General features: G+C 48.5%; 7 protein-coding genes across 13 annotated transcripts; 4 read left to right on the top strand and 3 right to left on the bottom strand.

Annotated features, from left to right (window-relative positions):
• Positions 1-121,326: 121,326 nt before the first annotated feature.
• ZC4H2 (zinc finger C4H2-type containing) lies at positions 121,327-130,238 on the bottom strand. The gene is made up of 5 exons (XM_069867423.1): positions 130,069-130,238; positions 128,775-128,946; positions 128,009-128,181; positions 126,701-126,863; positions 121,327-125,548 (listed from the first exon to the last, which is right to left on the bottom strand). The coding sequence occupies exons 1-5, from the start codon at positions 130,119-130,121 to the stop codon at positions 125,435-125,437; spliced, it is 675 nt and encodes a 224-aa protein (XP_069723524.1). The 5' UTR covers positions 130,122-130,238; the 3' UTR covers positions 121,327-125,434.
• Positions 130,239-133,653: 3,415 nt separating this feature from the next.
• ZC3H12B (zinc finger CCCH-type containing 12B) lies at positions 133,654-163,485 on the top strand. 4 transcript variants are annotated; one of them, XM_069867740.1, is made up of 6 exons: positions 133,654-133,854; positions 152,706-153,478; positions 155,764-155,903; positions 156,613-156,847; positions 156,938-157,044; positions 157,545-163,485. In XM_069867740.1, the coding sequence occupies exons 2-6, from the start codon at positions 152,868-152,870 to the stop codon at positions 158,963-158,965; spliced, it is 2,514 nt and encodes an 837-aa protein (XP_069723841.1). In that variant the 5' UTR covers positions 133,654-133,854; positions 152,706-152,867; the 3' UTR covers positions 158,966-163,485. The 4 variants fall into 4 exon arrangements, with proteins under 4 accessions (XP_069723841.1, XP_069723843.1, XP_069723842.1 ...); XM_069867742.1 differs by lacking the exon at positions 133,654-133,854 and adding an exon at positions 134,595-134,799; XM_069867741.1 differs by lacking the exon at positions 133,654-133,854 and adding an exon at positions 138,360-138,507.
• A 2,445-nt stretch (positions 163,486-165,930) lies between these two features.
• On the bottom strand, positions 165,931-184,575 carry LAS1L (LAS1 like ribosome biogenesis factor). The gene is made up of 13 exons (XM_069867743.1): positions 184,374-184,575; positions 183,926-184,051; positions 183,674-183,743; positions 182,441-182,522; positions 181,221-181,412; positions 179,302-179,348; positions 177,534-177,643; positions 176,231-176,316; positions 175,104-175,319; positions 173,783-173,918; positions 172,821-173,200; positions 171,285-171,426; positions 165,931-166,331 (listed from the first exon to the last, which is right to left on the bottom strand). Exons 1-13 carry the CDS (start codon positions 184,559-184,561, stop codon positions 166,241-166,243), a joined length of 1,866 nt encoding a protein of 621 aa, XP_069723844.1. The 5' UTR covers positions 184,562-184,575; the 3' UTR covers positions 165,931-166,240.
• A 3,171-nt stretch (positions 184,576-187,746) lies between these two features.
• Positions 187,747-192,606, top strand: LOC138726147 (voltage-gated potassium channel KCNC1-like). The gene is made up of 3 exons (XM_069867618.1): positions 187,747-187,910; positions 189,585-190,122; positions 190,725-192,606. The coding sequence occupies exons 2-3, from the start codon at positions 189,631-189,633 to the stop codon at positions 191,526-191,528; spliced, it is 1,296 nt and encodes a 431-aa protein (XP_069723719.1). The 5' UTR covers positions 187,747-187,910; positions 189,585-189,630; the 3' UTR covers positions 191,529-192,606.
• Positions 192,607-205,316: 12,710 nt separating this feature from the next.
• On the top strand, positions 205,317-240,551 carry MSN (moesin). Of its 3 annotated transcripts, none has more exons than XM_069867968.1 (13): positions 205,317-205,436; positions 223,979-224,062; positions 230,330-230,425; positions 230,961-231,235; positions 231,542-231,625; positions 231,971-232,117; positions 232,556-232,652; positions 233,506-233,669; positions 234,444-234,574; positions 235,163-235,323; positions 235,589-235,681; positions 236,106-236,339; positions 237,338-240,551. In XM_069867968.1, the coding sequence occupies exons 1-13, from the start codon at positions 205,425-205,427 to the stop codon at positions 237,500-237,502; spliced, it is 1,743 nt and encodes a 580-aa protein (XP_069724069.1). In that variant the 5' UTR covers positions 205,317-205,424; the 3' UTR covers positions 237,503-240,551. The 3 variants fall into 3 exon arrangements, with proteins under 3 accessions (XP_069724069.1, XP_069724071.1, XP_069724070.1); XM_069867970.1 differs by lacking the exon at positions 205,317-205,436 and adding an exon at positions 205,850-205,870; XM_069867969.1 differs by lacking the exon at positions 205,317-205,436 and adding an exon at positions 217,992-218,012.
• Positions 240,552-246,549: 5,998 nt separating this feature from the next.
• Positions 246,550-250,764, top strand: LOC138726191 (adrenodoxin-like). Its single transcript, XM_069867707.1, has 4 exons — positions 246,550-246,798; positions 249,098-249,222; positions 249,638-249,767; positions 250,022-250,764. Exons 1-4 carry the CDS (start codon positions 246,620-246,622, stop codon positions 250,140-250,142), a joined length of 555 nt encoding a protein of 184 aa, XP_069723808.1. The 5' UTR covers positions 246,550-246,619; the 3' UTR covers positions 250,143-250,764.
• Positions 250,765-252,230: 1,466 nt separating this feature from the next.
• Positions 252,231-281,087, bottom strand: LOC138726378 (rho GTPase-activating protein 20-like). 2 transcript variants are annotated; one of them, XM_069868093.1, is made up of 15 exons: positions 281,011-281,087; positions 270,913-270,995; positions 268,116-268,286; positions 267,381-267,530; positions 266,370-266,411; positions 265,551-265,635; positions 264,618-264,695; positions 263,820-263,886; positions 262,402-262,590; positions 261,772-261,947; positions 259,663-259,824; positions 258,374-258,483; positions 257,257-257,446; positions 256,521-256,638; positions 252,231-255,951 (listed from the first exon to the last, which is right to left on the bottom strand). In XM_069868093.1, the coding sequence occupies exons 2-15, from the start codon at positions 270,990-270,992 to the stop codon at positions 254,216-254,218; spliced, it is 3,354 nt and encodes a 1,117-aa protein (XP_069724194.1). In that variant the 5' UTR covers positions 270,993-270,995; positions 281,011-281,087; the 3' UTR covers positions 252,231-254,215. The 2 variants fall into 2 exon arrangements, with proteins under 2 accessions (XP_069724194.1, XP_069724195.1); XM_069868094.1 differs by lacking the exons at positions 267,381-267,530; positions 268,116-268,286; positions 270,913-270,995; positions 281,011-281,087 and having other exon boundaries at positions 266,078-266,384.
• Between the last annotated feature and the right edge of the window lie 5,292 nt (positions 281,088-286,379).

The following is a 286,379-nucleotide window of genomic DNA, read 5'->3' as shown; positions in this document are numbered from 1 at the left end:
ACAACAAAGTCACACACAGTGCCATATACAAAGTGGAGGCGCAATACAACAAAGTCACACACAGTGCCATATACAAAGTGGAGGCGCAATACAACAAAGTCACACACAGTGCCATATACAAAGTGGAGGCGCAATACAACAAAGTCACACACAGTGCCATATACAAAGTGGAGGCGCAATACAACAAAGTCACACACAGTGCCATATACAAAGTGGAGGCGCAATACAACAAAGTCACACACAGTGCCATATACAAAGTGGAGGCGCAATACAACAAAGTCACACACAGTGCCATATACAAAGTGGAGGCGCAATACAACAAAGTCACACACAGTGCCATATACAAAGTGGAGGCGCAATACAACAAAGTCACACACAGTGCCATATACAAAGTGGAGGCGCAATACAACAAAGTCACACACAGTGCCATATACAAAGTGGAGGCGCAATACAACAAAGTCACACACAGTGCCATATACAAAGTGGAGGCGCAATACAACAAAGTCACACACAGTGCCATATACAAAGTGGAGGCGCAATACAACAAAGTCACACACAGTGCCATACAACAAAGTGGAGGCGCAATACAACAAAGTCACACACAGTGCCATACAACAAAGTTGGGGCACAATACAACAAAGTCAAACACAGGGCAATATACAAAGTTGGGGCACAATACAACAAAGTCAAACACAGTGCCATACAACAAAGTTGAGGCGCAATACAACAAAGTCAAACACAGGGCAATATACAAAGTTGGGGCACAATACAACAAAGTCAAACACAGCGCCATACAACAAAGTCAAACACAGCGCAATATACAAAGTCAGGGCGCAACACAACAAAGTCAAACACAGCAATACAACAAAGTCAAAAGCAGAGCAATATACAAAGTCAAACACAGAGCAATACAACAAAGTCAAACACAGAGCAATACAACAAAGTCAAACACAGAGCAATACAACAAAGTCAAACACAGAGCAATACAACAAAGTCAAACACACAGCAATACAACAAAGTTAGGGCACAATACAACAAAGTCAAACAATGCAATATACAAACTTGGGGCACAATACCAAGTCAAACAGTGCAGAACAAAGTCAAACACAGTACAACATACAAAGTTAGGGCACAATACAACAATGTCAAACAAAGAGAAACACAACAAAGTCAAACACGGAGCAATATACAAAGTTAGGGCACAATACAACAAAGTCAAACACGGAGCAATATACAAAGTTAGGGCACAATACAACAAAGTCAAACACGGAGCAACATACAAAGTCAGGGCACAATACAATATACAAAGTCAAACACAGTGCAATATACAAAGTCAAACACAGTGCAATATACAAAGTCAAACACAGTGCAATATACAAAGCTAAGACACAATACAACAAAGTCAAACACGGAGCAATATACAAAGTTAGGGCACAATACAACAAAGTCAAACACGGAGCAATATACAAAGTTAGGGCACAATACAACAAAGTCAAACACAGAGCAATATACAAAGTTAGGGCACAATACAACAAAGTCAAACACGGAGCAACATACAAAGTCAGGGCACAATACAATATACAAAGTCAAACACAGTGCAATATACAAAGTCAAACACAGTGCAATATACAAAGTCAAACACAGTGCAATATACAAAGTTGAGGCGGAATACAAAGTCAAACACAGTGCAATACAAAGTCAAACACAGTGCAATATACAAAGCTAAGACACAATACAACAAAGTCAAACACAGAGCAATATACAAAGTTAGGGCACAATACAACAAAGGCAAACACAGAGCAATATACAAAGTTAGGGCACAATACAACAAAGGCAAACAGAGCAATATACAAAGTTAGGGCACAATACAACAAAGTCAAAATCACAGCAATATACAAAGTTAGGGCGGAAAACAGAGTCAAACAGTGCAATACAACAAATTCCAAGACAAACACACTGCAATACACAAAGTCAAACAATATAATACAATAAACAAAGTCAGATCACAACAGTACTAAGTCAAGGACAACATCATACTACAAACTTCAGACATGATACATGAGAAGACACTTAGGGAACAACACAGCAGTACAAACTCAGACATAATGCAAGACAATGTAGTATTGCTTTGTGTTTAAGTTTCTACTAAAGTTACAGCATAACACAACAGTACTAATTTAAACACACTGTAAGACATCACAGTTAAAGGCACAACACCACAGTACAGAGTTAAGGCGCAACACCACAGTACAGAGTTAAAGGCGCAACACCACAGTACAGAGTTAAAGGCGCAACACCACAGTACAGAGTTAAAGGCGCAATGCAATACAACAGCACCATGTTAAACATGGCACAACACAACAGTGCAGTGACACAATATAACACAAGAGTACAGAAGTAGACACAACATAACACTACATATTTAGACACAAAGATCACTGTGTGCATTAAACAACTCCTCTAGCCGTCCCGAGGCGCAGCTCCACAGCGACTTCTCTGGCCACCCCGAGGCACAGCTCCACAGCAACTCCTCCAGCCGTCCTGAGGCACAGCTCCACGGCGACTCCTCTGGCCATCCCAAGGCGCAGCTCCACAGCGACTCCTCCAGCCATCCCAAACACTTCTTATTTTTAGCTTTAGGCTAACTGCCTGCAAAGCAAAAAATAACACACAGAACATTACACACACAACCTCAAAAAGCAACCCCCCCACCCCCAAACCACACACACAAACCCTCCCCCACAAACCCCTCCTCATGCTCAAGCCATGCATTCAACCTCCTGCCGGCCACAACAGGCCATCCCTCCTAGGCCCCTGGCTCCCCAGGAACAGCGTTCCCGGGCGCCTCAAAATTTAGCCCTGCCTCGAGAAAACCCAGCCCCAGGTCAGTCTGCACCCAAACCTTGGCGATGAGCATCGCCTCGCAGACTGGCCGGGACCAGGGAAAAAAACCCAGCTGGGGGGAAAAAAAAAAACCCCCAGCTGGGAGTTTTTTATTCTAATATTTATATTGTTTTTTAAAAAGGCTAAGTACCTGCAAAGCAAAACATAACACACACAACCTCAAAAAGCAACCCCCCCACCCCCAAACCACACACACAAACCCTCCCCCACAAACCCCTCCTCATGCTCAAGCCATGCATTCAACCTCCTGCCGGCCACAACAGGCCATCCCTCCTAGGCCCCTGGCTCCCCAGGAACAGCGTTCCCGGGCGCCTCAAAATTTAGCCCTGCCTCGAGAAAACCCAGCCCCAGGTCAGTCTGCACCCAAACCTTGGCGATGAACATCGCCTCGCAGACTGGCCAGGACCGGGGAAAAAAAACCCAGCTGGGGGGAAAAAAAAAAAAACCCCCAGCCGGGAGTTTTTTATTCTAATATTTATATTGTTTTTTAAAAAGGCTAAGTACCTGCAAAGCAAAACATAACACACACAACCTCAAAAAGCAACCCCCCCACCCCCAAACCACACACACAAACCCTCCCCCACAAACCCCTCCTCATGCTCAAGCCTTGCATTCAACCTCCTGCCTGCCACAACAGGCCATCCCTCCTAGGCCCCTGGCTCCCCAGGAACAGCGTTCCCGGGCGCCTCAAAATTTAGCCCTGCCTCGAGAAAACCCAGCCCCAGGTCAGTCTGCACCCAAACCTTGGCGATGAACATCGCCTCGCAGACTGGCCGGGACCGGGGAAAAAAAACCCAGCTGGGGGGGAAAAAAAAAAAAACCCCCAGCCGGGAGTTTTTTATTCTAATATTTATATTGTTTTTTAAAAAGGCTAAGTACCTGCAAAACAAAACATAACACACACAACCTCAAAAAGCAACCCCTCCACCCCCAAACCACACACACAAACCCTCCCCCACAAACCCCTCCTCATGCTCAAGCCATGCATTCAACCTCCTGCCGGCCACAACAGGCCATCCCTCCTAGGCCCCTGGCTCCCCAGGAACAGCGTTCCCGGGCGCCTCAAAATTTAGCCCTGCCTCAAGAAAACCCAACCTCAGGTCAGTCTGCACCCAAACCTTGGCCATGAACATCGCCTCGCAGACCGGCCAGGTCCAGGAAAAAAAACACAGCTGGGGGAAGAAATATTACAAATCCCAGCAGGACTTTCTTCAATCTCTTCTCAATTTTTGGTCCTAACTGCTTGCAAAGGAAAACATTCCATTCCACATACAAATGCTAAAGAGACAACAAGAAATGACACCCACCTCCACACACCCCGCCACTAATACACCTTCACAAACACACCTCCATGCACCAAAACCCTCAACCCTAGACACAGTCTCACAGATCAATTCTTAAGTCCCACATAAGTAACCATAACTACAGCATACACCATAAGTAACATACTGGATTATGAACTGCTTTCCTCCTGCTTCAATAGTTCAGCCCCAGAGCCTTCATCATCGCTCCTGCAGCTGTGTAGCCAAGAAAATGCTACTTTCCTCACCTGCTTCACCTATGGCTACTTGTTCAGCAGTGTATGACCCTAGACTACAAGTACTCAGCATATCCACATATTAACCATACAATTACTTCATTGCCTTGGGCACAGCAGCTCCAGCCAGACAAACACATAGAGCAACACCACACATGCTAGACCAATTGCAATGCAGACAGAAAAGAAGACTCTAAGGAGGAAGACACCCAGACCAGAGATGCCATAGGGCAGGAAGACCTAGAGACTGAAAGGAGAACTCAATAACAGTTCTGCAAAAGTAGCCCCTCACAAAGGGATATGGCCACAAGTGGGAGGATGGACATACAGTAAGCTGTGCTTAAAGACTTAAAGTCCCAGAAGCGGGGGGGAGGGACGCAAAAAGTCCCAGAAGCGGGGGGGAGGGACGCAAAAAGTCCCAGAAGCGGGGGGGAGGGACGCAAAAAGTCCCAGAAGCGGGGGGGAGGGACGCAAAAAGTCCCAGAAGCGGGGGGGAGGGACGCAAAAAGTCCCAGAAGCGGGGGGGAGGGACGCAAAAAGTCCCAGAAGCGGGGGGGAGGGACGCAAAAAGTCCCAGAAGCGGGGGGGAGGGACGCAAAAAGTCCCAGAAGCGGGGGGGAGGGACGCAAAAAGTCCCAGAAGCGGGGGGGAGGGACGCAAAAAGTCCCAGAAGCGGGGGGGAGGGACGCAAAAAGAGGCAACAGAGATGAAGGCCAAGTGTGCCTTGAGCACAGACAGCATCAAGACCTGTGGAAGACCCAAGACACAGTACACATACTACACCAACAACACAACGGCTGGAACTGCCCTGCCCAGGACATGCTACACCAACAACACATCGGCTGGAACTGCCCTGCCCAGCACATGCTACATCAACAACACAACGGCTGGAACGACCCTGCCCAGCACATGCTACATCAACAACACAACGGCTGGAACAACCCTGCCCAGCACATGCTATCTTCAGCCTGAGAAATAGGCCCCTCTGCCTTTACCTGCCCAAACAGGACTGTCCCAACATAGTACTCTTCTCTATGCTACTGCTAAAACCCCTCCAGGCTAGGATAAACCATCTCCCTTCTTCCCAACATAACCTCAGCCCCAATCCCTCTACTTAACTGTCAGAGGTCCAAGAGCCTGAAGCCATGCTCGGCAGAAGCAGCTCAAACCGCATCCACTGTCAAGGATGATCCTGCAGTCACCAGGTTCCTCTGCATCTACAAGAAGACAGAACAAAAAACACGATGTCAACAGTCAGCTCCACACTACACAGGGCCCTGCTTGTGGCAAATCCACAGGCCCATGCTCCACCTCCCCGCTACCCAACTGACCTCAAATACTCTTTCCATTGCAAAGGCAGCCCACGTGGCACCTACAAAACAAAAGAGAAACGCTCAGCTGAGTTGCTCTGCCAAACTTGCCTCTCAGAGATATGTTCAAATAACAGCCTCCTCACCTCTCAGACTATTTGTCTACGTGAAGCTTCACCCCCGCTAGGCTGCATGTGGCACCTACAGAAGATAAAGCAAAAAACACACATGCTCAGATACTACCCTAAAACAAAGACAGCCCGCTGTCCTTATTGCCCAGCTCCTGCTACCTTACCTGGACCGCTCCCCGCCTCAGGCACCACCATCTTCTCCTCTGAATTTCAGGCTTACACACCACCTGTAATACACAAACAGCAAGGAAGGCCTGCAAATCCATAAACTAAAAAATGCGAGCAATAAGTGCTTCTTCATGTAACTCACCATTGCTGTCCTTCACCAACATGGCTCCCAGACTGGTATTCCATTTTGCTCATTGCTCTGTATCTTGAAAGACAAAAAATATAACCAAAAACCAATTACTAGCTGTGTAGGTACAAATAATACCTAACTGCTGACTCAGCAGCCAACCCACCTGGCTATGGGAATCTACCCCCGATTCAATTGTCACCCCTTGCTACCAGACCCAATGCCTCTGCACCTGTAAAACTCAACATTCAATAACTCACCCCCACACTCAAGAAGAACTAAACAATTCCACACACTGCTTTGAGTCAGGAATACCACCTCTTCGTCACACAACAGCCAGGCAGAAAAAAAAAAAAAAATCAAATCCTAACAACCATACACACGAGATTTATTGCCCCAAGAATATAAACTGCCCTACCGATGCTCCAGCAGCATACCTCAGATGGCTTTGATCATTCCCTCTGTGGCTGCATAACCGACCAAAAATAATTCTCCTCACCCCATGTATCTATGGTTACTTGCTCTGTAATGCACCGTATGGCCTCACCCTTCAAAGTCTAACTATATGCGTATATCTAAAGATAGAATTTCACTGCTATTCTTCCGCTAACTACCGTTTCTTCAGCTCAGGCAGAGCAGCTCCAGCCAAATACAAACATGCACAGACTCACTCTGCACAGAAAACCAATGACAGGATGCAAAAACAAAAAGGAAAGTCAGTAAGAATGACTCTCAAAAGAGAGCTGGCACTGGGCAAGAAGATGTAGGGAGCTGCAAGAAAGATTATGTGAGCCCTTGAAAAATGGAAGACTGTGGCCCCTTAAAGAGACGTAGCCACAACTACAAGGATGCAAGGATGAGCCCTGCTTAAAGACAACAAAACGGTATGTATGGAAGAAGTCCCAGAACAGGGATTTAAGAAAATTGAACAATAACGGCTGAGGATGCTGACATGCCCTGCAATGCCTATCCAATAGGCAACTGACCGCAAATTGCCAAAAGGCAAGACCTATCTGCGCTTCAAGATCGCAATGCAAGAAAAGCAGTGCCCAATTGGCACCTTACTAAGAACAGACATCCAAGAGTCTAGAGATGACACGTGGCTCAAACGCAAAGATGACATCAAGACCTGCAGAAGATTTAAGACCCAGCAGAGTCTACATAGTCTAAACAACAAGACACATATAGGCTGGAACTGCCCTGCCTGGCACATGCTAGCTTCAGGCAGAAGATCAAACCCATCTCCAACCCTGTAACAAAGCATACTCTTCCTGCAGAACCCTCTACCCTATGCTAAATGCCCTCCCTGCAATTCTCAACATTCTGCCCTCTTCCCAGCCCCAAACCACAGCGCCCTTAACTTTCAGAGGACCGAGGGACTGAAGCCATCCTTGGCAGAAAAAACTCAAACTGCATCAACTAACTGGAAAAATCCTGCACACTCACATTTTCCTGGACTATAATCTCCAAAAAAAACCAGGCAGAAAACACAATGCCAAACCAGCATCACACCACTCGCCGCAAACATCTTGTTCTACAGCCACTGTATAAATCTCTACACCCACTGCAAAACTGCTGAGGCATTCTGCTTACTTGTTCAGTGCCAATTCAAACATTGGATGCTGCAGTCATGACCACCTAGGGCACTTCAGGTAGACAGAAAATTCACTACTGCGCTTCTGAGAAATCAGTCCCATGCTCCATCTCTCTACTGTCCATTTCACCTCAACTGCTCTTCGCGTGCTAAAAGTGGACCGCACAGCATCTACAAAACCAAAGGCCAATGTTCAATGGAGTTGCTGTGTACGACGGGGTTCTAACACACCGATTCGAACAACCTCCTCACCTCTCAGACCACATGTCAGCAAGAAGCTTCACCCCTCTGAGGCTGTATTTGGCACCTGCCACAGAAAAAGCATGTTTATGTAGTATACTAAAGCACAGGCTGCCTCAAGTGACACCCATCTCCCACTGCATTACCTTGACTGCTCAGATGCCCAGCTTCCCTCATCCTCTGTGGTTGTGCTGAGGCTCGAGCTCCACCTGTAATATACAAACAGCAAAGATGACTATCGCTTCACAGACTAAGACCAGCACACAGTAACTGATCATACAGCCACCAGTTACATTTCCCTACCGACACAACAGCCAACACACCTCACTATGACACTGAACCCACTACTCCAACAGTCTTTGGCACACAAGTCATCCCTCTGAATCTGAAAAAAAAGAAAAAAAAAAAAAAGAAGTTACCCCATCGCTCAGTGAAAACTCGCAGTTCCAGACCTCTTGCTTCATCTCAGCAGAACCATCTGTACTGCACGTTACAGCCAAGCAAAGCTGGTCCACAACCAAACCCAAACATGAATTGCCGCTCCCTTCACGTACAAACCCCTTCGCCACCCCTCCCACTGCCTTCTCCCACGCAGTTTTGGTCGTCCCCTCCGTGGCTCCAGAGAAGAGCAGAAACTACCCTCCTCACCCGCCACACCAAGGGCTGCTACTTCTGCAAAGTAATGGACGCCCCTAGACTGCAACGTCTAGTCTCGTCAAAACCTTAAGCCCGCAATCAGGCCACTCTACCTCGGCTGACTCTTAGCAATTCCTCTACGCACCGGGCAGAGCAGCTCCAACCAGACACAAATACACACAGAACACCAGCACACAAGACCAACGTTGCGAACCGGGGACAAATGAAGACTCACAGCGACAAAGAGGACTCCGGGACCACCCCTGCCAATGGGCAAGGCAATGGACAGGGCTCCGAGGGAGAACCTACGGCAGCCCTGGAAAAGCCATGAACCGTGCAGGGTTCCAAAGAGATGTGGCCGCAACTGGCTAGATGGACGGGCAAGAAGCCCCTTTTAAAGGCCTAAAGATGCAGAGGATGCGCGGAACGAGTCCCACAACAGGGATCCAAGAAAGTTTAAGACACAGCACATGGACTACAAAACCTAGACAACAACAGATACAGGCCGGAACTGCCCTGCCCAGGCAAGGTTTGGGCTCAGAAGTAGGCCCCTCTGCCTTCACCTGCCCAAAGAAAACTCTCCCTGTACTGCCCTCTCCCCTGTGCTACTTTTAAAACCCCTCCCTGCCATTCCCAGCTCACCGGCACCCCAAAAGTCCACGCCATCTGCTTACCTCTCCTCTCCACCACACACATTGTAGGAACATAGTAGTGCTGATACCCAGGACAAAAGAAAGATGAGCCATGGAGATCTCAGCTCTAACAAGTTACAAGACTTCAGTCACAGGAATGAACAAAAAGAACTTGAAAAATTATAACCTCCACTACTTTTCAAAAAGAACAAACACAGAAGGCCTAAAAACAGAGAACACTCACCACACAGCAAAGGAGACAGGAATTGCAGAGGCTGTCAGCCAGTGAAAAACTCACAGCACTGAGATTTGACGAATTTTAGACCTAGATTGGAAACTCAATGAACGTTAAGAAACCCACAACAGATAACAGGGACAAAATAACAACCACTGTGAGCAATAATAGAGCAAACCTCACCGGTAAGTTCAGGGAAAAACCCAAAACTCTACTAAATAAGGGAGGCTTGTATGCCCACAGACCAGATGAAGACGAGTTGCTTAGCTGCTAACCGTTACAAGTCAAAACAACAACCGGCCTCTTCCCTGAGAAATACAGAAGACAGGGACAGAACCCTGCACTGTAGAGAGGCAGCAAGTCCATACCTTTAAGTAGCGAAGTCTTTGATGTTCAGATGGATGGAGACAGGACAGATGCAAAGAAGTCAGTCGAGGAATGCAATAAGTAGAAGGTACGAGGGAGCAGACATCTTAGAGTCCTAGAGATTACATTTCCTAGGGCAACTAATGCTTCTCAAGATAAAACTCCTCTGATGGGCAAACCAGACAATTGCTGTACAAGGGTCCAGATGATCCATACCTTATGTTTCATCCTCATCGTGACCTCCCATCGACTACATAGAGACTACAATGACAAAAACCTGAATGGCACTTACCTCTGACTGCCCAAACGACCCAAGTAAAACAGATGAACCCATCTCCCTTTCCCCAATTCCAAACCGCTAAAGCCCTTCTCCACCCCTGAAGAGTCAGAGAAGGAACTCTGCTCCTTCCTAACAGAACCTGCCCTATATTTTAACCCCTTGACCCTTCCATGATGATGTTCTTTGGGAGCTGTGCTTCTGAGCTTTTCCCAGGATTCCCCTAGTCCCTTCTGTCTTCCACCAGCCTACAGAATGAACTTACTCCCTCCTAGGCTAACGCAGCAAAACCTAAATTACTATCCCCCGTGAGGTGCCTGCTACAAACTACAGAGACTCTAGGATGAATACATCATCCCCCACAGAATGAGAAACAACCATACATTGCCCCATAACCAGAAATGCTAAACAAAGGCAAAACACACAGGAAAAAAAGACAACAAACAAACAACACCCCCACCCTCCAAAAAAAAAACCTGCTAAAACATCATATCCCCTCAAACACCCAATCAAAAAGTACTGACCTAAAACCAAACGTGCACCTACATACAAAAGAAAAAAAAAAACATTCACAGCAACATGAACTGCAAAAAAAAAACAAACTTACCGCTCCAGCATACCCTCATCAAAAGGCACAATGAGCTAAAACAACAGCAAAGCTCTAATCTCAAGGAGAGCCAGAGGCTGAATGACTTCCCCAAGCCAGGCCTGTGGCTTATATACCCCCTGAGCCTTCACACACATCACCTGTGAATGAGGTGGGGCGAACCCCCTGCAAGGTATAAATAGGGTCTGGGGAGCAGCTGTGTTTTGTTAACTCTACCTTACATTTCCAGTAAGAATGATGCTGTTACTCTGCCCGAAAGCCTCCTTGTAAGGAATAAGGGTATGTGTGCTTTTACTGGAACGCCGCTTCTTGTGACAGCGATGGGACTAGGTAGCGAACATTTTAGAGCTGGACTTCTTGGTTCCTATCCTTTATTGTGCCGCAAGACAATTTTTATTCTTTGGTATTCCTTCACCCCTACTTTTTTATTTTTCTGTGGTGCTTTCTCTTTCTTCCCCCCCCCCCATCTTTAGTATCTGTCTTGTGTCCGTAGTTCTTTTTTTCTTTTTCCATCTTTGTTCCAATCTGCATTTCTTTCTTTTTCCCCACAATGTCATTGGCCTAGTCCCTGGAGTTCGTTTGTTCTTTCTCTGCACCTGTGACTGCCTTGCCTTCCTTTCTCTTTTTCCATTCCTCTATTTCTTTCTCAATCCCTTTGTTTTGCTCGCCATTGCTGTTCCAGTTTTTCCATTCCCTTTGTATCTTGATATTCCCCTTTACCGCTCCGCTTGCTGTTTTAGAATCTTTGTGCTAGTCCCTGCCCTTTTTTTATAATCCTTTGTCTGTCTGTAGGACTCCTAGTTCCTCTCAAACATGTCAGTTCTTCTTTATGTACACACGTGGCTCTACAAGAGGCCCAGGCTGAAATGGTCTTCTTAGCTTCTGCTCAGAGAACTGCTGCTAAAAAGATCCGTGTGTTGTTATCTTCAGGATGACTGAAGTGGCAGAGTTTTAGGGTATTTTGTTTCCCTCTCCTCCTCCCCACCCAAGTGCTCTGTAACTCAGAGGCACGGGACTGTAGCTGACTTGATTTTGGCACGTGCCTGGGATTCACAGACCCCTGCAACTGACTAATGATGTTGCAGCAGTGATCGTATTGAGTTAGCTCTGTGAGAGGAAGGGCCATAACTCAGCTGATAAAAGCACAGGCTATCTCTGCCCTTGCACAGCCTTTCCTGTTATGTCTGGAGTCTGCTATTACAGTTAGCTTCTCTGTGACAGCTTGATTGTTTTTCTCAGCCTGGACATTCTGGCCCAAAAGACGCGGCTGCGTGCAGTGGTAAGGCTGGTAGGAAAAAGGCCAGGGGAGCATCAATGACAGAGTTGAAAATGCCCTTTAGAGTTTGCTGCTTCATTGGCTGCTGACAAATAGCGACGCCTCTGTGATTTTGCTACCCTAGAGACAGATCAAAGGCATTTAAGCAGTACTCAGAATCACAGAATAACCAGGTTGGAAGAGACCCACAGGATCATCGAGTCCAACCCTTCCTATCAAACACTAAACCGTGACCCTCAGCACCTCGTCTACCCGTGCCTTAAACACCTCCAGGGAAGGTGACTCAACCACCTCCCTGGGCAGCCTGTTCCAGTGCCCAATGACCCTTTCTGTGAAGAATTTTTTCCTAATGTCCAGCCTGAACTTCCCCTGGCGGAGCTTGAGGCCATTCCCTCCTGTCCTGTCCCCTGTCACCTGGGAGAAGAGGCCAGCTCCCTCCTCTCCACAACCTCCTTTCAGGTAGTTGTAGAGAGCAATGAGGTCTCCCCTCAGCCTTCTCTTCTCCAGGCTGAACACCCCCAGCTCTCTCAGCCGTTCCTCGTAAGGCCTGTTCTCCAGCCCCCTCACCAGCTTTGTTGCTCTTCTCTGGCCTCAGTCCAGAGCCTCAACATCCTTCTTGTGGTGAGGGGCCCAGAACTGAACACAGGATTCGAGGAGGGGCCTCACCAGTGCCGAGTACAGAGGGAGGATAACCTCCCTGGACCTGCTGGTCACGCCGTTTCTGACCCAAGCCAAGATGCCATTGGCCTTCTTGGCCACCTGCGCACACTGCTGGCTCATTTTCAGTTGGCTGTCAACCAACACCCCCAGGTCCCTCTCCTCCAGGCAGCTTTCTAGCCAGACTTCTCCTAGTCTGTAGCACTGCATAGGGTTGTTGTGCCCCAAGTGCAGGACCCGGCATTTGGCCTTGATAAACCTCATGCCGTTGGTCTCTGCCCAGCGGTCCAGCCTGTTCAGATCCCTTTGCAGAGCCTCCCTACCCTCCAGCAGATCGACACTCCCGCCCAGCTTAGTGTCGTCCGCAAACTTGCTAAGGGTGCACTCGATGCCTTCATCCAGGTCATTGATGAAGACATTGAACAGGGCTGGACCCAGCACTGAGCCCTGGGGAACCCCACTTGTCCCTGGCCTCCAGCTGGATTTCACACCATTTCCCACCACTCTCTGGGCCCGGCCAGCCAACCGGTTTTCCACCCAGGAGAGTGTGCGCCTCTCTGGGCCAGAGGCTGACAGTTTCTCAAGCAGAACGCTGTGAGAAACTGTGTCGAAGGCTTTGCTGAAGTCCAGGAAGACCACATCCACAGCCTTTCCCTCATCCAGCAGCCGAGTCACTTTGTCATAGAAGGCGATCAGGTTAGTCTGGCAAGACCTGCCTTTTGTGAACCTGTCTGGACTGGGCCTGATCACCCGGTTCTCTTGCATGTGCTTCGTGAGAGCACTCAAGATCACCTACTCCATGACTTTCCCTGGCACTGAGGTCAGACTGACAGTCTAACTGAGACCCTACTCAGTTCTATCTAAATGATGTGTTAGAGTCTTATTATTGTACATGCAATTAAGTTACGTAATTTAAATAGAGCTTCGCCATGCTACTTACGTAAAAACTTTCATTGAACCACCAACACATTTTATTTAAGTTGCCCAGTGACAGAAGAGAGCTTGGCTCTCTCGCTCCACTATGCGTGCGGGTCACCCGGGCAGGGGTGCCGCATTTCCGTCACCCGATGGCAAAAGAGAGCCGGGTTGATCTATTCAGGTTGCGACACCACGTATGTGTCGCTCCGTGGCGACAGAGAGCTCGGTTGGACGACTCGGCCTGCAGTAGCACGAGTCGGTGACCGGGCAGCAGCAGAGAGTCGGGTTTGATAACTCGTGGTGCAGAACCACGTTTGTGTCACGCGGTGGAAGCAGAGAGCAGGCCTGCACGGCTCGGGCTGCGGTACCGCTTTTCGGTGTCCCGGTGGCAGCAGAGAGCCACCCTAATCGATTCGGGCTGCGGCAGCGCAACTCGCTCCCCCGCCGGCAGCAGAGCGTCGGCTTCGACGACTCGGGCTGCGGTACCGCGTTTTGGTGACCTGGTGGCAGTAGAGAACCGGGTTAGGAGACTGGGGCGACAGAACCGACTGGCTTTTGCTCTGTGGCAGTAAAGCACCGTGTGTGACGACATGGGCTGCGGTAGTGTGATTCGGTCACCCGCTGGCAGCAGAGACTGACAACAGATTGGACAACTTGGACTACGGTACTGCGTTTTAATCGCTCGATGCCAACGGCCAGCCAGGTTAATAGACTCGGGCTACGGAACGACCTTTCTTTTACCCGGTGGCGGCAAAGAGCCGGGTTTGACGACTACGGCTGCAGTAGCGCCTTTCGGTCACCCGATGGCAGAGAGCTGTGTTAATAGATTTAGGCTGCAGCACCGCATTTTGGTCATTTGGTGGCAGCACAGAACGGTATCTGACAATTAGGGCTACGGAACCGCTTTTCGGTCACCCGGTGGCAGCAAAGAGACGGGTTAATGAGAAGAAGAGTCCGTCGGCCCTCCCAGACGGGAGGGCTTTCCTCTTTCGCCCATTGTCCCTTCTTTGTCCTTCTGGTTCCCGCCATCCTGGGCTGTTACGCATCTGAATAATGGTGAGAAGATAATCTCTTTCAAATTAGTAGCAAAAGCTTTTACTTGTGCCCCTGAAAGTAAAATGCGAGCTAAGTGAGGACGTGCGAGACTGTAAGCGGCATCGCTGGACTGAGTTTTATAAATCACCAGGAAGAATCTGATTTGTTTAAGTATTTATTCTGTTATACGTACATCAGTAACAATCATTACATTACTAAATAAACAATCGTGTTATTAATGCATGATTAATAGTAGTTAAAGCAAACTCTATTGCCGGGATGGGAGGGACCAAGCGATCTAATCAATATGATTGATAAAGCAAGGCCGTCTTTATTGAAAAAGAATCAGGTTATATACTTTTCTTCTACTCAATTACATCATTGTTTTATAATTTCATTGGTTGATCAAAGACATAATTATACATTCCATGGTTACAAGCATATTGAATATTCTTCCCCCCTTATACTAATATATCACTACCTGTCACACGCTATTTTACTCTTAACGTCTTGTGCGACCGCTATGATCGAGAACGCAGCATACTGTTACGGTTTCTGCATCCGTGAACACGCTACCTTATCTATAGCTAAACTTAATGTTCTACCAGGGAATTGCTTGTACGGCCAACCGCTCCCAGCTATTGTTCAGCTAGGAGCCTGTTTGTACAATTCCTCCAAAGGAAAATGTACTTGCTTGTTTAACCGTTTCTCAACACTCTATCTCACCAAATACGAATGCTATACGCTAAGGGGTTATCAATCTTGTTCCCGTGAAAGTTTGCCGCAGAAAAGCAGCCCGGACACCCTCTTAGTGTTGAAGCACGCTATTTCTAGCAATGTTTACAAAAAGGCGTAGCGAGAGGAATAACTCGTTCAGACCGTACCGCTCAATATGCTTCTACAGACAGACAGTGCTGTGCTGAACACACGTGCTCTGGGCTCGTTTGAGGGATAAAGGGGGCTCGCGTTGGGGTCTCTGGGCCGATGCTGGGGACAGCTGTACTTGCTTTAGGGTGTCTTTACTCAACTGGGGGGGGCTCTAGTCCCATCTGGGGGATCCAGAGGCTTCTTTTTTAAGTCTGTTCCTATTTGAGGGACTCGGTTTGTTGGGTGTCTGAAGCATTTTGGGGTTGTCTGCGTGCATGTTGGAGTATCTGGGGTTTGGGTCTCCGTGCTTTGGTTCAACGTGTCTGTGCCCATTTTTGTCATCTCTGGCCTTGTTTTGTGGATGTCTGCGCTCGCTCTTTCTTTGTCTCTCTGCTCCTTGTTGTGCCCTCTGTGTGTGCGCCACCCCGGGATCTCTATTAATCGTAGCATCTTACTGTTATTTTTCTCTTGACTAGCATTTCTATGCTTTAGGAAGAGCAGCTCTGACCGGACGCAAACATCCACAGGCGGGCCTGGCTGAGTAAATGACTCCGGCTGGAAGTCGGAAAAAGGAGGAAAATGTACAAGTTCTGGCACGAGGGGGAAGTAAGTAACGAGAAGTACAAAGGTGAAGTGGGATCGCGTAAAGAAAAGAATCGGAAGGGCTAAAGACCGATTAGAACTCAGATTGGCTCATTGTCTGAACGATAACAAAGAAATCCTTCTAAAATATATTGATAATGAAGGAAGGACTGAGGAGATTCTCCATCCTTTGCTGAATGCAGAGGGAAATATAGTGACAAAGGATGAGAATAAGGTGGAAAGGCCGCCTTTGCCTCAGTCTTTAATAGTAAAACTAGATGTTCCCTGGATGCTCCGCCTCAGGAGGCTGCAGGCAGAATGGAACGTGACTCCCTTGAACTGAGAGGAAGCGGCCGTCGGTTCCAGACAACAGAGGGCTTTCCTCTTTTGCCCATTTCCCCCCATCCTGGGCTGTGACCCGTTCAGACGAAGATGAGAAGAAAAACGTCCTTCGATTTAGTGTCAGAAGTTGTCGCTTGTGCCCCTGAATGGAAACGGCGTGGAAATTTAGGAATTGCAAGACTCAAAATGGCATCGCTGGCCTAAGTTTCATAAATAATTGAAACAAAGTAACTTACGCTTAATAGTTTTATTTAACTGTTAACGCAGGTATAGTTTATACAGCACTAGAGAAGACCCAAGAATGGTCCTCAGAGTGCTTCTGCTGATCAGTCATTTTGGAGAGCTTTACATACGCAGAACTGTTTTCGTATCCATATTTTTCCCCAAAATGACAGGTACGTTTCGCTCCTGGAACGTCGTCTCATGTCGGGGGGGGGAAGGGGGGATGAGTCGTTAAGGTATGGCCGTATCTAAGCGGTCAATCTCAACGATCCTAAGTGACAAGAAAATAAGAGTAGTTACCGTTATCTTAGTTGTTAATCTTGTTGTTTAACACGCTGCAGTTGACGTTCCATCCTACCATTTACAAATCACCATTTCGTAATCAGAGAGAATCCGATTGAAGTATTTATTCTGTTATTTGTACATGATTAACAATCGTTACGTTACTAAATAATGAATCGTGTTATAGTACACGATTAGATGTTATTTAAACCATAGGATCTCACCAAATATAAATGCTGTACGCTAAGGTATTCTTAATCGTGTTCGTGTGAAAGTTTGCCACAGAAAAGCAGCCCAGACACCCTCTTAGTGCTGAAGCACACGATTTCTAGCGATGTTTACAGAAAGGTGTGGCAAGAGGCATAATTTGTTCAGACTGTACCGCTCAAAATGCTTCTACAGACAGACAGCGCTGCGGTGAACACACGTGCTCTGGGCTTGTTTGAGGGGTAAACGGGGCTCGTGTTTGGGTCTCTGGGCCAATTTCGGGGACCGCTGTACTTATTTTAGGGTGGGTTTGCTCATTTGGAGGAGGGATCTTGTCCCATTTGGGAGGCCTGAGGCTTCTTTTTGGGGTCTCGGTGCCCATTTGAGGGACTCTGTGCCCCTTTGAGGGACTTGTTTTTCTTGGGATCTCTGAGCCCATTTTGGGGTTCTCTCTGCGCATTTTGGGGGGCCTTAGGTTTGGATCTCCAACTTGGTTTCAGCATTTCTGTGCCCATTGTTGTTGTGTCTGGCCTTGTTTTGTAGGTGTCTGTGCTCTTCCTGTGTGTCGCTGCTCCTATTTTTGTGCTCTCTGTGTGCACCACCCCAGGTGCTCTATTAATCATAAGATCTTACTGTTATTCTGCACTTGACTAGTGCTTCTGCGTTTCAGGAAAAGCAGCTCTAGCCGGACACAAACATCCACAGATAGGCCTTGCTGAATAAGACTATGGAAAGCAGGAAAAGGAGGAAAATACACAAGCTCTGGCAGAAGGGACAGGTAACTCGTGAGGACAACAAAGACAAAATGGGATAGTGTACAAAAAAGAAGCAGAAGAGCTGAAGAGGGATTAAATTCAGATTAGCCTGTGCTCTAAAAGATAAAATAAAAATCATTCTAAAAATATATTAATAAAGAGCGAAGGACTGAGGAGAATCTCCATCCTTCCCTGGATGCGGGGAGAAGAATAAGGATGAGGATACAGTGAAAAGGCCACGCTTCCCTCAGTCTTTTTTATAGTAAAACGAGATGTTCCCTGGATACTCCACCTCACGAGGCTGCAGACGGGAAGAACAGAACAAGGCTCCCTTGAACAGAGAAGAAAGGACTAGATACCCGCTAGGCAAACTTAGTATTCATTAGTCTATGGACCCAGAGGGGATTCACCCAAGGGTATTGAGAGTGAGAGTGGGTGGAGGTGCTTACCAAATCTCTTTGCGTGATCTCAGCAGTCGTGGCTGACTGGTGAAGTTCCGTTGGACTGGAGGCTGGCAAATGTTGCACCTATATTTAAGAAGGACGGGAGACAGGAACTAGGAAACTACAGACCTGTCGGCCTGACCTCAGTGCCAGGGAAGGGTGTGGAGATGTTTTACAGGGAAGAAGGAATCGATGCTGTAGGCCTTGTTGATATTGAGCAACTCTGACAAGACCTTGAAACAGAGAGCTGGGAAGAGACAGCCTCCTGATAAACAAGAGGCAGCCGAGAGAAAAACAATAGCTAGTTCAGTGGGAACACATACCGACTGAGAGAAAAACAAAACAAGAAAAATATCAACACAGTTAATTTTAGTGTAGCTTGTCTTTTCAGCATGTGCAGTTGTTTACCCAATACTATGTTAGTAATAGCTTTATGGAAGGCTACATTCAGCCAATGATATACTGTAGATAGCCTCACGGACGGCCTGTTATGTAACCCAAAAGGGTACATAAAGAAACAGCTAACTCAATAAAGTGTCTTGGATCCATCACGTTGAAGTCTGTGCCTTAATCCCCTCATCATATGGTGACCCCGGCGTGATGCGACTGGCAGCCTGATTCTGGAAGACAACCAGAGATACTGAAGATAGCTGGAGATGCTGAAGATGACAGGAGATACTGCAGTACGCTGGATCGATAAAGCACACCGCATCGACGTGTGTCCAGGAGGGAACACTTGGCTGATCCATCATCTACTGGCTGGGCCAATTAGGCACACAGCTTGAAAAGGAGAAGAAATAAAAGAAGTTCCAGAACTGCCTGTTCTCTTCAGGATCAGGTGAGCAGCTGAGATGGTAATGGGGATGAATATGTGAGCAGAAGAAAAGTCTGTGTTGAAGATGTTCAAGCAGTTTTAAAGAAACAGGGGGGGAGTATAAAAGGAAAAACCTTCAAACTTTTATTGACCTGGTTAAAGACTAAATGAATGCACCCAGAGGGCTCTCGAGTGTTTAATTCAGAAAAACACAGAAGGACACCAGAGGACAGTGATATTCCAAATTCGGAGTTGAGTGCAGGGGCATCAGCACCTCCCGATAATCCCTTGGATCTGTGGCCAGCAGCCCTGGAGAGAACTTTGATTTATTTTCGTCCGTGGAGGTGTGGTGACCTTAAAAAGCTACAAAGTCTTCCTGGGATTTCTTTGTGGGAGGCTGGAGACTCAAAATCATAGAATAACCAGGTTGGAAGAGACCCACCGGATCATCGAGTCCAACCATTCCTATCAAACACTAAACCATGCCCCTCAGCACCTCATCCACCCGTGCCTTAAACACCTCCAGGGAAGGTGACTCAAGCACCTCCCTGGGCAGCCTGTTCCAGTGCCCAATGACCCTTTCCATGAAAAAGTTTTCCTTCATGTTCAGCCTAAATCTCTCCTGGCAGAGCTTGAGGCCATTCCCTCTTGTCCTGTCCCCTGTCACTTGGGAGAAGAGGCCAGCTCCCTCCTCTCCACAACCTCCTTTCAGGTAGTTGTAGAGAACAATGAGGTCTCCCCTCAGCCTCCTCTTCTCCAGGCTAAACACCCCCAGCTCTCTCAGCCGCTCCTCATAAGGCCTGTTCTCCAGCCCCTTCACCAGCTTTGTTGCTCTTCTCTGGCCTCAGTCCAGAGCCTCAACATCCTTCTTGTGGTGAGGGGCCCAGAACTGAACACAGGATTCGAGGAGCGGTCTCACCAGTGCCGACTACAGAGGGAGAAGAACCTCCCTGGACCTGCTGGTCACGCCGTTTCTGATCCAAGCCAAGATGCCATTGGCCTTCTTGGCCACCTGGGCACACTGCTGGCTCATGTTCAGTCGGCTGTCAACCAACACACCCAGGTCCTTCTCCTCCAGGCAGCTTTCTAGACAGACTTCTCCGAGTCTGTAGCACTGCATAGGGTTGTTGTGCCCCAGGTGCAGGACCTGGTACTTGGCCTTGTTAAAACTCATGCCATTGGACTCAGCCCAGCGGTCCAGCCTGTTCAGATCCCTTTGCACGGCCTCCCTGCCCTCCAGCAGATCCACACTTCCAACCAGCTTAGTGTCGTCCGCAAACTTGCTAAGGGTGCACTCGATGCCTTCATCCAGGTCATTGATAAAGACATTGAACAGGGCTGGACCCAGCACTGAGCCCTGGGGAACCCCACTTGTCACTGGCCTCCAGCTGGATTTCACACCATTTCCCACCACTCTCTGGGCCCGACCATCCAAACGGTTTTCCACCCAGGAGAGTGTGCGCCTGTCCGGGCCAGAGGTGACAGTTTCTCAAGCAGAATGCTGTGAGAAACTGTGTCGAAGGCTTTACTGAAGTCCAGGAAGACCACATCCACAGCCTTTCCCTCATCCAGCAGCCGAGTCACTTTGTCATAGAAGGCGATCAGGTTTCTTTGGCAAGACCTGCCTTTTGTGAACCCATGTTGACTGGGCCTGATCATCTGGTTCTCTTGCATGTGCTTCATGATAGCACTCAAGATCACCTGCTCCATGACTTTCCCTGGTCCTGAGGTCAGACTGACAGGCCTGTAGTTCCCTGGATCCTCCCTGCGACCCTTCTTGTAGATGGGCACAACATCAGCCAGCCTTCAGTCCAGTGGGACTTGCCCAGTCTTCCAGGACTGCTGGAAGACGATGGAAAGGGGTTTGGCCAGCACATCTGCCAGCTCCTTCAATCCTCTTGGATCACGGGAGCCTCATTTTACTCCTCTGGCTCCTGGGTTTGTACACAGAGGGGACAACTTTATTTACAATTAAAGACTGAGGCAAAGAAGGCATTAAGTACCTCAGCCTTTTCCTCATCCCCTGTCACTGTTGTTCCTTCTGCGTCCAATAGGGACTGTATGGTCTCCCTAGTCCGCCTTTTATTATTTATATATTTGTAGAAAGATTTTTTGTTATCTTTCACTGACTTGGCCAATCCGATTTCTAGCTGAGCCTTAGCCCTTCTGATTTTTTCCCTACACAATCTCACTTCCCTCCCGTAGTCCACCCAAGAGGCCTGTCCCCTCTTCCAGAGCCCATAAACGTTTCTCCTCTTCTTGATATCACTCACGATCTCTCTGTTCAACCAAGCTGGTTTTCTCCCCTGCCGGCTTTTTTTCTGGAACATAGGCATGGCCTTCTCCTGAGCTGCTAGGATTTCCTTTTTGAAGAGCTCCTAGCCCTCATGGGCTCCCTCGCCCTTAAGGACTGTCTTCTGTGAGACTTTGCCAACCAGCCTTCTGAAGAGTAGAAAGTCTGCCCTCTAGAAATTTAATGCTACCGGCCTGCCAATCACCCTCCTCACTTCACCTAGAACAGAAACCCATATCATCGCATGATGGCTAAGCGTTCACCTGCCGCCACATCCCCCACAAGGCCTTCTCTGTTCACAAACAGCAGGTCCAGGAGGGCACCCTCCCTTGTTGGTTCATTCACTGGCTGTGCAAGGAAGTTGTCTTCCACACACTCCAGAAACCTCCTAGACTGCTTCATTTCTGCTCTATTTTACTTCCAGCAGGTATCAGGAAGATGGAAGTCTCCCACAAGAACGGGAGGCATCCATCTAGAGATTGACCCCAGCTGTTTATAGAAGAGCTCATCAGCTGCTACTCCTTGGCTGGGTGGTCTGTAACAGACTCCCATCACAAAATCTACCTTCTGGTGGCCTCCTCTGATTTTAACCCACAGGCGCTAGATCTCCTCATCGCCACAATTCATCTCGACGATGTCCAAGTCTTCCCTTACAAAGAGGGCTACCCCACCTCCTCTCCTACACTTCCTGTCCCGCCTGAAGAGTTTGTACCCCACCATAGCCGCACTCCAGTTATATGAGTCATCCCACCACGTTTCCGTGATGGCAAAGACATCATAGGCTCCTTGCCCTACAACAGCTTCCAGCTCTTCCTTCTTATTCCCCGTGCTGCGTGCATTGGTGTAAATGCACTTCAGCTGAGCTGCTGAGCCTTCAGCCCTCTTAGAGAGAACAGAGTTCGTTCCCAATTGCCTGGTAACTGCAGTAGCTCGCTCCAGAGCGCCCGTATCTCCCTTAGCACCCCCAGGGGTGTTCTCCCCCACTTTCTGTATGGTGAGGTACTGGTGGTCCAGACCAGCACACCCTCTCCGAATCACCATTGCCCCACGTCCAGGCTCGTTCCTGTCTAGCCTGGGCTCAACCCCCTCCCCCTTCACATCTAGTTTAAAGCTCAATTTATGAGCTTAGCTAGGTTTTTAGCAAGGGCTTTAGCCCCCCTAGGAGACCCGCGTGAGCCACCCCATGATCAAAGAAACCAAAGCCTCTCTCCTCAAACCAGGCTCGGAGCCAGGCATTAATTGAATTGTTCTTCCTGACTTTCAGCTCCTCTCTATTTAGCCTTGGGATGGAGCAGAATGCTACTTGTGCCCCAGAACCCTCCACCATTTTCCCAATGGCCCTGAAGTCTTTCTTGATGGTTTTGGTCCTTCTGTTTACTAGATCATCGTTGCCGGTTTCGACTACTATCAGAGGATAGTAGTCTCTCTCATGGACGAGGGAAGGAAGTTTTCTAGCTACCTCCTTCACTGAGGTCCCCGGTAAGCAGCAGATCTCTCTGTGGAGAGGGTCCGGTCTGCAAATGGGTCCCTCTGTTCCTTTAAGGAGGGAGTCTCCTACAACAATCACCCTCCTCTTCTTCTTAATGGAGGATGTTTTTATCTTTTTCTGGGGATGCTGCGGCCTAGGGAAGGATTCTAGGCTGTGTGAGACAAAAAGCTGTAGAGAAAGTACTAACTGCTCCGCTACTGCTGGGGGGAGCTGCTGCCCTGGGCCAACGGTTGGGAGGGGGGCACCCACCGCTGCTTATGCCACCGCTTTCTGTAACCCAGGCAGTTTTGGGATTACGGAAGGGACTGTTAGCGGATACAATACAAAATGACTCAATTAAACGATGTTGGTAGCAGTTCAAGAATCAAGACGGCTTAAATAATGCCATTTTACAACAGGTGCAGCTTTTAGGTTTATGAAACACTTTTAAAGATGCTGGATTTTGGAAAGTTGAAACAGGCGTGACCTGTACGTGGCGTTTGTAGACAGATTGAAGCATGCGCTCGATAAACAGATAGACGATGGAGCAGTTCAAGAAGCCTTAATCTTGCAATTAGCAATAGAAAAGCCTAATGATGAATACAGAAAGACATGGGGTGGTCTGAAAACTCCTACAACAACAGCAGTGATCATTTACCTAGCAAGCACAGCTCGTGGCTGCTGTCCTGACTGTACACGGGGACAGAAAGATGTTTTGTTATAGATGCAAGCTTTACTGGAATATTTCAAGCAAGGGAAATCATATACGGGGAGATGGAGGCTTTGGCTTGACTGACCGGTCCACGATTCTACAAACCAGAAACTACAAAAATCATGAACCTACAAAGGACGACACTCGCAGAGCGAAGAAGAATAATATTTTATCAGACGTGAAATATTTGTTAGACAATCGATGTAAGCTTTATTAGATAATGTATATGCATATTTTAACTATTGTATGTGCCCGGTACTGTGTGTAGTTTAAATATTAACAGCATCAAAAAATTGTGGATCTGATAGTGATAACCAACACTGTATGAATGTATTTGGCTAGCTTGGAAATGAGTGGTAGAGTATGTGTCTCTGTGTGTGCGTTTGAAGCACTTCAAACATTTGGAAGACTTACAGCTTAGTTTTGATTACTCTTGGAAATACATGTCTGGGACCTTTCACTCTCAAAGGTCCACTAAACCAACAAACAGGTAGATTTACCTGGGGGGATCTTTGGAACGGAAGGCTTCAGAAGGAAAAATTTTAAAATGCCTAGCAATACAAAAAAATACCAAAAAAAAAAATGGAAAAAGCCTTGCAGCTATGTGTGTGTGAGTGCCCACCCACCCCTCACAACCCCCCCCACGGCCCCTTCAGCTTTGTAGAAGTCCAGAGGACTTAACGGTATTATCGCTCTAGGGGAATGCCAATTTGTGAGAACATTCTGCATTCCAGTGTCCCTTATCAGATCACCAGCTGCTGGGCCCTAGTGCAGACAGCCGTGAGGGATATTAAGCCAAGGAAAAGATGAAAATTCAAAAGACTCATTACGAGTTATTGAGTGGGTATTTTACCACATCAAGCTTAAAAACAAAGAAACCAACCAGAATCACGAGCTTTGAAAGGACTGAAGGCGGACGCTGTTTCACCAGACCTTATGTGGTGGCAATCCCAAGGAACCTCATGAGAAGGGATTTGTTATCACATTTGAAATGTATCATCCGTACACCGGCGATGGCCCCTTTTCAATATTGGCCACCGGTCAGTGATGGACGCTCAAGCTGAAGTGGAAAACAGATTTGGGGTAGATCAGTCGCCACTATTGAAAGAAAAGGTCACAATCTTACAACAGTTAATTTTAGAGCAATTGGAACGTGGACGTATTAAAGAATCTGGTAGTCCATGGAATACACCGCTGTTCGTGACTGCGAAGAAACCAGGCGAGTGGAGACTGTTACATGACTTGCGAAAGATCAGGGAGATAATGGGAGATATGGGAGCATTAGAGCCAGGACTACAATCGCCGACCATGACTCCGAGACATTGGAACATTTTGATCATAGATCTCAAAGGTTGGGTTTTTACCATACCTATTTGTCCAGAGGATGGCGACAAGTTTGCCCTTTCGGCGCCAGAAGTGAATAAGCAAGCACCTATGAAAAGATATCAATGGGTAGTATTGCCACAAGGCGAGAAATCTCACCGACGATTTGTCAACAATAGGTGGCTAAGGCGCTGGAACATTTCCAACAACAGCATCCGCATTTGATAGTCCTTCATTATATGGATGACAGGTTGATAGTAGAACAATATCAGCTTGAACAATGTCAAACAGAGCTTGTAAATGTCTTAGACCGATTAGGGTTATCCATAGCCTCAGAGAAGGTACAGGCCCAACCGCCGTGGAAGTATTTGGGTTGGAAGGTACTGGACCAAACTGTTGTACTACAGAAGTTGACGCTATGGGTTGATATCAAAACACTAAACGATGTGCAAAAGATGTTGGGAAATATCAGTTGGGTGCGATAGACAATCGGATGATAAAACCTTTGTTTAATTTATTGAAGGGCAATACAGATTTGAACACCACTAGAAAATTGACAGAAGAGGCAGAAAGGGCATTAGAGCAAATTAAGAGGGCCGTTGAAGAGCGTCAAACACATCCAGTGATGACTGAACAGCCTGTGCATTTACGGTTAATTAACAATAAAGTTCAGTCTGTGGGAATTCTAATGCACTAGCTGGAAGACAGAGTAGAAAGTGATAAATGGGGAATTATAGAACTGTTGTTTCTAAAACATCAGATGAATAAAACAATAGTAACCAGACCTGAAGCTTTTGCCATGCTGCTGATTAGACGTAGAGAAAGAGTTTTTGAGTTAAGAGGGTATGAGCCAGACAGCGTTATAATGCCCATGAAAAAAGAATATTTACAATGCTGTTTGCAAAAGAATTTAGCTTTGCAAGTGGCACGAGAAAATTATAAAGGACAATTAAAGACTCATCATCCTAGTGGTAAGTTGACAACCTTATTGGAGAATCAAGTTATTAAAGAGAAAAAGTTAAGCCTGGTGCGGGTGCAAGGCCAGACTCTTTGTCCAGATGGAAGTGGAAGAAAGGGAAAAGCGGTAAGTGTAGGGTTGGAGGAAGAAGAATGGAAAAAGGTAACATTTTTGATACAGTCATCTCCACAAATTGGAGAGCTAAAGGCCGTGGTCGAGGCTTTTAGTAAGTGGCCCGACCAACCTTTGAACGTTATCGCTGATTCAATGTATGTAGCGGGAATCGTGCAAAGAATGGAAAGATCAATTCTGAAAGACATTTCAAATCAGCAATTAAGTTATTAAAACAGCTGTTACAGTTGTTGAATCAGCAAAGGGAGATGTAGTATGTATGCAATCATAGGAGTCACACGAGTTAGCCAAGGTTTTGCACAGAAGGAAATGGTAGAGCAGAAAAGTTATAGTTATGGCAAGCTGATGTGACTCACATTGCAGAGTTTGGAAGATGGAAATATGTACATCTTTCTGTAGACACATACTCAATGGCAGTCGTATTGACGGCGTTATCAGGGGAAACATCACAGCATGTACAAACACACTTTAGACAAGCTTTTGCCGCTTTAGGAATTCTGCAGGTAATCGAGACGGATAATGCAGCAGCATACGTTTCACAGAGTACGCAACCCTTTCTAAGAAAGGGGGGTATATCGCATAAAACAGGAATCCCAAATTCCTCCACCGGCCAAGCCGTTACTGAACATACCTATCAAATAGTAACACAATTGTTAGCAAAACAAAAAAGGGGGGAATTGGGAGAGACGCTGCAAACCAAATTGATGAAGGAGCAATATGTGATGAATATTTTGCAATTAGCAAGAGGTGATCAAATTGTGCCAGTGTAAAAGCATATGCAAACCATGTCATCAAAACCAGACAAAGTACAAGACAAAGTGAAAGTGTTATTGAACAACAGAAAAGGGCAAAGGACAGGTCCCTATAAGCTATTAACACAGGGATGAGGTTATGCCTGTGTTTTAACAGATAAAGGACCGCTTTGGGCACCAGTGAGGTGGATCGAGCCTGCATTGCCGCGTGATAACTGTGAAGCCCCAGCTATGATAGCAGTCAACAAGAATGAGAAGGATGTTAACAGTAGATATGCTCTTAATCCCATGTGTGATAGTTTACGGAGGTCCCTGGGCAATTGATACTCAAAAGAATGCGTGGATAACATTTGCGACCATGACAGGTCAAGATTTATTTTGTCTCTCTTCAGCCACTCCAAGAGATCTGCTTAGAACATGTCTGATAGGATTGCCATTACTGCAAAGAAACTATTTGAGTTTTAAACCTTTCGTAAACCATAACTCGACCCTTGCAGTACATAAGACCACAGATGTCAAAAACTTTATACTAAGTTTAAAGTACAGTGGCTTGGAGCCTCAAGAGTTAGGACTGTTACGTGCACTGAGAAATAGAAGCTACATATTTTGTTATGCACAGGAAGCCCCAGGATGTTGGGAAGGATCTTCTAGCCACCAATTTGTTTATGCCGAAAGCAGGTGGGATAATGTATCATGATGGTGTAAAGGAGAAAAAGAACCATAGAAAAAACCATACTTGGCACTGGTGAGACCGTTGGTTGAATACTGTGTTCGGTTCTGGGCTCCTGACCACAAGAAGGATGTTGAGGCTCTGGACTGAGGCCAGAGAAGAACAACGAAGCTGGTGAAGGGGCTGGAGAACAGGCCTTATGAGGAACGGCAGAGACAGCTGGGGTTGTTGAGCCTGGAGAAGAGGAGGCTGAGGGGAGACCTCATTGCTCTCTACAACTACCTGAAAGGAGATTGTGGAGAGGAGGGTGCTGGCCTCTTCTCCCAAGGGAAAAGGGACAGGACAGGAGGAAGTGATCTCAAGCCCTGTCAGGGCAGATTTAGGCTGGACATTAGGAAAAAATTTTTCACAGAAAGGGTCATTGGGCACTGGAACAGGCTGCCCAGGGAGGTGCTTGAGTCACCTTCCCTGGAGGGGTTTAAGGCACGGGTGGACGAGGTGCTAAGGGGCATGGTTTAGAGATTAGTGGGAATGATTGGACTCAATGATCCGGTGGGTCTCTTCGAACCTGGTTATTCTATGATTCTAAGTTAATACAACCTATAGTGCGAAGAAATTAGCACCTGGCATCTTCCTGATATGTGGCAAGCGAGCCTGGTCAGGAATCCCCTCCAGCCCTAAGGCAGACCCTGAATTGTACAGTGGGTAACCATGTTTGTGCCACCTATGCAACAACTACTGTGGCAGCACAAAAGAAACAAAAGTCAAGCTAGAGGTAGAGTCACTTACGATGAAAATTTTAATAGTCAGATACAGAACTGGGATCATACTTCCCAAAGTTTAACTGCCATTTTGGCACCACAACTAGGAGTAGCCAAAGCACTGAAGTTGGCGGTTTGTAAAACAAGTGAATTTAACTTCAAGAGTATTGACAACACTTACAGCAAATGTAGATTCTATAAGACATGCCACGCTTCAGAATCGAGCAATAGATATATTATTAGCACAAGGCCATGGATGTGAGGAGATAGAAGGAATGTGTTGTATGAATTGATCAGATCATTCCAAATCCATATATAAAACCATAAAAAAGCTACAAGGTATGACAGAGCAATTAATGCATGAGCAAGGGTTTTTAGAGAATTGTCAAGCAAGGTTTGGGATAGCAAAATGGGTACAAGAACTGTTGATCAAAGAAGGAATGTTATTCTAAATGGTGTTAATTGCTTTTACAATTAGCAAGTGTGTTACAGTGTATGCAACATCAAGTCAATCATATGTGTCACATGAATGTTTTACTCTTAAAACAAAAACAGGGAATTGTGGAGACAGAAAGGGAAGGACAACTCAATGCTGTAGGGCATGTTGATATCGAGCAACTCTGACAAGACCTTGAAACAGAGAGCTGGAAAAAGACAGCCTCCTGATAAACAAGAACCAGCTAATAGAAAAACAAGAGCTAATTCAGTGGGAACAAGTACCAACTGAGGAAAAACAGAAGAAGAGAAACATCAACGTAGTTATTTTTAGTGTAACTTGGGTTTTTTTACATACACGGTTGTTTAGCCAAAAATATGTTAGTAATAGCTTTATGGACGGCTACATTTATCAAATAATAAACTGTAGATAGATAGCCTCATGGACAGCCTGTTATGTAACCCAAAAGGGTGTATAAAGAAACAGCTAAAAGTCTTGGATCCATCACACTGAAGTCCATGCCTTAATCCACTCAAAATATTGTGGAAGAGTTTATCTTGGGTACGATCGCAAAACACATACAGGGCAACCGGGCAACCCTGCCCACTCAACATGAGTTTATTAAATGCAGTTCCTGCCAAACTAACCTAATGGCATTCTCTAACAATGCAACTCGCTTGCTGGATAACGGAAAAGCTATGGGCATGATCTACCTGGACTTCAGCAAAGCCTTTCACACAGTATGTCACAGTATCCAACTTGCAAAACTGGCATGGACAAGCATACCCTCAGCCTGGTTAACATCGGGGTCGAAGGCTAAGCCTCAAGCGTGGGGGTAAACATACTTGAATCCACTGGGAGACGGGTAACAAAATATGGTCCCAAGGGCATTGTGCTGAATCCAGAGCAGTTCAATATCTTCATCAAGAACCTGGAAGATGGGGTGGAATGTACCCTTAAAAACTTCATAGATGACATAAAAATAGACTGATAGAATAACGAGGTTGGAAGAGACCCACCGGATCATCGAGTCCAACCCTTCCTATCAAACACTAAACTATTCACTTCAGCACCTCATCCACCCGTGACTTAAACCCCTCCAGGGAAGGTGACTCAACCACTTCCCCGGACAGCCTATTCCAGTGCCCAATGACAGTTTCTGTGCAGAATTTTTTTCGAATGTCCAGCCTAAATCTGCCCTGACAGGGCTTGAGATCACTTCCTCCTGTCCTGTCCCTTTTCCCTTGGGAGAAGAGGCCAGCACCCTCTTCCCCATCTCCCGCTACGTTACCTTCACCGCTCAGCCACCGAACCTCCATCACCTCGGGCTGCCACGTCCAGGACGCGCTCCACCTCGAATCCACAAGCAGTCAAGGACGGCTGTACCGTCACGGACTCCAGCACACATGAACAACAACTGCTGCTTCACGCAACTCACCGTTGCTCTCTTCATCCAAGCCAGCTCCTCTGCCACTCTACTGCTTTGACCACGGCCCCGTACCTTCAAAGCAAAACCAAAACCCATTATCTAGTCGCAGAGACCCCGGCCACATCTTCCCACCGACACCGCAGCACACCCACCTCGCTATGGCACTCGACCCGCACGCATCTCCATCCGTGCCTCTCGGCGCACAGGTCCGGCCTCTACACCTGAAAAACACAACAGCAAAGACATCACCCTGACGCTCAGCAACGCCCTAAGAAATCCAAGCCTCTCGCTTGCTTTTACTGAGGCCGCCTCTACTGGGCCTTACAGCCAAGCACAGCTAGTCCACAACCAAACCCAAACATGAATTGCCGCTCCCTTGACGTACAAACCCCTTCGCCACCCCTCCCACTGCCTTCTCCCACGCAGTTTTGGTCGTCCCCTCCGTGGCTCCGGAGAGCAGCAGAAACTACCCTCCTCACCCGCCGCACCAAGGGCTGCTACTTCTCCCAAGTAATGGACGCCCCTAGACTGCAACGTCTAGTCTCGTCAAAACCTTAAGCACGCAATCAGGCCACTCTACCTCGGCTGACTCTTAGCAATTCCTCTAGGCACCGGGCAGAGCAGCTCCAACCAGACACAAATACACACAGAACACCAGCACACAAGACCAACGTCGGGAACCGGGGACAAAAGAAGGCTCACAGCGACAAAGAGGACTCCGGGACCACGCATGCCAATGGGCAAGGCAATGGACAGGGCTCCGAGGGAGAACCCACGGCAGCCGTGGAAAAGCCACGAACCGTGCAGGGTTCCAAAGAGATGTGGCCGCAACTGGCTAGATGGATGGGCAAGAAGCCCCTTTTAAAGGCCTAAAGATGCAGAGGATGCGCGGAACGAGTCCCACAACAGGGATCCAAGAACACGGAAGAGTAGCTCTTCCGGATGGCGAGGCGGGCTGCAAGGCCGCAGCAAAAGCCCAGCGTGCCTTGACCACAAAAGAGGACATCAAGACCTGCAGAAAATTTCAGACGCGGCACGGTGACTAGACAAACTAGACCCCAACAGATACAGGCTGGAACTGCCCTGCCCATGCAGGGTTTGGGCTCAGAAGTACGCCCCTCTGCCTTCACCCGCCCAAAGACGACTCTCCCTGCACAGCCTAGGCTACCTTCAAAACCCCTCCCTGCTAGCCCCAACCCGCCTCCCGCTTCCCAGCTCTGCTCCCTCAACTTAGCTTTCAGAGGGCCACGACTCAAGCTGTCCTGGGCCAAAGCAGCTCAAACCACAGCGGCTAACGGAAATAATCCTGCAGTCACGGGGTTCCTCTTCAGCATCTGCAAGAAAAAAACAAAGAGGAAAACACAGTGCCAGCCGTCGGCACCACACCGCTCGCCGCCAACATCTTCCACTACGCCCCGTCACCCATCGCAAAACCGCCCGGGCATTCTGCTCACCTGCCCCTTGCTCGCTCAAATGTCAGAGCCGGCAGCTGACACGGCCTGGGGCACCTGCAGTTCCAAGACCAAAATCTGCTTTTGTGACCATGAGACCCCGAACAGCACCTGCCAAAACCAAAAATGCACGGCTGAGTTGCTACATAGCACTTGGCCCTTAGACACCACCTCGGACAACCACCTCACCTTCTCATGCCGTTTGCTGACACGAAGCCGGGCCCCCCTCACGCCGCATGCTGAACCTGCAAGAAAAGACCTGCTTAGACACAACCCAAATAGACAGGCAGCTCCCAGCAAATCCCATCTCCCGCTACGTTACCTTCACCGCTCGGCCACCGAACCTCCATCACCTCGGGCTGCCACGTCCAGGACGCGCTCCACCTCGAATCCACAAGCAGTCAAGGACGGCTGTACCGTCACGGACTCCAGCACACATGAACAACAACTGCTGCTTCACGCAACTCACCGTTGCTCTCTTCATCCAAGCCAGCTCCTCTGCCACTCTACTGCTTTGACCACGGCCCCGTACCTTCAAAGCAAAACCAAAACCCATTATCTAGTCGCAGAGACCCCGGCCACATCTTCCCACCGACACCGCAGCACACCCACCTCGCTATGGCACTCGACCCGCACGCATCTCCATCCGTGCCTCTCGGCGCACAGGTCCGGCCTCTACACCTGAAAAACACAACAGCAAAGACATCACCCTGACGCTCAGCAACGCCCTAAGAAATCCAAGCCTCTCGCTTGCTTTTACTGAGGCCGCCTCTACTGGGCCTTACAGCCAAGCACAGCTAGTCCACAACCAAACCCAAACATGAATTGCCGCTCCCTTGACGTACAAACCCCTTCGCCACCCCTCCCACTGCCTTCTCCCACGCAGTTTTGGTCGTCCCCTCCGTGGCTCCGGAGAGCAGCAGAAACTACCCTCCTCACCCGCCGCACCAAGGGCTGCTACTTCTGCCAAGTAATGGACGCCCCTAGACTGCAACGTCTAGTCTCGTCAAAACCTTAAGCACGCAATCAGGCCACTCTACCTCGGCTGACTCTTAGCAATTCCTCTACGCACCGGGCAGAGCAGCTCCAACCAGACACAAATACACACAGAACACCAGCACACAAGACCAACGTCGGGAACCGGGGACAAAAGAAGGCTCACAGCGACAAAGAGGACTCCGGGACCACGCATGCCAATGGGCAAGGCAATGGACAGGGCTCCGAGGGAGAACCCACGGCAGCCCTGGAAAAGCCACGAACCGTGCAGGGTTCCAAAGAGATGTGGCCGCAACTGGCTAGATGGATGGGCAAGAAGCCCCTTTTAAAGGCCTAAAGATGCAGAGGATGCGCGGAACGAGTCCCACAACAGGGATCCAAGAACACGGAAGAGTAGCTCTTCCGGATGGCGAGGCGGGCTGCAAGGCCGCAGCAAAAGCCCGGCGTGCCTTGACCACAAAAGAGGACATCAAGACCTGCAGAAAATTTCAGACGCGGCACGGTGACTAGACAAACTAGACCCCAACAGATACAGGCTGGAACTGCCCTGCCCATGCAGGGTTTGGGCTCAGAAGTACGCCCCTCTGCCTTCACCCGCCCAAAGACGACTCTCCCTGCACAGCCTAGGCTACCTTCAAAACCCCTCCCTGCTAGCCCCAACCCGCCTCCCGCTTCCCAGCTCTGCTCCCTCAACTTAGCTTTCAGAGGGCCACGACTCAAGCTGTCCTGGGCCAAAGCAGCTCAAACCACAGCGGCTAACGGAAATAATCCTGCAGTCACGGGGTTCCTCTTCAGCATCTGCAAGAAAAAAACAAAGAGGAAAACACAGTGCCAGCCGTCGGCACCACACCGCTCGCCGCCAACATCTTCCACTACGCCCCGTCACCCATCGCAAAACCGCCCGGGCATTCTGCTCACCTGCCCCTTGCTCGCTCAAATGTCAGAGCCGGCAGCTGACACGGCCTGGGGCACCTGCAGTTCCAAGACCAAAATCTGCTTTTGTGACCATGAGACCCCGAACAGCACCTGCCAAAACCAAAAATGCACGGCTGAGTTGCTACATAGCACTTGGCCCTTAGACACCACCTCGGACAACCACCTCACCTTCTCATGCCGTTTGCTGACACGAAGCCGGGCCCCCCTCACGCCGCATGCTGAACCTGCAAGAAAAGACCTGCTTAGACACAACCCAAATAGACAGGCAGCTCCCAGCGAATCCCATCTCCCGCTACGTTATCTTCACCGCTCGGCCACCGAACCTCCATCACCTCGGGCTGCCACGTCCAGGACGCGCTCCACCTCGAATCCACAAGCAGTCAAGGACGGCTGTACCGTCACGGACTCCAGCACACATGAACAACAACTGCTGCTTCACGCAACTCACCGTTGCTCTCTTCATCCAAGCCAGCTCCTCTGCCACTCTACTGCTTTGACCACGGCCCCGTACCTTCAAAGCAAAACCAAAACCCATTATCTAGTCGCAGAGACCCCGGCCACATCTTCCCACCGACACCGCAGCACACCCACCTCGCTATGGCACTCGACCCGCACGCATCTCCATCCGTCCGCCTCGGCGCACAGGTCCGGCCTCTACACCTGAAAAACACAACAGCAAAGACATCACCCTGACGCTCAGCAACGCCCTAAGAAATCCAAGCCTCTCGCTTTCTTTTACTGAGGCCGCCTCTACTGGGCCTTACAGCCAAGCACAGCTAGTCCACAACCAAACCCAAACATGAATTGCCGCTCCCTTGACGTACAAACCCCTTCGCCACCCCTCCCACTGCCTTCTCCCACGCAGTTTTGGTCGTCCCCTCCGTGGCTCCGGAGAGCAGCAGAAACTACCCTCCTCACCCGCCGCACCAAGGGCTGCTACTTCTCCCAAGTAATGGACGCCCCTAGACTGCAACGTCTAGTCTCGTCAAAACCTTAAGCACGCAATCAGGCCACTCTACCTCGGCTGACTCTTATCAATTCCTCTAGGCACCGGGCAGAGCAGCTCCAACCAGACACAAATACACACAGAACACCAGCACACAAGACCAACGTCGGGAACCGGGGACGAAAGAAGGCTCACAGCGACAAAGAGGACTCCGGGACCACGCATGCCAATGGGCAAGGCAATGGACAGGGCTCCGAGGGAGAACCCACGGCAGCCCTGGAAAAGCCACGAACCGTGCAGGGTTCCAAAGAGATGTGGCCGCAACTGGCTAGATGGATGGGCAAGAAGCCCCTTTTAAAGGCCTAAAGATGCAGAGGATGCGCGGAACGAGTCCCACAACAGGGATCCAAGAACACGGAAGAGTAGCTCTTCCGGATGGCGAGGCGGGCTGCAAGGCCGCAGCAAAAGCCCGGCGTGCCTTGACCACAAAAGAGGACATCAAGACCTGCAGAAAATTTCAGACGCGGCACGGTGACTAGACAAACTAGACCCCAACAGATACAGGCTGGAACTGCCCTGCCCATGCAGGGTTTGGGCTCAGAAGTACGCCCCTCTGCCTTCACCCGCCCAAAGACGACTCTCCCTGCACAGCCTAGGCTACCTTCAAAACCCCTCCCTGCTAGCCCCAACCCGCCTCCCGCTTCCCAGCTCTGCTCCCTCAACTTAGCTTTCAGAGGGCCACGACTCAAGCTGTCCTGGGCCAAAGCAGCTCAAACCACAGCGGCTAACGGAAATAATCCTGCAGTCACGGGGTTCCTCTTCAGCATCTGCAAGAAAAAAACAAAGAGGAAAACACAGTGCCAGCCGTCGGCACCACACCGCTCGCCGCCAACATCTTCCACTACGCCCCGTCACCCATCGCAAAACCGCCCGGGCATTCTGCTCACCTGCCCCTTGCTCGCTCAAATGTCAGAGCCGGCAGCTGACACGGCCTGGGGCACCTGCAGTTCCAAGACCAAAATCTGCTTTTGTGACCATGAGACCCCGAACAGCACCTGCCAAAACCAAAAACGCACGGCTGAGTTGCTACATAGCACTTGGCCCTTAGACACCACCTCGGACAACCACCTCACCTTCTCATGCCGTTTGCTGACACGAAGCCGGGCCCCCCTCACGCCGCATGCTGAACCTGCAAGAAAAGACCTGCTTAGACACAACCCAAATAGACAGGCAGCTCCCAGCGAATCCCATCTCCCGCTACGTTACCTTCACCGCTCGGCCACTGAACCTCCATCACCTCGGGCTGCCACGTCCAGGACGCGCTCCACCTCGAATCCACAAGCAGTCAAGGACGGCTGTACCGTCACGGACTCCAGCACACATGAACAACAACTGCTGCTTCACGCAACTCACCGTTGCTCTCTTCATCCAAGCCAGCTCCTCTGCCACTCTACTGCTTTGACCACGGCCCCGTACCTTCAAAGCAAAACCAAAACCCATTATCTAGTCGCAGAGACCCCGGCCACATCTTCCCACCGACACCGCAGCACACCCACCTCGCTATGGCACTCGACCCGCACGCATCTCCATCCGTGCCTCTCGGCGCACAGGTCCGGCCTCTACACCTGAAAAACACAACAGCAAAGACATCACCCTGACGCTCAGCAACGCCCTAAGAAATCCAAGCCTCTCGCTTGCTTTTACTGAGGCCGCCTCTACTGGGCCTTACAGCCAAGCACAGCTAGTCCACAACCAAACCCAAACATGAATTGCCGCTCCCTTCACGTACAAACCCCTTCGCCACCCCTCCCACTGCCTTCTCCCACGCAGTTTTGGTCGTCCCCTCCGTGGCTCCGGAGAGCAGCAGAAACTACCTTCCTCACCCGCCGCACCAAGGGCTGCTACTTCTGCCAAGTAATGGACGCCCCTAGACTGCAACGTCTAGTCTCGTCAAAACCTTAAGCACGCAATCAGGCCACTCTACCTCGGCTGACCCTTAGCAATTCCTCTAGGCACCAGGCAGAGCAGCTCCAACCAGACACAAATACACACAGAACACCAGCACACAAGACCAACGTCGGAAACCGGGGACAAAAGAAGGCTCACAGCGACAAAGAGGACTCCGGGACCACGCATGCCAATGGGCAAGGCAATGGACAGGGCTCCGAGGGAGAACCTACGGCAGCCGTGGAAAAGCCATGAACCGTGCAGGGTTCCAAAGAGATGTGGCTGCAACTGGCTAGATGGATGGGCAAGAAGCCCCTTTTAAAGGCCTAAAGATGCAGAGGATGCGCGGAACGAGTCCCACAACAGGGATCCAAGAACACGGAAGAGTAGCTCTTCCGGATGGCGAGGCGGGCTGCAAGGCCGCAGCAAAAGCCCGGCGTGCCTTGACCACAAAAGAGGACATCAAGACCTGCAGAAAATTTCAGACGCGGCACGGTGACTAGACAAACTAGACCCCAACAGATACAGGCTGGAACTGCCCTGCCCATGCAGGGTTTGGGCTCAGAAGTACGCCCCTCTGCCTTCACCCGCCCAAAGACGACTCTCCCTGCACAGCCTAGGCTACCTTCAAAACCCCTCCCTGCTAGCCCCAACCCGCCTCCCGCTTCCCAGCTCTGCTCCCTCAACTTAGCTTTCAGAGGGCCACGACTCAAGCTGTCCTGGGCCAAAGCAGCTCAAACCACAGCGGCTAACGGAAATAATCCTGCAGTCACGGGGTTCCTCTTCAGCATCTGCAAGAAAAAAACAAAGAGGAAAACACAGTGCCAGCCGTCGGCACCACACCGCTCGCCGCCAACATCTTCCACTACGCCCCGTCACCCATCGCAAAACCGCCCGGGCATTCTGCTCACCTGCCCCTTGCTCGCTCAAATGTCAGAGCCGGCAGCTGACACGGCCTGGGGCACCTGCAGTTCCAAGACCAAAATCTGCTTTTGTGACCATGAGAAATCTACACTCCCACGCTCCTCCTCACGACGGCCCAGTCTCCCCTCAGGCGCTCACCCACTTCCAGTGGCTCCCCGAACACCACCTGCCAAAACCAAAAATGCACGGCTGAGTTGCTACATAGCACTTGGCCCTTAGACACCACCTCGGACAACCACCTCACCTTCTCATGCCGTTTGCTGACACGAAGCCGGGCCCCCCTCACGCCGCATGCTGAACCTGCAAGAAAAGACCTGCTTAGACACAACCCAAATAGACAGGCAGCTCCCAGCGAATCCCATCTCCCGCTACGTTATCTTCACCGCTCGGCCACCGAACCTCCATCACCTCGGGCTGCCACGTCCAGGACGCGCTCCACCTCGAATCCACAAGCAGTCAAGGACGGCTGTACCGTCACGGACTCCAGCACACATGAACAACAACTGCTGTTTCACGCAACTCACCGTTGCTCTCTTCATCCAAGCCAGCTCCTCTGCCACTCTACTGCTTTGACCACGGCCCCGTACCTTCAAAGCAAAACCAAAACCCATTATCTAGTCGCAGAGACCCCGGCCACATCTTCCCACCGACACCGCAGCACACCCACCTCGCTATGGCACTCGACCCGCACGCATCTCCATCCGTGCCTCTCGGCGCACAGGTCCGGCCTCTACACCTGAAAAACACAACAGCAAAGACATCACCCTGACGCTCAGCAACGCCCTAAGAAATCCAAGCCTCTCGCTTGCTTTTACTGAGGCCGCCTCTACTGGGCCTTACAGCCAAGCACAGCTAGTCCACAACCAAACCCAAACATGAATTGCCGCTCCCTTGACGTACAAACCCCTTCGCCACCCCTCCCACTGCCTTCTCCCACGCAGTTTTGGTCGTCCCCTCCGTGGCTCCGGAGAGCAGCAGAAACTACCTTCCTCACCCGCCGCACCAAGGGCTGCTACTTCTGCCAAGTAATGGACGCCCCTAGACTGCAACGTCTAGTCTCGTCAAAACCTTAAGCACGCAATCAGGCCACTCTACCTCGGCTGACTCTTAGCAATTCCTCTAGGCACCGGGCAGAGCAGCTCCAACCAGACACAAATACACACAGAACACCAGCACACAAGACCAACGTCGGGAACCGGGGACGAAAGAAGGCTCACAGCGACAAAGAGGACTCCGGGACCACGCATGCCAATGGGCAAGGCAATGGACAGGGCTCCGAGGGAGAACCCACGGCAGCCCTGGAAAAGCCACGAACCGTGCAGGGTTCCAAAGAGATGTGGCCGCAACTGGCTAGATGGATGGGCAAGAAGCCCCTTTTAAAGGCCTAAAGATGCAGAGGATGCGCGGAACGAGTCCCACAACAGGGATCCAAGAACACGGAAGAGTAGCTCTTCCGGATGGCGAGGCGGGCTGCAAGGCCGCAGCAAAAGCCCGGCGTGCCTTGACCACAAAAGAGGACATCAAGACCTGCAGAAAATTTCAGACGCGGCACGGTGACTAGACAAACTAGACCCCAACAGATACAGGCTGGAACTGCCCTGCCCATGCAGGGTTTGGGCTCAGAAGTACGCCCCTCTGCCTTCACCCGCCCAAAGACGACTCTCCCTGCACAGCCTAGGCTACCTTCAAAACCCCTCCCTGCTAGCCCCAACCCGCCTCCCGCTTCCCAGCTCTGCTCCCTCAACTTAGCTTTCAGAGGGCCACGACTCAAGCTGTCCTGGGCCAAAGCAGCTCAAACCACAGCGGCTAACGGAAATAATCCTGCAGTCACGGGGTTCCTCTTCAGCATCTGCAAGAAAAAAACAAAGAGGAAAACACAGTGCCAGCCGTCGGCACCACACCGCTCGCCGCCAACATCTTCCACTACGCCCCGTCACCCATCGCAAAACCGCCCGGGCATTCTGCTCACCTGCCCCTTGCTCGCTCAAATGTCAGAGCCGGCAGCTGACACGGCCTGGGGCACCTGCAGTTCCAAGACCAAAATCTGCTTTTGTGACCATGAGAAATCTACACTCCCACGCTCCTCCTCACGACGGCCCAGTCTCCCCTCAGGCGCTCACCCACTTCCAGTGGCTCCCCGAACACCACCTGCCAAAACCAAAAATGCACGGCTGAGTTGCTACATAGCACTTGGCCCTTAGACACCACCTCGGACAACCACCTCACCTTCTCATGCCGTTTGCTGACACGAAGCCGGGCCCCCCTCACGCCGCATGCTGAACCTGCAAGAAAAGACCTGCTTAGACACAACCCAAATAGACAGGCAGCTCCCAGCGAATCCCATCTCCCGCTACGTTATCTTCACCGCTCGGCCACCGAACCTCCATCACCTCGGGCTGCCACGTCCAGGACGCGCTCCACCTCGAATCCACAAGCAGTCAAGGACGGCTGTACCGTCACGGACTCCAGCACACATGAACAACAACTGCTGTTTCACGCAACTCACCGTTGCTCTCTTCATCCAAGCCAGCTCCTCTGCCACTCTACTGCTTTGACCACGGCCCCGTACCTTCAAAGCAAAACCAAAACCCATTATCTAGTCGCAGAGACCCCGGCCACATCTTCCCACCGACACCGCAGCACACCCACCTCGCTATGGCACTCGACCCGCACGCATCTCCATCCGTGCCTCTCGGCGCACAGGTCCGGCCTCTACACCTGAAAAACACAACAGCAAAGACATCACCCTGACGCTCAGCAACGCCCTAAGAAATCCAAGCCTCTCGCTTGCTTTTACTGAGGCCGCCTCTACTGGGCCTTACAGCCAAGCACAGCTAGTCCACAACCAAACCCAAACATGAATTGCCGCTCCCTTGACGTACAAACCCCTTCGCCACCCCTCCCACTGCCTTCTCCCACGCAGTTTTGGTCGTCCCCTCCGTGGCTCCGGAGAGCAGCAGAAACTACCTTCCTCACCCGCCGCACCAAGGGCTGCTACTTCTCCCAAGTAATGGACGCCCCTAGACTGCAACGTCTAGTCTCGTCAAAACCTTAAGCACGCAATCAGGCCACTCTACCTCGGCTGACTCTTAGCAATTCCTCTAGGCACCGGGCAGAGCAGCTCCAACCAGACACAAATACACACAGAACACCAGCACACAAGACCAACGTCGGGAACCGGGGACGAAAGAAGGCTCACAGCGACAAAGAGGACTCCGGGACCACGCATGCCAATGGGCAAGGCAATGGACAGGGCTCCGAGGGAGAACCTACGGCAGCCGTGGAAAAGCCACGAACCGTGCAGGGTTCCAAAGAGATGTGGCCGCAACTGGCTAGATGGATGGGCAAGAAGCCCCTTTTAAAGGCCTAAAGATGCAGAGGATGCGCGGAACGAGTCCCACAACAGGGATCCAAGAAAACGGAAGAGTAGCTCTTCCGGATGGCGAGGCGGGCTGCAAGGCCGCAGCAAAAGCCCGGCGTGCCTTGACCACAAAAGAGGACATCAAGACCTGCAGAAAATTTCAGACGCGGCACGGTGACTAGACAAACTAGACCCCAACAGATACAGGCTGGAACTGCCCTGCCCATGCAGGGTTTGGGCTCAGAAGTACGCCCCTCTGCCTTCACCCGCCCAAAGACGACTCTCCCTGCACAGCCTAGGCTACCTTCAAAACCCCTCCCTGCTAGCCCCAACCCGCCTCCCGCTTCCCAGCTCTGCTCCCTCAACTTAGCTTTCAGAGGGCCACGACTCAAGCTGTCCTGGGCCAAAGCAGCTCAAACCACAGCGGCTAACGGAAATAATCCTGCAGTCACGGGGTTCCTCTTCAGCATCTGCAAGAAAAAAACAAAGAGGAAAACACAGTGCCAGCCGTCGGCACCACACCGCTCGCCGCCAACATCTTCCACTACGCCCCGTCACCCATCGCAAAACCGCCCGGGCATTCTGCTCACCTGCCCCTTGCTCGCTCAAATGTCAGAGCCGGCAGCTGACAAGGCCTGGGGCACCTGCAGTTCCAAGACCAAAATCTGCTTTTGTGACCATGAGACCCCGAACAGCACCTGCCAAAACCAAAAACGCACGGCTGAGTTGCTACATAGCACTTGGCCCTTAGACACCACCTCGGACAACCACCTCACCTTCTCATGCCGTTTGCTGACACGAAGCCGGGCCCCCCTCACGCCGCATGCTGAACCTGCAAGAAAAGACCTGCTTAGACACAACCCAAATAGACAGGCAGCTCCCAGCGAATCCCATCTCCCGCTACGTTACCTTCACCGCTCGGCCACCGAACCTCCATCACCTCGGGCTGCCACGTCCAGGACGCGCTCCACCTGGAATCCACAAGCAGTCAAGGACGGCTGTACCGTCACGGACTCCAGCACACATGAACAACAACTGCTGCTTCACGCAACTCACCGTTGCTCTCTTCATCCAAGCCAGCTCCTCTGCCACTCTACTGCTTTGACCACGGCCCCGTACCTTCAAAGCAAAACCAAAACCCATTATCTAGTCGCAGAGACCCCGGCCACATCTTCCCACCGACACCGCAGCACACCCACCTCGCTATGGCACTCGACCCGCACGCATCTCCATCCGTGCCTCTCGGCGCACAGGTCCGGCCTCTACACCTGAAAAACACAACAGCAAAGACATCACCCTGACGCTCAGCAACGCCCTAAGAAATCCAAGCCTCTCGCTTGCTTTTACTGAGGCCGCCTCTACTGGGCCTTACAGCCAAGCACAGCTAGTCCACAACCAAACCCAAACATGAATTGCCGCTCCCTTGACGTACAAACCCCTTCGCCACCCCTCCCACTGCCTTCTCCCACGCAGTTTTGGTCGTCCCCTCCGTGGCTCCGGAGAGCAGCAGAAACTACCCTCCTCACCCGCCGCACCAAGGGCTGCTACTTCTCCCAAGTAATGGACGCCCCTAGACTGCAACGTCTAGTCTCGTCAAAACCTTAAGCACGCAATCAGGCCACTCTACCTCGGCTGACTCTTATCAATTCCTCTAGGCACCGGGCAGAGCAGCTCCAACCAGACACAAATACACACAGAACACCAGCACACAAGACCAACGTCGGGAACCGGGGACGAAAGAAGGCTCACAGCGACAAAGAGGACTCCGGGACCACGCATGCCAATGGGCAAGGCAATGGACAGGGCTCCGAGGGAGAACCCACGGCAGCCCTGGAAAAGCCACGAACCGTGCAGGGTTCCAAAGAGATGTGGCCGCAACTGGCTAGATGGATGGGCAAGAAGCCCCTTTTAAAGGCCTAAAGATGCAGAGGATGCGCGGAACGAGTCCCACAACAGGGATCCAAGAACACGGAAGAGTAGCTCTTCCGGATGGCGAGGCGGGCTGCAAGGCCGCAGCAAAAGCCCGGCGTGCCTTGACCACAAAAGAGGACATCAAGACCTGCAGAAAATTTCAGACGCGGCACGGTGACTAGACAAACTAGACCCCAACAGATACAGGCTGGAACTGCCCTGCCCATGCAGGGTTTGGGCTCAGAAGTACGCCCCTCTGCCTTCACCCGCCCAAAGACGACTCTCCCTGCACAGCCTAGGCTACCTTCAAAACCCCTCCCTGCTAGCCCCAACCCGCCTCCCGCTTCCCAGCTCTGCTCCCTCAACTTAGCTTTCAGAGGGCCACGACTCAAGCTGTCCTGGGCCAAAGCAGCTCAAACCACAGCGGCTAACGGAAATAATCCTGCAGTCACGGGGTTCCTCTTCAGCATCTGCAAGAAAAAAACAAAGAGGAAAACACAGTGCCAGCCGTCGGCACCACACCGCTCGCCGCCAACATCTTCCACTACGCCCCGTCACCCATCGCAAAACCGCCCGGGCATTCTGCTCACCTGCCCCTTGCTCGCTCAAATGTCAGAGCCGGCAGCTGACACGGCCTGGGGCACCTGCAGTTCCAAGACCAAAATCTGCTTTTGTGACCATGAGAAATCTACACTCCCACGCTCCTCCTCACGACGGCCCAGTCTCCCCTCAGGCGCTCACCCACTTCCAGTGGCTCCCCGAACACCACCTGCCAAAACCAAAAATGCACGGCTGAGTTGCTACATAGCACTTGGCCCTTAGACACCACCTCGGACAACCACCTCACCTTCTCATGCCGTTTGCTGACACGAAGCCGGGCCCCCCTCACGCCGCATGCTGAACCTGCAAGAAAAGACCTGCTTAGACACAACCCAAATAGACAGGCAGCTCCCAGCGAATCCCATCTCCCGCTACGTTATCTTCACCGCTCGGCCACCGAACCTCCATCACCTCGGGCTGCCACGTCCAGGACGCGCTCCACCTCGAATCCACAAGCAGTCAAGGACGGCTGTACCGTCACGGACTCCAGCACACATGAACAACAACTGCTGTTTCACGCAACTCACCGTTGCTCTCTTCATCCAAGCCAGCTCCTCTGCCACTCTACTGCTTTGACCACGGCCCCGTACCTTCAAAGCAAAACCAAAACCCATTATCTAGTCGCAGAGACCCCGGCCACATCTTCCCACCGACACCGCAGCACACCCACCTCGCTATGGCACTCGACCCGCACGCATCTCCATCCGTGCCTCTCGGCGCACAGGTCCGGCCTCTACACCTGAAAAACACAACAGCAAAGACATCACCCTGACGCTCAGCAACGCCCTAAGAAATCCAAGCCTCTCGCTTGCTTTTACTGAGGCCGCCTCTACTGGGCCTTACAGCCAAGCACAGCTAGTCCACAACCAAACCCAAACATGAATTGCCGCTCCCTTGACGTACAAACCCCTTCGCCACCCCTCCCACTGCCTTCTCCCACGCAGTTTTGGTCGTCCCCTCCGTGGCTCCGGAGAGCAGCAGAAACTACCCTCCTCACCCGCCGCACCAAGGGCTGCTACTTCTCCCAAGTAATGGACGCCCCTAGACTGCAACGTCTAGTCTCGTCAAAACCTTAAGCACGCAATCAGGCCACTCTACCTCGGCTGACTCTTATCAATTCCTCTAGGCACCGGGCAGAGCAGCTCCAACCAGACACAAATACACACAGAACACCAGCACACAAGACCAACGTCGGGAACCGGGGACGAAAGAAGGCTCACAGCGACAAAGAGGACTCCGGGACCACGCATGCCAATGGGCAAGGCAATGGACAGGGCTCCGAGGGAGAACCCACGGCAGCCCTGGAAAAGCCACGAACCGTGCAGGGTTCCAAAGAGATGTGGCCGCAACTGGCTAGATGGATGGGCAAGAAGCCCCTTTTAAAGGCCTAAAGATGCAGAGGATGCGCGGAACGAGTCCCACAACAGGGATCCAAGAACACGGAAGAGTAGCTCTTCCGGATGGCGAGGCGGGCTGCAAGGCCGCAGCAAAAGCCCGGCGTGCCTTGACCACAAAAGAGGACATCAAGACCTGCAGAAAATTTCAGACGCGGCACGGTGACTAGACAAACTAGACCCCAACAGATACAGGCTGGAACTGCCCTGCCCATGCAGGGTTTGGGCTCAGAAGTACGCCCCTCTGCCTTCACCCGCCCAAAGACGACTCTCCCTGCACAGCCTAGGCTACCTTCAAAACCCCTCCCTGCTAGCCCCAACCCGCCTCCCGCTTCCCAGCTCTGCTCCCTCAACTTAGCTTTCAGAGGGCCACGACTCAAGCTGTCCTGGGCCAAAGCAGCTCAAACCACAGCGGCTAACGGAAATAATCCTGCAGTCACGGGGTTCCTCTTCAGCATCTGCAAGAAAAAAACAAAGAGGAAAACACAGTGCCAGCCGTCGGCACCACACCGCTCGCCGCCAACATCTTCCACTACGCCCCGTCACCCATCGCAAAACCGCCCGGGCATTCTGCTCACCTGCCCCTTGCTCGCTCAAATGTCAGAGCCGGCAGCTGACAAGGCCTGGGGCACCTGCAGTTCCAAGACCAAAATCTGCTTTTGTGACCATGAGACCCCGAACAGCACCTGCCAAAACCAAAAACGCACGGCTGAGTTGCTACATAGCACTTGGCCCTTAGACACCACCTCGGACAACCACCTCACCTTCTCATGCCGTTTGCTGACACGAAGCCGGGCCCCCCTCACGCCGCATGCTGAACCTGCAAGAAAAGACCTGCTTAGACACAACCCAAATAGACAGGCAGCTCCCAGCGAATCCCATCTCCCGCTACGTTACCTTCACCGCTCGGCCACCGAACCTCCATCACCTCGGGCTGCCACGTCCAGGACGCGCTCCACCTCGAATCCACAAGCAGTCAAGGACGGCTGTACCGTCACGGACTCCAGCACACATGAACAACAACTGCTGCTTCACGCAACTCACCGTTGCTCTCTTCATCCAAGCCAGCTCCTCTGCCACTCTACTGCTTTGACCACGGCCCCGTACCTTCAAAGCAAAACCAAAACCCATTATCTAGTCGCAGAGACCCCGGCCACATCTTCCCACCGACACCGCAGCACACCCACCTCGCTATGGCACTCGACCCGCACGCATCTCCATCCGTGCCTCTCGGCGCACAGGTCCGGCCTCTACACCTGAAAAACACAACAGCAAAGACATCACCCTGACGCTCAGCAACGCCCTAAGAAATCCAAGCCTCTCGCTTGCTTTTACTGAGGCCGCCTCTACTGGGCCTTACAGCCAAGCACAGCTAGTCCACAACCAAACCCAAACATGAATTGCCGCTCCCTTCACGTACAAACCCCTTCGCCACCCCTCCCACTGCCTTCTCCCACGCAGTTTTGGTCGTCCCCTCCGTGGCTCCGGAGAGCAGCAGAAACTACCTTCCTCACCCGCCGCACCAAGGGCTGCTACTTCTGCCAAGTAATGGACGCCCCTAGACTGCAACGTCTAGTCTCGTCAAAACCTTAAGCACGCAATCAGGCCACTCTACCTCGGCTGACCCTTAGCAATTCCTCTAGGCACCGGGCAGAGCAGCTCCAACCAGACACAAATACACACAGAACACCAGCACACAAGACCAACGTCGGAAACCGGGGACGAAAGAAGGCTCACAGCGACAAAGAGGACTCCGGGACCACGCATGCCAATGGGCAAGGCAATGGACAGGGCTCCGAGGGAGAACCTACGGCAGCCGTGGAAAAGCCACGAACCGTGCAGGGTTCCAAAGAGATGTGGCTGCAACTGGCTAGATGGATGGGCAAGAAGCCCCTTTTAAAGGCCTAAAGATGCAGAGGATGCGCGGAACGAGTCCCACAACAGGGATCCAAGAACACGGAAGAGTAGCTCTTCCGGATGGCGAGGCGGGCTGCAAGGCCGCAGCAAAAGCCCGGCGTGCCTTGACCACAAAAGAGGACATCAAGACCTGCAGAAAATTTCAGACGCGGCACGGTGACTAGACAAACTAGACCCCAACAGATACAGGCTGGAACTGCCCTGCCCATGCAGGGTTTGGGCTCAGAAGTACGCCCCTCTGCCTTCACCCGCCCAAAGACGACTCTCCCTGCACAGCCTAGGCTACCTTCAAAACCCCTCCCTGCTAGCCCCAACCCGCCTCCCGCTTCCCAGCTCTGCTCCCTCAACTTAGCTTTCAGAGGGCCACGACTCAAGCTGTCCTGGGCCAAAGCAGCTCAAACCACAGCGGCTAACGGAAATAATCCTGCAGTCACGGGGTTCCTCTTCAGCATCTGCAAGAAAAAAACAAAGAGGAAAACACAGTGCCAGCCGTCGGCACCACACCGCTCGCCGCCAACATCTTCCACTACGCCCCGTCACCCATCGCAAAACCGCCCGGGCATTCTGCTCACCTGCCCCTTGCTCGCTCAAATGTCAGAGCCGGCAGCTGACACGGCCTGGGGCACCTGCAGTTCCAAGACCAAAATCTGCTTTTGTGACCATGAGAAATCTACACTCCCACGCTCCTCCTCACGACGGCCCAGTCTCCCCTCAGGCGCTCACCCACTTCCAGTGGCTCCCCGAACACCACCTGCCAAAACCAAAAATGCACGGCTGAGTTGCTACATAGCACTTGGCCCTTAGACACCACCTCGGACAACCACCTCACCTTCTCATGCCGTTTGCTGACACGAAGCCGGGCCCCCCTCACGCCGCATGCTGAACCTGCAAGAAAAGACCTGCTTAGACACAACCCAAATAGACAGGCAGCTCCCAGCGAATCCCATCTCCCGCTACGTTATCTTCACCGCTCGGCCACCGAACCTCCATCACCTCGGGCTGCCACGTCCAGGACGCGCTCCACCTCGAATCCACAAGCAGTCAAGGACGGCTGTACCGTCACGGACTCCAGCACACATGAACAACAACTGCTGTTTCACGCAACTCACCGTTGCTCTCTTCATCCAAGCCAGCTCCTCTGCCACTCTACTGCTTTGACCACGGCCCCGTACCTTCAAAGCAAAACCAAAACCCATTATCTAGTCGCAGAGACCCCGGCCACATCTTCCCACCGACACCGCAGCACACCCACCTCGCTATGGCACTCGACCCGCACGCATCTCCATCCGTCCGCCTCGGCGCACAGGTCCGGCCTCTACACCTGAAAAACACAACAGCAAAGACATCACCCTGACGCTCAGCAACGCCCTAAGAAATCCAAGCCTCTCGCTTGCTTTTACTGAGGCCGCCTCTACTGGGCCTTACAGCCAAGCACAGCTAGTCCACAACCAAACCCAAACATGAATTGCCGCTCCCTTGACGTACAAACCCCTTCGCCACCCCTCCCACTGCCTTCTCCCACGCAGTTTTGGTCGTCCCCTCCGTGGCTCCGGAGAGCAGCAGAAACTACCTTCCTCACCCGCCGCACCAAGGGCTGCTACTTCTGCCAAGTAATGGACGCCCCTAGACTGCAACGTCTAGTCTCGTCAAAACCTTAAGCACGCAATCAGGCCACTCTACCTCGGCTGACTCTTAGCAATTCCTCTAGGCACCGGGCAGAGCAGCTCCAACCAGACACAAATACACACAGAACACCAGCACACAAGACCAACGTCGGGAACCGGGGACGAAAGAAGGCTCACAGCGACAAAGAGGACTCCGGGACCACGCATGCCAATGGGCAAGGCAATGGACAGGGCTCCGAGGGAGAACCCACGGCAGCCCTGGAAAAGCCACGAACCGTGCAGGGTTCCAAAGAGATGTGGCCGCAACTGGCTAGATGGATGGGCAAGAAGCCCCTTTTAAAGGCCTAAAGATGCAGAGGATGCGCGGAACGAGTCCCACAACAGGGATCCAAGAACACGGAAGAGTAGCTCTTCCGGATGGCGAGGCGGGCTGCAAGGCCGCAGCAAAAGCCCGGCGTGCCTTGACCACAAAAGAGGACATCAAGACCTGCAGAAAATTTCAGACGCGGCACGGTGACTAGACAAACTAGACCCCAACAGATACAGGCTGGAACTGCCCTGCCCATGCAGGGTTTGGGCTCAGAAGTACGCCCCTCTGCCTTCACCCGCCCAAAGACGACTCTCCCTGCACAGCCTAGGCTACCTTCAAAACCCCTCCCTGCTAGCCCCAACCCGCCTCCCGCTTCCCAGCTCTGCTCCCTCAACTTAGCTTTCAGAGGGCCACGACTCAAGCTGTCCTGGGCCAAAGCAGCTCAAACCACAGCGGCTAACGGAAATAATCCTGCAGTCACGGGGTTCCTCTTCAGCATCTGCAAGAAAAAAACAAAGAGGAAAACACAGTGCCAGCCGTCGGCACCACACCGCTCGCCGCCAACATCTTCCACTACGCCCCGTCACCCATCGCAAAACCGCCCGGGCATTCTGCTCACCTGCCCCTTGCTCGCTCAAATGTCAGAGCCGGCAGCTGACACGGCCTGGGGCACCTGCAGTTCCAAGACCAAAATCTGCTTTTGTGACCATGAGACCCCGAACAGCACCTGCCAAAACCAAAAACGCACGGCTGAGTTGCTACATAGCACTTGGCCCTTAGACACCACCTCGGACAACCACCTCACCTTCTCATGCCGTTTGCTGACACGAAGCCGGGCCCCCCTCACGCCGCATGCTGAACCTGCAAGAAAAGACCTGCTTAGACACAACCCAAATAGACAGGCAGCTCCCAGCGAATCCCATCTCCCGCTACGTTACCTTCACCGCTCGGCCACCGAACCTCCATCACCTCGGGCTGCCACGTCCAGGACGCGCTCCACCTCGAATCCACAAGCAGTCAAGGACGGCTGTACCGTCACGGACTCCAGCACACATGAACAACAACTGCTGCTTCACGCAACTCACCGTTGCTCTCTTCATCCAAGCCAGCTCCTCTGCCACTCTACTGCTTTGACCACGGCCCCGTACCTTCAAAGCAAAACCAAAACCCATTATCTAGTCGCAGAGACCCCGGCCACATCTTCCCACCGACACCGCAGCACACCCACCTCGCTATGGCACTCGACCCGCACGCATCTCCATCCGTGCCTCTCGGCGCACAGGTCCGGCCTCTACACCTGAAAAACACAACAGCAAAGACATCACCCTGACGCTCAGCAACGCCCTAAGAAATCCAAGCCTCTCGCTTGCTTTTACTGAGGCCGCCTCTACTGGGCCTTACAGCCAAGCACAGCTAGTCCACAACCAAACCCAAACATGAATTGCCGCTCCCTTCACGTACAAACCCCTTCGCCACCCCTCCCACTGCCTTCTCCCACGCAGTTTTGGTCGTCCCCTCCGTGGCTCCGGAGAGCAGCAGAAACTACCTTCCTCACCCGCCGCACCAAGGGCTGCTACTTCTGCCAAGTAATGGACGCCCCTAGACTGCAACGTCTAGTCTCGTCAAAACCTTAAGCACGCAATCAGGCCACTCTACCTCGGCTGACTCTTAGCAATTCCTCTAGGCACCGGGCAGAGCAGCTCCAACCAGACACAAATACACACAGAACACCAGCACACAAGACCAACGTCGGGAACCGGGGACGAAAGAAGGCTCACAGCGACAAAGAGGACTCCGGGACCACGCATGCCAATGGGCAAGGCAATGGACAGGGCTCCGAGGGAGAACCCACGGCAGCCGTGGAAAAGCCACGAACCGTGCAGGGTTCCAAAGAGATGTGGCCGCAACTGGCTAGATGGATGGGCAAGAAGCCCCTTTTAAAGGCCTAAAGATGCAGAGGATGCGCGGAACGAGTCCCACAACAGGGATCCAAGAAAACGGAAGAGTAGCTCTTCCGGATGGCGAGGCGGGCTGCAAGGCCGCAGCAAAAGCCCGGCGTGCCTTGACCACAAAAGAGGACATCAAGACCTGCAGAAAATTTCAGACGCGGCACGGTGACTAGACAAACTAGACCCCAACAGATACAGGCTGGAACTGCCCTGCCCATGCAGGGTTTGGGCTCAGAAGTACGCCCCTCTGCCTTCACCCGCCCAAAGACGACTCTCCCTGCACAGCCTAGGCTACCTTCAAAACCCCTCCCTGCTAGCCCCAACCCGCCTCCCGCTTCCCAGCTCTGCTCCCTCAACTTAGCTTTCAGAGGGCCACGACTCAAGCTGTCCTGGGCCAAAGCAGCTCAAACCACAGCGGCTAACGGAAATAATCCTGCAGTCACGGGGTTCCTCTTCAGCATCTGCAAGAAAAAAACAAAGAGGAAAACACAGTGCCAGCCGTCGGCACCACACCGCTCGCCGCCAACATCTTCCACTACGCCCCGTCACCCATCGCAAAACCGCCCGGGCATTCTGCTCACCTGCCCCTTGCTCGCTCAAATGTCAGAGCCGGCAGCTGACACGGCCTGGGGCACCTGCAGTTCCAAGACCAAAATCTGCTTTTGTGACCATGAGAAATCTACACTCCCACGCTCCTCCTCACGACGGCCCAGTCTCCCCTCAGGCGCTCACCCACTTCCAGTGGCTCCCCGAACACCACCTGCCAAAACCAAAAATGCACGGCTGAGTTGCTACATAGCACTTGGCCCTTAGACACCACCTCGGACAACCACCTCACCTTCTCATGCCGTTTGCTGACACGAAGCCGGGCCCCCCTCACGCCGCATGCTGAACCTGCAAGAAAAGACCTGCTTAGACACAACCCAAATAGACAGGCAGCTCCCAGCGAATCCCATCTCCCGCTACGTTATCTTCACCGCTCGGCCACCGAACCTCCATCACCTCGGGCTGCCACGTCCAGGACGCGCTCCACCTCGAATCCACAAGCAGTCAAGGACGGCTGTACCGTCACGGACTCCAGCACACATGAACAACAACTGCTGTTTCACGCAACTCACCGTTGCTCTCTTCATCCAAGCCAGCTCCTCTGCCACTCTACTGCTTTGACCACGGCCCCGTACCTTCAAAGCAAAACCAAAACCCATTATCTAGTCGCAGCGACCCCGGCCACATCTTCCCACCGACACCGCAGCACACCCACCTCGCTATGGCACTCGACCCGCACGCATCTCCATCCGTCCGCCTCGGCGCACAGGTCCGGCCTCTACACCTGAAAAACACAACAGCAAAGACATCACCCTGACGCTCAGCAACGCCCTAAGAAATCCAAGCCTCTCGCTTGCTTTTACTGAGGCCGCCTCTACTGGGCCTTACAGCCAAGCACAGCTAGTCCACAACCAAACCCAAACATGAATTGCCGCTCCCTTGACGTACAAACCCCTTCGCCACCCCTCCCACTGCCTTCTCCCACGCAGTTTTGGTCGTCCCCTCCGTGGCTCCGGAGAGCAGCAGAAACTACCTTCCTCACCCGCCGCACCAAGGGCTGCTACTTCTGCCAAGTAATGGACGCCCCTAGACTGCAACGTCTAGTCTCGTCAAAACCTTAAGCACGCAATCAGGCCACTCTACCTCGGCTGACTCTTAGCAATTCCTCTAGGCACCGGGCAGAGCAGCTCCAACCAGACACAAATACACACAGAACACCAGCACACAAGACCAACGTCGGGAACCGGGGACGAAAGAAGGCTCACAGCGACAAAGAGGACTCCGGGACCACGCATGCCAATGGGCAAGGCAATGGACAGGGCTCCGAGGGAGAACCTACGGCAGCCGTGGAAAAGCCACGAACCGTGCAGGGTTCCAAAGAGATGTGGCCGCAACTGGCTAGATGGATGGGCAAGAAGCCCCTTTTAAAGGCCTAAAGATGCAGAGGATGCGCGGAACGAGTCCCACAACAGGGATCCAAGAAAACGGAAGAGTAGCTCTTCCGGATGGCGAGGCGGGCTGCAAGGCCGCAGCAAAAGCCCGGCGTGCCTTGACCACAAAAGAGGACATCAAGACCTGCAGAAAATTTCAGACGCGGCACGGTGACTAGACAAACTAGACCCCAACAGATACAGGCTGGAACTGCCCTGCCCATGCAGGGTTTGGGCTCAGAAGTACGCCCCTCTGCCTTCACCCGCCCAAAGACGACTCTCCCTGCACAGCCTAGGCTACCTTCAAAACCCCTCCCTGCTAGCCCCAACCCGCCTCCCGCTTCCCAGCTCTGCTCCCTCAACTTAGCTTTCAGAGGGCCACGACTCAAGCTGTCCTGGGCCAAAGCAGCTCAAACCACAGCGGCTAACGGAAATAATCCTGCAGTCACGGGGTTCCTCTTCAGCATCTGCAAGAAAAAAACAAAGAGGAAAACACAGTGCCAGCCGTCGGCACCACACCGCTCGCCGCCAACATCTTCCACTACGCCCCGTCACCCATCGCAAAACCGCCCGGGCATTCTGCTCACCTGCCCCTTGCTCGCTCAAATGTCAGAGCCGGCAGCTGACAAGGCCTGGGGCACCTGCAGTTCCAAGACCAAAATCTGCTTTTGTGACCATGAGACCCCGAACAGCACCTGCCAAAACCAAAAACGCACGGCTGAGTTGCTACATAGCACTTGGCCCTTAGACACCACCTCGGACAACCACCTCACCTTCTCATGCCGTTTGCTGACACGAAGCCGGGCCCCCCTCACGCCGCATGCTGAACCTGCAAGAAAAGACCTGCTTAGACACAACCCAAATAGACAGGCAGCTCCCAGCGAATCCCATCTCCCGCTACGTTACCTTCACCGCTCGGCCACCGAACCTCCATCACCTCGGGCTGCCACGTCCAGGACGCGCTCCACCTCGAATCCACAAGCAGTCAAGGACGGCTGTACCGTCACGGACTCCAGCACACATGAACAACAACTGCTGCTTCACGCAACTCACCGTTGCTCTCTTCATCCAAGCCAGCTCCTCTGCCACTCTACTGCTTTGACCACGGCCCCGTACCTTCAAAGCAAAACCAAAACCCATTATCTAGTCGCAGAGACCCCGGCCACATCTTCCCACCGACACCGCAGCACACCCACCTCGCTATGGCACTCGACCCGCACGCATCTCCATCCGTGCCTCTCGGCGCACAGGTCCGGCCTCTACACCTGAAAAACACAACAGCAAAGACATCACCCTGACGCTCAGCAACGCCCTAAGAAATCCAAGCCTCTCGCTTGCTTTTACTGAGGCCGCCTCTACTGGGCCTTACAGCCAAGCACAGCTAGTCCACAACCAAACCCAAACATGAATTGCCGCTCCCTTCACGTACAAACCCCTTCGCCACCCCTCCCACTGCCTTCTCCCACGCAGTTTTGGTCGTCCCCTCCGTGGCTCCGGAGAGCAGCAGAAACTACCTTCCTCACCCGCCGCACCAAGGGCTGCTACTTCTGCCAAGTAATGGACGCCCCTAGACTGCAACGTCTAGTCTCGTCAAAACCTTAAGCACGCAATCAGGCCACTCTACCTCGGCTGACCCTTAGCAATTCCTCTAGGCACCGGGCAGAGCAGCTCCAACCAGACACAAATACACACAGAACACCAGCACACAAGACCAACGTCGGAAACCGGGGACGAAAGAAGGCTCACAGCGACAAAGAGGACTCCGGGACCACGCATGCCAATGGGCAAGGCAATGGACAGGGCTCCGAGGGAGAACCCACGGCAGCCGTGGAAAAGCCACGAACCGTGCAGGGTTCCAAAGAGATGTGGCCGCAACTGGCTAGATGGATGGGCAAGAAGCCCCTTTTAAAGGCCTAAAGATGCAGAGGATGCGCGGAACGAGTCCCACAACAGGGATCCAAGAACACGGAAGAGTAGCTCTTCCGGATGGCGAGGCGGGCTGCAAGGCCGCAGCAAAAGCCCGGCGTGCCTTGACCACAAAAGAGGACATCAAGACCTGCAGAAAATTTCAGACGCGGCACGGTGACTAGACAAACTAGACCCCAACAGATACAGGCTGGAACTGCCCTGCCCATGCAGGGTTTGGGCTCAGAAGTACGCCCCTCTGCCTTCACCCGCCCAAAGACGACTCTCCCTGCACAGCCTAGGCTACCTTCAAAACCCCTCCCTGCTAGCCCCAACCCGCCTCCCGCTTCCCAGCTCTGCTCCCTCAACTTAGCTTTCAGAGGGCCACGACTCAAGCTGTCCTGGGCCAAAGCAGCTCAAACCACAGCGGCTAACGGAAATAATCCTGCAGTCACGGGGTTCCTCTTCAGCATCTGCAAGAAAAAAACAAAGAGGAAAACACAGTGCCAGCCGTCGGCACCACACCGCTCGCCGCCAACATCTTCCACTACGCCCCGTCACCCATCGCAAAACCGCCCGGGCATTCTGCTCACCTGCCCCTTGCTCGCTCAAATGTCAGAGCCGGCAGCTGACACGGCCTGGGGCACCTGCAGTTCCAAGACCAAAATCTGCTTTTGTGACCATGAGAAATCTACACTCCCACGCTCCTCCTCACGACGGCCCAGTCTCCCCTCAGGCGCTCACCCACTTCCAGTGGCTCCCCGAACACCACCTGCCAAAACCAAAAATGCACGGCTGAGTTGCTACATAGCACTTGGCCCTTAGACACCACCTCGGACAACCACCTCACCTTCTCATGCCGTTTGCTGACACGAAGCCGGGCCCCCCTCACGCCGCATGCTGAACCTGCAAGAAAAGACCTGCTTAGACACAACCCAAATAGACAGGCAGCTCCCAGCGAATCCCATCTCCCGCTACGTTATCTTCACCGCTCGGCCACCGAACCTCCATCACCTCGGGCTGCCACGTCCAGGACGCGCTCCACCTCGAATCCACAAGCAGTCAAGGACGGCTGTACCGTCACGGACTCCAGCACACATGAACAACAACTGCTGCTTCACGCAACTCACCGTTGCTCTCTTCATCCAAGCCAGCTCCTCTGCCACTCTACTGCTTTGACCACGGCCCCGTACCTTCAAAGCAAAACCAAAACCCATTATCTAGTCGCAGAGACCCCGGCCACATCTTCCCACCGACACCGCAGCACACCCACCTCGCTATGGCACTCGACCCGCACGCATCTCCATCCGTCCGCCTCGGCGCACAGGTCCGGCCTCTACACCTGAAAAACACAACAGCAAAGACATCACCCTGACGCTCAGCAACGCCCTAAGAAATCCAAGCCTCTCGCTTGCTTTTACTGAGGCCGCCTCTACTGGGCCTTACAGCCAAGCACAGCTAGTCCACAACCAAACCCAAACATGAATTGCCGCTCCCTTGACGTACAAACCCCTTCGCCACCCCTCCCACTGCCTTCTCCCACGCAGTTTTGGTCGTCCCCTCCGTGGCTCCGGAGAGCAGCAGAAACTACCCTCCTCACCCGCCGCACCAAGGGCTGCTACTTCTCCCAAGTAATGGACGCCCCTAGACTGCAACGTCTAGTCTCGTCAAAACCTTAAGCACGCAATCAGGCCACTCTACCTCGGCTGACTCTTAGCAATTCCTCTAGGCACCGGGCAGAGCAGCTCCAACCAGACACAAATACACACAGAACACCAGCACACAAGACCAACGTCGGGAACCGGGGACGAAAGAAGGCTCACAGCGACAAAGAGGACTCCGGGACCACGCATGCCAATGGGCAAGGCAATGGACAGGGCTCCGAGGGAGAACCCACGGCAGCCGTGGAAAAGCCACGAACCGTGCAGGGTTCCAAAGAGATGTGGCCGCAACTGGCTAGATGGATGGGCAAGAAGCCCCTTTTAAAGGCCTAAAGATGCAGAGGATGCGCGGAACGAGTCCCACAACAGGGATCCAAGAAAACGGAAGAGTAGCTCTTCCGGATGGCGAGGCGGGCTGCAAGGCCGCAGCAAAAGCCCGGCGTGCCTTGACCACAAAAGAGGACATCAAGACCTGCAGAAAATTTCAGACGCGGCACGGTGACTAGACAAACTAGACCCCAACAGATACAGGCTGGAACTGCCCTGCCCATGCAGGGTTTGGGCTCAGAAGTACGCCCCTCTGCCTTCACCCGCCCAAAGACGACTCTCCCTGCACAGCCTAGGCTACCTTCAAAACCCCTCCCTGCTAGCCCCAACCCGCCTCCCGCTTCCCAGCTCTGCTCCCTCAACTTAGCTTTCAGAGGGCCACGACTCAAGCTGTCCTGGGCCAAAGCAGCTCAAACCACAGCGGCTAACGGAAATAATCCTGCAGTCACGGGGTTCCTCTTCAGCATCTGCAAGAAAAAAACAAAGAGGAAAACACAGTGCCAGCCGTCGGCACCACACCGCTCGCCGCCAACATCTTGTACTACGCCCCGTCACCCATCGCAAAACCGCCCGGGCATTCTGCTCACCTGCCCCTTGCTCGCTCAAATGTCAGAACCGGCAGCTGACACGGCCTGGGGCACCTCCAGTTCCAAGACCAAAATCTGCTTTTGTCACCATGAGAAGTCTACACTCCCACGCTCCTCCTCACGATGACCCAGTCTCCCCTCAGGCGCTCACCCTCTTCCAGACGCTCCCCGAACAGCACCTGCCAAAACCAAAAACGCACAGCTGAGTTGCTACATAGCACTTGGCTCTTAGACACCACCTCGGACAACCACCTCACCTTCTCACGCCGTTTGCTGACACGAAGCCGGGCCCCCCTCACGCCGCATGCTGAACCTGCAAGAAGAGACCTGCTTAGACACAACCCAAATAGACAGGCAGCTCCCAGCGAATCCCATCTCCCGCTACGTTACCTTCACCGCTCGGCCACCGAACCTCCATCACCTCGGGCTGCCACGTCCAGGACGCGCTCCACCTGGAATCCACAAGCAGTCAAGGACGCCTGTACCGTCACGGACTCGAGCACACATGAACAACAACTGCTGTTTCACGCAACTCACCGTTGCTCTCTTCATCCAAGCCAGCTCCTCTGCCACTCTACTGCTTTGACCACGGCCCCGTACCTTCAAAGCAAAACCAAAACCCATTATCTAGTCGCAGAGACCCCGGCCACATCTTCCCACGGACACCGCAGCAGACCCACCTCGCTATGGCACTCGACCCGCACGCATCTCCATCCGTGCCTCTCGGCGCACAGGTCCGGCCTCTACATCTGAAAAACACAACAGCAAAGACATCACCCTGACGCTCAGCAACGCCCTAAGAAATCCAAGCCTCTCGCTTGCTTTTACTGAGGCCGCCTCTACTGGGCCTTACAGCCAAGCACAGCTAGTCCACAACCAAACCCAAACATGAATTGCCGCTCCCTTGACGTACAAACCCCTTCGCCACCCCTCCCACTGCCTTCTCCCACGCAGTTTTGGTCGTCCCCTCCGTGGCTCCGGAGAGCAGCAGAAACTACCCTCCTCACCCGCCGCACCAAGGGCTGCTACTTCTGCCAAGTAATGGACGCCCCTAGACTGCAACGTCTAGTCTCGTCAAAACCTTAAGCCCGCAATCAGGCCACTCTACCTCGGCTGACTCTTATCAATTCCTCTAGGCACCGGGCAGAGCAGCTCCAACCAGACACAAATACACACAGAACACCAGCACACAAGACCAACGTCGGGAACCGGGGACAAAAGAAGGCTCACAGCGACAAAGAGGACTCCGGGACCACGCATGCCAATGGGCAAGGCAATGGACAGGGCTCCGAGGGAGAACCTACGGCAGCCCTGGAAAAGCCATGAACCGTGCAGGGTTCCAAAGAGATGTGGCAGCAACTGGCTAGATGGACGGGCAAGAAGCCCCTTTTAAAGGCCTAAAGATGCAGAGGATGCGCGGAACGAGTCCCACAACAGGGATCCAAGAAAACGGAAGAGTAGCTCTTCCGGATGGCGAGGCGGGCTGCAAGGCCGCAGCAAAAGCCCGGCGTGCCTTGACCACAAAAGAGGACATCAAGACCTGCAGAAAATTTCAGACGCGGTACGGTGACTAGACAAACTAGACCCCAACAGATACAGGCTGGAACTGCCCTGCCCATGCAGGGTTTGGGCTCAGAAGTACGCCCCTCTGCCTTCACCCGCCCAAAGACGACTCTCCCTGCACAGCCTAGGCTACCTTCAAAACCCCGCCCTGCTAGCCCCAACCCGCCTCCCGCTTCCCAGCTCTGCTCCCTACACTTAGCTTTCAGAGGGCCACGACTCAAGCTGTCCTGGGCCAAAGCAGCTCAAATCACAGCGGCTAACGGAAATAATCCTGCACTCACGGGGTTCCTCTTCAGCATCTGCAAGAAAAAAACAAAGAGGAAAACACAGTGCCAGCCGTCGGCACCACACCGCTCGCCGCCAACATCTTATACTACGCCCCGTCACCCATCGCAAAACCACACGGCCATTCTGCTCACCTGCCCCTTGCTCGCTCAAACGTCAGAACCGGCAGCAGACACGGCCTGGGGCACCTCCAGTTCCAAGACCAAAATCTGCTTTTGTGACCATGAGACCCCGAACAGCACCTGCCAAAACCAAAAACGCACAACTGAGTTGCTACATAGCACTTGGCCCTTAGACACCACCTCGGACAACCACCTCACCTTCTCACGTCGTTTGCTGACACGAAGCCGGGCCCCCCTCACGCCGCATGCTGAACCTGCAAGAAGAGACCTGCTTAGACACAACCCAAATAGACAGGCAGCTCCCAGCGAATCCCATCTCCCGCTACGTTACCTTCACCGCTCGGCCACCGAACCTCCATCACCTCGGGCTGCCACGTCCAGGACGCGCTCCACCTGGAATCCACAAGCAGTCAAGGACGCCTGTACCGTCACGGACTCGAGCACACATGAACAACAACTGCTGTTTCACGCAACTCACCGTTGCTCTCTTCATCCAAGCCAGCTCCTCTGCCACTCTACTGCTTTGACCACGGCCCCGTACCTTCAAAGCAAAACCAAAACCCATTATCTAGTCGCAGAGACCCCGGCCACATCTTCCCACGGACACCGCAGCAGACCCACCTCGCTATGGCACTCGACCCGCACGCATCTCCATCCGTGCCTCTCGGCGCACAGGTCCGGCCTCTACATCTGAAAAACACAACAGCAAAGACATCACCCTGACGCTCAGCAACGCCCTAAGAAATCCAAGCCTCTCGCTTGCTTTTACTGAGGCCGCCTCTACTGGGCCTTACAGCCAAGCACAGCTAGTCCACAACCAAACCCAAACATGAATTGCCGCTCCCTTGACGTACAAACCCCTTCGCCACCCCTCCCACTGCCTTCTCCCACGCAGTTTTGGTCGTCCCCTCCGTGGCTCCGGAGAGCAGCAGAAACTACCCTCCTCACCCACCGCACCAAGGGCTGCTACTTCTGCCAAGTAATGGACGCCCCTAGACTGCAACGTCTAGTCTCGTCAAAACCTTAAGCCCGCAATCAGGCCACTCTACCTCGGCTGACTCTTATCAATTCCTCTACGCACCGGGCAGAGCAGCTCCAACCAGACACAAATACACACAGAACACCAGCACACAAGACCAACGTCGGGAACCGGCGACAAAAGAAGGCTCACAGCGACAAAGAGGACTCCGGGACCACGCATGCCAATGGGCAAGGCAATGGACAGGGCTCCGAGGGAGAACCTACGGCAGCCCTGGAAAAGCCATGAACCGTGCAGGGTTCCAAAGAGATGTGGCCGCAACTGGCTAGATGGACGGGCAAGAAGCCCCTTTTAAAGGCCTAAAGATGCAGAGGATGCGCGGAACGAGTCCCACAACAGGGATCCAAGAAAACGGAAGAGTAGCTCTTCCGGATGGCGAGGCGGGCTGCAAGGCCGCAGCAAAAGCCCGGCGTGCCTTGACCACAAAAGAGGACATCAAGACCTGCAGAAAATTTCAGACGCGGCACGGTGACTAGACAAACTAGACCCCAACAGATACAGGCTGGAACTGCCCTGCCCATGCAGGGTTTGGGCTCAGAAGGACGCCCCTCTGCCTTCACCCGCCCAAAGACGACTCTCCCTGCACAGCCTAGGCTACCTTCAAAACCCCTCCCTGCTAGCCCCAACCCGCCTCCCGCTTCCCAGCTCTGCTCCCTCAACTTAGCTTTCAGAGGGCCACGACTCAAGCTGTCCTGGGCCAAAGCAGCTCAAACCACAGCGGCTAACGGAAATAATCCTGCACTCACGGGGTTCCTCTTCAGCATCTGCAAGAAAAAAACAAAGAGGAAAACTCAGTGCCAACCACCGGCACCACACCGCTCACCGCCAACATCTTGTACTACGCCCCGTCACCCATCGCAAAACCACACGGCCATTCTGCTCACCTGCCCCTTGCTCGCTCAAACGTCAGAACCGGCAGCAGACACGGCCTGGGGCACCTCCAGTTCCAAGACCAAAATCTGCTTTTGTGACCATGAGACCCCGAACAGCACCTGCCAAAACCAAAAACGCACAGCTGAGTTGCTACATAGCACTTGGCTCTTAGACACCACCTCGGACAACCACCTCACCTTCTCACGCCGCTTGCTGACACGAAGCCGGGCCCCCCTCACGCCGCATGCTGAACCTGCAAGAAGAGACCTGCTTAGACACAACCCAAATAGACAGGCAGCTCCCAGCGAATCCCATCTCCCGCTACGTTACCTTCACCGCTCGGCCACCGAACCTCCATCACCTCGGGCTGCCACGTCCAGGACGCGCTCCACCTGGAATCCACAAGCAGTCAAGGACGGCTGTACCGTCACGGACTCGAGCACACATGAACAACAACTGCTGTTTCACGCAACTCACCTTTGCTCTCTTCATCCAAGCCAGCTCCTCTGCCACTCTACTGCTTTGACCACGGCCCCGTACCTTCAAAGCAAAACCAAAACCCATTATCTAGTCGCAGAGACCCCGGCCACATCTTCCCACGGACACCGCAGCAGACCCACCTCGCTATGGCACTCGACCCGCACGCATCTCCATCCGTGCCTCTCGGCGCACAGGTCCGGCCTCTACATCTGAAAAACACAACAGCAAAGACATCACCCTGACGCTCAGCAACGCCCTAAGAAATCCAAGCCTCTCGCTTGCTTTTACTGAGGCCGCCTCTACTGGGCCTTACAGCCAAGCACAGCTAGTCCACAACCAAACCCAAACATGAATTGCCGCTCCCTTGACGTACAAACCCCTTCGCCACCCCTCCCACTGCCTTCTCCCACGCAGTTTTGGTCATCCCCTCCGTGGCTCCGGAGAGCAGCAGAAACTACCCTCCTCACCCGCCGCACCAAGGGCTGCTACTTCTGCAAAGTAATGGACGCCCCTAGACTGCAACGTCTAGTCTCGTCAAAACCTTAAGCCCGCAATCAGGCCACTCTACCTCGGCTGACTCTTATCAATTCCTCTACGCACCGGGCAGAGCAGCTCCAACCAGACACAAATACACACAGAACACCAGCACAGAAGACCAACGTCGGGAACCGGCGACTAAAGAAGGCTCACAGCGACAAAGAGGACTCCGGGACCACGCATGCCAATGGGCAAGGCAATGGACAGGGCTCCGAGGGAGAACCTACGGCAGCCCTGGAAAAGCCATGAACCGTGCAGGGTTCCAAAGAGATGTGGCCGCAACTGGCTAGATGGACGGGCAAGAAGCCCCTTTTAAAGGCCTAAAGATGCAGAGGATGCGCGGAACGAGTCCCACAACAGGGATCCAAGAAAACGGAAGAGTAGCTCTTCCTGATGGCGAGGCGGGCTGCAAGGCCGCAGCAAAAGCCCGGCGTGCCTTGACCACAAAAGAGGACATCAAGACCTGCAGAAAATTTCAGACGCGGTACGGTGACTAGACAAACTAGACCCCAACAGATACAGGCTGGAACTGCCCTGCCCATGCAGGGTTTGGGCTCAGAAGGACGCCCCTCTGCCTTCACCCGCCCAAAGACGACTCTCCCTGCACAGCCTAGGCTACCTTCAAAACCCCTCCCTGCTAGCCCCAACCCGCCTCCCGCTTCCCAGCTCTGCTCCCTCAACTTAGCTTTCAGAGGGCCACGACTCAAGCTGTCCTGGGCCAAAGCAGCTCAAACCACAGCGGCTAATGGAAATAATCCTGCACTCACGGGGTTCCTCTTCAGCATCTGCAAGAAAAAAAACAAAGAGGAAAACACAGTGCCAGCCGTCGGCACCACACCGCTCGCCGCCAACATCTTGTACTACGCCCCGTCACCCATCGCAAAACCACACGGCCATTCTGCTCACCTGCCCCTTGCTCGCTCAAATGTCAGAGCCGGCAGCTGACACGGCCTGGGGCACCTCCAGTTCCAAGACCAAAATCTGCTTTTGTCACCATGAGAAGTCTACACTCCCACGCTCCTCCTCACGACGACCCAGTCTCCCCTCAGGCGCTCACCCTCTTCCAGACGCTCCCCGAACAGCACCTGCCAAAACCAAAAACGCACAGCTGAGTTGCTACATAGCACTTGGCTCTTAGACACCACCTCGGACAACCACCTCACCTTCTCACGCCGTTTGCTGACACGAAGCCGGGCCCCCCTCACGCCGCATGCTGAACCTGCAAGAAGAGACCTGCTTAGACACAACCCAAATAGACAGGCAGCTCCCAGCGAATCCCATCTCCCGCTACGTTACCTTCACCGCTCGGCCACCGAACCTCCATCACCTCGGGCTGCCACGTCCAGGACGCGCTCCACCTGGAATCCACAAGCAGTCAAGGACGGCTGTACCGTCACGGACTCGAGCACACATGAACAACAACTGCTGTTTCACGCAACTCACCGTTGCTCTCTTCATCCAAGCCAGCTCCTCTGCCACTCTACTGCTTTGACCACGGCCCCATACCTTCAAAGCAAAACCAAAACCCATTATCTAGTCGCAGAGACCCCGGCCACATCTTCCCATGGACACCGCAGCAGACCCACCTCGCTATGGCACTCGACCCGCACGCATCTCCATCCGTGCCTCTCGGCGCACAGGTCCGGCCTCTACATCTGAAAAACACAACAGCAAAGACATCACCCTGACGCTCAGCAACGCCCTAAGAAATCCAAGCCTCTCGCTTGCTTTTACTGAGGCCGCCTCTACTGGGCCTTACAGCCAAGCACAGCTAGTCCACAACCAAACCCAAATAATGAATTGCCGCTCCCTTGACGTACAAACCCCTTCGCCACCCCTCCCACTGCCTTCTCCCACGCAGTTTTGGTCGTCCCCTCCGTGGCTCCGGAGAGCAGCAGAAACTACCCTCCTCACCCACCGCACCAAGGGCTGCTACTTCTGCCAAGTAATGGACGCCCCTAGACTGCAACGTCTAGTCTCGTCAAAACCTTAAGCACGCAATCAGGCCACTCTACCTCGGCTGACTCTTATCAATTCCTCTACGCACCGGGCAGAGCAGCTCCAACCAGACACAAATACACACAGAACACCAGCACACAAGACCAACGTCGGGAACCGGCGACTAAAGAAGGCTCACAGCAACAAAGAGGACTCCGGGACCACGCATGCCAATGGGCAAGGCAATGGACAGGGCTCCGAGGGAGAACCTACGGCAGCCCTGGAAAAGCCATGAACCGTGCAGGGTTCCAAAGAGATGTGGCCGCAACTGGCTAGATGGACGGGCAAGAAACCCCTTTTAAAGGCCTAAAGATGCAGAGGATGCGCGGAACGAGTCCCACAACAGGGATCCAAGAAAACGGAAGAGTAGCTCTTCCGGATGGCGAGGCGGGCTGCAAGGCCGCAGCAAAAGCCCGGCGTGCCTTGACCACAAAAGAGGACATCAAGACCTGCAGAAAATTTCAGACGCGGCACGGTGACTAGACAAACTAGACCCCAACAGATACAGGCTGGAACTGCCCTGCCCATGCAGGGTTTGGGCTCAGAAGTACGCCCCTCTGCCTTCACCCGCCCAAAGACGACTCTCCCTGCACAGCCTAGGCTACCTTCAAAACCCCTCCCTGCTAGCCCCAACCCGCCTCCCGCTTCCCAGCTCTGCTCCCTACACTTAGCTTTCAGAGGGCCACGACTCAAGCTGTCCTGGGCCAAAGCAGCTCAAATCACAGCGGCTAACGGAAATAATCCTGCACTCACGGGGTTCCTCTTCAGCATCTGCAAGAAAAAAACAAAGAGGAAAACACAGTGCCAGCCGTCGGCACCACACCGCTCGCCGCCAACATCTTGTACTACGCCCCGTCACCCATCGCAAAACCACACGGCCATTCTGCTCACCTGCCCCTTGCTCGCTCAAACGTCAGAACCGGCAGCAGACACGGCCTGGGGCACCTCCAGTTCCAAGACCAAAATCTGCTTTTGTCACCATGAGAAATCTACACTCCCACGCTCCTCCTCACGACGACCCAGTCTCCCCTCAGGCGCTCACCCTCTTCCAGACGCTCCCCGAACAGCACCTGCCAAAACCAAAAACGCACAGCTGAGTTGCTACATAGCACTTGGCTCTTAGACACCACCTCGGACAACCACCTCACCTTCTCACGCCGTTTGCTGACACGAAGCCGGGCCCCCCTCACGCCGCATGCTGAACCTGCAAGAAGAGACCTGCTTAGACACAACCCAAATAGACAGGCAGCTCCCAGCGAATCCCATCTCCCGCTACGTTACCTTCACCGCTCGGCCACCGAACCTCCATCACCTCGGGCTGCCACGTCCAGGACGCGCTCCACCTGGAATCCACAAGCAGTCAAGGACGCCTGTACCGTCACGGACTCGAGCACACATGAACAACAACTGCTGTTTCACGCAACTCACCGTTGCTCTCTTCATCCAAGCCAGCTCCTCTGCCACTCTACTGCTTTGACCACGGCCCCGTACCTTCAAAGCAAAACCAAAACCCATTATCTAGTCGCAGAGACCCCGGCCACATCTTCCCATGGACACCGCAGCAGACCCACCTCGCTATGGCACTCGACCCGCACGCATCTCCATCCGTGCCTCTCGGCGCACAGGTCCGGCCTCTACATCTGAAAAACACAACAGCAAAGACATCACCCTGACGCTCAGCAACGCCCTAAGAAATCCAAGCCTCTCGCTTGCTTTTACTGAGGCCGCCTCTACTGGGCCTTACAGCCAAGCACAGCTAGTCCACAACCAAACCCAAATAATGAATTGCCGCTCCCTTGACGTACAAACCCCTTCGCCACCCCTCCCACTGCCTTCTCCCACGCAGTTTTGGTCGTCCCCTCCGTGGCTCCGGAGAGCAGCAGAAACTACCCTCCTCACCCACCGCACCAAGGGCTGCTACTTCTGCCAAGTAATGGACGCCCCTAGACTGCAACGTCTAGTCTCGTCAAAACCTTAAGCCCGCAATCAGGCCACTCTACCTCGGCTGACTCTTATCAATTCCTCTACGCACCGGGCAGAGCAGCTCCAACCAGACACAAATACACACAGAACACCAGCACACAAGACCAACGTCGGGAACCGGGGACAAAAGAAGGCTCACAGCGACAAAGAGGACTCCGGGACCACGCATGCCAATGGGCAAGGCAATGGACAGGGCTCCGAGGGAGAACCTACGGCAGCCCTGGAAAAGCCATGAACCGTGCAGGGTTCCAAAGAGATGTGGCCGCAACTGGCTAGATGGACGGGCAAGAAACCCCTTTTAAAGGCCTAAAGATGCAGAGGATGCGCGGAACGAGTCCCACAACAGGGATCCAAGAAAACGGAAGAGTAGCTCTTCCGGATGGCGAGGCGGGCTGCAAGGCCGCAGCAAAAGCCCGGCGTGCCTTGACCACAAAAGAGGACATCAAGACCTGCAGAAAATTTCAGACGCGGCACGGTGACTAGACAAACTAGACCCCAACAGATACAGGCTGGAACTGCCCTGCCCATGCAGGGTTTGGGCTCAGAAGTACGCCCCTCTGCCTTCACCCGCCCAAAGACGACTCTCCCTGCACAGCCTAGGCTACCTTCAAAACCCCTCCCTGCTAGCCCCAACCCGCCTCCCGCTTCCCAGCTCTGCTCCCTACACTTAGCTTTCAGAGGGCCACGACTCAAGCTGTCCTGGGCCAAAGCAGCTCAAATCACAGCGGCTAACGGAAATAATCCTGCACTCACGGGGTTCCTCTTCAGCATCTGCAAGAAAAAAACAAAGAGGAAAACACAGTGCCAGCCGTCGGCACCACACCGCTCGCCGCCAACATCTTGTATTACGCCCCGTCACCCATCGCAAAACCACACGGCCATTCTGCTCACCTGCCCCTTGCTCGCTCAAACGTCAGAACCGGCAGCAGACACGGCCTGGGGCACCTCCAGTTCCAAGACCAAAATCTGCTTTTGTCACCATGAGAAATCTACACTCCCACGCTCCTCCTCACGACGACCCAGTCTCCCCTCAGGCGCTCACCCTCTTCCAGACGCTCCCCAAACAGCACCTGCCAAAATCAAAAACGCTCAGCTGAGTTGCTACATAGCACTTGGCTCTTAGACACCACCTCGGACAACCACCTCACCTTCTCACGCCGCTTGCTGACACGAAGCCGGGCCCCCCTCACGCCGCATGCTGAACCTGCAAGAAGAGACCTGCTTAGACACAACCCAAATAGACAGGCAGCTCCCAGCGAATCCCATCTCCCGCTACGTTACCTTCACCGCTCGGCCACCGAACCTCCATCACCTCGGGCTGCCACGTCCAGGACGCGCTCCACCTGGAATCCACAAGCAGTCAAGGACGGCTGTACCGTCACGGACTCGAGCACACATGAACAACAACTGCTGCTTCACGCAACTCACCTTTGCTCTCTTCATCCAAGCCAGCTCCTCTGCCACTCTACTGCTTTGACCACAGCCCCGTACCTTCAAAGCAAAACCAAAACCCATTATCTAGTCGCAGAGACCCTGGCCACATCTTCCCACGGACACCGCAGCAGACCCACCTCGCTATGGCACTCGACCCGCACGCATCTCCATCCGTGCCTCTCGGCGCACAGGTCCGGCCTCTACATCTGAAAAACACAACAGCAAAGACATCACCCTGACGCTCAGCAACGCCCTAAGAAATCCAAGCCTCTCGCTTGCTTTTACTGAGGCCGCCTCTACTGGGCCTTACAGCCAAGCACAGCTAGTCCACAACCAAACCCAAACATGAATTGCCGCTCCCTTGACGTACAAACCCCTTCGCCACCCCTCCCACTGCCTTCTCCCACGCAGTTTTGGTCATCCCCTCCGTGGCTCCGGAGAGCAGCAGAAACTACCCTCCTCACCCACCGCACCAAGGGCTGCTACTTCTGCCAAGTAATGGACGCCCCTAGACTGCAACGTCTAGTCTCGTCAAAACCTTAAGCCCGCAATCAGGCCACTCTACCTCGGCTGACTCTTATCAATTCCTCTACGCACCGGGCAGAGCAGCTCCAACCAGACACAAATACACACAGAACACCAGCACACAAGACCAACGTCGGGAACCGGCGACAAAAGAAGGCTCACAGCGACAAAGAGGACTCCGGGACCACGCATGCCAATGGGCAAAGCAATGGACAGGGCTCCGAGGGAGAACCTACGGCAGCCCTGGAAAAGCCATGAACCGTGCAGGGTTCCAAAGAGATGTGGCCGCAACTGGCTAGATGGACGGGCAAGAAGCCCCTTTTAAAGGCCTAAAGATGCAGAGGATGCGCGGAACGAGTCCCACAACAGGGATCCAAGAAAACGGAAGAGTAGCTCTTCCGGATGGCGAGGCGGGCTGCAAGGCCGCAGCAAAAGCCCGGCGTGCCTTGACCACAAAAGAGGACATCAAGACCTGCAGAAAATTTCAGACGCGGCACGGTGACTAGACAAACTAGACCCCAACAGATACAGGCTGGAACTGCCCTGCCCATGCAGGGTTTGGGCTCAGAAGGACGCCCCTCTGCCTTCACCCGCCCAAAGACGACTCTCCCTGCACAGCCTAGGCTACCTTCAAAACCCCTCCCTGCTAGCCCCAACCCGCCTCCCGCTTCCCAGCTCTGCTCCCTACACTTAGCTTTCAGAGGGCCACGACTCAAGCTGTCCTGGGCCAAAGCAGCTCAAATCACAGCGGCTAACGGAAATAATCCTGCACTCACGGGGTTCCTCTTCAGCATCTGCAAGAAAAAAACAAAGAGGAAAACACAGTGCCAGCCGTCGGCACCACACCGCTCGCCGCCAACATCTTGTACTACGCCCCGTCACCCATCGCAAAACCACACGGCCATTCTGCTCACCTGCCCCTTGCTCGCTCAAACGTCAGAACCGGCAGCAGACACGGCCTGGGGCACCTCCAGTTCCAAGACCAAAATCTGCTTTTGTCACCATGAGAAGTCTACACTCCCACGCTCCTCCTCACGACGACCCAGTCTCCCCTCAGGCGCTCACCCTCTTCCAGACGCTCCACAAACAGCACCTGCCAAAATCAAAAACGCTCAGCTGAGTTGCTACATAGCACTTGGCTCTTAGACACCACCTCGGACAACCACCTCACCTTCTCACGCCGCTTGCTGACACGAAGCCGGGCCCCCCTCACGCCGCATGCTGAACCTGCAAGAAGAGACCTGCTTAGACACAACCCAAATAGACAGGCAGCTCCCAGCGAATCCCATCTCCCGCTACGTTACCTTCACCGCTCGGCCACCAAACCTCGATCACCTCGGGCTGCCACGTCCAGGACGCGCTCCACCTGGAATCCACAAGCAGTCAAGGACGGCTGTACCGTCACGGACTCGAGCACACATGAACAACAACTGCTGCTTCACGCAACTCACCTTTGCTCTCTTCATCCAAGCCAGCTCCTCTGCCACTCTACTGCTTTGACCACAGCCCCGTACCTTCAAAGCAAAACCAAAACCCATTATCTAGTCGCAGAGACCCCGGCCACATCTTCCCACGGACACCGCAGCAGACCCACCTCGCTATGGCACTCGACCCGCACGCATCTCCATCCGTGCCTCTCGGCGCACAGGTCCGGCCTCTACATCTGAAAAACACAACAGCAAAGATATCACCCTGACGCTCAGCAACGCCCTAAGATATCCAAGCCTCTCGCTTGCTTTTACTGAGGCCGCCTCTACTGGGCCTTACAGCCAAGCACAGCTAGTCCACAACCAAACCCAAACATGAATTGCCGCTCCCTTGACGTACAAACCCCTTCGCCACCCCTCCCACTGCCTTCTCCCACGCAGTTTTGGTCATCCCCTCCGTGGCTCCGGAGAGCAGCAGAAACTACCCTCCTCACCCGCCGCACCAAGGGCTGCTACTTCTGCCAAGTAATGGACGCCCCTAGACTGCAACGTCTAGTCTCGTCAAAACCTTAAGCCCGCAATCAGGCCACTCTACCTCGGCTGACTCTTATCAATTCCTCTAGGCACCGGGCAGAGCAGCTCCAACCAGACACAAATACACACAGAACACCAGCACGCAAGACCAACGTTGGGAACCGGGGACAAAAGAAGGCTCACAGCGACAAAGAGGACTCCGGGACCACGCATGCCAATGGGCAAGGCAATGGACAGGGCTCCGAGGGAGAACCTACGGCAGCCCTGGAAAAGCCATGAACCGTGCAGGGTTCCAAAGAGATGTGGCCGCAACTGGCTAGATGGACGGGCAAGAAGCCCCTTTTAAAGGCCTAAAGATGCAGAGGATGCGCGGAACGAGTCCCACAACAGGGATCCAAGAAAACGGAAGAGTAGCTCTTCCGGATGGCGAGGCGGGCTGCAAGGCCGCAGCAAAAGCCCGGCGTGCCTTGACCACAAAAGAGGACATCAAGACCTGCAGAAAATTTCAGACGCGGTACGGTGACTAGACAAACTAGACCCCAACAGATACAGGCTGGAACTGCCCTGCCCATGCAGGGTTTGGGCTCAGAAGGACGCCCCTCTGCCTTCACCCGCCCAAAGACGACTCTCCCTGCACAGCCTAGGCTACCTTCAAAACCCCTCCCTGCTAGCCCCAACCCGCCTCCCGCTTCCCAGCTCTGCTCCCTACACTTAGCTTTCAGAGGGCCACGACTCAAGCTGTCCTGGGCCAAAGCAGCTCAAATCACAGCGGCTAACGGAAATAATCCTGCACTCACGGGGTTCCTCTTCAGCATCTGCAAGAAAAAAACAAAGAGGAAAACACAGTGCCAGCCGTCGGCACCACACCGCTCGCCGCCAACATCTTCCACTACGCCCCGTCACCCATCGCAAAACCACACGGCCATTCTGCTCACCTGCCCCTTGCTCGCTCAAACGTCAGAGCCGGCAGCTGACACGGCCTGGGGCACCTCCAGTTCCAAGACCAAAATCTGCTTTTGTCACCATGAGAAATCTACACTCCCACGCTCCTCCTCACGACGACCCAGTCTCCCCTCAGGCGCTCACCCTCTTCCAGACGCTCCCCAAACAGCACCTGCCAAAATCAAAAACGCACAGCTGAGTTGCTACATAGCACTTGGCTCTTAGACACCACCTCGGACAACCACCTCACCTTCTCACGCCGCTTGCTGACACGAAGCCGGGCCCCCCTCACGCCGCATGCTGAACCTGCAAGAAGAGACCTGCTTAGACACAACCCAAATAGACAGGCAGCTCCCAGCGAATCCCATCTCCCGCTACGTTACCTTCACCGCTCGGCCACCAAACCTCCATCACCTCGGGCTGCCACGTCCAGGACGCGCTCCACCTGGAACCCACAAGCAGTCAAGGACGGCTGTACCGTCACGGACTCGAGCACACATGAACAACAACTGCTGCTTCACGCAACTCACCTTTGCTCTCTTCATCCAAGCCAGCTCCTCTGCCACTCTACTGCTTTGACCACAGCCCCGTACCTTCAAAGCAAAACCAAAAACCATTATCTAGTCGCAGAGACCCTGGCCACATCTTCCCACGGACACCGCAGCAGACCCACCTCGCTATGGCACTCGACCCGCACGCATCTCCATCCGTGCCTCTCGGCGCACAGGTCCGGCCTCTACATCTGAAAAACACAACAGCAAAGACATCACCCTGACGCTCAGCAACGCCCTAAGAAATCCAAGCCTCTCGCTTGCTTTTACTGAGGCCGCCTCTACTGGGCCTTACAGCCAAGCACAGCTAGTCCACAACCAAACCCAAACATGAATTGCCGCTCCCTTGACGTACAAACCCCTTCGCCACCCCTCCCACTGCCTTCTCCCACGCAGTTTTGGTCGTCCCCTCCGTGGCTCCGGAGAGCAGCAGAAACTACCCTCCTCACCCGCCGCACCAAGGGCTGCTACTTCTGCCAAGTAATGGACGCCCCTAGACTGCAACGTCTAGTCTCGTCAAAACCTTAAGCCCGCAATCAGGCCACTCTACCTCGGCTGACTCTTATCAATTCCTCTAGGCACCGGGCAGAGCAGCTCCAACCAGACACAAATACACACAGAACACCAGCACACAAGACCAACGTCGGGAACCGGGGACAAAAGAAGGCTCACAGCGACAAAGAGGACTCCGGGACCACGCATGCCAATGGGCAAGGCAATGGACAGGGCTCCGAGGGAGAACCTACGGCAGCCCTGGAAAAGCCATGAACCGTGCAGGGTTCCAAAGAGATGTGGCCGCAACTGGCTAGATGGACGGGCAAGAAGCCCCTTTTAAAGGCCTAAAGATGCAGAGGATGCGCGGAACGAGTCCCACAACAGGGATCCAAGAAAACGGAAGAGTAGCTCTTCCGGATGGCGAGGCGGGCTGCAAGGCCGCAGCAAAAGCCCGGCGTGCCTTGACCACAAAAGAGGACATCAAGACCTGCAGAAAATTTCAGACGCGGTACGGTGACTAGACAAACTAGACCCCAACAGATACAGGCTGGAACTGCCCTGCCCATGCAGGGTTTGGGCTCAGAAGTACGCCCCTCTGCCTTCACCCGCCCAAAGACGACTCTCCCTGCACAGCCTAGGCTACCTTCAAAACCCCTCCCTGCTAGCCCCAACCCGCCTCCCGCTTCCCAGCTCTGCTCCCTACACTTAGCTTTCAGAGGGCCACGACTCAAGCTGTCCTGGGCCAAAGCAGCTCAAATCACAGCGGCTAACGGAAATAATCCTGCACTCACGGGGTTCCTCTTCAGCATCTGCAAGAAAAAAAACAGAGGAAAACTCAGTGCCAACCACCGGCACCACACCGTTCGCCGCCAACATCTTCCACTACGCCCCGTCACCCATCGCAAAACCACACGGGCATTCTGCTCACCTGCCCCTTGCTCACTCAAACATCAGAGCCAGCAGCTGACACGGCCTGGGGCACCTGCTGTTCCAAGATCAAAATCTGCTTTTGCGACCATGAGAAATCTACACTCCCATGCTCCTCCTCACGACGACCCAGTCTCCCCTCAGGCGCTCACCCTCTTCCAGACGCTCCCCGAACAGCACCTGCCAAAACCAAAAACGCACAGCTGAGTTGCTACATAGCACTTGGCTCTTAGACACCACCTCGGACAACCACCTCACCTTCTCACGCCGTTTGCTGACACGAAGCCGGGCCCCCCTCACGCCGCATGCTGAACCTGCAAGAAGAGACCTGCTTAGACACAACCCAAATAGACAGGCAGCTCCCAGCGAATCCCATCTCCCGCTACGTTACCTTCACCGCTCGGCCACCGAACCTCCATCACCTCGGGCTGCCACGTCCAGGACGCACTCCACCTCAAATCCACAAGCAGTCAAGGACGGCTCTACCTTCATGGACTCGAGGACACATGAACAACAACTGCTGCTTCACGCAACTCACCGTTGCTCTCCTCATCCAAGCCAGCTCCTCTGACACTCTTCTGCTTTGCCCACAGCCCTGTATCTGCAAAGCAAAACCAAAACCCATTATCTAGTCATATAGCCCCCGGCCACATCTTCCCACCGACACCACAGCAGACCCACCTCGCTATGGCACTCCACCAGCACACAACTCCATCTGGGACCCTTGGCGCACAGGTCGGGCCTCTACATCTGAAATACACAAAAGCAAGGATGTCACCCTGACGCTCAGCAACGCCCTAAGAATCCCAAGCCTTTTGCTGGCTTTTACCTAGGCCGCCTCTACTGCGCATTACGGCCAAGCAAAGCTAGTCCATAATCAAACCCAAACTTTAATTGCTGCTCTCTTATCATTCAAACCTCTTCACTACCGCTTCACTGGCTTCTCCCATGCAATTTTTGTTGGCCCCTCCGTGGCTCAGGATAGCCTGAACCTCCCCTGGTAGAGCCTGAGGTCATTCCCTCAGTTTCTCTCCCCTGTCCCTTAGAAGAAATTGCCAGCTCCCTCCTCTCCACTATCTTTTTTCTGGTAGCTGTAGAGAGCAATAAAGTCTCCCCTCAGCTTCCTCTTCTCTAGGTTAAACACCTCCAGCTCTCTCAGCCACTCCTCATAAAGCTCGTTCACTAGCCACCATACCAGCTTCATTGCTTTTCTCTGGACATTCAGAGAATGGAGATGGAGACAGAATGGATGCAAAGAAGTTGGTTGAAGAACACAATAAGTATAAGTTAGCAGAGATCTCTGAGCCCTAGAGTTTATATTTTTTAGTGTAACTAATACTTTTCCACTTGTGTCTCAATCTCATCATTACCTCATTAGCTACAGATAGACTAGAACCACAGACACCTGAATAGCACTTGCATCTGATCACCAAACTGAACCAAGAAAGACTGATGAACCCATCTCCCTTTCCCCAAACCATTAAAGCCCTTTTTCACTCCTGAAGGGTCAGAGAAAGAACCCTGTTTCTTTCTAACAGAACCTTCACTATATTTTAACCCCTGTGACCCTTCTGTGTTGCTGTTCCTTAGGAGTCATCCTTCTGAGCCCTTTCTAAGGTTCCTCTGGCTCCTTCTGTCGTCCACCAACCCACAGACTCAATTTCCTACTCTAGGCTGACAAACTTAATTCCAGATTATTGTCACCTACGAGGCATCTGTTACAAACTACAGAGACCCTAGGACCAATGCATCATCCCACACAGAATGAGGAACAACAACAAATTATCCCATAACCAGAAACTCTAGGCAAAGTACCCAGGAAAAAGAATAAAGAAGGAAATTAAACTATTAAAATATTTTGCTCCCTCCAACACCCAATCAAAAATTACTGACAAAAAAAAACCATAGCTACAGCTAGATGTGCTGTTTAGCCTGGACTCTTCCAAAAGTCATAGCTATAACAGTTGCCTCTGCTTCTTCAGAAGACATAAAAAAAAAAAAAAAAAAAAAAAACACCAAACAAACACAAAAAAACCCACCCAACTTACCAAACTAGCTTAATCTGCCCAAAAACCATAATGAATTGAAACAGCAGCAGAGCTCTCATCTTAACAAAAACCAGAACCTAACTGACCTCCTGAGGCAAGGCCTGTGGCTTATATACCCCCGGGACTTCCCACCCACCACCTGTGAATGGGGTGTGGTGATCCCCCTCACAGTATAAATAGGGCCTGGGGAGCAGCTGTGTCTTATTAACTCTGCCTTCCATTCTCAGCTAGAACAACACTACTATGTGTTTGATAGCATCCTTATAAGAAATAACAGTAAGTTCACTTTCTCTGTAGCGTTATTTGTCGTAACAGTAATAGGACTAGGTAGCTAGACTTTTTGGGTTTTTTTCATTTATCATGCTGCTACAATTTTTGTTTCCTGGTATCCTTATATCCCTATTCTTTTATTTTTTGTGTTCTTTTCTCTCTTTTTTTTTTCCAGTCTTCAGCATCTGTTCTTTGCGCATAGTTTTTTTTTCTTTTTCCATTTTTGTTCTCATTTGCATTCCTCATTCATTTCTCTCACAATTTTAGTGGCTTGATTCTTGTAGTTTGTTCTTTCTCTGCACTTGTAAGTGCCTTGCTTTTCATTCTCTCTTTTTTCTTTTTCTTTTTCCATTTTTCCCTTTTTTTTCTATCATTTTGTATTGTTTATTGTTATTGTTTCAGCTTTTCCATTCATTCTGTATCTCGACCCTCCCCTTTGCTTCTCTTGCTGTTTCTGAATCTTTGTGCTAGTCCCTGCTCTTTTTTATAATCCTCTGTCTGTCTGAGGGTTCCTAGTTCCTCTCAAACATGTCAGCTTTTTTTTATGTACACACATGGCTTTATAAGACCCCTTGGCTGAAATGTTTCTCTAAGCTTCTGTTCAGAGAAGTGCTGCTGAAAAGATCCATGTGTTGATATCTTCAAGATGTTTGAAGTAGTAGAGCTTTAGGGCATTTTCTTTCCCTCTCCCACGCAGCGCTCTGTAACTTAGAGGCACGGGACCCTAGCTGACTTGCTTTTTGTACGTGCCTGGGATTCACGGACCCCTGCAACTGGAGCCTGACTAATGATATTGCAGCAGTGATCGTATTGAGTTAGTTCTGTGAGAGGAAGGGCCACAACACAGTTGATAAAAGTACAGGCTGTCTCTGTCCTTGATGTAAATATAGGAGTTTCACAGCCTTTCCTCTTATGTCTGGGGTCTGCTATTACAGTTAGCTTCTCTGTGACAGCTTTATTGTTCTTCTCAGCCTGGACATTTTAGCCTGATGACCACACAAAAGATGTGGCTGTATGCAATGGTAAGGCTGTTGGGAGAAGGACAAGAAGAGGATCAATAACAGAGAGTTAAAAATGCCCTTTAGAGTTTGCTGCTTAAGAAGAGAAATAGCTGAGAAATAAAACAGTCTCTGTGATTTTGCTACTGTATGAGACAGATCAAAGGTGTTTATGCAATGCTCAATTCTATCTAAATGGTGCATGAGTATATGATTATGTAATGCATAGAATCACCAGGTTGGAAAAGACCCATTGGATCATCGAGTCCAACTATTCCTATCAAATACTAAACCATGCCTCTCAGCATCTCATCCACCCGTGCCTTAAACCCCTCCAGGGAAGGTCAATCAACCACCACCCTGGGCAGTACCAAGTACAGACGGAGAATAACCTCCCTGGACCTTCTGGTCATGCCGTTTCTGATCCAAGCCAAGATGCCATTGGCCTTCTTGGCCACCTGGGCCACTGCTGGCTCATGTTCAGTTGGCTGTCAACCAACACCCCCAGGTCCCTCTCCTCCAGGCAGCTTTCCAGCCAGACTTCTCCGAGTCTGTAGCACTGCATAGGGTTATTGTGCCCCAAGTGCAGGACCCAGCATTTGGCCTTGATAAACCTCATGCCGTTGGTCTCAGCCCAGCGGTCCAGTCTCTTCAGATCCCTTTGGAGCCTCCATACCCTCCAAGACATCAACACTTCCACCCAGCTTAGTGTCATCCGCAAATGTGCTAAGGGTGCACTCAACCCCTTCATCCAGGTCATTGATAAAGACATTGAACAGGGTTGGACCCAGCACTGAGCCCTGGGGAACCCCACTTGGAACTGGCCTCCAGCTGGAGTTAACTCCATTTACCACCACTCTCTGAGCCCGTCCATCCAACCAGTTTTCCACCCAGGAGAGTGTGCGCCCATACAGTCCAGAGGCTGACAGGTTTTGAAGCAGAATGCTGTGCGAAACTGTGTCAAAGGCTTTACTGAAGTCCAGGAAGATCCGTCCAGCCTTTCCCTCATCCAGTAGTCGAGTCATTTTATCACAGAAGGCCATCAGGTTTGTTTGGCAAGATGTACTTTTCATAAATCTGTGTTGTATGGAACTTATCGATATGCTTCTTAAAATTGTATCTTGGAGAGTAAAATATTCACTGTACTCTGGACAAGTTTTTAACAAGGATTATTGATACTTAATTGATAAATAATGTATATGCAGTTAACTTATATAATTTAAATCAAGCCTAGCCGTGCTACTTACATAAAAACTTCCATTAAACCACCAACGCACCACCCCTAAGTCTCCCAGTGACAGCAGAGAGCTTGGCTCTCGCTCCACTGCGCGTGCGGGGCACCCGGGCTGCAGTACCGCGTTTCGGTCACCCGGTGGCAGCAGAGAGATGGGTTTGACGCCTCGGGCTGCATTAGCGCGATTCTGTCACCCGGGAGCAGCAGAGAGACAGGTTAAACAATTCAGGCTGCGCTTCCCTCCGCTTATTTTTCCTTCTCTGTCCTTCAAATTCCCGCATCCAAACAAAGGTAAGAGAATCTCCTTCAGATTAGGGGCAAACGTTTTTACTTGTGCACCTGAACGGAAACCACAAGGAAAAAGTTAGGACTTGCAAGACTGTAAACAGCATCACTGGACTAAGATTTATAAATAACAAGGGAGAATCTAATTTATTTTATTATTCTATTAATTTGTACATGATTAACAGTCATTACATTACTAAATAACTAATCATGTTATTAGTACATGATTAACAGTTATTTAAACCAATTTCTTGTCTCACCAAATATAAATGCTATATGCTACACTGTTCTCAATCATGTTCCTGTGAAAGTTTGGCATAGAAAAGAAGCCGAGGCACCCTCTTAGTCTTAAAATACACTGTTTCTAGCAATGTTTACAGAAAGGTGCATCAAGAGGAACAATTCTTTCAGAATTTATCACTCAAAATGCTTCTACAGACAGACTGTTCTGAAGTGAACACACGTGCTCTGGGCCAATTTTAGGGGGGGGTTGTGCTTTTTTGTGTCTCTGTTCCCATTTTGGGGACCACTGTACTTATTTTAGGGGGTCTTTGTTCATTTGGAGGGAATGTGGTCCCATTTTTGGGATCCTGAGGCTTCTTTTGGGAGTCTCTGTGCCCATTGTTTGAGTCTGTGCCTATTTGGGGGACTTGGTTTTTTTGGATCTCTGAGCCCATTTTGGGGGGCCTTAGGTTTGGGTCTCCAGACTTGGTTTTGGCATTTCTGTGCCCATTTTTGTTGTCTCTGGTCTTGTTTTCTGGGTGTCTGTGCTCTTTCTTTGTGTCTCTGCTCCTGTTTTTGTGCTCTCTGTGCAGGTGTCCCCCCACATGCTGTATTAATCGTAGGCCTGGCTGAGTAAAGAGCTCTGGCTGGTAATCAGGAAAAAAAGAGGAAAATATACAAACTCTGGCAGAAGGGGCAGGTAACTCCTGAGGACTACAAAGACAAAGTGAGATCATGTAGAGAAAAGAATCTGAAGGATTAAAGACCAATTAGAACTCAGACCGGGCCGTTCTCTGAAAGATAATAAAAAAATCCTTCTTAAAATATATTGATAATGAAGGAAGGAACCAAGGAGAATCTCCATCCTTCACTGGATGCAAAGGGAACAATAGTGACCAAGGATGAGGATGGATAAGGTGCTTAACGCCACCTTCGCCTCAGCCTTTAGTAGTAAGGCATGATGTACCCTGGATACTCATGAGGCTGCAGGTAGGGAGGAAGAACAGAACAAGGTTCCCTTGGTCCAAGAAGAAAGGGCTAGAGACCTGCTAGGCAAATTCAATATTCATAAGTCTGTGGGGCCAGAGGGGATTCGCCCAAGGGTATTGAGAGCTGGCAGAGGTGCTTGCCAAACCTCTTTGCATCATCTACCAGCAATCTGGAGGATTTCTTACCCCAATATTACTAATATGTTGCCTGAACTTCCCCCTGCATGCAACTGCTTGGCTGTGAATCTAACGATTAGGAGATTTCTTAAGTCTAGCAACAGACACGGAGCTGAAGTTGTCTCTTCAAAGAGTGAGAAAGAAATGGGCTTTAGCCCAAACTTAGAGTAAACCTTCACTAGTTGACATCTGTAGTAGTAAATAAAATGGCTCCAGTAGTCGACTGGTACAGTCACACGTACCGCTGCTGAATCCAGGTGGCTTCACAGAGTGGGTCCTTGCATCCAAGTTACTAGGACTTGTTCCAGAATCAACTGAGCTCCAGAATTGCAACTGATAGGTCTTTGGGCCAATAACCAAAGTACCAGTACCAAGGACCGGTCTAACGCTACAGCTATTTGCAATTTGCCAAGTGGAAAGGTACGGATCCCTCAGTACGTGGACTTAATACCATACTAACAAAATAGATTATTTATTTCAGAGTGCAGACTGAATCTTGATGCCACATACAAATAATTCAATAATACATTCACATTTTAGGGCTACGAGCAGCAAAAGATTGTTCAAGTAGTGTATCAGTTAACAGCTGAAGGGGAAAAAAAAAAGAAGAAAAAGAGCAGCCAATGAGATCTTTCCTGCTGGGAAAACAGACTGAGAAGGAATTGAAAACTGCAAGCTGTGACTTGGTATGATTACCTTCACTGCTCCAGACCTACAGCTGCTGCCCAAAATGTTCTAGAGATTTCAGAAAGCTTTGAGACTGATGGGAAACCAAGTGCCATATACTGCAAGGCTTGAGAGTGGATTTCTAGGCAGATCTACCATCACAAGAGAATTCAGAGCAGCTGGAGGGGTTTTTGTTAATCTTTTTGTTTAGATCCAAATCATAAGCTACGAAAGAAAAATCTTTTGGCACAAATTGACTGAAGAAAACATGTCTCTGTGTGTATTTGAGAGACTATGTTATTGCCCAATTAGTTACTTGGCTATTGCAGAAAAAGTTTTACTCTGCTGTCAGAGGATGCTTTGCTTACAGCAAGACAAGGCTTTCTATTTTCTCTTCTGCTAAGCTATTGGGTCGCTTCTTTCAGTTAACTCTGCTATATTCCCAAGGGATAAAAATCACATTACCTGAAAAGCATCCAGAAGTTAGTCTAAGTCCGAACAGTTGCACTAAAGCTTCACACAAGCGGTCAATCTGTCAAAGCTAACAAATAAGGGGGCATCCCACCCATATTGCGAGCATATGGAAATTATCTTTCTTGAGATACAAAAGCCATTGAAATCTTCATTGAATTTAAGTTCTCAAAGTGAAGAAACAGCAATTTTTTTTACTCCGTGAAAAAATGGATTTAAAAGTAAGAAAATAAGTGTATATATTAGCTGAACTGACAAGACAGAAAGACAAGGTAAACTTTGCTAAAGCCATATTTGAAGACATATGGATGAGCAGTTTTTGAAAACCTGTTCACATGCAGAGTAGAAAAGTTTTAGTAGCTAACAGAGGAAGATGGCGAGCGCAAGTATAATCTTTTGGAAAAAAACTACCAGTGTTCTCTTAAATATGGTAATACCTTTATCCTGGGATAATCGACTCCTTGACCTTTGGCATTTGAGCTCATTTATCTCAAGGTATAGTAATTATTTCATGAACCTAAAACATAATCCTCAGCACTTTGAACTGCACCAATGAGCAATCACCCCAGTCCAGGCTGCCCCTGATCTCAATGTCACTGATGAGCTCCTACCTCATCCATCTTACTGCATCCTCACCTCTGAATTGCTAAGTAGTAGTGAGAAGGCGCTCTGTACTTTATAGAGCCTGCAGGATTTTTTAAAGAAAAATATAAGTTATAAATTAAGTTTTTGTAGCATGTGGTTCCTGTTTAAGGCTCTTCAGCCCTCCTGGGCCCCAAAACTGAACAAAGTATTTGAGGTGCAGCCTCACCAGTGCTGAGTAGAGGGGTATAATCGCTTCCCTGGTCCTGCTGGCCAAGCAGTTTCTGATAGAGGTCAGGAAGCCATTGGCCTTCTTGGGCACGCTTGGGCTTAGAGTCAGTGTTGGCCCTCTCGCTACAAGACAGGCATTGAGGAGCTGGAGCATGTCCAGAGCAGGGCAATAAGGCTGGTGAAGGGGCTGGAGAACCCGTCTTAGGAGAGGTGGCTAAGGGAACTTCTTTAGCCTAGAGAAAAGGCGGCTGAGGGGAGACCTCATCGTGCTCTGCAGTTCCCTGAAAGGAGGTTGGAGCAAGGCAGATGTACCTAGCGATAGGACAGGAGGAAATGGCCCCGAGTTGCACCAGGGGAGTTTCAGATTAGATATCAGGAAAACTTCTTTCATGGAAAGGGTTATCGGGCACCAGAAGAAGCCACTCAGGGAAAGTGAGGTGCTGAGGGATATGGTTTAGTGGTGGATGGGTACAGTTGGACTCTGTGATCTCAAAGGTTTTTTTCCAACCAAATGATTCTATGATATGAATTCAATCATTTTATTTTCATTACGTCAGTAATGATGAGAAAAACAGTAATGAATTTTGAAGCTTGCAAGTCAGTTAAGGCTCTCCTTTGAAAAGCTTTTGAAATAAGCTTTTTATTTGATTTTTGTAAGTGCTTAAGTGTTTTTTTTCTGTGTATGTTGAAGTAAGTTAAAGTAAAAAGTAAAAATAAAGACATTGAAAGTACAGACAGAAGACAGAAAATATTTATTTGATGGTGACATAATTGGTTTTTTTAAACAAGCAATACCACGACTGAAATTGCAAGGTCATATTCCTCACTGCATTTAGTCACACTAGAGTTAAGGCCACAGTATTCACAAGTATTTTGTTTATAAAACACGCTATACAGCTAGAAGCGCACAACCATAGAGTCTGTCTTTCCATTGGAGTTACTAACATATTTCAAGTTGTGAACCTTGACCCCTGAGCGAGCATTGCTTCAGAAAACAGTTCATCAGGTAAGAAGTAATCGGATGGACCTTTAATTCTCTGTGGAATAATATTAATTACATTCCTTAGAGAAGTACTGTCGCAGAAAGCACTGCAGAAAGGACTAATTCACAAAAATAGTTTTAATGGGTTCATGTTTCAGTGCTAGGCTTTTTGTGTCTGTATTCTCCCTCCCCTCTGCTTTCTTTAAATCACATGGGCTATACCTTGCACCATTCAAAAGTCATTATAAGAGTAAGATCTATTGAACTGTACAGAATCATTAAATCCATAAAACAAGTTTTACAAATCTAAACACACAATAAAAAAAATAGACATTTCCCAGTGGCTCCTACTACTTTTATACATTCAAATATTTTAAGCTTCCGTAGTGACTGCTTAGAGTATTCAGGTATGCCTAACGCTCATGTGTGCCGCCTTTTCAGCATCATAAACATTTCATAAACAACATCAATAGCAGTAGATGGTTTTTCCCCTCAAGATTAATTTTTTGATTTGTTTTCAAGACAGCACTTAGTGAGAAAGACAAAAGCAAGTCACAGTTGGGGCTTTGCTTACCTAAGCCAGAGGCGGATGGCATTCCAGGGACAGGGAAGCACCATCGCACCATCAGAATAACTGCCTTGTACAGCATTCATCACTCAGATAACTATTACTTTAAGTTGCACTGCACTTACAGGACTAGGGGATGCCCTACACTAAGCTTCCAAAAGAGAACTTCCGGCCTAAGCCCTTTAATGCCTGCAATTTAAGCCAAACTGACGAATGCTCAAACAGTAGAAAGCTGCACCGATAAAAGGGATATTGAGAAATGTTATGAAATGCACAGAGTCTTTATGCACTTTGAGTGGAAAAGGAGTTTGAAACATGCCTAGATCATGCAGATGCACATATTTGGTCAGACAGAGGGCTCCTTCCCTCCTACGTGTTTGTATGGATTCCAGAAGCTTTGCCTTAAAATTCAATGAAGAAAAAAAGACGCACTTGATATTAATACAGCCACTGAATTCCAGACTTCACAATTTGTCATCGCTACAGAGAAAATATTCTTCTTCCTATGGACCAGCAAGTAGGAATTTTTGGATTGGCATGTCCTCAGTGACTAAAGACGCAAGACATGGGCAGATGATCAATATCAGGTCTTAATTATCATTCTTGCTTCTGCAGACAGTCACTTTCTGATCTTATGATAATCTCCGGCCTCACATCAATAAAGGAGTCAGGCACAGCAGCAAGCCCTCCCCACTATGGTGAGGAGGAAAACAGAGCCTGTTTAACAGAGGGAGTTCCCTAGCTCCAGGGGAAGGCGCTTGCATTATCCATTCCCTCCAGTTATACAATTGTTTCGGATACTCACTGTGTGAAATTTTATGTGAGGATGTACTGCAGAAGCCAGAACCAAACCGAGGGTGTTTTCCAAGCAATACACAGCAACTCCAGCTGAGAGAGACACGATGTGGACAGGGCTGGCAGTGCCCTCTGCGCTAACTTCCATAAACCTCACTGCATCCCAATGTGAAAACCAGTTCACCCTCCACAGTGACTCCATTAAGTACCTTAATAGAGATTGCCAATTGTATTTAACTGTGCCAAGCCACGTGATGGTTTTGGAACAACTTCTAGAAATGGCAGAGACCGCGTTAGGGCTGAGCTCTATTTGCAGTAAAATTGTAGCAGTTTTGTTCGGCACTGCAGTCTGAAATGTCATGTAATAAAATACATAAAATATGAAAAAATAAACCTCGCAATTGTTATCCTGAGAGTACTATCAGAAAAGCAGTGCAGCAAAGTATTTCAATCAAAGCGTAAACCAAATTATCCGTTTTCCTAAACTGAAAACACACAACAGGAAATTCCATGATGGAACGCAAAGCCGCACACAGCTTGGCAAGGAAGAGCATCGTTCAGTTTCTATTTTACTCACTTGACCAAAAAGCAGTGCTTCTGGACCACATTCATTTACCCTAACTCCCTTGCAAGAGCTCGCTATTCATTGCTTTTTAAACAAGGTTTTCTACATAAAACTACTTGGAACAGTCACCACATAAATGAAAACATTTTCTAAAAACATGATAACAGTACAATTCTTGTATAAGTAGGCACTACATCTAAAACCTCTTACATTCTCTCTACTCAAAACATTTTCAATTCTGAGCAGGAGTTAAACAACAACAGAAAAGCACAAAAGAGGACAGAAATTCAACCCCCACCCCCCCCAATACTCTCATTCAGTAAGTCAACAGAACTCAGCAGTTCTATCTGCCAGCAAAAAAAATCCAAACGTACTTTTAGCTAGTGTATAGGAATAGCTTTTTCTTCCTGCTCTTGAGAAAACATCATCTAAACAGTAGATAAAGCAGCATCAACCAAATCATCCTAATTTACATGATTGCAGTTTTTTCCTCAAAAAACTCCAACAGATGCATGCGGTAGGATAACCCCAAACACCACACTTACCCATACCCTCTAATTCCCTTCTTAGTTACCATTTCCAATAACTTGCCTGGCACAGTTGTCACAGCCTTACTGGCGAACAGTTTACTAACTCTCCCCTAGAAACTGTTTTTAATACTGCTCTCGTATTTACCTCCTTTGAGTCCTCTGGTATTGATGTAGATTAAGAAAAAAAAAATCCTGGCAATATAGGCAAGCTAACAGTTTTCTTGGGCATTTCGTCAAAAAGTTCTGGGCAAACACAATTTTCAACTGCTTCTGACACAAACCCCGAATTAAACAAACCACCTCTGGGAAAAACAGTAACAGCTATCGCTAAAACTACACTGGAAATCTTATTTAGGGCCCCAATAGATTTAAAAAAAAAAAAAGAGCTAAAAAAAATAATCCCTACTTCTACTAATAAAACAAGAACAAAGAAAGACGACATTGACTGCAAATGTTTGTGGTAACATTTCTCTGAATGTGCCACATTGCAAACCAATTTTACTCTAAGACTAAAAAGCAAATCCACAAGCAAAAGCATTACCTGAAACTCACAGAAGAAACAATGACTGTAGGCTCAAATGCACCACGAAGAAAACCACACGACTGTTCAATACCCAGCAAAGAAAGGAAGAAAGGCAGGCTTCTGTAGCCCCTTCCTTCACTGAATGCTCTAGCTGCAGATGAGAGCCAGCTCTAAATCAAGAGGCCTTTTAAGGGGCAAACTCCTTACCTGTACCTAATTGCTGACCACAGGTGTGGCACAGACTTAACCAACCCAACTATGACCTTCAGAGGTTTTGAACAAGACCCACCCTTTTAACAGCAAAACTATAGCATCCCCCTTAGGATGGGTAATAAGAAATTACTCCTAAGTATAAAATGTTGGTGGTTTACTAAAAGTTCAATGTATGACAGCCACGCTTGATTGAAATTATATAAAATTATAGATGTTATTAAGCCACCAAACGTCAATTATCATTGTTAAAAAACTGTACAGATTAAAAGATTCCTTCCATGTTCTGGCTGCTGAGATACAGTGCATTGAAGCGTATTGGTAACAGTTACATACAATATGCTTTACATAAGCACAGTCCCATCTACCATTTAGATAGAACTGAACTTCTATTAAACTTCTTTAACCTGTCTCACGCAGTAGCAAATTCAGAGACACTCTCATTTCTCAGCAGCGGGATTAGCAGCAAACTCTAAAGGGCGTGTTCCACTGTTTCTTGTCGATCCTCTTCTTGCCATTTTCCCAGCAGTCTTCCCGCCACATTCAGCCACATCTTATGCGTAATCATGAGGCTAAAACTCAAGTCCAATAAAGCTGTCATAGAGAAACTAAAAAAGTGAGCAGACGTTTAAGAGGAAAGGCTGTGTATCCCCGCCCTCCCCCTGGCCCCGTGCGGCCTCCCGGGCCAGGACAGGAGCGTTTCAGGGGGACGGGAGGGACACGGGGCGCTGTCCCTCTCCCAGTCCCAGCCTGCATCCCATTGGCCGCAGCCAGCGGGAGGGCAGCGTGCTGCCGTGTCTGTGGTGCGTGTAAGCATGTACAAGGCATAAACATAAAAAGCACATAGCATGTGTGGCGTGTGTGACATGTTGCTTGTGTGTCCAAGGCATATGCATGTCATGTGGATGGGGTGGTTGTGGCATGAGCCTGGCATGTACACAGCATGTGCATGGGTGGAGTGGCGTATGCGTGGCATGTGCGTGGTGTGTGCATGGCTGGTGCGTCATCTTGAAGGTGTGTGCTAGCGTGTGCAAGGCATGTAGATGGTGTGTACACAGCATGTACATAACATCAACATGGTGTGGCATGTTGGTTCTGCGTCCAAGGCATGTGTGTGGCATGTTGCTTCTGTGTGCAAGGCTTGTCCGTGGTGTATGCATGGTGTGTACATGGCATTGGCATAACATGGACATGGTGTGTGACACGTTGCTTGCATGTGCAAGGCATGTGTGTGGTGTGTGCATGGAGTGAGCATAGCGTGAGCCTAGAATGCGTATGGCGTGTGCATGGGGCACTCTCCTTTGCCTCGAAGCAGAGCCCTGCCTTCAGGTCTCACAGCCCTTTCTTCTCCTTCACGAAACCAGGATCGGATCGGGAATCGGGTTTCAGTCACCTCCCATGACAGAACTCTCCGGCCATGTGCAAGTTCTCCCCAGAGAAACGGTCCTAGTTCCCTTGCCGGCTCCCAACAGAAGGACGCTCGCAACGTCCATTCTCATCCGTTTCAGCAGTGGAAACTCCCTTGTTCACCAGGCATCAGCATTTCTCCCCGCTTTGAGTCTAGCTGGCCGCTTGCCTCCTTCTGGTTTTCTTGGCCTTGCAGCCCATCCTCTGCCCGCTCTAGAGGGGAAGAGAAAGCGGAGGTCAGCTTTCACACGGCTCCGAGGAGACACACCACCCGCAGGACACTCTTTATGTAACCGCGTCACCCATCTCCCATGTGCCCCCTCCCTGCGCGAAGTGTCTTTGGCGCAACAATCCACAGGCAGCAGCAGGGGTTACTGCAGTCGGTGAATCCCCAAACTTCCCTTTCTATGGGACCTGGGAGCATACAGAGCCTTCTGCATTTACTTGAAGGATGAGATCTGCCCAATCTGGGCAGAGAGAGGCAAAAGAAGCCACTTCAGCTGCAGACACCCTCACGCTAAGGAGGCCCCCGGTGCTGCCGGCTCTCGTGTGGCGAGGACGGCCAATGCCGCATCACCTTTCCACCCCTAGAGCTGGTCCCTCTGGCTTAGCAAGCAGATCGGCGGTCCCAGCACACGGCCTCTGCACTGGAAAAATGCAGACCCATGGGACGACCCCACAACAGCTTCCAGCTGCAGATCCCGACAGCAAAGCTACCCGCTTAGTTACACCACCATCCATCTCCACGCCAAGTGAACATGAACGTTCCACCCTTGCGGGGCCCTGAAGCGCCTCTGCAGGCTCGTCAGGGATCCAACCACCTTCTGAACAGCGTCGGACGGCCTGCGCGCATTCTGCTCGGCCATTGCCTTCCCCGGGGCTTTCACCCGACAGCCGTGACGCAACATCAACTCGTGCGTAAGCGCACACGTACACACGTGCAAAGGAACGCTAAAGGGCAACAACACGAGGCCTCGCTCGGCAACGATGCCATGAAGATGGTCCCACAGCCCTTTCATTTAGCCGGCGGAGAGCAGGCTAAATCCTCCTCCTCCCTCCGTGCCATGCCAGCTCACCCACCGTTACTCCTCACAACGGGACGGAAGATGAAAGAATACCGGGCTTTGAAAAAGCAGGGCTGTTCTGCGAGACTTTTGCCAGGTTTTCTGCAGTAAGGACTTTCTCCAGACTGGCTTTTTGGGCTGTGAGGAAAGAGAGACGTGCACGATACGTTAAGGAATTTTTAATGCCACCTTGGAATATCATCACGATGCTAACAGAGTCATTTGTCCAGTTACAGGTGACAATCGGAGCTTAAGTACAAAAACAGAAAAAGCCCCCCACCCCCACGCACGATGAACGACTATGTGGTCAACAACAGGACCACGCCACTGGTGCAGAAGCCGGGCCGATACACCAAGCCCTCATCCACAGAGAAACAAACGGAGGAGCCGGAAGCTGCGTCCCAAACCAGGAGTCTGCATCACAAACGTCACCCTCACTCAGAGCTGCAAAGCGGACGTTTCTCCTCTCACCTGAATGGCAACCGCTTCCGTTTCACCCATGGGCACCCTCCTCTTCTTCCGCCGCGAGTGTATGAGAGAGATGGGAAGCCTCCACAGCGCTCTGCAAAGATGAGGGACCTCTAAGAGGTGCGTCTGCGTTTCCCCAAGGTACTTGAGGTACCTTAACTCTACAGTTACCATTAAAAACGCAACAACTCCCCTTCCGTACCACTGTTACGGGACAGAATTTAACACAAACACTAAAAAGAAGTCTAAAAAGATGTTAAGCCTCAAAATAGATGAGAAGGCTGAACAGGTATTCTGTGTAACTGGAAACAGAGAAATGTCTGAACCAAGAGGATCTGCAGCAAGCGTAACGGATGTTGCACCGTTATAAACTCTGTGACACAGAAGGGTTTTAAATGCAAAGAAGCCTGGTTATAGAAGAGAATCAAAGAAGCGACCTCCCTCCTGGCACTCTCTACACTAACAACATAAAAGCGCTTTCCAAAGCTCCCCTTCTCCTCCTTTCCCTCTTCGAGTGTGTGCCGCGTGCTTGCAGTGTGGCTGGCATGTCATCTTCATGGTATGTGCTAGCATGTGCGTGGCATGTGTATGGTATGTACATGGCCCGTACATAACATACGCATGGAGTGTGTGGCATGCATGGCATGCTGCCTGCATGTGGAAGGCGTGTGCGTGACATGTGCTTGACTGTTGTGGCATGAGCCTGGAATGTGCATGGAAGCAGTGGCGTGTGTGTGGAGTGCGTGGCATGTACACAACACATGCATGGCATGCGTGGCATGTTGCCTGCGTGTGCAATACATGTGTGTTGTATGTGGTATGTTGCTTGTGTGTGCAAGGTGTGTGCGTGGCATGTGCGTGGCTGGTGTGTCGTCTTCATGGTGAATGCTAGCATATGCATTGCCTCTGGATGGCATGTACACAGCATGCACATAACATGCACATGGCCTGTGTGACATGTTGCGATGTGTACAAGGGCTCTGTGGCGTGTGTGGCATGCCGCTTGCATGTTCGAAGCATGTGCATGGGGTGGTTGTGGCACTAGCCTGGCATGTGCATGGGGGCAACACAATGTGCATGGGGGGTGAATTGCATGTGTGTGGTGTGGGCCTGGCATGTGTGTGGCATGTTCATGCTGTGTGGCGTGCACAGGTTCAGCTGGCAAAGCCCCTGGCACCCTAGTATTGTCTTGATCCAGCGTTCACTAAACGCGATGCCGTCACATACTAACCCAAAGTGGAGAACGCTCCAGCTAGTGCCGTCAACTCGATCAACGGTGATTAACAAAGAGGAATGAGTCCCGAGAAAGCCACGTACCTGAAAGCTGCTGGCCTGGAGGGCACCGCCACGTCACTTCTCCCCCTCTCCCTGAAGAGGGGTCAGGATCCCACAGGGGCTCTCTCATTGCCAACACTTCTGTCAGATTGTCTCTGCTGACAAAGCAAAAAGAATCATAGAATCACTAAGTTGGAAATGACCCACTGGGCCATCGAGTCCAATCATTCCCCTCAAATACTAAACCATGTCCCTCAGCACCTCCTTTACCGTTCCCTTAAGCCCCTCCAGGGAAGGTGACTCAACCCCCTCCCTGGGCAGCCTCTGCCAGTACCCAATGACCCTTTCTGTGAAAAATTTTTTCCAGAGGCCAGCACCCTCCTCTCTACAACCTCCTTTCAGAGAGTTGTAGAGAGCAATAAGGTCTCCCCTCAGCCTCCTCTTCTCCAGGCTAAACAACCCCAGCTCTCTCAGCCGCTCCTCATAAGACCTGCTCTCCAGCCCCCTCACCAGCTTTGTTGCTCTTCTCTGGACTCGTTCCAGAGCCTCAACATCCTTCTTGGGGTGAGGGGCCCAGAACTGAACACAGTATTCGAGGAGCGGTCTCACCAGTGCCGAGTACAGAGGGCACTTACTTCCTTACTATTAAAGACTGAGGCAAAGAAGGCACTAAGTACCTCAGCCTTGCCCACATCCCCCATCACTGTTGTCCCTTCTGCATCCAATAGGAACTGAATATTCTCCCTAGTCCTCCTTTTATTGTTAATGTATTTATAGAAAGATTTTTTATTATCTTTCACATACTTAGCCAATTTGATTTCTAGTTGGGCCTTAGCCCTCCTCATTTTTTCTCTGCACGATCTCACTTCCTCCCTGTAGTTCACCCAAGATGCCTGTCCCTTCTTCCAAAGCTCATAGACCCTCCTCTTCTTTTTGATGCCTCTCAAGATCTCCCTAGTCAACCAAGCTGTTTTTCTCCCCTGCCGGCTCCTTTTCCGGAGCATGCCGATGGCTTGCTGCTGAGCTGCTAGGATTTCCTTTTTGAAGAGCTCACAGCCCTCGTGGGCTCCCCTGCCCTTAAGGACTGTCTCCCACGGGACTTTGCCAACCAGCCTTCCGAACAGTCCAAAGTCTGCCCAATGGAAGTTTAATGTGACTGTTGTGCTAATCTCCCTCTTCACCTCACCTAGAACTGAAAACCCTATCATCTCGTGATCGCTTTGTCCCAGGCGTCCTCCTACCACATCCCCCACAAGGCCTTCTCTGTTCATGAACAGTGGGTCCATGAGGGCACCTTCCCTTGTCAGTTCACTCACCAGTTGTGTGAGGAAGTTGTCTTCCACGCATTCCAGGAACCTCCTAGACTGCTTCCTCTCCGCTGTATTGTACTTCCAACAGATATCTGGAAGATTGAAGTCTCACACGAGGACCAGAGGTAGCAATCTTGAGACTATCCCCAGTTGTTTATAGAAGAGCTCATCAGCTGCTTCTTCTTGGCTGGCTGGTCTGCAACAGACTCCATCACAACATCAGCCTTCTTGTGGGCTCCCCTGATTTCAACCCACGGGCACTCAGTCCCCTCCTCCCCATAATCCAGTACCAAAGCAAAAGGAACGAGCTGTTAGGGCAAAAGACTCCAAGTAACCGCGGCTGAAATGAACCCCCCCTGCCCCTGCAGCTCTCGCCACCACGCACGACACCCCAAAAAAGCGACACCCCCCCCGCTCTCTCTAGACCGACAACACAAAAGCGCTTTCCAAACCTCCCTTTCCGCTCCTTCCCCTCCTCCCCACCTCCTTCTTTCCCCCCTTCTCCCCCCATTTTGCCCCATACTCCCCCCCTGCTTTCCCCCTCTCACCCTTCCTTCCCTTCCCCCGCTCCTTCCTTCCCCTCCCGAGCGGGGATCTCCCCCGCGGGGCCGCACGCCGAGCGCAGATGCGGCCCCGAAGGCCCCGACCGCCCCTGAGCCCGAGCCGGCCCCGGGAGGGCCGCGGCTCACGGACAGCGAGCCCGGAGCGGCGCCGCCGGCCACAGAGCGCTCCCCCGCGCCTCTCCCGGCCGCCCCCCGCCCGCCCTCGAGCCGCGCCTCTCTCGGCGCCTCTGACTCACCCGAGGCCGGCCCCGTTCGGGCCGTTCACGACCTGGGGGGGACGCGGGGGCCCTGGGGGCGCACGGGGGCCCTCGGGGCGCTGTCCCTCTTCCAGCCCCGGCCCGCACCCCGTTGGCCGCAATGGCGGCAGGCGGAAGGGCAGCGAAGAGCACAGCCAAGCCCTCGCGAACAAGCCCGCGCGGATGCAAGCCGCTCTTCGCCTCTCTCCCCGCCCCGCCCCTCCCGGCTCGCCCGCCCCTGTGGGCCGTCCCGTTCCCCCGCCCCGGGCTGCAGTACCGCTCCGCGGCCACGGCGCGGCAGCACTGAGTCCCCGCCCCATTCATCCCGAGCGCAGGGATTCCGGCCAATTGGAGCGCTCGCTGCAGGGCCCGCCCTACGGCAGCTCTGCGGGCGTTGATTGGCTGGCCGTCGCTCAGCGGATGATCCACTGCGCATGCGTGCCGTACAACATGGCGGCGCCCGTAATGTAGCCACTGCGCATGCGTGCCGTACAACATGGCGGTGCCTATAATGTAGCAACTACGCATGCGTACCGTACAACATGGCGACACCTATAATGTAGCCAATGCGCATGCGTGCCGTACAACATGGCGGCGCCTATAATGTAGCAACTGCGCATGCGTACCGTACAACATGGCGGCGTCTGTAGTGTAGCCACTGCGCATGCGAGCTGTACAACATGGCGGCGCCTATAACGTAGCCACTGCGCATGCGTGCTGTACAACGTGGTGGCGTCTATCATGTAGCCACTGCGCATGCGTGCCGTACAACTTCGCGGCACGTTTGTTCATTCCTGCGCATGCGTGGCGCTCTCCCCCTCCTCCTTCCCCCCCACCCCCTCACCGGGCAATGTGCCGGCGCTGATTGGCTGCCGCGCTTTGAGGGCCGCCCCTCTCAGACAATGGCCGCGCGACCCGCGGGGCCGGTTTCAATGGCAGCCTGCCGGCACCGAGCGAAGCCCAACGCAGCCTGAGCGAGCCGCGAGGAGCCGAGCCGAGGGGATTCGGGCACCTCGGGCAGGGACGGGGGGGCTTCGGAGATGGACACGCGGCGCTGTCCGTCTCCCAGCGCCAGCCCGCACCCCGTCGGCGGGCGGAAGGGCAGCGAAGAGCAGAGCCGAGCCATCCCGAACGGCGCCGCGCGGAGCCGACAGCAGCCGAGCGGATCCGACCTGCTCTTCGAACTGCGTCGATCTCCGCCCTGCTCCCCACCCCGCCCCGCCCCTCCCGGCTTGCCCGCCCCTGTGGGCCGTCCTGTTCCCCCGCCCCGGGCTGCAGTACCGCTCCGCGGCCACGGCGCGGCAGCACTTGGTACACCCCGTTCATTGCCTAGGGCATGGAATGGCTGTGCGTCTGATTGGTCACTTCTCGATCCCACCTTGCCATTGCCGTGTTCTGATTGGTTGCACGTTCCACGCTCTGATTGGTCACTTCTCGATCCCACCTTGACAGCGCTGTCTTCTGATTGGCTGCGCCTCCACGCTCTGATTGGTCGCTTCTCAATCCTACTTTGCAAGTTTTGTGCTCCGATTGGCTATGGACTCTGCACTCTGATTGGTCGCCTCTGGATCCCGCTTTGCCCGTGCCGCGTCCTGTGCCCATTTGATGGACGATTTGCCCTCTTATTGTCAATTTGGCCAGTTTGCACTTATATGCTCACTTTGCCCTTTTATGGTAATTGGCCTAGTTTGCCTTTATTTGCTCAATTTGCCCTTTCATGGGCAATTTTCTGTTTGCCTTATGTGGTCAATTTGCCCTTATATTGTTAATTTGACCTTTTATGGCAATTGGCACAGTTTTCCCTTCCAGGGTCAATTTTCTCTTTTATGGCAATTTGCCCGTATATGGTCAATTTGCTCTTTTATGGCAGCTGGCCAAGTTCGCCCTCATATACTCAATTTGCCCCTTTATAGCAATTTCCCTTTTTATGGCACTTAGCCCTGTTTGCCCTTATATGGTCAATCATCGGGCCCCTGTGCGCCACCCCCCTGCCCCGGGCCTGCAGTACCGCGGCGGCCACGGCACGGCAGCACTGAGTCGCCACACGTCCCCGGGCTGCAGTACCGCCCCGCGGCCACAACGCGGCAGCACCGAGCCGGGCGAAGCTCTTTTTGCCATCGTTCCCGTTTTCACCGTTTTCTCCCGTTGAGGGTTCGATCCCGACGGGCGCCGAACCGCCCGGAGCAGCAGCTCCCACGGCGCTGCCCGCACACCCTCCCCCGCTGCCGGGCTCCGCAGCAGCGCAGACCGCGCCTGCCTTCCCCCGGGCCGCCCCTTCGTTCCGGTCCCGCGGCGAGCAGGGCTGCGCTCACGGGCACCGCGGCGGCCGCGGGCTCCGCTCTCCCTGCCGAGGGGCCGCTCTCCGAGCCCTCTGCGGCCGGGAAACCTCCGAGCGGCGGCTGAAAGGGAGAGGTGGCGCCTCCAGGGGAAAGGCCGCGGCTTTCCCCGCTCCCGCACGCCGGACGCCGTTCCGACGGGAGACCCTGCGGCTGTGCCATACGGGCAGGCTGGAAAGGAACAATTGACCCGCTGCAGGAAAAGACATGGAATTCCAGTCCGACACGAGGGGACTTTGGAAGCGGCAGACGCATTGACAGCGAGAACACTTCCCTGCCGAACATCCGCACGCCATCGCGATCCGACACGCGACCCCGGCCGCCAGCGAGCCCGTCCGAGCCCATCAGCCGCCCGTACAGCGTGCAGCAGGCTGCCAACTAGGAGCCTGCGCAGCACAGCGCTCCCCGTGCCGGACTGTGGCTCGCGGCGCCATCACCACGCACCCCGAACGGCCTCCGCTGCCACCTTCTTTCTTCACTTCCAACACTGAAAAATACATACGGCAGTCGGTGACCAATCGAAAGCTTTAATGTGGATACCACCGGTTTACACGGGGTTCCTCTGGCTTCCCCACACCTGGGCAGAAGAGGCCAAAGGATCCTTGGAGACAGACACGCTCTTCCCATCACGCAGCAAAGGTGGCGGCAGCGCGACCGGGACAGAGGGTCTGGACGAGGCCGCGCCTTCCAGCTGGGCATGGGCAAGAGGAGAGGAATCCACTTCCTACGCCGCACAGAGGAGAGAGACCTGCGGGAGGGAATGCACAAAAAGGATCATTAGCAGGGTGATGAGACGAGGTGGCCCTCGGCCCCAGGACAAAAATGCTTTCCTCCTTCACCCACGTTTCCTTCTCTGACCTTCCAACTCCCGCAGCCCCTGCTCTACAGCCCACCCAAAGCAAGCCGAGAAGAGAATCTCCTTCAAAAGAACGGCCAAGGGTTTCACTCATCCCCCCCGAAAGGAAATCGCAAGGAACGGGAGGACTCGCCAGACAGAAAGCAGTGTCACCGGACCGAGTTTCAGAGAAGTCGATAGAGAACGTGATTCATTTTAACAGTTATTCTGTTAGACGAACTTGGTCAAAAAGAAAAACAAAACCAAACCGAGCCTTACCCCGTGTAAAATCGTTACGATAAGATGTTCTAAATCACGCCCGCATGACAGCCCAGCGTAGCAAAGCAGCCCGGGCACCCTGCTATTTATCCTCCTCCAGAGGCACAGAAGGCTCCCCCCGGCACGCCTCTTCTCTTGCCGGGGTCAGACCTGCAACGCGCCAGCTGGCAGGAACCACGTCACTGCACGCAACTCGAGCTTGGCCCAGACTACAGGCCTGAGAAACACGCGTGCGGAGGCGAGAGGTGCGACGGCGAGGCAGCTCTTCCAGACACACGCGCCGGCACCCGTTCAGCAAGCGCCTGTCACCAAAGCCTCTGCAGGAGAGGGACTCAGCCCGGCAGAGAGGGGCAGCGATCGGCTGAGGCATTTTGGTTCAGTTCAGGCATGCGATATTGGTAGGAAGGAACAAAGCCTGGTTTGGCCTCCAAAGAACAAGATGCCTGGACGTGAAGCGAGGCCACGGAGACCACATGGCACTGCCCGCGTGCCGTGCCTCAGATGCAGCTCAGCCCCACCCGCACATCAAGCATAACAAGAACAGAACTGAGTGTAAGTTTGAGGCTGAGCAGCCGCACAAAAGCAACCGCTCCCACTCCTCTCCGCCTGTCAAGAGAGCGGAGAGCAATGAGACCTCCCTCCTATGATCACATGCAAGCCCATCCACGCCAGCAACTACCTGAGACATTGGGAGACTTCGGCACGGTCAGTGGCCGGTCGCCGGCTTCACTCCTACGCTGTGGTATTCATTCGCGCACTGGGTTTGCCTCGTGAACCTGTGAAAACAGCAATCAAAGCCAAAAGGAAGCAAACGCTTGCAGTTTTGACGAGGGTGAAACTGGCAGTGGGGGGGATCATCAGTGCGAAGAAGGCAGGAGGTGCCTGTCTGTAAGTGCACTCGCTGCCTCGGGCACTGGAGCGAGCCACCAGGAAGACGCGAGGCACGCTTCGAGGTTGTGGATTTCACAGAAATCATTCCGCTTCCGCAACCATGCTTGTAGAGCCTGGAAACCCAGCCAGCTCGGCAGAGCTGCCTCTGTTGTTTGTGGGGCTGGCTTTGGGAGCTTTTTTTCAGAGCAGCTGTAAAGTTAACGAGGAGTCAGTTTGCAACAGGGAAACTGGAAAAGACAGTCTGAAGGCAGCTCAACAGCGACACTGGCTACTTTAGTATGCACTTGCATAATCCCTCTTGGGGTTACTTCACAGCTCCCTTTTTGTTGCCGGCACAAGGAACAATTTTGTTCCTCACGTTCAAAGCAACGCTTCCCTTCGCACAGGTTCGCCTGGCGAAGCACATCGCACCCTAGTACTGTCGTCTCGACCTGGCACAGACTCAAATGTGATGCCGTCACATGCTAACTCGACGTAGAGAACACTCCAGCTCACGCCGTCAACTCGATTGACAGTGATTAGCAAAGAGGAGTGAGTCCCAAGAAAGCCACGTACCTGAACGCTGCTGGCCTGGAGGGCACCGCCATGTCGCTTCCCCCCATCTCCCTGAGGAGGGGTCGGGATCCCGCAGAGGCTCTCTCATCACCAACACTTCTGCCAGGTTCTTTCTGTTGACAGAGCAAAAGGAAGGAGCTGTTACAGCAAAGTACTCCAAGTAAGCGTGCTTGAAACGAACCACCTCCTACCCCTGCAGCTCTTGCCACCACACACGACACCCCAGCACCCGGTATCCTCTGAGCTGTGCCAGATGAGCCTGAGCCCACCACACTCCTCTAGCTCTTCCTGCCACTCCGATGCAGCCGGACGGAGGACAAGCGACCGAGTTTTCCAAACAGAGGCTCTCCTCAAAGGAGGCAGGCGTACTGCGGTTGACCCAGGTACAGCAGCCTCTGAAAGGCCGCGCTTCCATCTCATCACCCCGAGCTCAGCGCCACGGGATACCTTAGCCCTTGAGCTAACAGGAAAAATATTTTAGCAGCCGCTCTTTCCCACCTGGCGACCTCCTGAGGCACCGGTTCAGCCACACTTAAAGTAGAGGACAGACGTTGAGGGGGCAGCAATAAGCACGAGAAAACCACTGCTACTCCTCGCAACGGGACAGAAGAATACCAGGCTTTGAAAAAGCGGGGCTGTTCTGCGAGACTTTTGCCAGGTTTTCTGCAACAAGGACATTCTCCGGACTGGCTTTTTGGGCTGTCAGGAAAAGAGACAGAATCACACAATCATTAGGTTGTAAAAGACCCCCAGGATCATCGAGTCCAACCATTCCTATCATTCACTAAACCATACCTCTCAGCACCTCACCCACCCATCCTTTAAACACCTTCAGGGAAGGTGACTCAACCACCTCCCTGGGCAGCCTCTGCCAGTGCCCAATGACCCTTCCCGTAAAAAAAAAACTCGTTTTAGAGCCTCAACATCCTTCTTGTGGTAATGAGCCCAGAACTAAACACAGGATTCAAGGTGAGGTCTCACCTGTGCCGAGCACAGACGGAGAATAACCTCTTTGAACCTGCTGGTCATGCCGTTTCTGATCCAAGCCAAGATGCCACTGGCCTTCTTGGCCACCTGGGCCACTGCTGGCTCATGTTCAGTCGCTGTCAACCAACACACCCAGGTCCTTCTCCTCCAGGCAGCTTTCTAACCAGACTTCTCCTAGTCTGGAGCTGCTCAGGGTTGTTGTGCCCCAAGTGCAGGACCTGGCATTTGGCCTTGATAAACCTCATGCCATTGGTCTCAGCCCAGCGGTCCAGCCTGTTCAGATCCCTTTGGAGCTTCCCAACCCTCCAGCAGATCCATGCTTCCACCCAGCTTAGCGTCATCCGCAAAAGTTGCTAAGGGTGCACTCGATGCCTTCATCCATGTCATTGATAAAGACACTGAACAGAGCTGGGTCCTAGGAAACCCCACTTGTAACTGGCCTCCAGCTGGAGTTAACTCCATTTACCACCGCTCTCTGGGCCCAGCCATCCAACCAGTTTTCCACCCAGGAGAGTGCGCGCCTGTCCAGGCCAGAGGCTGACAGTTTCTGAAGCAGAATGCTGTGAGAAACCATGCCAAAGCTTTACTGAAGTCCAAGAAGATACATCCACAGCCTTTCCCTCGTCCAGCAGGCAAGTCACTTCATCATAGAAGGCTGTCAGGTTAGTTTGGCGAGACCTGCCTTTCATGAACCTGTGCTGACTGGATGTTTCTCCTCTCACATGAATGGCAATTGCTTCTGTTACACCATGGGCGCCCTCCTCTTTTTCCACCGCGAGCATACAAGAGATGGGAAGGCTCCATAGTGCTCTGCAAGGACGAGGGACATCTAAGAGGTGCATCTGCATTTCCCCAAGGCACTCGAGGTACCTTAACTCTACAGTTACCATTAAGAATGCGACAACTCCCCTTACATGCCGCTGTTACCAGACGTATTTTAACACAAATACTAAAAAGAAGTCTAAAAAGACGTTAAGCTTCAAAACAGACAAGAAGGCTAAACAGGTATTCAGTGTAACTGGAAACAGAGAAATGTCTGAACCGAGAGGACCTGCAGCAAGCGTAACGGATGTTGCACCATTGTAAAACTCTGTGACACAGAAGAGTTTTAAATGCAAAGAAGCCTGGTTACAGAAGGGAATCAAAGAAGCGACCTCCCTCCTGGCTCTCTCTATATTGACAACATAAAAGCGCTTTCCAAAGCTCCCCTTCTCCTCCTTCCCCCCCTTGGCACGCGTGCGGTGTGCTTGCAGTGTGTCTGGTGTGTGCACGGCGTGTGTGTGGCATGTACATAACACGTGCATGGCATGCATGGCATGTTGCTTGTGTGTGCAGGGCATGTGCGTGGCTGATGTTTCATCTTCATGGTGTGTGCTAGCGTATGCACTGCCTGTGGATGGCACGTACACTTCAAGCACAAAACACGCGCATGGCCTGTGTGATGTGTTGCTTGCATGTTCAAAGCACGTGCGTGGAGAGTGTGTGGGGTGGTTGTGGCGCTAGCCTGGCACGTGCACGGCGTGTGCACAGGGGCAATGGCTTGTGTGTGGTGTGCACAGGTTCGACTGGCAAAGCCCACGGCACCCTGGTATTGTCACCTCAATCCGCCATTCACCAAACACGATGCCAGCGCTTGCTAACCCAAAGCGGAGAACACTCTGGCTCGCACCGTCAACTCGATCGACAGTGATTAGCAAAGAGGAGTGAGTCCCAAGAAAGCCACGTACCTGAACACTGCTGGCCTGGAGGGCACCGCCACGTCGCTTCCCCCCTCGCCCTGGGGAGGGGTCGGGATCCCACAGGGGCTCTCTCATCATCAGTCGTCAGACTCTCTCTGCTGACAGAGCAATAGGAAGGAGCTGTTACAGCAAAAGACTCCAAGTAACCGTGCTTGAAACGAACCCCCCCTGCCCCTGCAACTCTCGCCACCGCGCACGACACCCCAAAAAAGCGACACCCCCGCCCCGCTCTCTCTAGACCGACAACACAAAAGCGCTTTCCAAACCTCCCTTTCCGCTCCTTCCCCTCCTCCCTACCTCCTTCTTTCCCCTCTTCTCCTCCCATTTTGCCCCATACTCCCCCCCTGCTTTCCCCCTCTCTCCCCTCCTCCCCTTCCCCCGCTCCCTCCTCCCCCTCCCGAGCGGGGATCTCCCCCGCGGGGCCGCACGCCGAGCGCAGACGCAGCCCCGAAGGCCCCGACCGCCCCTGAGCCCGAGCCGGCCCCGGGAGGGCCGCGGCTCACGGACAGCGAGCCTGGAGCGGCGCCGCCGGCCACAGAGCGCTCCCCCGCGCCTCTCCGGGCGCCTCTGACTCACCCGAGCCCGGCCCCATTCGAGCCGCTCCCGAGCGGTGCCGCTGCGGCCGCGGGCCCCGGCGGGCAGCGAGGGCGGGCGGCGCCCGGGCCCCGTGCGGAGCTCGAACCACCCGCCCGCGCTCCGCCTCGGCCCGCCCCCCGGGCGCTCTTCCGGCGCTGATTGGCCGCCGCTCGCTGAGTGACGCGCGGCGCAGCCAATGGGAGCGCTCTGTGCGGGGCCCTGCCCAGGGGCAGCAGAGCGCAGCCGCACCGAGCCGAGCGCTGCAGAAACACGGGGTGCCGGGGCACGCGGGGCTGCCAGGGGACACAGGGGACGCGGGCACCCCGGGCAGGGACAGGGGGCACGCGGGGCTCGGGGAGGACGGGGTGGGGGCACGGGGGCCCTCGGGGCGCTGACCCTGCCCCAGCCCGCATCCCGTTGGCCGCAGCCGGCGGCGGGCGGGAGGGCAGCGAAGAGCAGAGCCGAGCCGTCCCGAACGGCGCCGCGCGGAGCCGACAGCAGCCGAGCGGATCCGAGCCGCTCTTCGAACCGCCCCGCTCCCCGCCCGGCTCTCCGCTCCCCGCCCCGCGCCGCCCGCCCCTGGGGGCCGTCCCGTTCCCCCGCCCCGGGCTGCAGTACCGCTCCGCGGCCACGGCGCGGCAGCACTTGGCACACCCCATTCATTTCTTAGGGCATCGAAGGGCTGTGAGTTCCGCGCTCTGATTGGTTCTTTCTGGATTCCTCTTTCCCTGTGCCGTGTTCTGATTGGCTGTGCATTCCAATCTCTGACTGGTCGATTCTCGATGTCACTTTGCTAGCGCTGTCTTCTGACTGGCTGTGCTTTCCCCACTCTGATTGGTCACTTCCCAATCCCAATTCGCCAGCGCAGTCTTCTGATTGGCTGCATGAACCGTGCTCTGATTGGTCGTTTCTTGATCCCACCTTGCTTGTGCCGTGTTCTGATAGGCTGTAGATTCCGTGCTCTGTCTGTGCCGCGTGCGGATTGGTTTTGGCCCTTTTATGGTCATATAGCCCTGTGACAGCAATTGTCCCAGTTTGCCCTTATAGTCTCAATTTCCTTTTTAACGGTCAATCTATCCTTTTATGGCAATTGGCCAAGTTTGCCCTTGTATGATCAATTCGCCCTTTTATTTTCAATTCGCCCTTTTATTTTCAATTTGCCCTGTTTGTCTTATATGGTAAATTTGCCATTTCAAGAGCAATTTTCCCAGTTTGCCTTATATGCTCAACTTGCCCTTATACTGTTAATGTCACCTTTTATGCCAATTGGCCCAGTTTTCCCTTACATGGTCAATTTGCTCTTTTATGGCAATTAAAGTAGTTTGCCCTTGCACGGTCAATGACAGGGACCCTGTGCGCCCGCCCAATCTCCCCGGCTGCAGTACCGCCCCGTGGCCACGGCGCGGCAGCACTGAATCCCCCCGTTCTCCCCGAGCGCAGGGATCCCGCCCCCGGCCGCGCTGCCGCCGCTGATTGGCTGCCACGCTCTGAGCAACGAGCGGCTCAGCCAACGGGGGGAGGAAGCCGGGGGGAGGCGCGGCGTTTGAAAGCCGACGGGGCGGGGAGGGGGGGAGGATCTTTAACACCTCGCTGTGTTCTGCGGAATCAAACTCTATAACTCAGGGTGGGCGAGGGGGGTTGGGGCACGAGTGTCGTTCCGTGTTGTGTTGTTCTGTGTTTCCATGTCGCTCTGTGTCGCTCCTTATCGCCTTATATGGCGAATTTGCCCTTTTATAGTCAAGTTGCCTTTTTATGGATATTGGCCCCGTTTGCCTTTATACGGTCAATTTTCATTTTATGGTAAATTTGCCCTTTTATGGTCAATTTTCCCTTCTATGCTCACTTCGCCCTGTTATGGTCAATTGGCGGTTACCTCACTCAAGATGGCGGCGGTCCCATCCGCCTTCCTCCCAGTGTCCTCACTCAAGATGGCGTCGTGACTTCCCGTTTCCCTCCTCGTGCCCTCACTAAATATGGCGGCGACACCGACACGCCATGCCCTCACTCAGGATGGCGGCGAGACCCTTGTGCCCTCACTAAAGATGGCGGCGAAACCGACACGCCGTTACCTCACTCAAGATTGCGGAGGGCCCGCCCGTCTCCATCCCCGCGCCCTCACTCAATATGGCGGCGATACCGACACGGCATGTCCTTACTCAAGAAGGTAGCGTACTCATTCAAGATGGCGGCAGGAACTGTGCCCTCCCTCAAGAGGGCGGCGGCACCGGAACGCCGTGGCCTCACTAAAGATAGCGGTGGGTGTGCCAGTCTCCCTCCTCCGTGCCCTCAAGATTGCGGAGACTATAACACGCCGTGCCCTCACTGAAGATAATGGCGAGCCCCCCAGTCTCTCTCCCCGTGCCCTCACTCAAGATGGCGGCACACCCTCCCGTATCAATCACCAAGCCCTCACTCAAGATGGCGGCGACACCAATACGCCATACCCACACACAAGATGGCGGCGAGGCCGCACATTCTCACTCGCCCGTTCCCTCACTCAAGATGGCGGCAGTTCCCTCCTGCCCTCACTCAAGATGGCGGCGACACCGACACGCCCTGCCCTCACTCAAGATGGCGGCGGGCCCGCCCCGAGTCTCTCACAGTCTCTTCACTCAAGAGTTTTCGGTAATTCGCCCAGTTTGCCCTTTTAAGGCGTTTTCCCGGTTTGCCTTATATGGTCGATTTGCCCTTAGAGGGTCAGTTTGCCCTCCTATTGTTTCGGGGAATCACCCTCTCTCACTCTGTTAAGGGTTAGGAAGCAGGTGTGTGTGATGTGCGGGCATATGAGACAGGGGAAAAGCTCGAAAAACTTAGAGGGCTTCGCTCACTGAAATACGCACTGTCTGCTAGCAAAGGCCTCCAAGACCCTGGATGGTGATAAGGGAGGAGCTCAGTCACTGATAAGGGAAAGCCGACTGCCTCCTGCTCTGCGGACTCGGAGCTCGACCAGGACGAGAAGGCGCCTGCGCACAGACTGGGCTCACGGACGATTCACGAGGAAGATGGAGGCGACTTCAGCCCTGAGCCCCAGACCACGACACTGCGCCTGCCCAAGTACGGGAGAAGCTCCTCGAATCTAATTATAATAAGAAACAGGGAAAGGTCATGAATATGTAATAGGCGCTTATGAATAGGCCCGTCTTTACACTATAACTATCTGCTTGTCAGACCATACGGTGTGTGAGTTAGGAGGATTAGCCCCTCGCACCCACCGGCGAATAGACACATACCTGCTTTATAACCCTTAACGGAGTTATAGAGTTTGATTCATTATCCATTCCCTCCTGTTATACAATTGTTTCGGTTACTCCCTGTGTGAAATTTTATGTGAGGATGTACTGCAGAAGCCAGAACCAAACCAAGGGCATTGTCCAAGCAACACACAGCAACTCCAGCTGAGAGAGACACGATGTGGACAGGGCTGGCAGTGCCCTCTGCGCTAACTCGCATAAACCTCACTGCATCCCAATGTGAAAACCAGCTCACCCTGCACAGTGACTCCATTAAGTACCTTTACGGAGTAGAGACTGCCAATTGTATTTAACTGTGCCAAGCCACGTGATGGTTTTGGAACAACTTCTAGAAACGGCAGAGACCGAGTTAGGGCTGAGCTCTATTTACAGTAAAATTGTAGCAGCTTTGTTCGGCATTACAGTCTGAAATAAAATACATAAAATATGAAAAAAAACCCAGCTTGGCTAGGAAGAGGCAAGCTAACAGTTTTCTTGGGCATTTCATCAAAAAGTTCTGGGCAAACATAATTTTCAACTGCTTACGACACAAACCCCAAATTAAACAAACCACCTCTGGGAAAAACAGTAACAGCTATCACTAAAACTACACTGGAAATCTGGAAGTCTTATTTAGGCTGAGCCTAAATCCTTAGGGCCCCAATAGATTAAAAAAAAAAAGCTAAAAAAAAAAATCCCTACTTCTACTAATAAAACAAGAACAAAGAAAGACGACATTGACTGCAAATGTTTGTGGTAACATTTCCCTGAAGCTGCCACATTGCAAACCAATTTTACTCTAAGACTAAAAAGCAAACCCACAAGCAAAAGCATTACCTGAAACTCACAGAAGAAACGATGACTGTAGGCTCAAATGCACCACGAAGAAAACCACACGACTGTTCAATACCCAGCAAAGAAAGGAAGAAAGGCAGGCTTCTGTAGCCCCTTCCTCCACTGAATGCTCTAGCTGCAGATGAGAGCCAGCTCTAAATCAAGAGGCCTTTTAAGGGGCAAACTCCTCACCTGTACCTAATTGCTGACCACAGGTGTGGCACAGACTTAACCAACCCAACTATGACCTTCAGAGGTTTTGAACAAGACCCACCCTTTTAACAGCAAAACTATAGCATCCCCCTTAGGATGGGTAATAAGAAATTACTCCTAAGTATAAAATGTTGGTGGTTTACTGAAAGTTCAATGTATGACAGCCACGCTTGATTGAAATTATATAAAATTATAGATATAATTAAGCCACCAAACGTCAATTATCATTGTTAAAAAACTGTACAGATTAAAAGATTCCTTCCATATTCTGGCTGCTGAGATACAGTGCATTGAAGCGTATTGGTAACAGTTACATACAATATGCTTTACATAAGCACAGTCCCATCTGCCATTTAGATAGAACTGAACTTCTATTAAACTTCTTTAACCTGTCTCATACAGTAGCAAATTCAGAGACACTCCCATTTCTCAGCAGCGGGACAAGCAGCAAACTCTAAAGGGCGTGTTCCACTGCTTCTTGTCGATCCTCTTCTTGCCATTTTCCCAGCAGTCTTCCCGTCACATTCAGCCACGTCTTATGCGTAATCATGAGGCTAAAACTCAAGTCCAATAAAGCTGTCATAGAGAAACTAAAAAAGTGAGCAGACGTAAGAGGAAAGGCTGTGTATCCCCGCCCTCCCCCTGGCCCCATGTGGCCCCCCGGGCCGGGCCGGGAGGGTTTCAGGGGGACGGGAGGGACACGGGGCGCTGTCCCTCTCCCAGGCCCAGCCTGCATCCCATTGGCCGCAGCCAGCGGGAGGGCAGCGTGCTGCCGTGTCTGTGGTGCGTGTGAGCATGTACGAGGCATAAACATAACAAGCACATGGCGTGTGTGGCGTGTGTGACTGGTGCTTGTGTGTGCAAGGCGTGTGTGTCACGTGGATGGGGTGGTTGTGGCATGAGCCTGGCATGTGCACAGCATGTGCATGGGCGCAGTGGCGTACGCAAGGCTTGTGCATGGCGTATGCATAGGGTGAGCATAGCGTGAGCCTAGAATGTGTATGGCGTGTGCATGGGGCACTCACCTTTGCCTCAAAGCAGAGCCCTGCCTTCAGGTCTCGCGGCCCTTTCTTCTCCTTCACAAAACTAGGATCGGGAATCGGGTTTCAGTCACCTCCCATGACAGAACCCTCCGGCCATGTGCAAGTTCTCCCCAGAGAAACGGTCCTAGTTCCCTTGCCGGCTCCCAACAGAAGGACGCTCGCAACGTCCATTCTCATCTGTTTCAGCAGTGGAAACTCCCTTGTTCACCAGGCATCAGCGTTTCTCCCCACTTTGAATCTAGCTGGCCGCTTGCCTCGCTCTGGTTTTCTCGGCCTTGCAGCCCATCCTCGGCCCGCTCTAGAGGGGAAGAGAAAGCGGAGGTCAGCTTTCACACGGCTCCGAGAAGACACACCACCCGCAGGAAACTCTTTACGTAAGCGCGTCACCCATCTCCCATGTGCCCCCTCCCTGCACGAAGGGTGTCTTTGGCGCAACAACCCACAGGCAGCAGCAGGGGTTACTGCAGTTGAGGAATCCCCAAACTTCCCTTTCTATGGGACCTAGGAGCATACGGAGCCTTCTGCATTCACATGAAGCATGAGATCTGCCCAATTCGGGCAGAGAGAGGCAAAAGAAGCCACTTCAGCTGCAGACACCCTCATGCTAAGGAGGCTCCCGGTGCTGCCGGCTCTCGTGTGGCGAGGACGGCCAACACCGTGTCACCTTTCCACCCCTAGAGCTGGTCCCTCTGGCTTAGCAAGCAGATCGGCGGTCCCAGCACACGGCCTCTGCACTGGAAAAATTCAGACCCGCAGGACGATCCCACAACAGCTTCCAGCTGCAGATTCCAACAGCGAAGCTACCCGCTTAGTTACACCACCATCCATCTCCATGCCAAGTGAACATGAACGTTCCACCCTTGCGGGGCCCTGAGGTGCCTCTGCAGGCTCGTCAGGGATCCAACCACCTTCTGAACAGCGTCGGACGGCCTGCGCGCATTCTGCTCGGCCATTGCCTTCCCCGGGGCTTTCACCCGACAGCCGTGACGCAACATCAACTCGTGCGTAAGCGCACACGTACACATGTGCAAAGGAACGCTAAAGGGCAACAACACGAGGCCTCGCTCGGCAACGATGCCATGAAGATGGTCCCACAGCCCTTTCATTTAGCCGGCGGAGAGCAGGTAAAGTTCATCCTCCTTCTCCCCCGTGCCGTGCCAGCTCACTCACCATTACTCCTCAGGATGGGATGGAAGATGGAAGAATACCGGGCTTTGAAAAAGCAGGGCTGTTCTGCGAGACTTTTGCCAGGTTTTCTACAATAAGGACATTCTCCAGACTGGCTTTTTGGGCTGTGAAGAGAGAGAGACGTGCATGATATGTTAAGGAATATTTAATGCCACCTCGGAATACCATCATGATGCTAACAGAGTCATTTGTCGAGTTACAGATGACAATCGGAGCTTAAGTACGAAAACAGACAAAGCCCCCACCCCCAAACACGATGAATAACGATGTGGTCAACGACAGGACCACGCCACTGGCACAGAAGCCGGGCCGATATACCGAGCCCTCATCCACAGAGAAACAAATGGAGAGGCCGGAAGCCACTTCCCGAACCATGAGTCAGCATCACGAACATCACCCTTGCTCAGAGCTGCAAAGCGGACGTTTCTCCTCTCACCTGAATGGCAACCGCTTCTATTTCACCCGTGGGCGCCCTCTTCTTCCACCGTGAGTGTATGAGAGAGATGGGAAGGCTCCATAGCGCTCTGCAAAGATGAGGGACGTCTAAGAGGTGCATCTGCATTTCCCCAAGGTACTTGAGGTACCTTAACTCTACAGTTACCGTTAAAAACGCAACAATTCCCCTTCCGTACCACTGTTATGGGACATAGTTTAACACAAATACTAAAAAGAAGTCTAAAAAAGATGTTAAGCCTCAAAATAGACGAGAAGGCTGAACAGGTATTCTGTGTAACTGGAAACAGATAAATGTCTGAACAGAGAGGATCTGCAGCAAGCATAACGGACGTTGCACCGTTGTAAAACGCTTAGACACGGAAGGGTTTTAAATGCAAAGAAGCTTGGTTATAGAAGAGAATCAAAGAAGCGACCTCCCTCCTGGCACGCTCTACACTAACAACATAAAAGCGCGTTCCAAAGCTCCCCTTCTCCTCCTTTCCCTTGTCGCGTGTGTGCGGCGTGCTTGCAGTGTGGCTGGCATGTGCATGCTGTGTGCCTGGCTGGCGTGTCATCTTCATGGTATGTGCTAGCATGTGCATGGTGTGTGTATGGTTATGTACATGGCCCATACATAACATACGCATGAGTGCGTGGCATGGGTGGCATGTTGCCTGCATGTGGAAGGCGTGTGCATGACATGTGCTAGACTGTTGTGGCATGAGCCTGGAATGTGCATGGAAGCAGTGGTGTGTGTGTGGCATGTACATAACACATGCATGGCATGCATGGCACGTTGCCTGCGTGTGCAATACGTGTGTGTGGTATGTGGTATGTTACTTGCACGTGCAAGGTGTGTGCATGGCATGTGCCTAGCTGGTGTGTCATCTTCATGGTCTGTGCTAGCATATGCATTGCCTGTGGATGGCATGTACACAGCATGCACATAACATGCACATGGCCTGTATAACATTTTGCGATGTGTACAAGGGCTCTGTGGCATGTGTGGCATGCTGCTTGCATGTTCAAAGCATGTGCATGGGGTGGTTGTGGTGCTAGCCTGGCATGTGCATGGCATGTGCATGGGGGCAGCACAATGTGCATGGAGGGTGAATTGCATGTGTGTGGCATGGGCCTGGAGTGTGTGTGGCATGTTTATGGTGTGTGGCGTACACAGGTTCGGCTGGTGAAGCCCCTGGCACCCTAGTACTGTTGTCTCGATCCAGCGTTCACTAAACGCGATGCCATCACATACTAACCCAAAGTGGAGAATGCTCCAGATAGTGCCGTCAACTTGATCGACGGTGATTAGCAAAGAGGAATGAGTCCCGAGAAAGCCACATACCCAAAAGCTGCTGGCCTGGAGGGCACCGCCACGTCACTTCTCCCCCTCTCCCTGAAGAGGGGTCAGGATCCCACAGGGGCTCTCTCATTGCCAACACTTCTGTCAGATTGTCTCTGCTGACAAAGCAAAAAGAATCATAGAATCACTAGGTTGGAAAGGACCCACTGGACCATCGAGTCCAACCATTCCCATCAAACACTAAACCATGTCCCTCAGCACCTCATCCACCTGTCCCTTAAACCTCTCCAGGAAAGGTGAATCAACCCCCTTCCTGGGCAGCCTCTGCCAGTGTCTAATGACCCTTTCTGTGAAAAAAATTTTCCTAATGTTCAGCCTGAACCTCCTCTGGCGGAGATTGAGGCCGTTCCCTCTCGTCCTGTCCCCTGTCCCTTGGGGGAAGAGCCCAGCTCCCTCCTCTCCACAACTTCCTTTCAGGTTGTTATAGAGAGCAATGAGGTCTCCCCTCAGTCTCCTCTTCTCCAGGCTAAACAACCCCAGCTCTCTCAGCCGCTCCTCTTCTTCTCCCCCTTCCCCAGCTTTGTTGCTCTTCTCTGGACTCAGTCCAGAGCCTCAACATCTTTCTTGTGGTGAGGGGCCCAGAACTGAACACAGGATTCGAGGAGCGGTCTCACCAGTGCCAAATACAGAGGGAGAAGAACCTCCCTGGACCTGTTGGTCATGCCATTTCTGATACAAGCCAAGATGCCATTGGCCTTCTTGGCCACCTGGGCACAGTGCTGGCTCATGTTCAGTCGGCTGTCAACCAACACCCCCAGGTCCTTCTCCTTCAGGCAGCTTTCCAGCCAGACTTCTCCTAGTCTGTAGCTGCACAGGGTTGTTGTGCCCCAAGTGCAGGGCATGGCACTTGGCTTTGTTAAACCTCATGCCGTTGGTCTCAGCCCAGCAGTCCAGCCTGTTCAGATCCCTTTGGAGCCTCCCTACCCTCCAGGACATCAACACTTCCACCCAGCTTAGTGTCATCCATGAACTTGCTAGGGGCACACTCTATGCCCTCACCCGGGTCATTGATAAAGACACTGAACAGGGCTGGACCCAGCACTGAGCCCTGGGGAACCCCACTTGTCACTGGCCTCCAGCTGGAGTTAACTCCATTTACCACCGCTCTCTGGGCCCAACCAGCCAACCAGTTTTCCACCCAGGAATGTGTGCGCCTGTCCAGTCCAGAGGCTGACAGTTTCCGAAACAGAATGCTGTGAGAAACTGTGTCAAAGGCTTTACTGAAGTACAAAAAGGCAACATCCACAGCCTTTCCTTCATCCAGTACACGGGTCACTTTGTCATAGAAGGCGATCAGGTTTCTTTGGCAAGACCTGCCTTTCGTGAACCCATGTTGACTGGGCCTGATCATCTGGTTCTCTTGCATGTGCTTCATGATAGCACTCAAGATCACCTGCTCCATGACTTTTCCCAGCACTGAGGTCAGACTCACAGGCCTGTAGTTCCCTGGATCCTCCCTGCGACCCTGCTTGTAGATGGGCACATCAGCCAGCCTCCAGTCCAGTGGAACTGCCCCAGTCTTCCAGCACTGCTGGAAGATGATGGAAAGAGGTTTGGCCAGCACATCCGCCAGCTCCTTTAATACTCTTGGGTGGATCCCATCCAGCCCCATAGACCTGTGGGTGTCTAGTCGGGCAAGCAAGGCTCTTACCACCTCCTCTTGGATCATGGGAGCTTCATTCTGCTCCTCTAACTCCTGGGTATGGACACAGAGGGAACAACTTTCCTTACTATTAAAGACTGAGGCAAAGAAGGCATTAAGTACCTCAGCCTTGCCCTTATCCCCTGTCGCTGTTGTTCCTTCTGCATCCAATAGGAACTGAACACTCTCCCTAGTCCTCCTTTTATTGTTAATGTATTTATAGAAAGATTTTTTATTATCTTTCACATACTTAGCCAATTTGATTTCTAGCTGGGCCTCAGCCCTCCTCATTTTTTCTCTGCACGATCTCACTTCCTCCCTGTAGTTCACCCAAGAGGCCTGTCCCTTCTTCCAAAGCTCACAGACCTTCCTCTTCTTTTTGATGTCTCTCAAGATCTCCCTACTCAACCAAGCTGTTTTTCTCCCCTGCCAGCTCCTTTTCCGGAGCATGGTGATGGCTTCCTGCTGAGCTGCTAGGATTTCCTTGTTGAAGAGCTCCCAGCCCTTAAGCCCTCGTGGGCTCCCTTGCCCTTAAGGACTGTCTCCCACAAGACTTTGCCAATCAGCCTTCTGAACAGTCCAAAGTCTGCCCAATGGAAGTTTAATGTGACTGTTCTGCTAATCTCCCTCTTCACCTCACCTAGAACTGAAAAACCTATCATCTCGTGACCACTTTGTCCCAGGTGTCCTCCTACCACATTCCCCACAAGGCCTTCTCTGTTCATGAACAGCGGGTCCACGAGGGCATCTTCCCTTGTTGGTTCACTCACCAGTTTTGTGAGGAAGTTGTCTCAGGAACCTCCTAGTTCACTCCAGGAACCTCCTAGACTGTTTCCTCTCCGCTGTATTGTACTTCCAGCAGATATCCAGAAGATTGAAGTCGCCCACGAGGACAAGAGGTAGCGATCTTGAGACTATCTCCAGTTGTTTATAGACGAGCTCATCAGCTGCTTCTTCTTGGCTGGGTGGTCTGCAACAGACTCCATCACAATATCAGCCTTCTTGTGGGCTCCCCTGATTTTAACCCACGGGCACTCAGTCCCATCCTCCCCATAATCGAGCTCAACGGTATCAAAGCAAAAAAGGAACGAGCTGTTACGGCAAACTACTCCAAGTAACCGTGGTTGAAATGAACTCCCCCTGCCCCTGCAGCTCTCGCCACCACGCACGACACCCCAAAAAATTGACCGCCCCTCCTCACTCTCTCTGGACTGACAACACAAAAGTGCTTTCCAAACCTCCCCTTCCCCTCCTTCCCCTCTTTCCTTCCTTCTCTCCCCCCTTCTCCTCCCATTGTTCCCCATACTCCCCCCCTGCTTTCCCCCTCTCTCCCCTCCTCCCCTTCCCCCGCTCCCTCCTCCCCCTCCCGAGCGGGGATCTCCCCCGCGGGGCCGCACGCCGAGCGCAGACGCAGCCCCGAAGGCCCCGACCGCCCCTGAGCCCGAGCCGGCCCCGGGAGGGCCGCGGCTCACGGACAGCGAGCCCGGAGCGGCGCCGCCGGCCACAGAGCGCTCCCCCGCGCCTCTCCGGGCGCCTCTGACTCACCCGAGCCCGGCCCCGTTCGAGCGGCTCCCGAGCTCGAACCACCCGCCCGCGCTCCGCCTCGGCCCGCCCCCCGGGCGCTCTCCCGGCGCTGACTGGCCGCCGCTCGCTGAGTGACGCGCGGCGCAGCCAATGGGAGCGCTCTGTGCGGGGCCCTGCCCAGGGGCAACCGAGCGCAGCCTCACTGAGACGAGCGCTGCAGAAATACGCGGAGCCGGAACATGTGGGGCTGTCAGGGGACACAGGGGACGCGGGCACCCCGGGCAGGGACAGGGAACACACGGGCTCGGGGAGGACGGGGGGGACACGGGGGCCCAGTGGGGACACAGGGCGCTGTCCCTCTCCCAGCCCCAGCCCGCACCCCACTGGCCGCAGCCGGCGGCGGGCGGAAGGGCAGCGAAGAGCAGAGCCGAGCCGTCCCGAACGGCGCCGCGCGGAGCCGACAGAAGCCGAGCGGATACGAGCAGCTCTTCGAACTGCCCCGCTCGCCGCCCCGCTCGCTCGCCCCTGTGGGTCGTCCCCTCTCGCCTCCCCCCCGGGCTGCAGTACCGCTCCGAAGCCACGGCACGGCAGCACCGAGTCCCCCCATTCATGTCCTAGGGCATCGAATGGCTGTGCGTTCCGAGCTCTGATTGGTCGCTTCTCGATCCCACCTTGCCAGCAGTGTCTCCTGGTTGGCTCTGCCTTCCGCGTTCTGATTGGTCGCTTCTCGATCCTACTTTACCAGCACTGTCTTCTGATTGGCTCTGCCTTCCGCGTTCTAATTGGTCACTTCTCAATCCTACTTTGCCAGCACTGTCTCCTGATTGGCTCTGTGTTCCGCGCTCTGATTGGTCGCTTCTCGATCCCACCTTGCCAGAGCTGTCTTCTGACTGGCTGTGCGAACCGCACCCTGATTGGTCACTTCTCGATCTCACTTTGCAGTGCTGTGTTCCGATTGACTGTGGACTCCACGCTCTGATTGGTCGCCTCTGGATCCCACTTTGCTAGTGCCGTGTTCTGATTGGCTGTGGCCCTTTTATGGTCAAGTTGACCTTTTATAGTCAATTTGGCTGGTATGCTCTTATACGGTCAGTCTGCCCTTTTACGCTCATTTTTACCAGGTTGCCCTAGTATGCTCAATTTGCCCTTTTGTGGTCAATTTTACCAGTTTGCCCTTATAGGATCAATTTGCCCTTATATGCTCATTTTGCCCTTATATGCTCAATTTGCCCTTTTATGAAAATTTGCCCAGTTTGCCCTTATATGGTCAATCATCGAGCCCCTGTGCACACCCCGCCACCCCGGGCTGCAGTACCGCTCCGCGGCCACGGCACGGCAGCACTGAGTCGCCCCCCCACTCATTCATGAGCGCAGGTATCCCGGACAATGGGAAAGCTCGCTGCAGGAACCGCCGCCTTGGCCCTCTGCCGCCGCTGATTGGCTGCCGCTGTCTTGAGTGACGTGCGGCTCAGCAAATAGGTTGAGAAAGGTGGGGACACACGCGGCTTTTGAACGCCGACGGGGCATGGATGGGGGGCGAGCGGGCGCCTGGTTCCTTAAACCCTCGCTGCAGTGCCGCTCCGTAGCCACGGCACGGCAGCACTGAGTCCCTCCCATTCATTTCCTAGGACATCGAACGGCTCTGCATTCCACGCTCTGATTGGTTGCTTCTCGATCCCGCCTTGCCAGGGCTGTCTCCTGATTAGCTTCGCGAACCACACTCTGATTGGTCACTTCTCGATCCCACTTTGCAAGTACTGTCTTCTGATTGGCTGTGCGTCCCACGCTCTGATTGGTCACTTCCCAATCCCACCTTACCAACACTGTCCCCTGATTGGCTGTGCATTCCGTGCTCTGATCAATTTGCCCTTTTATGTTCAATTTGCCTTTTTATTGCAATTTGCCCCTTTACAGTCAATTTGCCCTTTATACGGTTTATTTGACCTGCTACGCCAATTGGCCCGGTTTTCTCTTATATGGCCAATTTGCTCTTTTATGGCAATTTACCCAGTTTGCCCATATATGGTTAGTGATAGGGCCCCTGTGCAGCCCCCCAGCCCCGGGCTGCAGTACCACTCCGCGGCCACAGCATGGCAGCACCGAGCCGGGAGAAGCGCTTTTTGCCATCGTTCCCGTTTTCAACGTTTTCTCCCGTCGCGGGTTCGACCCCAACGGGCGCCAAATCAGCCAGAGCAGCAGCTCCTGCAGCGCTGCCCACACAACCCTCACCCGCTGCCGGGCTCCACAGCACCACAGACCGTGCCTGCCTTCCCTTGGGCCGACCCCCAGCAAGGCGCCGGCGCTTCGCTCTGGTCCTGCGGCGCACAGGCAGCCCCGCGGAGAGCAGGGCTGTGCTAATGGGTACAGCGGCAGCCACAGGCTCCGCTCTCCCTGCGCCGAGGGGACGCTCTCAGAGCCCTCTGCGGCCAGGAAACCTCACTCAACATCACCGCTCTCCCTCCAAGCGGCAGCTGAAAGGGAGAGGTGGCGCTTCCAGAGGAAAGTCTGCAGCTTTTTCCCGTTCCCGCACGCCATCTCCAGATGACGGAAGCTGTTCCGACAGAAGGCACTTCAGCTGTGCCATACGGGCAGGCTAGAAAGGAAGAACTGACCTGCTGCAGGAAAAGACACAGAATTCCAGTCCGACACAAGGGGACTTCGGAAGCGGCAGATGCATCGACAGCGAGAACACTCCCCTGCTGAACATCCGCATGCCACTGGGATCCGACACACGCCCCTGGCCGCCAGCAAGCCCGTCCGAGCCAATCGGCTGCCCGTACAGATGGCTGCCAACTCAGAGCCTGCACTGCATGGCGCTCCCTGTGCCAGACCCTGGCTCGCAGCGCCATCACCACACGCCCCGAAGGGCCTCCGCTGTCTTCTTCTTTCTTTGTTTCCAACACCGAAAAAGCAAAACGCATACGGCAACCAGCAACTGATTGAAAGCTTTAATGCGGACAACGCCTTCGGCCTGGGCGTGGACAGGAGAAGGAAGGAATCCGCTTCCCACACGGCGCCAAGGAGAGAGACCTGCGGGAGGGAACGCACAGAAAGGATCGCTAGCAGGGCAACAAGACAAGGCGGCCCTCGACCCCGGGACAAAAACGCTTTCCTCCTTCACCCACATTTCCTTCACTGACCTTCCAACCCCCGCGGCCCACGCTCTACAGCCCAACCCCAAAGCAAGCAGAGAAGAGAATCTCCTTCAAAAGAACGGCCAAAGGTTTCACTCATCTGCCCTGAAAGGAAACCGCAAGGAACATGAGGACTTGCCAGACAGAAAGCAATGTCACCGGACCAAGTTTTGGAAAAATCCAGAGAGAAACCAATTTGTTTTAATAGTTATTCTGTTAGACGTACTTGGTCAAAAAGAGAAACGAAACCAAACCGAGTCTTACCCAGTGTAAACTTGTTACGCTAAGATGTTCTAAATCACACCCGCCTGACAGCCCAACGTAGAAAAGCAGCCCGGGCACCCTGCTATTTATCCTCCTCCTGAGGCACAGAAGGCTCCCCCCCGGCACACCTCTTCTCTTGCCGGGGTCAGACCTGCAATGTGCCAGCTGGCAGAAACCACGTCACTGCACGCAACTCGAGCTTAGCCCAGACTACAGGCCTGAGAAACACGCGTGCGGAGGCGAGAGGTGCGACGGCGAGGCAGCTCTTCCAGACACACGCGCCGGCACCCGTTCAGCAAGCGCCTGTCACCAAAGCCTCTGCAGAAAAGGGGCTCAGCCCGGCAGAGAGGGGCAGCGATCGGGTGAGGAATTTTGGTTTAGTTCAGGCACGCGATATTTGTAGGAAGGAAGAAAGCCTGGTTTGGCCTCCAGAGGACAAGATGCCTGGATGCGAAGTGAGGCCACGGAGACCGCACGGCACTGCCCATGAGCTGTGCCTCAGACGGAGCACGTCAAGCATAACAAGAACGGAATCGAGCGCAGGATCGAGACCGAGCAGCCACACAAAAGCAACCGCTCCGCACACTTCTCCACAAGAGAGTGGAGAGCAACAAGACCTCCCTCCTACGATCACGCGCACGCCCATCCGCACCGGCATCTACCTGAGACGTCGGGAGACTTTGGCACAGTCAGTGGCCGGTCGCTGGGCTTCACTCCTATGCTGCGGTATTCATTCGCGCACTGGGTTTGCCTCGTGAACCTGTGAAAACAGCAATCAAAGCCAAAAGCAAGCAAACACTTGCAGTTTTGACGAGGGTGAAACTGGCAGCCAGGGGGGATCATCAGTGCAAAGAAGGCAGGCAGGCGCCTGTCTGTAAGTGCACTCGCTGCCTCCGGCACAGGAGTGAGCCACCAGGAAGATGCGAGGCACGCTTCGAGGTTTTGAATTTTACAGAGATTGTTCCGCTCCCACGACCACGCTTGTACAGCTCGGAAATTCAGCCATCTCGGCAGAGCTGCCTCTGTCGTTTGCGGGGGTGGTTTTGCTCGCTGGGTTTGGGAGTTTTTTTCAGAGCAGCTGTAAAGTTAACGAGGAGTCAGTGTGCAACAAGGAAACTTGAAAAGACAGTCTGAAGGCAGCTCAACAGCAACACTGGCCCCTTTAGTACGCTCTCACACAATCCCTCTTGGGGTTACTTTGCAGCTCCCTTTTTGTTGCCTGCACGAGGAACAATTTTGTTCCCCACATTGAAAGCAATGCTTCCCTTTGCACACGTTCGGCTGGCAAAGCACATCGCACCCTAGTACTGTCGTCTCGATCTGGCACGGACTTAAACGTGATGCCGTCACGCACTAACTCGACGCAGAGAATGCTCTGGCTCGCACAGTCAACTCGATTGATGGTGATTAGCAAAGACAAGTCCCAAGAAAGCCACGTACCCAAACGCTGCTGGCCTGGAGGGCACCACCACATCACTTCTCCCCCTCTCCCTGTAAAGGGGTCAGGATCCCGCATGGGCTCTCTCGTCACAAACATTTCTGTTATATTGTCTCTGTGGACAGAGCAAAAGGAAGGAGTTGTTACGGCAAAGTACTCCAAGTAACCGTGCTTTAAATGAACCCCCACCCCCCGCCGCTCTTGCCACCACACGCAACGCCCCAGCACCCGGCGAGCTCTGAACTGTGCCAGACGGGCCTGAGCCCACCACGCTCCTCTAGCTCTTCCTGCCACTCCGAGGCGCTCAAAGAGAAGAAAAGCGACCGAGTTTTCAGAACAGAGGCTTTCCTTGAGGGAGGCAGGCGTACTGTGGTTCACCTGGGTACAGCAGCCTCTGAAAAGCTGTGCTTCCATCTCCTGGACCCGAGCTCAGCGCCAGGGGATACCTTAGCCTTTGAGCTAACAGGAGAAATATTTTAGCAGCCGCTCTTTCCCACCCGACAACCTCCTGAGGCACTGGTTCAGGCACACTTAAAGTAGAGGACAGACACTAAGAAGGCAGCAAGAAGCATGACAAAATCACCATTACTCCTCATGACGAGACGGAAGACGGAAGAATATCTGGCTTTGAAAAAGCGGGGCTGTTCTGTGAGACTTTTGCCAGGTTTTCTGCAGGAAGGACATTCTCCAGACTGGCTTTTTGGGCTGTCAGGAAAGAGAGACAGAATCACAGAATCACTAGGTTGTAAAAGACCCCCAGGATCATCGAATCCAACCATTCCTACCATTCACTAAACAATGCCCCTCAGTACCTCATCCACCTATTCTTTAAACACCTCCAGGGAAGGTGACTCAACCACCTCCCTGGGCAGCCTCTGCCACTGCCCAATGACCCTTTCCGTAAAAAAAAAAACTCGCTCCAGAGCCTCAACATCCTTCTTGCGGTGAGGGGCCCAGAACCAAATACAGTATTCGAGGTGCGGTCTCACCAGTGCCGAGTACAGAGGGAGAATAACCTCCCAGGAACCTGTTTGCCACGCCATTTCTGATCCAAGCCAAGATACCATCGGCCTTCTTGGCCACCTGGGCACACTGCTGGCTCATGTTCAGTCACTGTGAACCAACACCCCCAGGTCCTTCTCCTCCGGGCAGCTTTCCAGCCAGACTTCTCCTAGTCTGTAGCTGCACGGGGTTGTTGTGCCCCAAGTGCAGGACTCAGCATTTTGCCTTGTTAAACCTCATCCCATTGGTCTCAGCCCATGGATCCAGCCCCTTCAGATCCCTTTGGAGCCTCCCTACCCTCCAGCAGATCGACGCTTCCACCCAGCTTAGTGTCATCCACAAACTTGCTAAGGGTGCGCTCGATGCCTTCATCCATGTCATTGATAAAGACATTGAACAGGACTGGACCCAACACTGAGCCTTGGGGAACCCCACTTGTCACTGGCCTCCAGCTGGAGTTAACTCCATTTACCACCACCCTCTGGGCCCAGCCGTCTAACCAGTTTTCCACCAAGGAGTGTGTGCATCTGTCCAGGACAGAGGCTGACAGTTTCCGAAACAGAATGCTGTGAGAAACTGTGTCAAAGGCTTTACTGAAGTACAAAAAGGCAACATCCACAGCCTTTCCCTCATCCAGTACACGGGTCACTTTGTCATAGAAGGCGATCAGGTTTCTTTGGCAAGACCTGCCTTCTGTGAACCCATGTTGACTGGGCCTGATCATCTGGTTCTCTTGCATGTGCTTCATGATAGCACTCAAGATCACCTGCTCCATGACTTTCCCCAGCACTGAGGTCAGACTCACAGGCCTGTAGTTCCCTGGATCCTTCCTGCGACCCTGCTTGTAGATGGGCATAACATCAGCCAGCCTCCAGTCCAGTGGAACTGCCCCAGTCTTCCAGCACTGCTGGAAGATGATGGAAAGGGGTTTGGCCAGCACATGCGCCAGCTCCTTCAATACTCTTGGGTGGATCCCATCCAGCCCCATAGACCTGTGGGTGTCTAGTCGGGCAAGCAAGGCTCTTACCACCTCCTCTTGGATCATGGGAGCCTCATTCTGCTCCTCTAACTCCTGGGTTTGTACACAGAGGGAACAACCTTCCTTACTATTAAAGACTGAGGCAAAGAAGGCATTAAGTACCTCAGCCTTACGCTCATCCCCTGTCACTGTAGTTCCTTCTGCATCCAATAAGGACTGAATATTCTCCTTAGTTCTCCTTTTATTGTTAATGTATTTATAGAAAGATTTTTTATTATCTTTCACATACTTAGCCAATTTGATTTCTAGTTGGGCCTCAGCCCTCCTCATTTTTTCTCTGCATGATCTCACTTCTTCCCTGTTGTTCACCCAAGAGGCCTGTCCTCTCTTCCAAAGCTCACAGACCTTCCTCTTCTTTTTGATGTCTCTCAAGATCTCCCTACTCAACCAAGCTGTTTTTCTCCCCTGCCAGCTCCTTTTCCGGAGCATGGTGATGGCTTCCTGCTGAGCTGCTAGGATTTCCTTGTTGAAGAGCTCCCAGCCCTTGTGGGCTCTCATGCCCTTAAGGACTGTCTCCCACAGGACTTTGCCAATCAGCCTTCTGAACAGTCCAAAGTCTGCCCTCTGGAAGTTTAATGTGACTGTTCTGCTAATCCCCCTCTTCACCTAGAACAGAAATACTTATCATCTCGTGATCGCTTTGTCCCAGGCGTCCTCCTACCACCACATCCCCTACAAGGCCCTCTCTGTTTACGAACAGCAGGTCCAGGAGGGCACCTTCCCTTGTTGGTTCACTCACCAGTTGTGTGAGGAAATCGTCTTCCACGCACTCCAGGAACCTCCTAGATTACTTCCTTTCTGCTGTATTGTACTTCCAGCAGATATCCAGAAGATTGAAGTCGCCCACGAGGACAAGAGGTAGCGATCTTGAGACTATCTCCAGTTGTTTACAGAAGAGCCCATCAGCTGCTGCTTCTTCTTGGCTGGCTGGTCTGTAACAGACTCCCCTCACAATATCAGCCTTCTTGGAGGCTCCCCTGATTTTAACCCACGGGCACTCAGTCCCATCCTCCCCATAATCGAGCTCAACGGTATCAAAGCAAAAAAGGAACGAGCTGTTACGGCAAACTACTCCAAGTAACCGTGGTTGAAATGAACTCCCCCTGCCCCTGCAGCTCTCGCCACCACGCACGACACCCCAAAAAAGCGACACCCCCGCCCCGCTCTCTCTAGACCGACAACACAAAAGCGCTTTCCAAACCTCCCTTTCCGCTCCTTCCCCTCCTCCCCACCTCCTTCTTTCCCCCCTTCTCCTCCCATTTTGCCCCATACTCCCCCCCTGCTTTCCCCCTCTCTCCCCTCCTTCCCTTCCCCCCCTCCCTCCTCCCCCTCCCGAGCGGGGATCTCCCCCGCGGGGCCGCACGCCGAGCGCAGACGCAGCTCCGAAGGCCACGACCGCCCCTGAGCCCGAGCCGGCCCCGGAGAGCGAGCCCGGAGCGGCGCCGCCGGCCACAGAGCGCTCCCCCGCGCCGTTCCCAGCCGCTCCCCCCACCGCCTTAGAGCCGCGCCTTTCCGGGCGCCTCTGACTCACCCGAGCCGAACCCCGCGAGCCGAGCCGAAGCGAGCCGGGACACACGGGGCTGCCAGTGGACACAGAGGACGCGGGCACCCAGGGCAGAGGCACATGGGGCTCGGGGAGGACGGGGGGGACGCGGTGCGATAGCCCTCTCCCAGCCCCAGCCGGCTGAACCGAGGAGCCAGTGCGCATGCGTGCCGTACAGCATGGCGGCGACGTAAATGAAGCCACTGCGCATGCGTTATGGTCAACATGGTCGCGCCCTTTTTGGAGCCACTGCGCATGCGTCACGTGCAGGATGGCGGCGCCCAAGCGGAGTCAGTGCGCATGCGTGCTGTGGAACATGGCCGCACCTAGGTGGAGTTAGTGCGCATGCGTCATTTTCAACATGGCGGTGCCCTTTTTAGTCTCTGCGCATGCGTGATGTACAGCATGGCGGCGCCCTTTCTGACTCACTGCGCATGCGTGACCTGCAACATGGCGGCGTCTTTAGGAGTCTCTGCGCATGCGTCCCATGGAACATGGCGGCGCCCTTTTTAGTCACTGCGCATGCGTGACGTAAAGCATGGCGGCGCCCTGTATGACTCACTGCGCAGGCGTAATCTACAACATGGCGGCGCCCATTAGAGCCACTGCGCATGCGTTCTATGGAACATGGCGGCGCCCTTTTTAGTCACTGCGCATGCGCTACGTACAGCATGGCGGCTCCCTGTCTGACTCACTGCGCATGCGTAATCCACAACATGGCGGCGCCCATTTTAGTCACTGCGCATGCGTGGCGTTCAGCATGGTGGCAGGCTTGTTACCTACTGCGCATGCGTGGCGCTCGGCCCCTTCTCCTCCCCTGCCCCCCCCCCCCCCCCCCAACAGGGCAATCTGCCGGCGCTGATTGGCTGTCGCGCTTTGAGCGCCGCGCCGCTCAGTCAATGGCCGCGCTCCCCGGGGGGCCTGTTTCAACAGCAGTCTGCCGGCACCGAGCCAACCCGAACGGAGCCGAGCCAAGCAGAACCCAACGCGGCCTAAGCGAGCCGTGCGGAGCCGAGCCGAAGGAACTCGGGCACCCCGGGCAGGGACGGGGGAGCTTCGGAGGGGGACGCGGGACGTTGTCTCTCTCCTAGCCCCAGCCTGCATCCCGTCGGCCGCGCGGAGCCGATAAAAGCCGAGCGGACCCGAGCCGCTCTTCGAAATGACCCGCCCGCTCTCCGCCCAGCCCGGCTCGCCCACCCTTCTGCGACCATCCCGTCCCTGCCCCGGGCTGCAGTACCGCCCTGCGGCCACGGCACGGCAGCACTGAGTACACCACGCCGCCCCCGGGCTGCAGTACCGCTCCGCGGCCACGGTGCGGCAGCACTGAGTCCCCCCCCAGTTCACTCCCGAGCGCAGGGATCCCGGCCAACGGGGGCGCTCGCTGCAGTCCCGCCCCCGGCCGCGCTGCCGCCGCTGATTGGCCGCTGCTCTCCGAGTGACCGCTTCGTCCCATTGAGGGGAGCGACCGCGCTCAGGGGCAGCGGCGGCGCCCCCGCCCCGCAGCCCCCCCCCCTCCTCCCAGCCCGTCCTCCGCCTCCCGGGCCACCCCCGCTGCGCCCTGCACCCCCGGGCCCGGCCCGACGGGCGCCGCCGCTCCCTTCTGGGCCCGTTTGAGGTTGGTGCCGGGACCCCCGCAGGTGCAAACCGGGCGGCCTCAGCAGCCGCAGCAGAGGACGGGTTTGTTTCCCAAGTACCTGGTTTGGGGAATTAGCGTTTCAGAGACTCTTCGTTAGGTGCAGCGATCTTGGAACTTAAGCACACAGAGGTCTGTGTTTCAGAAATGTGACCTAGAAGTTTGACCGTGTTAAAACCTGTCTCATTATCTTCTTTTCCTTTCTATTTCCTAACGTTCATTTGAACAGGTATTTTTTCCCCCGTATTTATCTCCATAAAGTTTCTACAAAGGCATAACAGAATTGTAGCTCAGAGCATCCCGTAAAATTAGGGGGCTGGATTTTACCTTTCGCCATATGGCCGCCTCTCAGTAGCGTAAGCAAATAGCAGATGTGAAAACACTGCAGGAAGAATGAATGACATGAAACAAACGTTTATTAAAAAGGACTGTACAGACCAATTAAACAGGTAGCACACTGTTACTTTTGCTGGGCACAGGAGTAAATTATCTAAAACACAGAAGCCAATGAAAAAACAGATACTGCTGAAATGCCTAAATGCCCAAATGAAAATCTATATTGGAGGAACCAGAAAGCTCTAAAATAAAGGGAAGCACTTTCATTTATTTAAAGTGCTAGTAAAATCTTAATATCTTGAAGCCAGTGGTAGATTCAGTCAGTCAGCATCCTGCTCACAAAGCCAAAGCTGATTTCAGGAAGTGCAAGTATTAAAACTTGGCTTACGTTTTCTCTGCAGTTAATGGGGTCCTTGGCACTCAAGTTCAAACGAGATCTGCCCCAACCTGGGTACGGATACTGCTACAGTAAAGCCATGGGACACAGTGGAGTGTTCACATCCTTTTAGCATGAGCTTAGGTGGAGGTAGGAGGGTAAGTTTGCCTTTTTTTTTTTTTGCCACTTGGTTGCCAAACAACAAAACTATCCTTTGAGGCAAGTGAGAAACCAGGAAAAGGCCCTGGAAGCCAATGATAACAAAAGAGAATCCAGCAATTTTGTTGTCACTTGCATAACCATTTAAGAACGGATGACAATTGCAGGGTTAAACTAGAATTTAGTAATACTAAAGTCTTGTAAGCTTTGAGAAGGGTCTCTTTGTGGCTATTAGGAGAATTTAACCCACATAAAAATGAATTTAAGCCAAGTGAAAAAGTATCCTCAAAGAACCTCAGAACAAAGGAAGAAGTCACTGTTGCACGGAGCAACTTGTGGTAAGACTTGTGGTAAGAGCTGTACTTCAGACAGCTTCCTCCTCCGACTAAAAATCAAGGAATGAATACTTCATTATCCCTCTAGTCTCTTGAGAAGGGTGCCTGGGATAAAAGGGCCCAGGTCTGTCATGAGAAGAGCTCCTCAGTTACGCTTCCTTAATTAATCTGTGAGAGAAAAGGAGAATGCTGGTTCCCTATGAAAGATACTGCTTCCCCGCTTCCACCCACCCCAGGATCCCTTAACGCATAAATCCAAATTTTGTCTCCTTACAATAGAATCATAGAATATGGAGTTGGGAGGGGTCCATAAGGATCATCTGAGTCCAGCTCCCTGCTCCTCACAGGACTACTCAACATTGAATCGTATGACTAAGAGCATTGTCCAGGCGCTCCTTGAACTTGACAGGCTTGGTGCTGTGACCAAGTCCCTGGGGAGCCTGCTCCAGTGACCGACCACCCTCTCAAGGAAGAACTTCTTCTGAATGTTGAACCTGCATTTCCCCTGATGCAGCTCCATTCCATCTCCTTGTGCCCTACCACTGATCACCAGAGAGAGGAGATCAGCACCTCTCCCTCCACATCTCCCCTTGAGGAAGGTACGGCCTGTGCTGAGGTCACCCCTCAGCCTTCCCTCCTCTCCAAGCTGAACCAGCCCAGTGACCTCAGCCGCTGTGTGCACGTCTTGCTTTTGAAGACTTTCACCGTATTGGCTGCCCTCCTCTGGACACGTTCACATAGTTTCATGTGGCACCCAGAACTGCCCACAAGACTTGCAACGGGGCTGCACCAGTGCAGCACGGAGTGGGTCAATCCACTCCCTCGACTGGCTTGCGATGATGTGCTTGACACACCCCAGGACATGGCCAGCACTTTTGGGTTTCCAGGGCACACTGCTGACAGTCAGACTCATTCTCACGCTATTCATATGGCAGAACTTCATAAAAGATGTGAAAACAGGTTTGTAAACGCTAGTACATAACATATGACAAAACAGTACATATGACAAACACTGTATGTCATATCCACATTTCTTCTTATTTAAAAAAAACAAACCCTGTTAAACATAAGCGCACAAGAGACTAGTTTAAAAAAAGTAAAATTACAGAAATGCCACAATAAATTAGTAAACAGGGCACCCTTAAGCATACTTCAGTTCAGAGCTTTAGAAACATCCCAAGAAAGAAAGAACCTGGCACAGTAACAGTGAAGCGAGAGCAGTTATGACCAACCCTGTTTATTTCAGAACTGTAAGTCAAAGTTTCTATAAATCTATCTTTCTATTTGCACTACTTCATTGCGGACCATTTGCCTATTCTCCATTGTCACCGCTTCTTAAATTTATGTACAACTGTCATTGAAGTATGCTGCTCTCATGCATGCATACCGGAGGAGTCCCTATACTGTCCTTTAGCTCTGTGTGCATTTTCCCTTAGGCTCAATAGGAATAGCTCTGAACAAGGCACACAGCCCATGGCTGCTCTGAACGTTACAATTAGAATCCATGCATAACAACAGAGTTAGTGCATACTACATTTGGAGCATGGGGTCAGACTGTCCTCCATTATTACCATCTCAGAGATCTTGAAGCCCGGTAATTCAGCCAGCAGAATCTGCTCTTCACAGTGGCAAGTGGTCCACATACTGTCTCTGTTATTGACAGATAGCTTTTTTGGCTATGAAACATTAAAATGGGAGAATACAAACTGAACTCGGCATGAATTATAGGACTATAAAATACTCATATAAAATACTTATGTACTTTACGGCAGAGTTGGGAGATTCATGGCAAAGTATGTGATTTGGCCAGTAAAATTGGTTTGTGTGGATTCATACAGTCCTCACCATTTGACAAAGTTCTGACCAGAGACTTGGAACTTCCTTGCTCTTCCTATTGAACAAGCAAAGTTCTCAATGTAACCACTCCAGCATTAACAGCAGAAGAAAACCTGGGCTAATGAGAGAAGAAGGTAAATAGACAGTCCCTGCCTGCTGAAGCTAGTGAAAAGAATATTTAATACTTCAAATCAACTTAGAAAAAGGCAGTGACAAAATGGAAATTGGAAATGAGCAAGTTTTAAGTCGTGGCTCTGTAGCTGGGCCACTGCCATCCTGGAAAAACCGGTGTTGCATGAGGTGAAACAAAAGGAAGATACACATTCAGGGAGTGGTCTAAGCCATCCTTTAGTAATGGTTCTTTTGGTACGCATAAAGAGCATGAAAAAAGTAGGGCTAAAATAAAGCTTACTTGAAAATTACCTATTAAAACATACAAAAATAGGAAGATTTGGTTGAGGTGGGACAATGAAACCGAAGCCAGGCAGTTCTGGTGAAATACATCACTTCTAGCTGACACTGTTCCTGGTGTACATTACTGAACTTCCCTGTTCTCCAATGGAGAATATATCCGCCAAAGGAGACTCTGCCTGTAGAAGCCAGGAATAGATGATGTGCGGAATGGCTAATGTTGCAGTCTGTGCACATAGAGATTTGGGATATTTCACGCATGTTTTCTAAAGAACCACAGAGAGCTGCTTGGCCATAGAGCCTAGGAGCACCACTAATACAGTTCATTTCAGCCTTGCACTTAAGTCAGTCTTCTGACTGCTGAAAATAACACCATATTACAATGTTAAATATCACAAATTACGTAATTTTTAGAAATTCACACACAGTCAGCGACATGATGCCCCTTCTAAATTTTAAGTCAAGTTTGAGGGAATGGTACAATCAAACTTCAGGAAATCAAAACTCAAGTCTCCTTAATGTGTGGGTTTCCTGTACAACCAATTTCTTTTTGCCCCTGAACCTTTCCTGTACAAGAAAAGCTCTACTGGATACCCAAACCTATGCAGTCTTACTAGCTTGAAAAAAAACCGTTCTCATTTCAGAACTTTAAATAGTCTCCTGTTATGAGGAGAAAACAGAATAATCTTTCAGTAACATCTGTTTTTAAAAAGAGAACATAAAAGCATTTGCGGTAATCACATTTGGCCTGTTGGAATAGCCTGGCATTTAGGATACTTGCATATGAATTCTACTTTGTTTAGGAGTCCAAAAGATGGAATGATTGAAATGTTAAACTGTAGCACCAGTAATATTTAACTTTCCTAAAACCAAATCCTAAGGACTGGAAGGAAATTAAGACAGAACAGGAACATTGTGCTTACTTTGCATTAAATGGAAAACAACGGGTCAGTCACACTCAAGCCTGCACTTCACTGAAGTCTGGCCACATTTGCAGTTCTACTGGAAGAGTACTGGAACAAGTTGTGTGTTTGCTTCTCAGTGGTCTGGGTTTCACTCATCCTGTTTCCTCTTGGGCTTTTTGGGATTCCGAGATCGGCTCTTTGCTTTGCAGAGTGGACATATAGGTGCATTCCGATGAATTTGTTGGTGACACGATAAACATGCCTGAAATATGACATTGCAGTCACGTTACATACACATAATTGGTGGTGTCACAGCGGTTACCGAATACCATATTCTAAGTAACAGTACAGAAAAAAGTAACTTGGGCTTCTTGCCTTCAAAGGCAAACCACTGTGATGTTTTACGCAACCAGGATTCTGGATTGTACAGTAGCTTCAGGCCAACTGAAAATCTCATCGAGTTCAAACTACAGTTCAGTGGACACACAGTGCAGGAATGTATCAATGACTCCAGCATTAAATTCTATTTTGTGCTAAACGTTTCATGTGTTTTGACGATGATTACATGCGTAATAGATCACTGAGTCAAAGAAGTTACAGCGAAGGACAACAGTGTTGTCACAGAATCCAAGGCAGGAGCAAGTGACGAGATGAATTCCACATATTTAACAGAAGATCCGGAACTCTGGCCTTTTGCTCCATACTAAGCCCTTTAACTTCAATTCGAGAGAAGCGTATTACTTTTAGAAAAGCTTTTTGATGGCCTAACTCCAGATAGCAAGTAGATAACTACGGAGTTATACCTACATCAGCCTGCCTCCTTAGTCAATAAATCTTTGGAATTTGGGTGGGATGAATATACCTATGGAATTTCTTAGCAATTTTTACTGAATATACAAGGAGCTGAGTCAAACTGTCACTGAGGTGCCTGCAGCTAGGTTAAATTAATCCATACGTTAGTCTTGACTTGAAGATCTGAAGAACTATGGAAATAATCACCTTCCCCAGTAATTTGTACCATCAGTAATTACTCCCGCTCATGAGATATGTGCATTGCTTCTTAGATGAATCCATTTGGGATTGCCTCCCAGCTATTAGTTTTTCTTTTGCTCAGCATGTTTTTTTCCCCTACATGCCTTTCTCCCACAAGACCCAAGAGGAGTGGGAATTGCCTACACCTCTGCTGATGGAGACTTAAGTCATAATGGAGTTAAACAAAAGGAAGGTTGTCCTTAGCCTTGAACAACTGGGGCTACTACTTCAAGCCTACTAGGCCTGCTCTTGATCTAAACCACTGCAGGAAAAACCAGAATCAGAACATATAATTTTTCCATTTTATAAATATTGATCACATTTATAAACATAATACATTCCAATGGCAAAAGAAAGAATCCAGCACATTCCATCTCCTGACCTTCATTGGCGGTGGCTGTTGCCGGAAAGTTGCCGTCTGTCTGGTATCTTGTTTCCTAGCCACTTGTAGCTGTTGGGCAGCCGCTGCAGCTGCAGCCAAAGACTCTGGGATGGGAGGCTCCTGTGGTTCTGTCTGCCACTCCGCTTTCTGCTTTTCAAAGTAGCTAGACAGAAGGAAAATAAATGAAAATATAACCGACTTCTGGAGTATTCCATTAGTTTGTAAAGGATCTTTTGGGTTAACATCCAATGGATCGCTTTTCTGTATCATGCTCCTCCACGAGAGTCAAATTTCCTACATTTAGACACCACTTGGCCTAGTTCATAAATAGAACAGGTGGCATTTTCCTCTGCATTCCTACACTTCATCTGGATTCCAGATTGTCAGGTTCTATGGTATCTTGGTGTACAACAGAATATAAATCTAATAAGATGAAAAACAGACAACATATATATTTAATCCTTAACAGCATTAGAGGCATCTCTGTCAAACTTAGTTCTTATAACTTATTCTGTTAAAATTAATAACTTCCATATGCAATTGATTAATACATCCATTGCAGTGACAAGATGCTTGGAATGGAAAACAGCATTTCTAATGAAAAGCTGAAGAAATCTTGGTAACTGTGTGTCTGTGAAAATGACGCCAGTTGTACTAGGCATTAAGAGGAATGCAGGTTTCTTAAAACAACACTTGCATTTAAAAGTGACATGTTAAACAAAGGACACTGTTCCTTGAATAGCAGCTAATCCTGTCACCCTCCCCCGCCTATTTTATACCTAAAAATGAAACTATAATTTATTATCCAAATCTATTCCACCACTACAGTAGACTTAGTTGTTGACTATATAAATGATCTACATAAATGCCATTGCCACGTGCACACAGCAAACAGTAAAATTCTGACTAGCAGTAGCACAAACAATAGAAGATTACTAGGTTGGTACTCTTTCTTGTGCTGTCTTCTACCTCTGCTTGCTAAACAAGCAAAATAAAGATAAATTAATTATTTTCAGGGAAAAGTCTTGCTAGAAAAAGCAGCATACAGTTTAAAAATCTAGAACCAACCACTCTGGATTTTTTGCATGTCCTATGTAAAGTCTGCAGCTTGGAATAATCTAATTTAACTTCCAACAAATTCAGACTGAATGTTATCAAATATATGTGCTCCCATATTCCTTTTTTTGTTAACTTCTGCTTTTCATGCTTAAGTTTTTTTTCCACCTACCAACAAAAGAAAAATGACAAAATAACCAGTAGCATTGACAGAAAATATAGAGCTAGATAATGTTTGTTTTGGAGACTTACTCAAGGGACAGCTTCTCTTCCTCCTCACACAGATCCGGCAGCCTCTGCAATCCCAGAGTCATCCGCAAAGCATCTACATGCTCCTTCAGTGGTTTGTACTCCTCATGCAGGCGGCGAGTAGATTCCAAGAGCTTGTTGAGATCATTCTCGGACTGCTTGATAGTATTCTCCATCTGAAACAGCAGGATAGGCATGCTTTTAAAGAACTGTTCCTTTAACAGCTCTCTGACCGATTGAGCAAGAGACTGCATCAGAAAGAGGAAGGTAGGAAGGTACTGGAGACAATGCAATAGTAGAACAACAAGTTATGATACTGGAAGGATGAAAACCAGGCAAGGATTTAAAAAAGGTGCACTTCAACCTATATGACGTTCTGAACACCAGAAAAAGCAGGTAGAGAGGCTAGAGATAAGCCAGCAAGTGAGAAGCTACTGAGAACTCTCAAGGGTCATTGGAAAAAAAAGAGTAGAATAAACTAATTTTCTGTGTTTCTAAGATACCCGAACACTGGTAAAGTTGTTATCTACCGTCTTCATGCAAACGCCTACTATGCCAACGTTACCAAATGCTCCACCCAACACAGATAAAAAGCCAATAATCCTGCAACAAATTTATTTCCCAGTTTTTGTAGGATCTTAGGATGGTGTTGTAAAGTCCAGATTATTGAACCAGTGATAGTTCACTGATCTGCACAATTTCACAATCTGTGGAATGATTTGTATACAACTGTGTCTTAGTCAGGCTGTCTGCAGCACGCTTTGCATACCACATTAATATCAGCATGGATCAGTCGCAGCTCCTCCACGTGGGCCATCTTCTCTTGCAGCAGCAGGTCCATTTCCTGTTTGTATTCTTTCAGGTGTCTCTCCTCAGACTCCAGAGCTTCAAATTCTGCTTTCAGTCGAGCCTTTATTTTTTCCATCTGCAAAGTCTTATTCCTGGACCCCAGCAACAATTGAAAAAATAGAGAAACAACAGTAAGTCACTGCAACATATTTTTGCAAGGTGTCAATTTACATGTAAATAGATGGAAGAAGGTAATGGCACTAACAGAAAAGGAGGAGCCGTTTTAAACATGTTTGAGAAAGGATTAGATGCAATGAGAGAAGTGAATTCTAATACCGCCTCTTTTGCTGAGCTTTTCAGTGCTATGTGAATTCTTATACTGAATTAAGAAATCAACAGAACCTTGTAATACTTCAACAGTTACTGTAAATTCACAGAATTTGTACCAACAGGGTTCTACGGTGTCAGTTAGCTCAGGTTAAACCCTAGTTCCAAAATAGAGAAATCCAGAAAATCTGGAGGATTTGGCATACGATTCTTAGAAATGTCAAATGAATTGGAGGCAATTACAGTGTCGTACACACTGACTAAATCTATGTGCACTGTGATCCAAACAGCTAGAATTGTAGCTTCAGGCTGAAGAAGATTCCAGCGCAACGACAATCAAGAACAGTAAAAACTCAAACAAAATCCCAGTTGCAAGTAACTCTGCATTCTCTTGGTTCTTTGCTAACATTTAGTACCTGCCGCCTAACTGCAAATGTTTCTGCCCATATTCTGCACTTTGACTTTTTTTTTTCTGTAATTCCACAGCAAAAATGATACTCACTCGCTCTCTCTCTTCAAAGCTAGTGATCAAAAGATGCGAGTGTCAGTTATCAGGCAGTTTTTAGCAGAACAGCCTGCTGCCGAGGCGACTCCACGCTCGCCTAAGCCGCCCAAGAGAACAAACCCACCGCTCCCGGCTGCTCCCGCCCCCTCCCGCACGGGGACCCGCGGCGACACGGGCACGGCCGCCCCCGCCCTCCGCCGCCCCCGCGCCGGGGAGCCGCCGGGGCAAAACAATGGATTTCCGTCGGGGAGCCTCAGGAATATCGATCCAAAGGGCTCGGGCCCCCTCTCGCCCGCCCCCGCTCCGGATGATTCCGCGGTGATTCCCTGCAGCGGCGGCTCCTTCCCTGCTCGGAGACACGCAGAGCCCGGCCGCGCTGCCGCTGCCCTCGGCCGCGCAGCAGCCGCTCCCCGGAGCGCCTCGCGGTACAAAGCGAACCCACCTGATCTCCTTGATGCTCTCCAGTTTGCACATAATCTCTTGCTCATCTGCCATGCTTCTCGCTTCCGGCCCCAACCTCCCGTCAGGGGCACAAAGCGCCGGGGAAGGGGAAAAGCCCCCGGCGGGCGCTGGGACCGCAGCCCCCACAATGCCGAGCGACTGCGCCTGCGCCCCGCGGCCTCTCCCCCCGGCGGGCGGGGCCGGGCGGAGCGGGGCGGGGCCGGGCGGAGCGGGGCGGGGCCGGGCGGAGCGGGGCGGGGCCGGGCGGAGCGGGGCGGGGCCGGGCGGGGCGGGGCGGGGCCGGGCGGGCGGGGGTGGTGCTGCGCTCGCGGATTGGCTGTGTCCGGAGGTCAGGAGGAACGCGTTTTGTGCTCTAGGTTTTCTTTTGACTATGGAAAGGAAAAGCAATGCACGTAGAACTGTTGGATTGAGGTGATTATTGGACTGAAGGGACCGCTCCTTTCCGCAGGCGTCCCAGCCGAGGCTATCAGCACCGCACAGAGGCTGAAGTACCGACTTGCCTCAGCCAGGCGATTATTTTCCCTCTGCTGCTGTAACGAGTTATACTGAGCACTGTGTTCTAAATTATGAATCTAACAGCTACAGCTCAACGCTTCAGAAGGTCTCCTGGCATCCCTTCTAAGGGATCTGCTGCGTAAATTCATGATCCCTCACCTGCAAGCCCAAACATCAGCTCGTTAGAATGACTGCTAAGCTCAAGGGAAACTGGATTCTACAACCATCGACTTGTGTGTGTTATGAATGTACAAGGAGCGATACCGTGGTCTCCATGAATGTTGCGGGCCCCTCATCGGTCGGTGGTGGAGGCTGGTAAGAACAGACCAGTTGCTCTGGGATGTGTTACGGAAATGTTGTGTGGAAAGGCCCTGAGAGTACTTAACCTCTGCTCGGCACTGATCAGACTTGATAGTGTCTGGTCTGGTTCTTTGAAAAGGAGGTGAAAAATAAAAATTGAAAGAATGCAGAGGAGAGCAACGAGAACGGTAAGGGTTTGGGGAAACATGAAAGATGGCTGAATGCAAGACAGCATGGCCATATTTACAGGGCATGTGGTAGATCTGCGCAAGTAACGGCGCATGGTCACAAAACTGAGTATCTTGACCCAGCTGCATCTACAGCTGCAGGCTAAAGGGCCAGCGCTCCCCCTCAGGTATGAATACCCATGTCTGGCAAGCTGGCACACTAGAGCAGGGGGTAATAATGTAGAAATACAAGGACAAAACCTGGTGGTTCCCATTCCAAATAATTTACCTAAATATAAGGAGGCAAGAAATAAGTGCCAATGAAGAAAAAAAGGTGAGAGTGCTGGGCATTGTGAGAAGCAATAGTTGAGGTTCACATAATGCCTAAGCAAGAGGCAGTGATAATCAAACATTCCCACTCAGAAAAAGGATTATTGGTGTTGATAAACTATTTATCGCTAATTACAATTAATAATCAATAGTTAGAGAGTTAAAAACTCAGATGACTTGCACAGAACATCTGCCTTCTTTTCCTATCACTTCACTAGTTAATAAATTAAGAAATATGGTGAAGGTTACAAGCATTATAAAATTTATTTCAGAGTCTTCAAAGTAATGATTTTGAGAGGTTATCTGTATTATAAAAATCCAGGTTTTGCAAATGCACTCTTGCTGGGATTGCAGAAGACTTATTTCTGGAACAGATAATGAATAAGCAGTAGTTGCGAATGGGGAGATTTTTGACTTATTATCTGACCCTGATATGAATGCAGGCAATGGCAAACCCTTCCTGCCTTAAAAACTGAAGGCACTATTGCTGATCCTTAAGAGAGCTGTGTGCTCAAAAGAGGCGGCTTCTTTGATGAATGATTTAAATAGATTAACTAATTGATTTGAGGGAGTAGGAGACAAGTTAGCTACAGCGGGCCAGCAAATCTTGTTGCTAAGACACTGAGGGAGTGAAAGCAAGCAGGGCGAGGATATGAGAGGAAGTGAAGGCAAGCCCCTTCTAACAGCAGTGATGAGAATCTCAGCCAACATTTGCAGTGTTTATCCTATTTTTCATTTCTCATTTTACAAGCTAAACTAAAAGGTTGAGGACAGAATATGAAAATTCAGATGTTGAACTCTTTACTTTACTCTGCTTTGAATTCCATAAAGAAAACCATAAGCATTAGCAATTATTTTTCTCTCCATGTAAAAAAAAATAGGACAAAAATATACTAACTCTACATATTTCAAAGTACTTCAAAGTGGTCATAAAGTGTGATACTTATGGTGTGTTACTATGGATTTAGGAATACTTTTCATGATGTAATGCAGATGTAGGGATACCTTTATTGTTACATACACAGTATGTGAGGAATAATTCCTATTGCCATTCTCCCTTACCTCTAGGATAGAATTTTCTTGTCTTGGAGACATGACGGCAGGTGGAAATCTGTAAGGACTGATACCAAGACACCTGGAGTGCTGTGTGAGGTGCTGGGCCCCACCACTGAAGGATGCGAAGGTATTTGAACATGCCCAGAGCTGGGAAGCCGAGCTGGTGAAGGGCTGGAAGAGATGTCCTGTGGGGGGCAGCTGAGGGCTCTGGGCTTGTCTCCTTGGGAGAAGAGGGGCTGAGGAGCGACCTTATGGCTCTCTGCAGCTTCCTGAGGAGGGGACATGGAGAGGGAGGTGCTGAGCTCTTCTCCCACGGATCAGGCGACAGGATGCCTGGGAATGGCTCAAAGCTGCACCAGGGGAGGATCAGACTGGACGTGAGGGAGCATTTCTTTACCCAGAGGGTGGTCAAACACTGGGAGAGGCTTCCTGGAGAGGTGGTCAATGCCCCAAGCTGAGTGGTGTTCAAGAGGCATTTGGATGATGCCTGTAACACCAAGCTTCAGCTATTGGCCAGCCCTGAAGTGGTTGGGCAGCTGGAGCAGACACCTGTTGTAGGTCCTTTCCTGCTGAATAGTTCTGTTCTGAAAAACGTGTGCAACAAGATTTATGAAACAAACAGCACTAGAGAATCAAGTCTAATGGAGAAGAGCTCCCAATAAAGCCTGCAACAGGACTGGACTTCGGTTAACATACTGCTGCGTTAGGTAAGTAGAGATGGCAGCAATGCCGTCAAACCTAAACATCACAAAGCGGGTGAGTCAAATCGATGCATTCTAAGTCGTCAAATTTGCTTTAAATTCCCAGGAGCTTAAAATGGAAATGGATTCCTTCTCTGTCCCATTGAGTTTTGAGCCTTTAACGCATACTCGAGTCACATTTGCAAGATCTTCCCCTGCGACTGCCGCCCCCAATCCTACTACCGCACTTCCTGGCGTACGGGAGAGCTGACGCTGGCTTCGGGAAGTTTTGCGAAGCCGAAGGCAGCCCTCAGCAGCCCCGGGACTGACAGGAGGCCGCCACACGCCCGGGATCGGAGCACGGGACGGCAGATTTACCGGGGCCGAGGCCTCCGGGAGCCCCTCCGCACCTCCCTGCTCCGAGCCGAGCGGCCCCTCCCCTCCGCGCGCGCCGCACGCCCCTCCCCTCCGCGGCCGCAGCGGCGGGGGGGGGACCGAGCGCGGTTGCCAGGCGACGGCGCCCGGGCGAGCGGCGCGGGGCCGGCTGAGGCGGCGGCGATGGGGCGGCGGCAGCGGCGTCCGGGCTCCCGCCGGCGCTGAGCCCGTTCCCGCGGCCGCCCCCGTCCTCCCCGCGCGCCGGCCCGCCCTTCCCCCTCCATGCGGCGGGAGCGGCCGCAGTGGGGCCCGTGCCGCGGCCGCGCCGAGCCCCGCCGGCGGCGTCTGCAGCGACAGCACCGGGTGAGGCGCAGGGCGCGGGGGGACCGGGCCCCTCCTCCCGGCGGCGCGGCCTCCGCCTGCCCCGGGCCCCCCGGGCCGCGCCGAGTGGGCGGGGGGCGCGGGCGGGGTCTGCGCTCCGCCTCGCCTGCCCGGGGGCCGCGTTCTCGGGAGCCGCGCCGTTCCGCCGCAGCCCCGCCGGTGCGGGCCGGTCGGAGGCCGGGTCGCGTGTTCTGGGATCGGTGAACGCGGATCCCAATTAACTCGGGTTCGTCGAGAACCGTGTGATACTGCTTCACCGTTCGGCTTCGGTTTTAACCTCCGGTTGCGGTTCAGCGATTGGCAGGTTTTGTCATCGTGGGAAGTAGGATTAGAAAAAAAAAAAAAATAAGCTGTTGGTCGTTTGTGAACTCCCACTGTGCGCCGGAGCGGCTCCGGCGGCGGGGGCGCTCCCCCCGGCCGCGCCCGGCCCCGCGCTGAGGGGGCGCTGAGGGGGCGCTGGGGGGCGCGCGGCCGAGCGGCGCGTGTCACGGGCGGAGCGAATGTCACCGGTCAAGTTATATTTGATTGTTGCTGGAAAAGTGGGTTGGTGGGAACGTCAAGGTCACCCTCCAATCCAGAACAGTGTAATTGCCGTTGGAATATGTCTTTTCCTTTCCACTGTCGTATCTTTTCCGTGTATCGGGTCTTGTGGCTGTTAACGTTTTCTGGACCTGTAATCTGTTTATCTTCTAAAACGATCTGCTGCTTTAGCGACTTATAATAGAAGCGATCTGTAAAGCTTCCCAAGTCCGTTTCGGTGCAATGACCTCTTTTAGAGGTATTTAAAAAAATGAAGATGTAACGGGATCCAAGCTCACTATTCAGAAAGAATGGAAAGGAGGTGTTCAGAAGGTGAATAGATAGCAATAACACTTTATATGCAGATGAAGTAGTAAGAAATTCTTACTGGCAACTGCTGTGAACGAGGTAAGTTCTGTCTTTTTGTTCTTTGATCTTTCTGGACGTCTTTTCAAATGCAAATTATTCCATTGTAGACATCTACTGGTTTTGACTTTCCTAGCCACTTTACAGTTTGCAACTGAAATGTCATTTTGTTAAACGCTTATAATTCTACTATAGATGTGTGAACATCAGAAATAAAACAAATTGCTTCTGTCACTTGAACTCTGTTACTGTTCACATCACGAGTAGAAGCATTGGAGCTTTTGGGAGTAAGGAAGGCAGCAGGGAAGTTTAGTTACAGAAGCAGGGCTTGGAAAGGTGAAGAAATGTAGCTTATATACTCAGAAGAAGTTTTCAGGTGTTGCCACATTGTAATTAGTTTAATATATGGATTTGTCTATCTTAGAATGTAAAAAAAATTAAAATATCTGTAGTGCTATCTAGAACTCATACACATTCCTGAGAAAACTGTCCTCTTGATCATGGAATCTACTGCATATAAAGGGCTTTGTTCAGCCATGTGTGCATGGCTGGACAAATATACATTTATATATATGTAAAACCATATTTCTTGTAAGTTTATTGTAAAAGGCTGGGTTTTTTTGCTTGGCGTTACAAGTGAATAACATGTCTGAGTAGTAATATTGGTATTTTTAATATTCTGTTATTATCTGTTAATGTGCTTTTTTATTGTTGTCCCTTTTTGTTGATAAGCTATATTCAAAACAATGTATTCATGATCTTATTGATAATTCGTCTAGAAGTAAGAATATCTTTACAGATCTAGGCTTCCTGATGGCATGGTATGTACTACTGTGTTTGATATATTTCAGATTTAGGAAACATATTTGGAAGTGCAGGGCTAAGCAGTATAGCTTCTCCTAAAGGTAGGTTTTATTGTTCTGAGGTGAACAATTTATTAATGAGGTTGGCCCTACTAAGCAAAATTTTTCATTAGCTGGCAGATTTGCTTCGAACATATATGTTACAGTCTTTCTGTGTTTAAATACATGCTTCAGCTGTCTTTGAGTTTTAAAGGTAGCTATTGCATTTCATTTTCTTATGTGATTTATTTTTGACATTGTTTGCCAGCAAAGCAGGTTGAATCACCATGTCGAAATAAAACCTAGGCTTTACACAGTTTGTTGTAGGCCTCTTCTAGAATTTCATTAGGATATCATAGTACAGTTTAACTAAAGCCTTTCCTAAGTCCTAGCGTAGGCCAAGGTGCCTGTTGGTTATGCAGCTGAGAGGTAAGAGCACCTTTTCCACATTCAGTTCATCTGTAGAGAGTCTACTTGTCAAAGTCAATATCTGTTCTGCTTATCTGAGTCAAGTTCTTTTTCAGTGTCTGAAGAGGAATGCTCTAACAGGGACAGAGCATCAGTTTAGGCTGAATCCAAGATTTTGGACTCGGATTATTTTTAGTAAGGACATCCACAAGAAATTTAACATATGCCTTCCTTTAATGAGCCTGCAGACACCTCAGCCAAATCGCATAAAGTTAAAACTCTGAGAATTTTATACTAAAACTCACACGTGATTCCTCCCTCTAATGCCCCCCCACCATTTTTTTAAGATCAAACACTAATTTCAGACTCTTTGCCAAGTCTTTCCTTTGTCCGATTCCTAGGTTGTCCTGATTCAAAAAAATAAATAAAAGAACATGCCTTAAAACAAAGTAACCCACCACGCTGAAGAATCTTATTCTCTCGGACCCGGTCCGTATATAAATCTCCCTTTAGAAGGTTGGAGATGAAGTTGCTGGAGTGTAGGGATTTGCTGTTTTCATTTCCAAAAGCAAAGCAGTAGGCTTTTTCTCTTGTCTTCTTGAAGGTGACTTTCCAACTACTTCATCTCGGAAATGAGTAGTGTTATCATGATATGAATGAAGGACCCTTAGAACAAAAGAATAATTAGTTTGCATTAGGCTTCAGAAGGTCATCAGGTCTGACACCCTGCTCAAAGCAGACCTAATCAGTGATGGGCTGACTTTGCTTTTGCAAAAGCAAGGGAATGGGTGTGAAAATCTAAAGTCGCAAGATGCCTCTAAGCTCTTCCTGCTACTTTCTGTAAAGGTACTGTCTGATACTTTCTGAGCGAGCACTCTCTCTGCTTCTGGCATGTTTTTAGCAAACTAAGGCAGTTGTTTCAGTTCATCAGCAAGTGTATGTCCTAAGGCTGAGCACATCCTGCCTCTTGTTGAATGGCACAGCATGCAAGGATCCACCCAGTGTTGTCGAGACATTTAGAAACCGAACACCCTGTTTTTATAGGCTCCTCAGAGTTTTGGTGAAAGGAGCATTTGGTTTAGTCTATCAGAATACTGCTCTAAATATTCAATTACAAAATTAGGCTTAGTATAAGATAAGATGGAAAGATGCATCACATCCTTGATGTGTTTTTGACTTAACTGCAGTCACAATGGTTTTTTTACGTCCTGGAGCACTGGGTCATTTGGATCTGCAGAGTAGGTAGTACCAAACAGTCTCCTCTTAGAACATGGAGTAGGTGAACTAGGGTATTGCTTTGGTTTTGGATGATCTTGATTTATAAGGAACTACTGATAAGTAATCTCTTCAGGGGTTAAACACTCCTGTTTTATGTAATGTTGTCAGCTGAGGTGTAGATGTTGTCTTGGTAGGTACAGCAGACTTTGTGAGTAGCAGTAATGCTAGCTTGTAATTGCTTGAGATTGTTAGAGGATGGGTGGAAAGGTGTTATATTACTGTTAGAACAACTTATTGCGAATGTGTGTTTGCTGTCTACTTTTTTTTTTATTACTTTTTTTCCCTTATCTTTGGAAACATGGTTGAATGTCTAATCCAATAGAGATATTCTTTTCCCTTCACAAGTCTGGCCTTTATACTTGCCTTGTGCTCGGCATTACCTCTTCCTGCCATTTCGTCTGTAATTCCAACTGTGTCCACCTTATCCCTCTGAATTTTTACTGATGAATGTGACAAAATGATTGAAGCTCAAGGTGAAAAGCTTAAATTCTATACTACCTTTGCATTTCTGCTGTTTGCACTTGATTTGTGGTTAACTCCTTCACAGGTAATTTCTATTGATGTGACACATGAGAGGGTTTGCTTTTATGGGCACTCTAAGACGAATGTCAGTGATCATTCAAAATATTAACTGAAATCTGAAGTATCTCAAACATTGAGGTAGTATTGCAGTTTCTAAGTACAGTTTTTCAGTTTAACACAACTTGACAGTATCCTTAGAATGAGGTGGAAAGGGATACCTTCCTACCAGTTTTCCATTCTATGATATTGCTTCTATCCTATGTTTTGAATTAAATCCTGTAGTCATCACTAGAGCAAAATGGTTTCTTTGGAAGTTTGGGCTTGATAAGGCTGTAGAGCCATCATGTATCTGCACAGCAAAGAATGCATTTTGTTATTTAATGTTCCAGTTCTACTGTGACCTTGGTGTTTAATTGCTTTTATTTTGGGTTTTCAGAAGTGCCCATGATCTCTCAAACTTCTGGCTGATGGAAATGCTGTTACTCTTTTCCCTGTGGTCTGTTAACACAATCATGTTTTTCTTTTCCTGGCATTGTCTGGAATGTCTCTAGGTGAATTCTGAATCATTTATGGAAGGTTAGCCATGGAAAAACATCACAGATATCCTGTCATGCTCTTTAAACTTGCCAGACAGTCCTACAAGGCATACACCCAGTGTTTGTGATGTACAGTACTACAGTGTGAGCAGAGTTAGAAAAACGTGAGTTCTGAGCACCTCTTTGAGGTCTTATTTCTGATGTAGAAAAATGCTGTACTTCTGTTTTGTGTTTCTCAGTGCTGCTTCTGCTCAGCTGGTCAGGGAAGTTTTCACCAAGGTCAGCCAAAAAAGGATTTGTGACTGTAACCTGCTGGAACAGTGGTTGATGTGGGAAGTTGGGGTTTTTGGTTTTTTAGTTTTTTTTTTTGTTTGCTTGTTTTTTTTTCTTTTAAGGCTTGATCTTGATCACTAGAGTTGTAGATTTAATCTAATGTTTCTCCAGTAAAAAGACCATAAAAAAGCAGAGTGATGCTCATAAACTTTTGCAGTCTGGGAAGTAAGTAGTGACTCTTGGATGTAACTCATCTGAATCTCGTCACTGGTGAATGATACTCTTGCTCTGACCTCTGACATGCTGTTTGGTAGCCCAGCCCAGTTGCTTGCGTTCAGCAATGCTGAAGTGGAAAGAGAAACTGAGGTCCTCAGGGTGGTAGCTATACAACTATTTTCTTGCATGAAAGTGTATAGGTGCATGAAAATATGAGGGTTTTTTGTCTACCACGATGTTTTTTCCTTGACTTTATGTTGCAGGATGTTGTTCCCATTTGCACAGGTGCAATTATTTTTTTGAGATGCATTGTATAATTGATCTGCGTTTCAAAACAAACATTTATGCCCTAGCTTGCGCCTCAAAAACTCCCACCCAACCCCTTTTCCAGCTGGCCTGCATGAGCCTGTCAGCCTCTTCTTACTACAGGGAGAGTCATGGACAAGTAGCTTCCTAGCTGAGGTGTTTTGTTGTTTGTCTATGGCACAATTGTGTGCATCTGGGTTGTCGTACTCACAGGTATTCTCATCAAACCTGAAAATTAGCTGGTCTTCTAACTCATTTGCATACCTCACATCATTGGCAGCGACCCTGCATTGCCATAGTTCTTGCACAGCATTCGTCATTTGTTTTAAACTGAGCCAAATGTGGTGAAGGGATTTTGAGGACAGTGGGCTAGAAGTTGGTGAGGAAGAAAAGCAACCGAGTGAATTAAGTTTTTGCAACATTGGGGAAGGAAGAACACTATTCTCAATGAGTCTGTGAAATGTATCAAGTGATGCATTGGCAGATTAAGAGCTTGTGTATGTATATATAGGTGTGTCTGTCTGCCTGCATTTGCGTGTGTGTGGATATGGTGGGATTGTTTCCATCACTGTTCTGTGTTGACAGGACACAGGTGGGCACAAGAAGATCAGAAAGGTAAAGCCTAGTGATATCCCTAAAGTCATTGACAGTTCTGTATATTCTGGTGTGTGGATTCTTCAAATTGAGCTGAACCTCTTCTACTATTACAAGCATTCCCTCAGCATTTGTTAAGAAAGACTATCCCTTCAAGGCTGGGTGGTGATGGTGACTATGTTCACCTTAATTGGTGAGTCAATGCTGAAAATCTTACTTTGCTCCTTGCCTCTGTAGCAGAAGTATGCTAAGTCACATTCCTTGCTCTTCTGCTCCAAAGGTGGTTAAGGGGGAGAGAGAGAGATACAGAAACAGGAATGGCAAATTTTTCTTTTTTCTTTTTCTTTTTTCTTTTTCTTTTTTCTTTTTCTTTTTTCTTTTTCTTTTTTCTTTTTTCTTTTTCTTTTTTCTTTTTTCTTTTTCTTTTTTCTTTTTCTTTTTTTCTTTTTCTTTTTTCTTTTTCTTCTTTCTTTTTTCTTTTTCTTTTTTCTTTTTTCTTTTTTCTTTTTTCTTTTTTCTTTTTTCTTTTTTCTTTTTTCGTTTTTCTTTTTTCGTTTCCTTTTCCGTTTCCTTTTCATTTCTTTTGTTTATTTTCTTTTCATCTGAATTGACTTGGAAAGGAAGAAGCATATAAATAAAAATTATTGCTAGCCAGCAGGCTATATTTTAGTTGTGGTGTCAGTATTAATTTTCAGGACAAGGAGACCTGCTAGAACTTTGCTTTAGACTTAGTGTGTATCCGTGTTTTATTTCAGAAAAGTCATAATGAGTAGAAATGAGTAGAAAAAATTAAAATATTTTTCTTGTCAGTGTTCTGAGTTTGGCTTGATAAAAGACTACACAATATTAGGCCTCTGATTTGTATAAATTTAAGGTCTCTCTGTTCTGTTCATCAAAATGACAATGTTGAAACTTCCTATTAATGTGTTGAGGCTGGCACTGCATAGTAAAGTAAGAAAAAAAATCCATTAAACTGAATCAAAATGCTGTCATTTATATGGCTCTCATTATCAAGGGACTAAAAATTCTGATCTGCTGTTTTCATACTTGTGTTAAAAATGCTGGTTTACTTGGTTCATGCTCTGGGAATACTGATTATACATGTCTAAATGTACAAATAAGCTGCAGGTCTGTGCTCAGGCCTCTGGTTTAGACCATCTTTTCTACAACAGAGAAACAAGTTGGTTTAATTTGTTAGATTAAAAAGTACAAAAAGTATTTGAACATGTGCTCATTTTAAGTACCTTAAAATAAGAGGATTCCTTTCAAATAAGGAAGATTCCTTTCTTCTCAAGAAGCAAAGCAATATAAGTGATGTAAATGCCAAATATTTACATCAAAAGCCAGCTGATTTTATCTTGGTTAAAGCCCGATGTACTCATTTTCCTTCACTGAGTGACTTGTGTGTGTTTTAATGGAAGCTATTTCAGAATATATATGCTATGTGTCTGTTAATGATGTGATGCCTATATGAGTGTTGTTTGCTAAGTACAAAAGCTTCGAGGACAGTACTAATGAAAATATTTAACATACAGTTTTAAAAGGACTAAAAGGGCAGAGTTCTTTATTCCCAGTCCTTCTAGGTAAATTCAGAGTGCTTGGTCGTGTGATCTTGTTGACACTACTGAGAGGTGCACTCAAAACTGTCATTACAAGTTATGAATATTGTGTTTTTGCAGAAGCATTATATTTTGGAGTCGCTTTAATTTCAAAATGGCCAACTTAAGCAAGAACCTGTTTTATCCTGTTTTCCTACAATTTTGCAACGTTTGACGCAGTAAATGAAAATTTAATACATTAAGCTGCCACATTTGTTATATGCTGAAAAGAATTCATTCTCAGGTTCAAAAAATAAATTGTTGAAAAGTATTAATTCCTGTTGAATTACAGCAGGTGTATTGCTATGGTATGCATGTGTAAATGGTAATGTATTCCTGTTATCTGTGCTTAAAATAATGATAAACATGGAAACTTGGTGGTTCAAGGTGTATAAACACATAGGCAAAAATCTACAAGTAATCAACCCTTTTTCTTTTCGTTGAGGACAAAAGAGAATTGCACATAATGTCCCGCAGTGCAACTCTGCCAGTTTTTTTAATCAATTCTGAAATACCCAAATGTTAATTTTAGAGTATTTTCTGCTTTTCTTCAGTTGTGAATCTGTCCCAGCAGATGTGTAACACCTCACTGTATAATTAGAATGAGAAAATGCTACCATTTTTATTTGTGACTCATACACTTTGTCAGCTTTAAGCGCTTCTTTCTCAGCAGATAAGATAATTCACTGCCTCAGAAAATATTCAAAGCAGTGAGCAGTTAATGTGCAATATCTGTATGGCTCCTGAAATAAAAGTGCAGCCAGAAGGTTGTGTGTTCACTGCCATGAAAACACCACCGTTGAGTTGTGTCATTGTTTTCAAGAGCACTGTACAAATGTGGTTTCCAAAACTGAGGACCTATCTGAAGTCCAGGGCTGTCTCTGCAGCTGGAGGTGCTCTTTGCCTCTGTCCTCTGACAATAACTACTGCCTAATAAATACCGTTTTGTCACGTCCCTGAAGACTTGTGCAGTGCATTTCAGGGTTTTGTTTTTCTGTTTTGTGCTGCAGGCCCTAATTGTACTGTCTTTTAAATGGCACTTAGTAGTGCACTGGGGAAGTCTTTAAAGAATACAAAAACATACTCTGAGAAAGCGTCTTTAGAGTACACCCTGGTCTGTGCTGTAGCACACTGCAGTGTTGAAGATCCTGTTGGACGTAGGGTCTCTGAACACTGAATCATGTTTAAAAAGACTTCTTTCTCTTTGTGTCTGCTCAGATTGTTTCCATGGTTTTAGACTCTTAATATACTGTAATCGCTATGTGTGGAACGAGGAAGTTGTCAGCTTTTGTGTTTGTAGGGTTATCCACTGTCTGCATAGTAATCATGAGGCGTAGCTGCAGAAGATCTGCAGTGCTCATACCTGTTGTGTAGTTGCGAAGATGGTACGTTTCATTCATTCATGCCTTGTAGAACAAGTACTCTGAAATCTTGCTAGGATTATGCAGTTTGTGTGGCAGTCCATGTTGTTATGATTTGGTTGCTCATGGCGTGTGAGCTAGCGATGTGAAATAGTTTGGATATATGTCTGTGTATGCTTCACTCAGCTTCTGTTGATGTAGAAGTAGCCACAGTAATCAAAGTCCTGGCTGCGGTTTAGAACAGCCTTCTTCCAGAAAGATGCCTCTTCCTGTATGCTTGCCTGACAGGGTGGGCTCTGTACTGAGGAACCGACAATCAGCGAGTGCAATGAAGATACTGAGACATTAACATTTATGCTGAGTCCATGCAGGGAATAACTTAATTTTCTTAATAAAAACTGTGCCGGGTTTTTAGTTCTTGTGAAGATGTTTATCTTGACAGTTCAGGAAATCCCAATGGAGAATTTGCAATATTTATTTCTCACTGTGCATGTGGAACTCCCCTGGATGTTACCATTGCATGTGTCAGTATTCAGTTAGATCTTTTTTTTTTTTTTCTTGGAGTGTTATTAAAAAAAACTTATTAAGTACATGTATCTCAAATATATGCAGGGAAAACAAACCCTCCCCAATCTTAAAATAAATACTGTGGAATCATTGTCATCTGTATTTATTATTCAGGTGAGAGAGACATTTGAGAAAAAAACTTGGATCAGAGGTTTTTTTGTTTGTTTGTTTTTTTTTTCATTTTGTACTTTAGTTTCTGCAATGACAGAAAGCAAATAAGGCTGCTTAAGAAGTTGGTGAAAAGAGGTAGTAAATAAAATAGTTTTCATTTAATGCTCTGTGTGTTGTATGATCACCTTGTTGCAGGGCAGAGCTCAGAGCACTCTGAGATAGTGGAAAGGCAGTGCCATAAGGGACCAAAAGGAAGTTGTGTGATCCATTCTTTTACCCTGTCTTCTCTGATTCCATTGGTCCTGCTGAAATGAGCAGGTTTTGAATAGAGTATTTCTAGCACCAGCTTTTTAATAGTAACTCTCATTTGAATAGTAATCGTTAAATAACTCCCAAGTGTTTTTTCTTAACTATTGCAGTTCTGTTTTACTGAGCAGACATTTTCCTTCTGTTTTAGTACCAGCAAAATTGAATAGATGCTTTCAGTTTAGTCCTTTATGAATAGCATATAGATAACTTTGCCTCACTTTCTCCTCTGAATCACGTTATCAATTCGTTATCAATTCTACTAGTCAGTCGTGACTGTGGTGAAAGAGGTGTTTAGTGAGAAAACTTGGTTGCTTAGCAATGAACATTACGAGAATTAAAATTTTAAAGGTACAGTATATATATTTCTGAGTTACAGTATCTTCAAATCAGAAACTGGTAATAGCTTTCTTTTCCCTCTTTGAGCATGTTGAGAGAGATTGTTGCAAGGCCTTAATTTTAGTTAGAGAGGTAGTGAGGGGAAGGCAACACAAATTACTTATGAAAAGCTTAAAAAAAACTTGCTCAAAAATGTGTGAGAAATTGCAAGATCAGTAAAAAACGGAGGACTTGGACTTGACAGTGTCAACTTAAAATGTTAATCTTGTATCCATTTAATGCCCTTTCACCTTTCCTGTGAGAAGGTGTTGGTACCGAAAGAGTTTATCTGCCAGTGTTTTCTGTATCAGTGTAAAGAGCAGTGGCCACAACTCTTCCCTGGGCCTGTCTTGTGTTTGAGATAGTGAGATATAATCTGGTCAATATCTCATTCATTCTTTGTTTCCTGTCAGCATCAAGCTTCTTTTAAAGGAACTTCAGAAGTTCCACGTACAGGTGGTGAATTCATGTCCCTGAGATTAAATGTTTTGATTATACAGAAAACCAATTTCCCTGATGTGCCTGCATAATAGATGACTCTTTTATTTAAAGGAGAATCATGTGGCCCACTAAGAAGGAATAATACACTGAATACATGCTTCACTGTAGAAGCAGAGGTAATGATAGCAAGTATGATATTAACTGGAAGTTAGAAGGTAAACTGAGACCAAATATGATTTCATATGTAGAGTGATAGAGAGCAGAGACTTCGGCTCCAAGAACAGGGCATCTGAGCCTCTTTAGAATGGTGGTATTGACACTGGCATTGACAAAGGCGGTGACAGATAGGCTTGTTAGATCAAAGTACTGGCGCACTGAAAAGAGATTCCATCTGTGCTGTAGTGATCTTGGGCTTCAGAATAGGATTGCAGATTTTTTTTAAAAAATGATGACCACAGTTTGAGGACAAGTAGCAGTCTGTCTGTGTAGTTATGCCTTTTCTCACTGTTGAGCTGGCTTACTCAGAGACAAGGCTCTGGATCATAGTCTGTGAACCCACAGCATAAATCTGTGGTGATAACTGTGACTACAGGTAGTTCCAGGGGTTACAGGAGGGTATAGATTGGACTGTTCAGGGCTGTGAAGAAATGAGGGAGAGACCATAGTGCTGTTTTTGTAGCTGAATGATGGTGTTCAAAGCCTGATTTCCAATCTGGAGGTGTTGAGAAGGTTGCTTTGTTGAAGTAGTGGTTGTTGCTACTGCTGCTGCTTCCTCTTGCTCAATTCTTCATTGCATTCTGTTTGCTGGCTTAGATGGAATGCACCGCTTCTTCCTTCCTAGGTGTCCTCTCACAATGATCAGGGAAAAACTTGGTCCTATGCTGTCATGTTTTTGTTGTTGTTGGATTTGTTTCTCTTGGTAATCCTGACCCAACAAGGAGATAAGCCTTCTTGTTTGAGTATCTTCGCCTTGTGGATGTGGGAACGAATCCTACAATGTCCAAAGTCTGTCGATGCAGTGGAACAGTTAGGTTGCACAGATGGAACGGCTGAGAGGCTTTGGTGCAAGCTGGCTTGTTTTCTAGGAGCTTTTGGTATAGAAGTGTCCAAGTTTGTAGAGGCGGGCTCTGGAGACTGCCTGCCTCATCATCTGTCAGCATGGCAGCTGGTGCTAAACCAGGTTATCTAGACTGCTTGACAGAAGTTGGCTTTTTGTGGTGGGTGTTCAAAGAAAATGAGGGAAAACTCTTTACTTTTCCAGAAATTACAGTGTCTGCATATCATATCTTTGTACTGGAAGGTCTGTTATATGTCTTGGTAGAAATGACTACAGCTGGTACAGATGGGACCTTTTGACTTTTAGTGCTTCCCTCACAAGATCCTAGAGGGATATGAGGAAGAGATTTTTATAAAAAACACTGTGATCTAGTATTTAAATAATGTGATGATAACTGGAGATGTGTTTAATTTAGGTTTTTTAATTCCCATTTCAAATATTTGAAAGAAAATGGTGATCATTACAGTGCAGACTGAATATTTTCTACTGCTATGCAAGAAAGGGTTGAACAGCTAAAATTTCCCTAGTTAGTGGCTTTCAGCTGAAGGCTGAAATGAATGGGGAAAAAAACAAGGGAAGAAGAAACTCCAAGATGAGTCATAGAAGTATGGTTTTCCACAGAATGAGCTCTATAACAGGCCCACAAATCTGTCACAGTGACCAAGGACTGTACCTTGGAGTACCTCCAAAGTACAAGATGCTGCTTCCTAGCCTTGCAGAGAGCAGCCCTCTGAGGTACGGGATCCTGCTTCCTGGGTGCAGGCTGTATCTGAGTTGCTTTCTTCCCAAGCCCAACAGGAGTGAGTATGTCAGCAACACTGATACGGATTGGTTTTAGAATTAAGTTTCTTTGTTTATGTTTTAAATATTTTTTGAGTTCAGGATTATTTAGATCTGGCTATGATCAAACTATTTTCTGTTTTAAAAAGATCTTAATTTCAGGGAAGGGCTAGTGAAATTTATGACAAATTGCTTGTATGATGTTAAATAACAGAAAACTAGAGTTATATGTGGAAGTGGGACAATGCAACAAAATGGTGAAGTCAGTTTATATGCCGATAAGATATATATCAGCTAAGAATGAGGGAAAAAAATAAGTGTGGAAGTAATAGTGATAATGTTACCTAGATTATTTTAATACTATTTAAAAGTCCTCCTCTCTTTGAGTGAGTCCAGTTCATTTAATTTCCAGTTAGGAAGGGACATATTTTGCTTATACTGTAAATTAATATTTAAGTGTTTAGAAGGGAATGTAAATTTGGTCCTCTAAAAGTTGGTTTAAGTGGATTACTTCTGAAAAATCATTTCTTAAAATAAAATTATGAAGTAGTAAAAATGAAAACCTAAACAACCTACTCTCACTTTGTCATACTTTCAAGGATGTTTCCAGTCTTAAGAACCTTTGATCATTCTCATGAGATTTCCACTGGCAAAGGGGTTAGGATTATTTACCAGAGGTGGGAAAACAGGTGTGATAAGTTTAACAAAAGCCAAAAATGTTCTTATGACATTACGCTTAAAGAGATGGTGGCAGCTTTGGACAAAGAATGGAGATCTTTAAAAGTGCCAAAGCAGTACAGCGTCCTAAGCTTGAAACCAGGAGCCTTTCCACAGGTAATGCAAAGTGTCCCTGGGTTGCAGTATTTTGTGCTGAGGGTGCATTGTGCTGATAAACTGTTTTTTTAATCTTCTATTATAACCATTTGTTATACTCTTTGCTTTAATTTGGCAGGGTACAAGGTTATACATGCAACCTAATTGAAATCCATTCCAGACAAAGCTAATTAATACATCTATATTGGCAAGTACTTGGATTGTAAATATACTGCTGTTAGTGCTGTGTGAGAGGAAATCACCTCAAATGAAAACTAGAAGAGTGCTATGGTAATAATGGTATCTAAGTATTTAAAGGGATACTCTTTGAATGCATGCCATTAAAGAACAGTAAGGATCTAAACCTAACCTAGCCTAAGTCTGACCAAAACGTAACTCATTAATGTTAGAATTACCATTCAAATGCAATGTTTTTATTCCACATTGCATAAAGGACTTGCAATATGGTGGTTCTTTATTAAAAACTAGTCTTGCTTGACTCAACACTTAGCCTTTTAGTTTTCTTGAGTGTAAGTAATTACTACTTTCTTTAATTAGCTAGATTTCCTAAAGAACCTAGGTGTTTGAGCAGCCCTCTCTGCATACATGTGTGTTTGTGTTTGCATGGAAGTGCATCACAGAAGAGCATGAACGAGTGGGAGTCATTACATAAGGCAGTACTTGAAGTAATTTTGAGACCATTGCTGGTTATTGGCTGAGACAGCCACTCTTCTCACTTAACCTTAGAACCACCTAGATGTAGCTGAAAATCTTGCTGTTTGTGTTCGCTGAAAGAAATTTTCACTCAGACTCTGCTTTGCATGATGTGAGAACTAGGACTGTATTTTATAATATTCTTTTTTTTCTTCTAAACCTTTATTTTCCCACTGTACAATTAATGATGTAGTAATTCTCTTTTAACCGCTCTCAGGAGGTCAGAAGTGAACTGAACAGAATAGGAAAGATTTTTATCTCCAAGGCAAACAAAACACACAAATAAATACAATTTCGATCTCAGACCTAAAATTGCTCATTTGTGAACATACATATTCTTAGGATACCTCCCTCTAACAGGTAAGTTCTTTCTGGTGTCACTGGAAGCGTGGGTTGAAGTTCATTATGTTCTGGACATACTTCTACCGTCTCCACCAGTATGCAAGCTTACGCCAGCCAAGTGAGATGTAACCACAGAGCAGACGTGGGAGTGCAGTCTGTAGAGCATTACTGTTTGGCCTGTTTAAGGTAACTGCTTATTACTGTGTAAATGTTTTGCAGATTAATAGCCTTTGTTTCACTTTGAGGCAATTCTGGGGGTTTTGTTGTTATTAGGCCAATAAGGACCTGTCTTAGAGATCCTTTGACATTTCTGTGGTTTTCATAATCCAGTTCTGTCACCTGTTGTTCTCTGAAGCACTCCCACAGGCAACACAAACCCTCCATTTAATGTAGAGAGATAGACAAGTAAGAAAGCTTTCTAAGATGAGTGGTGTATCAGGAGCTAGGATTTTCAGCATCTTATTACCCAGAAACAAAAGGATATCAAAAGTCAAATAAGCTTTGACTTATGTGTACACTGGTGGTTCTCTCATTTGATTCTTTTGTGGCTTGTAACGGTGTGAGAAATGTCCATATGTGGGATTTTTTTCAGGGAAAAAAAAATAAGTGTTTCATTTTAAAGATATTTTTGGTTTGGAAGAATTTGGTTTTATGTCTATTACATTCATTTAGTAATGTAAACCAAATACATTTGAGTGTGTGTTCCATTATTCTCTTGATTTCAGTTACTTAACTTTGTTCTTTCAAAAAAATTATGAAGTTTTCTTTTTATGCAATCAAATAAATAATGAAATGAACAATGTCAGAGATGCTCTTCTCCAGGCTACACCATAGACTTTGCCCTCTCTGTGAGAGAGTCTAACACTTATTTTTAGTCCTTAGCGTAACTCACTGGAGTTACACTGCTGTATGTTAGGGGAGTATTTCTTCTATTATTTGCAGTTTTGGTAGACTACAATAATTAAAGAAGAGCCACTGTGGTCTCTTGGGGATAGGAGTCAGATTTTTTTTAAAAGCATTTGAATACAAGTGTATTTGATAATATCCTGTATATAAATAATTCATGTACTTGGTCAGAGTACTTACACTGTTTTGAAGATAATTTTGTTCTCTTTAATGCTTGCTTATAGCCTGAGAGAGTGGAAGAGACATGAGAGGAGAAGAAAAAGGTGCATGAAAGAGATATAAATTTATTCTTAGTTACACTAGTGACCCTCAACCTCCCCCCCAGAAAACCCCACCCCCATGAGTTATACTGTTGCGGTTTTTCTATTTTTTTTTGTAACTTCTTTTTTGATGCATGAGGAGCTTATTAGGGAAGGATGTCTTTGAGCAATCTCTGTCACTGTGACAAAGTCATGGCTATTTTGTGTCACACAGAAATCCTGGGAAAAAGCTTTTTGTGTATCCACAGCTCATATCTGCTGCATTCGTCAGAATGCAAAGGTAACTTGCTAGACTGTTGAAAAACAAAGGTGTGTTGGAAAAGTGTGTCAGTACTAGGTCTTTCTTCTGTGATTGCTGTTTAAATCATAGAATCATGCTTCTCATGTTGCTTCGGATTCCATGTTGGCTGACTGCAGTCTGCAGGATCTGTAGCTTTGAACTGTGGCACTTTCAGGAGTGTGGTACCTTTTAATTTTTCTGTCTATCTGTTTTCTCTTTGTCTGTAGTTACATCTAAAAGAGGAGACTTTAACAAAAGCAAGGTTTATCAAGATGAGGAAGTAGATTTAAAATAAATGGTTTCTTCAACGAAGCTGGTGAAGGGGCTGAAGAACAAGTCTTAGGAGGAGCAGCTGAAGGAACTGGGGTTATTTAGCTGTGAGAAGAGGAGGCTGAGGGGAGGCCTTATTGCTCCCTACAGCTACCTGAAAGGAGGTTGTAGAGAGGAGGGAGCTAGCCTCTTCTCCCAAGAGACAGGGGATAGGACAAAGGGGAATGGCCTCAAGCTCCACCAGGGGAGGTTCAAGCTGGACATCAGAAAAGATTTTTTCACAGAAAGGGCCATTGGGCACTGGAACAGGCTGCCCAGGGAGGGAGTTGAGTCACCATCCCTGGAGGTATTTAAAAGATGGGTGGATGAGATGCTCAGGGACATGGTTTAGTGGTTGATAGGAATGGTTGGACTCAATGATCCTAGAGGTCTTTTCCCACCTAATGATTCTATGATTCTGTTATTCTTCAAGACTATTACATCCTTTTTGTTACCCACATGCGATCCTGCATTCCACAGTCTGCTGTTTTACAGAGAGGCGGAAAGTAGGACTTGCAGCTTTCTGAAAGTAGGCCTCTAGCTAATTACTTTGGTAATCAGTTGTCTCTAGTTATCTGCATTTATATCTAGGTCTTAGTTTTCCATTTTATCTAAAACGTGCACTACTGTAGGTACAATTCCTTTTAACAACTATTACTCAAAGGCTTCATGACCTCAGTTCAGCCCTTCGCAGGACACTTGAATCTTCTTGTTTGACAGACCTCTCAGTAGAACTCATTGGACAATTTTTCTTCTAGTATAAGACAAGAATTGTGAGCTTCTATCCTGACTTTCTGACAAAATGCAGTAATACCCATCCTCGATTTTGGAATTTTTGGTGCACTAGATGCAGTAAACAGAGCACAAGTTGATCATTGTGTAGAACCTTTGTTCATAGAATCATAGAATAGTAAGCATTGGAGAGGACCTTAAAGATCATCTATTTCCAACCCCCCTGCTATAGGCAGGGACATCTCACTAGGTCAGGCTGTCCAAGGCCCCATCCAGCCTGGCCTTGAACACCTGCAGGGAGGGGGCATCCACAACTTCCCTTGGCAACCTGTTCCAGGGCCTCACCACTCTCATGGTGAAGAAATTCTTCTTAATGTCTAAACCTGCCCCTCTCCAGTTTATACCAGTTCCCCCTCGTCCTATCACCACAAGCCCTTTATAAATAGTTCCTCTCCAGCTTTCCTGCAGGCCCCTTTAAGGTACTGGAAGGTCGCTATAAGGTCTTCTCGGAGCCCTCTCTTCTCCAGGCTGAACAAACTTAACTCTCTCAGCCTGTCCTCATATGGAAGGTGCTCCAGCCCTCTGACTGTCTTTGTAGCCTCCTCTGGACCCATTCCAACAGTTCCACATCCTTCTTACGTTGAGGATTCCAGAACTGGACACAGTACTCCAGATGATGTCTCACAAGAGAGGAATAGGGGCGCAGAATCACTTCCCTCAGCCTGCTGGGCATGCTTCTTTTGATGCTGCCCAGGACACGGTTGGCCCTCTGGGCTGCGAGCACACACTGCTGGCTCATGTCGAGCTTTTCATCCACCAGCACTCCCAAGTACTTCTCTGCAGGGCAGCTCTCAACCACGTCATCTCCCATTGTGTACTGAAATTGGGGATCGCCCTGACCCAGGTGTAGGACCTTGCACTTGGCCTTGTTGAACCTCATCAGGTTCTCACACAGGCCCACTTCTCCAGTCTGTCCAGGTTCCTTTGGATGACATCCCGTCCTTCCGGTGTGGCAGCTACACCACTCAGCTCAGTGTCATCTGTAGACTTGCTGAGGGTGCACTCAGTCTCGCTGTCAGTATCATTGATGAAGATATTAAACAGCATCGGTCCCAATATGGACCCCTGAAGGACACCATTTGTCACAGATCTCCATCTGGACTTTAAGCCATTGACCACTACTCTTTGAATATGACCATCCAACCAATTACTTATCCACCATACCATCCACCCATCATATCCATCTCTCTCCAATTTAGACAGAAGGATGTTCTGGGGGACCATGTCAAAGGCTTTACAAGAGTCTAGCTAGATCACATCCTTCAGTTTACCCTTGTCCACTGCTGCGGTTACTCCATCATAGAAAGCTGCTAAGTTGGTCATACAGGATTTGCCCCGGTGAAACCATGATGGCTGCCATTAATCACCTCCATGTCCTCCATGTGCTTTAGCATTTCTAGGAGGATCTGTTCCATGATCTTCCCAGGCACAGAGGTGAGGCTGACAGGTAGGTAGTTCCCAGGGTAGTTCAGCTAGATCTTGTTATTGAGCTTTACATGTCCAGCAGACAGCTTGCAGTAAACATAACTTCTCAGTTCTGGTGTTAAACCCTTCCTGAAAGAGGCTGAAATGATTGGTGTTAAATTTTGTACAGGCTGGAACTCCACACAGTTATTCCTGCAGTGCAGGCTGTAAAGACAGGTTTCTAGTGACAGTGGTGGTAGTTCACCCTTTTCTATTCTATTATCTTTAAATATTACTGGGATTCTCCATTAATTCCAGCTGCAAGTTTGTTGTGTGAGAAATATAATTTTTTTTTTTGTATGAAGAGTAACTGGGGGAGGGAGAGTTTAATTTGTGGTTAAAGGGACAAGATAATTATATGCTTCATTATGATCAGTTTGTACACAGAACTGTGAATGACTAGGGACTTCTACTGACTTGTAAACAAAACAACTGTCATTGAGTATTGTACAGAATTTGTCAAAAGCTAATTTGTTTGCTTATTTTTCTTTTAGGAACTTCATGTTGGTGTTGTTTATGCCAGAACATAGTAAGCAAGACAAATTAACTCCTGCTTCATGTAAATTTTAACTGGCCAAACACAATGCAATGGAGTATGAATTCCAGGTGGTTTTGGAAATGAAGGAGAAGTGAGCTCTGGCTGCAAGCTGAACGTGATGACGGCCTGGTCTATGGTAGGGAAGCTGAAAATGGAGAAGAGGCACTCCAGAGAAGACAGAAATGTGGAACAAGATGCTGGGGGATGCAGTGCTGAATCTGAGGAATGGACAAGCTCAGAAAGTGAACCTGAGCAAACATACTTCCGAAGTAGCTGTAGCAGTACTCAGTGGAGAGAAAAAGAGGTTCCCACTAAACTGCATCGGCCACTTTGTCGGTCCCCATGTTTGGATCGCCCAAGTTTTTCACAGAGCAGTATCACACAAGACTTGAAGCTAGATGAATGCAAACCAAACTTGGACAAGGAATACCAAGCTAAAATGGATTTTGCTTTAAAGCTTGGGTATGCAGGAGATCAGATCCAGGCTGTACTGAATAAACTGGGAGCAGATGCGCTTATCAATGATGTTTTGGCAGAGCTTGTGAGACTTGGCAACAAGAGTGAGTCAGAGGGACAGAATAGTGCCAGCAGTACCGCGGGTGCTCTGCTGCCAAGAGGCCCTTGCCCAAAGGAAATTGCAAGCCCCGAATTGTCACTTGAGGATGAAGTTGTGGATAACAGTGATAACTTGAGGCCAATTGTCATTGATGGAAGCAATGTGGCTATGAGGTGGGTCTCCCTCTTGCAACCCTTGAAAATAATAAATCACTAAAGGATTCATGAGAAAAGTCAATATTGATGCCAAAGTCATTTTAAGATGTGTAGTATATTTACACTGATAATACATTTTTATGGACTCTTTAGTCCAAGCTTTTAATTACGTTGTTATTCCTTTATATGTAGTCTGTACTCCAATTCCTCCCTCTCTGTCTTTTCAAACTAAGTTCTTCTCTGCAATCTTTTGGTTTAGCAATCTAGCTGTAGTGTGTATTTGAGCTCGTGCTGGTTGAGCCTGCTCAGATTTCCAAGCGATTTTGCTGTGTCAGTATGGGGATATGCGTGAGCCAAATGTGCTGACTCACATAGTGGTGGTGCTTGTCATTTCAGACGGGTGTGCATGCACACTTGGCTGCTTGGGCCAGCACTAACTCGAGAGATACCTGTCCAGTGCCACTTCGGAGCGTGTCTGTTGAGTCTCCAGTTCAGCTAGCCAACATTTGTTTATTACAGAGAAAGCATGGTTTTTTTTCTGTGAGGGAGTTATTTATGCAGTCTGTTTAGTGATTGGCCACGATTTTTTCAGGTAGTATTTACACAATAGATTTCCTTTAGTGTTTTTATTAGGGGTATTGAGTACTCCAGATTTTTGAAATTCATAAACCCCCCAAGTCCCATAAGAATATTATACATACAGGATTTTCCAGTGCCAGGTTGTGGTTGCATCAATCTAAAAGATGTTTCTGTAGAGCAATGTCACCAATATTGGATTTAACTATTTTCCTTCCTTTTTTTTTTTTTTTCCTGTGCATACTGAATTTGCAGTTTCTGTGCTGCCTGAGTTACTCCTGAGCATATCGCAGCACCTGGAGAAAAGCGCGTGTGCACTCTTACTTTTGCACAGCTTAGAGCTGATGCTCTGCTTATAGAATCGCAGAATACTTCAATTTGGAAGGGACCTGTAAGGATCATAAAGCCCAACTCGTAACAAAATGCATATTCACATGAAAATTTAAAAGAATATTAAATTCTGTAAAATCTGAAATGTACAAACATCTAAAGATAAATGCTGTAGCTACATCGCAGCTTCTGTATTCATTATTTAAGTTTCAACTTAAACACTGGTGATCCATAGGCCGTAGTTATACATACAGTATTAGACATGTCTGCCTTTGGCCTGTTTCAAGGTTCCTTTTTGTTGCATTTTGAGTCCAGAAAGAGCAGTATTTAGCATTTCTAGAGTCCAGTAATCTGTAGTGGAGCTCTACACTAATAATAACAGCAGCAACATTGAAGTAAAATTTTGACTGCTAATCCATAGAATGCTACTAAAGACAACTTTAATAAGATGCAAATCTCTTTAATTATGCAGCATCTGCTCTACAGACTGAGAATATCTGAAAATTGCAAGGCTTAAAAATGCTGCAGTTACTGATAATGCAAATGGAGGCCTTGCCTTCGTGGCAAAATGTGTATGTTGTAACTGAAAGGTGGCTACATATGGAAAATCGAACCACTGAAGTTTTCTTGAAGTAAGCAGTTCTGGATGAGGTTGCAAAGAACTAAAAGCTCAGAACAGGATGGTGCAGCAGCTGGATGCCACTTCAAGCACAGTCAGTGCCAGCTGCTCCAGGTGGTGGGTGTACCCAATGTTCTATAGTGCCACAAAGCCACCATGAGGGCTGGCCATGAGCTTCTGGCCATGGCAGAGACGCCTGTGTGTTCCAGAAAACAGCTTTTTGATGGAGGTGTGGCTTAAAGAACTCTGAGAGTTATTTCTTTCCCTTAAGAAGTCCTAATAAAAAATGCAGAACATTTAGTATGAAACATATTTTTTTTAATGTAGATGTTTAAAAACACCAGTTGCCCCTGACAGACAGCACTGTTAGTTCATTCCTTTTTTGTTATTGATAACTTTTTATGATACTATTAAGATAAGCTCAATTTGTTGGAGAAAAGCAATATTTTTTCAGTAGCTCAACCAACAAAATGAAAAAGTGGAAAACCTTCATGTTTATTTGATTTTTCCTTTTGGGATAGTGAAATTTCACTGCTTTTAGAGTTTTTGGTCACAATATTCCTGTAATCTTATAGCTGAGTAGCTCCGGACAATTCTTTCTCTATGTGAGCTGGTACAATAAAAAGGTTTACCTCTCTCTACAGACTTTTTTCACCTTTTATCCTTAGACCATGGCACCTTTAGAAGGAAAAAAACCACAAACCACCACAACAACAAAAAACAAAGCCAGACATAACTTTTGTCCTTGCTGTTTCTAAAACTTTTGCATCTTCTTCAGCCATGGGAATAAAGAAGGATTTTCCTGTCGGGGAATTCAACTGGCTGTTGATTGGTTTCTGGAAAAAGGACATAAAGATATCACTGTGTTTGTCCCTGCCTGGAGGAAAGAACAGTCTCGACCTGATGCACCAATTACAGGTAACAGATCAAGACTTGTCTTGACTTGGTTAAAAAGAAATACCATTGCATTAAGGCACAACCATGTCATCGTTCTGGTGGGAACTGCACACTGGGCTGTGGATTTGATGTTGCACTCAACTGTTTGTTCAAAACAACAACCATTTCACTGATGAGGAAATAAGCATTCAAGTATCTGCAGCTGTAAGCAATGCTGGGGTTTTGTGACATTACTGGATCGTTTCAACACTTTTGCAAAGTAGTCGTCATAATTTTCCCATTAGCAAACATTATGAAGCACGTGGGGATGGATTCTTAGTTGCTGTGTGAGTACAGATTAAATCGTATCAGGCCAGGGACTCATTTAGTAGAGTTATCTTGAATGCAGAAGAGGCAGCGGCATGTGTTCTGACCCACAGAATTCCTCATGCTTTACTCTAGACTAACAAGGTGGCTATTGTAATACAGTTCTTGATGTGATCAGTGAGTAAAGGTACATGGTGGTTTACAGAGGAGGAGAGTATGAAGCTTAAATATTTAATGTTTACCTAGTGCTTTGAAACCTCAGAAATAAAATGCCACACCACATCTAAATATACTTTAATGACCATGGGGACAGTATATGAACATAATGACAAAATACTTTGTCAGTAAAGAGGGCAAGAAGTTTCATGTTTCAGAGGCTGCATTTCTTTCTTTTACAACCTGCTCAACTGAAATTATTTTACAGATCAAGAAATCTTACGTAAATTGGAGAAAGAAAAAATTCTTGTTTTCACCCCATCTCGAAGAGTTCAGGGAAGAAGAGTAGTTTGCTACGATGATCGATTCATAGTAAAACATGCCTTTGACTCAGATGGTATAATTGTGTCAAATGACAACTATCGGGACCTTCAAAATGAAAAACCAGAATGGAAGAAGTTCATAGAAGAGCGGCTGCTCATGTATTCTTTTGTGAATGACAAGTATGGTGTTTTTCTTCAAAAGTAAGAGAATTTGTTAATTCACAATACTCAGTAAAAACTGAAATTCACATTTCATTTCTTTCCCCTCAGATTTATGCCTCCTGATGATCCTTTGGGACGCCATGGTCCAAGCCTTGAAAATTTCTTAAGGAAAAGGCCAGTTATTCCTGAACATAAGAAACAACCGTGTCCTTACGGTAAGTGCCTAAGTCTGATTGATATGTTTTATTCACAGGTAGATGAAGCCAGCAATTAATTAACATCTTGTCACTACTTAAAAAAAAAGCCATTTTTCATGTAGCCATCCTAGCATGACGTCCATTTTTAACAGATACACCTTGTGGATAGCATAGATGTTGCTATTTTCTTTCAGTTTGTTATTCAACAAAGGGGATTAATAACTGTAGTAATTGTGTTAGAGCTGTTTTGTTTTATTAGCACTGTGTATGTTATCATTACTGAAATTGTGAGCCAGTGAGAGGAAAAGTGACGTGTCTTGCCCTTGATGCAGTGATATACGTGGATAGGGGTAGCGGAGTGTGACTGCCTGTGTATACAATGTATATAATTATTCATTAAGGGGATTCATCTAGGAATATCGCTATGGAGAAGATAGGAACAGTGTAAAGAAAAAAGATAGCAACTGGTGGTATAGATTAACTTTTGGTTATTTAACCTGAAAATGTTTTTCTTCCAGGTAAAAAGTGCACCTATGGGCACAAATGTAAATATTACCACCCAGAACGGGCAAACCAGCCTCAAAGGTCAGTAGCGGATGAGCTTCGGATAAGTGCCAAATTATCTGCTGTGAAAACTATGAGTGAGGGAGCCTTGGCCAAATGTGGCACAGGGCCATCCAGCTCCAAAGGAGAAATCAGTTCTGAAGTGAAACGCATTGCCCCAAAACGTCAGTCAGATCCAAGCATTAGATCAGTAGCTGTGGAACCTGAGGAAAAGTTATCGGTAGCCCGGAAGTCTGAGGCCAGCTCTGTCCCGTCTCTGGTTTCTGCATTAAGTGTACCAACGCTCCCTCCACCAAAAAGCCATGCAGCCGGTGCATTAAATACTCGTTCTGCAAGCAGTCCAGTGCCAGGTTCCTCACAGTTCATGCATCAGAAATCCTCACTGGAACATATGTCCAGTGTGCAATATCCTCCTATACTTGTCACCAATAGCCATGGCACCTCAGTGAGCTATGCTGATCCGTATCCCAAATATGAATCAGTGGGGGACCATGGCTATTACTCCTTACTCAGTGATTTCTCCAACTTGAGCATAAGTAGTATCCGTAACACAGATTATTACGGGGCTGATATGGACCAGGGCATGTATTCTAGAAACTCAAGCCCCTGTCCTGACAATTGCTTAAGCCATACAAGTAATGATTCTTATTCCTCTTACAATGACTTGTATCTGGGTGTAGCAGATGCCAGTCCAGAAGACAATGTGAAGATCCACAGACTGCCATCGCAAAATCGTCTGCAGCCTTTTTCCCATGGTTACCATGAAGCCTTAAGTAGAGTTCAGAGTTACGGAACTGAAGAGCCTAAGCAATCCCTTCGCAAACAGTCAGTTTCCCACTTAGGCCTACATGCCCAGCATCCAGTGGTTGGAGCACGGTCCAGTTGTCCAGGAGAATACCCTGTGCCTCAAAATGTTCACCCATCAGCTGCACAACCAAGCCGTGCCTTGGTCATGACAAGAATGGACAGCATTTCTGACTCACGGCTCTACGAAAGTAACCCGACCAGGCAGAGGCGGCCACCTCTCTGTCGAGAGCAGCATGCTAGCTGGGATCCACTGCCGTGTGCATCAGATTCATATGCTTATCACTCGTATCCACTGAGTAACAACCTCATGCAGCCGTGTTACGAACCGGTGATGGTAAGAAGCATGCCTGAGAAGATGGAGCAGCTCTGGAGGAACCCCTGGATCGGAATATGTGGTGAGCCACAGGAACCACATATCATCCCAGAACATCAGTATCAGACATACAAGAACCTCTGCAATATTTTCCCTCCAGGCATTGTCCTTTCTGTGATGGAAAAGAATCCCCACATGACAGATGCACAACAGCTGGCAGCTATGATTGTTGCCAAATTGAGAACAGGGCGTTAAAGCATCACAGCCTCTTTTGGATAAATGCAGTCATAGAGCATATAGGGCCTAGGGGAAGACTGAAGCAAAGAAGGAAGGGGCCAATCTATTGTAAATATTTTCTACTAAGTATAAAATTCTGTACACGGTAACAATCGTGTATATGCTGAGGCACTAAGTAGGAGTTGATTATATTGTAAATTTTAAGATTTTAAATATAGGGATTTTTATTAGTATTTTAAAGGAAACACATACCTTGCTGCATGGATAGCTCATCAAGAACACAGTGTCACATTCAGTGTCACAAGGCTATTACAACTCAATCACTTCTAGCAATTATATTGCATGTATTACTTTCAGTTTGCTTATAAATGCCTGATGGGCCTTTAAAAGTATGCTCTATACACACCTAGACAACTTTTAGGGTTTCAGCTTTGTCATTTGACACTGCCTACTGGCATATTAAATATTGAAGAAAAAGGAACCTTGACAAAAATTAAAATACTCAAATTGTAAAAGGAAAAATAGATTTCAGCTTTTGAATGTCAACGTTGTTGGCACTTAAATTTCAAAATTATTCTCCAAGAGTTTGAATATCTATTACATTATCCAAAATGTTGGCTCAGTCCAACAGAAGCCAACTAGTTCATGGCATTAGGAACAAAACATGAAGGACTGTGAAGGTAGGAGTGCCACTCCACAAACTATAAGATGTTAAATTGTAGCATCTCTCTTCAGAATGGCCTCTCTACGCTGCAGGGAGCAGCTGCTTGCCAAAGAAGCTGAAAGCAAATGGTTAGTTTTACGTAAACTGGATTGCTTGACCTGAAGCAGCAGGAACTGGATGCTAGCATGGAAGCTCATCCATAACTACAGTCCTTTGGGAAACAAGGATGGTGTGTGAGCAAGCCTAACACTCCAGATGGCTGTATAGGATATGGGTGGGTTGGGGGTTGAAGGCTTCTTCTGGAAAAAGAGATGCTACAGTTCGAGTGTGTGGCAAAGCTGGCCTAGTGTTTGCTCCTGGGATCCACGCAAAGGTGTGCATTTGCCTGGTGAAGGCTTTAGAGTGCCTGTTTTAGTGGGCCTGTGGCATTGTTTGCGCAACTGGTATTTTGCTCAGGGTGGGAACCTTTGTAGCTAAATGTCTCCAAAAGAGGCGTTATTGTTTTTTAAGCTGCACTGACTGGACGCCCTTTTTTGACTCCGCTGTATATTTCCACATTTCAAAGCATTACTAACTCGGCACGGCTCGAGCTAGGACTTGTTGACTTCTACTGTAGTTTTTTCATGAAAGTTGAGAAGGCCTGGTTTATGGCCTTTTGTTTCTTCATGAGAAGGTGTGACACTGCCTAAATGTTTCTTACTGTGAAACACACGGAACGCGAGGCTGCAGTCAGGGTTGTTTCTGGTGTTTTGATAATGGCTTGCATGCTGCTTTCTTGTTCTCTGTCTGAGGAACAGAGTTCTACCATTTCCTCCATTTGTGTTACTGTAGTGGTTGGTTTGATTCAAAATATCTTCTTGGCTCCTTATCATGTGCAAAATATGTTCCTGTCATACCAAAAAAAAAAAAAAATCCCCAAACTACAACAAACCATAATTACAGGTGCAACTTCAGTTAATTTACTGACATTTAATAACCATATTATTTCACACAGAATCAATATTCTTGTGTTGGTACAGGTTACATCTATAATGACTGTGTCATTATGTATTTAAAATGCATTAACTTGAAGGTGATTCTGCGTTTACACTTGGCATTTAAAAATAACTTAAGTTTTAATCAGTTGGTTATCATCACCTCTGCTATTTAGAAAAAATAAGTCTTCAGAGGCTCGAAATATTTGGGGAAAACAGGTTTAACTCGACCACATTTCAAAAACATTTCTTACTAACCAGGATTTTTTACTTTTAGTTTGCAGTTAATTCTTCTCTTCTCTTGCATGGTGTAAGCAGCTGAGAGCAATGCCTCAAATAACCAGAAATGACCTTTTGTTTGTTGATACAAATTGTATCTCTTTTTCTTGATTGTATAAAAACTGTGTATAAAAACCAAAAATAATCTCTAGATTAACTTCAGTATTACATTTTCACCACAATGTTTGTGACACCGTGTGTCACAGGGAAGTAGCCCATGAGTAACTATGGACCTTTTTTTATTTAAAATGGGCACTTGTAGTTTATAGACAAACAAGGACAAGTTTCAGCACCAGTTTGACGTGCGCAGATGTTGTGTGCACGCCTGGCAGCGTTACGTGGTTCTTTAGTCTATTTATTAAGCAGACACATTCTTGCACTAAACTTTATGTACAGATGTTGCTGTTAACTCATCTGCATGTGTTTGAAATGTAACTATAATTGCTATAGACCCTGCTTTATTCTTAAGGGATTAATTTATGAATTATTTTGGTATAAAATTAAGTTTATTGTGCACTCATGTTTTCCATCTTGCATGGATTAAATATTTGTATGTAAAAGAATGATTGTTCCCTTTCTCTTCAATTACAAAGATAAGCTATTTTAAGGAAGTTTTAGTAGGTGTTTTTGATGTTTTCTAATTTGGAAAACTGATCAGAAATTTCTGTATGAAGTCTTGGGTGGTTTGTGGAGATACTGATTTTTGTAGGATTTGTCTAATCATTCTAATTTTCACTGACGTTTGTCTTACTGATAGAACAATTTCTTTTTAAGTAATGGGAATGCCACGCCAATACAAACCCCACATACGATTTCCCTGAGGCACTTTGAAAGCAACTTGCCTTTCTCTAAGAAGTGATCCACAACTGCTGCATGCAGCATCACAGACGGCATGGGCAGTGCTGCCTCTGGGAATAAGGTGCAGATTTTGTGCTTGTTTAGCCCTCTGTAGAGGTAATGAAACTTTTGTATATGACCTGGTCCTTCCTAATCAACGGCTTGAAGTGATAACTTGCTCATCCCCATCTTTTTTCAAATGTTTACAAGCCAATTCAAAACACTGACATATTCATTAATGTTCAGTGCATAAGCTTAGATCTCTTCTTACAGGGAAGAGCTGATCTCGTTACACCTGATCACAACTCTCCATATTGTAAATACAGACTTTGTATAAATGCTCTTTTTGAGAGCATGCTATTTAGATGTTTTTAAAACTGTAAAAGAACAGCTCTAGAAACTATATTTTGATGAAATCTATGGAACTGCAAATCTAGATGAGAGAGAAAAAAAAGGTGAGAAGGTGAAATGCTGGCTGCTGGGCTCAGCTGGAGTTAAGCAGACAGCTTCAGTGCTTGATGAAGGCCAGAGCATTCTCTGGAGTTCTGAGTCACTGATCCTTCATCTTTAGCTACATTACTTGCACACATTTGTCACTTAAAAGTGTATAACCTTAAATTCATGAATCAAAAATCAAATGCTTTATGAGATGTACAAGTTAGTTTTTTTTTCTAACAACTCCATGTCAGTAATATATTAAATTGTACATATAGATGTTTTCACTACCGTTAGTCCTGTTGTTGTATTGAGCTGCAGTTGCTGGCTTTATTCATTTCTAGAATTAAACATTACTGTTTAATTGTTGTAAAATTTTATAAATCTCTTTGGGTTTTTTGGTCAACCCAAATATAATGTAAGTCTTAATGACAAAATGAGTGACAATGGATGTTTAACCAGTATGTGGTATTTGTAAATCTCTGTCGTAATAAGCGTGCACTTCTCTGGTTGCTGTTGCATGGATTCATTCACTGGCTGAGTCTGCTACTGCTGTACAAATGCTTTAACTGTAAATGTAAAAACAGAAGGTGTACATATGGCTGCTTGGGACAAGCAGAAGGATCCTCATTAAAAGAAACCAAAAACACTCAAGCCATCTGCAGAGGTGAATACCCCACTACTGTTAATAGCAGTTTGCCTCAAATCATGACTTTTGACATATTGAATTCTTAACGATAAAGTCAGAACATGTGAAGAATCTGTCCAGATAATCTGGTTAAAGATACCTGTGATGTGCACCAAAGCCCAAACAGGAACAGCACGAGGGGCGTATTCTGACTCCAGTAACCATTAAAACTCCATGCTAGAGAAAAGGAATATGCAGTGTTTCAGTAAGACTTTGTACCACAGAGTTGAAATATTACTTTATTTTGGCTTGCCAAAATTTCCCTGAAGTAGTGGTAGCATGGGACTTGGAACGTTCGGATCATTAGATCCGGGGCAAGTGCTCAGTGCTTGTACTCCTCTGATGCGCCCAAAGCCTGGGTCTGGCAGAGCACTGAACAAACTGCATCTCTTGCACTATTCCACCTGGAAAAATGTAAGTGTGACATCACTGAATTCTTCTTATGCCAGTGGTGGGTTGGCCTCTGGAGAGCTGTTATGCAATGGCTGTGATTTTGTCTGTGGTATTTAAAGCTTATATTAAAAGATCTGAGAGAAGGAAATAAAGGCTGTTACCTATTCTGGCCCCCTGCTCTGTGTTAAAAAGGTTTGCACAATTTAATCACATGAAATATATTATATGTATATACGCATTAAAAAATACTTATTTAATAAAACTGAAAGCCATTGGATTATTTGTTTCTAACTCTTTATTTTGCAACCCTCTGTAGGCCAGAGCCCCAAAAGTGTTGCTTTGTCCAAAACAACTGTTGTCACCTGTCTGAATTTTTTCACAATATTTTTAGCTGATTACTTGAAAAATTATCCAGGTTCTGAAATTGCCCATAATGCTTACACTTCCCATCTGTGCAGGAGCAGGGCAGGAGTTTTACTCCTCTTCAAAAAGCAGAGGACAGAGTGCTCTTCAGGCCCTACTGTCCCATCACAATGGCATCTCCGGCCACTCTGTGTTACGTTTTCTTTCACAATTCCAACACACAATCATTTCCCTCACGCTGAAGGAGGTGACACTATGTCAGTTGTTAAACTTGCTTTGACTCAAACTGCTTTAACTCACTGGGGGAAGTAGGAGCAAAGCTGACGAGAAAAAAATGATATGCAAGGATTATTGCGTTCTGGATTTACCTGAACGTCTCCCCACTGATCTCACACAGACAAGGAACCAGGCGAATCAAAAGACTGCACAGAACCAACCAAACCCAATAAAATCCCTGTATTACAAAGCTGCTTTTTCTTAATCCCAGGCAATTTGTGCTTAATTTACATTCTCAAGCCTACCACCCCTGAAAACCAGGACTAGTTAGATTCCACAGGATAGTCTTGCTGTTCTGTTTTTCTCCACAAAACTGTAACCCCTGAGCAGAACCAGAGTCCTCATCAGAGCAGCTGCCTTTGGTCATGGGAAAAAAGAATATGAAAGACTTGAAGAGCCAAGAACATCATCCTCCTCAGGATCCACCAAAAAGAAATTCACAAAGTGGCAAAAGCCAGACTGGGTTATGGGCCCCACGAGCAGCAGGCTGAGGCCTTGACTTCCTCCACCATTCCTACCACATCCATCACCAGTAGCAGTCAAGCACCACGCCGTTACTCTGGCTTCTCACATCTCTATATCCTTTTTTAAAGCACTTGGTGGGGCTGTGCTTCCCCTGCACTTGGTTTAACTCTTTCATTTGACTCTGCAAGTAGATCAGGGTTTTTATTCCACCACTTGCCCTCTGGGGCAATGGCAGATACACAGGGCAGTGACTGGCTGGCAAAGAAACCACAGCAGCCCATGATTTTACCAAGTCAACCTTTTCCAAAGTGGGGAAGGCTGCACACAGCACGGTGCTCACCAGCACCACTCCTTCCTTTTTCAACTGTTACACTTGCTCGCATTGGCAGACCTCAGAAGCACTAAATAGAATAATTTAAGTAATTTCATACTCTACCAAATACAGGAATAAAAGGACGAATCCTCTTCACTCAGCGTTTTCCAAATAAGCTTGAGGAACTGATGGGTAAAAGGAGAAAATTCTAAAAATACTAGAAAAGGGAAGGGCTTACATGAAAAATCCTGCCTCATGGAAAGAGAAGTTTGTTTTCTCTTGCACCAGTGCTGCTTGTTTTTAGAGAAGGAAATGTACAATGCATCTTCCATTTTAAACAACTTTTGTCTGCCTAGTATAGAGCAACTGTAGTAGAACAGGATGACAAAAAATGAGAATACAGACGTAATAGTTACGTTACAGAAACTGAGCTGAGCCTTTACTTCAGGGCCAGCCCGAAGCATCCGTGAAGCTGCTGTTTTGAACTTGCAATTCAATACTACCCAGTGCCGTGCTACAGCTGCATGTCCCATTTGTATCTCTACAGAACGGCCGCACACAATGTCAGCGGTTCTACAGAACCAAAGAGATTCCATTTCACAGTGTGGTACTGACATGTTCCTGGTTTTGTGTGGTCTGTACACACTGCAAATCATTCAACTGATGCAGAGAAAGGCTCTGTCTTGCCCTCTAGCAGGTACAACCCAACAAATTCTTACTCAAGAGTCTGGCAATAAATACATGCTTGAACTATTTTTTGACAGGTAATTACAGAAGCCTCCAAGTTCCAAGAACTTTTAATACAGTTTAAAACCCCTGAATTTAGGGAAAAAACGCAACCAGGCAGCAGTCCCTTTTCTAAACAACTTTCCAACAAAGAACTTGAGTCCATTTCTGCAGTAATCACACCACCTCTCAGTAAAGACCACAGTGCTGGTTACCAGCCTCAGCAAAACCAAGAAAAGAAATAACACCAAGCAGACAGGTACAGTTACAAAGTGACAGCAGTGACACAAGACCATCACCTGAAGAAACAGTGAGAAAATTTTGAAGATTTTTATGTGCTACAGTGCATCCAGCTGTGCTTAATCTAGGCTTGATCCCTAAACTTCCTGTGAAATTCTAGCTAGATGGAAACCGCAGCACAATCTTATCCTAGCGAAATCATGCAAACTCATACAGGACAATATTAGCATCACCAGGATAGGAAGGGCTCAACTACTGTCTGGCTAATGAGAACCAGAGGCCACTTTACCTGAGTGTAAATGAAAAAAACAGAATGTAGAAAGGCTTGCCTCCAGTCCACTGTATTTATTAACTATGAAAAAAAATCAAGGAATGCTGAGGGATTCCGAAGCACTCTAGCGGTATTTGGCAAACATCAACTAGAGCTAAAAGTTCATGGCAGCGGTTAAGCAAGACAATGGTTACTACACATAGAATTTAAAACACACCACCTTTATGAAATATTGATTTTACGCACCAAAAACCAGTAAATCTTCATTTAAAAAAATACCCTGGAGCAGCTGTTTCCCCATAACCATCATCAGTTCTCCCATGCCACTTATCTTGTGCAATAATGAAAGTCGCAGAGCACTATGCCATCTTAGAAAAGTTGAAGGCCACTTTTTATTTTATGGAATTCATTCTGGGTCCATAACAATCCTCCCGTCGCAGGAATACTGAGTTCTGCAGAGCTGTGAAAGGAAAAGAAATAAAGCGCATCAGCACCAAGCTGATTGGGAAGCTCACATCACCACAGCAATTTTGACAACACTTTAAACTTGTTAACAAGTTTTATTTCCAAAAGAGAATGCCATTTTCATTTTTAGTTCTGAACATTTAGCTGCTGGAACATCCCTAGTTTTCAGTCAGTTCATTCCAGAGGCAACAGTCCCAAGGTGCCAAAGAAACTCAAGGTCACCAGTCACCAACAGTTGTAAAGGAGCCACAACTTCAGAAATTCCACAGGACCGTTTCCTTCCATGTCTTCCTCTGCTCTTTGCAGCCAGGAATACTGGCTGATTGGTGAAGCACTGGCACTGCAAGCCATCAACATGAAAACAGCCCATCAGGAGTTCCAGGTGTTACAGTGCCTTTAACTCCTCTTTTTCCTGTCTTTTAGGCTAGAAAACCTCTTTGAACTGGTATTGCCTGGTACAGCTGTGCAGCCATGACATATCGGTGCCTCAAGGCATTTCAGTAGCCCTGTGCCACAAATCCATGCAGCGCAGAAGCCATGGAGGTGCGAACGGGAGGAACAGTGTGGTTTGAAGCAAGGCCTCGGGTTCTTTTGAGGCACCTGACTAGCGAGGCCTTGGAACTTACATGAGAATCATGTAAGAGCCATTATAAATCTTGTCACTGATTTATTTAAAATGAGGTCTCTTCAAAGATGGCAGCAGAGAATTCTGATTAAAGCAAGTTTTGAGACAATTTAGAAATTCCTAGAAGCAATTAATTACATATCTCTTTGTGAATTTCCCATCAAATAAATGCTGTAACTGTTTAGTATTAAAATGTGAAGAAAAGGCATGCAGCACACTACGGAGGAGACTATTCTCAAGACAACATGAAAACAACAGACCTAGAGTGAGTAGAAATTGGTAAGCAATTATGGAAATTCCCACTAATCTATATACTTCAGCTGAGCCCTGAGCCCAGGAACCTCTTGGAAACCTTCAGCTGGCAGACAGACAGCGTTTTCTATCATACAGCGGCAGATTTGTTGTTGTTCTGTGTACAAAGAGGTTGACTCCGCATTTCCCCATAGCCAGGTCCATTCTGCATGACTTGCTGCTTCTTCTCATATACCTGGACACAAGGATTGCTTACAGAATCATAAGCTAATCCTAGAAAGTAAAACCTAGAGAACGTTACTAAAAGTATAGGTAAGTAATGCTCACCTGTGGAAAATCACTGAACAGTGCATTCCAGACAGCTTACAAGAAAAGAGAATGGTTCACTTGTCACCAAGAGAATCCATTTCAGCTTCTAATTAACAGTACAAGTATTTTTCCTCATTTCATTTTAGAACTAGAGCGACTCTACAGCTACACATTTTTCAAACCTGCACGTTGCAGACTATTTATGACCAAGTACAAATCTGACTTCCCAGATTTGTGCTTTTTGCAGCAGACAGGAGAACTACACCACTGACAAGTTTGTTTCAAGAATGAGGCCTTTGAAAAACACAGCTATTTATATTTTCTAGACTATTAACATTCAGGGAGAACAGAGGATGAATGCATCCTAGAGATTTTCCTGACCACAGGCCATGCTGTTAGGTCCAGATTCAGCTGCGCATCAGTTTGAGCATGCAGAGGTGTTTGCACTGGCTGAGACCAAGGGTCTGCACCGCCTGTCTCCAAGTATGTTCAAAAGCAGATGGACAAATAAGCACACAAGCACAGAACAGAAGAACAGTATTCCCAGTTACCCTCCCACCTGCCGGCAGTTTGTGAATCAGAAACTCGCTCAGCCAGAGGTCAGCCTTGTGTTTAGAGGCACTTGCTGACAGGTGGGTGTTTGTTTGGGGTTTAGGCTTTTTCTCTGAAAATCCTTTAAACGCATGTCTTTGCAGACGATTCGAGCACAGATCTCAAAGCACCTTCACACGTTCCCAGAATCATCGTTCCATCTTCCATGTTAACAACATCATGATGCTTTGCTCTTGAAGCACGGTAAAGAAAGCAAGTTTTGGAAAATCAGAAATCTTACCCACTTGGGACATTTAATGGATTTTCAAACATCCAAACAAGTTTTACCTTCAAATCCAAAGAACAAGATCACATTTATTCCGAAGTCACAAGAGTTGATATAAAGAACACCTAAAGCCCATACCACACAAGTCAGAAAGGGCACATACTACATCTGATTTCAAGTAGCAGCTTACAAACAAGCCAGAGCAGTGAATCATGCTATTCCACATACTTTGTGGCAGCCTCCGTAACGATGAGTTCACCTACTGTGCACAGAAAAATCAACAGAATGAACTGAGGATGGGATTAAGAACCCCACACACACCTCTTGTCAGAGCCTGCAGGTGAGATACCAGACAGCACCGATTACACCATGGCCCATCTGAATTCTGCTGCAGCTCCTCATTCTTATCAGTGATCTTGCCCACCTCAACATCAAGTCAAACAGCTTCATGTTCAAAGTCTCTAAGATCAAGTGTTCCATCATTTGCAACTACAATGAGTGTGCTGAGGCTTTGCAGACTAGAAGTAGATATGCAAATCCCAGAAATTTGCCTTATTCCCAACATGGAATGTGTTGGAAGAAACATGACTCATGGCTGGCTGACACCAAAAGGATCCTTCTGCTGGATCAGCCTGGGGTTTTGCATCTAGTATATGGAAATTTTTGTGCAGCGCTCAAAGCATAGGCCTGGTCAGTGATTAACATCCTCCAAAAGGACTCAAAAAGGACACCTCATTTAACCTCTCAGTATAAAGAGCAGCAGGTTTGGTCCTGCCTCCCATTGAAGCGCTGGCAATTAGGATTTTGTTAAATATTTGGACTGTCAAAAACAACAGCAGTAGGAAAGAGTAGTCTCTTTTTTTGATTACTTAGCAATCTCCAAAACGCTTCTGCATTTTGCTTGGATGAATCAAGCAGAAACAATACCCCCTCAACAGGCCTGAACTGGCAGAAGCGCACACTCATCCTGGGAAGGATGACCAAGAGGATGGAGAAGAATGGAAACCTTACTCTTTGGATGATTTAGAACTGGAAACTAATCTGACAACTCTAAATATGTGAAAACAGGAATATGTGTGCACGCACCTCCCAGGGCAGCAACCCCAGGCTGCATGACTGTCACTGTTAGTCAGATTTTTTTGGAAGCTACTAGATTGGGCCAATTGACTGCAGGGAAAGAACCACTCATTAGAATGTTATCCTGTCAAGTGCTTAAGAAATAACTGCCATTCATTTATATGCTGAAGTGTTCCTCGAGTTAAAAATACATATAAGGCATCTACTACTGTCTATGCGATTAAATGGATTTGACAGCTTATAGGGTTCAAGTTCCTTTGACTTCAAACATGAAATGATGACCTTATTAAGATGTCTGCGATAGGAGAGTTTAACTGGATAGGCTTCATTTAGTAACAGAGGTGATTTAAAGCTTTGTAGAATGCTACCATGATTTCCATGACAACCTGTGTTTCTTTACTGAGGTCAAACTTGCAGCTTAAATCACACTAGCTGCAGATAGTAATGTCACTAGGCAATGCCAACACTCTGAGGATCAGAGCCCCATGTAATGGAAATGGAGCTTTCAAAATTGCCGAGGGTGCACTGATAACTTCTAAACAACATTATCTCATAATCCTTGCAATGGTATCTTTTACAAAGACGAGGAGGAGGGAAGATAGTAAGATTACAAAGTGGTTTCCTCAAAGGATACCAAGCAAATCAACATTTTTGATGGCCGGTTAATGCTTCTGCATTTAACTTTCAGATATTGTGAACGACCCAAGGAGTACAAAAGAAAAGTACATTCCCAGAACGGAATGAGAGCAGCAGCAATTACAAAGAGCAGCTTTCAGACCTGATGACAGGGAAACATAAAAGAGACCAATGCAGAGAAGTAAAAACTGAGCGTGCTCTTCCAGCTTCGAAGGATGATGGTTAGGGCTTCACGGAGAAACTTCTTGTGACACCAGTGAATTGTCACAGCAACACAGGCAGCAGTGACTTCTTTCTGACTGCGTCTGTCAACAATGCAGGTACATTGTCAGACTGATGCAGTATTTGTTCATACCAAAAGAGTTTCCTGTTGTGGTGGGGGAACACGAAGAGAAAGGAGCTTGTTTCATGCTCGGTTAATCACAGGATGAAATGCTGGGGCAGCAGTGCCGTAGCCCTTACTCAGGAAGCGTACGATAGGCTCCATCTCAAGCATACAGAAAAGAGACATATCTGCAGTCACTGATGTGAAGCTATCAGCCTATTCACCCTCACAGTTATGTACGCCCAATTCCTTCCCCGGCTGTTACAAAAATAATTTGCAGGCAACCATTTCCTGCGGCTTCCTTCTTTCTTCATCTTCAGGGTTTCCCACCAACATACCTCAAAGCACTTCAGCAACCCACTGTGCATTTTGGAATGACTCCTTCCCATGTAAGTTTAGCTCATCCAGGAAAGCTGACACTGGGGAGGCTAGCGTCAGCCTTCCAAGACCTATAGTCCTCAACACTAACTGCAAGGCCACAGTTCTTCCCATTAACATTATTCATCCCAGTGTATCACCAGGCAGACTCTGCACCGCCTCTCAGCCTTGCTCTGCACTTCCAGACCAATAAGTCTAAGGATCACCAAATTGTATCCTACTAACAGCATCGCACAAGACTGAAAATGGTCAGCATAGTCTGAAAAGCAGACTGTTACACTATGATACCAGCACTGCAAAGGTCCTTCCAAACACACAATTTACTTGAAAAACCCAGGAGAATCGCAGTTAGAAGATAATAGTTTGACCCAAATATCTACTGTCTCTACTTAGTCAAACAGAAGTAAAAAAGTCATCTCATCCGTAATTTTCCACATTATATACTCGCATATACCTACACATATGCAAGGTAAAGAGACAAATGCATTTTGTGGTTCCAGGGCAAAGTCCTGCCCACACCATTACTCACGTGGTATTGGGAGACTTCCACTCATCTCTCACTGGCTGATCAAGCAGGGACATCATGGAGTAATTATCCAACATGAGACCATCAGGATCATCTGTCTGACCTGGGAGTTTCCCAAGAGGAAAGTCTTTCCATCGTACTTCATCTGGGTAAAAACAGTATGTAAAGACGTCTGAGCTCCTCAGAGAGATTTTCAAAAAATGAGTCTTCCCCCAAAAGTCCACAAATACTGTCTGCCACGGCTCAGCCATTCAGCAAAAATGAACAATCTCAGGTACTAAGCAAAAGTAAGTTGGAATTCCAGTTTTAACTCATTTTATTTCTAACCTTACTATCTCTTCCAAAGAAAGTGACTGTAATGTGTGAGACAACAGCGACACATCTGCACCCATGGAGCATCATGCATTCTACACGGTGCAGCTCATCCAAACCACCGTGAGACAGTGTCTGTTAAAAACAACTCCACAGTATCCCAGGGCAACTCTTCACGCTTACCTTCATCTTTTAAGCATACTTTCATGTGAAGCATACACAGTGACTTACATATGCTAGCTGTGAGAAATTACTCTGCACACTTCTGTACAGAGCCATTTGTACACAGACAAGGATACAACACAGTACTGAAGCTATGGAAGTAGAAAAGTGTGAGGCTGGGGAAGCCAAATTAACAAACAAGGCAATTCCAGACCGACCAGTGGGCTGAGATGAGACGGCAAAGAAAAAAAAAATATGACAACATCATGGAAATTCTGCTGTTCGAGTCCAACCATTCCTATCAAACACTAAAACACACTAGGTGTTTTAGTGATTGATAGGAATGGTTGGACTCGATGATCCGGTGGGTCTCTTCCGACCTGGTTATTCTACGATTCTATGATTCTATTGCTATTTCCTCTCCATGACTTGACATTTGTCAAATTTGGCTTCCAGTGGGGGTCAGGAACGCACAATAGGAAACCATCTGTCACAATGGATACATCAGTGAATCCATCCCTTTATATTGTGGTGCCAAAATTTTAAAAGTACTTCTCAACAGGGAAATTCTCCTTTGAATTTCATTCTTATTTCAAATATAACTAAATCAAAGATACAAATTATTGTCATTGTTTTGTCAATAAGATTTCTTAGGCCTATGTGCTTTTGTGATACCAGAATACTTATTCTTGGAATGCTTAATAGCAGCTCAGTGAAGAGTAGCAGACAGGTGCCTTCACAAGATAAAGCACTCCACTCCAGAGAGCAAGCATCGACTGTTCGAGGTTCCTGCTAATCATGTACAACTTGGCCGTTTTCTTCTCTTTGCCTGAAACCGGTCCGTTTTGTGTACCTGATATCTGCTCAAAATCCCAAGCACTGCCCTAAATAACCAGTAGATTTATTTGGTTTTCCTTTTATACCTTTCTTGGGCATTTAATAGAACAAAAAATTGACATAGGATTGTGCTTTATAAGTGTCATAATTTTACCATTTAAAAAGGGGCAGCATTTCAATTAACATTTGCCAGTGACGAAGACTAAGCCTCACAAAGCCATTTTTTACCTGCAGTGATCTGCCAGGCCGACCCTTGCAGTGCTGCCCTTTTCTCAGCAATAGCCACTGTGCTGCCAGAATGAGCGAGTCCTTCCAAAGCACTTGCTTCCATTACCATCTCTTCTTCCTCCTCTTCCACCTCTTCAACGCCATCATCTCTCTCCAGCACATCGTCTTGTTTCTCTACAATCTGCCCTTGATTTTTAACCTGATTTTCTTGCCTGGCCCTCCACTGTAAGCTCTCTATAGTATAAATTGGCTGCCCACTGCAGTCTGAAGACAGGCCTGGACTGGACAATGGACCACTGCCTTCCGTGTAAACGGAAGCAAGATAGAGAAGGTTCTTCCGTGAAGAACGTGGCAAGCGAGGTCTCATGATTGTGAGGATCCTAGAAAAGAGAAGGGCAACGTAAAAGTCTTAAAAGCAAAAAGATTCCAGATGAAGGTTTATCAAGCTGAGCAGCTTCGTAAGTTTCCTCCAGGACAGTTCGCTCATATATCTCCTCTAACAGGTAAATCTGATTTTTCTCTGGTGGGCAAATGCAAGAGTTGTCCCTCTTTGTGATTAAAATTGAGGACTTGCAATATTTCTAACTGAATTCCTGCTTTGGTATTTTCATGTGAAAAAGTTACCACCTGTGCTAAATTCATTTCACCTGTATATGCAGTCACAGCTCTGCAACCAAGTCACTTTTTGTCTGATCAGGTTGCTTCATTAAAACATCCCCAGATAAACTCTGCTCTCATTCTGAAGGTGTAATCCATTTAAATTCTCCTCTTTTTCCTCTCTGTAGGATCAATGAGGAGATGAGCAGCAAAGGCAGGGCTTTATATGCATCTGCAACAATTCCTACTGGATGCAAGGGAAGGGAAAGGAACGCAGCTGTAACTCAGCATATCACAAGTGAGCCATCCAAAGCTGTTACAGCACTGTCTACTGTCCCTCTTCTAGGTCACAAGATCAAACTTACAGCTGAAGAAGGTGCGGGGTTGCCCAGCAGGGAGCTTCCAAGCAATTATCAGTCAGCCTTATCCACTGCAAAGGAACTTTATGGAGGAACAGCCCCTTCACAGACACCTGTTTGCTACAGTGCTGTTTCTTCTTCCCTTCAAAGAAGACAATGAAAACAATAAGGTGCTCAAAGCTCATTACAAACATGCACTTTATGCTTTGCATTTTCACAGGAGCATTCATCCTCAAATAAGCTGGCATTCCAAGTCCAAGACCATATGTACTGACAAGATCCACCCAGATTGTTACAAGGGACTTGTCATGCACTGACAGCTGGGTTAACTCCACAAGACATAACCACAGTGAGGTGCAGGCGCTCCCAAGCTGGTTCTGTGCAGGCCATCCCAGACAGGAATGCCAAAAGATGAGTTTGTACAGTACCATCCCAAATAAACACAGCATACTGCTTCTGGGACCTGGAATCATCTCAGATAGTGCTGCAATGAGTAGAAAACATCTCGGAACAACTGCCTTTCAGGGACCTTGGTACAGCATAGACATGCTCAGCACCAACTGAAAGCACCAAATGTGAACCCAGGACTGCCACAAATGCTGGCAAAATCTTGGTGCAGACTAAGACACACCAGGAGAGGACGGAAAAGGTGGCAAAATTAACCAGTTGGAAACCTCAGCAATACACTAGTTGCAGGATAAAAGTGCTGTCCACAGAATTCCTGTGACACGCTTCAAATAGGTGAAGCTCTGCTGTGCCCTTGTCTCTAGAGTGAAACATACAGCTGCCAATTTAAACAGTTATAAAGACTTAAACAGAAAACAAAATATTATTGCTGTGTAAGTTCAGACGGCATGAAAATCCTGCAATAGGATTCAAAAAGGATAGCAAGACTGGACAAGTACCTTGTAAAGGCCAGCTTCTGTTAAGTGAGGAAAGAACTGGGAACAGGGAACTCCTAACAGGTTGCACATAACATCTTTATTTGTTACGTGCTACCTTTATTTCCTGCAGGTAGTAATCTCTGGAAAAAGTAGGACTTAAGGGCCTGATCTTTCACAGGAGAGATTGGCTTTTCCTATCTTGAGGTGGCTGCAGCAAAGTTGCCAACAACAGTTTTAATTTTTTTTGCTGAGAAATGCACGACAACACTTTCCAACCTGCAGCTTGTGTAAGAAATGCAACAACAAAAGCTCTACGTTCACACAAAGTGTGATCACTAGGTTATTGCACTTTCTGTCTAAAGGTCACTACTCTCCCAGTTTTCACAACAGTACAGAAGAGACTCTTACCATTTTTCACACACAGAAATCCCAGACATACTCACCAACGTTTACTTTGGCAATGCCAGTCAGCATCTCAGAAATCCAGTTGATCAAGAACTGAGGCCGGAGTTCTGAAGAGTCAGAACATTCCTTCAACTCCATAAACATTTTCTCTATTAGGATCTGTGTAAAACTTCGGGAAAGGAGGCTTGTCAGCAAAGGCTGCCAAAAGCAGTAAAATGTCTGAGGAATTCTGAACTGCCATACCTCTTTACTTGCTGCAATAAGAACAAAAAGAGAACAACAAGCGAGACGCTTGTTCCAAACTGAAGTAGTTTGTTCTTCAATCACCAGCTCTAGGGTATTCCTGCGGATCCCTTCTGAACCGGCAACTATTATTGTCTTATGCTAGGGAAGTAAAAGAAGCAGCACATGGATAACTAATACAACAGCTCAAAGAAAGCCAACAACACAATGCCTGATCCAATCACACGTTAAACCACAGGGAAGTCTACCTGTTTTGCTAATCCCTTTCCAGATTTAGCTTATTTCACATATAATGAAGAGATGTTCTGTCTTAAAATATACTGCAAAGAGAAGGCACGCTGATCAAAGCAACACAGAATCAGAAGCTCCTACATTTTTACTGCTGTAATATAGTCACAGAAATTTAAGGATCTTTCTTGGGAAGTTCTTTGGCTTGTGTTTCTGAAAGGTCCCAGGGAAACAGACAAATTATTAATTTTCATTGTTCCTAGATACCTAATTCTCTTTGCATAAAATCCACGCAACTCCCCATGTATGGGCAATAGCATGGCATTAAGATGCAGCTAGTGAATGAAGCTCAAAAAAAAAAACCATTTAGATTTGCTTAAAATCTTCAATGTAGAAAAAAACCAAGTGTGAGTTTGCAAAATCAGTAACCATTGCAGATTAGAGCAGACATACAAGCTTCAAAAGATGTTTTGGCCAGGCAGTATTCAGCACTGAAGAGCTATATTTCCATAGTAAGAGAGTTATGCAAAAGCAGTAGCTAAGCAGGGCCGTAAAGGGATTTGGGAAACAAGTCAAAACATTCAAATATATGAAAAATATGCAGAGAACCACAGATTTCAATATAACAAAAGAATGCGCTTGGACATAACACTAGCTATGCGCTTTTCACTCATGTGGTATTCAAACCACTAACCTTCATACTTGATATTTAGCATCTTCAGACAATCCGTCTTTGGGATGAGAAAGCCATCACTGAGAAGAGCTTCAGCAACTGCTTCCCTAGAGCAATCAATCAGAGAGTCTTATTGATGACACTTACTCCTTTACATATTAAAACACCGCTTGCACCAGTTCTGAAACAAGTCTGAGAGCCAAATGCCTGGAATGATGAGAAGGTGATGTAACTTGTTGTAAGGCGCTAAAATCGTATGCCAGTTTGAGGCTGGATATATCCAGTAGACATGGAGGGAATGTGCAGTTATGCAAACTGGAACAGAACCAGAACCAGGAAGGAAACATTTCTCCTCAGGTTGCAAAGGTAAATATCTTGGTATTTCAAAAGCACAGAAACACTTATGCTGAAATACCTATAGTTTGCAATAAGATCCAAGTATCCTGCCAGCAGGCCAGCCAAGATTTGAAGACTCTTGTTCTCATTCAAACCTTTTAAACTTCTGGTAGTGTACTGGGGCAGCCTGTTTCTGTCTACCATGTAGCTGATGTCAGGTTCAAATACCTGTTTATATATAAAAGCAGCTGCATTTATTCCATTCATTTTCTGATAGTAGCTAACAGAGGATGCTTAGGGAGAGAGTATCAGAATTGCAGGTAGGTGCAATGGCTTGCTTCCACCAGCACCTTCCAGCCATCCAGCCACAGACCATTTAAATGACAAACCATTCCTATGCTTAATAAGTTATGCTTCTTGTTACAGATTCTTCCTGCTTTCTTGCTCATTACTCCATGCTCAGCAACCAGTGGGCAACACCACTAAGCTCCAAGTCTCTTCCTTAGGTCCTTCTTTTGGCACATCTGATAACTGCTTAAACTAACTGGCAGCTTGTATATCATACACATTTACATCCAAAGCACCAGTTATGTGACACTTGCTCCTCTCTACAGAGTTCCACTAACTATGTTTCTCAGACTGGGACAGGATCGCCATGCACATTTGCGTAGTAAGAATAAAGTCCCAAGACACTGGGCCCTAGAGGTCCCTGTAATAACAGAAAGAAAGAAAGGAAGAGACACAGAAGATGGTAACAGGCCTTGGGGCCAGCACAGCTAAGTTGGGGACAGCACCTTGGAGATCATCTGGCACAGGAAATACTACTCATGAACACTGATTAACAACTCAATCTTCAAAGACATTGAGGGAATCAACCAATTGCTTTCTCCACAATCATGTGAACAAGACAGTGAAAAGGCAGTGCAAGAGATCTACAGGCCCAGCTCTGCACTGGACCTTACACCTCAGTTCCTTACTGGAAATGTACCTGTTCTCTTGCATCAGGTCTTTGATCTGAGCCAAAATCCAGTCCACTTCTGAAGAGGAATCAAACCACAGTTCCTGAGACTTCGAAACAGACTGCACAGTCTGCATAACCTAAGCAAAGGGAAAATTCAAGCATTAACAGAAAACATGCTCCAGTGGTGAATGGAAAGGCACTACTACAAAGAGAAGATGCCCACACCATGTGTACTTCACCAACAGAACTTCAAAGAACTCACCCCTCCCTGAAGGTATATTAAAAATTATTACAAGCTACATTCACCACACACCTACAGGGCATGGATTTTCACAATTCAGATGTATTTTGTCACAGCTGACAGACTTAGAAGCACGCTACTAGAAACTATGCAACAAGAAAGGCAGCCTTACAGGGTGCACAGAGAAATTTCAAACACATGGCATGCAGCATCCCACTAAACTGGAGCATAGAACAGTTTACTCTTCCGCCTGTATATACACCTTTTTGGTGGGAAAAGGAAGGTTTCACATGAGCTTCAAAACATGGGCGAGATTACTCTTCCGCAGTTGGCTGACACCCCATTCAGTCCACCCAGTTTAAGCTCGGAAGCAGTGTTTTCCTACTCAGTTTGAAATAATTCCCTCTGTTCCATTAACACGTTAAGTGGTCACTTCTCACGTACAATCAGTTGGTCTCCTTTAAGATGCAATGCAAAACGTACAATATGAGCCAGTGCCAACTACAGAAAGGGAGGGATGAACAAAGGAGAATCACATTATATATTCCAAGACAACGAAGAAAACTGGATGTTCATTTTCAATAAACATGCCAGTTCTCACTGTTGGAGTCTATGTTTCACTGGAATCTTAGCACTCTTTCTCCTTTAGCCCCTAATGATGTTAATCAAAATAAAAGTGAGAACAGCTCTCCAATAACAACAGTGTGCTGGTGAGATCATACACAAAGAGACTGTACAGGGTCTGCAACCCAGCTGTCAACACATCATAAGAACTATCCTGTTATTAAGAAGTGGAAGCTGAGCAGAAAAAGATTTCTGGGGTTAAATTATTCACAAATCTGAACTGCAGCACCTCAATCCCGAGGCCATTACAAAAATATATGATGGATGACAGAAAACATGAATGACAGGTCTCAGCTTCTGGAGACAGGAGGACGAGTGAAAACAAACCAAGAACTATCCACCTAGAGAAGGAAGACTTGGGAACTCCAAGTACACCTCCCATTTATAAACATGAACAAAGTATTTGCCTTAGAAATCATCACAGCTCAAACCGCTTGTTCTTTTCAGTGAAGCTTTACTTTGACAAGCAGCATATGACAATGCCAGGAGAGAGAACTGAACAAGGAACCAACCATGCCCCTCTCCACATAGATGGCAGCCACAGGTCCCTTCTGGACTACACACTAAAGGGCAGCACTGCTTTAGGCAACCGTACATGACCTGACAAGCCCTGGCAGCACTGCAGACACTGGCATTCTGCCACCTCTGCAGCACTGATACAAACTTCTACATAAAATACCACTTCTGCATCACTAATGCTTCTAGACAGATTCAGACTCTGGGAGAACGATATAAAGATAAAAAAATGGATCCCTGCAGTCACATGGAACTCCTTGCACAGCAAATTAGTCAGGCGAGTACTCAGGTATTTCAAATGAGGCCTAGCCGAGAGCACCCGTGCTTCAGTTTGCGCAAGAATGAAGGGAATACTTACTGACCCAAGCAGGAAATGACAAGAACCAAAAGTGTTGATGATCAGACTGCACTTACCCGAAACTGCTCATTCTTGTAGGATATCAGCATATCTCTGACTTTTTCTAGAAATAAACATAAATACAGTTTAAATGGGGAACAGATCAACTGCATAAGGGAATCTGGTCTCTGGTCAGCCTGCTTAGTTTGCTTAACATACGCTCAAAGAAGACATCAGTCAAATGAACTCATAAATTCTGATTCAAACCACACTCTGAAGACTCCTACAGCTCCCAGGCTTTTCCAGCAACATGGACTTTATCTCGTGGGGTTGAACTGCAAATTCGGTACTAATTCGGTACTAACTACAAATTCGGTCACTAAGAGTGACCACAGACAGACACATTGGGTAAAACCAGACATCTCCAAAAACAATCTCTAAATATTTCAGTTGAGATGGAAATTGTTCCCACAGGTAACTCATGTTCTGATGTATATTTGTATTCCTTATGCTTCCATTTTAAATCTATTCCAACAGCACTTCGGCCATTCATAAACCAACTACACCCCTTGATTTACGATCTGCATAGAATGTCCTTTCTCTACCTGTGGACCACTTTTATTGCACCTAAAATAGCACCATCTTCCAAAACACCTCACTGCTCAGGTGTCACCGTTGTCTGCTCTCAGGGTGCCCACCACCCCAGAAAAAACTTCAGGTGCATTTCAGCTATACGACTGATAAACCATTGCCATTCCATTCCTCTGGACATACAAATCATAGCACGCTGAGGTTCTCTCTTTCGGCAACTGGGGGTGGGGCATTCCTATTTTTTTAGGGTAGCCAGGGAGAGCAAGGACTAGCACATGCTTGGATCTCATCCACCATGAAGTCAGACAGAGGCCCAGACATACACTCTGATAAGTAGTAAGTGCCGCTGCATTCCTGTTTCATACTGCCTCTAAATCTGGATTGTTCCAATAAATCCTGTATTAAACTCAAAGCACACAACAGATTAGCTAATATTTTCTGGATCACAGCTACTGTAGCCATGTATGTGCCAGTTACACAGGAATCCAGAACAGATTTGCAAGAAATCTAGAAATTCTAAAGCCGGAAAGATCATTACAGTCACCCTGTGTGACTTTCCAGGGAGCAATAAGGGTCACTTGAGCATTTCTGCACACTCTCTGGACCTTGGATTGGACTGCTATAATGTGTTAAGACAAGTTACCCCTTATAAGCAGACCATGTTTTACCATACAAAAATTATGACCAATTGGTTTTACCATTTGAGGTACTTTTAGACACCTCACACGCCTCAAACTTGCAGATCAGCCACTTAATTTGAACTCTTGCTTCCTCCCATAAGTCATCCAAATGAGACATCCACTTTGAGAAAAGCTCCATATTTCAGGTTCAGATACTTCTAGTGATGGAAAACCAACCAGTGGATCCATTTACCAAAGTTCTCCCAGTGTTCTTCACTTTGTATCTTAGATTATGTCCAGATTAAGCTACCTTTTTTATACTATTATCAGCTAGTGATTTTTCTGTCCACATGCAAACATTTCAAAACTGGATGAACTGCCTTTATCCTGCTCTTGCTCAAGTTATGAACCTACAGAATTCTGAGAGCTATAAAAGGACCACAGCCACCTTTGTCAGCAATGGCTTCAACACCAAAATGGTGGCTGTCAAGACATTAATTTTTACAATGCTTGGTCTTAAACTATTGCAGTATGACTGTTGCTGCAGATTAGGATGCTGCATATACAATAGAAGTAAAAGATTTTATGCTACAAATTCAGTGAGCCAATACAAAAAAAGTCAGTCACCCCAAGAATCCAGTAGGGCCCAAACCAGAACCCCAAAACCTGGGCTAAAGGTATATAGTGATGCATTGTCGGTGCTAGCAGATGACGCTTTTAAACTGCTTCCTCTACCACGGAACATTTCTAATCCTTGTATCTGCCACTGTTCCTACGACACCTACCATGGAATTCCTTGTGTTTCTGACAGGCCTCATGCTGTGGGGTTTGAGCCTCCCATGTATCACTGTCCAACTCAGCATTTCCTTCCACCTCTTCCTGCTCCTCATCCTCATCCTCATTTTCTTCACACAAGTTATTACCCAGCTGACGGCTCCAGTACGTCTTTCGTAGCCAGTCCAGCACAACATCACAACCTAGGGAGAACAGAAGGCATTCTCTTCTCAGTGAGGCTTTGTTATCAAAAAAAAATAACAGAGGTGGCATGTTGCTAACTTGCACTGTGAAAATAAATGCTATTAACAAGTTAGAAACCCTGAAATCGCATACAACTCCATTAATGAAAATGTGACGGAGTTTTAAAAAAAAAACAAAACACAAAAAGAAGAACAAACACCTCTCTTCCCACCCTGAACCTCACAGCCCAGTATCACAGGCTTGGTAACATGCACCCATTGTCTTTTTTGCAACAAAAAAGATTGGAAACTTCTATAGCAGTGCACCTTGCTCAACCTAGGCCAAGTTAAAGCAGAAGCTAAGTCACAGCAGCAGCATTCTGATGAGACAATGAATCAATTCTTTAGCGTGAACATAGTGTCCCTAACAATAACATTAATTTTTTTGTGCAGAGACTACAATAGGCATACACGAAATAGAATGGAAAGAAACTCCTTTTTCTCCCATCACTATTTCACTACCCAACTCGACGTAGAGACCCTGCTGATGGTGCTGTAACTGCCTCCTCAGTGCTTAACCCAAAATGCCCAGGAATCCTTTCAAATGCCATGAGATGGCCATTCACTCAGGCTTGCAGTACCCTACTGCATTTCACCCCAAATGGGATTTTGTTGAGAGTCTCAGGCATCTCTAATTCAACAGGAAAAGCACTTATCTCTTTCCCTGAGACAAACTCCCTGTGCTATAAAGCAGCAAGAGGACCAAACTATTGTTTCCGGTATTATTTTCAGGAGAAGGAGAAAGTGTTTAAGCACCTGCCCTGTGAAGCACCACAGCCCAGAGCTACCAGACACAGCTCAGCCACCCGCACTGGGCAGTGGCAACTCTCCCAACTCTCCCTGCTAGGACAAGCCTGCTGCCTGCCCTGCCCCACAGCATCCCAATATGTAGGGAGGGGTGCTCCCTGCGGGGCCTGTGGCACTGGCATTGCCACCCTGAGCACACATACGGCTGGGCCTTCCCAATGTCACCCGCTGGCAGCACTCACCCTTACGGCACAGGGCCAGCCGCGGCAGCTTCCCGTGGGTCAGCTCGTGACGGAGATCCACAACCCAGGTGGGGATATCCACCTGGAAAAACAGCCACACGTATTACTCCAGTTCTGGCTGCATCATGCCACAACTGTGCGCAGTCCTGCAAGGCTAGAGAGAGCATCCGTCAAGGTGGGAACAGTTCCATGTCCTGCACTGCAGCTCCCTGCTTCCCACATCAAGAGGGGATTTAGGTCCCTTGTTCTCTGATCCCATTCCTCCTGTGGCCTAGGATCCATACAAACTTGGGATTTTACAATTTAAGTTCTTCAGCGTTAGCTGCAGCTACAGATTTGCTTTGTAACAGAAGTGCTATCGATAATTTAATGAGACTGAGGAAAAGCTAAATTATTATGAAAACTGATGAAACCTTACAGATGGCAAGCTTGTGTATCAGATACAAATCGTATCATATCAAACACTCAAATCACATACACGATAAATGCATGCAATTTTTTGCAGCTTTTCTAGGAACAGTAACTGCAAGACCTTTTTTTAGGCTGGATCAGTTTTAAAGGGTGAAAAGCTACACCTTTCTTAAAAGCCCAGCAAAAAGAAAAACTAATGCATCATTCTTGCACAGCAGCCCCAGGCAAGGCTGCACGTACAGAACAGTCTCCAACACTGCCTGTCCTTCACTTTCAACACTTGCTGTGCAGACCCAGAGATAATGCTCAGTGCAGCTGACAAGAAAAGGTGGTGAGCTGATCCTGCTACTACAATTACAGCTTAAACCTTCTCTCCTCCACACAGGACTGGACAAGCTCACCTCAAGCAAAGGCATGAGACGAAAATGCTTGCAAACATGGTTTTTATGTATAATCTTGCATGTCAAAAGAATACAATTTATAAAACATAAATTTAGCTTTTTCCATATCTCAGTAACTAGGAAGCAAAAATGTGTGGTGTTATGTCATAGGATTATTTACACGTAAGTCAAGGCTTTTCACTGCACAATTCAAACCTGCTTTAATGATTGTCAGTTTTTCCTACTCCTACTCCGACTTTAAAGAATTAAGTTTTACACCTAGTTACATCAAACCTCTTTAAGACTTTGCAGCTGGAAATAACCAGCATCCACACCCATAATTTTGGTTAAAAAAGGACGACTCCCCCAGCTCCCTCCACCCAGTGTTGTGCATGTACTCTCCGCATACACAGAAGTTATTGAGTAATTCTTAAGTATTTACCTCTCTGGCCAATTGTCTCAGAGGAATGCTGACCATTTTCTGTTTCCTTTCTGTGATCAAGTTAACAAACCTGCATGCAAATTACAGAAATGACAAATGACTATCAAGAGCTGCAGAGACACTCGGAACCACCGAGACAAAATGCTGCATGCTGCTCAACGCCATGGTCCCAGAGACACAGGGTGGAACAGGACAACAGAGAAATGCTGCCTGCCCAGGCACCTCGCAGAATGCAGGCCTGCAGAGCCCTACCGTACAAGAGCCAGCCCGTAGGAAAGGATGAGTTCGTGTGATTTCAGTCTACCAGAGGAATCCAGGACCTTGCAACGAATAAGCTCAGCAGTGCAATCCACCGCAAGGGGCATTTTGGGACCGTACCTAGAGATAAAGGAGAGATAGGTGAGCAGCCTCGCAAGAATACAGTCACTCTGCAAAAAAACGCGGGTTTCCGGCTACGTCTGGCGCTCTGGGGTAAACCACAGCTTGCAGAAAGACGGCATCGAAGGCTCCTTTCAGGGGCCTTTTATCTGGAGCAGAGTGATTACATGGCTGCCCCCGGGCCCGCACCACAGCGAGAGGAAGGCCCGAGTGGGCAGCACGAACGGAGCAAGATGCCCGGGGGCCCGGGCACGTTCCCGGCTGCATCCCCGCCCGCGGGAAACGGCACACAGGCCCCGCTGCAGGTGCGCCCCGCCCGTACCGGCTCTTCCAGGCGGAGACGCGGTCCAGCGCCTCCTGCTGCAGGCGCGCCTCGCCGCAATACAGCCCCACCATCACCTGGTCCCACTCCGCGCGGCCGCGCCACGCCACCACGGTGCGCAGCGCCCGCAGCCGCCCGCGGCCCGGGCCGGCCGCGCGCCGCCAGCCCCGCCGCACACCGCCCGCCATGACGGCCCGCCCGCCGCTTCCGGCTCCGCACAACTTCCGGTTCCGCCCCGCTCGACACTTCCGGCTCCGCCCGGGCCGCACGCCGCCCGTCGGTGCCGGTGCCGCAGGCCGGGTCCGCTCCTGCCGTCCGGCACCTTTGGGGCGAGCAAGGGGGCGCTGCCGGCCGCGAGGCTCCGGTCCTGCGTTCGGGAGGGTTCTGTCAAAGCCCATGTTCCGCTGGTCGGTTCATGTCATCCTGGAAAACCCCGTGTCAGGGGGAGAGGGAATTGCAGCGTGGGATGAGGAAAAGGCGCTGCGACCGGAGGCCCCGGGAGCCCCTCGCCCTGGCCAGGCCCGTGGCCCCAGCGCCGTCTCCCCCAGGGCTCCAGGGCAGCTTGGGCCTTTGTTCTGTATCGCGAAGCGAGGTTTTGTTTGCAAAACTGTTAATCTTCCTCACCAGCTTTTTACAAACGTTCTCCAAAGAAATGCTTTTCTCGGAAAGCTGAAACTCCTGTTATATTCCAAGTGCAGTGACCACCCCCGACTCAGAGTAACACTGAGCCATACGCCTTCGAGTATGAGCAAGCGGAAAGTTATAAAACTCCTGCCCTGTGCAAAATGTTTATTTTACCAAATGCCAGAGGTGATGGTGAAGAAATGCTGAATGAATTCTGTTAAAATGCTGTCTTAGAGAAACAACTTGGTCCGTTATTGGCTAGAAAACGACTCAGTCAGCTAGAAAACATCTCGGGTCGGCTAGAAAATGACTCGGTCTGGCTAGACTCTGACTAGAAAATGACTCGGACTGGGTAGAAAATGACTCGGTCCATTACTGGCTAGAAAGCTGCCCAGAGGAGAAAGACCTGGGGGTGTTGGTTGACAGCCGACTGAACATGAGCCAGCAGTGGTCCAGGTGGCCAAGAAGGCCAATGGCATCTTGGCTTGGATCAGAAACAGCGTGACCAGCAGGTCCAGGAAGGTTATTCTCCCTCTGTACTCAGCACTGGTGGTACCGCACCTCAAATCCTGTGTTCAGTTCTGGGCCCCTCACCACAAGAAGGATGTTGAGGCTCTGGAGCGAGTCCAGAGAAGAGAATGGAGCTGGTGAAGGGGCTGGAGAACAAGTCTTAGGAGTTGCGGCTGAGAGAGCTGGGGTTGTTTAGCCTGGAGAAGAGGAGGCTGAGGGGAGACCTCATTGCATTCTACAACTACCTGAAAGGAGGTTGTAGAGAGGAGGGAGCTCGCCTATTCTCCTAAGTGACAGGGGACAGGACAAGAGGGAATGGCCTCAAGCTCCACCAGGGGAGGTTCAGGCTGGGCATCAGGAAAAATTATTACACTGAAAGGGTCATTGGGCACTGGAACAGGCTGCCCAGAGAGGTGGTTGAGTCACCTTCCCTGGAGGTGTTTAAAGGACGGGTGGATGAGGTGCTCAGGGGCATGGTTTAGTGTTTGATAGGAATGGTTGGACTCGATGATCCAGTGGGTCTTTTCCAACCTGGTGATTCTGTGATTCTGTTACCGCTTAACTCTCCTCCTCCAAAAGCCTACCTTGTTCAGTGGCCAAATGGAAGAAGAGTTCCATTGCTTAAGGGAGGAACAGAGTTGAGGGAACAGACTTGACATGCATTGCCAAATTCCTGCAGTGCCTCATGCAGCAAAAGTGAATTCTCAGAAGACGGGAGGCAGGGAGAAAACTTGGAATAGGGCCCTGACCTCTGGAAATGAAGTTACGCTTTTCATCTGGTTGAAAAGTGTTCTGAAAGGACAAGCTGTGTACTGCAATCAAAGGGTCTTATTCAGAGCACAGGAACACCATGTGTCAATTTGCTAGCCAGTTTATTTATTGCAATGCAAATGTTAAAGGCAAACACTGCAGTGCTGCAGAGCAGATGGGATACCTCAAACCTAATTAGATTACCTGCTTCCAGATCCTCAGAGATCCATCAGAAATTACATTAAAAGGAGTAATTTTCATTCTTATTTTCTGTGGAGAGGGAGAAAGATGTGAGGAGTTCAGTGTCTATTATAGAGATAGAAGGGAGCAAGGACTGGACCAGCATAGGTTTCACATGCTTCCTGGGCTTTCAGAGCCTGGGTCTATGAGGATTACGGTTGTGCCGCTGCTCTGCCTGCAATGTCTGGCTACCAGGTTGCTCAGTACAGAAGTGGGAGGTAGTGGGCAAAAATGGTTGCTGCCCAGGATGTCCCACGCAGGACTGGCAGCAATTTGTCATTCTTGTTTCTGCAGCCTTGCTGTGGTGTGGGCTGAAGGAAGAGGCAGGGATTGTCTGTGGTGCCCCTGCAGCACTTTGGGAATCTGTCTACATAGGATGAGTGAGGTTACTTACACCTGCAGGTGAAGGGCCAATGAGGAGTGAAGAACCGGACTTCTATCTAGGTAAAAGTCCTAAATGAAAAACCTATTCTTTAAAAGAAAAGCGGTTTCTGCATGTCAGGGTAACACAGGCAGTGAATTGAAATGAGAAATGCAGCAGGTGAACTGTGATTGTACTTCCTTTAGAGAGAAGCGAATCTGATTTTCATTTGTACAACTGAAAAGGAAGCTCCCGGAGACTTCCTGAATAGTCTTGCTCTTGTTGGGAATAAGGAAAATAATTTTCCTGCTTTCTTTCTAGAGAGTTTGAGGTAGGCAGAGGTGACACCTAGAAATGGCCTCGGAATGTTAGCTGTAAGAAATCTCACATGCAGCATGCCTTTCTGGACTGGGATTAACAACTACTTGCCCACCTTCTTCCTGGAGTGAGCAATGAGAAAAAAAAATGCATTTAGAATCAGTGGCTGCAAAAGATTAAACTTTGAGACATCCAAAAATGAAGAAAAAGCCCTTGAAACTAAAAAACAAGAGAGTGTGACAAGATGGGAGGTCAGGTGATTGGTTGGTTGGTTGGTTTGCCTCTGTTGTTTTCTATATTATTTTTAACTCAAACTTGAAGAAGGCACAGACAAGAAAGAGCCATGCTCTGTCTGCCTTTCTGTGCCATGATAATTGCTAATTGGCCCTAAGACACTTGATCTCCATGTACTTCCCAAACACCATTGCCCGTTGAAATTGTTTTTAAAGCCATGTGTGGCAGAGAAGTCAGCATATCTGGCCTGGCAATTGCTGCCTTCTTGTGCGAGTGTTATACCCTGGCGTGGGGAGAGCGACTGCTGACGGGGCCAAGAGCAAGGGAGAGGGGGCCTCCACATCTTCTCAGTGCTATTGGCTGGTTTTGTTTTCTGGCATCTCTGGGGCTTGAGCTTTGGAGACTTGCCATTGAACATCCTGTTTTCACTGGATTTGTTTCTGTTCTTCCCAGTCTATTCTTATTTCTTCTGCTTGCAGACTTGCTGCAATAACACCAAGGTAAGAATATGAAATGGCACTTCTTGGCTTATTTCTCACATGGGGATTGTTATGTTTGAGCAAAAGGTATCTGGCATTTTAAGCAGATAAAGGCAAGTTTAGCTGGGATCTCAAAAAAATCACTGTGCTCTTTAGAGAGCTGGGCAACAGACAAGGTACCTCCAGATTTGCCAGAGGCTGAGTTAATCTAACATGCTTAGAATCATTCTGTCCAGTGAGCACTAAGCAATGCCTGCACACTTTTAATCCTTATGCTCAATCCTGCTCTCGTTGAAATTAGAGGAAATTTTAGGTGAAGCCGCATCAAGGATCACATTTGTTGGGCTTGGCAAGGACAGGAGATGGGCAGTAATTCTCTTCTGAATGTGTGACCAAGCTGCAGCCTACAGCCTTTTCTGACAAAGCTCAGTGAGGTGCTGTGATTGTTCTTTACTGCAGGGAGCCTCTGCAGGTGCAGGTCTTGTTTCCCTGCCGATCCTGGATGGAAAGATTTGTTGCAGAAGTGACCTGTGACTCCCATGCTCAGCACTTCCTGCAAAAAAGGGAGGAGGGATGGCTGGAATTTCTGTATGCATGGTCTCAGCACACTGAGCAGCTGTTTCTGCTGCTCCAAGCATGAAAGATAGACGAGCTTGCTCTGTTTTAGGAGGAGAAGGGCCAGAACTAGAAATTCAGGGCTTAGGAGAAGGTTGGATGGAAATACATAGGAAATGGAGGTGGGGAAATAAAGGGGTGCACACTGTCAGAAGGGATAGGTATGGATGAATGACAGCCCTAGCCACTTTCTCAAAAACATCCTGCCCCTACCCTGCACCTCTCCCAGGTGCTCGTGGGGCTACAGAGGAGATTGGTTTCCCTCCCCTCTTAGAATATTGTTCATAAAGCAGGGCTTGAGTTTCTGCCAGGTATGTTGGATTTTGAAGAGGCAAACAGGGGAGGTATTACAGGCAATAATCAACTGAGTATGCTTTCCAGTGCCAGAGGCCTACCTTGGCTGTAGGTTCTGGTGCAGTTCTGAGATGTCAGCTAGCCCTGGAGGAGGAGGCAGTATGCTGTTCTGCATTTTTTTCCTAGTCCTGAAATCGTGCATATAGATTCTGGGTAAGGAGCAGCTTCCTGCAGAGAGAAAGGTAATTTGGCTCAGTGGGACTCTGTACCAGGAAGACTCAAAGAAAACGTATAACTCAGACAACCTAAATGTTCCCACCAGGCAGCAGGGGCTCCTATGAACTGTTATGCCAGGCTCAACACAGGACATGATGTTTAAAGACTTCTTTGGATGGGATAATGGAAGGAATGTCTTGGGAATCAGAACTTCACCTGAAATGAGTTTATTGCAGTGACTACCACATACAAACAAATAAGAAATGGATTCTGGACTGTGCGCTCTGTCCCCATGGGGAGAAGCTGAGAGGGCGGGCAATGCAAACCAGATGTTTGTTATTTTGTTTGATGCATCTCCTAAAAACCGCTCAAACAATATGGCTGTGGAGCAGAGCCTGGGAACAGGCACTGGACACGATGGGGAATGGCAGATGTGTCTTCCTCCCTGCATAGGAAAATGCAGGTTTCAGGTACAAATGTTCTTTAAAAGCACTGGAATGAGGTACCCTGGAAAACCTTCCTGCTTTCCTTTGCTTCTTTTAATTTGTGTTCTTCTCTTTTTGACTGAAGATAAACAAGAGCCTATGAGGACTTGCACTTCCCTTCTCCCTCTCAGATGGAAGGCTCCAAGGAAAAAATCACCCTGAATATTGGGGGAGTCAGATATGAGACGTACAGCAGCACCCTCCGGACCTTTCCGGGGACCAAGCTGTGCAGCCTAACCGAGCCCCATGCTCCAACCATCTACGACTATGATCCAAACACCAAAGAGTTCTTTTTTGACAGGAGTGCCGAGATCTTCAGCTACGTATTGAACTATTATAGAACCAAACATTTCCACTGCCCCATTGATACCTGTAGGTCAGTCTTAGAAGAAGAGCTGGCTTTCTGGGAAATAAATGAGACGCAGCTAGCATCCTGCTGCTTGCTGAGGCTGAATAACAGAGAGGTGCAGCCAGAGGAGTTCAACATCTGGGATGAAAATGAACAGACTGATGACCAGTGCTTCATAATCCAGATGGAAAGAAGGGATTTCAGCTGGCGATCCAAATGGCAGCCAAAGATATGGTCTATTTTTGAAAAACCGTTTTCCTCCTGCAGTGCTAAGGTAATAGTACATGTGGATATGGACACAACCTGTGTCCTTTGGGGTTACTGGAATGTGTCCATGAAAAATACGTATGGGTCTACAGCCTTGCTAAGTATGCTTTGAGTTCCAGATTAAAAAAGATAATAAAATTCTCTCCTCATTAGCAGACACCTTCTTCTCCTCTCCTCTTCTTGTCCTTCTTCTCTGTACAAAATGCATGCCCCAGGCCTCTTTAAAATGTCAGGCATGCAGAACAACAAAGACAAGTCAGAGTCTGCAGAGGATGCTTTCTGTGCTGCTGGTATTTCTGGAGCCAACATTTAGTGCTGAAGAGGCCCTCAGTGCATGTCTGTCCACATTGCTCCAGCTGTTGGACATTTCTGCTTCCTTTCAAATTCCAAAATAAGAGTTTAGGTGTTTTTCTCTTTGACTTCAATCTTTATTATTTTTCAAATCTGGGAGAAAATGCACTCCATATATGCAAAATGATGATTTGAGAAAGATTAGTCTGGGATTGTACTGTGCCTGTGGAAGGGATCCTGGGTTGTAGAGGGGCAGTGAAGTTACGCGATACGTGTTTGTTGGACTAATTGCATATGTGCCCTTTTCTCCCTCTGCAGTGCTTGGCTTTTGTTTCTCTGCTGTTCATCGTTGGAATTGTCATCATATTCTGTGAGGAGACCAAGGCACAGTTTGAGTTCTTTACTGCTAACTTCACTTCTGTTGGCTATTCCGAGGTCTCCCACCATGGCCATGAACCCTATTACCACCAGGCTGCCTACTTGCTTCATCTGGAGCTTTTCTGTGTCCTCTGGTTTACTTCTGAATTCTTTGTACGATTTTGTTTTTGTCCAGACAAGAAATTGTTCATCCAGAATCCCCTGAACATGGTTGACTTCCTCTCTCTCTTCCCAGTTTATATTGAGCTCTTTGTGGCTGGGCAGATTCAGAGAATGCCAAGCCTGGCGCTTTGGTTGGGCTTTGTTCGCATTGTCTATCTCCTCAAACTCCTGAAGATATCCAAACTGATAGAAACGCCACTGATCCTCAGGGTTCTGTGCTACACCCTCAAGTCTGTCCTCAGAGAGATTTGCATCCTGCTGATGATTTTGGCCTTTGAGACCTTCTTCTTTGGCTCTCTCTTTTTCTATGGGGAGTTGCTGGGTAGCCATCCCTCCTACACAGGGGAGCTGCACTTTGCTGACATTCTTGTTTGCTTCTGGTGGGCTTTGATCACACTCACTACAGTTGGCTACGGAGATATTATCCCTCTTACCACAGCTGGCCAAGTGACAGCAGCATTAGCTGCAGTATGCGGCATGCTAACTATTATTATCCCAATACCCATTTTCCTGGTGAAATTTAAGAGCTATTATGACATTGCTATCTTCAAACAGAAGCTGAAAAGGAGCAAGAAACACTAACACTTCAGAACTACTGTTCCCCTTTGCCTTTATCGGTAAACTTTTGGCATGGTTTATTTGCTTTAGTGGGAAGGGAGTGCAAATACTTCTTACTGCTTTAGCTTGCTGCCTTTGCATGTTTCAAACCATCCTTGAGGCCTGTGGTTGCATTACTTGATACACAACCGATCAGACCTGTCAAATCCCATGAGAGTCTTTCCCATATAGTACTTCACGCCATGCTCTTTTATGTGCCATGGTTTCTCTCTCTCATCTAGCTGTCCAGAGACGGGCTGTGACGCTGCATTATAGCCTGAATGTGCAGCACATCACCCAGTTCTGTGGTGTGGGGCCCCAGCACATTTCCTTAGCTGGCACACAACCCACTGTTCTTGCCTGACAGACCACAGTCTCCTTTTCCAGGCTGGGAAAGAAGAATTGCATATGGTCCTCCTCTGACCACGAGGAAGAAGCATGTTTGGTTATTTTTAAAACAATGTTCTGTTTCCCCATTCTACTTAAACAAGCCAGTATTTCCGGTCTGCCTACACACACACACTGGTGTACAGAAGGGAGCAGGCTGTGCCAAGTGTCTGTAGTGCTGAAAGCCAGCACACTTTGATAACCTGCTTTGTGGGCACACAAGATTTGCTGCAAAACTTGGGTGCCGGTAAGGGAGCCCTCTGACTACAAAGCCTTTTTGGCTCCACTGAAGTCAATGACAACCTTTCCCTCACCTCAGTGTGATCTAAATTTAATTGGATGCTTTCAGTAGATCAACACATTTCAGCAGTTCTTTGTATTAAAGTAACAATGTCACTGAGCTGTTAGCCAAAATATCTGTATGGGTTTTGCTGCTCAAAATTAACATAATCTACAGTACTCAGTATAATTTTAATGACATTTATTTTCATAAGGCATAGATATAAATTAGGAATATTCACCTTTTAACTGGACGGTCTTAATTGTTGCCTATGTTTAATTTTGAAATGACAAATATTGTTGATGTATGCATAAACCCCATATCACATTGTTTATATAGCAGGATGATGTACTAAGATTATTTTGTTCAGTAAGTAAAAATTTCTGTATACAATAACATATCTGTAAATTTTATTAAGGCTATACTTTAATTGCAATTTTGATTGTGTTTTGTCTGTCACTGATTTTTCTGTTCACAATAACATTTTAAGGCTGCTTTTTTTTTTTTTTAATTGAAACACCAGGTAACTTCCCTCTGTTCCAATGCAATTACAAGAATTAGCTTTTGTCTAAAGATAATGAAAAAACACTGTCAACATTTTGAGCACAAAGCATGTGAGAAGCTGCAGGTGCTCTGGCAGTGGGAGGAAGGTCTCGGTGTTGTCCTGCACCTGCCTTCACTGTGCATTCTGCAGAGTGGAGAGCAGGCTGGCAAGTGGGAATTTTTCTTTATTAGATGGAAGCAGTGCTATGTTTTCTGTGACCACGTATAATCTCCTGGAAGTTTGTATTAATTACAGCAGTTTGATGGAGATTTTCCAGTCCCATTCTTGAGTTTTCCCCAGACGGGGAAAGGGTCCATAATTCAATCACAGGCCACGGCCCCACTTGCATATTTGGATAGGGAGAAACAAACCCAAGAATTAACACAACAGCTTCTGCTCCCCATTTTTGCTGAGCTCAGTCCCAATCCTTCCTTCCTGACTCTGCTCCCCGCTCCCAGAGCTACGTGGCTGGGGGCTCTGCTGTGCGGTATGCTGGGTCTACTGGGACTATCTGGAACCAGCAGTGTCTGTCACAGGGTGGCCCCAGCCGCCGCTCATGCTGGCATGTGCCGAGGCTGCGTGCCTCATCCCAGCACACGAGGAGCCCTGCAGCAGGGGATGTGAGAGAGGCTGTGCGCCCAGGGAGGGTGAGCACAGGGATGAAGCAATTCCCCATGCACAGGCTCACCTGTGCAGAAAATGCCCAGGGCAGAAAACTCCACCTGCACCATGAGTTCTGGAGCTGGACACCATGGAGGAGATGGATTAATACAGATGTAATGTCCAAAATAAGAAAGATAAAATGAGGCATTTTTAGCTCATCAAAATCCTTCTATGTTGACTGATTATAAAACAAATAGGCCACTTTTCTGAGAACCGTAGAATAACAGAATATCTCAAGTCAGAAGGGAACCATAAGGGTCATCAAGCCCAACTCCCTGCCCCTCACAGGACTACCTAAAACTAAATCATATGACAAAGAACACTCTTGACTTCTTTTATGTAAATAGCAACAAAAAGAACACGTTCCTGCAAAACAGCCTAAGCTTTCCCAGCAGAAAATTCCCTTGCTCATGCTGACCACTGCTGCTAACTTGTGCTGACCTCTGAATCAGCATGAAACATATACAGCTCCCCTTCCTTTTTTGTTCCCAGTGCTCCCCAGTGTGGGAGGATGAGGAGTTGCTTGCCATTTGAAGGCTCACCAGAATAGCTGCACACAGTGCAAGAGAGATGGGGAAAAGGGGGCTGATCTTCCCAATATAGCTTTGCAAAAGCAGATGAGAGTCCCTTCCCCCCTCTAGAGCCCTTCTCTCTCTCTCTTGGAGAGCCCCTCAGCTGCATATTTCTCAAGCAAGAAGAGCACTGCAAGGACTTGTGTGTTAGTGTGACAGGAGGACAGCATTGCTGCCTGCTGGTGTTATCCACCATCAGAGCAGTCTGCGGGACAATTCTCTGATGACTCCAGCACACTCCAGCAAAAGAAGGTACTGATGTTTTTCCATGCTTATGAGCTGCTCCTTTGGCCCTGTAGCTGCTGATCATCTTTCAGTCCCTTTTGCAGTGCTTAGAAAGGAGTAGGGAGTCAGGTATCAGGCCACAGGTGACCTGAGAATAAGTGAGAGCTATGGCATAGGGATGAATTGTATTGAACTCCCAGTCATGATTTGTAGCTGGGTGGTTTCCTTAACCAGCCACATCATACATTTTGTGCTTTGAAGTCACTTTTTTCCTGGTTTACTACTTTCACCCTTAATGCTTTTTTCCCTATCCTATTCCAAAACTCTTCCCTCTATCACCTGAAATAAAGTATTTAACACAAGTTGGGATAAGGATCAAGCTGTTTCTGCTGCCCTGTACCACAAATACATTTGTATTTGTGAGGTCTCTGCTAGGCCGTTGGACCCTTTGGCACTTCCATGTGATCATGGTTTCCAAGCCAGGCCTCTAAAGGCCCGGCTCTAAAGAGTCTGTTTTGTGGCTGGTCCCCATCCCAGCCAAACACATTCAGACTAGCTTTATCCACTCATCAGGAGTGCAGCGAAGGGAAGAATAAAGCCTCTGCAGCCAGACAAAATGAGCCATCCTGGTTATCAGTTTTCTTGTGCAAATGAGATTTTAAGTCATAGCTGTGCAGAATAAGGTTCTTTGCTGCTGGTGCAAGTGGGAGTCTGACCAAGATAGCCAAGTGTGCCGTGTCCCGCTCTGTTTTCTTGCACTGATTTTGCAGGCAGTTTCATGCTCCCATCTCCCTTTTGCCACAGAGTGGCAGCAAATGAACTGATGCAATTTAGTCTTGTGTTCTCAACGCAGCTGCACGCCTTGTGAGGTAAGCAGGATTCAGGCAGAGGGAGAGGACTGTGGACAGAGACAATGACTATCCTGGGCCCTCAGGGCATGGAAAATTTAGGGTCTGGTGCAGCACACTCCCACAATCATTCAGTCTGCGTGTAGAGGGCATCTGCACAATCTGTCTGTGGGCAGAATGACTCAACAGCAAAGGGAAATTCAGTTGAGGGCTGTGAAGTCAGAGCCTGGTGAAGCCCCAGACACTGACTCACAGAAAGTGAATGCATTTGACATGCGCGGGAACTGAATGAAAGTTCCCAAATTTGGATCATTCTCAGGGCTCAAGAACAAGCACCCTCAAAAGATACACTGGCTCTCAGATAGTCAGACCGTTAAACTTCTGCTTGTTGAAGTGCAAGTAGTGCCCCTTTCTGTGTTTCTGTGCAACTGTAGTGCTACTTGCCTGGAAGTACTTAGATTTGATTTTGCTGTACTTGTCTGAAAAGTTTTTCAATCAGATCCCATAAAGTCTGCAAAGAAGTGATGGAAAATCCCTGGTGACTGAATGATGGGAGAGTGTGTGTGTGCGCGCGTGCGGGAATGTGCATGCGTGCTTGGGGGCCCTGTCCACTTGTTGTGGTCAGGCAGCTTGAAACCACTCTGATGCTACCATATCTTGAACAAACCTGTTTTCAGCTTAAAGGCTGTGTCTGGGATATCAGCTGTTTGCAGTAACTCTGGATCCTTCCTATGCAACACTGAGTATCCCTCTTTCAGCCTACCCCTACCTGCAGAGGAGCATTGGAGAAAAACTTGTGAGGAGTGACTCCCTCTCAGTTCCCCATGGAAGACCTCAACTGCAGCCACCCTCCCTCCTGGCTGCCAAACTGCAGGAGTCATTCTCCAGCGAGGCTGGCGTTGTCACTACTTAAGAAGGAGGCTTGAAGGATGGAGTGACTTTAATCTTATGCAGCCTTGGGTTTATTTGAAACAAGTCTCCATCCCACTGTTCATTTGGAAACAAAATAGGAAGCGAACCTCCTTCCCTCACCCCAGCTTTGCATGAAGGTGACCCTCTGTGCCCTCTGTGTTAGCAATATTAAGAATCATATCCATATCTGTTCACCCAGTTCTTGGCAGCCAGTATAGTTTCATAGCATAATCAAGTTGTAGTTTCAGGATATTGCTTTTTGTCTGCCACTAAGCTGGCAACAGAGTGCACAATTTTCTCTTTTCACATTGCTGCCTCAGAGGTATTTTTAATAATATAATAACAATAGTAATAATTAGAGTACACAGGATTCTTTGTCTTTAAAGTGCTTCCTAAAGATAAGTTAATTAGGCCACAGAATTTACCAGTGGGTACACCCTTACAATTTGTCTTTGGGATTACTCAAGAGAAAAAAGTCTCAGCCTCTCATTCAGCAAAGCATTTGAGATTGTGCTTCACTTTAAGCACGTCTAGGAGTTAAGTACATGTTTAACTGGGCTTAAGGTCCCAGCTACCTTCTTGGGGCAAGAACTTCCTGTTCATTCTGGATCAGGACAGATCCATGCTGGTGGATAAAGAATGTGTGAGCACTGCTGGGATGATCTTTCACTTGTACCCAAGATCAGGTGCCTCAGGTAATGTCATCACTGGTAATGACAGCAAGGATATAGCACCAGTAGCTTTAACACAGTTTGTGTCAGCCTGTCACTGACCACAGATAAGTATTTGAGTAACTTAAAGTGGTAAAGTCACATCTTCATGGTTCCTGTTCCTTCCACTAACTGCTGTAACTGCACTTTATGCTTGCAGCATAGATGCAGGGTGTTAAGTGTATCTGTATCTTTTTTCTAAAAGGTTTTCCCACCTTTCTGCTCTTGAGCTTTATGAACTGGAGATCTGCAGTTTCTAAACGCACAGTCACAGTGCTCTGAGAAAGAATTCCTTCATCCTGGCATAACAGTTTTGCAGTGTGACTGTCTCAAGCTTTGTGCTTTTCCATTTGGGAGATTTCTTGATATGGTTTAAAGCTGTCAGTGTTGCTGATATTCCGTGAATCAAAAGAAAAAGACAATAGAAATCTTTTCTTTTTTATTTGCTGCTCTCTCCCTTTCTGCCCTATTCATATCCAGACTGATCAGGATGAGACAGGAAAGGAGTGGGGAGGTGCAGCAGAAAAGGGAAGAGCACAGTTGCGTCAGCCAAGCCTCCATTACCTCTACCAACAGGGACAAGTGTGGCCCCATCCTCTGCCTCCATCTCTGTCAGCTGTGCCTGAGGCCTGGTTGATGACTTAGAGTCTCAGCAAGGATAAACTAACACACTACTTTATTATCCAGATTTTTTTTTTCAGGTCCAAAGAAGGATGATTTGTGCTGCGGACTATTTGTGAGATGGTGTACCCTCTCACTGGACAGGGTATGGGAGGCAGATGTCTCCCATACTTGAGTTATGTGTTCCTCACTCAGGATGAAATGTCCTTCCCATCTGCAAAAGGAAGCGAACGTTCCCCTGGGTGAGTTCACTGGGGCCCAGTTCTGGGAAGCACATGGTTATGCTTTAGCGGAGGGTTTCAGGGGAAGCACACGAACAGTTTCAGGGGTTGCCTGTTCCACTATCTTGTGGCTGTTGTCAGAGGAGCTATGGCCAAGACATGTTGAAAAAGCATACACAGAAAACAGGGATTTTAGATCAGAAATCTCACTCTTTGAAAATCTATCACAGTTGCTGAAGATGTCAGAAAAGACCTTTCTCCACAAGGATGGATAGATATAAGACGCACATGGGAATCTTCACAAGGTTATAAGCCACGAAATTCCTGTGTCATGGAATTCCTGCTCTAGAATCACAACCTACTCCTTAGCATCTCCCAACTCCGAGCTGCTGGTGGGTGCTCTGCTGGCCTAGTGCCGCAGCAGCAAGCTGGAAGGGTGTAGTCATGCCGCATCCTTCCAGGAAACATGAGCTGCCCCTAACCCTATCAGTCTAGCCGTGCTTGTCTTTTTCCTTATTGGAATCCCTTGTCTTCTGGATACTTCCCTACATCTCCATCCTTCTTCCCTCCATATTATCAAGCTGGAAAGGACAGAATATCTAACATTGATGCTGTGAATCCCTGGTCCAAGCAGTGCCTAAAACCCAGCCCAGACCCAGCACCTTCACTCACCTCTGACTGAAACCTGATGTTGGCCTCAGATTGTGTCACAGTGAAATTCACTTGTGTCCTTCTGACCCAAGCCCTGAAAGCGTGGCCTCTCCTCCTTGGAGCCCATCAGCCCTATGTTGTGTGTTTTCACATGTGCCTGTGTGGCACAGGCTCTCCAGCCACGGGGAAATTCAGAAGCAGAACTTTGCTGGAGAGATCTCTCCTGTGAGTCATCTGTACTAGGGAGGAAAGAATTTCTTTTTCATTTCTGCAGCCTGGTGGGTGCATCCTCTCTGCCTCTGCAGGGCAAGTTCCTGACTTGTGGCTGGGCTCCTGGGCTAATACAGCGTGCATGGGGCCGGAGGTGACTGTGTTCTCTGCGAGTGACACGAGGGGAATCATCCTTTTGAAATGCTCCTTTCTGTCTCCATCCCCTGCTTTCCTTTTTCCTCCTTCAGTGTTGTCACCTCGTAGTATTTTAATCGGAGGAAGCAGATACATCAAGGAAGTCAATGGCAGGGGCGAGGCGGGTGGGAGCGGGGGGCAGAGAGGAAGAGGAGGAAAATCACATCACAGCCCAGTCTGCCAGTGTAAACACTTGATGATTTCCTGTTATTGTAGCCTAAAATGTACAATGACATCATTTGTGTGCCTCCCAGAATCACCCAGAAGGAGGAAAAGCCAGCATTCCCAGCCCGCCTCCAGTGTGAATCCAAGGGATTCAGACCCTAAAAGGCAGTGGAGCTCTGCAAGCAGCAAAGATTGAGTTTAGAAAGCTTTCTTGTTCTTGGCAACGCGGAGATTTCACAAACAGGAAAAACTGCTTTTACTTTTCCTAAAGGGGAACCGTTTAAGCCTCAGGAAATATTGATGCCTCAAGCCACAGTTACTTTAGAAGCAGAGCAGAACTGTAAGAAATACTCTTAGCTGAGGATAAGCACAGGGGAGGCCCTCACCAAAATCATGTCTGTTCATTATTCCCAGACAGCCATGTTTTTATAGTACCCACTTGTATTCCAAATGACTCTACAAACAAGGTCGCTAAGTCAAAAGCTGTGGATTATATAAAACAGTCCAATATGGAATTAATTTGTTGATTTTGAAAGGTGGAGCTAGACCTCAGTATAGCAGAGACTGCCAGTCAAATGTCCTTCCTCCTTTCCTGAGCATTAAATCAATAGAGGCACTTATTGGAAAGCGAAGAGCCAAGCTCTTCTGAGCCTGAATACACAAGCTATCCTGGAATTTGACCCAATTGGTCGGATTTGTGTCTCAGCTATGGTCAATCCTGAATTGCTGCATTAAGTCTGCACCACTGTAAGGAAAAACAGAGCCAGGTTCACAGACACAGGTTTTTGTAAATTTTCTGAGAGGCAAAATAACTCAGCTGATTCTGCACCACACCCTTCAGGTACAATCTCTGCAGGCAGCCTTTTGGATAGACCACAGTAGGATATCTTCAGATTTATTTTTTCCTAAGCAAGGTAACAAACTTCATAAACACAGTGCTACATTTGTAATCACTTGGACTGGTACCCTCCCTCGCACATGCCTGCTGGCTGCTGGGCAAGCAGCACTAATTATAATGTAAGTTTTTGTCCTTGAAGCATGAGAAATCAGGGAAGGTTTTCATGCTAAATGTAAGGAAACTGAGGCACTGAGATTATTCACAAAACAGAATGTATTCCCCATAATGTAGGCTTAAATGAATCCTATACCTCCAAATAGTATCAGAAGATGAGATTTGTCTTACCTTAAAGTAGACTTAAATAGTCTGAAGAAAGTCAGCCTAGAGCAGGACAATACAAGCAAGCCTAGTAAATAAATCCCATTTTTGATTGACATTAAAAAGAAACAGAGTAGCCTTCCAATTTACTAGACAAACCCCCAAAAAAGTGTATCAGTTTTGCTGTTATTACTCTCACTTGGACTTACTGGAATAAAAAAGGAAGTTGTTCCTTATGAGCTATTTTTGGATAGGAGAACCAAGCCATTCAATTCTGCACCACGCTGAGCTCTTTTCAAAGCTGTATATACAAGATGACTATCATCCATTAAGTAGTTTGTTCTTCATCCCAGGGTGCAGCACTGGGAACTGAAGTGAACTTAGATTCATGCACAACTATGTTGGGACCCTGCATCTGAGGAAATCAAGAGCTGGGTTCTGATGACAGCATCAGGAGCTTGTGTATCGGCCCAGCTCTGCTGTGAGCAAAGCCCCAGGAGAGCACACCGCTCCAATACAACTGTGATCGCCGTGGTGTTCCAGGCCTTCTCTTATTCTGTATCCCATTGGAGTGCTGAGGTTGCCAGGTGGGCTTGGCAATGGAGAGGAGGAGAGGTGTTCCTCCTGAATTTGCCAGACCTAGCGTGCAGTTACTTTGTCCGGGATTTTGCTGAGTCACACGAGAATGCAAGCCGACTGAATGGCAGGGGAGCTGGCAGTGGGACTGAGTATCCGCTGGTGGATGGATAACTGTAGTTCAGGAGTGGGGTGTGGTTGCAGAGGTTCGTGTGGTGTGAATGCTCATCAAAGATGCTGTCTCGCCTGTTTCTAGGATATTGATCCTTGTTTGTGCAGGAGAACTTTTGGGCCACATGCTGAGTCTCTCTCATTTCATTCCCACAGCACAGGAATGACTTGCCTACACAAGACTGCTCCTCCCTTTATGCTTACGCACTGCAGGTTGCTTCAGTTCTCTGCAGGGCAGGTTATTGCCCATGATTTTTGACAGATGTAGCTTTTGATGCTAAATATTTCCAATTTTGGTTTTGTGTCATGATGTGACGCCATGTTCCCGTGTAAGACACAGATAAAAATGGCACAGGACTGTGGTGTGGTATGACTAGGATTTATGAGGATACTTAATCCCTTATGACAAATACAGGGTGGCGTAGAGAGATTAGTAAAGATGACAAAGTAGAAATGATAGCGGTTTAGGTTATGATGACGCATTTGGGACAGCAGCAAAGTGTGCTTGATTCCCACTGATTTGTACTGCTTATAGCCAGGGTGAATCATCCTGGAAAGTTTGACTCCATTTATTGTGGAAAGCTACACAAAAACAAAGTGAAGGAGAATCTAGAAGAGCAGTTCTTCACCAGAGCAGTAAATCCAGGTTTAAGACTCTAAGTATCAGACCAGAAACATGGCAGCCTATTGACACAAGGAGCCAGTCCAGAGGTGGCTTTTTCTTCTGGATCAGACGTATGAACAAAACATTGTTGGACTTGTTTGTCCCAAGAAGATGGGTCAAACATCACCCGGCTGTGCCCCTAGAGATTTGTGCCAGATCCAATCTCATCTCTGCTGAAGTGTGCTGGCATTAAAACATGAAGTCAGCAAAACTCAAAATGACCTAGAAAATCAGACAAAAATGTCTTTGCCTGCTGTAGGTGAAAAGTGTGCTGCCAGCATGTGGAGCCAGTATTAGTCTTCACAGAAACACAGACTGTTTGAAAGGGAATCTTCTAAAAAGAAAGAAATACCTTATTTGTGTTTTGTTGGTCTGCTTCCTCTAAATACTCTAAGATGGAAACTGCAAGAAAATACAGCTGGAGGGAAGCAGACACACAGCGCACAAAGGATTTGACAAACCAGGAAGGACTGTACAGCAGTTAATGCACTTTTTCCTCAAAAAAACTTAAGGCTTCTGATGGAAGACGTTACCCCAGTATTGCAGATGTGGCAATTGAGATGTGAGAAGGATGGATGGCTGCTTCAGATTAGGACAGAGGGATCAATACCCAATGTGTTGCTCGCTCAGCACCTGGAATATGCTACCCAGGAACATTGTTGGCTTCCTAAACTTTGCGGTTCATTGATGCCTTTCTGTTTTGGCTCACTGTGGACATGAAGAGGCCTGGGGCAGGGACTGAGTCAGTGGGGCAGGGACTGAGTCAGTGGGGCAGGGTGTGGTTGTAGGACTAACAGAGTAGGTCTGTCCATGTAGGTCTGGGGGCAGTGAAAGGGATATTTGCTACATTTTGATGTTAACAAGCCAGGATGCCTGATGTATCATGTGGTATAGGAAGATCTGGGTACTCCCTCCAACAGGTACCATTTCAATTAATGCAAAATCATCTGCGTTTTCATGGAAAGGAGGAAAAAACCTGAGGAAAAAAGCATATTCTGTGGTCATTTGTCGTGGATGAGGCAGCTTCCTAACTTTATGCCATTTGAAGCAGGTGTCAGCCCGCACATGTCTGCAAGTCAGTGCTTTATCTGCAGCCAGGGGAGAAATGGGCAGGTCACCCAAGGCCAAGGAATGTCTTGGGAGATCAGCTGCTTGGCAACCTGGAACAGTAGGTGGGCACTGGGTTTTGACATGTTTTGTGTGTTTCTAAGGAACAGGATCTTATGGCCAGGAGTATAAGTCCCGAAGGTCATGCTCAAGACCTCCACACAGGGAGTGGAGTTTGTATGTGGTGAGCCTTGCATTATTTTGACATTTCTTTGTCCTGTTGCACAACACTGATACCAGCCATCAGGCTCAGATGGACCGAGTGTCCTTTGTGCTGAAATGTACAGTTAAAGTAACACTGCATTGCCATCTCTATTCTGAAATGCAAAGAGCTACTCAGCTCTTTTCCTCTTGTTGTTTTCTATCTTTTATTTGTCCAGAGAAACAGGGCTTTACATTCCCTGTTTATTTACCAAGAGCAGCTGTGCTGGGGCAAAGGGAGTGTATTAGTTTCTTGCATCCAGCTTGGGTGAAGATCTGGAGTATGAAACCTCCTCTTGTGGTTACTGCAGGTGCTTAGCAGTGTTTCTAGCAGTACTTTTAACACCTTTCCACCATAAGATCCCAACATGTGCAGAGGATTCTCCAGGGACTGGTGGTTTGACTAATAAGACACAAACCAGTTCTGAATAAAGCAGATTCCCTGCTAATCCCCAAGAATACTCATAATACCAAATGAATCCTGGGAAGCTGAGTAATACCATAATAATTTTCTTACTTTCAGCCCTGAGAGTGCATTGCAACTGTTAATTAAGACTGTCAGCATCCCAGTAACAAAACATTATTTAGGTAAACTGAGACAAGACTCGCAGTAATTCCTCTTGAGATTCATGAGCCAATTTTTCAAAGCAATCCATTTCCTCAGAGAGAAGGCACAGCCCAGGGGTGGGTTAATGAAATACAGGGTGGTGCGGTGAGGTACTTAACTGTTCCTGCACATTGTAGTGGGGCAATACAGGATTTGGATTTTGTTCCAAGAAAGCTCATGTTACCTAGGCAGGCTATGCAGGCAGTATCTGCCTCTGCACTGGTTGTTGTGGGAGTGGCTCCTGTAGTATGTGTTGCTGGAATGAAATGTTTACTGGATTGCCATTGCCTGAAATCTTTACTACAATGACATTGTAAGTATCAGTATGAGGACATGATGGGCACTGATGAGTTTGCTGCTATGCTATGCTATGCTGTTCTGTCCTACCTTACACCATCCTATTTCTCTATTCCTTATGCTTCTGAAAACATTCCGCTCCCGCAAATGCATCAAGAAATAGGAATAGTAGTAAACAGGAACAACCTTCTGACTATGCTTCACTTTTATCTCCTTGAACTCAAAATATTAAAATCCAAATTCTATAAACTTCCTGCATCCTCAGCGCTTTCTGCCAGATGCAAATGCTATGCAGAACTGGCTCTGTTGCCTGCGTGTATGTCAAGCAGCATGTGCAGGTATGATGTTCTGCAGCCCACTAGTGGGCCACAAAATAGGGATTTGATACTGCTGGATGACATTTTGAGACTCCTCATAAACCTTCTTCCTCTGTTCGCATGACTGCAAGAGGAAACAAGAGAGCTACTTCCTGCAGATATGGAGGGGAAAGAAGGTTATTTTCTGTAATAAACAACTCTCTCATGCATCAAGGCAGGTAAATTTGTGTCTTCTCTAGAAACACCAGCAGCTCCGGTGCAGCCCACTGTGCATCCACTTGTACTGTCAGAGGTCTCCAATGCAGAATAACACACGGTGAACACAACCATGTGGGCAAATGCCAGCAAACAAAGAAAACTTGAATGGGCTGTGGCTTCTGCTCTCCTTAATATTGACTTTTTCTAACTACAGCCAATTAAAAAGGAAAAAATGGTTCTTGCATGGTTCAGCTATGCAATTTTAACCCTGCTGGTGTAAATCCCCTGAGGAAACAGGCAGGATGGGTGTGGACCTGAGGGAAACCCTATTATTATACCTGCATTAGGGTTTTGCTGTGGCCAAAGGCAAATAAAGCCGGGAAAGTTTCTTAGCTCTTCATGGATAAACTCAAGCAGACGATGGAAATTTGTCACAGTGCAGGAAGATTGGCTCAACAGGCAGCTTCTCCTACACAGTAACATTCTGGGGGGGATTGAATCTAGTCCATGTTCTATCCCAGAAAGAGCTGCAATGCTTCCCTAGACAACAGTGCCATGGATCAGGGTTTGGCGTTTGCCTGGGAAAAACTGCCATTGGAGCAGGAGTTGAGTCATGTCTTCAGTGTAAGTGTTCCTGCATCGGAATAAAAATGGTTGGCAACACCCTGTATATTTTTAAAGCTTCCAAAAATAGATCTAAGTCTCAGGCAAAATGAATGGAGATGAGACTTAAATGGGAAAACTCGTAAAGGGTCGTTTATCTGAAATGATTAGCGCTGAGATCATCTTCCACATTATATGCCACTACTTGGAAACACAGCCCAGTCTTCTTTTCTCTATCTGTTTTCTTTTCTCTCTTTTTTGTGTTAAAAAGAACCATTACAGCCCGCAAGCCGTCGGCTCAGTCTTACGAAGAAATGCTGGAACAGAAGCTGCGACGGGGGCGGAATCGGGCTGTCCCCATCGCGCAATTCGCCGAGAGGCCCCAAGCCGCGGAGGCCGCGGGAGCCGGACCCGAGGCCGCGACTGAGGCCGCCTCGAGCGGCGAGAACCGCGAGAACCGCGGCGGCACCGCGGACCAGCCGGGAGAGGGGTGCCGGGGGGCGGTGCCGGGAGGGGGGTGCCGGGGCGGGCGGTGCCGGGAGGGGCGGTGCCGGGGCGGGCGGTGCCGGGGCGGGCGGTGCCGGGGCGGGGGGTGCCGGGGCGGGGGGTGCCGGGAGGGGAGTGCCGGGGGGCGGTGCCGGGAGGGCGGTGCGAGGAGGGGCGGTGCCGCGGCTGGGCGGGTGAGCGGCAGCGGGCTGCGGCGCGGGGTCCCGTTAGAAGCAGCGCGGAGGCGCCAGCGGCGTAATCGGAGGGAGTTGACCAGCACCGTCCGCCGCCAAGATGCCTAAAACGGTGGGTGCCGCGGCGGAGAGAGGGGCCCCGGGCAGCGCCGCCCCGGGCAGGGTCGCCGCCCCGCGGGAAGGCGGCCGCGCGGGGGCTGCGGGCGGCGGGGGGGGCGCTCCCGGCCCGCGGGGCGGCGGCTCCGGGCGGGGGGTGCGGAGCCTGCCCGGGGCCGAGCCTGCGGGTCCGTCGGCGGAGAGGAAAACCCCACGGACCCCCGGCCCTGTGCGAGAGCGAGGGGAAACGGAATCCACCCCTGCTGTCTTTTTTGTTTTGGTTTAGGTTTTTTTTTATGGATAGTTTAATTTTGTTACTTTAGAATAGATGCTGAATGTCTATGCCTGCCTTCCGCTTTTCCTGCTGCCCTCGATACCGCCCTCCGAGACCATAACCGAGTTCAACAGCTTTAAGGGATAGCGAATTCGGGCCACTTAGAGCCTAAGATGGTAATGTCTGAAGTTCTGGCAAGGCCTCCTTTCGAGTATCGACGGTGGTTAGCAGGGATTTACTTCTCCCCCAAGCACGGGCGACGCGCCGGGCGGCGTTAGCGGGAGCCGCTCGGGCTGGGGCGCTTCTCTGTGAGATGCGGCTGGGACCTTTCCGCCCGCGTTTGCGGTTGGGCTGGGCGCGGATCAGCCGGGGAATCCCGAGCTGGCGAGGCCCCGGGCACGCCCTGGGCCGGGCTCCGGTCGCGGCCGCCGCTCGCGGGGTCTGACGGAGCAGTTCTGCTTCTGGAAAGCGGGGCGGGCGGAGAGAGGAGCCGGTGGTGCCGGCGGGGCGGCGTCGCGCGCGGCTCGGGTGTCTGTGCCGGCGGGGCGGCAGCTGCGCGCTCCGGTTTCCTGCCGCGCCGCCCGAGCTGCACACCCGGCTGAGGGAGCGTTTGACACTTCTGTTTCTTGAGCTGTGGTTTGCAGGAACAGGATGCGCTGGCATAACTGTAATCGGTTCTTCATGTGAAAGCAACATGACTGCTGGTATGCTAGCTTAAGATTTGTTAATAAACACTTAATGGAATTGTGGAATGCCAGTGACTTCCCTCAGTCGGGGTCAGATGTGGGTGAAGCTCAAGCAGTCGGAGGTAGCTGTACATGGGCTTCATCACAAAAATAAATCCATTGTGAAGATGACAGATGAAGGAAATGTTCCAGGGAACGGTTCTGGCTGGGCAGGAAAAACATTTGTGTCTGAAGTGCTTGGTAGCTCTTATCACTCATCTCACTGGGCTGACAGAACATGCTGCTCCACGGCTTGAGCAGAAGAACCTGTTGAGTTCCGAGGCTCTGCTGGTGGTTAAGCTAGGCTAAATGTTAACACAGCTAGCTAGAGATTGCCGTCTTGTTACGTGAGGCTCGCTATGAGCAGCACCGTGCTTTGGTACGCGGTTAATGGGGATACAGGATTAACTCTGGTAACCTTCGAACTGGTGGCACATGGCTTGCCCTTGTGAAGCGCAGTGTCTGCACGACTGGGGTTTCGGCTGCTGGAGGCCTGGCAGGCTGTGCGGAAAGTCCATTATGGATCGGCCTGCTGATCCAGCCGTGCTCTCTGCAGGAGAGTTTTGCTGTTCCATCTAGTGATCTTACAGTTAAGCAACCAACTCTGACTTATAATGGTTTTGTTCTGTAAAGTTTGCTAGATGTAAGCAGTTAAAGCACGCACCAAAGAGGGCATGTAATACCCCCCTGTTTTCTGTTGCAGAGGAGTGGAAATCAGAATGCTAAAACGTGTCTGGTGAGCCATTGTCAAGCTGCGAGAGGTCTGACTGTGATCTGGCTCTGATCTCATCCCTACTGACTGGTGCTCCGGCCTCTGAGTCATTCTGGGCTGGGCAGAGCTGGAAGTCATGCTCAGTTCCAAATCCTGGTAGAAATGAATGAGCTGTTGGGTTGATGGCTAGTCCAAGCCCCGCTGTTAATCACTTGAACTTTAGGATTACAAAAACTGTCTTAGTTGGAGGAGTGAGAGGGAAAGTGACCTTTTTTGTGCCAGTCATGCTCATCTAATGGGCTGATACTTTATTATTAGAAATAGCAACATTACTCTATCAGGATTCATTAACTATTTTGCACTTACCTTGTGGCTGTATGAATGGGTAGGCCACAGACAAGTTGGAATGTGAGCATCCATAGTGGATGAGGGAGGAATTCCGCTGTCCTGTCTCTGGGGCTTGAGCAGTTCTGCTTTAGGTAACATAGTTCTTACTTATAGAGAATGGGTTTAGTCAGAGCTAATCTCTTTTATACAGAAAGCTTAAAAACAAGGTATGTTAAAGTTTGGACTCCTCTTATTGTATTAACAGAACTAAGTGTTCCTCTCTGTCCAGAACATTAAATACATCTCCAGGTTTCTAGGGCAAAGTGTTGCTGCAGAGAAAAGCACCTTGGACCAGTATGAAGCCTTTGGGACAAAAGAAGAGCAAGATTCATAGTATTAGAGAGCTGATACCCATTTAGGATTTTTTTTTTTAAAGTCTCTTGCTGTTGCTTTTTTCCCTTAATAGTTTCTAAACCTCAGTGTAGTGATGGCCATTAAAGCCTTTAAGGGACCCTGTCTGTGGGGTGGTCTCAGTTCCCAGTTGGTTTCCAGAACTCCTGGAAGCATGTCTCCCTTCGCTCTTTGGAACCACAAAGGTTTCCAACCAGAGGTCTGTTTGGAAAGAGGTGACTGAGAGCCTGTGATAGCAATCGAAGAATCTTCTGGATAATCCGTTTCTTGATGTGTAGCTACTTGGTACAAAACACTGCAGGGAAGTGCACACTATAAGCAGAGCGCTGCATTTTTTTTTTTGTGTGTGGAATTTGCTAGAGGCTTTGAAAGCTAAGGGTGGACAGTGATGCAAACCATGGTTTGTAATGATGGACTCTTTTCCTTTGATGCCCTGGGTTTGGATCTTGCTATGCTGTGAAGGAGCACCAGAAGCATTCCAGATGCCTCTGTCTTATCTGGGGACCAGCCCTTTGGTATTGTCTCCTCTCCCTTGCTTGGCATGCCTTGGGAAGCTTGGCAGTGCTGAGCAGAGTCAGGCAGGCTCTGGTGTAGTATTGGTGCTAGCTTAAGCAGGCTCCCTCTGTAGAACCCTTCTAGCTCCGTCAGATAAACGGGTTGGTTGTAGAACAGTGTGTTTGAGAGCTCCCCTGGACGTGGCTTTACTGAAGTATCTGTCCCTGCTTTTTGTGAGCATTGTCTGACTTGGGACTGCAGAAGCAGCAATGTCCAGAACATGTGGAGTGTACAGTGGAACCAGGTCAACTTCTGGACTGGTCTACAGAGGATTGTCTGTAGCTCTGTACCTATCATGGGGTGTTACAAAGCAGGTAAGGCCTTTCTGCCCTAGCTGGTATCGTCTTTATCAGCTGAGTTCCCAGATTCTGTGGGAGTAGCAGGGATTTTAACCTGTTGTGCAGAGGAAGCAGTTAAGCCTGAGAGTGGGCAAAATTTATTTAGTACTCCTGGGCTTTCTCTGGAAAAGTTAAACAGGGATTTTGGAGAACACCATTGAGAGAAACTTAGCATTTGCTTTGTTTTCATGTCCTGGTAAAATCTCCCCTCTCCTTCCCGTGGTGAGCCTTGTCCTGGGCTGACAGTGCTGTGCAGAAAACATCAGTTAGGGGTGCTCCAGGCTGTAGCGAGCCATTACTCTTCCGAGTGCCTGAACTGAGTTGGTAGTCCTGGTCCAGTCTTTAGAAAATTAATGTGACAGTGTGAGGCTGAAGAGTGGTGGACACAGTGGAGATTCTAGAAGGCTAAAGGTTTTAGCTGAGTCCTTTCTTTCATTTCTGACCTCTTGATATGTTGTTTGAAGCTGATGAGGAAGAAGCAGGTTGGTGCGGTGCATGTAACGGAAGGAGCTGGAGGAAAGCTTTCGATCTGCTCCTGCTGTAAGAATCCCATGGGAGCAGAGTGCCCGGTGTCAGGGGTTGGATGTATCCTGCTTCTTGCCCTGAATGTCCCTGAACGTTACAGATAGGCCCTTTGCTGGACCTGCGTGGGGAGGCAGCGCTTCCCCTGGGTGACTCTGCCTTATCTGATTAATCACCCCTGAAGGTTAATTACAACTCTTGCTTTTCTCCTGAGGACGGTTCATAAGATGTCTTAATATGGACTCCTTTTGTGGCAGGAAATGGCACCACTGCCTCTAGAGGAAGCTTGTTTCAGTTGTTTTGTGTGTGATGCCTGGTCTGGTGTGAAATGCTCCACCCAGGCTTGCTGAGGACCCTGGGCAGCTGTGCAGAAGGCCACTGATGAACTGTAGCTGAGTGGTTCCAGTGCCTCCTGCCTTTTTCCCGGAGCAGCTGGGTGTGTGGGGAGCAGACCCTTCTTGAGCTGCTGCCTGGCCTGCCCAATGCTGATCCACTGACACTTTACAGAGAATTCCTCGGGCGGAGGTAGCCCTGGCCCTGCTCCAGGTGCTAAAGGAAGCTGACTGAAAGCTTCCTCCAGCTACGTCATCTCCTGGACTCTTTCCTGGCTTGGGGCAGCTCAAACAACCTTATTTGGTGGACTTTTTTTTTTTTTTCTTTTTTTTTCCCCTCCCTTTTCCTTTTCCCCACTTTCTGTGCCCCTCCCTGAATTTCCACAATCGAGCTGCTATCTGTGCTCAGTCCCTGAGGACTACAGGGAGGTCCACTTGGAAAAGCATTCTAAGACCTGGCTCCTCCGGTCTGTCCCCCTCTAGTTTGTCTCTCAGCTAAATGCTTATAGTAGAAATCAGTGTCATCCTGCAAGGAGTCTCTGCTGTGCAGACGCAGAAAAGAGGAAATCCCTCCCTGCCCAGGAATAATCCAGAGCAATTAATTGATGTAAATTAAGAGCACTCATAAGCAGCCAGTTCATGGCTTGCTTTTCCCTGGAGCTGTTTCGGAACAGTACAATTTGCATAGTGCGGCCAATAACACTGCATCAAAGGAATTTGGGTTTATCCCATCCAAAATTCTAAAGCAGGCTGGAGTCTCTGGATTAATGGAAGGCTACTCTTTTGAGAAAACCTCCTTAACGCTTCCATGACTGTTTCTCGGTGGAGCATTCCAGTGCTTTGGAAGCTGTGGGTGCACAGCCCACCCGTTGTACCTGATGCTGACTGTTGCTGTAATTTGTGAAGGTTGTGCAGCAAATGCTTGGCAGGGGTGTAGGCAGGGACAGTTGCTGGCAGTCTTGCTGTAAACCCTTGGGATCAGCTGCAACTGTCCAGAGTTGTAAAGCCTGAACCTGCAGCAGTTTGGGCCTGGCACCAGCCAGAGACAGTTGTGACTGCAGCAGCTGCAGTGTGTGGGTGGTGATGCAGCACCGCTTCCTTCCGGCACAGCCTGGAGAGGGTATGTCCCCTTGTATGAATGTGAGATCCTCCAGGGCCTTGTGTAACAGCTTGTTGAACTTGTACTAAATGGGGAGAACACACTCTGTAAAGAGGTTTTTAATGGTATGACTCCTGAAAAATGTTTTTCCTAGCTGTTCTACCATCTCTGAAGCTGTAGTTGTTCTGAGGAACCTATTAAAAAACCCAAACATTGGATGAAGAAATAGTGCTTGATTCTCATCCCATTCCCAGGTTAAGAAATGCAGCATTTGGCTGTGCTAGGTTTCTTTCCCTTTGGCCATTGCCAGTTTATAGCAGCTACACACAGAAGCGCAGGGGTGCCCTTAGGGGACGTAAAAAGCTCTGGATCTGATCTGGTCTCTAGAGAAATGTATGGTTGGACAAGAATGGGTTGATGGTCTAGGAGGGGGAAGAGACAGACTCCTTTCTCTGCCAGCAGAGATCCTGTGCAGAGAAACATGGAGTCTCAGAAGAGATCAGGATGAGGATATCTGAAGCAGTGCATGGGAATGGCATGGCATGCAGGGTCTGGCCTGAGCTGTACTCTCTTGCAGGTTTTGAGCTCTGTTGGTCAACCTATCTGTTCGATAGAGGAAGGCTACCTGGGAGAACAGACTTCCCTGTACTGGAGTGGAAATGCAGTAAAACCCCAGGGGGGTTCTTTTTTTTTAGGGGGAGTGTGTTAACTTGCTGTCAGAATCTTACTTGCAGCGTGTTGGAGAACTGCTGTTCTGTGATCATATGCCTTCCTATGTTCTCCATGCATTTTCTTTTTAAAGTAAAACTGATGAATTCCTGTAGCCTTGAGCCATTCTTGTCCATCTGCATATCTGATTTTCCTCTTCTCCTTAGTAAGCACTTACGAATCAACCTTATTTCTCTCTGAATGTCTGTCAAGAAAGCAAAATTGCCTGGAAAGCAGGATAGGTTGAAAGAAATTTACTTGTATTGTAGCTTGTGGTGCAGCTGAGACCATGGGGTACCTGGTGTCCATGCAGTAACAGCATGCAGAATGGTGATGTTTTGGTTGTTTGGGATGTTTCTTGTCCTTTAGGGATGGTGTGAGATTATGCTCCTCATCACATTAATGCATTCTACTAAGTTTTGTTTGATAGTGTTCATGAATACAGACACAGTGCAGCAGGCCTGAGATAGGTGTTACTTTTCTACTTTACTGTTTGTAACTGCTCTAAGTTACGTGCCAGGTGCTAAGATAACTGCCCTGTGAGTCTTAGGAGAGCAGAAGCTTAAACATCAATAGCAATTTTGCTAACGTGATTATTTCATTTGCCCCTACGTATGTCTGTATATCAGGGAAACCGGGAATGTGCTGTGCAGCAACTGGGTTTTTGTTGCGATATCTGTATTTTTCACAAAGGAGCACTCAACATGTGAATATGTTTGCATTGATGAAGTGCAGGAAGCAGAGAGCAGTAAAATAATTGTGTTCTAGGCAATATTCCCAACCTCCTAGAGAACCAGAAGCTGCTGTGGGAATGAACTGTTACATGTGACTCTTCCTTTTGAGCTGCCTCAAAACCTGTGAGGTTACGCACAACTTGGATAATGGGGTCAGCAAAGGCTGGTATTACTTGTGATACCTGAAAGCTCTGAGTCCATGATTGGGAAGGTGATGGGCTGTGAGAGTATTCTTACTCAGCACCATACTATCGCTAAACCAAGAAGGTACTTGAATAAACAGTGTATCTTAGTCCTCCAGCCTGCAGCTCTGTTGTGCTGCCTTTATGGGAGCTGAACTATAACTTGTTCTCTCCTGGAATACTCAGAGGACGTGCTTTCCTTTCTGCTTTAACATTAGTCCTTTGCTCCGAAAAGCAAGCAAGGAGCCTCTGTTATCTGAACTTGGTGTTCAAAAAGCCAAAAGCACCTGCTGACCTAATCTTTTTATGGCTTAAAACACTAAACTGCGCTTCACAAGGATGGTGTTCTGACCCAGCCACAAGGGAGTGGAAGCAGTAAGTTCTAGCAGTAAGTTGTTGAGGACTTGGAATGTTCTTGTTCTTTCCATGACTTGTTGATTTAAGCATTTCAGACCATGTGGATTCTGTAGACAGCGATGCCTTCTGCATTGGTGGTGGACATAATGTATGCTGAGGGTATTGTGGTGACAGCATACATGCAGATGCAAGTTAAAACTCAACACCCCGTCATGTTTGTGGGGTTTTTGCTTTATCTTGTGGTGTGGTTAGTTAGCGACATCTCAAGTTGAAGGTTGACTTCAAGCTGCAGTGCAGCATATTATACTCAGTTTGGTCCCCTTTGTACACCTAACAGGACAGGGTAGGGAGCCCTTTTGAATAAGGATACACATCAGTATCTTCAGCTGTGAGAATATATCACTGTAGTATCTGTCTTGAATCTCTCTATCAAAAGATACAGCAAATGGAATGACTGTGACTTCTCAGTTGCCGAAAGATCAGAGCAATCCACTGACGATGAGGTGTCCTGAACAATACCTGCTTCGTCGTTATGGGCAGGAAGTAGGGTGCTATCTTAGTGTTTGTACTGATGAACACTAAATAATTAGCAGAAACCTGACAGAAGGCTGTCCTGCTTCTTGTTTGCTGCTACAGTTCTGATAAATGCCATATAATAGGCTTTGTCGCTCGCTCTGTACTTTGCTCACCTCTGAGTAGAGTCTCTTCTGCCACTAAGCACCAAAAGTGACAGTTGGTAGAGGTAACCAGCTGCTTCTCCTATGGTTCAGCTTTGAAACTGTCTTTCATTCATGCTGCAAAAAAGCTGGTTGCTGGATATCTCCTCTTTTCGAGAGTGTGCATTTTAATTGCAGCCTTGAATGAACTAGATCAATTTAGTTGCATGTTTGAGAGCTTTGATGGCTTGCTGCCACTGTGAAGTTTTGCTCCTGTCTGTGTCCCTGCCTTGTGCAGACAGCCCTACTCAATAGAGCATCAGTTCTGTTCTGCTTTCTCAGTGGAAAACTGGGTTAGTGGCATGTGTGTGCATGGGGCTAGATGAAGGGTAAGCCTTGCCAAGGGCTTGTGTGTTGGAGCTACTGCAAAGGCTGTTGCTGGAGTGCCTGGAAGCCAGGAGCAAGAAGTAGCTCAATAGCTTGGCCCATCTTGTCCAGTTGTACCTGAAAAGCTGTCTTACCCTTCCCTCTTCCTTGTAATCTGTGCTGTAGCAGTGCCCCTGGAAATGGAGTGAATGGGACCAATGCAGTGGTGCTGCTGGAAAAAATAGTAGGAGTTATTCCTGGCCTTGTTCATTCTTTGGTCCCGCTCATGGTGCAGTCACGGAGTGCTGATGTAAAGCCAGCAGTGGGATGGTGCAGGCTGTTCGGGATGGCTTGCCGTGGTGGTAGGACCATACCCTGCACTGTCCAGCACTGCTGTCAGCGTGCCCCGTACAGCTCTATGCTCTTTCAGAGCCTTTCAGGACACGGGGCTCTGTACCCCAGTGTTGTGGCTACCCCCTTCTATATTAGGAAAGCTCAAATGCTTGAACAAGATAGAGCTTAAAATAACAAAAGGCACTTCAGCAATCACAAGCTGGTCTCTTAGAAACCATGAACAGTCCCAAAAGAGCTGTTGAGAACCTAAAATAGGTTGGTGGTGAGGAAAGCAAATGTGGGTGGGGAAACTTGAATATAAAAATTCTAGAACTGAACCATTTCGGGGAAACCCTGTGTTCTAGGGAGCCATGACCTAAATAGGTCTGAGAAGGCAGCCAGCTGAAATGGGGCCCTGTACCAAAAGGAAGTTGCAGGATTTGTCTAGCACACTGGAAATGATAAAGCTGAAAGTCACAGGATGATGAAACAGCGTTACCTCACGCTCAGTTGTGCTGGCAGTTAAATTTGGAGGGATGGCTCATAGTCTGGGCAGTCTGATCCCACAGTAGGGCTGTGTTCTAGCTCCTAGAAGTCTGGCTGTTGTTCAGATGCTGCATAAGCTGTGAGCTGGCTGAAGGCTCTCCCTGCCACACCCAGGCAGTGCTTGGGGTGGCTGGGACAGGCTGCCCTGTGCACGGCCCCTCTCCTTACCCAGGGGCTGGAACGCTCGGTGTCCCTCAGCTGAAGAACATAGCACAGGGAAACAGTATGCTTCTGAGTTTTTTATCTGAAGATGAGAATCCTTTGAAAGGAAGAGCTCAGTCACAGCAGTGATCTCCGTGCTGTCTTCCCTGTGTAGAGTCTCTGGAATGATAAGCAGAATTTATGAGCATGGCTTTTTAATTTGTCCTCAGTCCCAAGTTACCCCTACAGCAGTTCTTAACAGCGGATGAGTTAAGAGATCTACATAGGGAGGGGGTGTTTAGTTTGTTGGCTGGCCAGCCTCAAGTGCTCGCTGTCAGTGTGGTGCCTCTTCAGCTAGTGCCTGTCTTGTTAGCATCCTGTCTTGGTCTTGTTTTAAGCCCCTTCCAGCAAAAGAGCTGCTGGTGCTTTTGGCAGACATCCACTGGATGCTGAGGTTGGAAAGTGTCTTGGCTGTCTGGAAACGTGTTTTAGCTCCCAGGCACTCCACGTAACCTGTGGAGCTGGGCCTTTGCAGCTGTTAATGGCACCTGGCATCCCCTGCCTTTGGAATGAAGCTGGGGAGGGAAGAATCGGGCTAAGGCAAGTTTAGGGGTGGGGGGAAAAGCTGCCCTCCCAGTGTCTGCTCGAAGTCCAACATGTGCCCAGTGGTGGTGGGGACTGCTGGAGCCGAGTTATGATGGGAACAGCTGGGATCAGAACGTGGGTATGCAGTGTGCAGTGCGACCTGCAATGCTTGTTTGCCTCGGAGGGGCACACAGCTTCTGTGGGAACGCTGCTTCTACTGTTGCTGGCGTTTTGGGTGCGTACTGCCTGCCCTTTGGAGAGCTGTAGGGGATGTGGTTCACCTTGGACACAGAAGTGTGGTTGCGAGCCCTGCTGTGAGGGCGCAAAGGCTGTAGCGGTAGGTGCTTCTCCAGAGAGCAGGCACATACAGGTTTGCATGCAACCATCCCAAACAAAACCCAAAGCTACCTAGAGCATAGAACGTGAATGGTTTTGCTTGGAGTTTCACCACCTCATCCTGTGGAAAAAGGGTCAGGGTGATTTTCAATATTTTTTAATCTCCTCTAGGTTTTGATGTTCTCCAAGAAGCTCAAACAGGTACAAAAATAGTTATTCTAAGGGCCTATTCAAACTAGCTCTAAAGAAACAGCTAACAGCTTGGAACAGCTACAGGAAAGCACAGGGAGGTGCATGAAGAGTCTATTTATGAGAAAGGAAATGGCAGAAATAGAGGAATTGATCCATTGCACAAGATTATGAGTAAGTGGTATACAAGTAAGCTGGACTTGACTATAAATGTGGGGATCCACCCGTGGCTGCTTTCCCTGGGTTAGTGCTCTCATCTCTCAACTCCCTCTGTCAGAGTGAAACCCATTTGCCCTCTGGCCAGGGCGGCGAGTTGCCAGCAGCCCCGGTATGGAGCCACCACGGGCAGGATGCGACCGCCTGCTGTCTGCTGGGCTGAGAAGGAAGAAGTTGTACTCCAGTAGCTCTAACTTGGAAACGTGTCACTAATGATTTTAGAAGCTGTTCTGTGTAGGGGGTAGGGGAATTCCCTGCTCTCTCCCCCTTTTTTTTTAATTGTTTTGAATGAATAACTTTGTAGTAATCTTCTTCTAAAGTAGAACTTTTATTCCTGAATGTGTTGCCTGCCTAAATCAGATCACAAATTAAATTGGGTAAAGGATGCCTGCACAGTTCTGAAATACTGAGTTCTCCAGCCTGTTAAGAGGCATTGACACAGCCCCAGCATAGCTCTGCGTTCTTGCATTGCTGGTGCGTGCTCGGCGGGGCTGATCGAAGCTCTAATGGACTTCAATCAGGCGTGGCTCTGCAGCGGTTTTGGGGCCTAAGCTCCCCACTGCTAGGCAAGGAGTAAGGGCACACAAGCAGAAGTCTGGTTAGGTGTAGCCTGCTTACTGAGAAGTCTGTCCTCCTTCTGCAGGTGACGTTTTAGCTTTATTATAGGTACAAATTGAAGTTTCCCTCAGGAGGTGACTCTGAGCTGTGGAATTCAGCGTAACAGTGGGTGAAATTTTGCTGTATGCTTCATGTAAATCTGCCATTTCTTGCTAAGGGGCTGCTACAGTTGGCACCTTTTGTGCTTTAATGACAGCCACGTGTCCTATTCATGTAAAGTGCTCTGAAGCTTGTTGTGTTGAGCTAGATTTACAGAGCGTTTAGTGCATAAGGTAAGGTAATGCACAAGAAAGACAGTAAGCTCCCAGATCCTTGAGCATCTCAATACCCTCAGAAATTTGATTTCCAGTCTGTAGCTGGCTGTGCCATGTTACATCTTAACATACAGGAAGTGCAGACAGTTGGGATGTGTTTATAACTAGGGTATTCCTGAAAGGTGCAGTCAACTCCCAATCTGTCTGGCTTTGTCGGAAATGACATTAAAAATAGCACTAACCGAATAACCGACAACTGCTTCTGCAAAATGAGCTCGGATGCTGCACTGTCTAGTGCACAAAGACAGTGGTATGGGTGGGGAAGGTGCAATGTTTTTATGCTCTTACAACAATCAATGCTTGCAGAAAATGATCTTTGCTTGTGTCCGTTTTTAGTCTTTAACACAAGATGACTAACTGATGCATGTGTGAAGAAGCCTAGTTTTTCTGTAACATCAGTTCTTTTTCTTCAGGCTCTGCTCTAAAAACATTAGGGAATCTTTAAAGTTCCTGGTGCAGCCTGCAGTCCAGGTACCAAACTAAAGCCGAGATGCAGCTGGTGCCTGTGAGGGTGATGCTGTCATGTGTACCTATAGCAGATGAGGCATATTTCTGAGTCGCTGGTGCTGAGTGCGTCAAAGGCAGGCAAGCTTCCTCCTCCACTATATGATGGTGGCGTTATTCAGATTGTCATAGTGGGATGGAATGGGATGTCTTCCTGATGGCTCTAGCCAAATGGGGACTGCTGTGTCCAAGTGAGTGGGGAGGAGGGTGGTGGAGAGGGCTGGGGAGCCTTAGGGAGCTGTTGGGGCAGCCTGCTCTCCCTGGGGGCTGCAGGGCAGCAGGGCCGGGGCTGGTGCCTGTGATGTGCTGTCCCTGCTGTTGTTCTGCACCCTGCTGAGCTTAGGGGGATGAAAGGCCCTCTAAGACTGCTGGAAGGGGGCTTGGTTTAATTAAGTGTAATCCCTTTAGAAACTGCAAGCACTTTCTTGTGACCCGATTCCAGCCTCTCCCTGACACGGAGGAGCCAGGGCAGTTTTGTGGAGCACTGGCACTGGGGAAAGAAACAGATGTCGGTAAGTTTTGCTGGGGCTGCGGTGGGGGGCATTGCGTCTGCCAATGCTGTGCAGAGCACGATGCTCTGGTGTGCGCTGCGGGTTGGTGTGCTGCTCCTGACCTGGCAGCGGGGCCCGCATTGCCTGGCCAGCATGGTGGGAAGCACTCTGGGGTGCAGTTGCCCTCCAGAAATGTTTAAAGGACAGGGAACAATTTGCAAATTTACTCTACTGTTACTAATCTTGCTGAAAGCCAAAACTGAGAAGGTTTTCAGATTATTGGGGTGCCTTATGAGGTCTTGAGTTCAGAGCTCATGCAGCTGAGCTTGATTTGATGTGCTTGTCTGGTTGGAGCAGTTGGAACTGATGCATGGTATTAGTCTGGTATCTTTAGTGCTTGGTGAAGTAGTGCCCTGTTGTGTAGAGGATCTATAAAAGGTGGCCTGGGATTTGTTTTTAACTGAACTTACTTCTGTTCTGTAACAGACAAATGAGCAATAAAGTCTGAGTTTTCCCTGTGCTGTTTTCTCTAGAATAGTTTGCTTGGAGGCTTGAACCTGGGAACCATGAATATCTGAAGCCTACAGACCAGCTGTATATAATGGCTGCTTTGCATTCAGGAAATCCAGGGAGGAAAGAAACTTTAGCTCAGGGTCAGGGTTTTGTCAAGGTTGATACTGTGTTGTGCTGACTCTACCTGTTCTGGATTTCCTAGTACTTTGTTCCTGTCTCAACTTAGGACAGACAGAATTGTCTGTTCCACCTCCTGCTGGCTTAGTGTGGTGGGGCACCGGTACCAGTTGTTGGTACTGGTTTGTCCTGTGTGCCCTGCCATGTGCAGCTGCAAATGTTCATCTTTGGAAGCAGTTACAGCAGGGCTCACTGGGAGACCTGGAAGATAACAGATAGCTATTGCTGCTAGTAGAATGTATTGGGGATGTCAGAAGGGCAGAAAGTGAGGCTTGAAAAAGTATGTGGACAATGTTAGAATTTGTGAAGAGAAGTTGCAGAGCTGTGCCTGGTAACTCTCAATCTGAGTCTGTCTCCTGTGGCTGGCTAAATGCTATGGCAGGAGGGTGATGGTGTCCTGTAGCTTGTGAGAGCTCTTCCCTATCAAAAGGAGCTTTCTGCGGCTGTGACTGCTCTGGGACTGGAACAGTCTCTTTTCCATGTGAGAGGCTCTGTCTGTACAGGAGGTCCTGCCCTCGCCACTGTCCTTGGCAGCAGGAAGCTCTTTTATACACTCTGGTAGCGGCAATCTTTATCTGTGCTTAAGCTGGCAGAAGAATGGCAATTCCTCGCAGAGAGAAGAGGAAGAGTTGCTAGGTTTCAGGCTCTTTCCTGTAGCTGTTGTGAAATGAATCAGTTAAATATGGGCTTGTTTCTTGAATATTTTTTAGCTTGGCGAGTGTGAATTTGCCTGTTGAAATGTGGTGCTTGAATTGTCTTGTAATGTGCAAGACGGCCTCCTGGAAGCTTCCCATGTAATGTTACTGGCTGTTTGTGTGCAAAGTATTATATTAAATGATGATTGAAAGACAAATGCTACTTAGAGGCCACCTACTAGGGTAAAACTTGTGCTGGTTTAAGATCTAAGCAGGATTTGGGGGGTTGTAGGATGCACGTGGGTGCAGCAATGAGTGCGTTACAAATGCTGTGATGAAAAAACTGAATAAGCTGCTTTAAACTGAGTATGAATTACTGCACTAGGATAGTAATTTTCATAGATGTGTTGATGAAATCTGGTAAGTCCTTTAAAAATACCTTCTGAGCGTTGAAAGCTTAAGACAAAACTTTACTAACAATGAATTTTGGAAAAGGGATGCAGTGTTCTTGGATGAGTGCTGCTGCTGTGCACCTTGTGAGCTCATTGCTGTCTTTTTCTTGCTGTATTTACTCTTTTTGCTCTGATCTCAGCAGTGTGCACCTTGGACTGATGGAGCTGGATTTGTATATGCTTGGCAGTCCAACTTGGTTATCCTATTGAGGAGTGCTTTTATTCTGTTTGCAGCCCTGATAGTGAGTGTGCTGATGGTTATGCCAGCCTTCAAACGTAAGCAAACCTCATTAGATGGCATAGGAATACAGAGTATAAAAGCTTAATGCTGATGAATCTTAAGACTTTTCTTAGAAAGGGCATTGATGGTAAACTATATAAATGGCTTAAAAGTGCTTTGGCATGGTAATTCTCAAGGGGCAAGGCAAACGGAGGAGTCTAAATTATCATGGGACTGGATCGTGCTGGCTTTCTGCTGGTACAGCACTCTTGTGTAACTTTGTGGAATGTCTGGGTGGCACTGGGCTGCGAGAGCCTCAGTAAAGGGTTTCTGCTCAAAGATCGGCCTCAACGGATAAGTGGAGGAAGGTAAACATGCAATGCCTGCCACTTACTTGCCATGTTGGGTCTGTGGGTCTTTCCTTGTCGTTTGGGCGGCAGGCAGGGCACACGGACGTGGGTGAAACCAGCTCTCTGGCAGTGAGGTGGCCCCAGGTATCTTTCAGAGGGAGCTCCGTTGGTGATTGATTTCTCAGCTCTTTTACATGCTAGGAGAAGCAATTAGTATTTCTCTGCCAGTCTGCAGGCTCTTGAAAGGAAACAAGATGCTGGGTACAGCTGTCTCTGCTCTGCAGTGTTATCAGGCTGTTATCTGCTGCAGAGAGCAGTGCCTCCCACCACCTGGAACTGTAGGAGCCTCACTGCTTCTCCAGCTCAACAACTGTCTCAAACAAACCTTGCTTGAGACCATGTGGGAAAAACCTCTTTGTATGTTGTTTCCACACAGATGAGGCTTAAAGCTCAGTTTCCCAGCAAACTAATTTCTTGTCTGAGTGTCAAATTGGGATCAAACCAGTGGCTGAACTGTCACTGTTGTGGCCCAGGCTGTGCGCTCGCCACAGCACGTGGCCGAAGGCGTTAGCTCTGCTTGCTGAGGGAAGCCAGTGGTGCCGGGGTGTGGTGTGCCGAAGCAGAAGCCTGTTTCCTGTGGTGTTGTAGCTCATGCTGGCTGCTAAAATAGCATGGGCTGGAGCTGCCAGCGCAGACCCCGTGCAGGATCCTGAGTTGCTGCTCATTTGGAGCACGGGGGGCTTCTGCCAAGGGAACGTCTCCGTCTCCCAGTGGATTGTACTCACTGAAGGACAATAACTGTGGATGTGTACACATGGCAACTGTATGATAGCCAGTCAGATAGCTTATGTGCATCAGAGTAGTAACAGTGAAGGAATTTGGCTGGTTCCAGCATGGGACCCTATTTTACTGCAATAACAAAGATGTTAAGTCTTAGAACTTAAGTCTTATTCTGCATGGATTATGAGGATACTCGGTGAAAGAGCTTTATTTTAAAGCTTTATTTTAAATTTTACTGTCTGATTTGCTCTGAATAGCTTAGAAGCTGTTTTGGCACAGGTTGCAGAGAGCTGCCACAGATGTTTCATTTCTGTTTTCTGGTGCTTTCTCTGCTGTTCAGTCACCTGTAGGGGTGGTATCGGGTAAGGGTAGCTACTGTGCTTTATCTGTAAACAGAGAAGCAAAAAGACTTTTTCATGGTAGTGGGTACGTTGGTGTTTTAGGTGAACTTGAAAGACTTTAAAAGAAGCAAAAAGCAACCTGCTGCTAATGGTTCTTTCAATGTAACCTCTCTCAAACATGGCTTATGGACATCTCTGTGCTCACTGGTGGGTGTGCTGGGCATCTCAGACTGACAAGCCAGCACTCCTGGCAGAAGAGACTGCTTCCAAATGTAAATAAATAGGAAAGCTGTTTTGGGGAGTGTTTAGTCCTTCTAGCAAGTGACTAGCAAGTGACCTGTTTCACCAGAGCACTCTGAAATTAGGCAGCTGTCAGCATCTGGGACCTGAGGAGAGTAATTTTGGGAAGGTATAGCAAGAGAACTTATGGCTATTGCATGCTATGGAAAGCTGCCAACTTTAAACAAAGCTTGATTGTTTATGAGTTTAGGTCGGGTTCTCTTTCCTTGCTGCTTGTAAGGGATATTTTCTCCTCAGTTTGGCATCATGGTGTCCGAAGGTTCAGAGGGTTTCAAACCCAGCTTGTTCCTGGTCTACTTGTTCATGGCACCTTTGCTCCAATAATGTCTAGGTGGCATTGCTTATGCATGCAGCAGTTGGAACTGCAGTTCTTGGTGACTTCAGCTTTGTTGTGCTGAGCTTACCTTGAGCTTCTTACAGAACATGCTTAAATTTTTAGCTAAACTTAGAAAAAGAAAACCTTTAGGTTCATCAGAAAGGGATGTCAGGTACAGAATAGTGGTGTGCCTAGGCTCACGTAGGCTTTTTGGGAGGCTGCAAAATATGTTTGGATGTGGTGGTCTCTTTTGGCACTTGACATGCTTAACTAGTGGAATGCTTCTTGCTTATGGAAGAACAACTTGGTTGAAGCTCCCTTGCAGTCTGCTACCGCTTTCTTAGTAAAGGAGATGTGAAATTTGTCCGTGTACATGGTAAAAATCCAGGGATCAAAACTGGCTGCAATCACATCAGTGTTGGGTGGTTCCTTGAATTTTCTCTGCTTACTCCAGCTGTTTGTCTTTTGTCATGTAGTTAGCTTAGTCTTAAGTGTGAGTTTGAGTAATTCTTACTGAAACTGTTCACAGCGTAATTCCCCTTCTACCCTGGACTGCTGGTGGGCAGTCCTAAGAGGATTGATTGTACCGAAAAGCAAATACATTAGGATTTGTTGGTGTGGGGTAACTGGTTCTTGTCGAGAAAGAGAACTGCGAATGCAGGGCCTGTATGGTGTGGCTTGGTGTAGTATGAGTATCTCTTCTGTGCAACTTTAAGTTTTGAACTTTTTCTTTGATGGAAAAGCACTAAAACAGTTTCATCTAAAGTATCTGCAGCTTGTTAAATAGCTCTGCCTTTTTCAGTTGATAGGTATGCAAACAGAAATGGATTTGACCAGGCCTTACATCTGCATCCAGGCAGGAGTATTCCTGTTTACTCCTATGGATCTAAATGTCGGTTTCCAGTAATGATCAGGAGTTATGAATGGAATTGGCTAGGCTTTACAGTAATCTCTGAGGTGAAATGCCTCTGCTGCTTAACATGTCTTATGAGAGCTATTGGTGAAAGATGTACTGATGTCTTTCTGCCTCTGTGTGATGAAGCTGCAAGCTCCCTTGCTTCAATCCTTGCCACTTGAATTTCACAAGTGCAAATGTGACGGTGACACTTTCCTATCGATAGTGCATCACGTAATGTTTCTTCTGGAAGACCATTCATGCTTGTACTACTTGTGTCTAATTTGTCAGGAAATCTTGACTGCAATATTAAATTGCATCTAAACCATTTCTACAGTGTTTAGACATCTGTTGCATCCCTGAAAGAACTGGAAAGCAGGAGGCAACTGCACAGAAATGCACTGCTTTGTGAAGTGTCAGCAGGTATGGCTCCATGTTAGTTCAGCATGCATCCTTTTTCTCTTAGCATGTGAGATCATCCTGGCATGCTGTCTGCTTCATACCCACAGCTCTTGGAGCATGTCAGGGAATCAAGCCTTACAACTTATCCAAATACCATTGGAGACCGAAACAGTATGGTTAGTATGGATTAATCCTCTGTATCAGGCCGAGCTGTTAATGCTTCCCGGGAGTTCCTTGATATTCATCCTTCAAATGGAATGGTTGGATGTCTGGTTGTGTGTACAAAGTTTGGAACATCTCTGATTTTGTGAAAGGCACCAGGGTGTTCTACATGAGAAATTAAACTTCATAATCTGTAGAGGGCTCTCACATTATAGATGGGAATATTAGTTGGGAACAGAGAGGATAAACTCTTTTCAACAGGAACTTTATATTCTACAGAGAAACTGGGAACACTGTGCTGGCAGGGCAGGTGGCTTTGTAACTGCTGGCAGTGAAGTTCCTGGAGGCCTGGGAGCCAGTCCCTGGCTGTAGGCTGGTGTTAGTTCACTGTTGGGCAGCATCACTTAGAACACGTGTTGTAACCATGCGTTTTGTGTCTTGCAGATCAGTGTACGTGTCACCACCATGGATGCAGAGCTGGAGTTTGCCATCCAGCCCAACACTACAGGGAAGCAACTCTTTGATCAGGTGAGTGATGGAGCTGTAGAGGATCTGAAGTTGATACAGATGTGATTCTGTTATGGCAACAGCAAATAACTTCCAGGGGACTTCATGGGTTAAGTGACAGTGTGTATAACACACTTAAGAGATCTCAGCACAGTATAAAATTATGCTTTTCTTTTTCCTTGCATTTTTTTATTTCTAAGAATGTGTTAGGAGTTATTCTTACCTCTAATGAACTGCCTTGGTGCTATAGCTCGTAACTGGATAGCAGTATATGTCTGCAGTCACAGTTCATAAGACTTAGGAGGGAGCTAGTAAGCTGCCTTTGGCTGGCTTACTTGCAAGCATGGTGTAGTTGATTTCAGAGAGTAGTTGGTCTCTAAAATAGAGGCTCACCTGGGTTTCACCTGCACCTTCAGTGCAGGTGAAGTGATATTCTACATTCCCACTCGGCTCTGAGGACAATCTTGGAAGTTATGTATGATGCTGTACTGGGCTGTCTTCATCTGGGCGTTTCACCTTTCCTCTGCAGTTGATGGCTGGGCAAATTTCCCCTGGATATGCTCCAGATGGGAGCAGGTAGGCATGTGCAGCCCCAAGCTGGATCAGCTGATAGCAGATGGTATCAATTGTAGCAGCTGAAACTGCCAGGCTCCACAAAGTTTCTCTGCTGTAATCCAGAAGGCCATGGATTTGCCACTTGGGGGAAAATATGAACAGTAAGTTCATAGCTTAAAGAAAAGTAAAATGAATCTGGAACAGAAGACAAGATGAAGGAACTGCCAGACCAGATATGTCAGCCATGGGTGTGGTTCAGCAGTGCTGAGCATTCTAGGGCCAGCTCTACACAGGACCAATCTTGGTGAAGGGAGAACTAAGGGCTGACCCACCCATACAAGTCAGCTGTTTCATCTGGGGCCAGCAGGCTTAATTAATTTTTTTGGCTTTTTTAGATGTTTAACCACAAACTGCTACTTTCTTTCATACTTGGCTGGATGGCTCAGCACTAGATATTGTATTCCTCTTTGCAGCCCAGCCCTGAAATCGAAGGAATAGAGTGAGATCCTGTAATAGCATTGTTTCATAATGGGAAAATGAGAAAGGCTTTCAGGGAAGTTCTGAGTTGCATGTAGTTTTCAGCTGTCTGTTGTACTACACGGTAGCTTCTACTTATTTTAGTCCTGTGTGGTCTCAAATCTGACAGTTTTCAATGGATAGATACGAGAGATGGATTCTGTCCAGAATCTGTGTGTGCAACACGGAACTCTACCATAGGTAGTTCATGAAAGTATGTGCTGGTGAAGCAGATGTGAGGTACCCCCAAGTTCATCAGAAGGTAAACTGTTTTTTGAAGCGGGGGGGTCTTCTTCATGTGGGTGTTTCCCATGATAACAACTTTTCAGTAGACAGTTTCTCACATTATCCAAGGAAACCACCAGGTGCTCAGAAGTGATCCCACCACAATGGGAAACATTTCATCTTAGTCTTTAAATGCAGACACACAACAGACTGTCCATTTTTTTTTCTTTTTTTTTTTTTTGTGGGGTGGAAAATTCAAGGCTCTTTGCAAAAGAGGCTATAGTTAGACTTACACATAGGAAAGCATTACCTCTTGTATATGGAGGTGCTTAAACAAGCTATTGACCTTAGCATAAAGAGCTAAGGGAATACCAAACCAGAACATGAGAACCTCCAGTGAGCTGACAGTAAATACTGAACTTGCTCCCATTAGTATGGGGATGAGGCTTTGAATATATTGCCAGCTGGCATTTATCCAGTATGTTTTAAATGGCTGAGCTGTTTGTGTGGATTAGTTCCTGTGGAGGGCCAGTCCAGAGCTGCTCTCCCTGCTAATGGGATCAAGGAGCCTGACTGAAGCGCTGTTCACTCAGTTTCTGTCCTGAGATGGTCTTGGGTTCCATGATGGGGTGTGTAAGAACAAAGTTATGGCTGTTATTTTCTGGCTTCCTTAAACTATGGTGTGCTCCTGGAATTGCTAATCTAGTATTTTCTGCCTGATGCTGAGTCTGAAAAAGGAGCTGATTTCATAAATGCCTTTTTGAGGGAAGGGAGAGTTTTCTCCACAAAGCAAACTTGGGGTTTTGCTTTTGTAGCACATTGACCTTCTGGTGTGAAATCTGATTTTTTGATTCTTTCACAGAAAAAAATAAGTACCTTGCATGTTTCTGTCCTCAAGTGCCCTTTCACTTTGAGCTGTCAGTTCCAAGTTAAGCTAAAAGGAAGCTGCTAAGTATTACCAAAGTTTCTAGCTGTGCAGCTACCTCAGTGCATGCTGTTGCATTTGTTCAGTAACATTTAGGCTGAATTTGTTTCAACTTGTTGTGTCTGAAGATAGAATAAATATAATCTTTATACCACCCATAATTCTGATCTACTCTGAATAGGATTCAGAAGAGTCTTGGAAAGCCTGTACCTAAGCAGTAGCTTCATGGAGGGGAGCAGTTTGAATCTAAAGTTCCATAGTAATAGGTGAATGGGCTTGAGGTAGAAATGTTCATTTCCTGCTTTCCTGCTTGCTTAAATCAAAGTGAATTTTTGTAGTGATGGAACAATGCAGGTGCTTCACTGCTTTGGACACAGTCTTCTGCCCGAAGGAGCTAGCTGTAGGAATACCACTGAGTTGATATGCAGTCTAGTAAAACTGTGATTTTTACTAGAGATCTTCCTATAGCCCCCTATCACCATGGCTTGTATGGCTCTAGGTTAGGTAGCTTCAGCTTGCATGCACAGACAAAACCTGGATTAACTGAGACAGGAGGATTGTCTGGCTGCCTTCTGCAACTTTCCTTATGTACCTCTTTCCTTGTGCATCTCAGCATGAGCTGCTGAACTGAGGTGCTTACAGACTTGCTGGTAACACAGGAGCTCTGCTCCTATTCCTCAGCTGCTGGCAATGGGCTGGGAGAGCTTGAGGATGGGCCTTGTCCATCAGGTCAGGGGTGCTGCCTGTCCCACAGGCCTGGCTGCTTCACAGGTTCCTTGAGGTGCTGCTTTCTCGGGGCTGCAGGGCACAGGCACGGCGATGGTGGTAGCTGCTTTCTTTCTTCCTGGCATGTTGCTGTGTCAGACAGCAGTGCAGCTGGGCTGGAGACCAGTGTGTAAAGCAAAGCATTACTTTGTTTTCTGTCTCCTACACATTTAACCATTCCTCTGGCAAAGCTCCTTAGCTGCTTAGGGGTGTGGATAGCTCTGAAGTTGTGTTCTTCCAATTTGTCTTCCTCTCAAACTTCCTTTTCTTGGGTAAATGGATTCTAGCTTGAATCAGTGAGACTTTGGCTTGCTGTGAGGGTGAGCCTGTGCCTTAGGCAGTGAGACAGATAAGGAACTCGCTTGCCTGAGTGCTTTACAACTCTCTGGAATGTTTTCCAGAGCAGCCTTGGCTTAGTAGACATGGCCTCTTCCAGGCTTCTTGGGCAGCACACAGCCTGGTCACAGAATACTTGACCACTTTGACTCTGCAGTATGAAAACATACTCCCTTCGTCAGTGTTCCCCATGCATTGTGTGAGGCAGCTTCTCAAATGCTGTGTTTCTGATCATGTCTAACCTTGGGTTCTGCTGGCATCTTACTCTGTTATTCTCCTTCAGAGCCCCTTCTTTTGGTTTCTGGTAAAGCAGTCCTAATTCCTTTAGAGTAACCAAAAGAACACAGTTTCATTACAGATGATCTCTGTCCAATTAAGAGCCATGAAGCCAAGTTACAGGTTAAAGAGAAACGTGACATTAGGAAGACTTTGGCCAATGTACCGTGGGACAACTGGATGTAAAGGCTGCTGCAATCTGCTGCCAGTTGTAGATTGAGCCTTATACTGCAGGCTGAATGAGACCCAGGGGCTGACTTCGTGTTCTCCCTGGCATGAAGGAAATACTTACGCTCTCAGGTGGAGAGTGACACTTCAGGTATTTAATATAGTGGTCTGTGTTTAAGCAGTGCTCTCCTCCTGTCCAGTGTGCCAGCCTTTCCCCATCCTTAGCTGCTGCCAGTAATGGTTGTGGTTGTGTTTTGGAACATCTCGGCTGCTCAGGGCTCCAAGCACTGTACACCCTGTGCTTACTGCTAGCCAGACTCCTTGCAGCTGTAGCTCCTTGCGTCATGCTTTTTCCCTTTCTGAACGTGACTAAATAGCCTGCTAAAGCTGAAGTGGAAAGGATGGAGGAGAAGAACTGTTTCCTCTGCACTGTTTGACAGAGGCTGCTGTCGTGTGCATTTACTTGGTAAGCAGTTTGAGAATGAAGGCTGGTCAGGCCGGGTCTGTGTGCTGACTAACAAGCCATGACATGCCTTGCTTTACAGCTCCTGTAATTCCTACAGCAGGAACTGTGCTGTGTTTCGGTTCCCGTCAGCAGCAGTTTTGGGAAGGCGATGCTGTGTGCTGTGCTGTCTCCCCTCTTTGTTGAGTCGTTGTTGTCGCTGCTATTGCTGTGCAGATTTCTGCTGTGGAATAAAAGTCCTTTTGTGCAGGGCCTCAGTGTGCTGCCTTTCAGTTCCTTGCTGGCAGTCTGGCTCTTTGAATTCCCAGGCGTAAGCTGCTGACAAGTGGAAGCCAGGCAAGCAGACACATGCAGCGGGGGAGCTTCCCTCCCATTCAGATGGTAATGCTGCTGAGAACAGAGCTTTCCTTCGGCTCCGGGACAGCACTTCTTCCTCTCCTTGTGTCTCCTGCTTTCAGCCTACACGGCAAACTCTGATACCTCTCTTTAGCTGTCTGCATCCCACTCCCTGTTCTGCTTGTGTCTGCAGGGGCTTTAGGACAGGTTTGCCGTCAAGCAAGGACAGACAGAATAATTTCATGCACTCCAGTGGGATGTTATATGCAGACTACATGACCTTGCACGGGTTTTGTCTCTGTGTGCTGCTAATAGCGTGCGTCTGCTGAAAGCTGTCTTTGGTTCATGGGCCTGGAGGGGCTTAGGGCCGTGATGTAAGGCCAGAAGAAATGTCTGATCCTGCGCTAAAGAATCTAACTAGTAATGTGTTTGCGGGGAACCGATGTCCTTGGTGTTGCCTCCTGACAGACCAAGAGACCATCAGAAGGCAAAAGAGTACATCCATAGGATTCAACAGAAAAGCCATTTAAAAGGAAGCAGACGTTAAGGGAGCAATCATAAACCATGTGACAAGGTGGTACTGAACCTACTTCTGCTTACCTGGCACAGGAACTGCAGTGATGAGGCAGCCGGTGTCCCCACAGCAAGCAGCATCCCCTCTGCACAGAGTGCCAATGCCTCTGGAGGAGGGGGCTGCTGCAATCCCCAGCTGTTGGTGTGTAAAAGCAGTTGACAGTGCACTACTTCAGGTACAGTGCTGCCCTGAAGACAAGTGTCCTTTCCCTCCTCCATCCTTGTCTGATGGAGGTGACAGGCACATGCCTTGTGCGCTGGTATGAGAACAGCTCCTGGGGGTTCAGGAGAGACCTGGAATTTCAGCTTCTAGCCTTGCCGCACCCTGTGGCATGTCCCGGGCTTGCCAGGACACAGAGCTGTGGCCTGGCGCTGTGAACAGGCGTTACCAGGGAACTTTCCCCTCCTTTTACCAGAAGCAGCATTGCACTGCAGTTGCCTTGCCCTCCCCAGGCTCTTGTCTGCTGTTACAGTATGGCTTTAAGTCTTCCTAACTCTCATTTACATTAGCATCCATGGTGTGCTGGGGACACACCGAGGACAGAGCTGACAGCACTGAGGTTAATTTCTGTGGTGGCTCTGTCCTGGCCCCAAGGGCCAGCGTATTGATGTACCTGCTGCTGTACCTCATTGTGGGGCCATTCTGAACTGAGCTGCACGGATGCCTGTCCACAGCTGTCTGTTGGGTAGAATACAGGCCTTGTAACAGCACAGCCTGGTAGGACATGACCTAGCAGGGCACTCTGTGGCTTGCCTAGGAGTACTTCATTTGCATCATAAGTGAGGGGTGCACCTGGAAATGAGCTGTGTGGTTGGTTCCTGGCAGTCATTACACCAAGTCAGACCTGTTGCATCATGTTTTGGCTGTAGATGTTGGTTTTGTAAGTGGCTGAAGGAAATAGTATCCCAGGTGTTGTTTATGAATAGCAACAAGCCTTGAAGAGAATAGGGACAAGGAAGAATACAAAACATCTCCCACTTGAGACTCCTCAGATGCCCAGTCATCAGTGTGTGTGCATTGTAGCAGGGGAGGCAGAGGTTGGGGCACTGGTCATCTTTGTGTTCCACCGAACTTACCACTACCACATCCTTTGCCGCCACAGAGATGGGCACATCTGGCTGGGAATCTTGCTAATTGTCTGTCTTCCAGGTCGTCAAGACAATTGGTCTAAGAGAGGTCTGGTTTTTTGGACTTCAGTATCAGGACACCAAGGGCTTTTCAACATGGCTGAAATTGAACAAAAAGGTATGTTTACTTCAAGCTCTCGCTTGTCCTGTGTTCACTTCTCTTGGAGGGCAAATACGAATTTAGTCTCCATGCTACTGTCGGGGATCTGTTCTTGCTTTTTCCCACACCTAAAGCACTGCAAGATCAGCGACTTGATGCTGCATTCCTTCAGTCCACAGCCCCCTCCCTAAGGCACAAGGAGTTGTAGTGTCTGACCTGCTCCTCCTGCATCTAGTCCTGTTTGTTATCCAGGCAGATCTGTTACTCTTCCCTGTAACACACTAATGGAGTGTTCACGTGAGCATCTTGGTTGGAGAGAAACCTAGAAAGTAACTTACCTAGCACTGATCATAGTTTGTGGCTTGTCATAAGTCCTGCAGGGAGAGGCAAGGAGGCATTTAGCAGTAAGGAACTGAAAAGCTTTGTTTTTATGTCCACTCACTTCTGCGGTAGAAAGGAGAATTTGTTTCTGGTACATGCTTGTCTTTTTGTTCATAAACCTGCTCCCCTTCACTTGTTGTGTAGGTTATAAAATCCAATAACTCTGTTCCAGGTAACAGCACAGGATGTACGCAAAGAAAGCCCCCTACTTTTCAAATTCCGTGCCAAATTCTACCCAGAGGACGTGGCAGAAGAGCTGATCCAGGACATCACACAGCGCCTTTTCTTCCTCCAAGTGAAGGAGGCAATTCTGAATGATGACATTTATTGCCCTCCAGAAACAGCTGTACTTCTGGCTTCGTATGCCGTCCAGTCAAAATACGGAGACTTCAACAAAGAGGTGCACAAGGCTGGCTACCTGGCTAGTGACAAACTACTTCCACAGAGGTAGGTTCTTTAAATATCTTACTGCTACAGAGGAATTCTAATCAGAAGTAGGGAGGGAAGCTTCAAAATCAAAAAATGTAATACTCCACGGAGAAGCACGACTGAATATGACTTGTCATTTGTCAGAATTCTGCCTACTGACCAGCATGTCTCTAGCCTTATAATAGAACTGTATTTACTGGAATGTTTTTGTGGGGGAACTGTGATGCCAACAGAGTAATTAATGAAGCATTAATTGAGAGTGATGTGACTGTGTGTGTAAATGCAGTGACTGGTCTCAAACTTCCCATGTACTCAAATTTCTAGAGTCCTGGAGCAGCACAAGCTTAACAAGGACCAATGGGAAGAGCGGATCCAAGTGTGGCATGAAGAACATCGAGGAATGATTAGGTAACTGATGCAGTGTGATACCGCTGTATTTGAAGTAGTGTGATATATGCTAGTGTGTAATGTGTGAATGCACGCAGAGATCTGTGGCTTTCTTCAAGATGAGGTAGCATTCTTCAGGTTACTCTGCTCAGAGGAACTAGGTGCCCATGCCTCTGTCCTTGCTAGTCCACGTCAGCTGATATTCTTAGCAAAACAAAACTCAGTCTGCAGAGTTTGTCATTATCTACTAGGGTGATGCTTGGAACTTTTGCTAACTTGTTGCTGCTCTGCCCATGTAGGAAGACAGCACATTCTTGCTCTAATGGCTTATAAACTCAAGATCTTCTTTCTTTTTGTGTGCTGCAGAGAAGATGCTGTCTTGGAGTACCTGAAAATTGCACAGGATCTGGAAATGTATGGTGTGAACTACTTCAGCATTAAGAACAAGAAGGGCTCAGAACTCTGGTTAGGTGTAGATGCTCTTGGACTCAACATTTATGAGCAGAATGACAGGTAATAACCACCCTCTCCTCATCATTGCCTTCAGCTCCTATGAAGGCATTAAAAATTAGACTTTTCTGGAATTTGAGTCTTTAAACTCTATAATTTCTGTATCATTCTTGGCTGTGGTTTTGACACTACCAGAATGATCCATAAAATGTGCTGCATTGGACCAGTAAATACAATAAACTGTCAAATCCTATCAAGCTAGTTTTGCTTGTATCCCCTGGTCTTCCTGCCACATCTTCCTGCCACAGATGCATTCTCCAGTTCTGTTTTTCATCAAAAAAAAAGGGCATGATTGAAAAACTGCTTCCGATGTTGGTAGTTCATTTGCATGACTGATTTTGTTTAATTATTCCAATCAACATACAAGTACTGAAATATGAGGACAGATTTGGTAAAATTTCGAGCTTTATTCTTACTTGCCTTTGCTTTCCATTTCTGCAGGCTAACACCGAAAATTGGATTCCCTTGGAGTGAGATCAGGAATATCTCATTCAATGACAAGAAATTTGTTATCAAGCCTATTGACAAGAAAGCACCAGTAAGAAGCAACGTTCAAGTTGAACTTTCAGTGGCTTAGCTGAATGATTTTTTTACTGCACACAATCTTTTCATAAATAATGTCAGCACTGACTTAGCAGTGCTCTGGCATTTGATGTCTTCAGGATGGGATGCACAGAATGGATGTCATGGCAGTGAGGTGATAGTTGGGATTTGTTTCTGGCTAGGAAGGTTCTTGCCGTATAACTTTTAAGCTGTTTGACGTCAGTGGCAAGGAGAAACTCTCTGCTTAAGGTTTCTAATTCTCCTGAGGCTGTTCACATTCTCTGATAGTACAGTGAAGGACCTGAGACACTGATGTTAACTGTGAGCACTTCCTTTGTGGCCTGTTTGCTTTAGTAGTGTGTGGGATGGTCTTTTGCAGTTTTTCACTTCAAGCTGAAGCTTCAGGTAATTTTTTAGGGGTTCTTGCAAATTTATGATGAACATGATTGGCTTAATCCTTAGGGCTTATTTATTGCTCTGCTGTTGCTCTTTTAACAGAGCAAAGTTATTTATCCACTGAACATCATGTTTGTCTTACTCTGTGTGCCTGGTAAACCAGCCCCAATGGCATTTATAATGAAACAGCACTGTATTCTGTGCCAAGGATGCTTTACAGTGAAACCCAATGCACTGTAACAAGTTGAGCACTTCTGCCCTGTGTGTAATGGTCAGGTTAAAATTAACTCCTGAAACATTGGTCTCTAACTAGCCCTGCTGATGTGTTAGGCACAGATGAAAGAAGCTGGCTAGCAATTCTAGAAAACTTAGGGCCTTAGAGTGTATTGCATACACAGAGGGCTTCTTATAGTGAAAGAACAGGTCTAATGCTGCGTTTTTCTTGTCCTAAGGACTTCGTATTTTATGCCCCTCGGTTACGGATTAACAAACGAATCTTGGCACTTTGCATGGGGAACCATGAGCTCTACATGCGCAGACGTAAACCAGATACCATTGAGGTGCAGCAGATGAAAGCACAGGCTCGGGAAGAGAAGCATCAGAAACAGATGGAGAGGTTGGTTGGATTCCAAGTTACCTGGAATTGCCTGGTCACTGCACAATAGCATCATGTGCTAGATAAATTGCTGGCAATTATAGAACCAAACATAGAGCAAAGTGCTTTCTGCTTCAGTAGATCTAATGAGATGGTGGAGATGGCACTCATCACAATTGTGACCCACCATCATTTTCTTGGAGCAAAAGATTTGTCTGTGTATTTGACAGGACTAATATGGATCCTGATGTGACAGAATCACTAGGGGTTGGAAAAGACCCACAGGATCATCAAGTCCCACGATTTCTATCAACCACTAAACCATGCCCCTCAGCATCTCATCCACCCGTCTCTTAAATACCTTCAGGGGTGGTGACTCAACTACCTCCCTGGGCAGCCTGTTCCAGTGCCCAGTGACCCTTTACATGAAATTTTTTTTTTTTCTGATGTCGAGCCTGAACCTCCCCTGGCAGAGGAAGTTTAATGTGACTGTTCTGCTAATCCCCCACCTCACCTAGAACGGAAAATTCTACTATCTCACGATTGCTTTGTCCCAGGCATACCCCAACCGCAAAGGAGACTTCCTTTGTAACATTGCTATTATGCACTTGCCATTGAGATGAATGCCAGCAGAGCTTTTTTTTGCTGTGCTTCTATGATGGGGCATGTCTGGAGTAAAACTTGTGAGCCGAGTGCTGTAGTGCACATCTCTTCTGTGTTCCTGGCTTCATTAGGAAGTGCTCCAGTCTGAGTAGTTGTTAATGTGACATTGCGTTATGGCTTCTCCCTCACCAGAGCCCTGCTGGAGAATGAGAAGAAGAAGAGGGAGTTGGCAGAAAAGGAGAAAGAGAAGATTGAACGTGAGAAGGAAGAGCTAATGGAGAGACTCAAGCAGATCGAGGAGCAAACCAAGAAAGCTCAGCAAGGTAAGGAGAAATGTTCTGGTATTCCCTTAAATTCACAGTCTGAGTGAGAAGGTTTCAAACAGTAAAACTGTAAGCATTTCTGAGCCATCTGATACTCCATTATTGTATACTAACAGGTGATAGAGTTTGCATTACACAGCTGGGTGGCAGCCATGTTGCCTCTAGTGGCCAGAGTGCCTTGCAGTTTTCATGCACTGACTGGAAGCTTTATCACAGTACGTCTGTAGAGGAAGGCATCAGAAAGCCATTACCCTGGTTCAGAATGTCCAATTGCTTGGCTGGGGTTATGGCACAGTGTTGCCCAAGCAAAGTGCTGTATGCTTCTCTGCCTTTGTAATGATAAAATTTTGATATTTGCCTACAAATCAATTGAACAAGTAATCTGTTGGCCTGAAACAGGCCTGGCTTTTAGTATTCCAGCCCCAGTTACAGTGTGGAGAGGAGGAAATGGGGCACTTGCTTGCATCCTTCCCCTAACTGTTCCTCTGAAGGAAAGCCGTCATCGAAGATGTTGATGTAAGGGCACCTTCCTCTTCTACTGCCATTCTTCACTTATCTCTCTTCAAATGTGCTCCTCTGTTCTTTCAGAACTGGAAGAACAGACCCGCAGAGCTATGGAGCTGGAACAGGAGAGAAAACGAGCTCAGGAGGAAGCAGAGAAGCTGGCTAAAGAACGTAGAGAAGCAGAAGAGGCAAAGGAAGCCCTATTGAAAGCATCTCATGATCAACAAAAGACCCAGGAACAGCTGGTAAGTGGGCAAACTGAAAATCAGATAGGGAAGATAGCAACAGACTGGGCATCTAACTTCCTGAAAAACAGAAACCCCACAACAAAACCCAGAACTTCTTTGGCTTTCTTTTCCTTTGGGTCATGGAGATATTGGTGGGACTGAGGTTTACAGTAAGGCTTTCTCTATACCAAAAAGATGTTAAGAGATATTGTTTTTATTCAGGACTTGGACTAAATGCTTCATTTAGCAAGTTTTTGTCCCCACTAAAAGCCTTCTTTTGCAGGCTGCTGAGATGGCAGAACTCACAACTAGGATCACACAACTGGAGCTGGCTAGGCAGAAGAAAGAGAGTGAGGCTCAGGAGTGGCAACAGAAGGTAAAGCAGAATCTGCAAATGGCAATACTTTTTGTGGGATTGCTCTTTGGTCTGTGTCATGACCTAAGCTACTGCACTAGATACCATACTAGACTGAGTGTCTTCAAGCTTGAGGCTGTTGCAGATACCCTGTTGTGCTCTTGTTGGTGGAATGAGTGCCCTATTCTAACTTCCTGTAAGAAATATTTTGTCTAATTAGGCCCATAGCCCATTTTCCGTGGATGATAACTGTTCTTCATATCTCTGAAGTGCTAGCCAGCAGAAAGTTTTGCAAATGATTGTGGCTAAGCAGCTTTGGAACATACCCCTTCAGTGTGTGAGAGCTTTCCTGCAGTAAGCACTGAGAAGCATTTCTGTGCACTTCTGCGAGAAGTTTTGTGCACTTGAGATGGTGTTGCCTAACTTGTGGTGTGCCCTGCTGCAGGCACAGATGGTGCAGGAAGACCTAGAGAAGACTAAAGAGGAGTTGAAGCATGCCATGAGCACCCCTCATGTCCCTGAGCCCATGCACTCTGAGAATGAGCATGATGATGAGCAGGATGAGAATGCAGCAGAAGCTAGTGCTGAGCTACGGTCAGAGGCTACCATCAAGGACCGTAGTGAGGAGGAGCGCACCACTGAAGCAGAGAAGAATGAACGGGTCCAGAAACACTTGAAGGTAAGAAGCTGGCATCAAAGAGGGTGGCTGCTTCTGTTCTTCTTGCTATTAATTGCAGTTGGGAGGTATTTCTGGTATTTTTAAAAAGGGGGGGGAGAAGAGAGGTGATCGTGATCTTGCCAGATAGCAACTTCACCATTGAGCAGATTTTGTCCCCTAGCACTTGACTTCCACATCCCTAGGAGTAGCGATGTGTTCTCAAGCAGTGCCAAAAAGCAGGATCTGATATAGTGTGCTTGTGAGAGCCTTGTTAGCCATTGGATAGCTGTTCCTGGTCCTGCAAGGAATCTGAGAACTTTGTCCAGTTCCTCTTGAGCTGCCGTCTGTGCCAGCCTTGTCTCATTGGGTTGCATTGCGCATCCCTGAGCACAGCCCACTGGGCTCGGCATGGAGGGAGCAGCACTGCACCACCTCCTCGTAAGTGATTCCAGTGTTCTGGTGCTGATTCCTCATGAATGCTGTCACAGTTCCTGTGAGCTGCCCAGTGTGCCTCCAGCTCCACTTGTTCTGCACCCTGCTGTGGCGGTTATTCACAGGCAGGGTGAGAGTTGCCCTTTGCCTTCTGCAGCAAAGTTCCTCTTGTGGTAGATGCTGATTACTGCTCAAATTCTGCAGAGTGCTCCTGTTGTCTTTACAGATCCCTCCACTTGAGTCTTCTGAAGTACACAGGAGATGGTCTTTCTTGCTGTGCTAGACCACGATAAATAGGGTGACATATTGCCTGATGTTTTTCTGCCTTTAAATGTTAGGGAAAAATATGAACTATATCCACAGAATTGTTTAGGCTGAAAGGGTCCTCTTAAGATCATCGTCTAACCCTGCCTCCTGGCTCAAGCAGGGTCAGCTAGAGCAGGTTGCCCAGAAATGTAAATATTTGGGCTTATGTTTTCTGTCTCTATGGATATTGAATCTTCAGCAGGATCAGCAGGGGACCTCCTCGTCCAGCCTTGAGTCTCTGGCATATACTAACCCATTGCTATGTTTCCCCTTCTCTGAAGGCTCTTTCCTCGGAGCTGGCAAATGCTCGGGATGAAACGAAGAAGACAGCTAATGATATGATCCACGCTGAGAACATGCGCCTGGGCCGAGACAAGTACAAGACCCTCCGTCAGATTCGGCAGGGCAACACCAAGCAGCGCATTGATGAGTTTGAGTCCATGTAAACTCTCTCCTGCACCTGCTGCCCTGTACTCTTCTTCTCCCCTCTTTCCCATCCTCTCCTGTCATTCACTCATAATCATGCTGCGCTGGAACCACTACAGAAGAGTGACCACGGTCTTATTTGTCAACTTTTGGGCAAATGCTGGAGTTAAGCAACAGAAGGAACAGTAGTTACATCTTTCTGGGGTGGCTTGGGAAAGCAAACAGCTATTGGGGCAAATCTGAAGTTGTTTGGCTTTGGGTAAAGTCTCACTGCATTGTGTGTTTTGGTTACTGAAGTTGGCCATGTTGCTGCCCTCCCTTTTGGCTGGGAATGCTGGTAGTCACTCATACTGACTTATGCATGGTAAAGTGCTAACAGTTTGACACTTCGCCTTCCAACTAACTTGTGCGAGCTTCAGTATTGAGCTTAGTAGCCAGGATCTGAATTTCTGACTTAATACAGGGTCTAAATGGTGGAGTTGAGAAGGGAAGTCTGGAACTTAGGAAGAAGGAATGGAGGTAGAATATGGATTTTTTCTCTAAAATACCAAAGCCCTTCAAGTGTAAGCAGACCAAACAGGTTCAGTGGTATTCCTGCTGGTGTTACCTTTTGTTGTTCAATAATTAAACTTTGAATTTTCTAATCATGAGGAGGCCTCTGGAATACTTCTACTGATGCAGTGTGGTTTGGAACTTCGACTTCCCTACTTTCAGAAGTTTTGTCTTTGGTGAATGGCTTTTTTCACTGCCATTTGTCTGAACTGGATGTAGCCAGTGAAGCAGAGAGAGATGAAGAACGTTACCTTCCTTTTTGGGTTTGCCAACAGAAACCTAAAGGGGTAGGTAGAAACGTAAAAGACTAACAGTTTCTTTAGCTGTGTTCCCCTTTGCTGAACCAGTGCGTATGTAATCATGTGAATATGATCTGTTTGGTTCTTTTTTTTTCCCCCCCTAAGAGGCCTCTTTAGGACATAGTCACTGGTGCCTTATGACTGTGTATAGATCTGCTGTCGCACAGGTGTCTTTTTATGATTGCACCTGGTTTTAAACTAAAGAGATCAGCAGCTAGGGACCAAAACCTGCTTTTGTATCTGGGTCCTGTACAAGATTGCATCTGTTTTCCTGGCTCCAAGCAGCATTTTGAGGAGAGAGGATCCAGATATTTATCCAACTGCTGCCTTAATCCTCAGTAGCATTCTTCCAGATCCTTGGCTCAAGTGCTTTTCCTTCCCCAGGAGGATGCTTTGCTTTATTGTAGCTTTGCAAATACAAGACTTTGTCTCTTTAGAAATGGGACAGTAGGGGTTGCGGGTCAGGCCCTGAGAGCCATTTGTACCAGTTGATGGGTATTACAACACCTCCTGTCTTCCAAGTTATCTGTGCCATAGCTGCCCAGAATTCTTCCTGCTGTTTCTGGGGAGGAAACAGCTGAGTGTGCTCAGGGTTGAATTGGATTTTGCCTTGATCCTTCATAGAAGGATATCTTACCCTTCAGAGAGGCCTCTTAAAAGTGGATTCCACCTACAATGGAGTCCTCCTTCGTTTTGCTCTCCTTGGATTAGCCTGTCCCTCTAGGAAGTCATTAGGCTAGCCTGTGATGCATCTTGCATAGCACCATCCTAAATCTTGTTACTTTCTCTCTGTTTTGTGGATTCCCCCTTTGAATGGTGTCACTACTAGTGGTGAGAGAAGGGAAACAACTGAATGCTAGAGGCCTTCTGGCTCCTCGCTCTCTGGGAACGGTAAGGGGGGGGACTGTGCCAAAAAGAAATGTTCCACAATAGTGTTAATAAACTGCAGTATTTCCCCAAGAATCCTTTGGGCTGGAAACAACCTTACCAGTGCTGTATTTTTTTTTTTTGAAGTAATACAAGTCTGGGGACCCACACAAATGCCAACCAACCAACCTCTGTTAGAAGCATTCTTTAGTGTGTTGCTTCTAAACGTCCCAACGGGTCACATGGGAGCTGCCTTTCCCCTGGACACAGCCTGCTTTTGGGGGGCACATGGTGAGTGCTTGGTTGTCTGAAACCACATGTCTCGGTGCTTTGGAAGTCACTGATGAAAGCTTGCAGTTCTGTCTGTCAGAACTGGTTCATGCGTTTCTGTACTGAAGGGTTGTTGGCACTGGCTCTGCGAGAGACTCATTACTGGGGGAACAGACAACCTTTACACTTCTGTTTTGGTGCTTTAAAGCTGGTTCTCAGCACTTCTGCTCTGTCTGTGGCAACTATTGATGCATTTGAGGGGAGAAAAGCCTTTATTGCATTTTAACAATTTCCTAACAAGTGGATGTATGGTGCCTGGAATGTGTTCAAATAATGAACCAGTAAGCCTTTTCTGCTTTGATCACGCAGCACTGCTGAACTCATGTATTATGATGCTGGCATGACTTCTGTTTATAGTTTTTTTTAATTGTTCTAATTCCAAATGGTCCAATATAGGGATGGAATGGCTTGTGCCAGTGAGTCCACTTAACTCTTTGTAGTTGTTTCAGCCCTGCCTTCTTCTTAACCAGTATTATATTCCAGTGGTATCTAATGATATTTGATTTCAATAATTCTAGCTATGCACAATTAGAAAATATTAGTCATGGGATGGAGGATGTGTTTATGGTCCCCCTTCCCTCGGAAATGTATACTGTATTGTAAAGAAATGATATTTTGCAAGAAAACTAATGTAAGAAGCTTTCAGTATTATGGTGAGATTTGTAGACACATTTTTTATTTGTTAGAATACAGTGAATTATTGTTCTTCCTCTCCATGTTCAGATTTTATTGGGTAACTGCTCCTCTTGGGCATGGAGGGAAGGAAGTACTTTATCAAATGTTTCTTGGCTTGTTTTTTCTTGTTTTATTTTTGATGCTGTAAATTATGTTGAGTTTTTTGACCAGTCTTTTTACTGGATTATAATAAGACATCAGTCCCTTAAGGCTGTGGAGTAATTCATGGGTCCATGTGCTTGTCTGCAGAGAGAAACTTAATGCTAAGGCATTTTTTTCTTGTTTGGAGGAATTGTTAAAATCTATACCCTGTTCCTAAAGTGCCAATAAAGTTCAGAGAAATCCAGCAGTTGGTGTCTGGCTGGTTACTAAAGGGTGGCTGAGAGTCTCATGCTGTGTCTTCAAGTTGAACAGCTCTGCCACGTGATTCCTGGGGGGGCAGCCGTGCAGCACTCTCGCAGTAAAGGAGAGCTTACCTGCACACATCCTGCGAAGGAACTGTTGGAATACCATCCTCTTCCGCTGCCCAGCCCTCCCAGCTGGCTGGAGCCAGTACTGGAATTCAGGTTGCTTTGTGGAGACACCGAATAGAAGTTCATCTCGTGTTTAACTTGCAAATGCACCAGTCAGATAGACACGGAGGAGCTGCTGTTGCAACTTGCTGTTGTGTGCCCTGGTGTCCTGGGTTTGTCCTGCCCTGGCCTTGTGCTGGGGACTTCAGTCCAACCTGTTCTGCAGCCACCTTGCAGTGGCCATCTCTGCCTGCGTTTCCTGAGGTCCCAGGGACACGGTGTCTGCTGGAATAGCACGGCTACTGCTGCGCTCCTACAACAAACCTTGTGGCCTCGTTTGCAGCTGCCCTCAACGTGAGTGTGACGAGGGACTTTGCAGAGACTCTGCCTCCTGGTTGTCACGCAGCAGAACAAAGCAGAGATTCCATCATGTCAGTGCTCACATCTAGTGCTAGGGGAGAATCTTGAACTTCTCCATAAGCAAAATGGGAAGTGTGGAGCAACAGACGCTTCTGCAAGCCCCACCAGGCTTGGCACGGATCCAGTTTCCATAGGTGGGTCTTTCTTGTTTGTTCCTTCCAGGATTCCTAAACCCCTACCACCACTAGGGGAACTGCTTCAAAGCTGCTACAGCCTCCATGTGAAGGTCGCATCAGTCTGAGAGCAGCCCCCCCCCCCAACCCCAAATGAGGCTCCTGCTGCTTTTAGTGCCCTTGCTTTTAGGGGAACAGATGCCTTTCAGCTGCGGTCTGAGGGCTCTGCTTGTGGCCAGATTACTCTTTGGCAGGAGTGGCCCAGCTTTCATGGCACCCCCTTGCATGTGTCTGTGGAGACCCCAGAGGCTTCATAGCTGTCCGGTTAGGTAAGACTACATTTATTGTATATACAGGTATTCTATCTTCAGCATGGGGGTGGGGTATTTTTTTGAGTGGCCTGGTGTGATTCCTGGAGAGCAAATGGGTGGGCTCAGTACCCTTACAGCCGCTCCTTTTTCTCTGATGAACGATACTGGAATGTGAACACCCTTGATGCCGTGCTTATCAGTTCATGTCAATTTGTGTATGATGCAGTTAGTAAGTATGGCAACTCAAAACTTTCCTCTCTGTTTAGCAGGGTAGGACACTGCCTTTTGACAGCACTGTCCTCTTGAAGTCAGCTTTGAGTCATGGAACCAGTAGTGTAGTCTGAGACACCAAATAAGGACTGTCCCCCCCACACCTTTCTCATGTTGGCTGGTCCCAGAAGCTGACACTCCTGTCTGTAACCTGGCTGCAGACCTGGCGCATCAAGCTGCGGTAGCTCTCTTATTACGTAGCTGCATCTAACAGCTGTTTTCCAACATCATGCAAAGCTTAATAATGTAACATACATGCCCAGGTACGATAATTATGTAGCTGTATGATAGCTGCTTGAATATCTATGAAAGTGGACTGTCTCCTGATGTGAAAGCAGAGTATAACTGAGGTATGGCTTGTTTGCGCTGTACAATCAGTGTGGCTGTTGTTGTGTGCCAGCTTTGCAGCTGTATGTAACTCAGTCTGGGCAGACAGTCTAATTATTTTATCCTAGTGTATAACTGGATCATGTGACAAGTGGCAGAGAACATTGTAATTAATTTGTGACTGTCAGCCCATGACTGCCACACGCCCTTTTGAGTTGACTCCGTGTGTCATGTTAATGTCTCCCTTGCAGAAAAACTATCTGTACGAAAAGGATCCAGGCTTCAGTGCATTGAATGTTAGGCTGAGGCTGGCTTTTCTCCTGCAGGTCTGCAGTTGTAATTTGAGTGCTGTTTGTGGACAAGGGTGCAGGTCCTTATGACTAAATGATGCCTGAATGAACATCTAGTGCCAAGTGATGGGTTTCTGACAGCTACTAGTAATTTTAAGGTGGACTTCCTCAGGATAGATGGCAGGACAAACTGGATATAGGAAAAAGTAGATAAAAGAATGAAGAGATTTTAAGCAAAGAGTAGTGCTGAGACTACAGAAAGGAGTATTGGGAGTATTTTGGAAGAAATCGTACCTCCAGCTTCAATTGAGAGTGCACTTGCTCTGAGCAGGTGTCAACAGCATTGATAAAGCTTCCTGGTGAGCAGAGCTGGTTGGAAAATTACCAGCAGCCACGATTGCCATTTCCTCTGGTTGTGCGTCATCTTTTAGAGAAACACAAGCCAGGGTTGATGTTCAATCATCAAGACTGACTGAAGGGTCAAGGGTGTATGGAACATACTGCTTGTGAGCTGGCAGATTATGGTGAAGGCTGCCTGTACCCTGTGTGCAGCAGTGCTGCTCTCACATCCATCTCTGAAGCATCCTTGAGTGAGTGAAGGAGAAGCATCTGCAAGTGAAGGCCTTGGCTGGGGCACTGTAACTGCTTGGTGGCCTTCACCCAGCTAGACAGCAGCTGCCCTGACAGGGGTGGCTGCTGTTGGGAAGCTGAGTGGTAAATTTGGTTTGTTCCCTTCTTGCAGTATTGGACCACCTATGATTGCATTATTGTGCTCTTGCTCCTTTTGTTTGTAGTGATTCTCACAAGGTTGCTGAACATAGAAGAAATGATCAGAGCGGTCACAGCGTGGTCTTGTTTGAGAGACATAGAAACTGAGGCATGCTTACAGTCTTTCCCCCAAGCCTCTGGCCTGTCCAAGGCAGGATCTGAGATGGAGCAACACGTGGTGTCACTGCCTTATCTGCAGGTTTGTGCTCACTGCATCTGTTCTGGGGAAGAGCTCTGTGCCTGGGCCTGTGGACCTGGATAAAGTGAAACAAGTACAAGTTGTCCTGTTTGTCCTGCTCTTTCATAGAGGAATTTCTTCCTCCTTATTTTATTAGATGCATCAAATCTGATTCAAATGGCAGTGGAGTTGATCTCTCAACCCCAGAACTGCAGCATCATTAAAACCACATCCATGTGTGTGCTCAGAACTACAGGATTACACCATGAGTTTCACCTGTTTTCAGGGAAGCAGCAGACTAATACGGTAATGCTGAGCTGTCCATGTAGGGCCTCTTGGAAGCCACAGGTTACAGAAGAGCTCTTCTGGTCAGAGCTGTGTGCAGTGTCTTCGGCCCAAAGGAACTGGTGTGAGTCTGCCTTGTGCCAACCGTGTCTATGTGTTTGAACTGGCCCACAGAAGGACTGAAGCTCTAACAGTGATTGGGAGCTGGGTCTGGTATCTGAGAGGTCCGATTGTGCTTTTGGCTGTGGAGGTCTGCAACCACATGGTGTAACTTCTTGTTGCATCAGCGCAGTGTTGGCTGCTGCTTGTGCAGAAACCAGGGATGAGGTGGCATGAATGGCAGCTCGGAGCTGTTTTGGACATCTGCATGAGAGCCTCTAGGCTGGGGAAGGGGGCCGACTATCCTTTGTGTGGTGCAGAAGAAATCAGACAACGTACTTCAAGGTAGAAAACCACTTCCTTCTTAGCATGCCTGCGTGAGCACATTGCTGGAGGTGTAGGCACAGCCTGACAGGAGCACAAGCTGCTGGCAGGTGGGAGGTGGGCGGAGGGTGTGGGGGTGCTGGTGGGTGCTTGGCTTCTGTAGAGTTTCTGTGAAACCAAGCTGAAGATTCACTTCAGCTGTGTCCATCTGGCAAATAAAGTGTGTGCAACATTTTGAGGTTTTTTTTTAAGCTAGCATCTTTGCGTAGTTGGGTTTTATTTTTTGTTGGTTTGGTTTTGGGGCAGGGGAAGTTAGTTGCAAAACTTTCTAGCTTCATGTCCTGGGCTAAATGATCCCTGGTTTAGCCTGGAAAGGCTGTATTGACTTCTGAGCTTGCTGCTGCTCCATGGAGTCGGGGACAAGAAGTAAAAAAGGAGATCTTACTGCTGCCCTTTCCCCCTCTTTTGAAGGCTCTGAACTCAGTGAGGGTTGTCATTCTCTCCTTACATGCAGGGCTGTGCCTGTTTCTACCAAAGGACAGGTTGTCCCCTTTGTTGCTCCTTGTCTCCCTGGGTATGATGCTCTTGGGCCTGGCTTCCCTTTCCGTGTTGGCCGCTCTCCCATCAGGTGGCACTGACCTGTCACTTGCAGTGCTCAGAGTTCTGGCAAGGAGAGAAAGGTCAGTGTCAGGCAAACACACAAACGTCCTTGTTGTGGAATTTGCTGTGCATACATCTAGTGTATCACTCAAGTCAAGGCTTGCTGGAGAGATAAGATGCTTTGTGGTTTGTTTGGATGTGTTGTGGCCCCTTTCCTTGCATTTCTCATGGCAAGCCTTGCTTTCCTTCCATGGAAACGACTGAGACAGAACTGGGCTGCCAACTGTATCTCTGCAGTGTCTGGAAAGCAAGGGAAGGACTGGGCAGAATTTCTTGGCTGCAGAGGCTGCTGTGGATGATTTTTAAATCTGGGGGAAAGCTGCAGCCCAAGAATTTGGGTTTGAAGGCTGACACATGTTCCTCTTGCCCGTGTCCTGTGATGGGAGCAGCAAATCCCAGCCTGCACTTGGCAAGCAGGAGTGAGGTGGGATGAAATGCTCCCCTGTGCTGCTCTACCAGGCATAAGGTAAACAGGGAAGCAGGTGTGGTTACTTGAGAAAATGGATTTCCCTCTAAGATAGAAGTGTTTTCTTCTGTAATCCTTAATGCGTTGCCTGTGAGTTTCTCTCCACTGAAGCTATCTCAGTGCTATGTTCGAATGCTTGGATGCTTGCCTTTTAAATTTTATTGGATGGAAGAATAGGACTCCCCTCTTTCCCTTTGGAAAGCATTCATGCTCCTTAACATCTTCAGTGCTTTTTCTTTTCAGTTTAAGCATCCCCTTCCAACCTGAAATCTTTGGGTGGAAAATTTTCATTTCGTGGTGAAAAGCCAAAGCTTTCCAGTTATCTTCAAAACTATGTATCTGTTCTGTGTGTGTGGTGAGGGGAACATTTTCTAGCCAGTTTTCATTCTTCTGCTGCAGTTTCTCTTATCTCTATGGACTGATTAGCAGAGTCCAGTTTCAAAGGTTTTTATTTATACCATCTGCTAATATGTTGCAGCCTTAAAAAAACTAATTAAAGCAAGTATCCTACCAAAAGATGAATTCCTAATTTGGTATTGGAGGCAATGCAGGCTCCTGAGATGAGAGCTGTTCTCAAACTCTACAAAACCTAGGAACTGAAACCACCTCCACTGTTGCATTTTGGTCCTCAAGAGAATTGATTTGCCCAGAGAGGAGGGTGGACTGAACTAGTGACTATTGCTGGGAATAAATTAGTTTTCTTCTACAGAAGCCTTACTAGCAGGGAGTATCAGTGTGCAGTGAAGGATACTCTGCCCTTGTGGCTCTTTTCAGCAGAGAACTGAGCAAATGAGCAAACTTTGGCTGCTTCTCACCACCATCCTGCGAAGTAAGGGAATACTTGCATTGTAGAGCTGGGGCCCTGCAGTGCTGGGGAAGGCAATGATGTGGCTGGATGACAGAGCAGAACCCGGAAGTCTTAAACTCAGCCATTGCTGCCTGAGTGCTCCCCGCTTTCCGAGGCAGCAGCCATCAGCCATCAGTGCTCCTGCCAGTCTGCTCTTCCAGGCCTCAGCTTGCAGCCCCTTGTCTGGTTAGGCATTGCCATGGATATTGCTTCTGAAACTGCATTTAGGTCTGGTTCCTAAAAATGAACTCTGCTAGGCAAAACAAAGTGAGCATTGCTTGGGGGCTGTTATGTGGAGATGATGCTCATGTTGCCATGCTTCACCCAGTTCCTGTGCCCTGGACTGCAGTGAGATCCAAGCACAATCCCTCTGTCCATCCTTCCCTCCTCCTTTCCCTCCCTCCTCCATCCCTCCACCCCCATGGAGGCTGTCCTAGTTTTTAATTATTTTTTTCCTTCCCCCCTCAGCTGTACTTAACTCTTAATCTTGCTGGCCTTGTGACAGACGGCAGCCCAAGAGACACGGAGCAAAACCCTAAGTAGCATGATCGCTCAAGGCATCTCAGGGCTGATGCGGCCCTTGCTTCGCAGACTGAATGCGAGCAAAATTCACTTTATTCATCTCTGTGGGGTGACTGAGCAGCATCACGCACCAGCTAAGCGGGTGTCGGAAAGAGGCTTCGGCTCCACGCCCAAGTTCCAGGATGCCCCTGGGGAACAGAGGTGAGAAAAATGCTGAGCCCTATCCTGCTGCCTTGGAAAGGGCCTTTTCAGAAGGGACACGTGCTTAGCTCTGCCGCGCTCCACAGAAGGGAGGAGAGGCCAGTGCAAGGGTGTAGGTTGAGCAGATGCTGATGGGAGGAAGGCGGTGCAAGGAGCTGGTCTGTGGGAGATGCTGCTCCTGGAGCTATAGAGGCTGGGTCTGGAGCACAAAGATGACAACGTGGCACAAGAGCCCATTGACCACTGGGGCACGGTCACCAGCCTTTGAGGAATGGGGATAGTGGGCAGGGTGTGTCACCCTGCTGGGCTGCCAGCCTGCTGTATTCCTGCTATAGGGAAGCTGAGATGACCACAGGGTTGCTCTGGGAATTGCAGATGCTCTTGAGTTTCTTGTCCCTGCTGCTGTAAAGACAGAGTAGGGAGCTGATGTTCTCCCCAACTCCAGGGAGTAAAATGCTCTCTTTGGGTAACGGAAGCCCCCTATTCAATTACATTTTTACAGGAATTCTTTCCTGTCTCCTCATCAGCTGGATACCACTCCTGTACTCCACCTCTGCCTCTGGAGGAAATTTTTTAAACTTGATACTTATGTTTCTGTATTTTCTATATATTTCATCTTAAAAGGCAATTGGCAGAGACCTCCACATGCTTCGTTTTCCCCTGCCAGAGCAGAGAGGGCTGAGCAAACAGGGTAAGGCACTGATGTCCCAGGGACCATTCCCATTTAAGCAATTCCTTCCCCCAGTCTCTGACTTTCTAGGAGGGGTGTCTAGCTCCCAGCGCTGCAGGGGCTGCAGCATTTCCTCAGCTGGCAGGTTTGCTGTGTGAATGGGCTGTGATGGTTTGTGTTTACATATTGCAAATATGTCATGAGAAGATGGGAGGTGATACTAGAAATTCTCGAAGCTCTGAGCTGTACTTGCTGCTTGTTTCACTGGACCCAGGGCCGCTTGGAGAAGCGTTACCAAAGTTTATACCAAACAGCACTTTTATTGGAAGAAGTTGGATGCTTCTTCACTCAGCCTTGTGCTAGCGGGGAAAAACAGAGTATCATGAGCTTGGCCAGTTCTCCCTGTGAGGTTCACTCTTCAAGGCTGGGCTTTGTTCTTCCTGTGCCAGCAATGACGGCAGCAAGGCCACGGGGCAGTGCTAGCGCTGCCGGCGCTTGGGAGTTTGTCAGAACTGTAGGAGACAGAGGTGGATCTGGGGTCTGGTGTGCATTGTCAGAAGAGAAGAGGCTGGACTCAGCTTCTGCTGCTGGAGGATGTCCTGGCTTTGAGACGACAGGCACTTGGGCAGTGCCACGTTGAGAGTGACTGGGCAAAATACCTGCTGCCTCCAGGGGCTGCCTTGCTTCAGCAGAGGAGCTGGGACCTTCGGGTTACTGGGACCTCCAGCTTCTGAGTGACCATCTGGGTACGTGCACTAGGCAAAACAACTGTTTGTTTATCTGCTGCCCCTGGCAAAGGCAATAGATGGCCTCAATGAAAAGTCCCCGACGCTGCTGTTTAGAGTGGCAGCCTTGCCCACACCGGTGGGGAGAGTCTGGTCTGCTGTTTGCCTCTTATTTGTAGATGCCATTTCCACAAGCCAGCATTAAGAGATGTTGATGGCCTTGTTCTTAACTCTCCACCAGATTAAACCTTGCAGGCTGTTAGAGTAACTTGCAGTTTCTCCTGAGCAAGAGTTACATAAGCTCAGAGGTTACTCAGTAGGGCTGCTCTGTAAGCTGGAGCTGAGCAGGTCTTGCTATAACAAGGCTCCCTGTGGTTGATTTTGGGGAAGAAGGGGGCACTTCATGACAAAACAAGCACCAGAAAAAGAACAGTCATCAAGTTAATCCCCTTGGGAAGGGAGGGGGAGAGAAAGTGTGAATGGCAACAGACGTTATTGCATGATTAGTACCTGATCCTCAGCACTTTTCTTGTTATTATATCACTCCATCCAGGATTAATGTCCCAGGCCCGGGACTTGTGAATGCTTTGCCTGCTACCAATGCTCTTCCTGCCAGCCCGAACAGAGGCAGCAGGCACAGAGCATCTGCGCTTGCTCATGCACAGCTGAATATTTATTCTGAGGGATGTCTGATAAAGTGGGAAATACTTTAGGTCACCTCAGATCTACCAGTGGCTGAGAAGGATAATCTGAATCTTTCTGACGTGTGTGGTATAATCCTTCTAGAAAACGGTTGCATGGAGGTTTCCTTCAGAGTGTCACAGCTCTAGTGCTCAGCCACAAGGCCTCCACAGTGGGTGTGAGGGAAAGGCTGGGCTCTGATTTCTGCAATATTGTCTTACAGCTCTGCAGACAAGGTGACAGTGCATTTTATAAATCGGGATGGAGAACGACTTACAGCCACAGCCAAGGAAGGAGAGAGTTTGTTGGAAGTGGTAGTCAATCAAAATCTGGCCATTGATGGATTTGGTAGGTGTTGCTCTTGGGCTTTAAGTGTCTATCCTGTGACCAGTGGGTACCTGCGAACAGCACAGTTGTGCACATGCCACTGCTCTGCTGAGACCACAGAGCAAGCTTCTCCTCCCAACAGCCACCTGCTGGTCTGGCTCCCCACACTGAGAGGACACTGAGTTCTGCACTATCCCCGCTGGGTTCTAGCAGACTATGTCAATGGTTTGGTTGATCAGAGCTGAGATACAAATTTGAAAACTGATTATCATCCTCCCAGAGAAGAGGCAGGTTGAAATCTGCCTGTTGTGTTTTCTGGCGTCCCTTTTGGCATGCTCCAGAGCTGCTAAAGGACCTCTTCTCACTCTCTTCCTGAATATGGTCTCTCACACCCTTGTTTTTCCTGACTTGCTCTCCCGCCACATTTCTCCACCAGGTGCCTGTGAAGGGACATTAGCCTGCTCTACCTGCCACCTCATCTTTGACAAGAACACCTACCAAAAGCTGGGTGCCATCTCAGATGAGGAGCTGGACATGCTGGACTTGGCATATGGCCTCACTGAGACGTAAGCTCCCTGCTGACCACAGTAGACTGGAGCCTCTGAGGCAGGTTCCAAGCACCTGGCCCCTATTTTCAAGGGAACAGGACTTACTCTGTGTTGAAATTGTGCCTCTAGAGCTGCTTTCTCTTTGGGATATAGGAGACCTGTAACGGGAACCGTAGGGAAACGCCAGCCTGGACCAGACATCCCAGTAGGGGCAGGGAATTTCTGCCTCTGCTTTGGGAACAGATGAGCCTCACTTAATGTTTTCTTCCCAGATCTCGCCTTGGCTGCCAGGTGTGCATTAAGAAGTCGATGGATGGTCTGACAGTGCGGGTGCCCATGGATGTATCGGACATCAGGAGGCAACTGGAGGTTGTAAAGCAAAGCAAACAGTAACTGGAAACAATTCCTGCATGACTCATTCTAATTTCCAGTATGGCAGGGTACTTTGCTTTTGGTTAACACTCTAGCTTTTTGTGGCTGGCTTCCAATAGACCACAGAGGTCAGATTCTGTACAAATGCCTGTTTGGCAACTGTCTTATTTAAACAAAACTTAATGCTAGGGGTTTTGGTACATGTTTTAAGGCCTTAAGTGCTTTGCTGAATGCAACTAGACTAAAGCGTATGGCTTTACATTTCCATGGGCAGGTGACAGTAACAAACTGTGCTGTATGTGACTCACCATCTCCTCTGAAATGTAAGGAATTCTGCTACTCCAAGTGACTGCTGGGAATTTTGCAAGGCTTTGTTCTTCAACTGTAGAGCAGATCTTTCCCATTTGGGAAGCTTAAGAAGAGATAGCTGTTCCAAATACAAAACTGTGCGCTGGCTGGGTTTGTGAAATGGGCAAATTGAGTTTGGTTAGCAAGAGCATCCTGATAACCATTTGAATGCTGGCATTTCCTATAAGGCGGAACCACTTTCTATGAACTTGGGCTGTTACACATCAGTGAATTGTTATGTCCCATGATCTGCTATTATCTCCAAATGTTAAGTTTTCCCATTGCTGTATTACCACCTATGTCAAGTAAAATTCTAATCATCAGGCTTTTAGACCTCTGAGGTGCACTTTTTTGATAACATGAGCCTGGCTGGAATAGAATTAGTCTGATGGAAAATTAAGTATAATATCCTGTTGCCTTAATTTACTTGACTGGATTTTCCCCATGTCAAACTTGCCATTTAAATGTCAGAGGGAACCCATGGTCTGTAACCAAGTTTTCCAAACAGGATTCTGTGCAGAAACTGTTCATATAGATTTAGTTAAAAATCAGGCCCATTTAAACCACCATGTTACTGCTTGTAGGTGAGGTGTCATCCCCATAAAAGATGTATGCATTTTTAAAATGCTTATCTTACATTGCGTATAAGATATATACGTATATACTTATAATGCGTAGGTGACAGAGTCATGGAAGAAGGTGCTGTGTCCCAGATGGAGGCACACCTGGAGCAGGAACATATAGGGCACCGTGGCTGCTGGATGCCCCAGGCTGGGGCAGGGATGCTGCTGGGGTACTGCAGCTAAGCTTACAGTGCGTCAGCAGCTCCTGCACATGCAGCAAGCCGAAAGGAGGAGGATGCAACTTCATCCTGTCTCCATCCTTCCTTTTTCATCCCGTCTCCATCCCTCCTTTTTCATCCCTTACACTCTGACTGGTGACTGGCTCTGTTTTGGGAAGCTCAGAGTTGCTCTCCCTGCTTCATGATCTCGGTGTCCTATGCCTTTCTTTAAGGCAGCAGTAATGCCAATATAAGCCCTGTCCCTTTTGGGGTGGTCCAGTGTCCCTATGGGTTCTTGGGCACAGGTGAAGAGTCAAACCCTGTAAATTCCAACTGTAGGCTTTGGCTTCTTCACATTCTTGTCCATCACACAAAAATCAGTACAAAACTTCATCCAGGGAAGCTACCAGAAGGCTGTCTGCTGCGCGAGTTTTCTGGTATTGGTCAGAATGGTTTCTGCAAGATAAATGAAGCAGGGTGGGTTTTTCTGCAGGGTCCAGCCCTGTTTTGGGACCAGGGATGTGGTGGTACTGGGGCTTCAGTGGGTCTTGGTGGGCATGTCACATCTTTTTAGGGTGCTTTGCCCTGCCTCTCCTAGCATTTCTGTAAATGAATCTCTTTCTGACTTGCTAGTAATTCCTTAAGGTGACGCCAACTGTGAGCTCTTACTCTGCATTTGGTTCAGGCCACCCTTGTTTGAAACGAGCCCAGCCCCTGGGACAGTTTACAATCTGTCAGCATGTTTAGCATGTGAAATAACGACTCTTACCAGTAGAAAGACTTCTTGAAATATCTGGTGTTCTTTCACCTTCTTAAAAAGACACAAATGAGAGTATTGCCTCACCTGATGTTCTGGATGGGGCTCCTCACCGGCTTCACGGATCTGGGAAGCATGCCTGTACCACGGCCCGAGTGGGCGTTTTGCAAAGCACAGGAGAGGGAAGTCGAAGTAAGGGAACAGAAGGCCATAACTGCACCACTGACAAAGAGACGTGTGTGTCGTTTATTGAAATACATACAACTGGAGCTCTGGAAAAAGACTGTGACCACCTTGTCAGTGTTCGGGGGTGGGGGTTGTGTTGCAATTATATACACCTTCCATCATACACGGGTCACCACGGTGAGCTGGGACACAGAGTGCCACGACTGGGAGTTAAACACCCTGCCTGTAACAAATCAAATTCTACACCTTGGAAAGTGGGCTCTGGGCTTTCCCTTCTCTCCCCAGCTCTGGTATCTGATGGTGAAGCTGGAATGCTAGGCAAGCATCCTGGTGTTGGCTGTGGTGGGCACCTGGCAGCTGAGTAGGCAAAGCAGATACCTAGCAGCTCATTTTACTGCAATAGCTTCCTGCTCTGTGCCAGCCCTGATCCAGGCAGCTCCAGTATGGCTGTCTGCAGACACGCCACAGCTTTTAGGGGCACTTAGTCCACAAGAACTGCCCTCCGCTTGTTAGGATTCCTGTACTTATTCTTCACCTACTCACTGTTAAGGGAGTAAAAGGAACGCCTGTCTCAGAGGAGCTACCTTAGAAAACTCTCACACAACTTTCAAATGACACATCCTCAACCTTTTAATCTTTCAGACTTTTCCCATCATTTTCTTAACAGCTGTCACACTAACATGGTGCTCTCAGCTTCTTCCCACAGCATCACAACTCTCTTAGCAAGGCCTATTATGGCTACGGCGCTTCTGAGCATCGCTGTGAGTGGAAGCACAGGGATGGTCCCAGAGTCCACTGGCTACATTTCTTTTCAGTGGTGTAACACAAGCAGCCTGCTTAGCATTCCTGCATGGTACTTCTCCAGATGTAATTCAGCTGGAGCATACTGGGCCATGTACTATGTCAAGCGGGAACCTGATGCTTTTCTGAGACAGCATCAATGCTGTTGAAGATTGGACACGCTCAGCTGATGGACTGTCTGACAACTTTCAGGCCAGAAGAAGCTTTGCTTCAGCATCCACTCGGCAACATTCTTGACACTTTCATAACTCCTTCACCTTATCCTAAAGCCAAATCCTGCTTAAGTCCCTCTCAGCATGACTAGGAATTTGACTAGTTTCGTCATCCACAGTGCCTCTGGAAAGGGTCTTCTGAAATGTCACCATCATTTACAGAAATATAATGTTGCCTTTCACTAGGACTGAATGGACCAGCCACTCCCAGAGAACACCGAAGACTACAAACGTTCATAGGACAGTGCTGACATCCTTTCTATAGCTGTGGCTCTGTCACAGCTCTGGGGGAGGCTTAAGAGAGGAATGGATACACAATTAATTGGAAAAAAAAAAAGCAATATTGGGGTTAAAATGTTATGCCTTCTACTGATGAAAGCTGGGCATGGGGCTGTGGGCTCCAGCTGGTGTTTCTGGAACCCAGCCTCAAACAGTAAGGAATGCAGCCCATGAGTAAAGCCCCTGGGGGACAAAAAGGTGAGCAGAGAGAAGCAGTGGTTTCTGGGCTGGAGAAAAAGGGTCTTTCTTTGGATGAATGCTGGTGATGAACAGTGAACAGTAGAGGATTTTGTGCAAGTGTGAAGATTTTTAACTAATTCTGATGGAGCAGTAGATGTCCTAGTTCTCCAGTTGCCCACAAACATCAGCAGCTGTGTGGAGAAAATGAAGCAGTTTCTCTTTTCCCACTTTGAAAAGAAACTGAGCCAGACCCTGTACAGGTCAGCTAATTCATGGACGGGGGAGTCTGATGGCATTTAGCTCGTTAGACACCCAGCCAATGGAGTCTCTGCTGTAGAAAAAAGGGTGTAAAGGAAAAACAAACAAACAAACCCAAGGCCAATATGCCCCCTGCCAAAATGGATGTTAAACCCCAACATTACATATACATTAGTGTCTTTGCACTTATTGCCCCATGCAGCTCCCTGATTCTTCACATCCTGATCGTATCTTACAGAATATTTTCTGCTGCACATACACAAAAATATTCAGTTCTCCCACATTCACCTCCCTAGACAAACGTCTCTTCTGCAAATGCCATGGTATCATGCTTCTCTGTGGCCACCTCTGCCAGTGTCTGACTTCTCAGCCACTCCACCCTGCTCCGAAGGAGTTCATTTTCCACCACTTCAGCCTCAGCCATGGGACAGGTCTTGCCTTCACTGTGCTTGAAATACTCCCTAACAGTGTTTTGGATGGAGGCAGGGAGGATGATGCGGATGGTGTGGCTGAATGTGTCAAAGCTCTTGCTCTGGGTTGGCGCCTGCGCCATTTCCACTGACGTGCTCTCCAGCTCCTCAGGAGTGGAGGCACTCTGGGGGCTCTCTCTGTGCTGTGCCTGTGGGGATGGGATCACTGGTTCATGATGGCAGCGCCTGGAGATGGACTGCAGGACAAGGCGGGTATTCTGACCATAGAAAACTGTCTGCGGGATATGGACTTGTACAGTCTGCAAGTTCTTGGACAGTCTTTGCTCGTTGCTGCTGGGCAAGCCACTTCTGCTGGCGTTTGCCATGGATCTCACCTCTTCCCCTTCCACAGCAGACTCCCAAGAGCTTGCTTTATTTGGGGCCACGTAAAAAGTTATCTTGGTGCGCTTCAGGCTTTCCTGGCTTTGAGGGCAGACACCAGCACTTTTGATTTTAATGTTCTTCACTGTCTGCTCCCTGTGCTGCTGGGGGCTGACTTGTGGGGATCTTGTGCTGGCAGCTGGGAGCTCAGGGGTTTGTTCAAACTCCTTGGTACAATCCTGGCTCCTGAGCCCTGGGCCAGGGCCTCCTACACAACTCGGCTGACTCTCCTCTTCCTCCCAGTCAGTGTCAGCTAGTGGGCTTCCCATGGCAGCCCTGCTGACAAATGGAAGACCTTTCCTCCCTCCAAAGCAATGACTGCTCTCTACAGCCTTGGGTTCATACTCATGGCAACTGTTTGGGTCACGTGGGTGTAAAGGTACAGCAGATGTGAAGGACTTGTGCCACTCTTTTGGGGAGCTTCTGGCAATCTTGGGGGACACAGCATGAAGCCTGGCAGATGTGCCGAACATGAATGGAAGGGATGAGACATCTGTGGGACTGACGGCTGATGACTCTGAGCAGCAGGAGAAAGCACTGTCTAAGGAGCTGAGTGAGGAGGCAGATGGGGAGGTGGTAGTAGAGGACAGGCTGGAGAAGCTGGACCTGTTGGACAGGCTGGATTTCTGAAGGCTGAGCTGCTTCACCCTAGAGCTGGCCTGAGGTGGCTGCCGCGAGTTCTGCCTGGCCTTATTAACCCCAGGGCTTAGGCCTTCATCAATCAGCTTCTGGCTCTCCATCTGCAGCTGCTTGAGCCTGTGGATGTAGTCCGTATGGCTGTGCATGATGGTGGCATCGCAGCTGGACTGGCGGGCCACCGGCTCATGGCTCTGAGCAGGCAGCAGGGAGCGGAGGCAGACGCTGGGCTCTGATGCGCACCGGTCCCTGGCAGGGCTGAGGGAGCGTATGGAACTGATGGAGCAGAAGGAGCCCTCCTCTTCCAGGAGGTCATAGCTGTCTGCACTGGTGTTCTTCTGGACTTTGCTTTGGTAGCAGGCTGTGATCTCACTGAACAAGTCCCAGTCTTCCTGATCCTCATCGAGTAGCGAGTGGCTGGATGGCTCAAAAATGGCATCTGTTTCAGGTACCAGGTGGTGCTTTGGTCCTTCTGGGTCACAAGCAGAAAATTCCAGCTCATCAGAGGAGTCATGCTCATCATGCTGAGCCAAGTCTATGCCTGTGACAGAGAACGCAAATTAATTTGTTGCCTATGTCTCCTAACCCCATATAGTACCTTACAACCAAGGCAGGGAAATACTATTAAGTCCATGGAAAAGCAAAGGCAATCCATTATTTTCACATGGACCAGAGCAGGACTGGGAACAATATAAAAAATTCTGGCTTGATGACCTAAGCTTTCACCACTGGCCTGTATTCACAGGACGGTTAACAGAGATAACTCAATCTCTTTCTATTTGACTGTCTAGTTTAGCTTTCCAGAACTAATCTGGAAGAAGACTACTGCGACAGAGCATTGCTAAGGCCATGCTAAATTCTTGTGACGGCTGGAATAGGTTGAACAGGGAAAGACAGCCATCCTCAGGGACAAATTGGAAGTGATGCACCTCAGCCCTCTGCTTTGCCCTCGCTGCCTGCCTGTGCCTGACAGGCAAAAGGAAAACCAAACCCAACACTTTTTCAATGCTTTTCCTTGGAACACACATAAAGGGAAAGCAAACTATTGCATGAGGACTTTACCTATTAAAAGATTAAACATTTTTTGAGGACAGAGTACTACCAACTTACCCAGAGATTCCTCTGAGTTCTCGAACTTCTTTTTGTCTGCTCTTTGAAACAAGGAAGCAATGTCACCTCCAAAAATCTCTCCCGAGTTTTCTATCAGGAACTGCACTAACAAGGCCACCTGGCAAAGACATGAATGTATACAGTCATTTTCATGAAAATGCAGCCAGCTGCTTAAAACAAGTCAAATCCATCCCATAATGTTCCTCTTCCTTTGACAAAGACATAGTTTTCTACAGAACCTTTTGCTCAGGAAGCAGTTAAGAATGTGGCAATGCGTCTGTATGACCTCCACCTGGGGCAAGAATATGAGCTACATGACCTGGTAAAGTGAGCCGGGTACAGCACGTTCTACAATGTTCCTCACTGTCTGTAACACCTGATAAGCTAAAAGCAAGCATTCCTCCCCTCTGATGCATGACATTCATAGCTCGGTTTGTCTCTGCACAGTGGATTTAGACCCAGCTGAAGATACTCCATCTTTCCTGTGCTTGCTTGACTGAACAGGACATTCATCTGGTAAAGAAATCACAGCTTCCCTTTCCACCTTTGATAAATAGAGTGGCTAAATTCCCCTGCCAGCATGGGCATAGATACACAGGGGAAAGGACAAAGCCCAGATGTCACTCTGCCAGCAAAGTCACCGATCCTATGCCTTCCTTTAGTCTACAAAATACAGTGCTAATGAAAAGCAGTATAAGGGGAAGACCCACATGAGGCCAAAGCCTTGAGAGATTACCTTCTTTGTAGATCTGCTCTCCTCTTCAGGCCCAGTGGGACTTGGTAGCCACAGCATATTGGGTGCTATGCAAAGAGCCAGGTTAAAGGCATTCATCTGATTGACACCAGAATTCTGTTCAATATGATGGAGGACTCCAAAGAGGTGTCTCAGTAAGATGAGGTTGGCCTCTGGAAGCTGGTTGACCAGACTATTCAGGGAGTGGGAACAAAGAAAAACAGTGCTGTTCACCAAAAATCTGCTCTTCAAATATCAGAAGTTGTTTTGCAAAGCTTTTATTCCCTTCTGTCCTTTGGCAACAAGCCTGAGACATTCACATTTCACAACAAAGTAAGACTGTGCTGCTCCTCTCCACCAACTGATGTGAGAGGCGCAACTGCACATCCCTGTCGCCTACCCACTCTGTCACAGAGCTGAGGGACTAGGGGCCCTACACCCAGAACATGAAGGTGGATGTCTATAACGACTTAACAAACCAACAGTCGCCCAAAGGAGATGCATGCACCTCCAGGCCAGCAGCGCAGGAGACAACACCAATGCCTGCGTCCCATGCTACAGACACAGTGAAGGAAGGAGGCCCAGACCAAATGGTGAGCTTCAAAAACCAAGCCGAGCTACTGACAAGAAAAGCTGTGATACACTGCATGGCCCACAGGATGCTGACAGACTTTTCTGGCTCAGGGCAGAGGTTTCAAGGCAGTAAAGTTGTTTTTGAGGTCCCAGTTCATCATCCTGGCAGGGCTATTTCTTCTAACCGCCAATATGATAATCAGCTTAATTTTGTGCTCATAATAAAAAAGTTACCATTGTTTAGGTTAAGGCTCTAATTCCACTGAAATTTGAAGTACTACTGGTGGCTGCATTACTGTGCTTTTTCAGTTTGCTGGTTCTAGCAATTTGAACTGGTCACCAGAAAAGAATTTGCTAATGACATTTTTTTGGGTCAGAAATGTTAACAATATTCATAAAAGACCATCAAAAGGAAAATATTCTGACCAGTAGCTCTGCTGGGGCCTGGAGCATTGCCAGGAGTCTCCCAGAAGATGAAGTCTACGCTTAGGGCCGCAAGCTCCCCCTTCTCCAACCAGAAGAAGCTATTACATAGGCTTTTACAAACCTTTTGATAGCTTCAATTTTATGTGCCTGATTTTCTGTGTCCACAGCTTCCATCCACAGTCCGTGCATGTCTGAGGATAGAACACTGTCAGGTATATTTCGGAGAAAATCCTGAATTAAATATATATATGCAGAGCAGTCTGGTCAGTTTTGAATTCCTTGGTTTGGTTTCATGATGCATATAGTCACTGTTTATTCACATTAAGCACAAGATAAAACAAGACATGACCCAAACGCATTCCTCTCCCCTCCCCACATCCACCAAGCTGTCCTCTTCAGGGCTCTCCTCCCAACACCACAGAACCGCGTAGCAGGGGATAGCCAGCACTCAGCTAGCCTCTCTCTAGAACGGGACCCATTGCTGCTGCTGCAGGCAGGGGACTCATCCCTATAGCTGTGCAGGTTCTGTCTGAAACAGTTCTCAGCTACGAGGTTTCTGATTTGGATTTTTTTTTTAATCCAGGGACTATTTAACAACTTAATGTATGTCTGGTGTTGGGAAGTGCCTGAATATCCCCTCATCAGTAGCTTTTTGTATCAGGTCAACAAGAGTGAGACAGAGATGTTTTTTGATACTTCAGGTGCCTGAATTGTTCTGACCAGAGTTAATTGGCACTGCAAAATATAGGCTTTTTCTTACTAAAATCTGAGTCTTATCACAGCTTCATCTGTCACCCACCAAAACCCTTCTGCTAGGGTTTTGCAGCAGTTTTCCCTCTGGCTCGCTGGCTGATTTGAGGGCAAAGGCTTATTGTCTGGATAGTACAGGCCAGCTCCTTGGAACACAGCCTCTCTAGGGGGATGCAAAGCGATTGCACTTAAAAGTCTCTCTGCAGTCTCTTCTGTGTGTTCAAAAAGGACAAGGAGCATCTGTGCTGCTGCCACCAAAGTGCTTCATACCTATGTCAGAGCAGTATCTGAACTGCTGCGTCCAGAGTCTGGCATGTTATTTAGCACTGTGAGATGACTTCTGCATAGATATTACGGTTATCTTGGAGGGAGACATTACTATGACACATTGCTTGCTGGGGGCTCTTTTGTACAGGGAAGTACAAAATGAAACACTGGCCTGAGGGCCACTGCACAGGTCTTCATGTGAACACGGGCACCACTGGGCCAGGCTGACACCTTTGTGCACCTGGATGGACCAAACCATTTGGTGAGAATGTGCCTTGCTGGAAAACGTTTTGTGTTCTTCCCCAGTCTTCCCTATGCACAGAGACTCCTGTTGCTCCCTTAAAGAAGGAGGGCACCATTAGCCCCACAGCTGAGTTACTTGACCAAACATACCGTGATAACAGCAGCTGCCACAAAGACTGACTCTCTGTCCACCTGGACATCATCTCCAGAGTTCAGCTTCTCCTTCAGCTCCTTGCAAGTCTTGGCATTAGCAGAACGTCTGAAAATGCCCCTAGTAGACGGGCCTTCATGGTACAGCAGGAGCAGCATATCCTAAGAGAAAACCCAGTTGTACTTAAGAATCACACACAGAATCACTAGGCTGGAAAAGACCCAGAGGATCATCGAGTCCAACCATTACCATCGATCACTAAACCTCAGCACATCATCCACCCATCTCTTAAATACCTCCAGGGATGGTGACTCAACCACCTCCCTGGGCAGCCTGCTCCAGTGCCCAATGATCCTTTCCGTGAAATTATTTTTTCTGATGTCCAGCCTGAATCTCCCCTGGTGGAGCTTGAGGGCATTCACTCTCGTTCTGTCCCCTGTCACTTGGGAGAAGAGCCCAGCTCCCTCCTCTCCACAACCTCCTTTCAGGCAGCAACAGGAGCCCAGCTCCCAGCTCCCTCCTCTCCACAACCTCCTTTCAGAGAGCAACAAGGTCTCCCCTCAGCCTTCTCTTCTCACAGCTAAATAACCCCAGTTCAGTTCCCTCAGCTGGTCCTCGTAAGACTTGTTCTCCAGCCCCTTCACCAGCTTCATTGCCCTTCTCTGGACACACTTCAGAGCCTCAACATCCTTCTTGTGGTAAGGGGCCCAGAACTGAACACAGTACTCGAGGTGTGGTCTCACCAGTGCTGAGTACAGAGGGAGAATAACCTGCTGGTCGCGCTGTTTCTGATCCAAGCCAAGATGCCATTGGCCTTCTTGGCCACCTGAGCCACTGCTGGCTCATGTTCAGTTGCTGTCAACCAACACCCCCAGGTCCTTCTCCTCTGGGCAGTTTTCTACCCAGTCTTCTCCTAGTCTGTAGCTGCTCAGGGTTGTTGTGCCCCAAGTGCAGGACCTGGCACTTGGCCTTGTTAAACCTCATCCCATTGGTCTCAGCCCAGCAGTCGAGCCTGTTCATATCTCTTTGGAGCCTCCCTGCCCTCCAGCAGATCCACACTTCCACCCAGCTTAGTGTCATCCACAAACTTGCTAAGGGCGCACTCGATGCCTTCATCCAGGTCACTGATAAAGACATTGAACAGGGCTGGACCCAGCACTGAGCCCTAGGGACACCACTTGTAACTGGCCTCCAGCTGGAGTTAACTCCATTTACCACCACTCTGTGTCCAGCCATCCAACCAATTTTCCACCCGGGAGAGCGTTCGCTTGTCCAGTCCAGGGGCTGACAGTTTCCTAAGCGGAATGCTATGAGAAACTGTGTCAAAGGATTTACTGAAGTCCAAGAAGACTACAGCCACAGGCTTTCCCTCATCCAGTAGGCGGGTCATTTTGTCATAAAAGGCAATCAGGTTACTTTGGCAAGACCTGCCTTTCATAAACCCGTGTTGACTGGGCCTGATCATCCAGTTCTCTTGCATGTGCTTCATGATAGCACTCAAGATCACCTGTTCCATGACTTTTCCTGGCCCTGAGGTCAGACTGACAGGCCTGTGGTTCCCTGGGTCCTCCCTCTGACCCTTCTTGTAGATGGGCACAACATCAGCCAGCCTCCAGTCCAGTGAAACTTAGCACTGCCCTCTCGTTTGTGTATACCACATATTATAACATAATTAGCATAAGAACTAAGGAATATCAGGAAAAGGACAGACACACAAGGGGTATATTGTGATTTAACCAGGGACGATAGCCTGTCAGTAAGTTGCAGGGTTCATGTGGGTGCGCTTATCCTGTGGCCAGTGCGAGTCCAGTGGACTCTTACAGTGAATGAGCTCCAGGCTACGGAGCATGGCACAGCCCATTGACATTGCCCCTCGTCAGCTTAGGATGGCCTGGCCAGAGAGGCCCATTGAAACAGGATTTGTGCACAGTGACACGGATTACACAGGAGAGGGATGTTTTCATCCTTGTTACTGAGCTAGATCTGAATCACAGGCAAATGATGGTCTTCTTCCCCATCCAGTCCTCATAAATATCACAGGTGACTTTAAATTTTAGGCTGAGCACATCAAGTTCACATCAGGATGAGCAGTCTAGGCAGTGCCTTACCATGATTGGCTTGGGAAGGATCCCATCAGGACAGACAGAGGACAGGGAAAGGCCAAAGAGCTTCCTTGGGGTGGTAGGTGACTGCGTAGGGGGGCTGCCCGCAGGGGTGCTGCTGCTGCGGCGCAGGGCCCAGTCGATCAAAGACTTCTTCCTCTTAGTGTGTTTCTGCAGTGATTCTGAAAGAAAACCCAGACCACTATTCCACACCTGCGGGTCCTTCCTACTGCCCAGAGCGTGATCTGCAGTGGAGACAGAGTTTCCAGCACAGCAAGAGCCTCCTACCATCACGTGTTTATTAACTACATTCTTAATGGGGACAGTCAGATAATATACAGCAGTGAAACCACTTGTTCATCTCTCAGCCAGCAGCAGAACTGCTCTTCAGTCACTGTTCATCAGGGAACCTTACTGTCTGTGCAGTGTAAGAATGGCTTGTAATTGAAAGCTAATCAAAGATTGAAAGCCAATCCTGAACATTTACACAGACAAATTTAGGCCCTCTACAATCTCTTCCACTTCACTTATACTCAATGACTCTGAGATAAACGTACAATGCTACAAAGAGTTTGGAACTGTGATGGAAAGCAGCAAAGTCTCTGTCTGATCATAACACGCTCCTGTAGATCCTACCTCTCCTCAGCTGCATTGAAGCTTGGAGCCTGGGTTTCAGGACAAACTGACACTGTTTTCCCTTTGGCAGCTGAGCAAGGAAGGACAGATTTGTCCCATCAGCCTGGAGAGTGTTATTGTTGGTTCCTTGTTGCTGGTCAGCAGAGTCCCGAAGACAGTTCAATGCGATACTGAAAGGATGCTCGTGCCCTGTTGAACAGAGAGACGTGTGTAAAGAGCAAGTAAAGATGCAGAGCAATGTGAAAACAGCTTCAAATCTGGGCAGGAGGAAGCACCCACATCCAATGGTTCCCACTGCAGCTGGGCCTCTAAGCAATATGGCTCAAATCCTTCACCTGTGGACTAGAGGCCAGGGCACATCTATGCGCACATAATCATTGCTTTACAAGTAAGCTATTAACTGGGTTTAAGCCCTTATTTATAAGCTTATGCGCCCCACTGCACTAACAAAAAGACTATAAGCATTGCTCTATGCAAGAGTTAGCTTAACTATGACCGTCTAGTATGTAGTGAACAGATAGCCATGGTGACCTGGAAAACACCCATAAGCACCCACAAGTAAATGTGCAGCCTCTTTAATAAACCAATATGCATAAACTTCCTTGGAGAACCTGGGGATGTATTTATTTGGTTATTACTGAAAGTATAATGCAGAGTCAATGCAGAGCTCACTCATTTGGCACAACTCAGGAGCATGTTATGGGGCAAACCAGCCTGAGCAATACCTGCACTACTGACATATCTGTCAAACAAGCAGGCGGTAGCTTAAATGCATCTAACAGCTTTGGCTTAGATGCTGGGTAGATCAGCATATTTCCTTGCTTCTTCTCTGGCTAGATGTAAATGGTGGGCTCCACAGTGTAGTACACGCTGTCTGTCAGGGCTGCCTTGCTCTAATGCAGCAGTACAGGCATGAGGGCTGAGTCTGCCCCAGACCACAGGTAGAGCCTGTGAGGTGAGGAAGCCTGCAAAGCTGAGCAGGAGAGGATGACCAGCCTCCACATGTGGAGTCCTGCAAGCTCACGCCAGCAGTCATGGGGATGGGACTGGGCTTTGGGGCATGTCCCACTCTTGCACCACATCCACAACACAGAAAGAACATCTTAGGCCAAAAAAATCTCTTGTTCACCTGGAGCATCTGCTGAAAAGTGTCATGGGTTCCCATCCAGAAATGCACAGATTTGCTCAGAAAAGGGAGGTGAGTGTTAAGATCTACCAAGATGACACCATGTGTTCATTAAACATGGATACTGAGACCACAAAAGCCATGTGACATCTCACATCAGTAAAAGTCCCTTACAATTGTTTTATTAAGCAGAGAGTGCAATGTTGGAGATGTTCCTCTGTCACACGCACCAGTATAAGTTATCACTTCTTCCTGTGATGCCATAACTGAGGGAAAATGGGAGAGCTCTTACCAATGAGAGGGTAAGCAGGATCATCTTTTCCTGAGATCACCCAGAGGTGGTGGTCACTTGTCCTGTCCTGGTTGGTTGAGGAACAGAGAAGAGACCACATTAGGTGAAAGGAGCCAGGGTGAGGGTCCACAAAGTTGCACTCCACTCAGAAAGCAACAGACCGAGATAAGAGCAAAGCACACCAAACAGCTGGGCATGCACGGCCACCTCCAGGTTAGCTGTGTGGCTGGGAGGAATGACGCTCTGTATCAGTCAGTCTGATACAGAATGGAAGCGGAAAGATTCAGGAGAAGAGAAGACAGAGACAACAGGATGTAAATCCACGTGATGGTTTCCTGACCTAATTTGGCAATATGCTGCATGAGTTTCCTTGCTTTTAAACTGTTAGAATGCAGTCAAAGGCACTTGCTAAACACTGTAATGGGAAAGTCTGGACCACTACAATGGGCAAGGCTCATCTGATCACATCATTGGTTTGTTCTGTATTTCATGGCTATATTAATAATCCTTTGATGACGTTGGCTCTATCCTAGTGCTGGATGAAAGCATCGAAGCCCTATGAAATCCAAAGGACTTTATTGCATAAGGTTTGAATTTACTGTAGGCATGTAAGCATGTCTGTGTTTCTAATACTTGGCACCCACACAAACAGATCACTTCATCTTGTAGCCCAGAGTATTACAGCCTTACTGGTCAGCTACATCAAAACTAGACTCCTCCACATCCACACAGCCCTGTAAACCAGGTACAGTCAGCTTCCTTAGCTAAGATCTGGCAGAATATGCAGCTGCTGCTTACCGGAAGCCCAAGCTGTAGCAGGGTCTTCTGCATCACACTCTCTGCAGTTTCCACATTGGACACATTAACCGTGGCAGTCTAGAAAGGAAAACGGGAAATACAGGAAGCTAATAAGAAGACATGAAGCTTGGCTGCAGTTTCTTGTAGCTTGAAAATCCCGGGAAAGGATCACTCATCTGTTTATTGACTGTCTATACCAAATGACTGTGATTAGAAGAGTTGTACTAATTTGAACTACGCTGCAATCATTGTTAAGGGTGATGGCTATACATTGTGAAAACTGTTCTCTGCTCCTTCTTCTATCACAGGTTTATTGTACCATCCAAAGTTTTTGTCCAGTAGGAATCCCAGGAAGCAGGCTCGGATGCTGTATTTGATCACATCAATATTTCAGCACTGGTGGTGCCACTGTCACTCTAAAGAGTGAATGTGGCACAACACTGATGGTGTCTGGGGTCACTCTCTGAGGGCTTGGCATGAAGCCTAGAAACAGATGCTATTCCTGTGAAGTGACCGGGACACATTCCAGTAAATTAACTCAGGAGAACGCACCAATGGCTGTTTCATGATCAGGATCCTCAACTTACTGCACTGAAAATAGGAATGCCTGGGCACTTAACCACAAACCATCACCATTTATGAAACAAAGCAGAAGGAAAAGAGAAAAGAAGCCAGAAGCCAAGAATAAACTTAAAACTTAACTGGTCCTTGGTAAGGGTCTGGCTACCTCCTGATCTCCCAAACCCAAATTCTCTTGGGCTTCCAGTGGGGAGGATGCAGCTGCCCACATGCACACCCTCTAAAACCTACTCAGGTGGAACTTGAATTTTAAACAAGGGCAGTAGCAGCAGCACTGCAGCCCTGCCTTCACGCCCCGACCCACAGCCCCCAGCGTGGTGTTGGTCCGAGGAGCACCTTCTTTGCATTACTTACAGAAGAAAAGTTGTCAGTGTCTAGCACAAAGATCTCAAGGGTTAGGTTCTTCAGATATTCATTCTGTTTTACCTCACTGATATGCCTGAAAGTCAAAAAAAAGGGAGAAGGAATATAATTTCCCAACCAAACTTGAGAAAGACCCTAAGATTTGGATCCAAGCAGTCCAAGGGACCTGCTCCTTGGCACTATAATAAATACAGATTAATCATGGCAGTAATGATAACATGAAATGTTCATAGTGTGGTCATATGCTCTCATTGGCTTCTTTATCTTCCGAGGCCCCAGACTCACAGAACCCCACAGGGCAGTATTGTAATGCAGATGGATGTGTCTAGCACAGCACCTTCCAGCACCCCTAGGATCACCACTGTTCTCCACAGTCAAGAGACTTCTTCCCTTCTGTACCTATACAAACACTTCTGCCTTGATGTTAGTGAAAACATATGAAAACATAACATGAAAAAGAAACAACTGCAGCCTCTAGCAGCCACAAAATACAAACTTTAGTTCCAATCAAAAATCACCTGAAGAATCAGTAGCAACCGTGACATTTCCCAAAGGCAATGTCCAGCTCCAAAGGAAAGAGTGTTCTCCACCAATGTTATCTTCTAGTGGATTTCAGCTTTTCTGGACTGCCCACACCAATTTTGCTTTCACCCAGGGGCTTCTACATTCAAGTTTCAAAGGTGGGTATTTCAAACAGCAGGGAGACAACGTGCTGCAAACCAGAGGGTGGTTTGACACCCAGCCTGACAAAGTTCCTCTGGGGGCTGCAGAGGAACTGTCCAGGAGGATGGTGGAGGGAGGGTCACTTACCACAGCAATGCTGACAGCCATCGCTCCTTCACGTCAGCTGAGCTGAAGACAAAAAGGGAGGCAGGGCATCAGACAAGTGCTGAGTGGGTAACAGCCTTTGGAAACTCTACCCAGTTTCGTTTATATATAGCTGCAAGTCAAAGTTCCTTCCTGCAAAGCCCTGGAACAAAAGCACAGTCCTTTCCTGCTTCTGTCCTATTTTAACAAATAATAAAAACAATAATAACAAAAAAATCCCAGCAACAAACTGGACTCCATTTCCTGCCCAGGCCAGCTAGTGTTCTGATAAGGGACAAATACCTTCCTGTGATGTTGGAGCTAACTCATCTTCTGCACCCTTTCTATTTTTGCAGTGACCTTTAATTGCTATTTTCTTCTCCTATTATTTCCATCTCAGTGTCTGCAGGTTCTAGAAGCATTTGCTGCCAATGCAGGTTACCTGTCTTGACAAACCTTCCCACCTTTATAGGCTGTTGCTGTAGGCTTGTGACACCCTGCCAGACAATTGCAGGAGGAAGGTTTGCCCAGGAGCTGCCCATGCCACACTAGGGGTGATTAAGGATTTAATGCTGGCACAAGGCTACCTGCTATTTTTCACTAACTAACCTGTTCTTTGTAATGAAAAATTCCCAAACTAGGGCTGATCTCCTACAGAAACGGCTGCTGAAACACCATGCTTGTAGATTATATGATGACACAAACTAGTTTGCTATGGCAGATTTGGTTGTGATGCTCCAGGGTGCTCTCCAGCAGAGTTAGCCCTTGCTATAATAATACTTGCAAGGGGTGGTCCTCTAAACAGCCTTCAAGGATCAACCTGCAGATATCTTGCTAAGGGAACTGACTCCCAACATCCAAGTTTTTACCACACTGCCTAATCTGAGTGGAAGTCCTCTGGGAGTGTTGTTGTAGAGTTCGGGGTCCTGCATCCTCAGCAATCATTTGACTTGACACCTGGAAGCCTTGGAGAGCTGCCAGGCTGCAGAGGGAGGTCTAGGTCTGATAGGATACCTGAACGTGACCACATAGTTGGTGGTAGGCCAGCCGATGACAAACGAATTCTCAGGACTCATCTTTTTCTCTGTCACTTCATTCACACAGGTGCCGGTCCACACTTCACTCAAAGGCACCTGCTTTTTCAGCTTCAGGCTGGAGGAAGACCTGCAATTCAGATTGTGGATTTCTTAGGACAGACCCTAACATTGAGACCTCCTGAGGTCTGGCTATGACCTCCTAGTCATGCAGATGCAGTGAGAGTAAGAAGGCCCCCACAACTAATTATCTGGGCATGTGAATGCACTACAGGGACGTTTTGCAAGTGGATTTTGCTGCAGTGGGGGGGCTGTGACTCAGGGCAATGTCATTCTCTAGAGCCACATGCAGGTAGATGGCGGCTAATCATTGTCTATGCTAATAACTGAAAACACTTAAGCTCTTAATTTATGTGTGGTAGAAGTTGGCAGAACAGAAGTCAGTTTTACTGTCTTTACTGCCTCTTGCCCTCACACTGTTTCTTCAAGAAGCCACATAAGTGTAAGAGCAAAAGCAAGTAGACAATGCTTTCCTGCAGGAAAATGGAGTGAAACATCGATACCAAAAATAATTTGTGGAGTTGGAAGAGTGAGATATCACATTTTAGATCCACATTTGTAAATAAGAGTTGTTTTGATGCTGCTCCACAACCAGCTCAGAGAACAGCTCCAACAACACATACTGGGAGAAGGAGTGAGTGCGAATTCCTCTTACTTGGACTTGGCGATGACTAGCACATCACTGAACAAGATCAAATGTCTTTCCTGGGTCTGCAGGCCCACAGTTAGCTGTACTCGTTCATCCAGGATGAAAGTGGAGCCTGGGCTGCTGAACACACCACTTGGCAGCCCATTGTTGGAATGGGAAGAGGAAAGGGCAGTTTCCCTGGAGAAGGAATAAAAATCGTAAGACTTTGTCAGCAACGTTTTCCATAAGAGTTCATGACTGGGCACAGATGCCTGTTTTGGAATAGACCAACAGACCTGTGCTTCTCCCAGCACTGCACTTATTGCTCTGGATTATGAAATGCACTTGCTGCCTCTGCCCAATTACTTTTACCAGCCTCAGACCAGAGGGAAAACTGCCTAAATGCCAACACCAAACCTGGGGAGGTTAAGTTGCTGAAATATGAGGGGCATGGTTTAGTGATTGATAGGAATGGTTGGACTCAATGATCTGGTGGGTCTTTTCCAACCTTGTGATTCTGTGATTCTGAATATTCGCGTTTGAGTCACTTCTCACTCAGGTAAAACACTTATTTCCTGCACATGCAAGTGAACTGTGACTTAAAAAGAACGCAGCAACCTCAGGGCAGTCCCTGGCTCATGGCACTGCTCAGCCTGGCATGGGGAGGGTCTGCCATTTCTGCCCACATTGTCCATCCGTGCTGAGCTGCTTGTCAACACATGGGCACAAAGAAAATGAAGTGCATGTACTAATCTAATTTCAGCCATCTGATTCCGGTTGCCTGGCTGCAATCCAGCATCTCATTTCTACTGAGACTGATATGGGTACCGACTATTTGCAGAGAACTCTGAGGGGTTTTGCGTGTTGACTGCAGTCACCAAGCCATCGTTAGGGTCAAACCAGATCCTTTCTCTACGCTCTCGCCAGCTAGAAGAGCTCCAGGAAGTGCTAATCTCGCCCCCTTGCCTCTCAGCACCCTCTCAGTGCTGCTCCAGGCTCTTGTTGGCAGTGCTGGCAGGGCACCAGGTCCCACAGCCAGTTCCAGGGTCTACCCATGCCTTGCAGGTGGGATTGCGCTGAATGAACGAACAGTAGTTCTGTGCTGAGCCTTGTTCAGAAGTGGTGCTGGTGTGCCTGACCCTGGCTGAATGAGCTAACACCTGAGACATGGCTTTAGATTTATGTAGACAGAAAACCAACAGATACGTACTCTCTCTACACGTCAATAAAAATGTCTATCCTGCCAGCAGCAAAGGCACATGTGGAAGATATACCAACCTTCCCTCCATCCCTCAACACTACTACTCCAGTCTAGGGCAACCTCTACACAAATGAAAACCACCTGAGCTTTAAGGGCAGTATTTTTGGCATAGTTAGCCTAACTGTTTCCACTGGCCCTTTTGATTCCACAGGAGTGAGGCTGAATCTAGCCATGAGCTGCTGTTTTAAAACCAGCCTCAGTCACAGGAACACACTCACTCCTGCCAGCAGAAATTCCCTCTTCCCTCCTCACTGCTCCACAGCCATCAAACACGGAAATTCTTGGCTTATGCATCTGTTGTCTCTGCAAGTGAGAAGCTAAATCACTCTCAAACTCAATAATAAGAGCTTCCCATGTGTGTCAGTTGAGCAGCGGGAGCCACCTTATCACACAGCCCAGCAGTAATTTCCTAAGGCTGGAAGAGTTACACAGTTTTAGAAGTACAGTGGCAAGACAGCAAAAAAACCTCACTGATGCTCTGGTGACCTAAGCAGAGATGGCATTGCACCAGCTCCCTCCAAAGCAATCCATCATGAGCAATGTTTAAAGCTTCCCTCCCTTGCAAAGAGATTCTCCAGCTAAATAAAGGTAAGGATTTGTTTATCTTCTTTACTTTTTTGAGTGCAATTTAGATGGGGATGGGGGAATGACAAAGAAGTCACATAACTTGGTCAGAAGACAACCAACTGAAAATCAGTCCTTTTATTTGAAACAATCCTATGACGCTGACCCCCTTAGCTGTTTCAGAAGAGCAGGATGCACTGTGCATCAGTTAACTCTGCTGTGGTATAAAAGGGCTGTGCTTCAGGAGGGCTGGTCCAGACCAATCTGTCAATCAGTTCAGCTTCATCATCTCTTTCTTACAAATCAAACTAAAGAAATCCCTCAGGAAATGTTGTTTATAAGATTGCTATCAGAGCAAGGCAGAAAGAAACACGGCACCCCCTTACCTGTGTCTAGGGGTTACACAGTGCTGAAGGAGGAACAGAGGATGACACTGAAGAGGGCTCAGCCCCCTCTAAAGAGCCAGGGAGCTCAGCTTATAGCAGGAGCCTGGCATGCCTGGTGTGTTTGTACCTGACTCCATCTGCTGACACTCCCGGTGCTCTACAGCCACAGGGACCATGTGTCAGAATGGCATGGAATGGCTTGGAGTCGCAGGCAAGAGAGGGAGCTCTTCACCTCAGGGTCACCCCTTAACCTATCCACCCAAGATGGCACAACAGTAAGGGAAAGCTGCTGTCATCCAACTGATGTGACTGTTCAGAGGATGGCCAGATCCAGTGGCTCTCCCACCAAACAGCCTGAGCTGATGCCACCCTACACAGTGCTGGCAGGGTGCGGGCAGACTTCCCTGCCATCCCTCCTGCCGCTTGTCCAGCAGACCGAGCAGGGGCCACAGAGGTTTCAGTGGCAGGTCGCAGGGGGTGGCCAGGCAGGGACTCCTCCATATCTGTCCACACAAAAAGTGCCCTCGATACCACTAAATTAATTTGAAAACCAGTTTGATTTCAGTCACAGGCAGAAAGGTGGATAAAAGAGTCAGAAAGGTATTTCCTCTACCTGGAATGGTACTTTGACTTGCTGAGAGCTTTAGTAATGGCAGAAGGGGTAGATCGTCTTCTTTGGACTATGGGCTTCATCTTCTGCAAGACAAAAAGACATTCCAGTTAGTCTGGCCACCTTAGCAGCAGATCTGCCCATTGCACTCTACAGTTCTCTTTTTACCTAGCTAACTTTCATGAAATCTCAGCACTGAGAGCCAAGATCTGCGCTTTCAAACACCTCCGTTACTATTAAAACACTTGTCAGCCCTTACTTTTATGTAGGACACTTACAATTTTCCTAACTTAAAATGCTTCCAGCTTTCACAGTAATGACATGAAATGTCAAAGTAATGACATGAAATGAAGCTTTATGACATCAGTAGTGCTCTCTAAGTAGATTCTTTGTGTACATATATGTATGTAGACAGTGACGGATGGCGATTTCTCCCTCGTTCCCCGGTATGACCTTGCCAAGCAAAGATCTGTCTTTGGAAGTTTCACAGAGAGAACAAAATAAAAATAACACCAGCTCAAAAATGTTTGGTTTAAAAAAAGAGAGTCCTTACTAGAACAGAACATCTGACTTTCAGAGGTGCCTTAATAGGATAAAATGTTTCTACAAAACCTAGCCCAGCAGAGCATCAGTCACGCGATATCTCTGGGTAGGAGGAAAGGAAGAGTATGGTTGCCTGGTGGAAAACCCTGTCAGGCTGTTCACTGCAGAGGTCACTGGAATGAACACAGCAGGCACTCAGGGCCATCGGTTGCATCTTTGTGCCAGGGACATTGTAGTCATGTCTTGAAAGGTACTGTAATAAAATTTTGCATGTGATAGTATCTTCTGTGCTGAAGAATCCTATGGCACGTAACAACCTCACTGTAGGTGATGCAATCATTCTGGCCACCCCAAAACTAGTCTCCTCTGTGGTACAACGTGGTAAGAAGCACCAATGATGTGCATGACAGGAGTGTGGTGTAGGAGGACATTTTACTCAGAATAAATTCCCAGGGAGATATCAGAGAGTCAGTACTGGGGGATTTCTTCTCTGGACCATGAGGAATGGTTTCTGACAGTATTGGACTGGTGGCAGTGATGCTTTCCAAGAAGCTTCATCTTCACCCACTCACTGCACTTCTCCAGAGGAGTCTGAGGACCTGTTCACTGGCACAATTTCCAGCAGGCACTGGCCTACCCGTGTAAGCAAACACAGACAGAGCTTTGGGTTTCCAGTGAAATTACGTGACTACAGGACATAAAAGTATCTCCCATACTTCCTATCTCCAATAAAATGCCGAGATTGTCAGTTGCACATAGATCCAGCTGGTCCAAACCAGAAAACTGCCTTCCAAGCCTTCAGCCAGAGTCTCTTTGACCCTAGCCAGTCAATTATCCCTGGCTTATCATCACTGAGATAATGGCCACAAGACACATTGCTTTTGGATGGGGGGGGATATACCACACCGTGTTAGAGCCAGGGAGTGCTTTTGTGGGAAGTCAGCTCTGCTCACATTAACCAGGCACTGGGATCAGAGAACAGACACAGGGACGCAGCATAACTTCTATGGTGTTTTGATGCCATGGAAACAGATTCTCATTTATCCAACATATTCTGAGAGTGCTTGAACACTCGTGACACTGGGCTGTGCTGGTGCATTACTCATCTCGAGGCTGCTGATTTTAGCTGTGTGTTTCTTGGCATGAGGAAGCTGTGAGTCTGACGCCCCTCATTCCAAATCCATGTATGGCCTACGCTTATCAGCTCCACTGGCCAGCATGAGCTGTTTTCCTTCCCCATACTGATCTCTCCGTTCAAAAGTTACTTCTCAGATAGTAAAGGTGGGATGGACCTAAAAAACGACGACACTGGCTTAGTACTGGGTGGGTTTTCCTTCTGACAATACCTGGTCAAAGCTTGCAGTGTCTGTGGCACTGGAACACTGCCGTTTGGTTCAGTTCACAGTCAGAAATGGTAACAACATTTTTAATACCCAATTTTTCTGCAAAACATAAACTGAAATATTTGTTTCAGAAACATTCTAAACGGTGCCTTCAAAAACATCATCTGCTTTCCTTCACCCTGGCACCTGCTGGGAGGTGGAGACCCATGACCTCTGCCAGCAGCAGTGGGAAGCTGCCTGGTCAGACATCTCTGCTGGTCAGTGCAAAGCAGCAGGGAAACCCATCTCTGTCACCCATGAGCTGCTGATGCGACAGAAGACCATGGGTTATGATGGCACAGACCAGAGATGTTTCCAGACCAAATGCAGGAGGTAGGCACAGCCAAGGAGCTGGCTGGCTTGGCCACTGACAAGGTCAGGGCTGCCTGGGTGCAGGACCACTGGCACAGCAAGGCATGACAGATCTCTGGACCTTGAATGCCTGGGTTAATCCACATGACGGCTGCTGCAAAGCTGCAGACCGTGGGGCTGTGTGGGTAAGCTGGCATGGATCACGAACACTTTCCAATAGGAACTTTCCTGGCAGGAAGCTTTAGGATCCTGTGTGGCAGGAAGAGCTCGTTCAGAGCCTTCCCTTCATTTTACTGGAAGGTGCTTTCAAAGCAGTGTGTTTCCATAAAATGTTTGTTTTCAATTAATCTGCATTTTCCATGGGAAAAAATACATGACAAGAAGGTTTCTGGGTAGCTCTGCTTTGGCCGTTAGGTGTGTCACCACTGAAAAAGAGACTGAAAAGCCATTCTGAAAACAAGCAGCAGTGTAGAAACAGGAGGATGAAGCTCTGCTGAGCCCCTGCCAAGAAGATGTGGGGCTAGCTAGCAAGTTTAAAATGAGTCTGTTAGGTCCATACTGCTCCACAGTCCAGAGTAGAGACATCCTTCACGAGACCTGACCACACAGCAACGATGATCTTTCAGTGAGCCTCGCTCCACCCCACGCGCTCTGCTGAGGCAGGGATGGCAGCCATCCCGCCTTCCCTTTTAACAAGGGAGAACTGTGTACTGATCTTATTCATGTTGACCCTTACTAGATAGCCAGGGACATCACCTAAAAATCAAGGTACAACTCCAGATCTGGAAACTCACCCATCCATGTCTCATGTTGTGAAGGAAAAGGTCAGCTACTCCAGTGAGCTCTGAATTTAGCATTTCCCCTTCCGTTCCCTCCCATGCGGCTGTCAAACGAGCCCCTGCACTGACTCTGTGCCATCACACAAAGGATTTAAAGAAGTCTGAAGCTGCACTTTATCATAACCCATCACATGGAAATGAGATCAACTTCACACTTCAGACCTGACACTGGACTGGCTTCCTTGACCATCCCCGACCAGGGTTCGGAAGCAGTAAGATCAAATATAGGGAGAGGGTTAATTTTGGTCTACCCCTAATCTCAGCATAGTGATGTCTCACCATGAGTTCTGTCCACGCTGCTAAAAGGAGTGACCCTACAAATGTCACCGATGTGGCTGCAGGCACTCAGCTCACCCTTCCGAGGACAATTCGCTTTTACCAGTACTGTCAGGTGCCTCTATCTGTTACTCATTTATGCGGAACACTCAGCTGTCAGTGTCACTCTCCTCAAGTCAATCAGTCCCTTTCTAACCGTGAAAATGGTGAAAATCTATCATGTACTCTTTTACAAAAATACATATAAAACCCTGGACTTTCAGTCAATTCCATGCTGACAATTCAGATCGGTTAGGGAGGCTTACGTTTCTAAATTCAGATTCAAAAAGAGTAAAACATGGGTCACAATGTCTTTCATTTTTTGGAGCACCGTAGATTGCTCAGAGTCAATAACACCAATACTATTCTTATTCTTGGAAGGATCTTGTGAAACACCCTCTTCCTACACATACTCTCATCAAAGTGGTGGTATGTTGTGTCAGAGCAGATAGCTGATCACTGCTATTCATCAACTGAACCTAGGAAAGGCACATTTTTCAGTGGTCTGCTGGACCAGAGCAAAAGTTACCGTATAAATGTAGCACATGGTTATTCAGCTCTCAGGCAACATTAAAAGAAGAACTTAAGAATCCAGTTAAGACTACAAAACCCATTAACCGACCGCTTGGGCTCGGATCCATCCATGTTGAAACAACCGCTGCTGCTCTTGCACCCAATAATGAGTTTATGTCAGCAGCAGCATTCCTACAGAAGTATCTTAATGAGATAATGTGAGACGCTGCTGCCTCCCAGATCAGCCCTTTCCCGCTTCGCAGAACAGACAGGAGAAGATGAAGCAGGCTATTGCATCTAGCTCTGAGGGCTCATTGCCTGCTGTGCTGCCAGGTTTCTCATCCCAGGAACAGTCATGTTTTAGCAGCTGAAGGAGCAGCTCCACACTGTGCTGAGACACCAACCCACTTCCCAGCTCCCAAGCAGCTGCCATGCAAGCATCCCTGTGGGGCATGAGGCCTTCACGGCTGCTCTGGAGACATTTTAGGGCACATGACTAAGGGATAAACAACGAACCCTGTGTCCCTGAAGGAACGCCTACCACTGTATGTGCCCATGATCAGGTGCTCAGCCAAGCAGCTCTGTCCAGACTGTACTCAGCTGCCAGAGGGCGAACACAGCCTGTTTCTGAGACAGTGGTGGCCTCAGCAAGGTGGCTTTCTGCTTTTCCCTCTATACAACTATTATGCTTCACCACAACATTTTCCCATTGATGGGAACTAAACCACATCAGTCTATTCAACTGAGTCCTTCCTTACTCTTACCCCATACATCTCTCCCCAAGCTTGGAAAAACAGAGAAACTGAGGCTCGGAAAGAAGATTTAAGAAGTATGCCCACAGCGAAGCAGAAAAGCAGTGGAAGCAAGGTCTTCCTTCTGCGAGAGGTCCAAGCTAGGTGTACTTTCTCCTCAAACCATAAGGTACATTCCCCCGGAATCATTACTGTGACATTTTCATTGCAAAGACAAGACAGCTGCATTTCTGGCCCCAGGGACTTATCCAAAAGCACAGACCAACATCTGTGAGCAGGCAGAAACAGAGCAGACCGAATCTCATGGAATATTACCGGGAATTCCTGATACTTTGGGGTAGAAGTTTCTGTTGTAAAGCTGGATACATATATCACATTGGAAGGGAATCTGCAGCATTTCATAGCATAAAAAAATCATCACTGAGGCCAAAGCAAATTATGAATTGTGCCCTTTCTTTAAAAATGCAAATAAATAGTTCACGGAATTGAGCTTTGGCAAAATGAAAAACTTGTAGAACAGCCAAACCCGAAAAACGGAAAAATGTTACACATTCCTTCGCATCTTTAAAATACACCCCCGCCCCCCCCCTTGCTTGGTCCAGAAGTCCTCCTCTCGCTATATTAAAAATTAAGAACCCATCAACAGCTGGGTCTGCCCAGCTCCAGAATCACTTCAGCCCTTCAAAAGCAGGGCCTCGGAGCTTGAGGCTGCTGGTCTAGCCCCCATGCTGGGCTGGATCAACCCCCAGAGCATGAAATGCACAGCACCTATGCTTGGTGTGCAACAGAGAAAGACGTAAACTGCACAAGGCAGAGAAAGTGTAAACTGCAGTTCATGAGGCAGGAATGTTTCAGGTCCATGGTACATGCCTTGGCTTTCTCTTAGGGCTGGAAGCAGGCTTCTTTCCAAGCCAGTGTTCCCCAGTCCTAACATAAACATGCATAAATCGTGTTCTCCAAGAAAGATCTGTCCTAAGATCCCACCACAAGAACAGTTCAGCTGCAAGCAGAGGACCAGTGGGTGACCCCATCTTCTCCACCTGGTAGCTGCCAGCAGCCCTTGGTGCCTGTGAGCGTAAGTACCTGCTCATCTATTTACAACTATTAAACAATTCTATTTGCAGCTTGGCCGTAGAAACGACCTTAAAAAGAGGCAGCTATGTGCATCTGGATTGCATTAGAGTTGAACGTTAATCCCTTCATGCCTTATAAGCATCCCATTAGAGTTATACAGACTTGGGGTTGTTAAATGGCATTCTCACAGATGGCTGGCTGAAAAACAGGTTAATCGATAGTACCTCTGCTAGCACACATGCCTTGAGAGGCATTTCCCTCTTTCTGTTTCTTGTTCATCTGCCTGTCAGCACCAGGATGGGTGACACACTAATTGGGAACATTCACCGTCCAACTCCTCCGTGATACTCATGTTAGGTTTGTGCTGAATTGTATGATTTAGTCTCACAGAATTTTACAGTTGATAGAAATGGAGAATAGGCATTCCAGCCTTGAGTGAGAATCCAAACATTACAAGTTTCAGTGGAGCTGCGAGGGTGCAAAGGAGGGGGCTGTAAATATAGCCTGAAGAGGTGCCAGTGGACTGAGAAAGAGAAGGAGATGCTCATCATGGAGGATGAAGAGCTCGGAGATCAAATAACTTGGAGGCCAGAGAACAGCTTGCCAAGTGAGCCTAACAGAGAAATATGCACATTCTTGCTGTAAAAAGCTCCTGCTATGAACCAATGCAAGACAGGTTGCATGCCCTAGAGAATGCACCCCAGTTCTTTGATGGCACAAGAGCTGGAAAAAGATCAGCTGTGGAATCAAATTCACATTAAGTTCCTTACTTTTAATTATTCCATGGGAGCAACTATAAGCGACAGCAGAAACTCATAGATGAGCCAAGGCGAAGAAACAGTTAAGGCAGAAAACGTCTTGTTCCACCTAAATCCATCATAAAACATCATTGCTTTGAAGAGGTGGGGGTTTGTAAGACTGGGTACAGCACCTCTAGTGACTCAGATCAAGGGCAGGTAGTGTAGTGGCTCTTCACAGCCCACACAAGGGCCTGGACTGGGGTCAAGGAGGTGGTGTTGCTCTGCAGGACAGAAGGGCAGAAGACAGACATGGCCACCTTCGGGGAGCACCCAGCCTGTGCCGGCAGTGGGGACAGTGCAAGGCTGTGGGGTTTTTCGGAGGTGTCATTCACTGAGCCTCTATTTCTGGTGCAGCTTGAAGGGGCAGGCAGTGGAAAACTCCGAGAAACGCTCTGTTTAAAGACAATTATTCTGATTCATATTAGCTGCACATTCATTTCTTCCAGTATTTCTTTTCTACTTTTGCCTTGACTCCTACAGGAACTTGTGTGAAAACTGTATTGGCTGAAACTAGGCCAACTACGGGACACATTATGGGACGCCAACAACTCCTAAGGCTTCCTCATCTGCCCTTTATACCTTGTTTCCTATTACATGGGTTTAATATGTTTACGTGTAAACTAACACTTCCAGTCATGAGCATTTTTGTGCGTCCTTGTTTAATACTTTATAATTTGATAGAACCTTTCCAATTTTGAGGCATTCAGAGAAGAAAACAATTGTCCAGCAAGATCCAGAAGAGCTACCTAGATAGAATTTATATTTTCCATCACTTAGCTGTTAGTCCCTACCAGTTTTATTAACTTTCAGGCAGGAAATTGTCCCGAGGCTGAGTAGCAGCCTATTCATTTGCTCTCCTTGTACAAGCACACATGCACATACATATCTGAATACTCACACAAACACACACAAGACTCTTTGGCTGATAGATTTCTCAATAAACAGGGCAGGCAACTTCAAACCCAAGCCAAAACAAGTTTTTCAATAGGAATTATGAAAAATATATTTTCAATCACAAAAACATCCTGTTTTGCTTCAGTTTCTCTCTCACATGCCATAAGCTGGACTCCACCCTATCTGTTTTCAGAGGGGCTAACTATGGGCACCAAGTTTTGGAACCTTTCACGTCCTTATCTGTCCTGTCACTTGCTCTCAGGGGAACAAGAGGGGGGCAGCACTGTGGAGACAAGAAAAGAGGGGTTGATCTCCTATGCCCCTGTGCGCCCATCCCTGTGCCAGTCCTTCTTCCCACAGCTCTAGATCCCTCAGGAAAAACTGCTGAGAAGTGGAAGATGAACAGGAGTAGGGTTTGTTGGGTTTTGGGTTTGAGTTTTTGTTAAGTCACAGTGACTGCCAGAGTCCCAGCCTCTGGACGAAGTGGGGAAGGTGCTGCTAAGCGGACTGGCTATCCGCTTCACCAGGTGTAAGAACTCACACTGCCGTCAATTTCACAGACAAGGCAAAGAGAACATTCTGGGGAGAAGTCAGGTCCCTAACCAGAAGCATAGCGAGAAGTACGGAGCCAGCAAGGCAGATGTTCCATCTGAGCTGAGAAGCCAGCTATGCAGACCAGATATGCACCATCCTGTGGTGACCTCAGCACATCAGTGCCCGGCCAGAGGGTCCGGGCTGTCTCCAGGCAGGCGATGTATTGCTGGTGCTACAGCTGGGGGTGTTTGCAATGGTGGCAGCCCAATGTGGGTGTGATCGTGCATGGCTGTGAGCAGCACACAGGCGAGGGACAGTGTGAGTGTCTGCGTGCTGCTGCAGGCATTTCCAGAGGTGCGTGTGTTTGGATCTGCTGGGGTGCTACTTGCTGCAAGAGTGGCACTGGCAAGGTTGGAGGAGCAAGTAATGCATGGATGAAAGTGAACAGAACCAATACAGGAATCTGGAGGGTGTGTGTGAGGGTGCTGCCAAAACAGATGAGAAACAGTAGAGGGGTGGTGAGCCTGCGGCAGGCAGGAAGATGGAGTACAGTGTGCTGGAGTGATGCTGTCCATGAGGGACAAGGAGAGGATCCACAGGAGGGATCTCTGCACCACAGCTGCAAATCAGAATCTTCTGTATTACAAGCAGAGAGGATCTGAGATCCCTTGTGGCTAATCATGGCAAACAAACATTCACTCTATCGTCAGCCTCTTTAAGAGGAACCACATCATTGGTACATTCCTCCTCATCTCCCATAAGAAGTAAAACTAGTCTGACTACACAGATGCTCAAGTGGCATCCCCTGGTTACAATCTAAAAGAGTTCTAGCCCCTGGAGCAAGCTCCTCTGCAAAGACAAAGCCAAGCACTTCCCAGTTCTGGAGCCAGCCTAGCTGAACTGTAACAAACAAAGGTGAAGAGCCAAGAAGCATAAATGGTCCCTCCTGCAAGTGCTATGCTCACCCAGACCAGAACCATATTAAGTGATTTTGTGGGTCCAGTCAAAACCTGAAGTGCAGCAGCTCTTCAAGATGGGTCAGGAGGAATGAACCATGTCCAGTGCCACTGATGGGAACAGCTTCACTGAGAACCACCGAACGTCTGCAGGGGAGGCAGAGACCATCATCGCGTCTCCACAGCCCGAGAAGCCCATCCAAAATCAGGTCATGCACCCATCCAAAGCAGGGTGTTGTGTTTGACAGGGATGCCCTGAAGCGGCTCACTTTCAGTAAATGTAAATCTCTTTAAACCAATACACTTTCATGTTTGTTTTCCTCTTTAAAGGAAACTCCATTAATTTTTAAAACATCACTAGAGGGCGTTAAACATATCGGCTTCTGCCTGTCCAGGCAGTGAGATCTTCCAGAAAACTGTGCATTGGCAAACCTCGGGGGGAAGGTTTAAAAGGTCTGCGCATATCAGGACGGCCTCACAATCTCCGTCTGGCTCACCAGCTAATACTTCACTTCTCTTTAGGAGTGACCTGGAGAGCACCAGCCCAGGGAATGCACCCAGGAGCTTCCCCGCAGCTCCACGCGAGCTGTGCCAGACAATCAGGTCCTTGAGGAAATCCCTGGGAAGGCTGAGGTTCTCTGTGCATCCAAGGAACACAACCTGCAGGAGCACGAAGCTCCCGCGTGGAAGCAGGTGCCAGCAGCCGGCAGCGACGCTGAGGGAGAGCACAGACTGTGAAAGGCCCCAGTTTTCCATCTCTGCAGATAACGCGCTGCTGGCACCTCACAGCAACCCCGCCTGGGTCACACAAACGCATCAGCAGAGGTCGAATTAGGAACAGGAATGTTAAGGGCCGTTCTGCCTGTAAAGAAGAGGGGGAGGTGAGGGGGAAACACCCGTCGGTCCCGAGGCAGGGGCGGCAGGTAGAGCCCGCGGGGGCCCCGGCAGGCGCGACGAGGGGCGCAGCTGCCCGCGGCTTTTCTATTTGACCAGCACTCACTATTTATTCCAGTGGAAACTCCCGGAAAGGAAAACAGCTACACTCAGCTATGTTTGTGTTGGACGATTCGTTTGAGAAAGTCAAACCGACGCTTCGGGCAACGTTTCCCGTCTCCCTCTCGGTTTCCACCATCCCAGGCCGCCCCCACGATAACGCCGCGTTCCGCCCTCGGCTCCGGCGCACTTACCGGGACCACCGGGGGCCGCCGCCGCCCGGAGCATCGCCCGCCGCCGGCTCCGGGAGCTCCGTAGGCGCCGGGGTCCGCGCCGCGGTTCGGCCCCGCTGCCCGGCAGCGCGCCTCGCCCGCCCCCCCGCGCCGCGGCTCCCGCCTGGCCCCGCGCGGCGCCGCTCTCACGCGCTCATGGCTGGCGGCGGCGGCGGCGCGACCGGTCCCGCCGCGGCGGCAGCGCCCGGCGAGTGCGCTCAGCGGCGGGGCGGCTCCCGGCCATTGGCGGGGCGGGGCCCGAGGGGGCGGGGCTAGGCGGGGCGGCTCCCGGCCATTGGCTGGGCGGGGCGCGAGGGGCGGGGCTAGGCGGGGCGGGTCCCGGCCATTGGCTGGGCGGGGCGCGGGGGGGCGGGGCTAGGCGGGGCGGGTCCCGGCCATTGGCTGGGCGGGGTGTGAGGGGCGGGGCTAGGCGGGGCGGGTCCCGGCCATTGGCGGGGCGGGGCCCGAGGGGGCGGGGCTAGGCGGGGCTAGTTTTCTTTGCAGTTGCAGGTGTCTGTGGATTGTGAGTTTAGCAACACTCATTGTATCCATTAGAAATTCTTCAGCGCCTCTAGGGTTATTGCACTCCCACTGGTAGCATGATGGAGGTCGGCTGCGTTTCCTTATCTCCGTTGCATGGGCGCAGGGTTTCAGGATACCTGTGCTTTATAGATCAGCAAAATGCATCAATAACCAAGACAAGATCTCTCCTACGTCTTTGAGCAAACTTAGACGGAGGATCCTCTTCCCTCCCATTTCCCTTCTGCCTAAGAAACACCCATGGGAGATCGTTTTCTGAATCACAGTTAATTGTCACAAGAAAGGGCTCAGAAGCGCCTGCTGTTTTCTCAGAGCAGTTTGTTTCACGTATTACCACAGCACCCAGGCAGAGGATATGAGAAAGGAAACAGTTGTATTATCTAGGGTACAAATGCTGAAGCGCTCTTCAAGGAGCAGAATGAGTGCTATGGAATTTAGGAAGGTCACCTTTGCTTGGGTTGTCTTTGCTTGTGACCCTGTTGCTCCATCCTATCATCTGCCTGTCTTTCTGAATTACCCTCCAATGTTGTATTTTTTTTTCTGTTTCTGAAATATGAATACACATCAAACATTTTTTAAGGATACAACGTCTCCAAGACAGCCAAATTGGCTGCAAGCCTGGATATTATAGGGAGGAATTCAGTCTTGGAAATCTGACAACATCAATGGTCTTTAGGTCCCTGGTGTCTTTCAAAGGGGCACTCAATGTCAGTTCTCCACTGAAACAGCCTTTTCTGGCAGGGAAGCCTATTTGCAAACGGGTCAAATCCAACTGTTCCAACTGTAGCCCTGAGAGTAAGTTTTTGAAGAGTCCCTAAATGAAAAAGACACCCCCCCCCCCCAATAAAACTCCAACAGCTGGGAATTTGTTTTCTAAAGGACATTCAAGATAAATTCCTTGACAACTGTTATTCCAAATTATTGTGCTTCGGAAAGATGCAAACTGTGCCTTATCACATGGGTGGCAGCTCAGACTGACCCGGTTCCAAACCTCTGGCCCTATATATGTTAGAAAATAAAGAATCAGCCAAGGGATTCCACTCCAGTGCTGTTGCTTCCTTTGCTGGTTGTGGATTTGTTTCAAAACGTAGTGCAGTCCAGTCCTCATTCTCCTGTGCAGGCAGGGATGGGCTTGGAATACTTCCCTTGTTTATGGGACATGACTGAAAAATTTATTCTACTGCTGTCAGATCTCCTTGACCCTGTTGCATGAGCAGCAGTGTGGAGGTCTCAGCCTGACAGGAGTGACTCAAACAATGGCAGGCTGTTGCTAAAGTGAATTCCTCAACAGACAGAAATATTTTGATTTAATTTTTTTTTTAATTGTTACTTGGTAGAGTAGAGAAACTATCTGAGAGTCTGCCAACACACAGGACCAACAAATAAGTTCACTGTGCTCCCATGTTTGCTTTCCATGCTACAGCACTGCAGAAATACTAGGGGACTCATGACTACATTTATCATGCTGCTGACATTGCTAGCTACATCTGTAATGCATTGATGTCCAGCAGTCTTAATTAGATGTTTGCTGAACAAATGTGGGGATCAGCTGAAAAATAGCTTAAACAGGTTATTAAAGCTATGCATTTTATAAATGGTTTAGAATGGAGTTACTATGGTTGTTAGAGTCTGCTGGCACTGTCTATGTAAAGGTGTTTTTTTAATTTGGGGATATAGTCACATGCTGTCAATGGTCCAGGCAGCAGGGAACTACTGCGGACCCACATGTGCCACGCTGGGTCTCTAAACTGGCCCCCCGAGCACTGCTCTGCAGCCAGCTGGGGCTACAGGACAGGCACGGCTGCCCCATAGTCTGGCTGGGGCAGCAGGTCAGGCATGGCTCGGCTCCCAGCCCAGCACATGGCACTCTTGAGAACCTGAGAGTCCCAAAGCCTCCAGGACAAGTTGTCCCGGCCCCTCTGTGCTTCCCATCCTTGTGGAGAAGTGTGGAGGTGCTCCTGTGTGAGCTGGTGAGACCCAAACTCATTTGCCTGACACAGCGCACTGGTTCAGTGAGCAGGACTGGTGCCCAGAAAGCAGTGCTGGTGGCAGCGGCAGCTGTGGCGTGGTGGCTCCCTGTCCCTCAGGACACAGGGCAGATGGAAGTCTCAAGCCCCGCTTGCTGGCTGCCGTGTCTGAAGCACCATTGGGGTGGTCTTGAGTGCCTGGGAAGCCACCTGAAGTTTTATCCTGCAGTCCAAACATGTCACAGAGCTGCTCCCTCATCATTACTGGGCATCAGAGCTCCTCCCTTTGCCTGTATCAGTTCATGGTGACTGGTTCTTAGTGACTGGCCATTTATGGGAAAATATGCGTTTTTGAGAGTGAGAGCCTTTGCCATGGTTGCACTCTGCCCACACAGACAGGGCTGTTCTTGCCAGCTTCCAGTCTTGGCCCTGCCTACATGATTTAGCCTTTGTAGAAGAAAAGGCGATCAGCGCATCCTGTGTGTGTGTTTGGAGAGGAATGCACAGCAGCTTTTGAAAATTATTTATTACATCTGTTGAGCACCAAGAATGTCAGGCGGGCACAGCACTGAGGGTTGCCTGTGGGATCAACCTGTGCTTTCCTTGCAGTCACTGCTGGGAGCAGTTCTGAGCAGCCACCATCAAGTATTCATGACTATGAGGAGCACAATGTTCAGAAAATAAATAGGATTTCCATTCTTTTCCTTCCACTGTCAGCTTCTGTAATCTTATTCTTCTGAGGCTCGGATTACCTTCCTTCCAACTCCTTTCTTTGCTGTTTTCACACTGCTGCAATTTCAGTTCCATAGTTTGCTACCTGTAGGCCAGAACTGCCTCACTATTTTGGTAGCTAAGGAGAGGTTATAGAGAAGGCAGTCAGGCTGTTCTCAGAGATGCAGAACAGTAGGATGCCAGGCACAGATATGAGCTGCCAAAATTGAAACTCTGATTAGATATAAAGAATACTTTTTTCACTGCGAGGGTAAGTCAAATACAGATGAGGTTACGCAAAGAGGTTGTGGAGTCTCCATCCTTGGCGGTATTCAAACCTTCACTGAATAAGGCTTTCAGCAACCTGATCTGACTGCATCTGCTGGACCAGATGTCCCCGACTACCTAAATTCTTTTGTGGTTCTGTGACACTGTGTCAATATTTCACATTGAATCTACAGGATTAACTCCTGCCTTTCATCCATAGATTTACTTCTGTCGAGTACTGCCTTTTCTGAGCCTCACCATTTGCCCTATTTCTCCCACTGGCACTAGATGACAGTTTGGGATTCTTGTGGGATTGTTGCTCTTAAACGTGCAGCCATTGCAGACTTGCTGAGCTACAAACACAGAGGTCGGATGTGGCATACAGATCTGCATGTCTGCATTCCTTACAATTCGGGGATGCACAAAGCAAGCATTTTGGTTCTTGTTCGTGCTTACAAGTATATAAATGTGACCTTCAAAATATGCGAAAATAGCTGTTACTGGTCGCTGCAGCTGCCATGCTTGGTATAACAGGGAAAAAACAGCAAATAGAGTCAGCAGTCTTTGTGGCAGCATGAATATTAAATAATAAATCTGGCTGTTGGAGCACAGTTTTTTCTGAAGAGGACTAGGATTTAAATTTCAAGTTAGGTTTGCCTTCTGCTCAACTAACATAAATCACCTGTAAGTACAGATACAGGGAATTCAGTATGTATTCCTCTTTCTTGTACTGTCTGAAGACAGGTGAAGCATATGAGCTGGGCAACCTCAGAGTCTATGGTCAACTGGAAAAGTGGGCCCCTGGGAACACCTTCCTTCTTGTTGAAGAGGATTAATTGTGAGGAGAACAGCAGAGTTCATATGTCTTATCCAGAATGGATTTTAACCTGTAATAAGAAAAGCAAAACCTGAGAATAGTCCCCTATCTGGGATACAGGACCATTAAGCACACAGGAGAGAGCTGTACTGCACAGCAGAGCTCTCCAGCTGGTGCCCCGGCACACTCTAAGCTCGCTTGCCTTTGAGCTGTATGATAAACACAACAGGTTGATTGTGACTGCAGATCCCACTTTTTCTGTGATGAGCACATGTGAGTTTCTGAGAGACACATGATGTGTGTTTTGCGACTGTATGCGGTGTGTGTTTCTGGATGGGTGTGTTCACAGATGTTCTTGGCCCACTTAAAATATCTTTGGCAAGAGGCAGTTCTGTGACTTTGAACCAAGCCAAACACACCTCTGAGGTCATTGCTGCCATGACATCACCACCTAGGCATAATGTTCATGACCTTTGAAGACTCCCTTTGTGTTTTTTTAACATTTTCCCTCCCATTTGAAGCTGGCCCAGGGCAATTAGAATCCACCAAGGGAACAAACCAAAACCCTTTGCAATGAAGAGCCATAACTGCCGGGCATAGAGATTGCATGCTGGGGCTCAAAAAAGTGTGTGTTGCTCTGATCTGATTTTTCAGAAGGACTTCAAACTCATGAAGTCAGTGGCAATATCAGATTACCATGATCCTCTGGAATTTTGAGTACAGCCTCCTAGTCGGTCACTATTTCTGTGTTTTTACTCTCTGCAGAATATTTATGAGCAAGCTTGATTTTTTTATCACTTTTTGCTTCAAATGAGCTAATTTTATTTGTCAATCTGCTTGGCACATTCCAACTGTTGTTCAGGAACCTGGCTTACAGAGGGGTCCAATCTTAAACGTTGGATGCTAGCACCCCAGGTTGTTGGAGGTCAGCTCCATCCATGTGGTCCCAGAAGAAACAAACCCTTGATCTGCAAAGTGTCAAAGTCATGGGGAAGAATGTGGTTGGAAGGCTACTGCAACAAAAGCTTTTGTTTTCCCTGTGGTAACAC

This window comes from Phaenicophaeus curvirostris, chromosome 13, assembly GCF_032191515.1.
Source record: "Phaenicophaeus curvirostris isolate KB17595 chromosome 13, BPBGC_Pcur_1.0, whole genome shotgun sequence".
NCBI classification, from domain to species: Eukaryota; Metazoa; Chordata; class Aves; order Cuculiformes; family Cuculidae; genus Phaenicophaeus; species Phaenicophaeus curvirostris.
The sequence above is the reverse complement of the archived record's forward strand: the minus strand, read 5'-3'. Positions and strand labels throughout refer to the sequence as shown.

Coding starts and splice junctions, on each gene's coding strand:
- LOC138726147 (XM_069867618.1), top strand. CDS start 189,631: ATGGAAGGCTCCAAGGAAAAAATCACCCTGAATATTGGGGGAGTCAGA. Junction 190,123..190,724: donor TTTCCTCCTGCAGTGCTAAG/GTAATAGTACAT, acceptor CTCCCTCTGCAG/TGCTTGGCTTTTGTTTCTCT.
- LOC138726378 (XM_069868093.1), bottom strand. CDS start 270,992: ATGAAGCCCATAGTCCAAAGAAGACGATCTACCCCTTCTGCCATTACT. Junction 265,636..266,369: donor TGGCTGTCAGCATTGCTGTG/GTAAGTGACCCT, acceptor TTTGACTTTCAG/GCATATCAGTGAGGTAAAAC. Junction 256,639..257,256: donor AGAGCAGATCTACAAAGAAG/GTAATCTCTCAA, acceptor TGTCTTTGCCAG/GTGGCCTTGTTAGTGCAGTT.
- ZC4H2 (XM_069867423.1), bottom strand. CDS start 130,121: ATGGCAGATGAGCAAGAGATTATGTGCAAACTGGAGAGCATCAAGGAG. Junction 128,947..130,068: donor GAGAGCATCAAGGAGATCAG/GTGGGTTCGCTT, acceptor GCTGGGGTCCAG/GAATAAGACTTTGCAGATGG. Junction 128,182..128,774: donor TCCATGCTGATATTAATGTG/GTATGCAAAGCG, acceptor CTGCTGTTTCAG/ATGGAGAATACTATCAAGCA.
- LOC138726191 (XM_069867707.1), top strand. CDS start 246,620: ATGATCGCTCAAGGCATCTCAGGGCTGATGCGGCCCTTGCTTCGCAGA. Junction 249,223..249,637: donor TCTGGCCATTGATGGATTTG/GTAGGTGTTGCT, acceptor TTTCTCCACCAG/GTGCCTGTGAAGGGACATTA. Junction 249,768..250,021: donor GCATATGGCCTCACTGAGAC/GTAAGCTCCCTG, acceptor TTTTCTTCCCAG/ATCTCGCCTTGGCTGCCAGG.
- MSN (XM_069867968.1), top strand. Junction 233,670..234,443: donor CATCAGAAACAGATGGAGAG/GTTGGTTGGATT, acceptor CTCCCTCACCAG/AGCCCTGCTGGAGAATGAGA. Junction 235,682..236,105: donor CTCAGGAGTGGCAACAGAAG/GTAAAGCAGAAT, acceptor GCCCTGCTGCAG/GCACAGATGGTGCAGGAAGA.
- LAS1L (XM_069867743.1), bottom strand. CDS start 184,561: ATGGCGGGCGGTGTGCGGCGGGGCTGGCGGCGCGCGGCCGGCCCGGGC. Junction 177,644..179,301: donor ACAAGAATGAGCAGTTTCGG/GTAAGTGCAGTC, acceptor CCCTTTGCTTAG/GTTATGCAGACTGTGCAGTC. Junction 166,332..171,284: donor TGGAAGTCTCCCAATACCAC/GTGAGTAATGGT, acceptor TTCCTTTCACAG/CTCTGCAGAACTCAGTATTC.
- ZC3H12B (XM_069867740.1), top strand. CDS start 152,868: ATGACGGCCTGGTCTATGGTAGGGAAGCTGAAAATGGAGAAGAGGCAC. Junction 153,479..155,763: donor GGAAGCAATGTGGCTATGAG/GTGGGTCTCCCT, acceptor CATCTTCTTCAG/CCATGGGAATAAAGAAGGAT. Junction 156,848..156,937: donor TATTCTTTTGTGAATGACAA/GTATGGTGTTTT, acceptor CTTTCCCCTCAG/ATTTATGCCTCCTGATGATC.